The 207,317-nt window shown below is 53.2% G+C and overlaps 2 protein-coding genes and 2 long non-coding RNA genes across 6 annotated transcripts in view; 2 read left to right on the top strand and 2 right to left on the bottom strand.

Moving 5' to 3' along the window:
* LOC130258017 (uncharacterized) overlaps positions 1–64,719 on the top strand; it is a 255,038-nt gene extending 190,319 nt beyond the window's left edge. The window contains exons 3-4 of the long non-coding RNA XR_008841425.1: positions 9,277–9,382; positions 64,486–64,719. This is a non-coding gene — a long non-coding RNA (uncharacterized LOC130258017). The remainder of the gene's footprint in view (positions 1–9,276; positions 9,383–64,485) is intronic.
* Positions 64,720–68,296: 3,577 nt separating this feature from the next.
* On the bottom strand, positions 68,297–70,418 carry LOC130258024 (translation initiation factor IF-2-like). Its single transcript, XM_056501041.1, has 3 exons — positions 70,380–70,418; positions 69,084–69,704; positions 68,297–68,708 (listed from the first exon to the last, which is right to left on the bottom strand). Exons 1-3 carry the CDS (start codon positions 70,416–70,418, stop codon positions 68,661–68,663), a joined length of 708 nt encoding a protein of 235 aa, XP_056357016.1. The 3' UTR covers positions 68,297–68,660.
* A 5,158-nt stretch (positions 70,419–75,576) lies between these two features.
* Positions 75,577–200,765, top strand: ZFHX3 (zinc finger homeobox 3). Of its 3 annotated transcripts, none has more exons than XM_056500462.1 (10): positions 75,577–81,304; positions 118,571–121,290; positions 123,137–123,633; positions 143,289–143,520; positions 171,482–171,589; positions 179,764–179,897; positions 180,079–180,279; positions 185,957–186,059; positions 186,542–191,974; positions 195,690–200,765. In XM_056500462.1, exons 2-10 carry the CDS (start codon positions 118,617–118,619, stop codon positions 197,240–197,242), a joined length of 10,935 nt encoding a protein of 3,644 aa, XP_056356437.1. In that variant the 5' UTR covers positions 75,577–81,304; positions 118,571–118,616; the 3' UTR covers positions 197,243–200,765. The 3 variants fall into 3 exon arrangements, with proteins under 3 accessions (XP_056356437.1, XP_056356438.1, XP_056356436.1); XM_056500463.1 differs by lacking the exon at positions 75,577–81,304 and adding an exon at positions 83,187–83,359 and having other exon boundaries at positions 171,485–171,589; XM_056500461.1 differs by lacking the exon at positions 75,577–81,304 and adding an exon at positions 83,187–83,359.
* A 302-nt stretch (positions 200,766–201,067) lies between these two features.
* Positions 201,068–206,757, bottom strand: LOC130257876 (uncharacterized). Its single transcript, XR_008841394.1, has 3 exons — positions 206,674–206,757; positions 201,452–201,655; positions 201,068–201,203 (listed from the first exon to the last, which is right to left on the bottom strand). It is a non-coding gene; the product is annotated as an uncharacterized LOC130257876 (long non-coding RNA).
* Between the last annotated feature and the right edge of the window lie 560 nt (positions 206,758–207,317).

The raw sequence follows: 207,317 nt of genomic DNA, 5'->3' as shown, positions 1-207,317 counted from the left end.
CCCTTCATCCATGTAATTTAGCATAAAACCTTGAAAAGAAGCAAAGCAAACTGAAGTAATTGCAAAATACAAATTTTAATAGACCTAATCCCCAGGAGGTTCTCTGTCGGGGGAGTTGAATTTGGATTTGTTTGTACAGATGAGTGCTGGTGTAGAGCTGCTGCCAGGCTCTGCTGGGAGAGCTCCCCGCTGCAAGCCAGGAGCAGGGGATGTGCTGGTGGAGCCTGGAGGTTTCCTAGGGAATCACCTTCTGCTCCCTGCCTGCCCCTCTCTCGTACTCCCCGCTCCCAAGGTGTGTGTGCTCAGGGGTCACTCACTGCCCTGGACACAGCCGCTGTCCATGGACCTCCTCCCACTCCTGTGGGCTCCAGGCTCAGCCAGCACGAGAGAGGAGGAAGCACAAATCTGTCACTCTGACCTCCACCATTAATTCAGGTGTTCCCCTGTTGGTTCCATGTGTCCATGGGGTGAATCCTGAGGTGTGCTGGGTGTTGCATTCTCTATGGCTTGGTGACACTTTCCTGCCTTGACTCCTTCTGGGGCACCATCCCATCAGGCCTCGTGTTTGCATTTTGCCAAATCCAGCCTTATGTGTCAGTGCCACTCCACAGAATATGCTGTGTCTGTTTATAGCCTCATCTTGGCCTTAGGATTTTACTTTTTCACAGATTCACCAAGGTGGCAATGCAAACACCTGTGCTGTCTCTGGCTGGTGGGTGCCCAGCTAGGCAAGCGTCAGCAAATATAACTTTGGTTTTTGTATCATATTTCTTTCCTTAAACTACTTGCAACTGCTTACAAATCTATTAATCAATTTTCATGTTCCTTGTGCACAATTCACAGGGACTTTGCCAGGTGTTCCCCCTGTATCTGTGTGAAAGCAGCCATGCTGGATTCTGATCACTCTTCTCTTGTGCATCACGTTCCATTGCAGACACCTTGCTCAGACTGTCCTGCATTTTCTTTTCTGAAGCTTTCAGACACGACTACTTTTGCCACTTAAGTATTTTCATCCCTCTGATTAGAGATTTTGTTCTGTTTTAATATTTGTCAAGCACTAATGGTCACTGGGTGTTGCTTTTAATTGTAACATCTGCTCCAGCTGTAGAGGAGTAGATGTACTCTCAGCTGTGCACAGGTCAAAGACTTGGCCACTTTTTCCTCTAAACTGAGTCCAGGCAACTCATTTCTCCAGAGCTGCTGGTCTGAGGCAGCCCTTTCACTGGGGAGATGAAGGGTGAGTGCCAGGCTGTGGGGCTGCCGAGCCTCTCCATCTCCTTTCCCCGTTAGCACCTGGGAGCGGAGCGGGCAGCTGGAGCAGCCCGAGCCTGCCTTTGCAGCACCACCTAAAATCACGTTTGATTTGCTCCCTTTGATGGCATGTTCACAGTTAGCTTGCCATGACTCTGATCTTCTCCAGCTGCATGGCCCTTTAAATCCCCCATTTCAAATAGGAAGGAGAAAGCGATTTGGTGGAGCCCTTCCCATCCTTCGGATCCGTGCTCTTATTAAGGCTCATATCTGTTACTTTCTTCCTTTCTGAAGGAGTCAGCTTGATCCAGTGCATTTGGGACTCGGTGACATTAATGTATCTGTTTTATGTAACACGGAGTCATTATTAGCAGAATCCTAGATGATGAAGAAAGGGCTAACGAGAGCCGAGGAGGGTTTTTCCCCTTGAAGCTGGGAGCACGGCGGGGCCAGGGTCAGGGAGCCGCCGCACTGGCATTGCTGCAGCTCATCTCAAAGGCTGAATCATCCATGGGCAAGCCAGGGTTATTTACAGGGGACACCTGGTGCTCAGGGAGAATTGGCTGTGCTTGTGTGGGACCAGCTCGGGCTGGGAGGGCACAGCTGGACCAGCCCCGGCTGCAGGGCAGGAGTGCGGCCAGGGATGGACACAGGGTCAGGGAAGGACAGAAACAGAGCAGGGGATGGGCTGGGCAGGGGATGGAACAGGGCAGGGGATGGGCTGGGAGGGGATGGAACAGAGCAGGGGATGGGCTGGGAGGGGATGGAACAGGGCAGGGGATGGGCTGGGAGGGGATGGAACAGAGCAGGGAATGGGCTGGGAGGGGATGGGACAGAGCAGGGGATGGAACAGGGCAGGGGATGGGCTGGGAGGGGATGGAACAGAGCAGGGGATGGGCTGGGCAGGGGATGGAATAGAGCAGGGGATGGAATAGAGCAGGGGATGGCCTGAGTAGGGAAAGGCCTGAGTAAGGAATGGCCTGGGCAGGGAATGACCTGGGCAGGGGAGACTGGCAGGGACCCAGGGCTGCTTAGTGCTGCTCGAGCAAGGGGGGAACTATCACTGGTGTGTGCAGGGCAGGGCAGGGCAGGGCAGGGCAGGGCAGGGCAGGGCAGGGCTGCTGCTCCCTCTGGCACCCCAGCCTCTCCAAACACGGAGCCACTCCCTGACAAAAGCTTTAATTTTCTGTGTTTGAGCACAGGCTGCCCCTAAGCCAGGAGGAGGAATTGGAGCTGAGGCTCTGACCCAGAGAACCTGCAATAGAAGGGGCTCTGGAAGCTTTGGGTCTCCTCATCCTTGAATGACAGAATCCCAGACTGGTTTGGGTGGGAAGGGCTCATCCCATCCCACCCCTGCCATGGCAGGGACACCTTCCCTGTCCCAGGCTGCTCCAGGCCCTGTCCAGCCTGGCCTGGGACACTGCCAGGGATCCAGGGGCAGCCACAGCTGCTCTGGACAAATGTCCTTTGGGATTGTCCAGTACCTCAGGAGGCTGGTGGGAAGCAAGCAAGTTGTGCCAGAGAGATTACCAGCCAATCCATGTGTTTGGGATTAGAATTCAATAATTTTTTTCTACCTGCAAGTTTTAAACTTATTTACAGGGAGCTGAAATGCCTCCTTTGCTGTTTATATCTCTGTTTTAATATTTTTCCTTTTCTTAGTAAATGATTTTGTTTTATATAAATTGACACATGAGTATTTGGGGAGGGGGAAGACTAGGGATGTTTCCTTTACAGTTTTATTAAAGAATTCTCTTTTATATCTGTTTTCTTCATTCTGTTCCTGAAAGGAGACTAATGTTGTCAGGAAACCACCTCTCTTGCTGGTTCATGACATTTTGCAGCTGGCTGAGATCTTAGAGCAGTGCCTGGGCTTCCTCCCTTCCCTCCCAGCAGTTCTCCTTGCGAGGGACAGTGTAAGGAATTAATCTGCTCTAATTCTGCTCTTTGCAGAAACCAGATGGATGACAAAGGAAGGACAGGCCTGCAGCTAAGCTTGCAGGGAGCCCTCCCAGATGGTGTTTGGCTGTGGAGCTCCATGGCCAGGCTGGGGTGTGAGGTGCAGAGCTGGCTGTGGGCACAGAGGGGATGGGGAATAAAACCCCAGTTGTGGCTGTGACTTGAGCTCCCTAAAGCACAGATTTTACACAAGTATGTGTGGAGTATTAAAACTGATGTTGTTCCTGTTTTCCTTGGAATTCTGGTTTTTGAAACTCTCTGCTTTCCACCACAACCACAAACATTGGGAAGGATTAGAATGCAAGGCTGAGCTGGCTATGGCTGCCCAGGAGCTTCCAGAAAGCCCCAAGTTGGATGAGTCAAACCTTGCCAAGGAAATTTAGGGTCATCAGCTCCAGGCTTGGGTGACATGGTGGAAAAACCCAAGTGTGGGCCCCAAAGCCAGCATTTGGCTGAGTTTGGCTCTCTTAGTTCTCTGGGCAAAGCACATCAGAGCTGCTGGATGTGTTCAGTGTGAGCCCTTCTTTCAATTTGCTTTGAGATTAGACTTGGCCACAAGGTCACAGCCTAGGGGGAAATTTTGGAACCATTTTCAAAGCAGTTAATTTGGAGATTTTTCAAGTATTTAAATGCAAATACAAATGAATAAATAATTTATGCTCGCTTTAGCTGAAAAATATTTTAGTTTAAGAATACAGGAATTGTCCCACATTTAGTATGGGCTGTCTGTGGAGCAGCTGGCAGCTGGGAAAAGCAAGTTGTAAACCTGGGAAAGGGGCCATGGAGTGCTCAGTACCTTCCCAGTGTGTTTACCTTTGTATCTGTTGCTTTGACTGGGCTGTTAGGGAGCAAAGGAAACCATGACAGTACAATAATATGCACTTAAAAAAAAAATTATAGAACCTATTACAACGTTGTTTAAAAATCATTATTATATTGTAATGGAGTTAAATGCTGTGTTTATGTAAGGCTTTAATTCCTGAGGAATTCCAGACTGTGGGGCCAGGCTAATGTGACAAAATACTGAACTCAGAGACGTGTGTGTGTTCATTGTGGAGCAAAGGCTCCTGCAGGGACCCAGACATAGAGGGAGAGAATTGATTTTCAGAAAAACAGTTTTTAGAAGTTTGTAAAGCTATATTAAATGGCAGATAGTGAATAAAAGTGAAGATATTTTAGAAAAGCAGGGCTAGAGATGCTCCAGGAGATGACGAGGCTTGGAGCAGCCTGGGGAATGGAAGGTGTCCCTGCCCATGGCAGGGGGTGGAACCAGATGGGCTTTCAGGTCCTTTCCCACCCGAGAAGTTCCATGTTTTTATGGTTTGTTGTTGTGTCAGGAAACAGAGCCCAGTTTGGTGGCACAGGGTGAGTTTGGGAGCACATTTGTTCCTCTGGCCCTGAGGAGCCGAGCAGAGGGACCCAGAGCAGCGAGGCCAGCGCTGGCTCCTCCTGCCACAGCTGGGGGATCCACAGCCCTCCTGCTCCAGCTGCTGCATGTCACCCAGAGGGACAGAGGGGACCCTGCCCCTCCTGTGTGTGCCCAGGGCAGGGCTCTCCTCAGCCCTGGCTCCAGCAGCGTCCTGGGGAAACTCTGGTGAGCCTCAGGCTTGGGATGGAAACAAAGACTGGCTGACCTAAAATAGCAGTGCCAGAATCCTAACTAGATTATTTAACTTTTAAGCGGGGGAGAACATTTTTCCATGCATTTTTATTGATTTTCAGTATGGTACAAAGCCCAGCCATGCACAGCAGTAGCACAGGGGATGATACAATCATTGAAAACCCATTCCAGCTCCTGCAGCCCGTTCTGGGCTGTGGCTGCTCACCCAGCCCCTCTCTCTGGCTCCAGCCCCATCAGATGCACACTCCAGGTACAAAAACTTACAGCCAGCACTTAAAATGGAGCAATTCCATCTCCTGCCCCTTCCTGGGGGATTTCCTCCCTGAGGTATGGCATGTCCCTTTCCCCTCCAGCCTCAGCCACTGCTGGTCCATCCTCTTCCCAAGCCTGGAGGCTGAGCAGGATGTGACCCAGAGAGGCCCCAGGCAGCCCCAGCTCCTGATCCTACAATCCCAGAGTGGTTTGTGCTGGAAGGGCCCTCAGAGCTCATCCTGTGCCCCTGCCACTATCCCAGGCTGCTCCAACCCTGCCCAACCTGCTCTGGAGCAGTTCCAGGGCTGGGGCAATCCCTGGCCACATCCTGATGTGCCTCAGCCTCTCCATGCAGAGTGTGTGTCCCTCTCTCACCCAGCAAGCCCAGTGCTCAATAAATGGCTTTATTTGCTGTGTGGAGCAGGCTGTGCTCTGCAATCGATGGCAGCTCTGTGCTGGGGACACGTGGGGACACAGGCCCAGCCATGCATGTGCCAGCCCTCATAAGCAACAGAGTGTAAAAATCCAAATACCCAAAAACCTCTCCAGCATTGTGAAAGTTTTATGGTCATTTTTCCAATTACATAATAAAGTTCATAATCTGTTATGAATTAGCATAAATCAGAATCAGCCCACAATTAAGAAAATAAGTTAAATTGCATTTAAGAAGCATTGTTCTGTGTGGACAGTTTGCTCTCGTGCTGCTAACCTGACAAATTTGGTAATTCACAACATTCTCCTTGGAATCAGCTGGAATTACTGAGGATTTACAACAGCCTCTATGTGCAGGTTCCAGCAGCCCTGGTGCTGCAGTCAGGCTGGTTTCCAGGAGCCCAACCTCTGAGTCTGTGCAGGGTTGGGCACTGGGAGAAATTCCTTCCTGGCAGGGCTGGAGTCCCTGTCCCTGCAGGGATTTAAGACCTGTGTGGATGTGGCACCTGGGGCCATGGCAGTGCTGGCCATGGCTGCAGTCAGTGAGCTTTTCCAGCCCTGAGGCTTCTGTGGTTCTGTGGTTCTGACACCAGGCAGGAGGGAATCACCACCCAGAAGTGTCAGGAACATCAGCAGCTCAGCAGGCAGTTTGTGGGTGCTCTGACCTCCTTCATGCTATCCCCAGATGATGTCAGGAGGGATGCTCAAACAATTGCAGGAGACAAGAAGCAGTGAAGAGCATGTTTTCATCAGCCTGTGGCTGGCTGTGCCCCTGGGCACGAGCCCAAGGTGGCTGAGGAGCCCCGAGCCCTCCCTGCCCCTGTGTGGTGCCCATGGCTCAGCACAGGCCTGGCACAGGGCACTGGGCTGTCCCCACGTCCACCTCAGCTTTGGGGTGTTTGTGTGGGCAGGGCAGGGCATGGGAGGGGATGGGATGGGATAATGGGATGGGATAATGGGATGGGATAATGGGATGGGATAATGGGATGGGATGGGATGGGATGGGATGGGATGGGATGGGATGGGATGGGATGGGATGGGATGGGATGGGATGGGATGGGATGGGGTGGGATGGATGTGCTCCATGCTGAGTTGCACAGCTCTGCAGCAGAGATGCAGCCCTGGAGTTTCAGCTGGACACAGCTGATTTTTCTGTGTGTGTGTCAGTGTGTCAGAGCAGGGAGTGTGGCAGAGCCCCTCGCCTGGCCCAGTCACACTCAGCTCAGCATCCTCAGGGCCAGGCCTGCAGCTTCTGCCTCCTGCAGCGCCTCCACGGGTATTTGTGACAAAGGAACCGAGTCCTTGAGCTCACCGCTGAAACAAAGGCCTCGTGGAAGGGTGGGGCTGCCCCCTGGCAGGGGCTGGAATTCTTGGCGGGGTGTGACATGCCCATCCTCCCGAATTAGCGCGGGGCACGAGGAATTCGGCACGGTGCTAATTGCCATCAGAGGCAACAAGTGGCCTCAGTATGGGGGCACGTGGTGGGACAAAGGCACCCCGGCCCCACGAGGGGCAGGTGCTGCCCACCCTTGTCTCCTGCTGCCGAGAGGGACTGGGCTTTAATTCCTGTGGGCTTTGTTGGATGCTCTTTGTTTGCTGTGCAGGAACTCAGCTGCTGCTGGGAGACCTCCCTGGCACGCTGGGAAAGATCCCTGGCACACTGGCCAGTACAGATGTGTATGGACACATGGCCAGTACAGATGTGCATGTACACATGACCATTACAGATGTGCATGCACACCTGGCCAGTACAGATGTTCACACACACGTGGCCATTACAGACGTGTATGCACACCTGGCCAGTACAGATGTGCATGTACACCTGGCCAGTACAGATGTTCATACACACGTGGCCATTACAGACGTGTATGCACACCTGGCCAGTACAGATGTGCACATACATGTGGCCATTACAGATGTGCATGCACACCTGGCCAGTACAGATGTGTATGTATATGTGGCCATTACAGATGTGCACTGGCACTGTGGCTCCAGTCTGAACTCCGGGTGCTTTGGCAGACCTTCTCTCTCAGACTTGACTTTTGTGAAAACCTCTGCCTGTCACCCTCATTACCTGCCTGTCACTTTGCTTTCTCCTCTGTAAGTTATTCATGGCTAAGCACAAGCAGTGCAGGATTTCTGCTCCTTCCCTCAATAATGTTGTGTTTGTGCCCTTTTTTCTCTGTCTTTTTATCAGGAATTCACAGGAAGATTAATCCCTCTTACTCCATGACAGTTTAGTTTCTTTAAGAACCTTTAGTGAGGGATGTTCTAGAAAAGCTTTTAGAAAATCAGATTCCACTGTATCAGCCCAAATCTCCTGTATTAGCAGGGCTGGTTCCTCATCAGACCACTCGGATCTGCACGTATGAGCTCTGCTCGTCTTTCAGGCTCTGCCCCAGATGTGTTTATTCATTGCTGCTAATTCAGTCCCACAGTTTTCTACCCTTTTGCCTATTCTGGAAATTAGACTTTGTGGTCTGTCATTCCCAGGGTCACTCCTAAAGCCTTTTGTAAAAATTTGTCACCTTCCAATCTCGGATGCAAAGGAAGAAAGTTCAGCAATTTCGTGTTTGGGCTCCTTGAGGAGGCACTGTCGGCCTCTGGTGATTTGTTGCTCTGGCATATGAACCCTGCTGACCTCTGCCTAGTGAACGACAGTGCAAGGAATTAATTTAATTTTGCTGCTTTGCCCTTATCTTTCTTAATTCCCCCCTTTACTCCTTGCCCATCTATCAGCAGCTCTGGGTGACAGACAGGCTTCCTGCTTTTGTGTTGGAGAAGCTTTTATTAGCTCCACGAACTCCGATGATTGTTCTCCAGACCCTGTTTTGCCTTGCCTTATCGTGGGGTTGCACTTAGTGTGCTGGGTTTATATCCTTTTCTATTTTTATTGTTTGGAAACAACTTCCATTTTCCTGAAAGTACCTTTTTTATTTCAGATAACTTCCTTTTCCGTTGGTTTAAACCAGGCTTTGAATGTGTGGTGGTCTGGCCTTTCCCCTGGTGTGTCCCACAGTGTTCAGAGATTCCCAGGATGGTTTGGGTTGGAAGGGCCTGAATGTTCAGCACATCCCACCCCTGCCATGGCAGGGACACCTTCCACTGTCCCAGGGTGCTTCAGACCCTGAACAGCCTGGCCTGGGACTGCCAAGGATGGGGCAGCCACAGCTTCAGGTGCAGAGCACAGGAGCAACAAACTGGGCAGCAGCAAACAGTATTTCAGGAGAGTTCTGTCATTTCTAGTTATAAATTCCTGACAGCCACAGATGTGTGACTGCAGCAAGAGCCACCACTGGGATGGGGAAGGTCCTGTCCCCAAATCCTCCTGGCATCAGTTGCATGACCCCTCCTGCTCAGCTGCCCACCCAGGTGCCAAGCTGTGCACCCAGAGGAGAGTTTTCCTTGGGAAGCAGGAGACTGCCATGATCAGGCTGTGTTCCCTGGCTCCTCACTGTGATGGCTGGGTCAGAGTGTGGCACAGATGACCGTGGGGGTGGCAGAGCCACGTGAATTAGGTGGATGTGTTCCTGTGAGGGCAGGAGGCTGGGAGGTGCAGCTGTCTGCTTTGTAGGGGGCAAAGGATACCTGTGACAGGTGAGCCCAGTGACAGGGGATGGAATGGCTGGGAATGCTGGCTGAGTTAGAACTGAACACAAAAAATATCAACAGCTCCATTCTGTACCCAAACTTCTGTTCCTTTTGGTGCATTATTCCAAATCCTTCAAAATACTTTATATAGTTCCCATTTTTATTTGCAGGCTTTGATCTGGAGAGCTTGTGCTGACTCTTTCTGGTGTGAGTAGGAGCCTCTCCCTGCCCATCCCGGCACCAGGTCCTGCAGCATCTCCACCTGTGCACAGTGAGGTAGGAAGACCTAATTTTCCTAAGCCTTTAGAAGTGATTTTTGTGTTGGTGGCCCTCCTGGGACGTGTAATGTAAATCACCTGGATTAGGAGAGCTGTGATTACATGTACAGAGCTGTTCTCAGGCACAGCTGAGGGCTCTTTGTGCTCCCTGAGCTGCAGCCTTTGCTCACTCCTCTCCTCGTGCTGCTGTGACTTTGTTTAATGCCACCTGCCTGAGGTGTTCCTGAGCACCTCACTCACTGCCCAGTACTGTTGGCTCCTCTCACTTTCACTGAAAATGTGTTTTTTGAGCAAGCCCATCCATAGATTGTGTTTCTCCTACATGTCTATAAAGGCTTGCCTGGCTGCAGCTCTGTCTGGGCTGGTGCAGAACCATCAGGGCTCTGTTATTTAATTATTTCTGTTGACCTTAACTGTTAGTTTCTGTCATTAAAGAACAGGCCAAGTGATTAGAGCCCTTGGCCTAATCTTCTTAACAGGAGAACTGTCCCTTGAAGGTCTGTCCTAATCAAACAGCCATAAGGAAGGATGAGGAAAGGACAAGACTCCTGATCTGGTTCATTTTCCATGTGAATTGGTGAAAGTGAATCAGATTTGGGTGGTCTGTTACAGCTGATAAATACAAGTTCCCCAAAACAATGGTAAGTGATCAGCTGGCAGAAAACATTCCTGAGCATGGGACAAATATCCTTTTCCTTCCTACCAGCATCCCCACCATGAGATTTGGCATTGGAAAAATACCTGTGGTCCAGGTGTAGTAATCTCATTAAAACTTTGTGTGTAAACAGACTTCAGTGAGTCACTGTGAAGTACCTGCTTTTAATGTATTTTATATACTCAGTTATTACAAGGTCATTCATAATCTCTGGGATACTTGCTATTACCAAACTACCCTTGTGTGATCTGAGAGCAATGGAAAGATTAATGACAGGTTTCAAAAAACACTAATCAGAGTTCTCTATCTTGATGGAAAACTGAGGAATGTAAATTTGGAGCTGGATTTTTTTTTTCCATGTATGTAGTTCTTGGGGGGGGGTTATCCTTTAAAGAAGGCTTCTTTCCTCTTTTCTTCCTACATTTTTATCTGAAGTATTCTGTTTACAACATGAGTGCACAGTTCAAGTTCTTGAGAATCATCAGACTTATAAATGTAATGGAAACCTTGCTTTGTGCTCTCAGTATCTCAGAGGATCCTGAGGAAAGCAGCTACTTTTTCCCATTTACTTAGGAAATGTTCCAGGCCTTGGTGTTTTTGAGGGTGAATGGTGTTCTTCAGGTGCTATAAACTGAATTTGTGGAGGAATGGCAATGCTGAAATCCCTGGGGTCAGTGTTGATTTTGATATGAGGGTGAGAGGGGAGAACAATGGATGGAGCAAGAAAGGACAGAAAAGCACTGAGAAGGTGGCACAGAAGTGGAGGGGGTTGACATGGGGACATTGGGAAGGATTTTGGAGGGACAACTGGTGTGGTCAGCTGTGACTTTCTCACACTGTGATGTCTTGACTAATTTTGTTGTATTGGAGATTGCAAGTTCTCTTTAAAAATGTGCAGCAGCTGCAGAAAAACTCGATTCTGGGAGCAATCTGTGTGCTGCTTCCATTAATGGCAGTGGTAGAAAAAGTGGGATTATGCTGTGGGATCCCCCCAGCCCCAGAGCCTCATCAGACTGAGTGGGGCAATGGGGCTGTGAGAAGGTGACACAAACCCAAAATAAACCCCTGGTACTGGGGTGGGAGAGAAAAGATGGGTGGTGAACACTTGAGGGAGATTTGGGGTGATTGGTTTGGGCATCTCAGTTAATTAAAGCTGCAGGTTCATTGTGTTCAAGAGACAGACACAGGTGAACAGCAAGTGTGGGGTGAGTATGGAAGGACCTCACACAAGTGGAAAGGAGACAAGGAGAAAACCTCCAGAGGAGAATTATTCTTCCAGTGTCTATGGGGAAATTGGCTTTTCTTTAGCAGAACTGTAACTTTGAAGTTTGTGCAGCTGGTACAAGCAGGTACAATTTTATTTTGCCAAAGGGCAGGAAATTGTGATGCTCATGCTTTCAGAAGAGACCCCAGGCCTGGACCAGCTGAGGATGAAAAATCAGCAGTTTTGGTTCTGAGTCAGTGGAACACTGTTCACTTCCCCTGAAAAAGGAAATTCCTTCTCCATGCTGGTCAGAATGGTTCTTTTGGACCTAGAATAGACTTGGTCATTTAAATGAGGGCTTTGATTTCAGCCTGGGGAGGAAAAGGCCCTTGTTCATAGTCTGCTACAGTTTCATAGATTTAATTGTGGGATATTATTATAACTACCTGTTTAGTGGCTAATTGCTCTTCCATAAGTGCAGAGGAAGGGGAGAACATGGGACCAAGGCTGTATTTCAGGGTATAAGAGGGTATATATATTTGTTACTGTATTTTAATGCACATCCTGATCTCCTGGTATAAGAATACAATGTATTTTTTAGTAACCTTCCTCTATTTAATTTTAATGCCAAGAAAAACGCCTGGCAGTGTTTTTGCAGCTCTTCACCTGGGTGATGTGCTGCCATATGAGAGACAGTTCTCATGTGATTTTCCAAAACACTTTCTAAATAGCACAAGGCACAAAAGTGCTCAAGGCTCTTCCAGAAGCTTCTGTGAAAATGTGGTTTTATTTCAGTGGCTCCAAAAGCCCCTGGCACCACATCAACAGCCCAGCCATGGTCAGTAGGAACCTGAGCAAACAGCAAACATCTGGCCCTGGCACAGGTGCCCAGAGCAGCTGTGGCTGCCCCTGGGTCCTGGCAGTGCCCAGGCCAGGCTGGTCCCTTCCAACCCAAACCATTCTATAATTCTGTGGTTTCACCATTATTTTCTGTGTTTCAATTAAAAGTTTAAGGATAAGGACTGGTGGTAGTTGAGGATAAATTTTGAAGGTTCTTAAGGGATTTAGTTTGTTTATCTAATTGTGGAGATAGATTAAAGTCCATTAGGGTAAGATTATCCAGCATGTCTTTACCAGGTACAAATTGGAGAGGTTTCCTCAGACAAGAGTTTGTTGTTGTTTTCCTCACTGAAAAATGTGGATGTGTGGCAGGTGTTGAGAGCTTTTCTTCCAGTTTTTCCAGCAGATAAAATCTCTGTGCTGTGTGTCTTTGGTCCACAGCTGGTGTAATCAGGAATTGTTGGGATATCCCACTGGGCACAGCCAGAGCCCTGGGGCCTTTGCCCTTGGACCCAGCCAGAGTATGAGCTGGGTTCAGGGTGACAAAGGGCTGGAGCCCATTTCCCTTTTCCCTGCTGAGATCCAGAGGTACAAAGGACAGACTGCTGGAGCTCAGAGCTGTGCCAGGGACACATTTTCGGGATGCTGTGCCAGGGGCAGGGAGGTCCCTGGCTGCATGTCCAGCCCCAGGGATGGGCACACTCAGACTGGCATGGAGCTCTGGGGCTGAGGACATTCACGTTTGCCTGAAAATCCCATTGACAAATACCTAAGCTATCCCTCTGTGATATTTAAAGCCCACACACAGCATTTACAAGTTTAAAAATTGACATAGATTATTTCAGCTTTTATCTTACTTGATCAATTCTGATAAAAAGGCCATGCTTGGATTAAATCTTTTTATTCTCACAACCATGTGACACTTCAGGGGACAGAAACATTTGTGAAATAATCTAAGAAATAACGAGGAGAGGAAGCCACCTGAAGAGCCTGATGTCAGGTCCAGCATCCTGGGGCCAGGTCCAGGACAGTGTCCACGCTATCCCTGTGACCACCACACCATCCCTGTGGCCACCATGCCATCCCCGTGGCCACCACACCATCCCCGTGGCCACCACACTGTCCCCGTGGCCACCACGCCATCCCCGTGGCCACCACACCGTCCCCGTGGCCACCACACCATCCCCGTGGCCACCACACCTTCCCTGTGGCCACCACACCCTCCCGTCGGGGCTGCTGGCTGTAGGGCACTGCTGGGCCACCGCAGAGGAGCCGTGTGAATGAACACGAGTGATTTTAAGTCAAGTGATTTTCAGTCCTTGCGGGCACCGAGAGTTGTTTGTAATCCCAGCCGAGAGGAATTCCGGCGGCCGCGGGGACAATGCGCAGCGGCCTCTCCTCTGACCAGGCGCTGCTGTTTGTTTGAGGCTCTGTACAGACAATGCTCCAACATCTTTACACGCAGCCCCGGCTTTGTAGTCGCTGTTTCCTTGGAGCCTTGGCACGGGCACGGACACGCATGTCCAGGCATTTTCCAGGTGGCAGGATTTCCTTCTCCAGTCCCGGCGCCACGATCCCCCTCCTTTCAGCCCCAGCAGCGTTTAAATAGATCATTTGTTTTCATTATAGGTTTTTGCATCCCCGCCTTTCATTGCTGTTAATGAATTTCTAGGGTCTGATTGGGAAACAAAAGGCAAACACAAGTATAAAAAGGGCTGTGACAAAGGAGCCGGTGGAGCTGCGACAGGCTGTGCCCCGCACGGCCGCGGCTGCCGGGCAGCGCTGGTTAATGTGCTGGTTAATGTGCTGGTTAATATGCTAATCTGCTCGGGGCCAATTAACATTCCGCTCAGGTCCGGCCGGGCTCGGCAGGCTCGCCTGGAGCCCCGGGCGAGCGGAGCCCGCTGCGCGCTCGCCCCGGCCCCGCCGCGCGCTGTGTACGTACCATGCACCCGTCCGGAGCGCTGGCCGCACAGCTGGCCGCACAGCTGGCCGCACAGCTGGCCCGCGGGAGCGGCCACCAGCCACGTGCGATTGGCTCCTGCCGCTGCCTCCGCGTCCCCAAAGATTCCCTCTTGGACAGACCATGTGTTCCTGCTCCTGGAGAAGCCCAGAGCGTAGCGTGCCAAAATCCAGCAACAATGAAGTCAGACGGAGTTTAGCATCCAAAACAAAGGGACGGCATTTCTGTAGCTCACTGACAACACAGCAGTCACAGGATGGTTTGAATTTCCCTTTATTCTCTCTCCCCACCCAACCTCAGCCCAAGAGAAAGCCAACATTTATTAAAATCCACCCGTTCAGGACAGCAGCTGGATGCCCAGGTTGGAAGGAAGGCTCCTGGTATTCCCGATGCCCACCACCTTTCCTGTGTGCTTGTGAGCTGCAACCCCCGGCTGGAGCAAGGGGCTTCTGGTTTCCAGAATTAAGGAAGGAATCGATTCCGGAGACAGTTTCCATGGTCAGGTCCATCAGGTCCTGCAGCCACCTGCAGCCAGAAGAACTTAATTCCTCGAGCTCCCTTTCCTTTGTTTTCACAACATCGCAGTAGTTCTGGAGAGGCGTCTGGAGAATCCTCAGCTCCGGCTTCAGCCAGGGGATTTCAGAAGTTGCATTTTCAGGGCAAGTCAGTGGTGGACAAAACCAAGTCTCCACCTGACACATAAGCAGACAAAGGTGTTTAACCTCTGAATTATAGCAGAGCTCCATAGTTCTCTGTTCTGTTGTCTCATGCTCCAAGCAAACTGCTCCTTGCAGTTCTGTCTCCTGGTGCCAAGCACATATTCCAGCTGCAGCTCGGCAGCGCGGGGAAATTCCTTCCAAGTCCCTGGCAGAACAGTCGGCGCTTTCTCCGGAGCTGCAGGCTTGATTGTCCTTGATTATTTTATTTCTCTGGCTCTGATCCAAGATATTCCCTGTCATCATTTCAGTGTCTTTTCTCATAATCCCTTTTCTAAACATCATCAACAATTAACTGATTCTCTCATATCTACAAACACATGCACACACACGCAGGCGCGCGCGCACACTCCACCGAGCCTCATCAGGGTCTTTTTTGCCTTTAAGTATAAGAAATTACAGCTTCTCATTAGCTGAAGAGCATGTTTTGAAAGGCTTTGTGTTTACTCACTTTGCAAGTGATGCTGGCGCTTTTAATTATTCTCCTTTTGCATATCATAAGCGAGCAGCTCGCTGCTCCAGCCAGCCCGGGCGACGCGTATTCCCAGGAAGGCAGGAGGAAGGGATCGCGCTTTACCTCACTGCTGCTGCTTTCTTCCCTTTCTGTCAGCCAGCCAAGGAATCCCCCCAAAGCTCTTACGTAGCAGATACCAAAACCGTGAGTCACTTTGCTCTCCCGAAGCAATAAGTCCATCGCATCCCTGTGCAGAAGGGCGAGCACAAGGCTGGAATGTCTCCAGGCTGCCGGCGTGCCCCAGCTCCAGTTCTCCAGCGGTGACTTTGTTTTTCCTGCTCTCGCTTTTTCTCCTCTGCTCTCTCGTCTCTTCATCCCTTTTCATGCCATTCCCATTTTCTTTCTTCCTTCCTTCCTCTCCATCCGTCTCCATTGCTGGCAGCAGCAAACCCAGCCAGATCTGGGTCTCTCTCGCCTTCTGTAGGGCTTTTTTCTCCTTTTCTTTTCCCTCCCTGTATCTGCTGCAGCCTTTGGCTGCTCACTCTGCCAGGTTGGATCACCAAAGACACACGACTCGCTCACAATGAATAATCAATACAGATATTGATCTGCGGAAAATGTTTGTAAATTCCTGAAAGGGGAATCGGGAGCAGCGGGACAGGGAGGCTTGTGGGGGACGACAGGGTGCTCCAGGCAGCAGCAGCAGCGGCCAGAGCCCGAATCCTGCCGCCTCCGAGGTGACGGGTGCTGGAATGCGCGCGGGCGGCGGCGGGTGCGTGCGGGGGCTTCTGTATTTTCATTTCTCTACAGCTGCTTCCCCCGAAGAATCGGGAGGCGAGCAGCTGAGAGGCCCCGTCGGTGCCATGCCTTGGCTGCGCTCCAGCACTGTTTTGTTTCCATCATCACACGCCACTTTGAAATTTGCATAAATACAAGGGTTATTTTCCCTCGTGCCTCCAAAAAGGTTTAAGAAGGTGGGAAAGTGTTTCCGTAAGGAGAGATGGCTGGGTTTAGTCATCATTTTCAGGATTTACTTTCTAATCCATGTATTTGGAAGAAAGGGAGGCAGAGATGAAAATAAAGGGCAATAAGAAGGACATGGAGAAGACGGGAAAGCCGTTCGAACGTAGAAGAGCCTTGGATTGTGAAAAAGCCCTATTGTCCAGTGGGGACCTGCGTGTGTTTGGTTTGTGTGGGTGGAGAGCCAGGCCAGAGCTCTCCATCCATTCCCGTGTCCCTGTGGACAGCTCTGCCCTGGTCAGGAGCTGGGGATGATCATGGAGCTTGGCGATTCTCTGAAGGATGGAGTCAGAACATCTGAAGAGCATCCTGAGCCAGTCCTCAGGAGCCACCTCCATCCTGCCCAGCCACCATCTGACAGCCCGTGGGCTGTGTGGAGCACGTGTGTAGCCAGGGACATTCGCCCAGTTTGCTCCTGCCATGGTCAACCTCACTCCTACTGCAGGAGTGTCCTTGTAGTGTCTCCTCCACCTCATCCCTCTGTTTTCTGTCTTTGTGGGGAAAGGCGCTGAAGGTGTCGATAGACACGGTATTGGGATCGTTGAGTATTCAGCCCCTTTCTAATGCTTGAGGTCAGCAGTGGAGACCCCAAGGACTGCTGAGGGGGCCATGGGGTGTCTGCAACGCTGGCCAGACCAGGCGGCCGTGCAACGTCATGGTCATGGTCATGGTCATGGTCATGGTCATGGTCATACCCAGCCCAGGGCTGCCCACGGTGCTCCTGTCCAGGGGCAGCCAGCTCACGGTGCTCACGGGCCCACCTGCACTGCCTTGTGTGTGTGAGCACTGCCCTTTGTGTGTGTGAGCACTGCCCTGTGTGTGTGTGAGCACTGCCCTGTGTGTGAGCACTGCCCTGTGTGTGTGAGCACTGCCCTGTGTGTGAGAGCACTGCCCTGTGTGTGTGTGAGCACTGCCCTGTGTGTGTGAGCACTGCCCTGTGTGTGTGTGAGCACTGCCCTGTGTGTGTGAGCACTGCCCTGTGTGTGTGAGCACTGCCCTGTGTGTGTGTGAGCACTGCCCTGTGTGTGAGCACTGCCCTGTGTGTGAGAGCACTGCCCTGTGTGTGTGTGAGCACTGCCCTGTGTGTGTGAGCACTGCCCTGTGTGTGAGAGCACTGCCCTGTGTGTGTGTGAGCACTGCCCTGTGTGTGAGCACTGCCCTGTGTGTGTGAGCACTGCCCTGTGTGTGAGAGCACTGCCCTGTGTGTGTGTGAGCACTGCCCTGTGTGTGTGTGAGCACTGCCCTGTGTGTGTGAGCACTGCCCTGTGTGTGAGAGCACTGCCCTGTGTGTGTGTGAGCACTGCCCTGTGTGTGTGTGAGCACTGCCCTGTGTGTGTGAGCACTGCCCTGTGTGTGAGAGCGCTGCCCTGTGTGTGTGTGAGCACTGCCCTGTGTGTGAGCACTGCCCTGTGTGTGTGAGCACTGCCCTGTGTGTGAGAGCACTGCCCTGTGTGTGTGTGAGCACTGCCCTGTGTGTGTGTGAGCACTGCCCTGTGTGTGTGAGCACTGCCCTGTGTGTGAGAGCACTGCCCTGTGTGTGTGTGAGCACTGCCCTGTGTGTGTGTGAGCACTGCCCTGTGTGTGTGAGCACTGCCCTGTGTGTGAGCACTGCCCTGTGTGTGTGTGAGCACTGCCCTGTGTGTGAGCACTGCCCTGTGTGTGTGAGCACTGCCCTGTGTGTGTGTGAGCACTGCCCTGTGTGTGAGCACTGCCCTGTGTGTGTGAGCACTGCCCTGTGTGTGAGCACTGCCCTGTGTGTGTGTGAGCACTGCCCTGTGTGTGTGTGAGCACTGCCCTGTGTGTGTGAGCACTGCCCTGTGTGTGTGTGAGCACTGCCCTGTGTGTGTGAGCACTGCCCTGTGTGTGTGAGCACTGCCCTGTGTGTGTGTGTGAGCACTGCCCTGTGTGTGTGTGAGCACTGCCCTGTGTGTGTGTGAGCACTGCCCTGTGTGTGAGCACTGCCCTGTGTGTGTGAGCACTGCCCTGTGTGTGTGTGAGCACTGCCCTGTGTGTGTGTGAGCACTGCCCTGTGTGTGTGAGCACTGCCCTGTGTGTGTGTGAGCACTGCCCTGTGTGTGTGAGCACTGCCCTGTGTGTGAGCACTGCCCTGTGTGTGTGTGAGCACTGCCCTGTGTGTGTGTGAGCACTGCCCTGTGTGTGTGAGCACTGCCCTGTGTGTGTGTGAGCACTGCCCTGTGTGTGTGAGCACTGCCCTGTGTGTGAGCACTGCCCTGTGTGTGAGAGCACTGCCCTGTGTGTGAGCACTGCCCTGTGTGTGTGTGTGAGCACTGCCCTGTGTGTGTGTGAGCACTGCCCTGTGTGTGAGCACTGCCCTGTGTGTGTGTGAGCACTGCCCTGTGTGTGTGTGAGCACTGCCCTGTGTGTGTGAGCACTGCCCTGTGTGTGTGTGAGCACTGCCCTGTGTGTGAGCACTGCCCTGTGTGTGTGTGAGCACTGCCCTGTGTGTGTGTGAGCACTGCCCTGTGTGTGTGAGCACTGCCCTGTGTGTGAGAGCACTGCCCTGTGTGTGTGTGAGCACTGCCCTGTGTGTGTGAGCACTGCCCTGTGTGTGTGTGAGCACTGCCCTGTGTGTGTGTGAGCACTGCCCTGTGTGTGTGTGAGCACTGCCCTGTGTGTGTGAGCACTGCCCTGTGTGTGAGAGCACTGCCCTGTGTGTGTGTGAGCACTGCCCTGTGTGTGTGTGAGCACTGCCCTGTGTGTGTGAGCACTGCCCTGTGTGTGTGTGAGCACTGCCCTGTGTGTGAGCACTGCCCTGTGTGTGTGTGTGAGCACTGCCCTGTGTGTGTGTGAGCACTGCCCTGTGTGTGTGAGCACTGCCCTGTGTGTGTGTGAGCACTGCCCTGTGTGTGTGAGCACTGCCCTGTGTGTGTGTGAGCACTGCCCTGTGTGTGAGCACTGCCCTTTGTGTGTGAGCACTGCCCTGTGTGTGTGTGAGCACTGCCCTGTGTGTGAGCACTGCCCTGTGTGTGAGCACTGCCCTGTGTGTGTGAGCACTGCCCTGTGTGTGTGTGAGCACTGCCCTGTGTGTGTGAGCACTGCCCTGTGTGTGTGTGAGCACTGCCCTGTGTGTGAGCACTGCCCTGTGTGTGTGTGAGCACTGCCCTGTGTGTGTGTGAGCACTGCTCTGTGTGTGTGTGAGCACTACCCTGTGTGTGAGCACTGCCCTGTGTGTGTGAGAGCACTGCCCTGTGTGTGTGAGCACTGCCCTGTGTGTGTGTGAGCACTGCCCTGTGTGTGTGAGCACTGCCCTGTGTGTGTGTGAGCACTGCCCTGTGTGTGAGCACTGCCCTTTGTGTGTGAGCACTGCCCTGTGTGTGTGTGAGCACTGCCCTGTGTGTGAGCACTGCCCTGTGTGTGTGAGCACTGCCCTGTGTGTGTGTGAGCACTGCCCTGTGTGTGTGTGAGCACTGCTCTGTGTGTGTGTGAGCACTACCCTGTGTGTGAGCACTGCCCTGTGTGTGAGCACTGCCCTGTGTGTGAGCACTGCCCTGTGTGTGTGTGAGGGCAGCCCTCCTCCCTGCTCTGCTGCATGGCCACCCCATGCCCCACACCGGTGGCCCTGGGCTGCCCACGATCCCCATCTCAGGCCCTGGTGGCCCTGGGCTGCCCACGATCCCCATCTCAGGCCCTGGTGGCCCTGGGCTCCCCACGATCCCCATCTCAGGCCCTGGTGCAATTCCCGCAGATGCAATTCCCGCGGCTGCCGCTTTATCAGCCCACGCCAGCAGCGAGGAGCCGGAGCGCCTTCATTCTCTCTGCAGCCCCTGATTAGCTGCTGCAATCCAATTAGCAGAGGCATTTATATCACAAGGGGCTGAGGTGCCCCTGCTCATCACGGCAGCTCTGAGCCAGTCATAAATTCTCCCGACACTACATCTTTGCTGTGACAGGGATTAATTACGGCTCTGGGCCTCCAAGAGCAGCTTTGCAAATGAAGGTGCCCGTGCAGTGAGAGTTAGGGGAGACAAAGCAGGAGTTTCCTGTCTGGGAGGGCTGGGGGGATCACAGGGTGGCCAGGGCAGGGCACCTGTGGGTGAGGGGCCGGGGGCAGCTGGGCTGGGCAGGAGCTTTATTAACCAGGGCTGGCCGGGGGATGTGATGAGCCTGCGCCTGTGGCCATAATGAGAAATGCTTCATAACCTCCCTTTGTATGCTCTGCTGCAGTGCAGATGCTGAGAGTGAAGCTCCAAGAGCCTTAATAAAATTACATTTTCCCACTTGAGATGTTGCAGGCGCTGGGCAGCGGCGCAGCCCTGGCAGGGTTTGGCGCTCAGGGATCAGCGCTGCTCCCGGGGCACGGCCACTCCTCTCCCCTTCACACACCCTGCTCTTCTCTGATCCTCCTGCTCCATAGGAGCCACGCTGGCTGCTGTGCCACTGCTCCCCTCTGGCTGCGCTGCCAGCCCCGCAGAGGGGTTTGCAGGTTGGACACAGGCTGTGGGACAGCAGCCAGGAGGGTGGCAGGGCTGGGGACAGCTGTCCTCACCCTCCTGCTGCCAGGAGCTGGCTCTGTTTCCCCTGCTCACTGTGCCCACCCAGCTCTGCCTCTGCCCTTGGGTGCCAGCACTGGCCAGTCTGCAGGGCTGCTCCTCTGGAGTGTGTCTGTCACACTCTGCTGAGTGGGCCCTGCACAGGCCCTGGATCTGTTCTCCCAGTCATGTGCCAATTTAACCATTCATCTGACTTCTCCATCCATCAATCAGGTTTTAATTTATGTACCAGTCAGTGGTTTTGTTAAGCTTCCAGGCGTTTCTCTCTCAGCTGTTATTGAAATATAATTACTTAAGAAATCCACAAACTTACCTTTGAAATGCATGGCTAGATGGGGATTTTAAAGACACGAGGATGCATATTAAATTTAGTAGCATGTCAGCTCCATTTGATCTGTTTACTCTGGGCTGCTGACATCTTCTGTGTAAGCAAATGTGGTTCCTGCTGATAAAAGGGGTTGGGTTGGGGTTTGTTTGTTTGTTTTTAACTCAGTGAAGGTGGCAGTGTCCAAAATGCAGCCCTGCCTGTGGAACAGCCATTCTCCCACCAAAGGGAAGCATTGGCTGATCTTTCAAAACAAGAAATCTTTTTGCTTTTGTATGATAACAAGTCCTGCGTTTCCTGAGCAGCACAATCATTGTTTGTGGTCACACAAAAGATCTCATTCCCCAGCTGATCTCTGCCACAACCTGCAGCTGGACAGCTCCAGACCTGAGGTGGGCTATGTGGGAGGAGACAGGTCATGAGCCACTTGCCCATCTCACAGACCTGTGCCCAGCTGAGGTTTGTGCATTAGGATTTATCAGACAGCCCCAGAATGGTTTGGGTAGGAAGGATCTTAAAAGTTCATCCAGTTCCAACCCCTACCATGGGCAGGAGCACTTTCCACTAGACCAGGTTATTTATATATATATATATTTTTTTTTTTTATTATTATTTTTATTTTTTTTTTTTTAAAGCTGTAACAGGTAATGTCTGAATTTGGGGATGGGATCACCAGGCTGTGAGATCTCAGTGTTCCCTCTGGTCAGTCAAGTCTGTGGATCTCAGACAGAGCTCAGGGTTTGGTCCTGTCTGGGATTTCCTTTGCTTTGCTCATTTTTGCATCCCACACCTGATGTGTCCTTGTTTGGTGAGATTTGTTGTTGCTGCACATTTGTTTTCCTGAGTACAGCCAGTTTTCATTCACTTCTCTGTAGTTTGACTTCTACATTGACTTTCTTCCACCTTCTAGTGGGCCATAAAATGCCACTGGAATTGTTTGTATTTAACAGAAGTCTGAAGTGAGCTTCCCTCCTGGTCTGAGTGAAATGACAAAACAATCTTTTTGCAACATAATATTTTGGAAGTTATTTTCTTGATTAAAACTGCTTGAAAATGTTTTGTCAGATCTCCCTTCTGACCCCCACAAAAATGTCTTTTAAACAAAACTGATAAAAGACCTTCCTACAAACATTTTTGGCATTTTTTCCCAGAGCTACTCAAAGCCAATCAAGGTGTTTTGTTTCTTTATGTTGTCTGGTTTAAGCTTTTTGTTTCAAGTTTACTTTTTTGTTCCAAGTTTTCATACAATTTGTCATGTTGCCCTGTGTGTTCCCTGACTGAGCTGTTTAACTTCTGGTGATGAGATCAGTGAAGCACTTTTTAACAAAAAACCATTTTGATGCTTTTTTAATGGAAAGAGAATTTTTAAAAGAGTATCCAAGTGATGTCGAAGTGGAATTTGTGGAAATTCTGCTTTAAAGAAGTGAGTAAGTTTGGTTTAGAGGTTGTGATCAGAGCAGCCCCGGGGGGTGTGCAGCCACCTCTGGGGTCCTGGCTGACCCCACAGACCTTCCCCAAGTCCCATTTCTGTCCTGCCCTTGGCAGACGAGTCCTGGCTCCTTCCTGCCCCCCCAGGTCCCTCCTGCCCCCTCATTTCCTGCAGCTGCCAGCCTGGTGTGTGCAGGGCACTCCTGTTGTTCCCTGGGCTCCCCAGGGAATTGTGCTGCACCTGCAGCTCTGTTCTCCCTCACCTTCTCAGGCAGTGTTCTCTTCCTCATGGGTGACTTTATTCTTTTATAAAATTGTCCTGCTCCGATTCTCCCTGAAAAATACAGTTTAGAGGGAGTATTGTCAAAAATTCTGTCTCTCTCTCTGCTTTATTATCCCCTCATTTTTTTTGTCATTTAACTCCAATTATGGGATGCTAAGTGCTTTTGGAAATTTCATTGTTAATATCTTCTTACAGTGCTATTAACGTAAATCAACGTTAATAGTGTCCCAGCAAGTATAAAAGCAATCAAAAATTCAGTACTCACGAATCATTCTGTAATTTCAGCATAAAATGTTAATAGAAATAAAATCCAATACCATAAAATATCAGCAAATTCAACTTTAAATACATGTGATGAATGACTTTACCATTCTGCAGCATCCCCTGGACTTTTGCAGTGGGAGTCTCTTCTCAGCACAGGACTTGCCCCATCCCTCCCTCCTCCATTGCCTTCCCAGCACGAGGTGTGCCCAGGATTTCACATTTCCAGAAATTAAAAATCCATCCTCACTTACCATGTGGCATCTGTATGCAGGTGTTTGGTGATAATAGGAAGGATTACCTGGAATGTGTTAACAGCTAATAGAAACTCCCTGCTCCTTTATTGCCATCAGCCTGGCTGAGAGAGCTCCAGCTGTATTTCCCTTTTACTGAGATGGGGATTTTCTTACTGACAAATCTTTTAAATTGGAATTTAGTTGGTGAGGATCCATCATTTATTTCAAGGAAACTGCTAGGAGAACGGTATAGATTTCTGAAGAAATACAACTGTTGGCCTAAAAATTCAACTTGAAATTCCCATGAAAGGAAAACTGAATCCCCAAGTGATACCTGAGCAAGTGTTGGGTATTTAACCTCTGATTCATCACCCTGCCAGGCTAGAAACTTTTGATGTTGTTTTTTTTAATTCCCTTGTTTTAATGGACTTGGGCTATTTGTGCTGCAGCCTTTAAAAGCAGTTTGGGACCCTTTTCCTGCAGAGGTGGGACAACACCTGCAGGCACTGCAGGGCTGGGTCTCGTTTCTCTCCCTCACCAGACGAGGAGCAGCACACAAGTCTGGGATTTCTGTGATCACAGAAGATGAAAGTGACAGTGTGATGCCTATAAAGACAGTTTATTTGAGTGGGGATCATCTGGTCATTGCACAGTTTCCTTTTCAGTTCTTATTCCCTTTTCCCCCATTATCTTGGTGTAATCTCTGTTTTTAGCCTCTGGACTGGGCCTTTTCTGCTCTCTTGGGTCTCTTTCTCCTTTCTCCCCCAATTCACATGGGATTCCTCACCTGCAGGTCTCTATAGAGTTTTACAGACCCTTTGAAGACAGAGTGGAATTTTTGTGACATTTAGAAATATTTACAAGATGTTGGGAGAGTTTCTGGAATCTCTGAATATCTCATAAAGGATATCAGCAGCTAAACTGTTCCATCATCACTGTCTTTGTGCTTGTCCCCACAAGAATCAGACAAAGCATAGACACTGGAACTTTTGGATGCCCTGGAAAGTTAAGGTGAATGGTCAAGAACTCGTTTGGATCCTGATATCTCACTAATTTTTTCATCTAGGACTTTTAAAAGAAATTTACATTATAATAAAGCAAACCTACCCATTTTTGCATGATTAACTCTGGTGACATCCAGAATTGCCAAAATCCTTCTTAAAATGGAGCTGTGTGGCCACTGTAAGCAAGTGGCCATTCCAGCCCACTCAGGGCTCCTGGCACATCTGTCCAGCTGTGCAGGCTGTGAGCTGGAGTTCAGGGGCAGTCACTCCTCTCACCTCACCTCACCTCAGGAAAAGTATTTTCAGCACCCAAACTAATGTGTCATCCAGTTTGCAAACATCCTCTGTTATTTATTTCTGGTTCAATATGGAATACTTTTCTAAATCAATCTGAAATCAAATTATTCCTTGGCAGAGCAACATAATTTCTCTTGGATTCATCCAAAGTTGACTCAGCCCTAAAGCAGGGAGGATTGAAACCTGCAGAACCTTTGTTAAGGTTTCAGCTGGAAATCTTGCTGGCCCGGGTTTTAAAGACACTGTTAAAAATCTTGTAACAGTTCTTTTAATTCCTCTTCCCCAGTTTCCAGTTTTCTGATGAAATGGGAACTTGGCAGGTTCTGGTCTCCATCTCACCTGTTGAAGATCACAATATCATATTGGTAGTAAGGGGAAAACTACTTTTTTCAACTAGGTTTTCAGAATTGGTGACTTCAGCAAAGATCCAGTGGGGGGAATCGATGTGCTGGCTCTGCCATCAAGTCCCAGGAGCTTCACTCCAGAGCTGAGGGACTGCAGGCCTTGCTGGCATCCTGGATGCTGAGTCCTGCTCTCTGCTACCCAGGAATCTCAGGTGCTGCCTTTCTCTTGAATATAACTGAGACAGAGCCCTGCCAAGATGGCACATTTGGCTTCATAAAAGGAGAGTTTGAGGGAATCCTGCCACAATCATATTTACAAGGTCTGTAAGAAGAGAAATTCTCCATATTCAATGAAGTTATGTTAATTAAACATCAGGACAAGAAAGTATAGATGTGAAAAGATAACAAGTAGAGGCTTAATGATATTTCAGCCATGAGATGCTGTGTCTGAGACCCCTGAAGTCACAGCTTGCATGTGCCTGTAGCAGATGGTGCCTCAGGCACCCCAGGCTCAAGGGGGGACTTGGCTCAGGCTGTGCTGCTCTGGGCTCATCCTCCTCTGCCAGAGCTGCCCTGATGGCTCCAAATCACTGCTGATTGTTCACATTTCTTGTACTTAATGTACTGTTTGTGAGGAACTGAGTTCCTGCAGTCAAAACACAGATCTGTCAACTTTTTTGAGTGGGATGTAGTGAAAAATGGTATTTTTCCAGATGTGTCAATCCTTTCAAGTCTGCCCTCTGGCCCTGTGGGTAACTGAAGACTTTGAGTGTTGTTGAAGTTTTATTTTAAAGGAGTGCTGGCTCCTGCTGCCCGTGCCAGGAGTGGGAGCAGTGAATCCATCTGGGGGTGCTGGAGCTGCACCCGCGGGAGGAGGCGCTCGGGGCTCTAACCCCACAGATCTCCATATTAGAAGGAAGCAAAAGAAACAATCTTTAATCCTTTCAAAGCCCAATAATATTATGTATATTGACTGAAGCCCTATGGAGTGGGCCTGGCAGGGTTTTTCATTACTGAGCACGCTGTAGCCTAGCTACCTTGGAAAAGTAACCAATATCGAGAGCCACTTGACATTTGCAAAGGATTATGGGTGTCCTCTCCATCTCTTCTCAAGTTCCCAAATTTACAATGGTCTTAATTTAAAAGTTAAGCCGGGGGATCAGATGCTTAGTGTGCTGCTGGGCTGCCCTTTAAAGCAGGAGAAGAGAAAGGAGATGTCTGTGCGTGCCTGCACAGGGCTGGGGCAGCAGCCGCTCCCGTGTGCCCTGGAGGGGCCGGGCAGCAGAGCAGGGCTGGAGCGCTGGGATTCGTTCCTGCAGGTGCTGCTGGAGTGCAGGCACAGCAGCTGGTAATGACTTGGTGAAAATGAAAAAGGGACATAAGTAGCTTCTTTAGCAAATCCCCTGGAAATGACATGGAGCCTCTGGGATCGATGGGATCGATCCCTCCAAAGGCTGCAGGCTCCTCTCCTCCGGCTGCCAGCGCAGGAAATCTGTCATGGTGTTATCAGCAGAACTCTGAGAAGAGCTGCAGGGAGAGCAGCAGTGCTCTGGGTGCTCTGCTCTGGGGAAGGGGCGAGCTGGGGCAGCCCCATCCCAGTCCTGGGCTTTGCCACACTGCCAGGGCACAGCTGGCACAGCTGGCACAGCTGGCACTGCCAGGCTGCTCCAGCACAGGGCTGCTCTGCAGTGAGCACTGGGCTTGGGCTGGCAGGTGGGAGCAGGATCCCATCCTGCAGAGAGAGGAAAGGAATGGGGTGAGGAGCAGGATCCCATCCTGTCCTGCAGAGAGAGGAAAGAATGGGGTGAGGAGCAGGATCCCATCCTGCAGAGATAGAGAGAGTAAAGGAATGGGGTGAGGAGCAGGATCCCATCCTGCAGAGAGAGCAAAGGAATGGGGTGAGGAGGAGGTGGGAGCAGGATGAGGAAAGTTATTCTCTGAGCCTTACTTGGAGAAGAGTGGTCTTAAATCTCCCAGTCACATCCGTGAGTTCAAGGGGCCTTTCCTTGAAGAACTCAACATTTCTTTGTTTATGTTTCTATAATCCTGTTGGGGGAAAGGGGCAATAAATTAGTTTTATTACATCTGTCCTGAGAAGTGTTCAGCCAGGCTCAGCTATCCCACAGCAGGTGTGCCCAGTGCTCTGTGGGATCATGCAAGGGCATGGCCTGGGATGGGGGAGCTGGGGGCACCCCAGGGACCCTGTGCTGGCAGCTGGGCTTGTTTGGGTGCTGGTTGCTGCAGAGGGGGTCACCCAGCCCCTTTAACCCTCTGATGGAATCTCCAGACTTTGGAGCAGCTGCAGCCAAGAGGGGAACGGCTGGGACGTGTCATTGGCATTTGTTTGGGCTTGTGCTCCACACACTGTGATCCTTTGGCTCCTCAGGACACAGAACTGAATCTGAAGTGCATCATTAGAGAGGTGTGTTGATATAACTGTGTGCTGTGCTTATACCCTCTACCACATGGATATGAGGATATTTATTTTACCCACTGAAAGTTTGCCAGTTTGTGGAAAGCTCTAATTCTCAGGAGTTACAGGCATTGCTGCTTCCACAGAATCAATTAAACCAACATCAGCTCAGTGGTTCAGAATCACACATCTTAGAGGACTTAGACGTGGTCACATGTGACCTTTGGTGCAAGACTGTAAATTTTGAAAAATGATAGTTGAGGAATATGAAATAAAACTGTGAAATGAGCTGAAGTTAGAACAGTGTTAAGGAAATATGTGTAACAGTTGTTGTCTGAATGGTTTATGAGAGTAAAAATAGGGAGAGATCAGCCACTTCAAATTCATAAACTATTAAAATGAACACACAGTACTTCTAAAAATTTTATTGTCTGGAATATTTCATCAATTTTGGATGCATTTGTCTTTCCCTTCATAATGAACTGAATTGATGGACTGTCGCAATATCAGTACCTGAGATGTGTGCTGTCCATGCAGGGTGCAGGACATTGCTGAGGGTGGGAGCTGCTGAGGCACTGCAGGAACGTGCAAGGGTGCAGAAAACTGCTGGGGTTCCTCACAAGATGGGCTTGAACCAGCACATGCCCACAAAGCATTTCAGGGCTGACAGATCTCATGAGGAAATGCTGCTCTGGAAAATCTGTTGGGGGCTGCAGGGCCGTGCTCAGCCTCAGCTTGAGAGGAAAAGGCAAGAAAAGGCCAAGATCACTTCATGGCAGGAAAAGTGAGACAGGACATGAGCATTCTCATCTTTCTGAATGCATGGAAATTCAGATGCAGTTCTGTACTTTCTAAACCACTTGATTTCTAAGTCCCAGCCAGGCAGGAGCTCTGAGCTGGCTCTGACTGCTGTCCTTGTTGAGTAGCCCAGTTAATCCAGGTGTGCAGTGGGAAATAAGAGCTTCACTGATAATTCATCTCTCTAATTTTACTGGTCATCTTTTTCTGGTTGTCCTGTGGTCAGTTCACTGGCTGTGAAAACTCGGCCTTCTGGGGGAATCCTGCCCAAATTATTTTTTACTTACTTTTAGAGGAGAAGACCCACTCAATATAATTTCCTTGCCTCAGTGCAAGAGAAGCTCTTTGTAGTTTGCTGTCCTTGCTCATGACGAGCTCCCTTCTCTTCCCACCTGCCTGTCCACAGACCAGTGGTTATCTCCAGTCCCACCCAAAACAGTGTTAGTTCAGCTGCCCTGTGAGGGACATGCATTATTCATTTCTTGGGGTTTAGCCATACACTTCACAGTCCCTTATTAGCTGTATGTGAGACTAATTTTGGGGGTACAAATTAGCTCTAATTCAGTTTGTCTAAGAAAAGCATCTTGATGTGATATGCCTGCAGCTGCTCAAATTTCCTCCTTGACTATCAAGTTTGTCAATTTGTCATCTTTTCTGACGAACTTGTTGCCTACCTTTGGTATCTCAAGTGAGCTCCATGATCTCACCCTGAGGTGCTAAGAATCGCTGAGGGCTATCAGAACTTGTGTAAATTACAGCGATGCAGACAGCACGTTGAAAAATCAATAAGTAATGAAATAGTACTGCAGTGAAGTAGCCAAGAGAGCAGTGGGTGAAAAAATCCCAAGGACTCAGTTTCATTTTGTCAAAGTATAAAAGATAATGTTCTGCTGTGATGCTATAAAATCATCCCCACTGGCCACAGCAAATTGAAATCCAAAGAGCAGTGCGAGGTGTGGGTGCTTCCCTGGCAGGGTCTGGGCAGGCTCACGGCTCCTCTGCCTCTCTGGGCTCGTGCCAAGTGTTCCTCAGGCCTCTTTCCAGTTCCCAGAAATCCTCACATCTCCCCATCCAGTTACCCTGTGTGGGCAAGCTGGGAAACACCAGCAGAGCATTTTCCCTGGAAAAGCAGCACACTCCATGGTGCCTTCCAGGCACTGAGCATGGGTTTGTGTCAGCCTGGAGCTTTATCTAGGAAGGTCCTTCCTGGCTGGAGACAGCACATTTCTGAGATACAATTTTACAGCGATATGAGCTGCTCTATGGCAGTGAATCCACAGGGTTTGGTCCATCCCACAGCAGCAGCCCAGCCCCTTCCATCCCTCTGGGGTGTTGGGACCCTGTGCTGGGCTGGTCCCCAAGAGCTGTGCTGGCCCCAAGGGCTGTGGCAGGGCTGGGCTCCTCCTGGGGTCACCCTGCCCACGCTGCTTCCCCCAAGCACCAGCACCAGTCACACGGAGCATCCCTAAGGCTTCTCCTCTTCTTTCATTCTGGCTGGAATCAGCCAAGCTGGGCATGAGGTGGGAATGGCCAGTCAGACAATCTTCCTTCCTGACTAAGTCCTTAGAAAATCAGGTTCAAAAAGAGTAGTTGGCTCCAAAAGGAGAAGAAAAATATTGAACTGAAACAAATTTTCCTAACCTGGGTGTTGTCATGAGAGTCTTTTTCTTGGATCCATAAATTATGAAGTTTTCTCAAATGAATTCTTAAAGTTGATGAGTTTTTCCCCGCTTGGATATGTAAGATACTTAAAATGTATTTAAACAAAATGAATGACTGAAATACCACTAAATTAAACGTATCTTCTAAAAGATAAACCAGCATTTTGTGTGAAGGGAAATTCCCCCTACTTCAGCCTGTCTGGCTAATCAGCCTCTTATCCTCTCTGTAGATCTGTGAAAGGAATCAGGTTTAAGAGCCACAGAACTGCTCTTTGATCCCAAAAACCAGGCTGGACAATGGTCCTGCACGGATTTTCTCTGGATGCTTTTGCCTGTGTTTTCTGCCTGCTGCCTGGAAAAGTGGGTTCTGTGTTGGCTTCTGGGGGAGCCTCTGCCAGAGTCAGAGAAATACAGTCCTTGTATCTCTCTCCTCATAGAGGAGAGAGAATGGTTCCCTTGATGTGCTGAAATGATCTCCTGGATAAGGATTGCTGCTTGCTGGGCTGAGCAGGGCTGCAGGGCTGGGAGGGTGCTGGTTCCAAGCCATTGGCTCCAATCACCTCCACAGACCATCTGTGCCTTTCTTTAACCTGCCATGATTTGGTTTCATTGGGGTAACAGGAAATGAGCAGCAGCTCTCACCACAGCCAGAGCTGTGTGAGATGGCAGCAGCTCCCAGTTCAGATATTCAGACCAGGTTGGGCTGGAGTGAAAAGAGCCAATTAACTCCAGTGACTTTGGAGAGGCCCTTTGTTCTTTTCAAAGTTGTTATGTGTTACAGAACTCAAAAGGCTCTTTTCTTGCCCATTATTGCACAGTGCAATGAATCCCTGTGTTCAGCATGGACACTTGGGAGTGTTCCAGATACTGCAGGGCTGTTTGTGGGAGGCAGCAGGTCAGTGCTGAGATCTCAGCCATGGAATGCAGCACAACAAGCAGGTCTTGGAGGCAGAAGCATTTCCTTACATGTGAGCATCCTGTTGGTGTGAATCTAGAATGTTCCCAGTGCATTCACTACAAAACCTTGGAGGAAGGTTTGTGACCAGGGAGGGTGCAGCTCCTTGTCTGACACCCCAGGACACCCTGCAGAGCTTCCCTGCCTGGGGCTGGGACCTCCAGGGACTCCAGAGCTGCCCTGCCTGCTCCCATCCCCCTGACGAGCCACTGTGAGCTCCAGTGGAGCCTGGCCAGTGTTCCTGTCCTGGCAGCACAACCTGAGACACTCAGTGCTGGTGCTGCACAGCACCAACACTTCCCATTCTGAAACGTTCCTTTTCCTTTTTACCTTTGTCTGGCATAAACCTCTTCACCTGGAAATTCTCCATATTGGCTCTAAGTGCCATTTTGATGGTCTGTGTCTTTTTTTGTTTTTTTCTTACCAATCAAACTGTTAATTACTTTAAAGAAAAATTATTCAAGATACAATAGTTTGTTTATATTAAGTAATTCTACCAAATTTTCCCCCAGAAATCTCCAGCCCAGATTTCAGCTGTGACATTTGGCAGAGGATGGATTTTGCATTAGGCATTTATCTTTGGTTTACCCACACTGTAACCTTTAAAGAACGTTCCAAATCCTGATTTCTCAGGTGTGCAGGAGGATGGGATTAGATCAAGCAGGTGTCCAGGAGCCTCCATCCATGGTGGGCACAATTAAGCCAGATGTTGAGGCTGTCCCTGGGCTTCATCTTAGAGCTGGTGCCTGCTGTGCCACACTGAGGTGCTTGGGGCACTCACAGGTGACATGGGACACACACTGGTGACATGGCACAGGTGACACGGCACACACAGGGACGATCAGAACAGCCCTGCTGGCCCTGCTGGCCCTGCTGTGGCCCTGCTGTGGCACACCGTGGTGCTGCTGGCCCTGCTGGCCCTGCTGGCCCTGCTGGCCCTGCTGTGGCACAGTGTGGTGCTGCTGGCCCTGCTGGCCCTGCTGGCCCTGCTGTGGCCCTGCTGGCCCTGCTGTGGCCCTGCTGTGGCCCTGCTGGCCCTGCTGTGGCCCTGCTGTGGCCCTGCTGTGGCCCTGCTGGCCCTGCTGGCCCTGCTGGCCCTGCTGTGGCCCTGCTGTGGCCCTGCTGGCCCTGCTGGCCCTGCTGTGGCACACCGTGGTGCTGCTGGCCCTGCTGTGGCCCTGCTGTGGCCCTGCTGGCCCTGCTGTGGCCCTGCTGGCCCTGCTGGCCCTGCTGTGGCCCTGCTGTGGCCCTGCTGGCCCTGCTGGCCCTGCTGTGGCCCTGCTGGCCCTGCTGTGGCCCTGCTGTGGCCCTGCTGTGGCCCTGCTGGCCCTGCTGTGGCCCTGCTGTGGCCCTGCTGTGGCCCTGCTGTGGCCCTGCTGGCCCTGCTGTGGCCCTGCTGTGGCACAGTGTGGTGCTGCTGGCCCTGCTGGCCCTGCTGTGGCCCTGCTGTGGCCCTGCTGGCCCTGCTGGCCCTGCTGGCCCTGCTGGCCCTGCTGTGGCACACCGTGGTGCTGCTGGCTGCCCCAGAGGTTGCCCACCCAGGCTGGAGTGGCCTGGGCAGTCGGTGGTTCCTGGGCTCTGAGTGACCCCTGCTGGGGCCAGCACGAGGGAGGAGGAGGAGGGAGCAGGGTGAGGTGCTGGCTGCAGGACCCCCTTTGTCTGCTTCAGGAGCTGGAAGTAGCAAATCAGCCTAAGAAAGGGAGAAGAAAGGATTATTTAATGCTTAAGATGATTGAATGCTGCCTTGGAAAACTGATTGTTTTCCCTTCCTTTGCCACCTTTTCTCCTTTGTGGTGCTGGTTAATTCACTTCAACCTAACTTTTCACAGACTGTTACTAATTGGGTATTCTTCAGTTTCTTCATGGTTCATTTGAGATGCAGGGCTCTGAATTTGTACTCTACTGCTGCTGAAGACCATTTTGGACACATAAGGAGTGATCTGAGAAAACAGTTTGTAGACCTCTCTTAATTAGACATCCACAGTTAGAAGATACATTTCCTTTAATCACTGTAGATCCCAGCTCTGCAGTCGGTGCAATGGAGGCAATAATAGCACCTTGGATCACGAGGGATTTGAGGAAAAGCTTACAAGGAATTTAATAACTTGGACATCAGAGCAGCATTTGAATTGGATAAAGTAAATAAAGGGAGCCATGCATTGAGCAACAGGGGGAAAATATGTGTGCTCTCTATAATGTGGAAACATGGGGGGGAAAAGCACAGCCCCAAATTTATAACCTGTATCGTGAGGAAAGGGGCGTCTGCATCTCTAATCCAGCTCTTTTCATGTGTCTTTCTCTGATCTCTCATTAACAGCCCTTTTTAAGTGCCTCTGTCTCCTCACACATCTCCAGCTAGAGTCCTTTCCCAAGAAACTCTTAAAACTTAATTCCTTCATGCACATTTTAAATGGAATAAACCAAAAGGATAAACAGCATTATTTGCTAGGATGATTCATAAGGAAATATTCACCACCTCTTTGTGTTAGAGTGTAATTGCTCATTCTTGTCTTCCTGAGCTTCCCTCTCCATGAGCACCTCTCTTCCATTTATACACATCTGCCATTGCTAATATTCTTACACACTCACACAAATATAAAATTCAGTTTGGGATGTCTTCTATAGCAATTAAAAAACTTGTTTTCTATGAGTGTTTCTTCTAGGGAAATCTTGTAATAACAATAAAACTAGGTGTAAAGTGAAATGTGAAAAACCATACCTTGCAGAGCACTTTTACTGCTCAGTTTGAGAGCATCCCCAAAATTTCATATCCACGAGGCTGTTTGAGCAATAGATCAGCCAGACAAAAACAGAGGGAGGGTTTGTATTTTCAACCAAGAGATGTGGCAGAATTAGCAGCCTGGGGAGCACACTGCTGCTGCTGCTGCTGCTGCTGCTGCTGCTCGTGGCTGCCAGAGCTGCTCCTGCAGTGCCCTGTGCTAGGGAAGCTCGCTGGGCTGGTGGCCACATTGCAGAGCCTTTCTGGGAGCTGTGGGCACAGAGAGCTGAGGGCACAGAGAGCTGAGGGCACAGACAGCTGAGGGCACAGACAGGTGAGGGCACAGAGAGCTGAGGGCACAGAGAGCTGAGGGCACAGACAGCTGAGGGCACAGAGAGCTGAGGGTACAGAGAGCTGAGGGCACAGACAGCTGAGGGCACAGAGAGCTGAGGGCACAGACAGCTGAGGGCACAGACAGCTGAGGGCACAGAGAGCTGAGGGCACAGACAGCTGAGGGCACAGACAGCTGAGGGCACAGACAGCTGTGGGCACAGAGAGCTGAGGGCACAGAGAGCTGAGGGCACAGAGATCTGAGGGCACAGACAGCTGAGGGCACAGAGATCTGAGGGCACAGACAGGTGAGGGCACAGAGAGCTGAGGGCACAGACAGCTGAGGGCACAGACAGCTGTGGGCACAGAGAGCTGAGGGCACAGACAGCTGAGGGCACAGAGAGCTGAGGGCACAGAGAGCTGAGGGCACAGAGAGCTGTGGGCACAGAGAGCTGAGGGCACAGACAGCTGAGGGCACAGACAGCTGTGGGCACAGAGAGCTGAGGGCACAGAGAGCTGAGGGCACAGACAGCTGTGGGCACAGAGATCTGAGGGCACAGACAGCTGAGGGCACAGAGAGCTGAGGGCACAGACAGGTGAGGGCACAGAGAGCTGAGGGCACAGACAGCTGTGGGCACAGAGAGCTGAGGGTACAGACAGCTGAGGGCACAGAGAGCTGAGGGCACAGACAGCTGAGGGCACAGACAGCTGAGGGCACAGACAGCTGTGGGCACAGAGAGCTGAGGGCACAGACAGCTGAGGGCACAGACAGCTGAGGGCACAGAGAGCTGAGGGCACAGAGAGCTGAGGGCACAGACAGCTGTGGGCACAGACAGGTGAGGGCACAGAGAGCTGAGGGCACAGACAGCTGAGGGCACAGAGAGCTGAGGGTACAGACAGCTGAGGGCACAGACAGGTGAGGGCACAGACAGCTGAGGGCACAGACAGCTGAGGGCACAGAGAGCTGAGGGCACAGACAGCTGAGGGCACAGACAGGTGAGGGCACAGACAGCTGAGGGCACAGACAGCTGAGGGCACAGAGAGCTGAGGGCACAGACAGCTGAGGGCACAGACAGCTGAGGGCACAGAGAGCTGAGGGCACAGAGATCTGAGGGCACAGACAGGTGAGGGCACAGAGAGCTGAGGGCACAGACAGCTGAGGGCACAGAGAGCTGAGGGCACAGAGAGCTGAGGGCACAGACAGCTGAGGGCACAGACAGGTGAGGGCACAGACAGCTGAGGGCACAGCCAGCTGAGGGCACAGCTCAGGCCAGGCTGACAGAGCATCCCCCAGATGGTGCTGGCTGTCCCCAGCCCTGCCACCCTCTGCACAGGGACTGGAGGGGCCTGCAGACACATGAGAAGTACATTTTCATCAGCAACACGCTCTGCATGGTTTTGAGGACAGAAAATAAAGAAGCCAAAGGAAAATGGCATTTAAAAGCTTTCCTTAGTGCTTTCTGCTCGAAGCCCTGAAATCGTGACGTGGTGCCGTCAGAGCTCCTCTGAATGACTTGATGAAGGTTTTTTTTGTTTTGGTTGCTGCACTCTTGGGACTCATTGGAGTGGCAGGATTAAAATTAATTAGAGGCTGTTTGGAGGGGGCTTTGGAAGATGGCCTGGGGCTATACTTCAGTCTGGTTGTTAGAAGCAATATCATCAGCACCTCCTCCTGCAGGAGCAGCCCTGCGCTGGGGCGGCTGCGGGGAGCCACACAACATCCAACGCAGACATCAGAGCAAAGACTTCCTCCCAAAGAGATTACTTACCACAAAACCAGTGGATCTACCTGCTGACAACCCCAGAAATATGTCTTGTTTCATTTTATGGTTTCTTAAAGAGGCTGCTTTATGAAGCTCTCCAGAATCTTGATGAAATATCCATGTGAGGATGCTCATTTTCCTTCCTTCTTACCATGAATTATGTTGATTAGTGTGGCTGGGTAGAGATGAGAGGGAGAGCTCTGCTCCAGCAGCTGGAGTTTGGTTTCATTTGCTCTGTTTTGCAAAGAATAGACAGCCAAAGTACCAGTGACAAAAGTGGACAAATAATCATTTCAAACCACGTGTCAGCCTAACTTTGAGCTTTCCTCATTGTGGAGGGTCAGCTGCAGAACAGAAAAAATGCTGAATCTCAAAATTTGTGTCAAGTTTTCAGATGGTTTGTGCATTTGTAGACTCATAGATAATTATAGTCAATCCCTCTGCTTACCTGATTCCTGCACAGGCAGAGTTAGTGGAAGCAAGAATTTAAACTTTTAGGATTCATTTTAACCTGTAGTCAAGTCCTGTGACTTTGTAAGAGCTGCCATGTCATACCCAGTTGCTGACTCTGAATTGATGTGGCTCAGACTAAGTTGAGATGATACCTGGCTTCCTACAGTGCAAATTAGTAGAAATAGCTAAAAATTGTCACTACTGATATGTAACAGTGGTAATAATTTTTTAAAACTGGTGCAGTAATCCTTCTAGAAGTACAGCCAAAAGTAATTTGGTTTCTCCAACTATTTTTTTCCTGATTCCTTTTCCATCCCACTAATATCTGCTCATCAAAAGGGCTTAAACATGCAGGAAGAACTTTGGTGTGATTTTTTTCCTACTCAATAGCCTGTGTGCTTTGAAGAAAGTAGACAAGTTCACACAAGGTGACATCATTTGGTGCCTCTGCTCACTCTTCTTATTGAGTCATCCCACAACAGGCATTATTTGTCTCAGGACCAGCTGTATCTTCACAGCACTCTCAGAATTTAAACACTGATTTAGAAATAGGAATTTTTTCATATTTCAGGAGCAGTAATTGTGTTGTTTTCTCTCAGCATCTTGGGATAGCTACAGTATAGGTGAATATTTAATGCTAAAAATACAAAGTAATAAAACAGATAAACTTCCAGAAGCTGGACTAATGATCCTCAGGTTGTGATTAATGAGTCTTTAATTGAAAACTTAGTAAAAATATCAATATACAATATAAGAACAAGCAGTAAATGCTATTTAAAAATGACAAGCCTTGTGACTTCCATTAAGATTTGCAGGTTTTCTGCCTCAGCCTGCTAAAGCTGGGGATGGCAGTGCTCAAAGTCGAGTGTTCCTGGGATCACGGTCAGATCAATTCCCACTTCAGGCTCTAAGGGAGTTTGGTGGGAGATGAGCCACTACTGGAATTAAGTACAGTAAGTAGAGTCTCCTAAAATTTCCCAAACCAACAAATGATTGTTTAAAAGGATCAAGCACATCATTCTGAGCTGCAGCACCTCCCACTTGATCCTAGAAAGAAGCAGAGGGAACTCTGGAGTCTTGGTTGATAATTCCCAGCTCCCCTGGCTGTGCCTGTGGAGCAGCAAAGTGCACAAGAGGAGGAGGGCAGTGCTTCTTTGTGCAGGTTGTTCCTTGTCCAGGTGTCAGGCATGAGGAGATCTGAGCTGGGCTGGGGCAGAGCAGAGCCCTTGGAGCCTCCCTGCCCCTGTGCCCTGCTCCTGCACAAACACAATTCATTGGCTCAGCCCAGCACTGCAGCTTCCCAAGTTCAATGGCAACAGCCAGTTAGGAGAGGGCAGCCGGGTCAGGGATTAGGGCTCAGAACTGTCCTTGACGTTCCTCTGCAGGATGATCTGCTGTTTGCATCAGCACACTGAAAAAAATTCTGTCTGCTCTATCCTGGGAATGATCAGGATGGGAAAATGTCACTTCAGGGGCTGACAGAGCTCTGATAAGAACGAGATAGAAATGGCAGGGAGTGAAGAAACAGAGAGGGGCAGAGGTGCAAACACTGTCATTCTAAGTTTAAAATTTCATTTTTAAGTGTATTTGTGAGTGCACAGTGTGTTTTCTTGCAGCCTTTCAGCCCATGGGCTTCTTTTTCGAGCAGTTTCATTTTAAGGAAGTCTGAATCTATTTTTATTTGATTGGATTTTACAAGTTCTGGAAAGGTCATCCTTCCTGGCCTGGAAGCTGCAAATACATTCACTCCCACAGAATTACTTATATGCACAAAAATAGTTCCCACTTTCAAAAGTATCCATAGGGCCTTGGAGTTACCAGCTTGGTCTGAATTCTCAGGCTTAGAGGAGGAAACAAAGCATTCAGATGGAAATATTTTTGAAGTGTGACGACCTCTGAACACAAATAAAAAATCACTGTGCTAGGAGTGATTTGGGTTTTATCGAGTTTCTGTGCCCTTTTTATAAGTCTGATAAATTTGGAGAAGAAGCCTTGTGAAGTTGCTGGCAGTGTGTTGAGTGTGGGGTGCAGGAGATGCACTGAGGAGTGTGCACAGTGCAGCCCCAGCTCTGCTCTCACCAGGGAACACGTGCTATGGAGGCAGAAAATCAAACCAGGGAATCAGAGAATCATTTAGGCTGGAAGAGCCCTCTGGGGATCATCTGGGCCAGGCCCCTGCTCAAGGCAATTACAAATAGATCGAGTTGCTCAAGGACTTGTCCAGTTGAGTTTCTGTCTGGTGCAAACAGACTGAGCACAAACCCCTCCCGCCTCTCTCTGCCTCTGTGCCTGAGATGAACAAGAGCAAGAAACTTCTTCTGCTGATGGCAAGCACCAAGTAAAACATCTTTACTGTTACCTCAAGTCTGCCTGGGGGGAGCTAATTAAACAGATAAAAATACTCATAAGATACATTCAATATTACCACCCCCTCCATATTAATTACAGAAATAACTGTGTGTGACTGTAAAATGAGTCTAAAAAATGCAAGTGAAAAGAAATTATGTTCTTTGGATGATTCTAGCTCTGTAGACAAGTCCAAAGAAATATGGAAATCCTTGTGCATCCATCTGCAATTCCTGAGGCTGCTGGAATCCTGTGTAACCCTTTCTCAAAGCAGACTAAAACCAGAAATGAACTGTAATGCCACACACTTTCTCTTGGTCTCCTTAGTCCACACTCCTGCTTCTGCTCAGATGTTTTCTACCTGGAGTCTGTAACTTTAATCAAGCTGTATCATTTTTGTATTGTGTTGCACTGACATCATCATAATTGAGGCACCTGAAGACAGACAGGAGTGCTCTGGGTTTGTGCCTCCCTTCCCTCCCTTGTGCTGGTTCCTGGCTGGTTTCCCCAGCTGGGGCCACCCTCTGGCTCTTGGTGGCCCCTTGGGCAAGCAGGGTGACAGGTCAGTGAGCTCCATGCACAAAAGAGATTTCCACCAACCTGCCCCCAGGAGCCAGGAGCCAACACCTCAGGAGCCCCTGGATCTCTGAGAGGAGAACTCTGTTTGCAGAGCACAGGGACCATCAGGTCATGCCTAGATGCCCATGGCAATACCAGGATCTTCCCAACAATCTTGGGTAGCACAGTTATGGTCTGTGTTGCTTTTAGGCCCCTAGAACATTGCATGTAATTATAAATGAGTGATTTCTTCTGGGCAGGGTGACTGGGAGTGACCAGGGTCACTGTGCTGGTGAAGGTGCTTGGGCACTCTGAGTCTGAAGCATCCTGGGTTATCAGTTTCAGTTTAAACCTTGCATTTCATCCTGGATCAGCTTGTATTACAGGTCAGGGCCGTGTGGAAAGCAGAGGTGTTGGAGAGGTGACAGCCAGCACAGCTTCCTCCCTTTAGTTATAAAAAATTATAAATTTGCCAGCAAATTTTTTTAATGGCAAATTAAAAACTAAAGATATCAAATTTACAGAGTGTGTTAATACAGCAAAGTCTTCAGCATTCTGCTGCAGGTGTGTTTCAGAGCAGAGACAGGCAGGAAGGACTCAGGATTGTTTCTGTTGTTGCTGCCCAGCCCAGGCTCCAGAAACAGGCAGGGAAAAATATTTCCAAGCGTTTTAACTTCCTGCCTGAGAGAAAACAAGTGTCAGAGGCTGTGTGCTGTGCCAGCCCCAACTCAGAGTTGGGGAGTTAAGGTGCTTGGAAATGACAGGTCTGTCCCCCTCAGCCCTGGCTGGGGCAGGAGCTCAGTGCCATCCCCAGCCCAGCCCCACCACGCTCATCCCACCCCAGTCTCTGCCTGCAGTCCCTGGGTGACCTTGCATCTCCCTTTCCTTTCAGCCCCCAGCTGGGACTCACCTGCTTCCCTCCAAACATGGCACTTCCTCCAGCCCTGGCTCCCAGAGCAGGCTGTAGTGCATGGAAAGCAGTTAAAGGCATCAGAATTCAATTATTTATTGCAAATTTTAGGCATTTGGGATGTGATTGTGCAGTGGGGTCCCAACCCCATCGTGCCCACCCGTGATCCTGCATCTCCCATCAGGACAAGGGTCATCCATGGGGAATGGCTTTGGCTTTTGGTGGAGGAATTTCTCCCTGCATCCTTGCCTTGCTTTCCTCTCTGTGCAATTCCAGCCCCCTCCAAGGGAACCTCCTGGACATTTGCAGTCTGAGGCCCCCTGAGCTCTGACAAGGTGCTCAGCCCCTGGTGCTGGGGAAATGGAGGGGCCCATTGGGGTCAGTCTGCTGGAACAGGAGTCAAACAGAAATCCCTTGGGATGGTGTCTGAGATTCCTATTAGGATCTTCTCTGTCTGGGAAGATTTCAGCCTAGAGAGGGGAGCAGCAATGCTTTTTGAGACACTCTCTAGTCTAAGTCCATCAAAGGGAAAACAGGCGTAATGATGCTGGGACAGGGAGTGGGAACTTAAACTCTTATTAAATGTCAGTGGGGAACGTATCATCTGGGTGTGGAAAAATGAAATGATCTGCAAACAGCCTGCATAAAGGGTAAAACTGTTAAAAATACACTCAATGTTATAAAATAAGAGTGGGTGCTGCAAGCCGTGTCATGCTTTGGCTTTCAGGAAGCACAGCCCTGAAGAAGTACAAAAGGCCTTTAGTTTGAGGTAATGAGGTGCATCTAATTATATTTAAGAAAGAACATCAAGAACTGCTTAAGAATACACTACCCACCCTTTTCTTTTCACCAGGGCTAGGCAATCCCAATCCTGAGACACCGTTATTTTATAGAGGGTGAGGATTTCAGAGAGCATCACAGAAAACAAGGTTATTTTCCCATAACTGTGGGAAAAAAAATGGCAAAGTCTTTCTTGTCTGTTCTCTTCTTCCTCTCAATAACTCCCATTAGGGGAGAGAAAGAAAAAAACACACCAAAAAACAAGCAGGCCAAAATAAGCCTGGCCGTCATGAGAAATGAAGGCTGTCAGAGTGACATCTGACACCGGCGGGCCACAGCTGAAGAACAAGGGAAAAGTTTTCGGACGACTGTCACTGACCCATAGTCCCTCGCTCCTAACCTTGCTCTCCAACATATGTTTCTCATTTCCTTGCTTATAGCTGGCCCAAGCTAATGATATGTGTTTTGGCAGTGCTCCCGTGCTTGGCATAGTGCCTGCCTTGTTCTCATTGTCTCCGCTACTTACAGAAACCCCTTTCTCCGTCTTTCTCTCTCCCTCAGAAAATCAGCTTTGCACAAGTCCAAGTATGCAAAGCAGCTCTGGCTGCCCCAGCTACCATCTCCCATCTCCCAGCTCCGTGTCCCAGCCCTCAGCAGTGCCAGACACGCCGGTACAAACGCGGGGACGCTGCCACGGCCAGGGCAGGGCTGGGGGAAACAGTGGAAAATCAAACATCTCGGCCCATTTGAGCCTTGCTAAAAATACAGGGAGCAGAGCTATTCTGAGGGACCATGGCATGGGAAAGCTGTGCCTGGAATCCTGGGTCCCTGCGAGCAGACAGGGCTGTCAGGCAGACGTGGGAAGGGGAGCTGAGCCCAGCCCAGGGCAGAGGGCACCGTGCCTGGCACTGCCCGGGCTGGCCAGCCTGTCTGCCAGCAGAAAGGGCTGGGCACGGCCAGAACACACCTCTGCCTGCTGGGAGACGAGCACCACAGCTGGCAGTGAGTTTGGGCTGTGCCTGATCCCTCGGGGCTCCTGGCTGGAGAGCTGGGGGCAAGGGCTGCCCTGGCCTCGGGGCTCAGGCACTGCTGGGTCCCAGCTCACGGGTGTTTGATTGGTGTTGGCATCAGGGACTCTGTCCCCTGCAAACAAAGGCCACTGCTTCTTCAACCACCCAAAACACCACAGCAAACAGAGCAAGTGGCAGCAGTGGGCAGCAGCTCCAGGCTACAAACAGCTCTGCCCCAAAGCTGTTTGATGAATCTCACTAATTTCTTCTCATAAACTTCCCCATACCAGCAAATACAATTTATATGTTAGTCTGGGCAGTGTTTTGGCCACCCTGACTAAAAGCACAGGTTGTTAGAAACTGCAATTTCTTCAGCATGTGCTTTTTTCTAGACATGGGAATATATGGTTTGATTATATACATTTACTTATCAAAGGCTCCATCACCTGTTTGTCCCCTGTATATGTATCTTTTATATATAAATATTCTCATTCAGTGTGCAAACTAACTTTATTTGGTGCTAGCAGAGGCAGGGTAGTGGTGGTGATGTAAAAGCCAGTGACATCAGTGTACAGAAGGCATTCTGTAGGATTTTGCATGTGGTGGTTTTTAGGCTACTACCACTGGTTTCATTTCCAGGGCAGGGAGAAGGACTCACTGATAAATCATCAAGAATTAATCTCTGGCAAGAAGAAAGCCATGCCATCGTTTTAAAGGAATTGAGTCAGTTAATTCCAGCCACTCCTCTGTGTTTGGTGCAAAATATTTATGTTCATATTTGAAAGAGGGAACAGCAGAATTTCAGCAGTGAACTCATCCTCAGCATGATGAAAGTGAAACTTAAATTTTTCCTTCTTTCCTCCTCTCTTTTCTGACACTGTCATCCACTTTAGTGCCTGCTCTTTGAGAGCCTGGTGCCGTGTCACTGGAGTTAATGGGAGATTTTCCATGCGCATTGTCTGGGAGCAGGAGCAGGCCATTACCAGGGCTCGTCACCCCGCACCACATTCAGCTGTTGGCTCTTTGTTCCTGCTCCTTGGAGCAAGGTCACTGCTGAGCACTTCGGTTCGTGCCCTGCCCTGCCCGCGGCCAGCGCTGCTCGCTCGGAGCTCGGTGATCGCTGCGGTCACCCCCAGCCCCTGCAGGGGCCGGAACCGGAGTGGGGAGGGACCTTTGCAGGTCACCTTGTCCGATCCCCGCTGACAGCAAGGCTAGCACAAATCAAGCTGCCCGGGCCCTCTCCAGTCGGGCATTAAAGGCTCGGCAGCCCTGGGGCCCCGGAGCACGCTGTGACTGATTTCACTGAGGGCTGGTGTGTGTGTCACCCCTGTGCATCCCACCCGGACCTGCTGCATCCCCTCACCCGCTGCTGCTCAGGCTGTCTGCAGCAGTCCCTGCGGTCCCCTCCAGCCTGCCTGGCCTCCATCCCCAGCTGGCACCTGGTGCTGTGCCCCGGGGTCCCCTGAGCAGCAATCCCCAGGGTGGCACACTGCCCAAGGGCCAGGAGCTCTCTGGCTCTGGCTCACAGTGATCCCAAACCAGCTTTGCTGGACAGCTGTGCCAGCTGATTCCCCTGTGGGACCTGAAAGCCCCTCTGCATTCTGTCCTTCATTCTGTCCTTACCTCCCCAGGAAATCTCAGACTGAGCACGAATCCAGAACCCCTCACCAGGTAGTAGGGCTGCTTCCTAAGCTCCTTCTCTGAAGGATACAGAGACAGGAAAATGGCATTTTGGATAACTGTGAGTTCTACAAACTGGCATGAAAATAAGAAGGAAACACCAAGATCTTTCTAAGGCACATAATGAGGGAAAAGGGCAGGAAGATTGGCAGGACAGTTGTCTCTCAGAGCAGCAGGTGGGTTGTCAGGGGCTGGTGAGTTTGCAGAATAAGGCTTGGCCAGGGGTGTGCAGGGCACTTGTCCTGGCAGGTGCCAGATGGACACCAGGGACTCCAGGGCAGGGCAGGAGAGCTGGAGTTTAAATGGTTAAACCATCACCACATTTGGCTGTCTTGGGTTTCTCATAAACATTCAGCAAAGCACTTTCATTCAATCACACATATTAACTACTTAAGTTCCCCTCTCCAAGGATGTGGATTGTTATTTTATGCCAAATGTGCTGTAATTAAGTTTGACATAAGCACATGGATTAAATATGTGGTTTGGTGGGCAAATGGGAGATGGCTTTTCCTTCTGGCCATATGGAGGATGCAGCCACATGATGTGAGACTGAGGGAAGGGATTCTTTACTCTTTATTTTATTTGGTGCTGTTTCTTTTATTAAAATTGCTCAGATTAATCAGCCAGTACCAAGAACATCAGAGTTGGTTTATCCACTTTAAGAGGAAGGGAGCACCAAGCCTTGGCCTGGCTTTCTCTGTGCACTCCCTATGAAGTACCAGGGTATGCACGTCGGCACACAGAAGTATGTTAGGGATATATTGGATAATGATAGTTTGTGAGTGTCAGTGAATTTTTTCCTGGGACTGACCACATGATTGGTTTTAATTGTCCAACCCCAGCAAGAACACTGTGCCTTGCAGTGGTGTCACATTGGTGTGTACTGGTAAGTGATGGTTTGCAATGATAGAGACCTCACTTGAGGGCCTTGACATCATCATCATCATTATTATTATGATTACTATACTACATCCCACTTTAATGTCAATAGCATCTACACCAGGACATGGTTGTCATGGTGCTTGCCACTAAGCTCATGAGAAAACTTGACATTTATTCCATAAATACTACTGTCTAGTTTAAGGCCAAATAAAACTGATGATAGAAAAAACACAGAGGTAAGGAGATGAGGAAGAGGAGGATCACATCCTCATGATCGGTGTGCACAGGAAAGGATCATTTCAAATTAAATACTGCATTGTAAATGCCACAGGAAAACAAACTTTCTGTGTTCCTTTACATGTCCCTCCTCTCCTGTGACAGGTGGCTGTAGAGTTACTTGTATATGAATTTATTGAATATTTCTTTTCCCAATTCTCTGTGTATCAGCAGCTTTGCTGTCATTTCAGTTCCTGAATTCTGCCAGCTGATGTAACATCTTGCACCTCTTTGTTTAGAAACTGACCTTTTGGTCAGCAGGCCAAAGCTCTTCCCAATACCATCCCACGAAGGGTTTGGTTTTCCAGCTCTGAGTGGAGGGCTGGGAGCTTTTCTCAGAGCTCTCCTTTGGGAAACTGGGGCTTGGCACAGGTTTGCAGCATTGCCAGAGGTGAGGTTAGGTGATCTGAGAGTCCAATGAAAGCTGCTGAGGAAATGAAATCCAGGGGTCACTTGCAGTGCAATCCCATCACATGAAGCGTGTGCCCATCCTTCTCTTTGCTGGCTCGTGCCCAGTGTTACCTGCTATTGCGCGCTCTGTGCACTTCTAAAAAACCTGCAACCAAGTTCCTCCCAAGCCTTGCAGAGACTTTCCCATTTCTCAGACATATTAAGGATTAGCCAGAAGCTTTTGAAGAGTTTCCAAATGATTCTTTTAAAATTATTAGATACAAGTGTTCAGAATTGGTGATTTAAAAATCTTTATATTTAACAGATGCTACTTAACCTACACCTTAACTTGATTATATATTTACATCAACCACTTTGATTACAAATGTGCACCAGGAATGTTTTTCTCCACAGTTATTGACATTCTTCCCTCCTCTGTTTAGTAACAGTTAATTATTGCACATAATAATCAATTATTTGAATTTATCGTATCAAAGGTGGACTTCAGAGCTCTCAGGTTTATTGTGTGTGAGGGTTCTGTGGGTAGTGCTTGACACAGCTGGCTCTTCTTACAAGTTGTTCACACCCATCAGCTTTGGCTCATACTGATGGTCACAGATGTTTCCTTGTTTAATTTGTTGTACTTTGATTCCTGTTTTTTATAGTTGCTTTCATATCCTCTTGTAGAAGAGATGTATAAACTTCCTTGTGAAGAGAAATTTGCAGCTTTTGGGGCACCGAATGAATCGTCCTTAGATCTTGGCTGGTTTTCACAGGGAGTTTTCAGGTTATTTGTTCTGTTCCACACAGGTGTCTTTAGGGTTGGGAGATTTACTCCTTTCAAACACATGGGAATAGAACTGTGTGGGTTTTTTAAGGAACGTAACCAGTCTTGTCTCTTTGTGCATTTAATCCACTCAGGGTTTGCTCAGGGGGATGAGGGGCCAATGCTCCATGGCCCCATTATGGCAGTGGACACAGCACAAGTCACATCCATTTCTCTGTGACCTTTCTCAGTCCTCTCCCTTTGGGACTTTTTTTCCTTTTTCTTGTACTGGAAACGGCTGAAAGCAAAACCCAAACATTTAAACAGGACACTGTAAAACCAGCTGCTGTGCTCTATGAGTACTCAGTGCTCTCTGGACATTTACATTGGGAATCCTGGTCAGAGCTCCAGAAACACTTCCTGCAGCTGGCAAAGGCTGAGCTGGGGCTGGTGACCCAGGCTGGACACAGCAGCTCTGAGGGCACAGGGCAGGGGGCAGGAGCCGTGTGCCTGGCTCAGAGCCCTGCCCCAGGTCCCCTGCTCTGACACTCACTGGGTTTTGCTGGCTCTGGGCAAGGTTTGTTGCTCCAGCACAGTGCTGGGGGTGCTGGCTGAAATGCTGATGTCAGCCCCAGGAGGGGATTTTGGCTGCGTGGATGGGTTGGTGGCTGTGGAACTGAGGGTGTCAGCATTACACACTGGTACCATGTGCCCCCACTGTGAGCAGCCTGTTCCCTTGGCTGGTGCTGCCCTGGGCCGTGCAGGTGCTGCAGCTGCTGGCCAGCATCCTTGGGTTTGCTCCCTCTGACCAGCCTGCAGCTCACCTGGACTGTGTGGGGCTCCTGGGAGAGCAGCTCTGATCTCTGTGTGATGTCAGTGTTATCTCTGTGACAGCTGCAGCAGATACCTCAGGACTTCTTACACTTGTGCATCTCATCTTTATCTCCTCAGACCTTCACTGAAGTTCCCTTAGAGAAGAGGCAGGCTTGGGGTTCATTTTCTTTCTAACTTTCTTTGAAGTTTCCAGTGTCACTGAGGAGATGTGCTGACTGATCAGAGGGACTGAGGGGTGTCACCAAGATCACTGCAGAGCCGACCTGCAGGGCTGTTCTTGTGGAGAGACACAGACTCAATCTTCCAGGAGCTGTTGTTTGGAACCCCAACAACTAACATCAGCTCCAGCACTACTGACTGCTGGCACTTTGCTTTATGTGATATAAAGAGGGTCATTTACAGCTCTTAAATATTGAAAAATTATTGAAAACCTCCTCTGTTTGCTTACTGGTCAATGTTTAATCATAGGTAAATAATCCACATAAAAACAACATTTATCATTAAAGTCTGGCAAACTGGCTGCTCTGGGCAGAGGTGGGATTGTGTTGAGGTTGGTGGCACACACAGGCAGAGGGGCCTGAGCTGGCAGCAGTGGCACAGGAGTGTCCTCTGGGGTGGGCGTGCTGTTGGGATGGTTGTTGCTGAGCTGTTGGGATGGGTTGTTGCTGAGCTGTTGGGATGGTTGTTGCTGTGCTGTTGGGATGGGTTGTTGCTGTGCTGTTGGATGGTTGTTGCTGTGCTGTTGGATGGTTGTTGCTGTGCTGTTGGATGGTTGTTGCTGTGCTTTTGGATGGTTGTTGCTGTGCTGTTGGATGGTTGTTGCTGTGCTGTTGGATGGTTGTTGCTGAGCTGTTGGATGGTTGTTGCTGTGCTGTTGGGATGGTTGTTGCTGTGCTGTTGGGATGGGTTGTTGCTGTGCTTTTGGGATGGTTGTTGCTGTGCTGTTGTATGGTTGTTGCTGTGCTGTTGGGATGGTTGTTGCTGTGGTGTTGGATGGTTGTTGCCGTGCTGTGGGATGGTTGTTGCTGTGCTGTTGGTGTGGGTTGTTGCTGTGCTGTTGAATGGTTGTTGCTGTGCTGTTGGGATGGGTTGTTGCTGTGCTGTTGCATGGTTGTTGCTGTGCTGTTGGGATGGTTGTTGCTGAGCTGTTGGGATTGGGTTGTTGCTGTGCTGTTGGGATGGGTTGTTGCTGTGCTGTTGAATGGTTGTTGCTGAGCTGTTGGGTTGGGTTGTTGCTGTGCTGTTGAATGGTTGTTGCTGTGCTGTTGGACGGTTGTTGCTGAGCTGTTGGGATGGTTGTTGCTGTGCTGTTGGGTTGGGTTGTTGCTGTGCTGTTGGGATGGTTGTTGCTGTGCTGTTGGGATGGGTTGTTGCTGTGCTGTTGGATGGTTTTTGCTGTGCTCTTGGGATGGTTGTTGCTGAGCTGTTGGGTTGGTTGTTGCTGTGCTGTTGGGTTGGTTGTTGCTGTGCTGTTGGATGGTTGTTGCTGTGCTGTTGGGTTGGGTTGTTGCTATTCTGATGGCATGGTTGTTGCTGTGCTGTTGGGATGGTTGTTGCCATGCTGTTGGTGGTTGTTGCTATTCTGATGGCATGGTTGTTGCTGTGCTGTTGGGGGTTGTTGCTGTGCTGTTGGGATGGTTGTTGCTGAGCTGTTGGGATGGGTTGTTGCTATTCTGATGGCATGGTTGTTGCTGTGCTGTTGGGATGGTTGTTGCTGTGCTGTTGTGTTGGGTTGTTGCTGTGCTGTTGGATGGTTGTTGCTGTGCTGTTGGATGGTTGTTGCTGTGCTGTTGGGATGGGTTGTTGCTGTGCTGTTGGATGGTTGTTGCTGTGCTGTTGGGATGGGTTGTTGCCGTGCTGTTGGATGGTTGTTGCTGTGCTGTTGTATTGGGTTGTTGCTGTGCTGTTGGGATGGTTGTTGCTGTGCTGTTGGGATGGTTGTTGCTGTGCTGTTGGGTTGGGTTGTTGCTGTGCTGTTGGATGGTTGTTGCCATGCTGTTGGGATGGTTGTTGCTGAGCTGTTGGGTTGGGTTGTTGCTGAGCTGTTGGATGGTTGTTGCTGTGCTGTTGGATGGTTGTTGCTGAGCTGTTGGGATGGTTGTTGCTGTGCTGTTGTGTTGGGTTGTTGCTGTGCTGTTGGATGGTTGTTGCTGTGCTGTTGGATGGTTGTTGCTGTGCTGTTGTGTTGGGTTGTTGCTGTGCTGTTGGATGGTTGTTGCTGTGCTGTTGGGTTGGGTTGTTGCTGAGCTGTTGGATGGTTGTTGCTGTGCTGTTGGATGGTTGTTGCTGTGCTGTTGGGTGGTTGTTGCTGTGCTGTTGGATGGTTGTTGCTGTGCTGTTGGGATGGGTTGTTGCCATGCTGTTGGGATGGTTGTTGCTGTGCTGTTGGATGGTTGTTGCTGTGCTGTTGTGTTGGGTTGTTGCTGTGCTGTTGGATGGTTGTTGCTGTGCTGTTGGGTGGTTGTTGCTGAGCTGTTGGATGGTTGTTGCTGTGCTGTTGGGACGGTTGTTGCTGTGCTGTTGGGTTGGGTTGTTGCTATTCTGATGGCATGGTTGTTGCTGTGCTGTTGGGATGGTTGTTGCTGAGCTGTTGGATGGTTGTTGCTGTGCTGGTGTGTTGGGTTGTTGCTGTGCTGTTGTGTTGGGTTGTTGCTGTGCTGTTGGATGGTTGTTGCTGAGCTGTTGGGATGGTTGTTGCTGAGCTGTTGGGATGGGTTGTTGCTGTGCTGTTGGGATGGTTGTTGCTGAGCTGTTGGGATGGTTGTTGCTGTGCTGTTGGGATGGGTTGTTGCCATGCTGTTGGGATGGTTGTTGCTGTGCTGTTGTGTTGGGTTGTTGCTGTGCTGTTGGGATGGTTGTTGCTGTGCTGTTGGACGGTTGTTGCTGTGCTGTTGGATGGTTGTTGCTGTGCTGTTGGATGGTTGTTGCTGTGCTGTTGGTGGTTGTTGCTGTGCTGTTGGATTGGGTTGTTGCTGTGCTGTTGGATGGTTGTTGCTGAGCTGTTGGGATGGTTGTTGCTGTGCTGTTGGATGGTTGTTGCTGAGCTGTTGGATGGTTGTTGCTGTGCTGTTGGATGGTTGTTGCTGAGCTGTTGGGATGGTTGTTGCTGTGCTGTTGGATGGTTGTTGCTGAGCTGTTGGGATGGTTGTTGCTGTGCTGTTGGATGGTTGTTGCTGTGCTGTTGTGTTGGGTTGTTGCTGAGCTGTTGGAATGGTTGTTGCTGAGCTGTTGGTGTTGTTGCTGAGCTGTTGGGTTGGGTTGTTGCTGAGCTGTTGGAATGGGTTGTTGCTGAGCTGTTGGGATGGTTGTTGCTGTGCTGTTGGATGGTTGTTGCTGAGCTGTTGGATGGTTGTTGCTGTGCTGTTGGATGGTTGTTGCTGAGCTGTTGGGAGGTTGTTGCTGTGCTGTTGGATGGTTGTTGCTGTGCTGTTGTGTTGGGTTGTTGCTGAGCTGTTGGAATGGGTTGTTGCTGAGCTGTTGGAAGGTTGTTGCTGTGCTGTTGGAATGGGTTGTTGCTGTGCTGTTGGACGGTTGTTGCTGTGCTGTTGGGATGGTTGTTGCTGTGCTGTTGGGCTGGGTTGTTGCTGTGCTGTTGGTGGTTGTTGCTGAGCTGTTGGGTTGGGTTGTTGCTGAGCTGTTGGGATGGTTGTTGCTGTGCTGTTGGATGGTTGTTGCTGTGCTGTTGGATGGTTGTTGCTGAGCTGTTGGCATGGTTGTTGCCGTTGGCACAGGTGCTGCTGTGCCACAAGGTGGGTGGGAACTGCCCTCAGCTCTCTGAGCCCCAGGGCTGCTGTGGTGCTGGGGAAGTGCAGAAAGAGGAACAGGAAACAGATGGGACGTGAGATTTCTTCGAATGCCGCACATTTCTGCGAGTCCCACGCCTGGGAGAGGCAGGGCTGCCCTGAGCTGCTGTCCTCACCCTGGGGAGCAGGAACCCAGGCACAGCAGAGCACAGGGAGCTGCCAGGTAACAAAGTGAGCACAAGAAGCATTTTCCTGCTCCTCTGGGGTTTTGAGAACAAATGTAAATATTTTAACTGTCTTATATCACAGAGCGAGGGGCTCATCAGCCCCGGGACAGGAGGAGGGGAGGATGGGACGAGAGAGGGCTGGGGACACGGGACAGGGCTGGGGACACCGCTGGGGACACCACTGGGGACAGCCTGGCCCCTCGGGGAAGCGGCTCCCCAGCCCCGAGGCGCTGCCACAGGTTTTTCTCGGGCGATCCCGTTGGCAGCTTTATTTATATTTTCCTTCAGAGCGGAGCTGAGCTCTTTAACCGCGAAGGGAAATTTAATCTTTTTGCCGATAAGACGGTGGAATAGCGCAATCCGGCTGACCTGCTGAAAGCAGATCCGGCTGTCCCGGCCCCATCCCCATCCCCTCCCGGCGCTGCCGTGACCCGCAGCCCCGCGATCGCCCCGCTCCGCTCCCGGCAAAGCTCCTTCCTCCCCCGCCGGCCCCCTTTCATTTTCCTACAGCGTATTAAACCTCAAGACGTAGTTAACACTAATCCTGATTTATTTAGGATTTATCTGCATTATTAATTCCAGTCATGTTGTGAAAAAGTACCGAGGGTTCCAGTTTGTATGTAAACTCGTGCCGTTTTGCAGAGAGGTTTATTTCAATCTTCTCCTTGAAGTGATATTTTAGCCAAAATTTCAGACTTTCCTCCTTTTTAAAACACTTCAGATGGAAGCTGGCCATAATAATTTGGTTTATTGTTATTTTTTCCTCCCAGTAAATACCCTCTTGGACTATTTTATGCATTAATCTGGATTTGATGTGGATTTAAACATTTACAATGCAAAATAATTTGGGTTAAAAATAATCCCCCTTGATAAAGCTAAAAAACCCCCCCAACTGTCACCATCTCTGACAGCCAGACATGGGCGATCCTTGAATATGCAAATGAAGGTGCGGCGAGGCTGAGAGCAGGAGCCGAGGCTGCCTGGGCTGGCCCGGCCGAGAACGTCCCGGCCCGAACTGCTGAGCACCCAAAACCCGAGCTCACATCTCACTGCTCAGCCCCGGGCTGGCATTCTGCAGGAGGGGAATATCGAATATTCCTGCGGGATCCGGGTCCCCTGGGCAGCACATTCTGCATTTCTAATTCAGGTTTTCGCTGGGAGCCGTGCCAGAATTCATCTGTGCCCGCGGTGCCGCTCCTCACCTGCTCTTCACTGATATTCCCAACCACTGCCAGACCTGGAGGGAGCAATATTCCCGGCATTTATTTGTTTCCTGATCATCTCTTGATGATCTCTGTGTGCAGGAACAGCTGAAGAGCTTCCTGGGACAAAAGCCCAGCGAGGACTGCTGAGAAGTGGGACATCCTTGTAGTTCAGAAAGTCCTTTCATCTGGAGGTGGTGGTGATACAGCACTGTCTGTCATTCCATGCTCCTGCCTGCAGGACTCTTGCTGGTCCCTGTTGTTGACAGGACATTGGCTAGATGGAATTTAAATTTAATTTATCTTCTTACAATCTCTTAACTAATGTGGAAATGGGATGTATATGGTTTGGTTACAATCTTTTTCCAGTACAGCAGAAATCCATGTGGAATGTGCCCTCAGTACACCTTTGCAGTCACCAGCAGGGTGCCTGAGCCAGGCCATTGGGGGTCACCAGGGCTGTGTGCTCAGCCCAGGGCTGCTCCCTGACTGGATCAGGGGCTGAGCCTGCAGCCTGGGGATCCATCCTGGGGATCCATCCCGGGGGAAAGCCCAGCTGCAGCTGCTGTCAGCCACTTCCCACAGCTCCTGGGCTGCCATGTCCATCACATCTGTCAGCAGGCACACCCTGCCCCTGCCCCTGCCCTGGCACTGCCCCTGGCTGCACACAGGGTCCTGCTGGGCCAGAGCAGCCCCCAGCACGGGCTGGCAGTGCAGCTCTGGTGGCAGCACTGCTCTGCTGCTGTGGGACGAGGGGCAGCTGCAGGCTGGGCAGGGCAGGCACTGAGCAGAGCCCAGCTCCCTGCAGGGACTCACTGGTCCCAGTGCAGATCAGGAGGGTCCAGCAGGAGCTGGGGCAGGACTTTGGTGGGACTGCAACACACTCAGCCAGGCTCACACACGCTGAGCAGCGCTGTGAGGGCTGCAGGGACAGTGCTCTGTGACCAGGGGCCAGCCAGCCTGGACACCTGTGGGAGCATCCCTGCTCACAGTGGGGCAGACCCCCCCAAAGGACACCCCAGAACTGAAGAGCCAGGCAGGGGGAGGTGACCCTGTTCCAGCCCCGGGTTTCTGGCTCCCACGTGCCGTCACTCACCGGAGCTGGTCCCTGTTGAAGCCTCAAAGGCTCCCAGTCAATAAACACATTAGCTCACTAAACGTGCGGATGCCTTTTCTTCTCTGGATTAACCCTTTGGGAGCTGGGGCTTCCATTGGATTTGTTAGGATATTGATCACAGATCATGTTTGCCTTTCAAACTCTGTTTCTGCTTTGGACTTGACAGATAGTTGCAGCGCTGAAGCAAATCCCAGGCAGCTGCACAGAGAAGGAGCTTTGGGAACCACCCACGTTAGGCAGAGACCCCTTCTGGAGCCCCCCAGGGAACCATTCACCTCACCAAGAGAGACTTGTTCTCACAGGGAGCTGCTCATTCTAATTAGGCAAATATTGAAATGTTAAACAATGTCACATATATGTCTATTTTCAGTATTAGCAAAAATTGTATTAAATTAAAATACACTTTAGCCTAATTTGGCTCTTCTTCCTGTACTGAGCATCACAGGCTCTCACAGTAAATGTCTGTGCATGGAATGGAAAAGGAGCCCAGCTGAGCCAGCCCCACTGCTCTGGGTAAGAACACATTAAAGGAGCTCTTAGAGAATGATTTAGAAGAAACTTTGCAAAATGGAAAGGTCATATTTTATGACCCTGCTGACCCAAATAGATGCAAAAATATCAGAATTAGTGACCTAGAAGAAAGCAGATCTGGCTTTTTGACACGTGGGGTAACCTTATCCCCTCATTCCCCGTTGCCTGAGAATCTGGAGTCGCTGGTTTTGGTTCAGGCTCTTCCCTGTGCCACCTCTTGTGTGTGTCACAGTCCTCTTTTACACTCTTAAAATTGCAGCTGCACCTGCCTGGCTCAGAACTGGGCGAAGCAGGTGTCGAGTTCCCTTTAATCTGGACCATATTCTCAGGTTTTTGAGCTCCTGGTAAATCCTCCTCTTGTGTAACTTTGCTGCTCCCGTGCAGATTCAGCCTTTTCCTGCCACTCTAGTAAGTTATATCAAGTCTACATGCTTTGGTTTTAGGGCTGTCTGTTAGACTTGCTAAGATCTTCTCTTTTTTCCATCTAGTTGAGGATTTCATAGTTTTTCCTCTTTTTATGCTTTTTTTGAAGAAGGATTTCTCAAAATTCTGCTGTGGACTGCATGTGAGCCGTGCCTTTCCCAGTCTGCCATACAAAGATAATCCTCTCACTGTACAACATCTAACTTTATCCTCTTTCTAGGCATTAAATTTAATAACAAAACCCCCAAGAAGGTGGTGTAAAAACTGATCCAAACCTTGCCTCCAGGCTTGGTTGCCCTCAAGGTTCCTTCAGCCCCTCTTTGCTCACACAGTCCTCCCTGTCCATCCATGGGCTGCTGGCTTTAGCAGCACCTCCCTGTGCACAACTTATCCTGAGGAGGAGGAACATCATTTTCTGATAAGAAGGAATTTTTCAGGCAGGGAATGCTGAAATACTATAAATGCTTCTAGAAGAATCATGAGGTGTCACCCTGTAGTGCTCATGTGGCCCAGAAGAGAATTGTTACAAAACTCTCATTTAAGTGAAATATCTTTTTTGTGAGTTTAGCCTGCTGCCTCCTCTGTCCTGCCGTGTTCTACAGGGATTTGTCCTAGATGGGATTTGGCTCTCAAGGTTATTCCTGTGGTTCTTGTTAGCCTCTGTGTTTACTTTTTGATTTATTCTCATTTAGGCAGCAGAGATTTCTCTTTGTCTTCAGAATTCGTGTAATGGGTTTGCATCATTTTCTGCATTGTGCACTGGGGAAATCACCAATTCTGCACACAGCCGTGCTGAAGCAGCCACACTGAAACTTTCTTTTGAAATCTCAGTTCACGTGTGGAGCTTGATGTTATTTACCACCCAAGCCACCTGACAACCTCCTCTGGAAATCCCTTAGTGCAGTGCCATGACTGACTGAAAACTGTGGTGTAATCCATGAGGGAAAGGATCTCTGTGTTTTAACACTCGTGTGGGAGAGGCAGCTGATCAGAGTCACAATTCAAAGAAATTTTTCTAAGTCTGTGAATAATTAACCTTCCACCTGTAGGAAGCAGCATCACGTGCCCGCTGCAGGCTGGGGACAGCTCCCAGATTTGGGGCACGCTGGGGGGATGCTGCACCCTTCTCCATCAGCCCTGACTGACTGCTGCAGCCAGGCAGGGCTGGGCTGTGACCTGGGGCTGCAGGTGAGCCCCTGTGGCCATGGCCAGTGCCCCTTCATGGGGAAGCAGAGTCTTACTCCTGCAGAGTGTTTATTTTGGAGGATTTCCTTTCTCATGTAGGGCCCACAGTAGCTGTGCCAATAAGGGTGGGAGTGATGGTGAGAGGTTGATGCTGGAATAGAATCCCAGTGTGGATGATATGTCTGTGTGGGTTATATCCCTGTGTGGATGATATTGCAGTGTGGATGGTTTGTATCCCTGTGTGGAATACAATCCCAGTGTGGGTTATATCCCAGTGTGGATGGTTTGTATCCCAGTGTGGATGGTTTGTATCCCTGTGAACAATCCCTGAGGACGATCCTCTGTGCTGTGCTGGGGTCTGGCAGGCTCAGCTCCGGAGCTCACCCCGCCAGGAGCTCTAATGAGATCCGACAGCCCTGATTTCTCTGGTGATACAGTGAAACAACACGAGCAGTGCTGATGGTTTGGGGTCCTGACCTTTAACAAGGACTCACGACACAGGGCAGGCTGCCCAAGAGAGATGGAGGGGCAGGAGGCCAGGGGACAAGGTCGGGACATAATGAAGTGGTCAGCATTGGATTTCTGTCACTCACCCTGCTTAAGTACAGCAGTCAGGGACTCCAGCAAGAGGAGCTGTGAAAGAGCACAGGCAGGAATCACAGAGAGCAGGGGGTCTGGGGAGGGTCAGGTACCTTCTGTGGAGCTCCAGCAGTCCCAGTGACTTTGGTAATGAACAGGGTGAGGGCAGGAATCATGCAAAGACAGCCAGAGAGCAGGGAGGGAGCACGAAAGATTAAAGCAAAGAGAGAAGGAAACCCAAGGGGACTGGCAGTGTGTGCACTGTGATCTGGAATGGAGCACCTGCAGCAGCAGAACGGTCTGGAGCAGAGGGGAGCCCCTGGTTGGTCCAGCCAGCACTGCAGTGTCCCTGTGGTGGCAGCATGGGCACCCCTGGGCATGGCCTGGCCAGGAGCTGCTCACACTGTCCCCAAGTTCACCAGGGACACCCTGGGCATGGCCCTGGCCCAGGAGCTGCTCACACTGTCCCCAAGTTCACCAGGGACACCCTGGGCATGGCCCTGGCCAGGAGCTGCTCACACTGTCCCCAGGTTCACCAGGGACACCCTGGGCATGGCCTGGCCCAGGAGCTGCTCACACTGTCCCCAAGTTCACCAGGGACACCCTGGGCATGGCCCTGGCCCAGGAGCTGCTCACACTGTCCCCCCTGGGCATGGCCTGGCCAGGAGCTGCTCACACTGTCCCCAGGTTCACCAGGGACACCCTGGGCATGGCCCTGGCTCAGGAGCTGCTCACACTGTCCCCAAGTTCACCAGGGACACCCTGGGCATGGCCCTGGCCCAGGAGCTGCTCACACTGTCCCCCCTGGGCATGGCCTGGCCAGGAGCTGCTCACACTGTCCCCCCTGGGCATGGCCTGGCCAGGAGCTGCTCACACTGTCCCCCCTGGGCATGGCCTGGCCGGGAGCTGCTCACACTGTCCCCAAGTTCACCAGGGACACCCTGGGCATGGCCTGGCCAGGAGCTGCTCACACTGTCCCCAGGTTCACCACAGCCCTGGAGGGCTGTGCCCAAACCCACGTCCCCCCTCCCAGGTGCTGCCAGCCTCAGCCTGTTCTGGCACCAGGAACTTCTCTGGGGCCCCAGGGGTGGCTCGTCTCCTTTTAGTTCCTTTCTGCTGCTAGATCTAAATTTAGTGGGACTCTTAGCTAAGAAAACTAAAATACCCAAACCATTTGGTGTCAGACTGCCTGGGGTGAATGCAGAGAGCAAGCAGTGAAACACAGAGCCAGCCAAGAGCTGCTCTGAAGGAGGCACTGGCAGCTGATGGGCTCTGAATTTAACATCTGGTTCCTTTTCAGGTGTCCTCCTGCAGACCTGAGTTTAATAGAAACGTTTCCTTGCAATTTTGCTAATAGATCCATCGAGGCTTCAAGTGACAGAAATGAAATGCATTCACCCTAAATACACAAGAATACTGTTACTAAGCAGTGACCTCAAAATTCAGGTGACCAGAAACCAAAGTGAGAGTGGAAAATCTGAACATGTTAATTCACATCCAGCATGGATGGGATGCAGTGTAGGATGCCAAAAGCAATTAGTAGGAAAATACATTTTAAAGCCACTTTAGACACAGCAGCCCAAGCTAGGCTTTTTTACATTGAGAAAAACATGATCTATAGTTTTAACACTGCTGATCCCTTGGGAGGTGTTTGGACTGCAGGGCCCACAAAGGACAGAACCAGTAAATCTGATGTGTACAGGAGTCTTCTACAGAGGAAAATAACCTTTGGTCTGAGCTGTAGGACTGTGAGAATGATTGCAGAGAGTGACCTGCGTTTGCACTGGCTGTGGTCAATGCCAGGTTTGTTCTTTTGCCAGTTTTTCTTTATTTGGGTGTTTTATTGTTGTTTTTTTCTATTGGAAATGCAGCCATTGAAGCCAGGCAGCCTGTGAAAGAGGTGAATTGCTTGATTCCACAGCATTGTTTTAATTTGTCTTTGGATGAATTCTCATATGCTTTCATGAGAAAATCGCCCATTAGAAGCATTCATTTAATTTAGGAACAGTTGGGAGAGGAAGGGTTGGGATGACAGATGGAGACTGTGGGTGTCTTATAAGAAAGCAGAGCTTTTTGTGTTTATCTTTGTGTGGCACATAGTTGCTGTTCTCTGCTGCTTCCATTTTTTAATCTGCCCCTTTTTTGCTCAGTATTTCTTAGGAATCTCTTCTCTTTTCTATTGGAAGTCTAATAGATTTCATTAGTTTTTCCTGTACCGTGTCAGCTTTAAAACATTCCAGTATAACAGAATGCAGGGAGGTAGCCTGGCAGGAAAGCAGAGTGAAACAGGCTGGATTTCAGTCTGGGTTGGAATTGCACAGAATTTAGCAGGAGAGGTGCTGGAATATTGACCTGATTCTTCCCTGGGCCATCCCACTGACTGCCCTGCACACAGCCTGCAGGGGTTTCTTGCTGTGCCAGTGAAGGTTCACTGTCAGAACGTGGCTTAAATCCCACACTCAACCTTTATTTAAATTAGCCTAAAGTAAAGACAAGGTTTCAAAGCCTTCTCTTTAGAAGCATGTAGGTGAGAGCTGTAGGATTTGTGGATGTCAGTGTGTCTGTCCGTGGCAATGGCCACAAGCCTGGGAACCAGTGTCAGGCAGGCACTGGCAGCACTGGGCACCTGGTTTTATAAACTCCTGAAGATCAGCACATGCAAATACAAACAGCTGTGTGCCCAGCCCAGCTGCTGACAGTATTTTAGTCATCCAGTCCCTGGGCTGTAACTTACACCTCCTCTAACAGTCCTGAACTTGTGATGACAAATAACCTGTAAGTTGTGGTGCCTCTGCCTTGGGACTGCCATGCCCCTGCATCAAACTAATTAAAATTTAAAAGTAAAATTAACTCCTGTTAAAGAAAGATGGAAAATGCAATGTTTGCTCAATATAGAACTTGCTTTGCTCTGCAATATAAGCAGCAGCCTATAAATACTGGGCAGAAATTTCAAGCATTAGTCTCACTTGTTCTCCCCACATTACACATGGATTTATTTGTGTCTGTGTGCTGTCCTGAGGTTTGCATTGAACAAAATAAACAAGGTGATACAAGAAGCAAAGTACATTTATTAGATTTTTGTTACTTTTTCATGAAGTTTTTCTTACTGTGACCCAGTTTTTCCCTTACCCTGCACAATTTCTGAATTATGGGATCATTCTCCACTCTCATTCTAGAGACAAAATCTCTTTTCCAAGGCTGTGTCATTGCTTCCTTTGATTGCCACAGCCACTTCTTTTTGCTGCTACACACCCATTGCAGTCCATAAAAAATACACTTTAGGAGTTTTCTTAGTGTTTGATTTGTTCTTTTTATTCCTTCAGACCCCTTGTTCTTTCTCCATCCCTCCTTCCTAGCAAGTGAAGTTTGTTCACCACCTCCAGCCCCTCTCCTGTGTGTTTCAGGTTCCTGTTCCCACTCTCTCCATCAGCTCCATCAGAGATGAACTTCTACATGTACTCCTCTTATTCTTCTGATCTCATAAAAACATCTCTGCTCTTTCTTTCACCTGTATCATCTATGGTGTTGTCCACCAGCTGAGCTGCAGAGCTTTGCTTTCTCCTGTCTGCAGCCTGCACTGGCCCTACAGGGCTCAGCTTTCCCTGCCCTCAGCTGCAGTCCTGAGCTGTGTCTGTCCCTGCACAGCAGACCCAGCCAGGAGCAGTGTGCTGGGCTTGGTGTGGCCCTGGAGGGCAGGAAGGGCTCGTGGGCTCCGTGGGGAGGGGCTGCACCCCTCCCTGCCCAGGACAGACACAGTGGGTGCTGTGGCACAGCCCTGGCCTTTCCTCTCACTCAGCCATCCCATCCCATCCCATCCCATCCCATCCCATCCCATCCCATCCCATCCCATCCCATCCCATCCCATCCCATCCCATCCCATCCCATCCCATCCCATCCCATCCCATCCCGCCCCTGGGGGCCTGTCCTTCCCCAGGACGTGCTGCCTTCAGCTGCCTCTTCCTTCCTCAGGCACTGCTGGCTGTGTTACTGCTCCTCTCCAGGAGGTTCTCTGCCAGCCCTGGGAGCTGTTATCCCGTGACCCATTGTCTGCACCAGCAGACAGGAGACAGGGACATTCCTGCATCTGTCTTTTCCTGCTGCCCTGATTTATTGCGCTGTAAAATAATAAAACGTTAAAAAGGTTGAACCTGAACTGAAGCTATGACTATGACACTATTAATCAAACTGCTGGAGAATTACTTTATATTCGGTGCCTTAAGCACTGATCCAGTCCACCAAAAGTTGGCCTGAAACATTGTCCACAGTGCTAGCACTGGCCTGGGAAGCAGTTGTGGCTGTCTGTGTTCTGCTGTGGGGCTGCAGGGCAGGGCTGGGCTGGGCTGGGCTGGGCTGGGCTGGCTCACCAGGCTCTCCTGCTCCATACAGCATCTCTTGTCTCAGCCATCGCTGCCACACTCACTTGATGTCTCAGTTCTGGAGCAGAGACATTCCAGCTGCTAATCTGGGAAGGCTCTGGCCACAAAAATATTTAGTTAGCAGCCATTGAGTTAAGTGGAATTGACTTTTTATCGGCGTTCTTGTGTTGGCCTGCCACCAGCAAAGGCTGTTTCCTCCTGCCTGTTTGGGGCTGTCAGCCCAGGGCCGTTCCTGTGGGCAGCCCTGAGCTCGGATCAATAGCAGCCCTGGGACAGCTCATGCATGGCTGCTCAGCTCCATTGATCCTCCCTTCCAACAGGTGCTGCCTCTGGAGCCAGCAGCTGGACATGCACACTGCCCTCACTGCAGGCTGCTTCCTTCTGGGGGTTCAGGGGACCCAGGGCCCTTCTCTGGAGACTCACCAAGGGCAGACTTGGGGCAGCCTGTCTCCTGTCTGGGACAATCCATGACCCCAGTGCTCCCAGCCCATCCCTTGGGACACCCAGCCTGTACAAACCCATACAGCACCGTACAAGCACTTGCAAAGCTCCCAGCCTGGCAATGGCACCTTGGGCTGCTGCAGGTAGAACTCAGAGGGTTTGCAGCCAGGAGCACGAGCATTGATGGGACACAGAGCATCTGCAGCTGTGCCAGCACTGCTCCTCACAGGGACCCTCTTCTGTCCCAGCTGGGGAGCTGGGGCTGTGCCCCATGTGCCCCTGTGCTCCTGGGCTGGCACTGGGCATCACCCCAGGTTCCATGGGGCAGGGATACCTGCAGGGGTACCCGAGGAGGAGGGAGGTTCACTGTGCCAAGGGTACCCAGAGAAGCTGCTCACCCAGCAGATGTGTCCTCCCAGCAGCACCCTCACCCTGCAGAGGCTCTTGCTGGAGCTCAGAGCTGCCTTTCAGGATGGCACCTTCAGGCCATCTGTCCTGGCCAGGTGCCACAGCAGAACAGGAGATGCTGGGCTATGAGTGTGCTGCTGGCACTCCTCCTTGCTTGCTGCTATCCCCAAATCTAGCAGCATTTAGGAACTAGTCAGAGCTCTGAAAGAGCCCAGCAGCTGTCCCTGCACAGATGTGCTCCCAGGCCCCACTGCCAGGCTGCCCTGTGGGCTGCAGAGGGCACATCTCAGAGCTCCAGTCTGGCAGGTGGGTGCCCGTGGCCCAGACCTGCCCAGCCTGGAAAGCCCCTGAAGAAGTCAGAGGTTGGTTTGTACTTTCCTGCTTGGTTTGTGTGTGTGCCATTGCAGAAGGGCTGTGGGGCTGCCACAGCAGCTACAAACTTGCAGTGGAATGAGTGTTTATTATTATAGGTTTGATGCAGTTCCCCAGAGACCCTAATCAACAAGTAATAAGGCCTCAAGAGAACAATTAGAAATCTGAACTTTAACTCTCTTATAACCACAGTGTTGGAAGTGACTTCTGCTCCAATTTGGGGTTTGCTGCCTGGCACGTGAACGAGGGGAAAATACCAAAATCCTGAAATACCAAAAACCTGAAATACCAAAAACTTGAAATACAGAACAACTGCAGACAAGTATTTGAACAATGAGGTACAAGGTCCATTTCCATGGCAAGTGAATGTGTGTGTGGCAAAAAGCACAATGGTTTAGGGGGGTTCATGCCCAAATTTGCAGCCCCTCTATCACATCTAGGTGTTCTCAATGCTGCTTCCAGCTTTAGACAAGCACCCAGGGTGTCCAGTGCCTGCACACGTGCAGCATCTTCCCCCCTTTAAAGAAAAAAAATTACCTCAGTTTTCCCACTTGTGCAATAACAACAAGATCTGCCTGAAGGCAACAGCAGCCCTGGAGATGGGGGTTTGCTCAGAACTTGTTTTGAATACTTTGGACGGGCCACTTCAGACAGGAACTGCACATTGAGCAATTCTTGCCATGGACAGTCACGTGGCTCCTGGAAAGCAGAAAATTGCATCAGAGCCCATCTGTGCAGCTCAGCTGAGCTGGGGAGTGCTGGCCAAGAGGCTCCTGCTCCACCAGCCCACCAGAGGGACAGAGGGACCTGCAAGGACAGCAGGGCAGGCCCTGCAGCCGGAGATCCAGGTGGATTTTAGATGTCCCAGCCTTAAAAAAAGCCAGGTCTCAAAAGCTTCATTTGATGTATAAGTGGAGCCAGCAGAGGGAGTGAAATGCAGGGACACTCTGGTGTCCATGGAAAAGGTTCCATGGCACATCTCAGAACCCAAAGGGGGGGTCTGGCTCAGCCCTGGGCCACAGGTGACACAGACATGGATTAACAGAGGCAGGTGATCACTGTAGCAGTGAGGGGTTGTCTTCTGCAGCCTTATCTATGGAAAAGTCAATGTTCTTGGGGCTAACACTGCATGTTTCCAGTATGAAGAGGGTACCCAGAGGAACCTCAACCTCCCAAATAATTCCTGTTCCAACGGGGTCTGAGTGCTGTCCCCACAAACAGGTTCAAATGCTTCATCTTCTGGCACTGTTCATACAGTCCTGAGAGTGACCATATAACACATAAACAAATATAACATATACAACATGTATATATAACATGTATAACATGTATAACATACATAACATACATAACATATATAACATGTATAACATGTATAACATGTATAACATGTATAACATATATAAAATATGTAACATGTGTAACATGTGTAACATATAACATGTATAACATACATAACAGACATAACATATATAACATATATAACATGTATAACATGTATAACATATATAACATGTATAACATGTGTAACATATAACATGTATAACATACATAACATACATAACATATATAACATATATAACATGTATAACATATATAACATATATAACATGTATAACATGTATAACATATATATAACATGTATAATATATATAATACGTATAACATGTATAACATGTATAACATATATAAAATATGTAACATGTGTAACATGTGTAACATATAACATGTATAACATACATAACATACATAACATATATAATATATATAACATATAACATATATAACATGTATAACATGTATAACATATATATAGCATGTATAATATATATAATACGTATAACATGTATAACATATATATAACGTATATAACATATATTATAACACAGAAGGTCCTGAGAAGAAGCTGAACACCAGTGATGCTGATACTGCTCCTTGTTCCCTTATGCCTCCAAGAGGTCTTGGCACTATCCTAAGCACTGACTGTGACAGGCATGCTCACAAACAGCTTCTTGATGAGTTCTTAGTTAACTCCTTTCTTCACAAATAGCAATTTTGCAAAGGGATTCGTTCTTCATCATCCACTTAGGATTTTTTTTAGACTCATCTTTAATGTGCCTTCAAAGAGTTTCCCCTTTTGACTAAGCATTGGCATCTTCATCCACCATTTGATTGGAAGAGATAGAACATGATCTTTACTAAACTCTTTAGTAACTGTGAGCTTCCTCCCAGCTGCCTCTGAAGGAGAATTTAGACAAGTTTTTTAATCTGTGTATTTATGCACCAGTTTCCAAAGAAACACTTCTTTTAGCAAAATGCTGACTTGTAACAAGCTGGTAGCTTTAATAATTGCATTGAATATTGTGGAATTAGCTTAAAATAAGTTTTTCCTCCTTGAAAAGAGATTGTGTTTGTGCCTGGATCAAGGAACTCTGCACCAGTCTTGAACTTGTTAAAGATGGAAATCAGAATAAGCACTGCAGTATTGAAATGGTAAAACGAGAACAGAATGGCAATTGGCCAGTGTTTATGAATCAGAGAATATGATCATGAAATCATAAGAATAACCACCAAAAGGTAAATAAATTACCCGACCTACTACTTATTTTCATGTGCAGCTTGACACAAAAGCTGAAGCCATGAATGATTTATACCTGTTTTAACAATAATACTCATTTTCCTGAAAGATGGTCAGCACTCAGGCTGCTGTGGGCAGCGTGCCAGTCATTGAAAGGTTAATGTCTCAGCAGCAATACATTAAATTATGAATTACACCAGTCCCAAAATGGAAGGTTATTAGCTCGGTATGTTTAATTAGCCCGGCTCGAACTTTGCCATCTGCCAGCAGTGCCCATCACTAATGCACGGCCACGGGGGAGAGGAGGGTGGCAGGGGGAGCCAGGAGCAGCAGCACTGCCCTGCCCAGCCCAGCTCACCTCCCTGGGCACTCCCCAGACCCTCCCATGACAGGAGAGGCCACACAGGCGTGGGCCCCACACACCTGAGCCCCAGCTGTGGCACCCACAGCTGCCAGGGAGCTCCCAGGGCCGTGGGGCTGCGGGGCCAGTGCTCAGGGCTCAGGGCTGTGGGAATCCTGCCGGGGCTTTTTATTTGCACAGCATCTCCTGCCAATAACTGCACAAGGCTGCAACACTGAGCTTTTCAATAAATATTTAAATCTTGCTTCTTTGCTTATTTATGTTTTTAAAAGAACAAACAGTAAATTCTGTTGGGCTTTTTATTAGTTGAGATTGTGGGATGCTTTGGGAACATAATGCACTTAGTATTGCAATAACTTGATGGCTTCCCGTGACTTTGCTCTCGGGGAGCCTGTGTGCTGAAACTCTGGAACTGTGTCCTGGAAAACCTGGGGCAGGATCTGAGCTTGTAGGAAGCCAAGCAAAACCTTAATTTTAATTCTTATTTTTGTAGGTAGGATAACCTTGCCAAAGAGGAAAGGAATTTGGACAGACTTAACATCCAGCCTGTGCAGCTTCCACGAGCTGGACACTAAAATGAAGAGAGAGTTGATTCATTCCCATCTCCACACAGCCCACCAGAATTAAAGGACATTTGAACCTACAAGGGAGATTGGGTCAAACACTTCCCAAGCTGCCCACACAGAGAAGGCTGTTCAGATCCTCTGGCTACCAAGTCCCCACATTTCTGTGTTGGATGTGAAGAGCAGAGGGAGCCTGGCAGGAATGTAAGAGACAGCACCAGGTAGAGGCTTGATTCCTTTTCCTTAATATTCTTGCAGTATGCAGTATATCTATTATTTCTTCTCCTCCCCTTGAACTTTTGGTGATTTCCTCTTCTCCACATCAGTGGAGCCTCTGTAGTTGTGCTTCTGGAGCAGGTGGCATGGTTGGAATATCAGAGCAGTATGTATTAGAGTGAAACCTACAGACAGAAATAGAAAGTAAATGGAAGATGAATTGATCAGAGGAAAGGCAGAGGATGGAGGGGATAAAGTAAAGGCAAGGAGAGAGACAAGTAATACCTTGCCTGTGTGCTGTGGTAATTTATTATTTTTATATGGTGCCCGGGGTGTGCAGTATGTGTTTTACTGAACAAATAGAAGAGTTCTCAGCCCCAAACAGCCAACATATTAATTTATGGTGTGACAGCCTGACAAAATGAGCAGCCAGGCCAGTGTGATGAGGAATAATTTAGTGCTTGTGAGCATGAGCAAGTTTACTATTGGTACCCTCACTTGTGTATGGCATCCGATGGACAGCTCTTGTTTGTAAGGAATTACTGTACAAGAAAACTTTCCCTTTGAGGGGAAATCTGCCTGGGGGCTGTCTTAGGGCATGGTGCAGGGTTCTGTCTGGAGGAGCAGCCTGCCAGGTCAGGGTGGGGTGGGGACCTGAGCCCCAGCCTGGCACGGGGGGAGCAGCACAGACCCCAGAGCAGGGTGTGCAGGGACAGGCACAGGGCAGCCAGATGTGGGGGAGAGGGAAGGAAGGGCCTGGGGAGGGAAGGCTGGAGTGTTTGTGAGCTGTCTCGAGCTGCAGTTTGCAAGGAGCCATGCAGCTGGGACAGCAAGGATGACCTGAGGCAGCCTGCTCCAACGGGAGAGGCTCCAGTGCAAACCTGCCTGACCACGGCACCAGGGAGCAATAGCTGAGCTGTTTTCCAGCACAGTTATTGCCACTTAAATTGCAGTTTTATTCCAAAAGCAAATTCCAAAGTTTTATGTCCATAAAGGTTTAGACATAAACAAGAAAGAAGTCAGGAAAGTGGTATGTACTGTGTAAACAGTCTCACTTTATAATTGATGCTGGAGATCGGGGAGCAGGAATGGCTGTGCATGTGTGGCCATTCAGATTTACTGTTGCTCTGATTAAAACCTAGCTGGGCAATAATTTTATGCCCAGGTAGGGGCAGGAGGAGAGCAGGATGCCCCCAAGCAGCCCATAAATAGTGTGGTGAAGACAAAGCGTTTATTACTTAGCTTCACAAAGGCTCTGTAAGTGCTCTCCCAGGGTACTGCACTCATACCCCAGGTGCCAATTCTGCAAATTAGCATTATTTCTCAAAATCCTGTGTAAATAGAAGTCATTTAAATACCTGATTTCATCAGACAGAATCACCCATGGAAATGTCAGTCTCTTTTTCTCTCTTTTGTGGGGTGAACAGAGGTTTTCACTGCCTGGGTTTTCATTTCTCTTGGAATGTTTCCACTGATGGCAGAACCTGGCAGGACCTGGGATCCATACAGGGCTCAATCTGCAGGATTCTGTCCCATCTCAGTGCCTCATGCTGCTGTAAAAGCAACTCTGGGGCATAAACTTTATAATTTATCACTGAAATGTGCTATTTTGAATCTTCTATCTAGCAGTTTAAATTACTGTGCCAAAAGTGGTTTCATAGCTAAGACACACAGGGAATTATAGGGATTTGAGATTCTGTCAAAGTAGCATTGGGATATTCCTTTTTTGTAATTAGAGAAGCCACCACTGAGTTCAGCTCAGGCTTTGCTGAGGGACTCTTGTTTTGTCATTGGGCATCCTGCCACTACTACTAACTTGTTCAAATTTTAGAAACTTTCACAATTATTTTAATCCATTTTTGTATGGGATTCCATGTAGAAACAGGTACCTTGGTTAACAGGGTAATGGTAAAACTGGGTGAGAAAGACCCATCAAATAATTTTTACATGATGAAACAATTTTCCCAGATATAATATATTGAAAGGTGAATATTTCAGGATTTTCCAGGGCTAAAAATGAGTGTTTCCTGTCTCTCCTGTTTAGGGCAATAAAGAGACAGATTTAATACTGAATTTTGCAGGGCACTGGACTTGAGCATCCTTAGACAAATTGCCACTGACCAGGAGGGCAGTGCAAGGAAGTGCTGTGCTTGCTGGGAGGGAGAAAGCAGCTTTCTAGCAGGTAGTTTCTTTTTTAATCATAAGTGTTTGTACCTGCTAATGTTTTGGATTTTAAGAGTTAATTCCAGAGAAACAGGGAAGGAAGAAAAGGGCAGGTGAGCTTGATCAGGGGGCACCATGAAAGGACATGGTTTCCTGGAAACACACCAGGAGGAATTGCACCAACTCCACCTCGTGCTCTGCTCCATCAGAGTCACTTTTGTACCCGTTGTGCAGGCTGGGAACATGGGGCAGAAAGTGGGGAGGGAGCTCTGAAGTGCATTTCTGGGCACTCAGCAGGCCCTGGGTCCCGTCTGAGCTGGTCCCTCATTGCAGACACTCAGTCTGTGGCAGAGCTAGGAATAGAATCCATCCCTTGTTCCAACTCCCAGATCCTCAAGAGTATTTTTAGGTACTTAATACCATTAATTTTATACTCTTTTTGGCCAAGGGTCTTAGAAACAAGATCATGCTTCCTTCTGAAATAATTTTTTTAATCCTACTTGTGTGCTCTTGGACAATTTTTTTTTTTTTCAGGGATCGTGTACAGTTTAGTGCTATTTAAGAACAAATGGGCTTAAAAATTACTTTTTGGAAGAGTTTTGCATGGACTGTGCTTTTGTTCAGCCTCAAAGTGTGAGTAAGGATGGGGAGGAGATGGTGCAGAGTCTGTGTTGTGCAGGGCAAACAGAACCTGTCTGTGAGGGGCTTTGGCAGAGGGCACTGGGGCTCAGGCAGCTCATGTGGCATGTTCAAGCTGACTGAAAAGGTGGAGAAAAAGTTCTGTGTCTACAGATTTCTACACACAGTCATGATTTTCATTGTGCTAACTCAGCAAACCCCTTGAAGCCCTACTCTTGCATCCCTTCTATTATTAATTAATTGATTTCCTATAAGCTCATTATTTAGTTTGCCTGAGTTCCTGACAGGCTGCTCAGGTGCAGACAGTGGAACAGCTCCTGTCACAAAGGAAAACATGGAAAAGGCCAGGCCAGGCAAAGGGGAGGGTGGGACTGGACATGCAGGAGTGCTGGACGAGGCTCTCAGGCTTGTGCTGGGATTCTTGGCCTGTAATTGCACTCGATATTCCTCGTAGGTTCCTTCCAGCTCAGGACATTCTATGATTTAGTGATTAGGAACAATCTCTTCACTGAAAGTGCTGTCCAGCCCTTGCCCAGGTCAGGGTGGATCCCCACCCCTGGAGGGGGTGAAACGCTGTGTGGGTATGGCACTGGGGCCGTGGTAGGACATGGGTTGCTGCCGTCCTGGCAGTGCTGGGGGAGCTTTTCCAGCCCCAGTGACTGATTCCACAGCACGGTGGGACAGCAGCTTCCCGAGGTGCAGCCACTCCTCAGGTGAGCAGGAAGGGAAGGGCTCCAGGGGTGCCTGAGGGACTGGGCAGAGGGGCGGGAGGAGAGGGAGGAATCCTGGGTGGGACAGGGTCAGCTGTGTGTGGCAGGAGGGCTCTCACTGCTGCTGCTGCTCCGGGTGCCAGAGGCTCCTCTCCTCTGCTCCATCCTCTGCCTCACCCGGTCCAGCTCGGGTGGTAAACGTGCTTATTGCAGCGCTAATGTCCTGCAAGTGGGATCCCACCTCCAGGTATATTAGAGTAATGAGTTCACACCTAACTAATGGAGACTTAATAGAGTTACTAATAGGCTGCCTTTTCCCCCCACGGTTTATGACCCCGCGGCCGGGGCTGTCAGGGAGGGAGAGGTGAGAGGCAGTGTCAGCCCCGGCCCGCCAGCGTTTCCAGGGACATCGTCTCTCCACCTTTCTGCAAGGAAAAATAAACAGTTTGAGGCTCCTGTGTCTTTATTAAACATTTCCTTTAAGCTGCATACTTTGGCTCCCTGCCCAAATGCACCAAGAAAGCATCCGCAGAGCAGCTCGCTCGCGGGCTGAGCGAGCGGCCCCGCAGGGACAGGGGCAGGGGCAGGGGCAGGGGCAGGGGCAGGGACAGGGGCAGGGACAGGGACAGGGGCAGGGGCAGGGACAGGGACAGGGGCAGGGGCAGGAGCAGGGGCAGGGGCAGGGGCAGGGACAGGGGCAGGGGCAGGGGCAGGGGCAGGGGCAGGGGCAGGGGCAGGAGCAGGGACAGGGACAGGGACAGGGGCAGGGGCAGGGGCAGGGGCAGGGGCAGGGCGAGCACCTGCGTGGCTGCGGTGGCCAAGCCGTGCCCAGGGAGCGGCCCGGGCAGGGTGCGGGCGGCGAGCGGCGGCAGCATGGTGCTGGTCCCCGGGCGGCGCGGGGCGGCGGCGGGACAGCCAGGTGGGTGCGTGGGCACCGGGCCGAGGGGCAAGGCGGGCGGCGATCCCGGGGACCCGGCCCGGGGCCCGGTGCCAGGTGACCGGTGCCCGGTGCGCGGTGTCCGGCCCGGGGCCCGGTGCTCAGTGACCGATGTCCGGCTCGGTGCCCGATGTCCAGCCCACTGCCCGGTGCCCGGGGCCCGGCGGTGGCGGCTCCGCGGCGGGCGCGGCTCGGCGGCGGCAGGGACGGAGGGAAGGAGGCAGGCAGGGACGGAGGGAAGGAGGCAGGCAGGGAAGGAGGGAAGGAGGCAGGCAGGGACGGAGGGAAGGAGGCAGGCAGGGAAGGAGGGAAGGAGGCAGGCAGGGACGGAGGGAGGGGGCGCGGCGGTGATGTCAGAGCGGCCTCCGGCCGGCGCTGCCAGGTAAACAGCCGGGAACAGCCGGGAACCGCCGGGGAAGGCGGTGAGGCGGGCGGGCCGGACCAGCCGCCCGTAACCCCTTCGCGCCCGGCAGCACCGCGGGCACTGCCCGGGCACCGGGAACTCCCGGCGGGGGCAGCGATCCGGCCAGAGACACCCAGTGCCCGGCAGGGACAGGGACACGGACAGGGACACGGACACGGACACGGACACGGAACACGGACACGGACAGGGACACGGACACGGACACGGAACACGGACACGGACACGGGACACGGAACACGGACACGGACAGGGACACGGACACGGACACGGACACGGACACGGACACGGACACGGACACGGACACGGACAGGGACACGGACAGGGACACGGACACGGACAGGGACAGGGACACAGACAGAGCCAGGCGCCGGTGATCCGTGCGGCTCAGGCAGCAGCCCCGGCAGCCGAGCCCCGAGCTCAGGTAGAGGCGGCTGCGCAGCGGCTAAGAATATCCTTAGTTTGCCTCATTCACCAGAAATGTGCCTTCTCTGCTGCGCCTCCGGAGCAGCCCAGCAGTTCAATTAGTAACTACGATAAAAGCTGTTTGGAGCTGTTAGTGCTGTTTGGAGACAGGGTTTCTAAATCGCTGTCATCCCGGACAAGGTGTGGATGGAGCCATCCTGGAGCCTGAGTCCTCATTCCCCTCCGCCAGCATCCATCTCGGCAGAAGGGATGCACAGCTCTGTGCAGCCTCTGCCTGAGTGGGACTGCATCTGGATCTTTCTCAGGCGGGACCGGGTGTTTTTCAGGCATTGTCCAGTAAATACCGTGCATCGTGTGTATGTGTGTCCTGTCCAGAGTGGCCGAGAGGAACTCTAAGATAGGAGCCGAGGAAAAGCCCCAGAGAGCCCCTGCTATGGCCAGGTGCCTGCTTCTCCCTGCTCAGCACTCTGCCTTCCCCCAGAAAACAAAGCTGCCGTCATATGAGTGCCCATAAAACACGAGGCATCCTGAGTGCAGAGATTAGTGGTAATTTTACAAGGATTCAAATAACGTCGGTCTGCAGGGTGCAGCACTGCCTTGAAAGGGAACAGCAGGCATTTCCCCTGGAAGCAAGTTTCCTCTTTAGAGCAGTTTACAGCCGAGGTGCAGTGTCACATTGTGGCACAAATACACTGTCAGCCTTTGGTTTGGAAGATGAACATTTGATACCTCTTTTTGCTGCCAAAATGCGCTGCCCAGACCCAACTCCCAGCACGGTTATTTTTTGAAGCATTATGTAATTGGATTGCATGGTCAGTAGTGCTTCCTTAACAAGCCTTTCAGCAAACCCTCTGCCTGCTGCAGCCAATCCTCAGCCCCTACATGCACACTTACTCACGCAGGCTCAGTCTGGAGTCAGCTCGCTGCTAAATGCAGTTAGAAGGCAGAGGAAGCCAGGCTGGGAATGGATCATCTGCCCCCTGCTCTGTGTGAGCCCTGCTGTGGCCAAGCCCGGGGTGCTGCTGTGAGAACGGGGTCATGCTGACCCAGCCCAGCTGAGGGGTCACTGCTGCCTGCCCTGCCTGCCTCTCCCTGGGGTGAAAAACCTGAATTTGGGAGCCCGGAGAGGAGCGGGAGTCAGCTCGTCGTGTGCTGAATCCCTGCCCTGGGCTTTGGGGACAGCTCTGGGAAAGCTCCCCGAGGGTGCTCAGGCCCGGCCAGGAGCCTGTGCCGGTTTTGGCAGAGCCCTGTGCCGGGTTCTGGCAGGGCCCTGTGCCAGGTTTTGGCAGAGCCCTGTGCCGGGTTTTGGCAGAGCCCTGTGCCAGGTTTTGGCAGGGCCCTGTGCCAGGTTTTGGCAGAGCCCTGTGCCAGGTTTTGGCAGGGCCCTGTGCCGGGTTTTGGCAGAGCCCTATGCCGGGTTTTGGCAGGGCTATGTGCCGGGTTTTGGCAGAGCCCTGTGCCAGGTTTTGGCAGGGCCCTATGCCGGTTTTGGCAGAGCCCTGTGCCAGGTTTTGGCAGGCCTTTGTGCCTGGTTTTGGCAGAGCCCTGTGCCAGGTTTTGGCAGGACCCTGTGCCAGGTTTTGGCAGAGCCCTGTGCCAGGTTTTGGCAGGGCCCTGTGCCGGGTTTTGGCAGGACCCTGTGCCAGGTTTTGGCAGAGTGCTGTGCCAGGTTTTGGCAGGGCTTTGTGCCAGGTTTTGGCAGGACCCTGTGCCGCGTTTTGGCAGGGCCCTGTGCCAGGTTTTGGCAGGGCCCTCTGCCGGGTTTTGGCAGGACCCTGTGCCAGGTTTTGGCAGGGCTTTGTGCCAGGTTTTGGCAGGGCTTTGTGCCTGGTTTTGGCAGGGCTTTGTACCTGGTTTTGGCAGGGCTTTGTGCCAGGTTTTGGCAGGGCTTTGTGCCTGGTTTTGGCAGGGCTTTGTACCTGGTTTTGGCAGGGCTTTGTGCCAGGTTTTGGCAGGGCTTTGTACCTGGTTTTGGCAGGGCTTTGTGCCAGGTTTTGGCAGGGCTTTGTGCCGGGTTTTGGCAGAGCCTTGTGCCAGGTTTTGGCAGGACCCTGTGCCGGGTTTTGGCAGGGCTTTGTGCCAGGTTTTGGCACAGCCTTGTGCCGGTTTTGGCAGAGCCCTGTGCCAGGTTTTGGCAGAGTGCTGTGCCAGGTTTTGGCAGGGCTTTGTGCCAGGTTTTGGCAGGACCCTGTGCCAGGTTTTGGCAGGACCCTGTGCCGGGTTTTGGCAGGGCCCTGTGCCAGGTTTTGGCAGGGCTATGTGCCGGGTTTTGGCAGAGCCCTGTGCCGGTTTTGGCAGAGCCCTGTGCCAGGTTTTGGCAGGCCTGTGTGCCAGGTTTTGGCAGGGCTTTGTGCCGGGTTTTGGCAGGGCTTTGTGCCAGGTTTTGGCACAGCCTTGTGCCGGGTTTTGGCAGGGCTTTGTGCCGGGTTTTGGCAGAGCCCTGTGCCGGGTTTTGGCAGGACCCTGTGCCGGGTTTGGCAGGGCTTTGTGCCGGGTTTTGGCAGGGCTTTGTGCCGGGTTTTGGCAGAGCCCTGTGCCGGGTTTTGGCAGGACCCTGTGCCGGGTTTTGGCAGGACCCTGTGCTGGGTTTTGGCAGGACCCTGTGCCGGGTTTTGGCAGAGCCCTGTGCCGGGTTTTGGCAGGACCCTGTGCCAGGTTTTGGTGTGAGCTGGAGGCTGAGCTCAGAGCCAGGCTCAGCCCTTGGCCGTGTTTTCCAGGAGCGTCCCTGCGCTCCGGCCGCCGCCAGCCCACGGGTTATGGCTCTGCTGACTCACGGCTTCCTGTTTGTGATTGCTGACTGGTGGCAGCAATTGCAGAGGCAATAAGAGATATTAAAAAGCGTGAACTTCCACTGGGACCAGGAGATACAATTAGGGCTGTGCCAAGAAACACACTGCAGCGAGCTGCGGAGCCCTGCAGCCCCCGTTCCCTTGCTGCAGGAAGTAGGAGAATGAACATCACTGGCCTTTTATCATCTCTGAACCCAAATAAAAATTGCATTTGACTTCTGAAGCTCGCTCTGGCTCTTTTCCATGCTCCTCCTCAAAGCCTTTGATCCAGCCTTCTGTCTGGGTCTCCTCTACCTGCTGCTGCTGCTGAGATGTAGGGATCCGTGTTCTGTGCTTTCACCTGACTGATGCTCTACCAAAAGCCTGCGTGAGGCTGTGTAAAGAGGCTGCTTTAGAAGGCATGCACAATGTAATATTATTTCCATTCTTTTTCTATGGGAAATATCTCTGGGGAGAAGCATGAAAGTATATGGAGAAGGTGCTCTTTGATCAGAAGGGTCTAAATGCAGCATCCAAACTGCATGTCTGTTTCTTCATATTATGCTGAAATTCATCTTAAAGTGCTACTCCTGTGTGCATCTCCCTGTTTCTTCTTCCTTGGCTTGGGCATTTGGAAGCATTGCCATCGGTTTCGTCTCCGTCCCTGGAGGGGATTGTCCCCAAAATTATTTTGCCACCCTATTGTTACTGTATATATCAGTCTTTCAGTGTGTGTTTTAATTCCAGTTTTAGCCTGATTGTCAGAATGTATGTTCTGATTATTCAGCTGAGGACAGGAGGTGGAGGATGGTGTTCTGTGAACTCTGTGTCACTGGAGGACAGTATATATGCTGAGGCTGGTCTTTGATGGATTGAAGCTACAGTAGTTTGCAACTAAGAAAAAATCACTTCCCTTTTGTACAGGCATTAAACTGACTTTTAAATTTTTTTTTAACTCTGTGACAGACATAGGGCCGAGAACTGGTACAGAGAACAGACATTGGGGGAGGAAAAAAATCCACCCCAAAACCTCAGTTATTTCAACACATACCAAAAGTGGATTGACAGTGGATGAAGAGGAGGAGGAGGCAATAGTGAACACACAACACAGTTCAAGCTGGCAAGGAGCCCTTTCTTGAAGAATGTAAGTTTAACCTTTAGCATTCAAGTGTCTGGGCTTAAGTGTCATTATGAGCAATACTTTCCTCCAGCACAGCCTCTCCTGCTTGGAGGAGGGTTCTGTGCAACCTCATCCATTTTCCCCTTTCCCGTGTATAAAAATTCGTGTTTCTGGTTGCACATGCTCCACCAAGTCCCTGCTGCTGGCAGAGCCTCGGGCACAGGGAGGATGGCCCTGGATGGCTCCAGGTGAGGGTCTGCCTGCCCACGGGGCTGAGGAGACTCTGCCACGGCTCTGGAGTGTGGAGTGAGCACTTTGGGGTTTGCTGGTTGCATTTAGGTTAAAGGGTTTGTGCCTTGAGCTCACAGGTGGAGCTGGCTGGGGCAGGAGTCCCCCAGGGCAGTGCCTGTGCCCAGCCTGTGCCCAGCCTGTGCCAGCAGCACAGGGGGCACCTCGGTTCGTTGTGGCCACAGGAGGAAAAGGGATCTGCTGGCAAATTGCTCTTGGGAGAGCCAAACTCAAACGAGGAGTGGGAAGGGATGGAGCTGGTGTTGCCATTGTTGTCATCACCCCCCCCCCGCAGTGCCAACCTCACCTTTTGATGGAGACACAGAGAAAAAAATGAGAGAGACAGCAGCAGATGAACGTCAGACCTGGCTGTGGACAGGCTGCATGTGCCCCCTCCCCCCCCAAATCATCTCCAGCTGTAAAACACTTCAGGGCTGACAGAAACCACACGCAGCCCAGCCATAACCCAATCTGCAAAGCTGCATTCCAGTAAAAACGCAGCATGGCCCTGAAGGAAACAGAGCAGGGCTGCCGGGGCAGGATGGGTGCTGGGGGCAGCGGGGGCACAGGAGCCCCAGCCCCGGCGGCTCCCGGCTCGGCACAGCCCCGGGGGCACACGGGGAAGCGCTGCTGGCCGGGTGGGCTGGGATGGCTGCGGCCACAGCCGGGCCCCCATCGCCGCCTGCGCCGCTCGTGTCGGATGCGCTCCGTTAAATGAGGGAACGGCGCCCGGAGCCGCACACACCGGCTGAGGATTGCTCGGTGCACAGGAGCGCAGGTTTGAGAGGAACGAGAGCAGATATTTACAAAGAGATAACGATGAACTGTTTGATTAACTGCAGCAAAGATGCTATGTCAGATCTGATTTCTCACTGCTTACACGCAGGGCTGCAGGACGTGGTTACTATATAGTAAGTGCAGCTGGTGCTGCTGCTTAACTTGGTGAATAATTCAATGCAGACTTTCCTGCAAATCTCCAGCTTAATTCTGAAATAAGTCGGAGGGAAAGAAGGCTGATGGACGATTTTGCAAGGAGCATTTGGTACCTGGCTGGCACAGAGACGAGAGGGTTGCATTGCTGCCACTGCTCCTGTGCCAGCCCTGGGCCCGGGTCCCTGCACAGCCCCTGGCCTGACAGACCCACACCACCCCCAGACAAGCCAAGGTGTCTTGGTCTCCCTGCTGAACTCTGAATTCTGTGGAAACCACCCTCTAGTCCAGAATTCTTCTGAATGCTGAAAAAAACAGGGGTTTTTCCCTAATTCTGGGGGGAACTGTAATTTTATTTTGTAACTTATTTCCCTCTTTTTTCCCTTCAAAATGGTTCCCAAGAATTTATTGTGGGATTTTTCATTTAAAATAGTTTTCTAGGGAAATTACTGTGACAGTGATTTAATTGTTTAATTAAAATCTGACATTGATGACAACATAAATACAATAGGCACGAGGTGATACAGGCATTAAATAAGTGCAATTGTGGAATACATCCATAGAGTACTCTGAGCACATGGAGCCGCTCACAAAGAAATGATGTTCAATATTTATCAGGTTAGTGACTCCTAATTAAATGCCAAGACTTTTTTCTTCATTTCTCTCAAAAAGCCAAGAAACATATAGATGTATTCCAAGTGTTTATTTCCATGGCAAACACATCCACTTGTGTTATGGCCTGCAAAACAAGCAAATGCCCGTTACAAACCTGCTGTCTGACTGAGGGCTGTTTACTCAGCCTGACTGCAGCAGCCCTGCCAGCTTTGGGGACAGCTGGAATAGCCCACAGAGGTCCTGTCACTCCCACTGCCCAGAGCACAATGTCTTTTGATAATCAGGTAAAAACCCCAGAAATACATGGGAGACAAAAGAATAAATGTTCCTTTGAACATGCCCCCCAGCCCAAAGCTCCCCAAATCCTACAGCATTTCTTCTGGAGCAGCAGTCTGAACCCTGCAGCATCCCCACGTCTCAGGAATAAGGGGAGCAGCCCCCCCGGCAGCTGAGGCAAACATGACTCCAGAAGAAATCCCTGCTGTCTGCCTGAAATTGCTCAGCAGTGTGGCTCTCCAGCCGTGCTGCATTTCTGCATCCCAACAATGACTGTGCTGCTGCTGGAATATCCCTTCCATGCTTCTTGCTGGGCGTCTCTAAATGGTATCAACTGACTTGTGCGGCTCAGCGAGCCCCGTGCAATCCCTCGCTGCCCTTTCCCCTCGCAAAGCCACAACAAACACATCAGCTCCAGCTCCATTCCCCTCAGCCTTCCCCCTTTCCTGCCCAACTCCACACAAGCAAACTTTCCAAAGGAAGGGCGAGCTTACCTGGCCAGGGCTTTGGGCATGGAGTCATACAAACTGATCAAGGCAGACATCCTAACTCCAGCCCAGGGATTTGATTGCAAATTTCCATTGCAAAGGAGCAGAGGGAACTGGAAATCTGACAAATGCCTTCAAATTGACCTGTGTTTCCACAATGCACGCAGTGTTTAAAATGAATGGCAGACTTTATCATTTGGAGCTCCTTCAAGGACTCTGGCCTTCCATGCTTTGTTCTGATTCTTCAGACACATTTCCAAGAAGCACACAGCTATGGAATTGGATGATATTACGGAGACTTTTTCTGAGCTGGATCTCCCCACTCCCAACAATAATTTTTAAAGCCTGGATTTTAAAAGATAGCCTGGAACTCTTTTTTAGCTCTCCCCATACCTCAGCCCCTTGTGCCCCGTCAGCCTCTGGCACGGCAGAGCCTTGGCCCAGTCCCCCCGTGCTGGGCGGCGAGCAGCGGGATTTGCTCGAGGATCCCGAAAAATTGTGCCGAGCCCAGACCTGTCACCACAGCCCTGTGCAAATCCAGCCCACCCCTGCCTGCTGAGCCCTTGCTGAGCCCCTGGCAGGCAGGTCATGTCTCCGGGGAAGGACCTGATCTCCCTGCAGAACCCGGGAACCGAAGCTGCTCACCCCCGCTTTGCACATTAGAGATAACACCCGTCCCTGCTGAGAGTCCTGTCCAGAAAGCCATATTCACTGCCTTGGAAAAACATTTTGCTTCAAAGTTGTTCCTCTTAATTTGTAGACATTTCTACAAATAATAACTTCCCTTTAAAGCACCACTATTCGTTCCATCTGTTCAAAATAACATAGAAATGAAATGATTCAAATCTTTGCGCAAATACATCAGATATGCCATGAGACAAAAAAATGGGTTAATCTAATAATTCAGCTGTGTCTTTAGCAAGTTTCCTATGGGAAAAATCAGTCTTATTTTCCCTGCAGATCTGATACTAAGAGCTTCTTTCTGCTAAGCACATTAAAAGCTATTTGAACCCAAAATCCCATCTATGCATATGCAGAGATACACATATAGAAACAAGAGGCACCCACACAATTACAGATGAGGCTGTATCAAAATTTCTAATTAAAGTAAGGGAAGCTCTTTTTTATATTTTAGCAAGCAGATTGTCTTTTTGCCTAGAACAAAGAAATCTTAGGGGAAGTAAATTTTTTAGAGAAGACACACGTGCACATACACTTAACCATACCTAACAATTTCTGTACGAATTATCCCTTAATTCCTTGGCTGCGTTTCGGCGTTTGCGTAGTGGTTTATCCGCCGGTCCTGCGGCCGTCACTTGTTCCTTCCCTTCTTTTCACACACAGCCTCCCCTCATCACCTCTTTTTGCAACCTGGAGAACTGGGAGCTCTCTGTGTTTCCCCAGCCTGCAGACATCTGTGTCCAGGACGAGGGGCAGACCTCTGCCCCGTGCTCGTCTGCTGTTTCCCTTCGCAGCCTGAGCTCCTGCCTTGCCAGGAGGGGAGGGAGAGATGTCCTAGGACTTGACCCCGGGGCAGAGCGTGCTCGGGCTGGAGCAGCTCCCAGGAGGGTGGGGGGCCGAGGGCGCACGCCCCTCTCCCCGCTTAACCCCTCCGCTGCTCGGGCCGGCCTGTGCCCCGCTCCGTGCCGGGCACCCGGCTGCTCCCGAGCGTGACCGAGAAGAAAAGCCGGAGCAGCGAGGGGCTGTGGCAGCAGGGCTGCGCGCAGCACGGCCGGGGGAGCAGCGGGATCCGCGAGCAGGGGATGTTTGGTTTGTGTTAACTACCCAGACAGATGCACTTCGGCATGTTTGCCTTTATGGGATCCATATGTTGTCATGGGAAATTAGAGGACAGCGGCGCACGGCTCGAATTCTCGATGCGAGCGCGGAGACAACATCCCCGGCTCAGCCCGCGCCGCTGCCGCCCCTCCGGAGGTGCCTGTTTCTGGAGCATCCACAGCCACTCCTTCGCTCCCCAACTTCCCCACGCGCTTCCTTTCGCTTTGCTCTGCAAAAAGTGCGGCCACAGGCAGCACCCGCAGCCTGGGCCACCGGATCCACAGCCTCAGGGGACAAGAGGCACTTTCCTAAGTTATCCCAAGTGCTAAAGACAAGGGTTACTTTATTCTCGCCTCAACTTCTTCCTCAACCCACGTTTGGTTCACGTTCAGCAAGAACAACAGCTACAAATGACATGCACCTTCCCAGGCAGCGCACCAAGCAGCCCCGAAAAATTCTGATTCCCAACAGGGCTCCATGGTTTGGGGCTTGGTTGGTTTTTGTTTTGGATTTTTTTTTTCCCTTGAGGTTGTTTTTTTTTTTTAGGGTTCAGGCTTTTTTTTTTTTGTTTGTTTTTGTTTTGGTGGGGTTTTTTGGGTTGGTTGTTTCGCTTTTTTTGAAAGATTAGAACATTTACAATTATTCTCCCATAAAACCAGACAGACATGTATCAAGCAGGGACTGAGAGATTTTTAAGGGCAGCTTTTAAACACAAACTAGTCCCCCTCTGGAGTCAATCCGAGCATCAGGACTCCCACACAGCACGCCTGGGTCACTGGGCACACCAGGGCTGCAGGTACAACATCCACAGAACCGTGGCACCTACCGAACCCTGACTCTTAAAACCTGCCACTTTCTCCTCAATGCAAGACACTTCCAGCAAGGCATCAACAGTACAGTCAAATTCCTGATCACCCGTCCTCTTCCTTCACCCCATCCCACTTAAAGGGACTTGTCAAAATTCCAAATGTCAACCCCCACGTTAAGAAATAGGGAAAGCTCAAGACATTTCATTTTAATAGGTACTAACAAACATGCAGTTTATTACCTTGCAGTATAAAATACATCTACATTAAGGTTCTCCCAAATGGAAAAACTGACCGCAACTGCATTCCTTGTTCAGAGCTATGAAACAAACCAGGAAGATAATTATTAGAGTTATTATGAAAATTAAAAAAAAAAAAAATACAAAAGAAAAAAAAAAGGTTAAAAAAAAGGCAAAAAAACAAAGGCAAAAAAAAGAGCTTCTTTAAATTTTCAAGACATGATTTAATTTAGATGCATTTCTGCTAATAATAAAGATAGCCTCTTATAGAAAGATGAAAAAAAAAACATTTTCCTGAAGCCTGGATAGAGGTTCTTTACTGTTTCACCTCCTCCTAAAATTCAAATCCCACGTTCCCAGCGATCATGTACATTTCTCACTAGGGCTGGAACGGGGAGGGACAAGCTCCTGGAAATAAAAATTTTAAATAATAATCGGACATGGACCCAAGCAGAAAGTGAAAAACGTTACCGTTAGGCTGGAGAAATATTTATTTAATCAAAGCAGAGGTTCTGGTGGGACTGGAGGAATGTTGCATCCTCTCCTAAAAAAAAAAAAAAAAAAAAAAAAAAAAAAAAGGAAAAAAAAAAAAAAGAAAAAGAAAAAAGGGGGAAAAAAGAGGAGGGGGTGGGGGGAAGAAAAGAGAAAGCAAGAAAGAAAAAAGGCAGAGGCACAGCCGCCTCCTGGAGTTCCCCATTGTCCGGGGCTATAGAGAGCCCCAGAATGGCATTAAACTCACAAAAGGCACATTGTGCGGGGGACAAAAAAAGCCCCTTCTTCTACAATAACTTTTAGCTTCTTATTTTTAGAAAATGACAAAGCTGTTGTCAGCGATGGCTGGTGAAACCTGTAGCCCGGCTCCCAGCGCGGCCGGCCGCGGCCGCATTGATCCGCCGGCCCGCTCGCAGCGGCGGCCGCCAAGTTTGAGCGGGGCCGCGCCGCGGGGATGCCGCGGGGATGCCGCGGGCGGCGGCCGCGGGGCCGGCGCGCAAAGTTGCGCTCGCTGCCGGACTCAACTTTCCCGGCGGCTCCCGGGGAAACTTCGGCGGCGGCGGCGGGGGTCGGCCCGCCCCGGCTGTGCCTGTGCCCTGCGCGGGGCGGCGCGGCCCCGCCCGGGGCGCGGGGGCAGGTGGCCCCGCGGAGGTCCCGCGGAGCGGAGCGGTGCGAGCGGAGCCGCCGGCCGGCCCCGCGCCCCCTGCCCTGCCCGGCTCAGCCCGGCTCGGCCCGGCCCGGCACGGCGCTGCGCGGGGCAGCGCGGCGGGGCGCGGAGCGGGGCCGGGCCGGGCCCCCCCGCCGCGGGCTGGGGGCCGGCCGCTTGCCCCAAGTTTCGGTGCGGCGCCGCCGCCGCCGCGCTCCCCCCGCCCGCTCCTGCGCGCTCGCTCCCTCCCCCGCCGCCTGGGCTGAATCTTATTGATCCAGAAGGTGGCTAATTAGCCCTTCCCGTCGTGCCTGGGTAATGAGGCACATGCGCACTGCACTAATCAGCCATTTTTTGCAGGAAACTAATTAGCAGAATAAAGATCCAAAGAGTTTTTTTTCTTCCCAATCATCAGATCTGAGTCCGGGCGCTTCCTGCTCCGGCGACCGCCAGCCCCGCCGCCCGCTCCGCGCCCGCCGCCCGCTCCGCTCCGCGCCCGCCGCTCCGCCCCGACCCGCCGCCGCCGCTGCTGCTGCCGCCGCCCGCGGCCCCCTCTCTCCGGGGGGCTGCAAACTCCCCGACAACGATGCTGCTGCTGGGCAGCGGCGGCGGCGGCGGCGGCTCCCGCTCGGCTCCGGCTGCTGCCCCCGGCTCCCGCTGCTGCTGCCCCGGGCCCCTCCGCGGAGCCCCGCGCTCCTGCCGCCGCAGCCGCCGCAGCCTGCATGGGATCTGTAGCCCCCGCGCCGCCGCCCGGGATTAAAAGCGCCGCCGCCGCCGGAGCAGCGACCGCGTAAGTGGCAACTTTTCTGCCCTGTCCCCCCGCTCGGGCTCCTCCTGCTCGGGGCGCCCGGGCTGCTTTGCATGGGGCTGGTCCGGCCCCCCCTCCCGTCCGCTCCCACCCACCGCCCCGGATCCCCCAGCAAACTTTGTGTGCCGCTCGCCGTCCCGGAGCCCCGCCGCCGCCGCCGGGGACGCGCAGGTGCCGGCGCCGCGGGGGCCGCTCCGCGCCCGCGGACCCCCCCGCCCCGCCCGCCGGCCATGGCCGCGGGGCGCGCAGCGAGCGCTTTGTGCGCGGCGGGGCCGGCGCTGGGGGCCCGGCCTCGCCCCCCGGGACCGCGCCGGGGACGCGCCGCAAAACAAAGGGGCGAAGAAAGTGCCGAAAACTGCCCCGGCGGCGGCGGCGGCGGGCCCGGCCCCGCGGAGCCCCGCACCCCGCGGAGCCCCGCGGGCCGCACGGCCTGGCCGCGCTCGGGAGCGGCGGTTCCCGTTCCCCGCGGTGCGGGAGCGCGGCGGGGGCGGCGGCACCGCAGGCCGAGCCCGCCCGGGGCCGGGGTTAATGACTCGGGGCTGCGGCGCCCGGCGCTTCTCGCACTACGTGGAACGCGGGTCGCTGCCGGTGCCCGCCGGGACCCGCCGCGCTCGGGCTGCCGCTGCCGCTCGCTGCCTGCGAGGGGATCGTGTCTGTGTCTGTGAGCGTGCCCGTGCTCTGCACGGCGTGCGTGGGTGCCACGCACACGCGGGATTCGGACTGTGAATTATTTATAATTCGGGTTGCGTTTGTGTCTTTGTCTTTTTTTTTTTTTTTTAATTATTCAGTTTCACTCGCCCCCCCCCCCCCCCTTTTTTTTTTTTTTTTCTTTTGAAACAAACAAACAAACAAAAATTGGTTCCGAGCGAGGTCTGTTTCTTTCTCCCGCTGTGCTCGGGGCTGCTCTCGCTATGTCCTGGACTCTAACGCAACCGTGTCCCCTCTGCGCCGGCTGCCTGTCTTTCTCTTCTTGCTCCTGTTTAATATGGAGCAATTTTCTGGAGACTCGGTGACTCCCTCCTTAGGGTCACATTGAGTTCGAATACGACTGAAGGTGCAGGAATCCTGCAACGGAGGAAATAAGAGAATAGAGAAAATGGGGTCAAGTTGGCTGCTTAGAGGCCAAAACTCCCATAGCTGCCTTTAAAAATATATGTATAATATTTGGTTTTCCTCGCTGTATTACGGATTGCAGCTTCCCCTTTCAGGTATTTTCCTTACAGCTTAAAGCCCTCGCTTCCTTTTGCCTCCCCCCACGCCCTCCCCCTGTTAGGGGAGAAAGGGGGGGGGAGGGAAAATAAAAGGAAAAGAAATGGGGGGGGAGAGAGGGGAAAAAATAAAACCCATTGAGTTTAGGCAAATAAGGTTTGGTCTCCGTATCCTATTACAAAGCACTTTGAATATGCAAGACATCACACAAGACCAGTTATTCCAGTTACGACAAACTTAAAAAGAGAAAAAAGCAAGGCATGTTTAGATTGCAATTTGTTAGAGCAAGATCCGTATTTAAAATTCCATCTTTTAAATATTTTTTTTTTCTAGCCTTGCTTTATATCCAGCCTTTTCTGATGTCTGGGTTGGGTTTTTGTTTTTGGGGTTTGTTTTTTTTGGGGCTTTTTGCATTATTATTATTAAAATCTTTCCATCGAGTTTAGGAAGACCGCTGCGAGCAACACATTTTCTGTATTTTTGTTCCTGTATCTCGGAGGAGAGTTGGCAGGGATTCTGTGGTTTGCAGTTACACAATATGTTATCATGTTTTTAATCACTAAATCATTGCAGTGGTTATAGATTTACAGTCTTAGGGTATTACCGAGCGGCGCAGCGCAGCCCGTGTGTGCGGGGACATACGAGAGCATGCCGTTAACATGCTCGTGAACTTTGCTTTTAAATCATTTCCCGGCCGAGCCGCGGCAGAGTGCGGAGCCAGCGTTTTGGCATCACCCCTCCACGCACTTGAGGAAAGTTTGTGCAAGCCTCCCGGCAGGGCAGGAGCTCCGATGGGCGTCGTGCGCGCCCTGTCCGGCGGCGCTGGCGGTAAGCGGCGGGTCAGGGGTGCGAGGGGTGCCCACCGGGCCGGGGCCACCGGCTGCGTGGCCAGGGGGACGGGGCCGCCCCGCCGGCCGCCCTCTGCTCCCGGTTCCCCCTTTATTATGTAACAGAGCCCTGGGCAGCATTAAAAATTCAGCATTACAAGCTGATTGTAATGCTCCCTCATTAGGGAGCGCTGTCTGGTCCAGCTCTGAGCGTGGCTTTTCGGTGCCGCGGGGGCCGGGGGGTGGCCGGGAGGGGGGAGCGGGTGTCCCAGGCCTGAGAGCAGCCTCAGGCTGGGCTCCCAGCGCCGGGAGCACCGCCAGGCCCGGGGCTCGCCTGGCTTCTGCTCGCCGCCTGGCCAGCGCTTCCCCTGCGCGGCCGCCTGAGCCGCCCCCTGCCCGGTCCCGCTCCGCAGGCTGCCTTCCCCTGCAACAAAAGCAAAGAAAAGACACGCTGGAGGGGAGCGAGACTCTGCATCTGGCCCCAGAAGTTGCTGTGCTGTATTTGTGTTTTTTCCTCCTCCTCTTTTCTTTTTGACGCGGTCATTTTGCGAGCAGAGGGCAGCAGGAAGTTGGCTGCAGCCCCTCTCCGGCGCAGCAGCACCAGTGCCTTGCTGCCGATGCTCCGGCCCGTCCCTCCCTCCCTGCCGCCTTTTGTTCCCGCAGGACGGGCCGAGGTGCCGCTCGTGGGCCGAAGCTCTGCGGGCAGCCGTGTCCGCGCACCGCGGCCTGGCCCTGTCGTGGCCGCCGTCGCACCGGGCCCGGCGGCGGCCGCTCTGACAAAAGCGGAGGCGTGTGTCCCTCTTTCATCTCCCTGCCTTGACCCCCGCCCCGGTTGCTGTCGGTGTCGTGCCACAGGCCAGGAGCGGCAGATTTGCTTTGGGCCTGGCCGGGGTTTGAGCGGCTCCACCAGGAATCGCTGAATCCCAGACTGATGGACGCACAGCTGGCTGCGTCAGCCTCCCTGTTAACACCTCCTTCCGCTTTCCAAAATAACAGTAATAGCAGTAATAATAAAAAAAAAAAAATGTTGCGTGGAGAAGCAGAAAAAGGACTAGTGGGCTTTTACAGCAACTTTATTCGCACGCTGTGTTTTGTTCTGCGGGGGCTCGATCCCTCGTGGGAGCGTTTCCCTGCCAGCGCTGCTTTCCCGTCTGCGGTGGGAGAGTTTTCGGTGACCGTATTCTGTGGGTGCTGGCGGGCTGGAGGTGCGTGCGCTGCGGCGATGGGTGCCGGAGGGACGGCTGGGAGAGGCCGAGCGAGGCGCAGCTCCCGCGGCCGGGGTTCGGCCTTTGTGCGGCTCCGGGGCCGCGTGCCAGGGGCGCGTCCGGCGGGCAGGAGAAGGGCTGTGAACAAAGCCGGGCCTGGCAGGTCCCTGCGGCCCAGCACGTGCCGGACCCTGTGCCGCTGGCGGGCTCCTGCCAGCCATGGCCGTGGCGGCTCCTGCCTGGGAGAGGCCCTGGGGCACGGCAGGTGCCTGTGGGGCCGTCCCCGCCGCGCTGCTCCTGTTCCCTAAGGGTGGCTCGTCCCCCACTCTGTCCAGGAGCCATCCCTGGGGAGATGCAGGGGGAGGCTGGAGAGAGGAGCTCCTCTCTGGGCAGCCGGCCTGCCCTCCTCTCTCCCTCCCTCGTCGACAGCCAAAATCGAGGCTGGCTGTCCGGCGCATGGCGGCAGCGATGGGGCTGTCGTGGCAGGAGAGTGGGAATCAAAACATCTGTGTGCAGGCCTGGGCGCCGCAGCCTCTAATGGTTTTGACGGAGCTGTTGTGGTCTGTTGTCTGGAAAATCTGCATTCTGCGCCGTGCCCGAGGGGGCCGCGGCACCACAGACCGTGGCGGTACCTAAATATAACCACCGAGGGGTGAGGTGAGGGCAGCGGGAGCAGGCCGCCCGCTCGCCTGCTGCTTTGTCTCTGATCTGCCATTCAGGCATTTTGGTTTGCTCCCGACGTTGGGTTTGTGTGTAGGCAGGGATTGGAGAAATAGATAAATTCCAGCTAGTTTAAAAAAAAAATAAAATATGGAACAGCGAAGCAGGGTGGATGAGTCGGGCTTCCCTGGCTGCCGGCAGCGGTCCTGCTGCTGGGCCGGGATCCCCGGCCACCCCTGCCTTCCTCGCTGCCCTCGCAGATGCTGCGGCTCTTGCCGAGGTCTCGCTGCGCCGAGGAGCCAGAGCTCCCGGCGGTTCCTGGCTGTGCCGGACAGACAGACAGCCGGCCGTGTCCGTCTGTTGGAGGGGAGGTGGGTGCTCGTCGCCGCAGCAACGCCGGCTGCCCTGGGCTGCGAGCGCCAGGTGTGCGCTGCGTGCGGGGCAGAGGTCCCGCTCAGTCCCCACACGCAATCACGCTTTGGCTGGGATGCGAGGAGGGGAGCGGGCCCAGGCCGCAGCTGGTGGCGGCTGCACCGTGTGCAGGTGCGCAGGGACAGCGGGACGGCAGCGGGTGCTGCTGGCGGCTGCGGCCACCCGGCTTTGCCCTTGAGTTTGCTGCTGCGAGAGACACTTGGCTTTGATTGTAATTTCATTATGGCACAAGTGCCAAACATGCCTCTTGCTATGAAAAGGCAAAGAGGACCAGCAGTATTTTTGTTTTTCCCTCCCCTGGAAAACAAACATTTCACAGTGTTCTGAGCTGTGGTGCCTGTCACTGTTGAGTGTGAGGATGCTGGCCCTGTGGGAACCAGGCTTTCAGGTATTGCATCTGCTGAGGGCCGAGCTGCCGGGTTCCTTGGCTTGGCAGTAATGCTGGAGCAGACAATGTGCTTGGCAGCTCTGGTAAAAGGTTTTTTCCTGTCCTCCACCTGCCCTGGTATCTGGGAAAGCAGAGCCTGCAGGGCCTGTAGCATGTCGGCTCTCAGTGTTTATTTTCACGGCCCAAGCGTGCCTGCTGAAGCATCGGGTCCCTGGCCAGGGAAGATGGGAGCTGTTCCCAAACCCTCAGGTCCCTGTGTCCTGCCTCAGGCTTCCAGCCACGCTTTCCTGGCTGATGGCAGCCTGGCTCCAGGATGGCTGGGTGGCTCAGGTGGGTTTGACCCTCCTTGCAGGCTGCCTTGAGCACACACACCGGCACTCGGCGCGGAGCTCCGCGCACGGATGGAATTGCTGCCGGTAACGTGGAGGGACGTGCTCCATCCTGCTGGCTCGGGCGCTGGGTTTCCTGAGCGCCGCTGACCCTGGTGTGGTGGCTGCCAGGGTTTTCGTTTCTCCTTGTGATGGAGTTGGGTGAAGAAGGGGCGGTGAGGGGGCACAGCTGGCTGAGCTGCCGCAGGTGCAGGTGGTTTGGGCTGGCGAGCGCACTCAGGTGCGTGTTGTTTGAGGTGATGCAGAATCTGGGGCATGTTCCCCAAGGTGTGCTCACTGATGTACCTTGTGCTGAGAGAGAGTGTCGGCAGGCCTGGAGGTCGGGTCAGGAGGCTGAGCAGGGCCAGCACGGAGCTGCTTGGTGTCTGAGAGCTGCAGAGTCTGCAGAGCTGCCCTGCTGCTGCCTGTGCAGGTATTCTGGATGGAGGCTGTGCACAGCAGCCTGTGCGTTTCTGCTGCTGCCCAGCCCCTCGGGCAGCTCCAGCAGAGCAGGGCTGTGCCGTGCCGGGCTGCAGGAGGCTCCTGCAGCATGGGTGTGGAGGTGATGCTGCCGGGCTCTGGCCCCTGGCTGTGCAGCGCTGGGCAGGGCTGGTGCCAGTGCCAGCGCAGGAGCTGCTCTCGGGCGAGCTGCGGCAGGGTGCTGGTGGCACTGGGCTGGTCCTGCCGGGCGGTCTTTGCTCCTGGTGCGTTCCCCTGCTCGGGCTGCGGCGGCTTTGTGCCGTGGCACTGGGTGAGCCGGGGCTGGGCAGCGGAGGGCAGGCGGCCGCCACGTCCCCGTGTCCTTGCGCGGCTCCCACCGCAGCCCCTGACTGTGCCAGACAGAACTGTAGATGTCAGGCTTTGCACAGAAAGGAGAGCGGGAGGGAGGGCGAGGAGGAGGCACAGGCGCGCAGCGGCAGGGCTGAGGTTCAAATTAACCTTGTGCTTTGTTGGTGTGCGAGTGAGGCGCCAGCACGCTGCAGCCCCCGTGTCGTTCACAGCCGGCTGTGGCCAGGAGCAGGGCAGGAGCACAGCATCCCTCCCCCGTGCTGCTGGGAGAGGGGGCCAGCAGCGCCCGGGGCAGTGCTGGGCACAGACACTGGGTGAAGGTGCCCAGTGGGACTCAGGGCTCACCATGTCCCCAAGGTGCTGCACTCAGCACCTTCACATCTGACCCTGAGGAGTGGGTGCTCTGGCCTTTCTCCTGGGAGCTGGGTCTGCACACCCAGACATGTGCTCCTACACAGCTGCTTCAGGTGTCACAGCAAAAATTTCTCCTCTTTAATTTTCTCCTGTTAATTTTGTCTCTTTTAGTCTTACATACTTCCTTCCCCAGTTCCTTTCTTCTTGCTGTTTTTCATCTTCCATAGAGACAGTTAAAAGCAGCTTAACACCGTGAGCTTGTTTGGAAGTCAAAAGATCTGTTTCAGCTGTGACGCTGACTGGGCAAGACACCAAGTGTTTGCCTCAGCTGGAGGATGGAATGGGATGTTGCGTAGTTCACATGCAGACACTGCAAGTGAGGGTTAACTGTAAGAAATCATAATGTGTTTTAAATTCCCAGAGCATTGTTGGATCCTTACATTTTAAATGGGAGTACCCCTGTGCTGGGGGCAGCTGTGGAGCAGAGGGATTGTCCAGAGCACCTCAGCAGCTCCCAGGCATCGTGCTGGAGGCCTGTGCTCTGGTACTGAGAAATGGAGCTGCTTTGTCCTTGTTTTGGGGCACCATCGTGTGTCCCTTCTGGTGTTGCTGCTTTCACAGAGCACAGGGTGGAGACTGATCATGCTGGCTGGGGTTTGTAGTCTAGGGGGTCCCATTGAAGGCACATGTGTGGGTGTGGGCAGGTGTGTGTTCTGAGCTGCTGTGGGCATGGTGCTGGGCTGTGGCACAGCTGGAGGAACAGCAGCTGGTGGGCTGTGTTGGCTGTGTTACCCTCCAGGGTGGTGGACAGCAGCACACACTGCCCCACAGCAGGCTGGGGCTGCAGGAGGGCTGGCAGGGGGCAGAGCAGGTGCTGAGCTGGACACTGGTGCCAGCTGTGCCCTTTGCTGGCCCTGGGGCGTGCTGGCATGGGATGGCCAGCCCTGGGGAGGGCAGTCAGCACCTCTGCTATTTCAGAAACACTTACTTGGCCAATAGCAGAGCCTGTCTGAAGGAGGTGACACAGATTTTTTTCCCTTGCTTCCTTTGTTTTCACCAGCCTCTCCACTGTTTCTCCACTTTATTTTGGGTGACGTGGAAGTCCCGGAGGTTTGCATGAGGTCCTGGAAATTGCCCAGGTGCTGGGTCTGGTGCCAGCACAGCCCTGTGTGAAAAGCTGCCTCATGGCAGCGCTCTCACCTGGAGCTGCAGATGTGTGAACAGCAGAGCCAAGTGCCCAGGGCACTGCTCAGAGCCCGTGCAGGAGGAGGAGGAGGGTTGAGCTCTGCATGGCAGTGGCTGGGGTCAGCCTCGCAGGAGGAGCAGCAGGGCTGACTTCTCTTCCCTGCAAGCTCCTCCAGCTCTTGGCAGCGCCCCTGGAAGTGTCCAACCAGCCATGTTCCTCGTCTGAGCATCCATTTGTGTCTCTGGAGCGATGGGATGCTCTCTTGGCACTGGAGGTTTCCCTCCTTGAGTCCAGGTGGCCACTGGCTGTGTGGATGTCTGCTTACTTTAGGCAGGAACTGGATGCCAGGTCTCTGGTTTTAATCTTCCCCAACAATCTTTGTCTCAGCCCCTTCTTGCTTCTGGGTATGAAGCCCATGAAGTAGCAGTGGTCAGTGAGGTGTGTTTGATGAGATTCCTCAAGAAGCAGTGGCTGTCCTCTGGAGATCTGAAGTTCTCTGCTGCTGCAGAAATGAGTGGAGAGGTGTCGGGCACAGACATGGGTATTTTACTGCTGGTGGTGCTCAGTGGGTCTTCTGCATTTTAAAACAAAACAAAAAACAAGTTGAGAAACCTAAAAAGCACCAGCTGCCATTGAAGCATAGCAAGCCAGGAGGAGGGGAGGAGTATTTTGGTTACAGTTTTCCCCTGTGCAAATATTTGGGATAGCAAAAGCTGTGCCTGTGTCTTGCTGAAGGCCTTGCTGGACTGTGGGGTAGGACTGGGTGATTTCTCAACTGCTGCTTGAATTTCCTTTTGAGTTGAGCCCCAGCTGTCTGTAATGGATGTTGAACAGTTCCAGGAGATGCCCTTGGCCGTGCACAGAGGGGATGGGGAGCTGGGGGCAGCCCTGAGCCCCAGAGATGGCTCCTGGCTCCCTGTGGCTGCAGATAAAAGGACTGAGAGTCTGAGGGTGCAGATGGTTTACAAAAAGGAAGGGAAATGGTAAAATAAAGCTTATTTGGGTAGGAATAGCTACAGTGAGTACTGTGGGAGAAAGGACAGAGGTGTTGTTCTTTAATGTTCTCATGGTGTCTTGAGCGTGAAAGTTTTTTTGTTTGGTTTGTTTTGTATTTTAAAGTTCCTTCTTCCTTGTATGAGCCTCTCGCACAGCAGAGGAAGAGAAACATAACAAAAATAGAGCCTGTGTTTGCCTAAAATGAGGTTGCTGTGGCATGTTTAGGACTGACTTTGAAGCTGACTGCATTTCACGCTGCTGATACCCTTTTAACTGGCGTAGGTAAACAGTGCAGTTGGGCTCTGAGAAGTGTCTGGTGAAAGCTGTGCTTGGCTCCTCATTCTGGCTCTTTCAGAGGTTTTCAGAACAAATACCCTCCGCTTACCAGCACTCTTCCTGCTTAGAAAAGTTTGCATTGATTTATTATTATTTTTTCAAAGGATTTACTCGCACATTAGAATGCCCCGTGGACGTTATTTTCAGTTCAAGGAGGGTTTATTTTAGTTTGGCTCAATTGAATTGGAAACAGTTACGAGCTGTACCAAAGCAATTTGATTTCAAACCAAAACAGGAATGTCCTGTTCACAGGAGCAGGTTCACACTGCTGTGCTCACAGGCTGAATTCCTCCTGCTTACCTGTGCGTGGGGTGAATCACAGGGAGGGCTTGGTGATGCTGAGCAGGGGCTGCTGTCCTGCCTGTGTGTGACACTGATGATTCTGCCCAGCCAGCCTTGCCCCGGATGCTTTTTCCTTTTGCTGACACTGAGCTTTGGGGCAGTGGCATAGGGAAGTAGTTTAGGGAAGGGACCTGGGTTAGAAAAACTGCTAAAGGATGGGGGGAGAAAGCTTCCTCAAAATATTTTTAGTTTTGGGGTTTTTTTTTCCAGCTTCCCAGTAATTTGAAATAATTATGTGATACAGGTTGAAATGGCTTTGTGGAGCAGAGGGGAGCAGGCAGGCAGGACTGAGGACTTTTCCCAGAGGACCACTTGCTCTGCCTCTGCCCCAGCCAAAGGTTTGGTCCCAGTGTGGGGCTGGGGCTGAAGTGTGCATTTGCTGGAGGCTGCTTGGGAGAAGGCGCAGCTTTTAGTCACCTTCATTTTATTACTATCTTGCCCTTTTGGGCGTATGGTTAAACTTAGAGGACCCCTGTGCAGCCCTTTCACCTAAGGAAACTGTGGCTCAGCTGGAGAACGAGCTCCTTCTGCCATGGAAGGATGAGCTGCTCAGTGCCCTGGCTGCATCTGAGCATCCTTCTGCCTTTGGGAGCTGTGGCACGGGGAGCTGGGTGAAGTTGCTGGGCTGTGCTGTGGGTGAGCAGCCAGGGCTGTCCCTGGGCTGGGCTCTGGTCCCCAGGCTCAGCTCTGGTTTCTCTCTCAGCTCTGATGCCCCAGGCTGGGCTGGGCTGGGCTCTGGTCCCAGGCTCAGTTCTGGTCCCTGGCTCAGCTCTGGTGCCCTAGGCTGGGCTGGGCTCTGGTCCCAGGCTCAGCTCTGGTCTCTCTCTCAGCTCTGATGCCCCAGGCTGGGCTGGGCTGGGCTCTGGTCCCAGGCTCAGCTCTGGTCCCAGGCTCAGCTCTGGTGCCCTAGGCTGGGCTGGGCTCTGGTCCCTGGCTCAGCTCTGGTCCCTGGCTCAGCTCTGGTCCCAGGCTCAGCTCTGGTCCCAGGCTCAGCTCTGGTGCTCTAGGCTGGGCTGGGCTCTGGTCCCAGGCTCAGCTCTGGTCCCAGGCTCAGCTCTGGTCCCAGGCTCAGCTCTGGTGCCCTAGGCTGGGCTGGGCTCTGGTCCCAGGCTCAGCTCTGGTCCCAGGCTCAGCTCTGGTGCCCTAGGCTGGGCTGGGCTCTGGTCCCAGGCTCAGCTCTGGTGCCCCAGGCTGGGCTGGGCTCTGGTCCCTGGCTCAGCTCTGGTCCCTGGTCCCAGGCTCACTCTGGCCCTGCTCCAGCGCTGCCGCGGGCGCCGTGCCCTGCTGGGTTCCATCACCTGCAGCTGCCAGCCTGCATGGCTTCTGTTTGTAGTTTCACCTGCTTAAACAAACAAACAACCTGTTTGCTCCCCCTCCACCCCTCTTCTCTGCAGCACTCTGCCCAGTGCTTTTCTGAAGGATCTGGATCCTGTTCCCTGTGGGATCCATACCTGCCCGAGGTAGCTCCTTCTCCACTGTCCAGCGCTCTTTGCAGTTCCATACCAAATATTTGCTGCAGTGTTTGAAACTGGTTTTGGTTTTATTTAAGCAGTTGCCTAATCTCGTGTCCAGTGAGTCTCTTTGTGTCTCTCTTAGTTTGCAGGGTGCTGGGATGTACCTGTGGCTGGGCACACGCTGTGCCCTGGCCTGGCTCTGGCTGTGCTGGCTCTCAGCTCTGTGTGTGCAGGGTTCTCTGCCTGCTTGCACATCAGGTGTGTTCAGGCTCCACTCTGAGGTCTCTCTGCTCATCCACATCCTGGCACCAGCAGTGGGGGCTCTGCTGGGAACACCTTTGTTTGGATGCCCCTTTTCCTGGTCATTTCAGAGGGATTCCTAAGCAAAACCTCCAGATTCTGATTGCTTCCATAGGCTGATGATTTCTTAATGGTTTATTCTCTATAAAGTCATTAGTAAAGCAAAATACCATACCCCAGAGTGAAACTGTGATCCTAACTGGCTCTCAGGTGAGGACAGGCAGAAGTGCAAACACACACTCAAAAGCCAGGATGGCTTCTAAATCGGATGCTGCAGGACCTGAGCATGGGAATAGCTGTTAGAGCTGCTGTGATTTCTTCAATAATGTTGTTCTGAAACTTTGCATTTAAGAGTACAAAAGTCTAGTGTAGAATCTTTCTGCTGTGATGCTGTTTCAGTTCAGTCCTGAGCTGTGTCTGTGGTGGGAGCTGCTGCTCTGGCCCTGCTGCTGGCTCAGGCTTGGCTCCTGTTTGGATGTGTCATGCTGCAGCTGAGCCCTGCTGCTGCCTGCAGACCCAGAGCTGGGCTTTGAGCTCTGCTCTTCCCTGTGCACCCCATGGCAGGGCCAGGCTGGGCTGCTTTGCCCTCTGCCTCAGCTGATGGTCTGTGCTCGGCGCTGCAGCCATGGGAAACTTGCATTTAGTGAAAATCACCCTGGAAGGGTTCTTGGGATCTTGCCAGTGAGAGTTTCCTATTTAAAATCAGAAATCAGATTTTTTTTTTTTTTCCTTAAGCCTTGATGTGAACTGGTAGTTGCTGTAGTTTTCTTTTACATCCTGAGATCTCAGCTGAGGTGCCTGGGGGGCAGAAACATACAACTAAGCAAAACCTCAAACAGTGGAATTGCAGGTTTTGTCTTTTTTCAAGAAGAAAAATGGTAAATTTAGTGTAATCCTGAGCCCTCAGCAGTAATAAGTGACTCCTTAGGCAGATGCAGAGTGTGCTCTGGGTCCATCAGGGTGCTGGCCAGTGTGCACCAGCTGCAGCCTCTGCCGGGCAAGGAGGAGAAATCTCCAGAGCCACTGGGTGAAATGTGGAGTAAAGCTGTGCTGTGGGGCCTTCTGGAAAGCCCAACTTGTTGAACTGCTGCAGTAGCTGGATGTTGTTCTGCTCAGGTCATTGGTGTGTGATGTGGGTCTGTGGGTCCTGCACAGCCACCTGTGGGTCCTGCTGTGCCCCATCCAGGTGGGAGCAGCACAGTGTGAGTGAGGAGCTCCCATCTCTGGCTGCTCCTACTTTACTCCTGGCTGGAACCTCATCCCTGTGGGTGCTGCTGTTGCAGGGGTGCTGTGAGATGAGGGCTCTGGGTCCCTGTGCCCCGAGCAGCTGGCACCTGCCTGCCAGGACAGCAGCATCCCTGGGCTGATGGAGCTGCCTTGTCCTGCCTTGTTTGTCCTGATTTGTGCCTGCATTTGTATGCAAATACTAACAGCTCGCTGCTGAGTTAATTGGTGATTTTTCTCTTTGCTTCTGGAGCTTAAGCAAAAGGTCTTTATTTTCCCCGTTTGGGTGGTGTGAGCTGCTCCTGCTGCTGTGCCCAGGGTGCCCGGAGTGCTGGGGGCAGGGATTGGCTCAGACAGGGGTCTGCACAGCTGGTCACTGTGGGGATGCTCTGGGTGCCCAGCTGAATGTTTGCTCCGTGCTCTGCTGGTTGCTTTGTGGAGATGCCAAGTGCTCGATTTCTGATGGTGGGATTGAGCACCTCAAGTGATTCTCACCAGGCAGAGGCTCCAGGAGCGGCTCTGGTGACCTGGGATGGCAGTGATGGGGTGGGAATTGCTGGCCTTTAACACCACTTGGGTGTTGGTGTTTTGCTTTGATGGAGGGAAGGCAGGCATTTCCTCTCCTCCCAAGATATTTGTGTCCTTGTTCGGGCTGAAGGATTTTGCTGACTTTAATCTTTGATTCCATCAGGCTTTCTGCGGGCCCTCAGGTGTTGGTTCTGCCCTGGGCAAGGGTGGAGGGGTTCCGCCCATGGGGTGGGCAGCAGGGACCCCTGGGCAGGACACCAGGGCCGGGCTGTGGCTCCTGGCCATCATGGCTGTGCTTGTCCCACCCTGCTCTTCCTGCCCTCCAGCCAAGGCTTTTTCACAGTTATTGCGCCACAGCTTGTGTTTGGTTTCTAAGCCTTTGTTTGCCCCCTGGAAGGCAGGGCTGTGGCTGCTCTGCAGCAGGGTGACAGCCCCCAGCCTGGGGCCAGGCACTGGCAAGCTCCACCTGGAATCCGGAGCCCCTCTGGCCCTGGTTAGTGCTCGGCAGCACCTCAGTGGTGTTTGGAGCCCTGGGGAGAAGTCGAGGTGCAGGGGGACCTTGTGCAGCACTGATCCGTGGTGTGGAGCTCCCCACCCTACAGCAGCGGCAGCTCACCGCAGAGACATCTCCTGGCCCCGCAGCCCAAACTGCTGTGTGCTGTCATTAGTCATCTGAGGACTAATGAAAGAGAGGGGGTTTGGAATATTTTATTTTGGTTTCCTGTTCCAACGCCCCTCTGAGGTGAAGAAATGCTTCCCATACCCGGCACTGTTTGTCATTGTTGGATTTTTAGACCTGGGAGATGTGTTTTTTCCCTACTCCTGCTTTTCCATTTCACGCCCTGCAAGCAAAGGGATGTGGCACTGCTCCTGTCCTGCTGCCATGCTAAATTCTTCTGAGGAAATACAGAAATGGCGATTTTTCTGCAATCCTTCTGAACAGATTCCCAATGCTGTAGTGGGCTTTTAACTCCACTAAGCTGTGACTTGATAGGAAACCCCGGTGAGCCTGGGTAGGGTCCTGGTAGGAGGGGTTGAATTTAGGATCTTGCAGAGTGAAACAGGAATTTTTCTGGTTCCCTTTGGGCTGCTGGGACCGTGTCTGTTATGGTGGCTGTCTCAGTGCAAAGGTCTGAGGTGAGCAGCAGCTTAAAAAGGCAGTGTGGCATGTGAGGGAGCAAGTTAGCTCTTAATCATATCATATTGGCCTCCTTTGCAGCTGATACATCTGCTGTAAAACGCTTAGTGCTGAGTGCCTGATTGGGCAGCCCATGCTAAGTGTTCAAACTCCTGCTGCCTTTTTTCTTCAAACAATATCTTCTGGCTTCCAGATTTCTGATAAATTGATAAGAGGAATTGCGTGAGTCAATAGAGTTGTAGACACTTTGCCAATATAACCCCAGCGCTATTGATCTGCCAGTAAATTAAAGTCTTACTTAGAGGCTGCCGATATTTCTAATCTCCTGCCTCACCAATTACACCCTCCCAGCTACCTGGGAGAGACAGCAGAGGAGGCTGCCCAGGCTTTTCCTGCGAGTGGGGCTGTGCTGTGGCAGCCCAGCCTGGGGTTGTGGGGCCAGGGTGGCACCCAGAGGGATGGCACCGGGGTGGGCACCTGCTGGGAGTGCTGCAGGAGGGGTTTGTCGGGTCAGGCTGAGCTCTGGCAGCTGCTGGAGGATGGAGATGGTTGTCCTGGGGGTGCTGTGAGCCCCTGTCCTGGGGGGGATGCTGTGAGCCCCTGTCCTGGGGGTGCTGTGAGCCCCTGTCCTGGGGGGGATGCTGTGAGCCCCTGTCCTGGGGGGGATGCTGTGAGCCCCTGTCCTGGGGGGGATGCTGTGAGCCCCTGTCCTGTGGGTGCTGTGAGCCCCTGTCCTGGGGGTGCTGTGAGCCCCTGTCCTGGGGGAGCTGTGAGCCCCTGTCCTGGGGGTGCTGTGAGCCCCTGTCCTGGGGAAGCTGTGAGCCCCTGTCCTGGGGGTGCTGTGAGCCCCTGTCCTGGGGGGGATGCTGTGAGCCCCTGTCCTGGGGGGGATGCTGTGAGCCCCTGTCCTGGGGGGGATGCTGTGAGCCCCTGTCCTGGGGGGGATGCTGTGAGCCCCTGTCCTGGGGGGGATGCTGTGAGCCCCTGTCCTGGGGGGGATGCTGTGAGCCCCTGTCCTGGGGGGGATGCTGTGAGCCCCTGTCCTGGGGGGGATGCTGTGAGCCCCTGTCCTGGGGGGGATGCTGTGAGCCCCTGTCCTGGGGGTGGGGCTGTGAGCCCCTGTCCTGGGGGTGCTGTGAGCCCCTGTCCTGGGGGGGATGCTGTGAGCCCCTGTCCTGGGGGTGCTGTGAGCCCCTGTCCTGGGGGGGCTGTGAGCCCCTGTCCTGGGGGAGCTGCCCCAGCCCTCTGCCTTCCCTGGCACAGGGTGCTCCGTGCCAGCAGGTCCCGCTGCCACTGGGGCTCTGGTCCTGCAGAAGGGGCTCTGGAGAAGGGATGCTTGCTGGAAGGTGTGGATGCAGGAGCCCCAGTGCCCCACAGCTCCTTCCCTGCTGCCTGCCCTGGGCTCTGCCCCTGGGGTTGGGGCAGCACTCGGAGGGGCTCTGAGCTGTCCGAGGGGCTGTGGATCAGAGAGCCCCTGCCAGGCTCCCCGGCCCCCCACACCCCCTCCCCTGTGAAGTTTCAGTGGATTCTTGCCAGATAAGCCCCTTTCAAGTCTCATTTACGTTTGAAAGTCCATAGCTAGCTTTGGGAAGAAATCTCCAGATAAACGCTGTGTTCTTTCTAATACCCCAGAGCGAAAATCAATGGGAGGGATAATTCCTTCCCTTGTCCTACATGGACTTTCATGTGTTTCTACCTCCAGCAGCACCTTTTAAATAAAGAGAAGCAGCAGCCACCCTCCCCTTTCTACTCTGCCCCTTGGGTGCCAGCCCAGGCCTCCTGAGCAGAGTGGGGTGCAGGGTTTGGGGAGGGGAGGGGTGCTCAGCTGGGGGCTCTGTTGGCCCCTTAGGCTCAGTCTGGGCTTTTACTGGGAGAAATCTGCACACCTGTCTGGATTCACAGAGCTGGCAGTAGGGATGTTTCTGGGAATTCACATCCAGAGTGCTCTGTAGCTAGAGCAGAGGACCCAGGTCTTGGAGGTGGTGACAGCAATACTGTGGTGAAGGGATTTTAAAAAAAACATTCATTAAATGCAGTGAAGTGAAGGTTCTTGTCATGTACAATTGCTGCCAGGTGGAGGATGGGCCTGTAGTGTTGTAATTTTTGTATCCTGAGCTTGTGCAGGGATGTCTCCTCTGCCCAGCATCCAGCAGTGCCTGCTACGAGGCAGATCACTTACCAGAAGTGCCTTGTAGGAATCTGGGACTGCTCTGAGACAGCTGGTGCAGACTGCCCTGGAGCATGCTGATGTCTAAAAGCTGCATCCTCCAGCAGTGAGGTTCTGTATCTGGCCACTTCCTTGCTGGCTGCACTGAGCTGCATTTTCCCTGATGTTGTGAAGTTATCCTATAGACTGTACATTAAAAATTGTAACTATTCCAAGTCTGCTGCTTTGGCAGGGAATGGCTGAGTCTCGTGATCTGTAATGGAGTGGAGATGCTGAGCTGCAGCAGGATATATTTACACTGAAAGCTTTTTCATGGAGGAACATCCGAGCAGGCTGGATGGTGCCTTTGGGTTTCTGCTAGCTGCTGGTACAGGGCTGGCAGCTGAATGGGAGCAGCTGAGTGGGTTTCTGCCCCTGGCTAGAAGGGAAATCCTGTGTGCAGCAGATCCTCAGAAAAGATGCTGTTGGAGAGTGACTCGGTCCTTGCTGTATTGAGATGCTTGATGCCTGTTGGTGCTGATGCCCGAGGCAAGGGCAGGTGGGAACAAGGCTTTTTACTGTTTCCAGATCAGTTTTCAGGGTTTGCTTTTTGCTCTCCCCTGGGCACAGCTAAGAGTCTCACAGTGCAGGGCTGGATAAAGGGTTTGTGAGACTGTGGATGGCAGAGAGTCCTCACTCCTTTTGGCTGGAGGATGTTATGGATCAGGGTTCAGCTTGTTTATTCCCCATCTGTGTTGGCCAGGCTGGAGCTGCTGCCTGCAGCTCTGTGAGGAGCAGGGCACCACCGGGGTGACTTCTGTCAGAAATTCTGCACTGCACTCATCAGGATGAAACCTTCACTAGCAGCCTCTCCACGCCTGCCCAGCTGACTCTGGCCTGTGTGTTTCTCCCTTGCATCCTGAAATATTTAGAGTTCTGTATGTGAACTTAATGGCTGAGCAGGAATATTAACGGCTTACAGTCTAAAACCTCTAATTCAAATGTCTCTTGACTTGCAGGAAGTCTAAATTTGGGATTTTTGTGCTCTCTGCCAGGGCTGGCATTCGGACAGTGTTCCCTAAATTATTTCCACAAATTGGAGAAGGCTGTAATTTACTATTTTAAGAAGCACATGTTTCAATAGACCTTTAATTAAAAAAAGAAAGTTGTCTGATACTGTAAGAATCACTAGACTGGATCAGAACAGTAACATGTAGTAATTTGACCTTTGCAAAGTGGACAAATTCTTCTTAATTTTCTCCTCTGGCCTGTGTGCAGAGCAGTGTATTTATAGTCAGAGGCACAGACTCGAAGGGGGCTCTGCTGTACCAAGAGGGATGTTGCTGAGGGCAGGGTGGTTGTCCTTAGGATCTTGCTTTGGGAACTGGGGACCTGTGCCCATGCTTCATTACCTGTAGTTAACAGAGGGAAAAATTTAACTCCTACCCTAAAAGTTGGCCTGCAGTGATACCAGAATGTGTTTTTTTGAGAGGATAGTGAATGAAATAGGTCACAGCTATTTCATACATGTTGGAAACTTACTATTCTGTCTTTTCCTAAGCTTTCCAAGACCAATTTCAGCACAAGCTTCAGTGCAGAGCTTGAGGTGTTTTATGCACCTCTCCAGTAGCTCCAGTGTGGTTGAGCTGGGAGCTGCTGGTTTCAGAGGTGAGAGCTGCCCTGCAGTGAGTGCTGCTGTGGTGTGTGGGGCAAGGCCAGCTCCAGGCAGCTCCTCTGTGTGTTAGCTGCCAGAACATCAGCAGGTGAAGCTCCCCTCCAGTCACCTCTGCATGGGCTGATGGAATTGTTTAAGGCACAGGTTTTGCTGCCTGGCTGTCCAGCTACTGTCAGGCACCACTGAAGTGATGTGTATTGGGAACAAACCCCTCTGGATTTGGGACATACAGTTTATGGCACGTGGCTCATTGATAGTTCCTGTATTAGTCATCCAACTCGGTGTTTCACCTCAAATACTAGAAAGGAAGTTGAGGCTAAAAGTAAAGTGTTGTTTCTGTAAAGCAGTAAAAGTTGTGTTGAGATAGACACTGCCCCAGCAGTGACTTCAGAGGGCCGTGCTCAGCTGGGGCAGGAGTGGGGCCCCACACCAGGCTGTGCCAGGACTGTCCTCTGCTGGCCCCTCCTCTCAGCAGGTGTCAGCCCAGCTGTGTCACATCTGGAGGATCCTGGTGCAGGTGATGGGTGAGAGGGGTGCCCACCTGCCTTTAACCCCCAGACTCACAGACACAGCCTGTCACACGCGGTCTCTGCTGGGCCAGCAGGGCTGTGCTGGGAGCTGCAGCAGTGCCAGATGCCCAGCAGTGTATTAAACACTAGTTGAGTACAGGAGGGCATATCACAGGAGAGAGATAAGCAAAGTTCTCTGATTGTGGATCAATAAAGGTTAGTGACATCATATCTCAAAGTGAGAGAACCTGCTTTCTGCAGACCATTTATCAGATTGCAGGCAGGAGTGGTGTTAACCTCTTCCTAACTAGGGGTCTGCTCCTCAGCTGCCTCCAGACCAAATCATCTTCCCTGTCTTCCCAGAGGGCTGCTGCCCCTGCCTGTGAAATTGCAGCAGTGGCACCTTGGCGTGGCCGTGCCAGAGGCTTCTCTTCAGGAGTTTGTGCTGAGCTCTCTCTGCTCTGTGCCCTCTGCAGCATGCCTTGTCATGGGAGAGCGTGGCACAGGGCACAGCGTGCCCTGCTGTTGGGAGTGCTTCCCTCTGGGTTTATCTGCTGTTCTGCTGCACTTGCTGCTGCTGCAGCCCGGGTGAGGGGGGACATCGCTCTGTGTCACTGCTGGGACACGACAGAGTTGTGTGGCTTAGAGATCTGGCTCTGTGCCAGGCATGTAGGGATGTGGTTGGAAAGGCATCCTTAGTGTGCTGCTTTGCTCCTCAGGTTAACCCTTTCTGTGTGCAGCAGTGCAGTCCTTGTGGATGGTGTCAGGGAGTTTGGGGGCAGCAGGAGGCTGGGCGCCGTGCGTGCTGCCCTGCTCAAGGTGTGTGCCTGTGCTCCTGGCTCTGCTGGCATTGTTGCCAGAATAGATCAGAGCTAGAAGAGTGGATCAGCCCATTCTGCAGAGCTGTTTGTGTGCTGAGGCACAGCTTTCCACATGAATGCAGCAGCTGAATGTGGGGAGCGTGGAGCCGCGTGCCGTGCGGGGCAGCGGGGCTGGCAGCGGGGACATGGGGGGACACCAGGGGACACTGGGGCTGGTCTGGCCCTGGGGACACAGCAGGAGCCTGGTCCAGCCCCAGGGACCCTCCAGTCCCCACCAGCTTGTTTGCCGTGTTTCTGGTGCTGTCTTCAGGCGGTCGGTGCCCCGCGCTCCCTGCAAGGCAGACCTGCCTCTCCAGGTGCCAGGGGATGCTCAGGTCCTGCAGAGCATCCGTGCCTGCAGCAGGAGCACTGCGTGGGTTCTCCTGCTGTGCAGGTGCAGTCTCCTGGTTTCCATGAATGAAAGGATAGAGTGCTGCCTGGAGGAACGTGTGGTTGAGGTTTAGAGATAAGATAGTGAGGATGGATGACAGGCAGAGGGTCAGGGGCAAGAACAGAGTTAATTCCCTGAATGAACTTCTCTTGTCTAGCAAGGAAATACCAATTTTTTTGCAGAACCTACAGAGACTTGAGCCATAAAGACTTTCTGATTAGCTTTCATCCTTTTTCCATTGGTGATTCCTCATGGCAAAGAGCCCTTTTCTGCGGTGCCCTAGGCTGTGCCCCAGGAAGTGTCGAGGCCGTGCTGCTGCAGCCCTGCTGGGCTGGGGGACACTGCTGATGGAGCCCGTGCTAATGGGCTGGTGTCCAAGCAGAAAGTGTGTTTTCAATGAGGAGGTGCTGAGATATTAGTGGGGCCTGGATTACCCTGTGATTGTGCTGTCAATACTGCTGTATTGAGTCAGAGAGAGCCTGCACGACACAGGGAAACACTTAGCTCACTGCTGCTGCTTATTGAGAAGCCAATAGCAATTTACGTGCTGACACTTGACACCGAATCCATTCCCAGAGGTGCAGCTCCTGCTCAGGCACTGCTGGCTGCCCTCACACCTGCGCCTGCCCTCGGCCTGCAGCTGCAGGTGTGGGATGCTGGGGCTGCTCCAGACACACCTGGGGCTGTCCCTGGGGCTCTGATGGGACAGGCACATGGGACCAGCTCTGTGGAGAGCTGCAAACCTGTGCTCCAGACAGCTGGGCTCACGTGGGATTAGCTTTGAAGATCAGAAATGTGGGTGCCCGAAGTGCCTGGGACCAGCAGACTGGAGCAGCTGGATCCCTTCTGCCCTGCCTGTCTGTGTTCCTGGGACAGGCACAGCTGAGCCTGATGGCCTTCCTGGCATACACACACACCTTTCAAGAAAAACTCAAGATCATCTGCTGCCAAATACTTTCAAGAGCAGTAACATCCAGGATCTTTCTTTGAGGCTGAACTCCCTAAACGGGAACTAAGCCATGAAGGAGCGAGGGCAGGATGAGAACAGCTGGAGCACTGGGATGAGGTGGCTGCAGGTGGAAGCAGAGATAGGGAACCTGTGTGCTCAGGTGGGCACCAGTGATGTGCTCAGCCAGGAGCATCAGCTGGAGCAGTTGTAGACCCAAGGGGATGGTCTCGTCAGCCCCAGTGTGCTGGGGCACTAAAACACCTACTGGATTTTACATGCAGCTCTTCCTGTTTCACTGCATTGCCTGGCAAACAATTTTACAAATTATCTCTTAGGTGTGGTGTTGGTTTTTGGTCACCGTTCCCTTCACAGTTCCCTTGTGTGCCTGAACCTCCTGGGAAGGTTAGAAACCTGTGTCCTAAATCTAAAAGGAAACAAAGCAAGTGTGCTGCATGAGGGAGGTGCTTGGAGTGACTCTGGTTTTGCAGAAGCAGAATTTAGGTCATGTTGCAGGTCGTGTTTCAAATATCTGTGCAGCTTCATGCTGGCAGGTTGTTGTGGCCCTGTGCAGTGTCAGGGAGAGGAGGGAGCCAGCCTGCAGCAGTGGCTGCTGGGCTGTCCTGCAGCTCTCAGAGAGCAGGGCTGTGCCAGTCTCACTCGTGCCAGGGCAGGCAGGGCTGGGCTGGCAGCGGGTCAGGTACCAGCCTGTCGGGGCTGGCAGGGTCCCTGCGTGCCAGGACACTCTGGGCACCCTGTGCCTGTGCCCTGCCCTGCCAGGCTCTCCTCCAGTGCACATGCTCCCCTCTCAGTCCAGAGCCAAAGGAGCAGCAGGTCTGCAGAGCTGGGACATGCTGTGTGTGCTGGCTGTCACCAGAGCTGGGACATGCTGTGGCCAGGAGCCCACCCGGAGCTCTCTGGGCTCTGTGCAGCACTGGCTTTCTTCAGACCCTTTAGAAACTGTGGCAAAAATCAGTACCTGGATAGATGTGGTGGGAGTGTGAGCAGGGCAGCAGGAGGAGCAGGACGTGCCTGCAGCAGAGCCTCGGTGCAGGGGAGGCAGCAGGCATTTCTGCTGGGATGGCAGGTGTGACACCTCGCCACGTGCTTTTGTAGAGCTCCCTGTTGCTTATTCTGTTTTGTTCTAGTCTATTGCTAATCTTGTTCAGCAGTTGCTCCTCTTAATTATTGGAGTACTTTTACAGAGATGTAGCAGATTAATCCTTTTAGTTCTGCTTGCTGCCAGAAGAGATTGCCACCATTATTCCTGTGCTATGGAAGGAGAGGTTGGAGCAGGAAGAGCAGGGCTAAATTTAGAAAGCCTGTGCTCCCACATGCTGCTGTGTAGCTGTAGAGGAGCGTGTGGTGGCAGGTAGCAGTGTGAGCAGCTGTGCAGGCAGGTGAGGCTGGGGCAGCCCAGCAGAGTTTGTGGGTGTCACAGCTGGGTCATGACCTGCTCAGAGAACCCAGCAGCTCATGGGCACGTTTCCATCAAGGGGAGCAGCTCCAAGGCATCACTTATCTGGTCCTTGCCTTGCTGGAACACAAATATTAACTGACAAACACTTGCATAACACATGGCACAGTCCCTGTGGCCTGTTCTTATCTTCCTCCATAAGAAATAACTGGGAAAAGTAGGAAAGTTCACTTCCAAAGCAGTGAGCCTCTCTGCAGTGGCATAATCAGGCCTGAGGTGTGTGTGAGCTGCTGAGGTGTCCCAGCAGCTGAGCCTGGGGAGATAAGTGCTGCTGGGCAGGGTGTGCAGGACAGTGAGTGTGGGCACTGAGGGGCAGAGTGCCCATGCCAGCCTGGCACAGCAGGGCTGGGGCTCAGAGCCTGAGGTCTGTGCTGGAGAGCCCAGCCCAGCCCTGGCTGTACCTGCAGCTCCCCCCTGCTCCCAGCTCAGGTGTTCTGACGTGCTCACAGTCACACATGGCATTCCAGCTGAGACCTGGCAGTGCTCTTAATGTGCCCTTTATTGCTTCCTTGTCTCCACAAACAATCTGAGCAGCTTCCTGGAGATGGTGTTTGCCACTTGTCCAGCTGCATCCTTTGGTTCATCCTGACCAGTGCATTAGCCTGTCTCCTCTGTGTAATTCCCAGTTGCAAACGCTGAATTTACTGCAGAAACCCAGCTTTTCTGTCACAGCCTTGGATCTAGCTGCTTGCTTGTTGTTCTAGATGTCAAATCCTAGCTGTGTAACATTCTGGCCTTCCAGTGTGTTGGATTTGCTTTCCAGATTTTAATTTCATTGGGGTTGGTGGTCCCTGCTGGTTGGCAGCAGGGCCAAGCAGACACGTTAGTGCAGAGGCTCCCAAGGCCTTTCAGGAGGGGAAACCTTTATGCAGGGCAGTGTTTTCTTTCCATCGTTTTGGTGTCAGCTGCTCTTGGCCTTGTTTTCTGCCTTTTTTAGATCATAGCTGTTGCCCGTCCTCTCCAGCACAAATCCCCAGTGCAGTGTGGAAGAAGGGGCAGTTCTTCCAGTAAAGGGAGACACAGGGTTAGTTTTCACTGGTTAGTTTGGTAAATGCACTTTGTGTGATCCTGGTTTTCATTTATTGCTCTCTCTATTATTCTTGCCTTCCCAGTACTTACATCTCTCTGTGTTAGGGCAGAAATGAGCCCCACAGCAGTGTCTGGCCAGCCCTGTCTGAGCACAGGTGTTTGCTGTCTGTACCCAGCATCCTTCCTGAGCTGGTGGATGGTTATGAGGATCTGCTGTTGAGCCTGTTAAAAATGTACCTGGTATTCTTGATTGTTTTATTTCGGTTAGAAATGAGGCCCTGGCACAGGCTGCCCCATCCCTGGCAGTGCCCAGGGCTGGGCTGGACAGGCCCTGGAGGGAATTGTCCCTGCTGTGGCAGAGGTGGCACGAGATGAGCTTTAAGGGCCCTTCCAACCCAGTCTGTGGTCCCATGACAGCTGCTATTTTTAGCTGAAATCATGGAACGTTGAGAGAATGCAGAGGTGGGGAAGGTATGAGGAAGGTGGTGAATGGTCCCCTGGGGGTGTGGCAGTTCTCTGTGCTGCTGGCTCTCAGCTGCCTGAGCTGATCTCCCTGGCTCTGGCTGCTGCTGCTTTTGGGGTGCTCCTCCATCCCTCTGTGCCTTGGAGCAGCAGCAGGTCTGTCCTGGTGCTGCTGCACTCCCACTTTCCATTCAGTCTCTCTCAGGAGGGGTGAGGGCACTCTGGACCTGGATGGCTCTAGCTGGGAAAGGCTCATTCTTGGCTGATAAATATGAGAAAGCAGAGGCGGTCCCAAAGCTCTGCTGGCTGATTCTGTGTCCCCATGGAGCCTGGAGCTCCCTGGCAGCTGGCTGGGCTCCAGCTCCTGCTGCACTTTGTGTCACTGAGAGGGAAGGACCTGAATCCAGCTGAGCATGAGGGGAAGGGAGGAAGGGCACTGAGGAGGACCCTGGAGCTCAGAAAGCTCAGGGACCTGTCTGTAGAAACCTGTGGCTTGAAAATCATGTACTTTCTATTTTTATTGATGAACAGAGTGCACAGGGCTGGTTCTCAGCTTCCCTTCTGGGCTGATCCCCTTGGATCAGCTGGTGGAGAGTCTGTCACAGCTTTTGGTGCTGCAGAGGCTGGCTGGATGAGTGGTGAAGGATTCCTTCAGGCTGGGGATATCCCCTCTCCTTGAGCCAGGTGACTGAAGCCCTGTCAGCTCATGCCTTGGCAGGTGCCTGCTGCTGCTCCTGGCCTGGGAGGCTGTGGGGGCAAGGAGGTTCTGCCAGACACTTGTAAACTGAGTTCACTCTTTGTCTGGGGGCGAGGAAGGAGCCTCAGACTGATGCTGTTCTGGGCTGGCAGCCTGGGTGGTGGGTGAAGCACCAGCCCCACAGCCCTGTGTGGGCACAGGCTCCAAGTGGGTTGTCACAATGCAGAGCAAAATCTTTCTGAGCTCAAACTCTTTATTTTCCCCCATCCTTTCATGTGTCCTCTGTCACAAACCTTTGAAGAAGGCCTTCATAATTAAGTTTTTCCCAATTGGGGTTTTGCTTTTGAAAGAAAAATCACTTTGCATTTGGGGGTTTGAAAGAAAAATAAGGAACAATTTTCCCATTTAATTTCTGCTTGAGCTCCTTTTAAGCCACTTGGTATTTACCATATTGAATTTTCTCTTAAATCTCTGTTCCTGTTGCTCTGTATGTTGCCCCTTTTTAAATCCTTTAACATAAAATCAAGCATGCATATTCTGGTACAGTACTAATTCTGCTCCCAGCATGGGCAGGATGTGTTTGAGTTGGGCCAGTGAGTCCTTGGTTTTCCTGAAGGAGCTGTTAGAGAGTAAATGCATCTTCATTGTTCTGCAGTAAGGCAGCTGCAAGTCTTGGAAAAGCTTCACCTTGTTCCTATTTCATGAGAGATTTTCATTTTTTCCCACATGGTAAAGCTGGCCTGTGTGAGCCCTGCTCTGCCAGGATTTGGCTGTGGTCAGCATGCACAGAGTCACGTTGGGCTGTCCCTGGAGCACACAGCATGGCCAGCAGCTCAGGGGACTGGGGCAAGAGTCTCACTCACCCTTGCTGTTGGGGCCTGGCTGAAGGGAAGAAGGAAACTGCCTTTGGAAGTGAAGCCTGGATTCAAGCCTCCTTTCCAGAGGGGCACTGATTTAGGAATGGACAGTTTCTCATTCATTCTCTTCAGCACCTTCCGTTGCTGACCCCAGTGTGCACATCAGCTCTGAGTCTGCTCCTTCCTTGCCTAGCTGCAGGCAGACCTGCATTCCATACAGCAGATGGGTTTATCGGATGTGCTCAGCCCTGTTCTCTCTCTAAGGGGTTTGGTGTGGAACAGCCAGACTGAGCCTTGCAGTGGAGGCTTTCCCCGCTGCCTGTGCCCAGGAGCTGCTGGAGCCCTCACCTGTTGGAGAGCAGCCCTGTGTTTGTGGGCTGTGTTTGGGAGCCAGCACTCTTGCCCTGGGGCTCTTGGAGCCCATCCCAGCCTCTGTCTGTTCCAGTCTCCTCTCACTCTGCCGTGCACCTTCCCCCGCCCAGAGCTAAAGCAAGGAGCCAAGAATTAATTGTTTTGTGTCGTTTTCCCCCGTGCTGTGTTGTGGTCTGATCAGTATCTGGGCCCATTGGGCTCTGGAGGCATTTGTGGGAGAGCTGAGCAGAGCTCCCAGTGCTGCTGGTGCAGGTGCTGAGCAGAGGATGTGCAGCTGCAGGTGTGGAGCCCAGGGCAGGGCTGGGGGCTGTGCTGGCACTGGGGGGCTCAGGGCACGTTCAGGACTCTGTGCTGCTGACAGGGCCCTGGCTGTTCCAGCCTGGCTCTCGGGGCTCCTCTGCCCCTGTCCTGTCCATCACCACAGGCTGCACACTGCCAGTCCCACCCCAGCAGCTTGGGTAACCTTCCCACAGCAGGAGGTGTAATCAGAGGGTAAATAATTAAGTAACATTTATTTGACATTTATATGAAATTCACTGCCATGGGATTTGACTCAGTGCTGGCTGTAAAGGGTGAGGAGGAAGGAAAATGTGATAGGATGTAGGGAACCTGGGTGATGTAAAGGATTCCAGATTGGGGTGCAAGTTGTTGGTGTTACTGTAAGCCGTGTTCATTCATCCAACTTCAGGATTTCTAGAATGGTTCTGGAATGCTCTATTCCACATCCAGGCTTGGGAGGTGGAAAATGCAGCCCTACAGGGTGGGATCTGTGGGATGCAGGGGTTTGGGGGTGCTGAGGGGATGCTCCTTGGTCTCCACTGTGAGTTCTGCCATGCTGGGGGCTCCCAAGGACAGCTGAGTCCCGTGGTGGGGGGAGCAGCACTCAGGGAGCAGGGAGGGTGCAAGAGATGAGCTTTCCATCAGAGCTGACTAAAGAGTTTTGGAGCTTCGTGTCTCGTTGCTAATTAAAGGCTGGAGTGAGTGGGTGCTGCACTCAGGGCAGCCAGGGTGGCACTGGTGGCCCGGGGACAGCCCTTTCATCCTGACACTTCACCTCTCTGTCCTTCTGCTTTCTTTGCAATGGCTGAGGATGGCTCTGGGGCTTTTATGTGCTTGTTTTTCATTGTTGGGTTTCAGAGAAGCACTTGATCAGGAGTCCATGTTTCTAGTAATTATGCTTCACAGGGACCTATTTCCTTATGCATTTAATAGGGCTCTGTCTTTCAGCTTGGCCTGAACTCTTGAGCAGGGCCCTTGCACGAGTGAGATGGGCATTAAAGGCTTTGATTTTCTGCAGGGCAATTATTGTGGCCGGGTGAGGCAGAGGAAGCTGTTCAGGGAGCAGTGAGGGGAGAGGGGTTAGACCCTGACATGAGTAATCAGTTCAGTGTTTCAGGTTCCTGAGCTCAGGGGCTGTTCACACCGTGGGGATCCCCAGGTGACCTGCAGGCTTTGAGCCCTGCCTGAAGAGACCTCTTCAAGGGAGCTCCTTTAACCAGATGGTTTGTCTTTGAGCTCTGCTGAAAAACTGGATTCTGAAGATGAGAAAAAAATTCCCTTAGTGCACCTTCTAATTGTTCATTTAGGAGCAGAGCTCTCCTCCAGCTGGGAGGGCTCAGGGCTGCTGTAAAGTGCTAATTAAAAGTAATAGTGATAATGAAAACAGATGTTTTCCAGAAAAGTAAGTGCTGCTGGGGCCCCAATCTGCTGTCCCTGCCTTCTCTGCAGGATGAGAGTGAGTTGTGTCTTCAGAGCTGCAGGTCCAGGGGGGCTTGGAAAGGGAGCAGGGGAAAGAGCAGCTGAGGAAGAAGGGGTTGGTTCAGTATGGAAGGATGAAGCAGTTGTGGAGGTGTAGGGTTTTGTATTTCACCCTGAAGAACTTGTCTTGAGAGTCTTTGGCTGATGGTGCTTGTGGAAGAAGTGGCATCTTTTGGAGTGGGGGGAGGCACCAAGGAACAGGGGATGAGGCACACAGCAGGGTGGGTTATCCTGGACCTGATGAGAGAAGGCTTTAGGAGGAGGAGGAACGGCCAGAGGCACTTCTGTGATCTTGTCCAGGTTGAGGCCAGTCCACAGTAAGGCTGCTGGAGTAAGGTTTATTTTGCAGATGTCAGCAGTGATTAGTAAGAGAGGTGATTCAGCTGCACAGGAGCAGGCAGCCAAGGCAGTGCAGGTGGCACCGAGTGCTGCCTGCAGCCCACAGCAAACGGTCCTTGGGGTTGACACTGGGTGGGGCTGCCAGAGCCTTGTCTGCACTGGGAGGTAACGGGACCCAGGCTCGTTAACTCCTGCCCAGGGAGCTGCTGACAGCCCTGCAGCTGCAGCCCTCCTTCGGGTCATTTTCAGCTGTCACTTGGCGGGGTGGCCGTGGAGCCCCGGCTGTGTGACAGCTCTGTTCTCCTGCAGCAGGAGGTGCTTTTACCAGAGCACGTCCCATCAGCAGTCTGGCATCACTTCTGGGGCTGGGCCATACCTGCTACTGGGTTCAATCCAAGAGAAACTCTTCTGATATTTGAAACCACTTCAGAATCAGTGTTGCCTTGCTGTGTGCCAGCTGCTGGCCCTGCAGACATGTGGTGGCAGGTGACAAGCTGCAGTGTGTCACCTGTTCTGAGGCATGGCCTGCATGAACATCCCTGCTGGATCTTCCACACTGACTGTATCCAGAGTTCAGTCTTTGCAAAAAGAGTTCCTCATGCATTGCACAAGAATTTGTGTCCTGAAAGGATAAATTCTGTTAGATCTTGTGAAAAGGAGACTGTACAAAGTCCAGAGTAGAGGTAAAAGTAATTGAAATACTGAAGGAAATGTTTTTGAGTGGGAAGTAGAGTTTAGTTTCCAGCTGATCAGGAGGAGGATCCAGCACTGAAGTTGGAGGTTTTGGATTGAGCTGTTTTCCCTGGGATGGATGCTCCAGCAGAAGGTGCACTGTGGCTGTAGGAGCAAGCCCTGTAGGGGTGTGTGTAGGATAAACAGTTCAGGGGCTGTGTGTGGCAGTGGGACCCTCTCCATCTAGTGCTGGGGGTCACTGTGGGCCCAGCAGCGTGGAAGGGTCTCACTGGGCCAGGGGTCTGCAGGCAGGTGATGCTCTGGCCATTTTTCTTTTGGTAAAAAGCTCAAGGCAGCACTAGGAACACCTCACAGGCACCCCACAATTATCATAATAAACAGTTTTATCATCTGCTTGGCAGTCAATAGTGTGGCTTACCCTGCTTTAGTATCTCTCTGGTATTGATCACTGTCACAGCTGTGCCACGGTCAGCTCCTGTTAACCCCTGCACTGCCAGTGGCTCCAGCCATCCTGCCAGGGCCAGGGCTCACCTGGCAGCCAGATGTGTGCAGCAAGGGACAGCAGCATGGGGCTAACCCAGCTTTGAGCAGGGCCTGGCAGTGGGATTTGGATCCAGGAGGAAGGGAAGCAGCCCTGGCCCTGCAGCAGTTGCTGGGCTGAGCTGGGGCAGCCAGAGGCACTGCCTGGCTAAGTGAGCCCTTGGGGGTGCTCTGACAGCATTGCCTCCGCTTCTGGCAGCACAGCAGCAATTAGGAATATCAGGTTAGGAGCTGACTCCATTTTGGGAGGAAGAAAGATGATTTGCTGTCCACATCCCAGTGGGGCTGTGAGGAAGGATGGGAGTTTCTGGGATTTGGTTGTACCTGGATAGTTGGGTCTTGTGGCCCAGTATTTCTCCTAATGGAATTTCCCATCATTTACTGCCCTGCTGATTCCTGATCAATGAAAATAAAATTGCCTTGCCTCCTGAGAGGCTCCATGTATGGCTGCAGCCTCCAGCTGTGTCAGTTCCGGTAAGATAATCTCATCAGGCGTGCAAGAGGGTAATAGGAAATAAAAATAAAACCCACAATTAGCAAGAGGCCAGGCAGCCGAGTAACACTTTCAGTCCTGGAGGTCTGGAGACGTGCACTCAGCAGCTCCCTCCCTCCTCTCTGTGCTGCTCCCTGCACCTGGGAGTGCCTGCAGGTGCACTGGGCACAATCTCTGGCATCCCCATTTACCTGCATCTGGGTCCCCCCCGGCCTGGGGTGGGCCAGTGTTCCACAGGTGGTTCTGAGGGATGATGGAGGGGCTGAGCACGGGGCGCACGGAGAGCATGAACTTGAGACTTTGAGCTGTCGAGTGGTGCACAGGTGTTGACTCCTGATGGTTGCTGCAATCAGGAGAGTTTATTTTGGCCAGATAAGGAACATGCTTAGGCTGTATTTGAAGTCTGCAGCGGGCTGTAGTTTTGGAAGCAGCAAATGTTGGTGTTGTTTACAGGAATACGGGACCACTTGGATCTGCTGAAAGTTGCCCTAAAGGTTGCTCTTAAGGAGGTGGTTCCCCAGCTATACCAGCAAGTTTCTTTGCCTGTTTTAGGGCTGTTTTAGATTATCCCCCAGTGATACAGCTGTAGCTGGTGTTTGTACTGAGCCATGAATGGCTGCTGTGAGCAGACATGCCGGTGACCTTTGTGATGAGGCTGTGCAATCCCAGTGTGTAGCTCAGGGCTGACGTACGAGCCGTGGTGTTTGTCTGAGCAGCCAGTGGAATGGTTACAGAATGACCTAATGGCTCTCAGCCTGCTCTCCCATCCAAAGCTTCGGCTTTCCCAAAGGGTGGGAAAGAGCAGCGAGCCCAGAACGTCGCAGCGCTCCTGCTTCCTAACAAGGACTGGATCTGAGCCCTGGCAGAGCAGGGCTGCACCACTTGTGTCTCGCTCTGGGCCTTGGCTTGGCCCTTGACACTAGTCTGGAGAGCACATCTTGTTTGGGTAGAGCCCTAGGAAGGAGGAAGGAGCCTTGGCAGGGTTTGTGGGTGAGTCCCTGCGTGTGTGGGGATGGCAGAGCAGCAGTGCAGCCCAGCCTGGCAGCAGTGCAGCCCAGCAGCAGTGCAGCTGAGCCTGGCAGCAGTGCAGCCCAGCAGCAGAGCCTGGCAGCAGTGCAGCCCAGCCTGGCAGCAGTGCAGCCCAGCAGCAGTGCAGCCGAGCCTGGCAGCAGTGCAGCCGAGCCTGGCAGTGCAGCTGAGCCTGGCAGCAGTGCAGCCCAGCAGCAGAGCCTGGCAGTGCAGCAGAGCCTGGCAGCAGTGCAGCAGAGCCTGGCAGCAGTGCAGCCCAGCAGCAGTGCAGCTGAGCCTGGCAGTGCAGCTGAGCCTGGCAGCAGTGCAGCCCAGCAGCAGAGCCTGGCAGCAGTGCAGCAGAGCCTGGCAGCAGTGCAGCCCAGCAGCAGAGCCTGGCAGCAGTGCAGCCCAGCCCAGCAGCAGAGCTGCAGCCCTCCCAGCTGCACCCCTGGGGCCGGCTGTGCCTCCTCCCAGAGCCCTGTGCCAGGGCTGCAGACTCAGAGCACTTTGGGGCCGCTCTGTTCACAAGCATCAGCAGGGCTGCAGTGGGGTTGGGGTTCCCAGAGCAAGGTCTGGTGGATATTCCTTCCCCCCATGGAGGGACATGGGGCGCAGACAGAGCTGTGGAACTGGTGTGAGCACTGGGCAGGCACTGGGGACACAGGACAAGCTGCAGCATGGCACAGTGTGGGACAAGCATGGTCTGGTTCCTGAGGCACGTGGGGGAACCTGGGGGGCTGTGGGGTCTGTGGGACAGAGCGAGGCAACGTGTCCTCAGCAGCTCTGGGATTAGTTTTGGTGTTGGATCAACAACGGAGCACTGAAAATGCAAACCAGATGCAAATGGAGTTATTTATGCAGCAGCATAGGCTGAGAACACCATTTAACAGGGAAGATTGGGGGTTTGGAGCAAAGGGTGAGTTGCACAGCAGCAGAATCGTGAGATGTGTGACGTTTTCAAACAAAACCTGGAACTTCTGTGGTGTCCTGCTCGAGAGGAGAAGATCCTGCAGAACCTGAGAAGAAGCCCTGGGAGCATGTGAATGCCTTGTCATGTATGAGCTAAACAAGTGCTTCAGTTTGCTGTGTAGAGAGAAATGTGACTGAAGCCAGTTTACCTCTGCTGCAAAATATTCTTAGTGCTAAGGATCTTCTGAAGGACTAAGCACTCTTGTCCCCAGCTGCTCTCAGAAAGCCTTCTGGCCCTCGTTGGGATCACTCCACTCTCAATGGCAGCAGGCTGAAGATCAGATGAGTATTTTGTGTGTAGTGCAGTAGCTGGCTCAAAGGGATCAGCAAACTTGGAATAATAGTTGATAACAAAATGCCTTCTGCAAAGCTGCCTGGCTCGTGTTACTCCATTGGCTCAGTTGTAGCTGGTGTGAAGGGCAGAGGGAGCCGTGGATAATGTGGAAGGTTCACCTCTTCAAGGAGCCCCTTTCTCTCAGCTCCATGCCAAGTGCTCGAGCCCTGCAGCTTTCAGGCTGTTTTGTTCAGCGTTTCCTTTGCTGCCTGCTGCTTGAGAAGCTGTTTATGCTAATAGTGCTGGGGAGATCTGAGGGGCTGGCTGTGCCCGTGGCTGTGAGCCTGTGTCCCCATGGCTGTGTCCCCTCATACTGTGGCTGTGTCCCCATGGCCATGTCCCGTGTCCCCTCATACTGTGGCTGTGTCCCTGTGGTTTTGTCCCCGTGGCCATGTCCCCGTGTCCCCTCTGCCATGCCCCTGCTCAGAGCAGCTCCCCCGGTGCTCTCAGCTGGAGCACTGCCCAAAGCCACCTCTGTACACACCTGGTGTCCTGTCCTGTCCTTTAGGTGCCTGGTGGATCTTCTCTCCCATTAGACCACTGTGTGCCACATCATCCCCTTCTGAGACCTTGGGCCCTTCAGGATGCAGGGCTGGAATCCCTCTGAGGGGAAAGCTCTGCTGTTCATAGGGAGTTCCACAGAGGCAAATCTTTTTCACTGAGGAGGTGGCCAGGTACTAGCACAGGCTGCCTAGGGCAGGGGTACAGTCACTCTCCCAGAGAGGGATTTAAAAGCTGTGTAGATGTGGTATTTGGGGACATGGGGTCGTGGTGGCCTTGGTGGTGCTGGGTTGATGGTTAGACTTGATGATCTTAAGGGTCTTTTCTAACCCAAATGATTCTTCAATTCTCTGAATTCTTGGCTTTGTTGGGATAACCAACCAGTTTGTGAGGACTTGCAGCCCCAAGACTCTGTGGAACCTTGGGTCAGTGTTGTTTGGATGTTTCTTCCACCGACAGGCAGGGCTGGCTTGGTAATTCTGCTCCCACTGCAGAGCTGCTGGATGTGGCCGTTGTCCAGATGGGAGCAGTCTGGCACAGAGCAGAATACTGGAAAAAGAACTGAGCTCAGGCTTTTGATTGGTCAAACGTGACTGCAAAAGAGGAACAGACATGCAAGGTGTTCAGGATTTGGCAAGACTGGTATCTTGCTCATCAGAGCATGTTTGCCAGTGAAACAACTGCACTGTGATCAGGGTGTGTGCTAAAGCACTCCTTGGGCTCACTTGGACAGGTGCAAAATATGACTTGCTGTGTGAAAAGGAAAAATTAGTTTGTAATTGCTTTATTAAAATGTTGAACTTGGCCAATAAATATCAGTATTTTCAGGTTGGGTTTTTGGTTAGGAATTGCATAAGAGGAATCCCAAGGCTCTATGTTGTAAAATGCTGGTGGCAAAACCCGACCAGATGTGCATCCATGTTCCTGCTATGCCCAGGTTTTGGCACATAAGTACTGTTTTATCCTGTATCTCAAGTCTTGTTGCAGAGTTCTCAGCACTTCCCTTAGGCTGGCAGGTATCTTGCTGCTCTCTGGCACCTTAATGAATGTGAGAGAGCTGGGATCCGTGTCCTCTGTTTAATTTAAAAGGTAGGAGCGCTCTATGCAACTGGGAATTGAAACTCTTGGTATTGCCACTCGAATCTCCAGCCAGCGTTGCTGAGGAAATTTGAAAAGATCTTCTATTCTAGGAAGTAACTCTTCACATATTTGTGTGATAGCAGCTGCTGTAGAAATCACATAAAGTGACAACATGCTCCTGCCACCTTGTTTTACCCTCTTGTGTGACCGTCGTGCTTGCCAAGCGAGGCAGCGTGTGCTCACCTAATTGCAGGCACTATCATAATTCATATGCATAAAGGAGCAAAATTAAAGTTGCTTTGGCAACATACATTCTGTTCTTCCTTAATTTTTGAATTCTTGATCCTAGGCAATTATTTTTATCATGTCTTTCCACTTGCAATTTCCTAAGTGTTCGCCGAGCGCTGCGCAGCGCACCAGGTGTGGGGAGGTGCACAGAGAGCTGTGCTGCCAGGTTGGGTGTGTCACCACCTCCGAGGGTCACCGTGACCCTCACAGCCCTGCCTGGGCTCCTGCTCGTGGCACTTTGTGCACACCTGTTCCAGGGAGCTCAGAGCCCTTCCTGGCCACTCTGTGTTTCTGTGACCGTGACGGTGAGCTGGCTGCTCGCTCACCTTTGCTGTGTCCATCCTGAGTTTTCAGGCTGGAACAAGTGTCACCAAGGTCCTGGCTGTGGGTGAAATGCATCTGCTGGTATCTCCTCATGTCCTCAGTGCCCTTTTTTCCGTGGTGCCATGTGGGTCATTAGCTGAGGGAACAGTTTCTCACTGTCGCTTTCTCCTTTTGTTTTCCTCCTTCCTCATTGCTTCTAGTCTTGGTTTACTGCCAAACAGCCTCTTGTGAAAGGGCCGCCTAATTAACCCTGTGCTAATTAACAATTTAAAATTACACAGCGCGGCTGTTCATATTTAATTCTCGGGAAGCCTGGGCAGCAGCAGGAGCCCCCTCCTCCCTCCCGCTGCATCCCGCACTGCTCGCCACGGCCCGGGGGAGGCAGCCAGTGCCCGGGCTGGGGGACAGGGAGCTGCCAGGACCAGCCAGTCCCTGCTGGAGGATGGGGTGTCTGTCCCTCTGGGCAGGGGGACACAGGATGGACTCCACGCGCTCTGCACGGCGTGGCTCGTGGCACGAGCGTGGGGCACACTGTGCTGTGCTGGGCACGTGCTGCCACGCTGGCTCCGAGGGATGGGAGATGCAGTGGTGCTGTGGGGCAGGGGCAGGGCAGGGTGGCATGTGAGGCTGCAGAAGGGACCAGCACAGCCCTTCTTTGCCACGGGGGCAGTGTGAGAGCGCAGAGTCTCTGGCACTCAGGCTGTTCTCTCTGTAACTGGAGTTCATTGATTTTACGGGAAACCATGTTTACAGACAGAGTGCTGATCGACCTGACGAGTTGACTTCTGCCTCCTTAAGTAAGAACTACCTTTTCTTATTGACTGGCTGATAAACAGAGCGGAGAGGGCGGCAGGGGGAGCGAGTGGGAGGTGTGGAGCGCACACTGTCTGTCCATCTGAGCTCTCCCACACTGTCTGTCCCCACACAGGTGGCCTAGGGGTGCTCCAGGGTGCTGGAAGACACAGGGCCCAATAGTGGACTAGTAACTGCATTGTGCTCCTGCTTAGAACCTGGTTTGCGGTAGCAAGGAAATTGCTGTTTCCAGTTTAAAGTGATGATGCCTGCAGCTTCTGTGTGAATAGAAACAAATATTTTCACGCCTTGTGCTCCCTTCAGGAACAACTTTGATGTCACTGAATCATCAGAAGAGCTTGGGCTTGTGCAGGGTCTCAGCCTGTGCCCTGGCCGTTTTGGCTCTGGGTTTTTCCACGTGCCCTGTGAGTGCTCCCCTGTGTTGAGGGAAGATTCCTTTGGCATAGCACATCTTGAGCTGGTTAACTTGGAGTGAGTGGGGGAGAGCTGTTAAAGCAAGCCAAGGCAGAAAAGCCCACCAATTAATTGGAGCGTGCGGGTCTGCTGGCCGGGCCGGGCCAGGAGAGAGATTGGCTTTCCTGTCAATAAACAAGTCCCCAGTGCAGCATCAAAGCTGCAGTCCTTTATCAATCGCGGCCTCCTCTTCCCGCATGTTCCTGTAACTTACCAAGCATTTATTACATTGATTTTCCAATCAGGCTGTTAACCCTCCCGCCCCTCCAGCCCTGCTAACCTTCCGGCCGGGCTGTCACTCAGGAGCTCCTGCCACTCAGGAGCTCTTGGTGGCAGAGCTGCTGTGATCCTGGCCATGCCTCACCTGGCCATGCCTCACCTGGCCGTGGGTCCCAGGAGTGGCCGTGTCTCACCTGGCCGTGTGTCCCAGGAGTGGCCATGCCTCACCTGGCCGTGGGTCCCAGGAGTGGCCGTGTCTCACCTGGCCGTGGGTCCCAGGAGTGGCCGTGTCTCACCTGGCCGTGGGTCCCAGGAGTGGCCGTGTCTCACCTGGCCGTGGGTCCCAGGAGAGGCCGTGTCTCACCTGGCCGTGGGTCCCAGGAGAGGCCGTGTCTCACCTGGCCGTGGGTCCCAGGAGAGGCCATGCCTCGCCTGGCCGTGTGTCCCAGGAGTGGCTGTGCTGGCCCACACAACACTCCATGTCTAAAAGAATTAGTAGGGTGTTGTCATTCCATGTTGTGCTTTGAAGTCCCCATGGATATTCCTAAAACTTCACTTGGCAAAATTCCAAGGCTTGTGGAGTTTTTTCCCTCGTTTCCCCCGGTATGAATGTGTTTTGGTTTAATTTGGGTTGCAGTTGCCAGTGCAGAAGTAGCAGCGAAAAGGCAGAGAGGAGGCATGCTGTGGGAAGGTGAACATGCAGCCTGGACACAGGAGGAGCTGGCATCATGATCCAGAGGGAGCTGGTGCAGCAGAAGCTGTTCCATGGCTGGGGCATAGCCTGGGCTGGGGGAGCAGAGCTGGCTGACTGAGACCCCAGAGCCTTTTGGCAGCAGGATTCTGCTTTTCCTGCTTGTTCTGCTCAGTGCAGCAGAGGACTGTCACTGCAGAGCAAGTCCCTGTTTATTGCCAGTGCAGAGGCAGCTGTGTATGGCACAGAGCCCAGCGATGGTGGGGCTGTGTGATGTTGTGTGTGATCACACTGGTGGTGTCTCTGTTGCACCTGTGTCATTCTGCAGGCGTCCTTGCACATGGGCTTTGAGACTATGGCTTTGCCTTCAGTGGTAGTTGTAAATGCTTTTTCTTCAGGCTTCACCAGAAGGCAAATGTGAAGAGGAAGTACAAACACATTAGAGAAATCAGCAGAGTGTGGATGGCTTTGTGTAGTAAAGGAAAATAAACTGCGAGATAGTGAGACCAAAAAAAAAAAATGCAGATTGTCACTCAATTTTCTTCTGCTTGAACTAATTCAGGTAGTTCACCCAGTGCTGCTGTGGCACGTCACTGGCTTTGCAATTGTTTGTATCTTCTCTGTCAGGTTTCCAGTTCTCCTCACACTTTCTGTATGAACTGAATAGGGCTCCATTAGGATTGCAGGACTCCTTTAGGATTGCAGCATTGGAGTCGTTGACCAGATGCAGCAGAAAGGGTCAGGATGACAGGGGCCCTGGATGTTGTCTGTGGGCAGTAGCTCAGGCCCACTGCCTGCCTGGCAGTCCTGGGAATCCTCCAGTCACGCTGATTTGGTGGAATGGAAGTAGTGGGCAGGGTGTCCTCCTGTTGCAGGACCTGCCCCCTCCGTTTGTCCCCAGGGCTGAGAGGAAGCGATCCCTGTGCGGAGGCTGAGCCCTGCAGGATCCCTGGAGGTTCCTGGAGCATGGTGGGCTGATGGCTTTCCAGTCCCCAGGATGCACCCTTGTCAGATCTGGAATTTCCTGTTTGGTTTCTCTCCTGACATCTCTGTGTTTAAACTCTGTCCAGAGCAGAGCAGTTACGTCTCCTGTGCGTCCTGAGCACTGTTACCCAAACTCGCCAAGTTGCTCTGGGTCGTGTGTTTCCCGTTGAGGTGCCTGTGTGGTAGCTTCCCAAGCCTTTAGCAGAAGGGTAACACCCCAAAAACAGCATTGCCTTAGGGGGAGACAGAGAATACGAGTTCTACCACGTTGTAAAGCCACAGAACTGTTTTGTTGTCTATCTCGTTTCTGTCATAAACTTTCCCAAGTTTTGTTTTCTGAAGACCCAAGGCCTTGGGGGTGATGGTGCAGGTCCTACAATCTTCCTGCAGGCTCCCTTCAGGAGAGGTGTTAAGGAGGTTTTTGCCACCTTCCAGGCCCCTTCAGTTTGCTTCTTGTGCTGCTGCTGCCAAAGCGTTCCCGTTGCTCGTTCCCAGCAGTCGTTCCCCAGGCCTGGGCTGCCCATCCCTGTCCCTGCAGCCCGTCCTGGCCCCCAGCCCCGTGTGGGGTGCCCTGACTCACGGCCTTGTGCTCTCCCCGCAGGTCGGAGCCGTAGCGGGTGCAATGAGCGCTCCGTGCCGGCCCTGCCATGGAAGGCTGTGACTCGCCCGTCATCCCCGGCAAGGACAATGGCTGCGGCATCCCCCAGCACCAGCAATGGACTGATCTCAGCAGCGCGCACCTCCCCGAGCCGGCCGGCAGCATGGAGCAGCCGGCGGAGAGCTGCGGCCCCCTGGACGGCCTGAGGGTGCCGGCGGCCGAGCGCGGCGCCGAGGGCGGCGAGCCCGCGGGCCGGGAGCTGAGCTGCGGCCAGTGCGCGGCCTCCTTCGCCGGCCTGCAGAGCTACATGGAGCACCGCTGCGCCGGCGCCCGCCCGGGCCCACCGCCACCGCCGCGCGGGGACAGCGGCACCGACAGCAGCGAGGACGGCGACGACGAGAGCGACGTGGAGAACCTGGCCGGCGAGATCGTCTACCAGCCCGACGGCTCGGCCTACATCGTGGAGAGCCTCAGCCAGCTGGCGCAGGGCGGCGGCGCCGGCGGCAGCGGGGCGCTCCCCTCGCTGCTCCCCAACTCCCTGCCCAAGCAGGGAGAGCCCTCCGCCGCCGCCCCCGTCTACCCGCAGATCATCAACACTTTCCACATAGCCTCATCCTTCGGGAAGTGGTTTGAGGGCTCAGACCAGGCCTTCCCGAATACCTCAGCCCTGGCGGGCGTCAGCCCCGTCCTGCACAGCTTCCGCGTCTTCGATGTGCGACACAAAAGCAACAAGGATTACCTGAACAGCGACGGTTCTGCCAAAAGCTCCTGCGTATCCAAAGATGTTCCCAACAATGTGGACCTGTCCAAATTCGATGGCTTTGTGCTCTACGGGAAGAGGAAGCCCATCCTGATGTGTTTCTTGTGCAAGCTCTCCTTTGGGTATGTCCGCTCGTTCGTGACCCATGCCGTGCACGACCACCGAATGACTCTGAGTGAGGAGGAGCGGAAAATTCTTAGCAATAAGAACATCTCCGCTATCATCCAAGGGATAGGCAAAGACAAGGAACCCCTTGTCAGCTTTCTGGAACCAAAAAACAAAACCTTTCAGCACCCTCTCGTTTCCGCAGCTAACCTCATAGGCCCTGGACACAGTTTTTATGGTAAATTCAGTGGCATTTGCATGGAAGGTGAGCAGGCCCTCCAGGCCGGGGCGGCCGGCGGAGCCGAGCCACCGGCAGCGGGTGTCCTGGCCCCCAGTGCACTCCTCAACCTGGGTGGGCTGACCAGCTCGGCTCTGAAGACTCCCATTACCTCAGTCCCCCTGGGCCCGCTGGCTTCCAGTCCCACCAAATCCTCGGAGGGGAAGGACCCTGGGGTGGCAGGGGGGGAGAAACAAGAGGGGGACGACCAGGACAGCCTCTCGGAAAAGGTGGAGCCGGCCGAGGAGGTAGAAGAGGAGGAGGAGGAGGATGTGGAAGAGGAGGAGGAGGAAGAGGAGGAGGAGGAAGAGGAAGAAGATGAGGATGATGAGGGTTGCAAAGGACTATTTCCAAACGAGTTGGAGGATGAACTGGAGGACCGGCCCCAGGAGGATGTTGGGGCTGTGGCAGGCAGTGGCAGCAGCAAAAAGGACCTTGCTCTCTCAAACCAAAGCATTTCTAACTCTCCCTTAATGCCTAACGTGCTCCAGACCCTGTCACGGGGCACGGCTTCTACTAGTTCTAATTCTGCTTCTTCCTTTGTCTTTGATGGTGCAAACAGGAGGAATCACTTAAGCTTTAACAATGAGGGCGGCGGCGCCAGTGTGGCCGAGGGCAGCAGGAGGCTGGACTTCATCGATGAAAGTGCCAATAAAGACAATGCCACAGCACCAGAACCAAATGAGAGTGCAGAGGGCGAGGACGGGAGCTACATCTCCCATCACCAGCACGCTGGCCCCCTCTGCGAGCTGGGGGGAGGCGAGTGCCCCTCGGGCAGCGGCGTGGAGTGCCCCAAGTGCGACACGGTGCTGGGCTCCTCGCGGTCGCTGGGCGGCCACATGACCATGATGCATTCTCGCAACTCGTGCAAGACACTCAAGTGTCCCAAGTGCAATTGGCACTACAAGTACCAGCAGACGCTTGAGGCGCACATGAAGGAGAAGCACCCCGAGCCGGGCGGCTCCTGCGTCTACTGCAAGAGCGGGCAGCCGCACCCGCGGCTGGCGCGCGGCGAGAGCTACACCTGTGGTTACAAACCCTTCCGCTGCGAGGTCTGTAACTACTCCACAACTACCAAAGGCAACCTCAGTATTCATATGCAGTCCGACAAGCATCTCAACAACATGCAGAACCTGCAGAACGGAGGGGGAGAGCAAGTCTTCAGCCACACGGCGGGGGCGGCGGCGGCGGCTGCGGCTGCGGCGGCGGCCGCCAACATCGGCAGCACCTGCGGGGCTCCCTCCCCCACCAAACCAAAAACCAAACCCACGTGGCGCTGCGAGGTGTGCGACTACGAGACCAACGTGGCCAGGAACCTTCGGATTCACATGACCAGTGAGAAGCACATGCACAATATGATGCTGCTTCAGCAGAACATGTCCCAGATCCAACACAACCGGCACCTGGGCCTCGGCAGCCTGCCGTCCCCCGCCGAGGCCGAGCTCTACCAGTACTACCTGGCGCAGAACATGAACCTGCCCAACCTGAAGATGGACAGCACTTCCTCGGATGCACAGTTCATGATGGGGGGGTTCCAGCTCGATCCCGCCAGCCCCATGGCGACCATGGCTCCGTCTCTAGGTGAGGCTGAAGGGGTTTGCGCCCTGTTGGTGTGAGAGAGCCGGCAAAGGGCTCTGGCACTGTGCCCCACCAGCTGCCTCTGTGTGGTGGTCGAGGATGGAGGCTGCACAGTGCAGATTTCTCGTCTCTGTTCACCCAGAGCAGTTTTTCCTCATCTTGTGGCTTTTCTAGTACCTTTTCCAAGAGTTTTCCTAGGGAGTTAATGGAACAGCAGACACGGGTTACGGATGCCGTGGCACTGAATGTTCTTCCTCGTTGTGGAAAGCATCCTAACTACAGTGTTTCCTGAGAACTTCTCCTGGGTTTGCTGAGAATGGGAGTAGTTTGGTGGAGAGCTTTGGGAGAAGGTGCAGTCACCTGCTGGCACTCCCAAAGGCAGGTGTATTTGTTTGGGGTAGGTTTGTTCCATGTTGTGTTGCCTTGAGAAGATGAGGTAAGCAGGTTTGGGAGGGGTGGAAAGGGTGGTGTTTGTCTGCTGCCAGTGACCCACGGGACTGGAGAATTCTGAAGCCCAGAGCACCTCCTTAGTGAGGCACGGGGCAGTTGTAATTTGGGAGTGTTTTAACTGAAGCTCCTCAGGTAAATGACGGGGCGTTGGATGTCCCGAGCTGCCTGGAGAGCAGTTTGTGAGCTGTGCACTTGGTGGTTGCAGGGGGAGGCCCTGCCCCTGTTAATAACCCTTTTGACACCAGGCTGGCCCTTCTGACTCGGGCACACGCTGTGAGCTTGGCAAGAAGTGGAGCAGATCTTTCCCGTTCTTATACTTTGTCCAAAACTAAGCAGAACATTAATAATTCACAAGAGTCTGCTTTTGGGTTTTTTCTGCATGGTGAGTTCAGGAGAGAGTGTCTTAAAGAGCATTTGCTTCTCAGCAAATAACTTGCAACATAGGAAATTAAAAGTTAAGGAAATAACATCTCTTTTTTGATTAACTGAGGAATTGTTGACCTGGTTCCTTTCATAGGATTGTTAAGCTGAGCTGTGACATCAAGTCAAGGTAAAATACCAAAAAGCTGTAGAAAGAGCATAAATGTCTTAAAAACAGAAAAGGAGAGCAAAGAGGCACAGGAGTCCTGGTTTGTCTCTGTGCTTGTGCAGAGTTTCTCTGTCTGCATCTCTCAGGTGCTCTGGTGGGGGTAGGAGCCTGGTTGTGCTCAGTAGCTGTGAATGAACAGAGTAGAGCTCTAGTTTGAAGTCAGCCTGACAAACACAGGCTTCTCCTGGCTGTCCTTGACATGATTTCACACCCTCTTTAGTTGTTGTTTTTACCTTGTCGAAACTGTTTTTAGAAGATTCTTCACCATTCTGCACTCTTGGACAAGAGATGAGATACACCGGTGCAGGAGTGGCACTTCTCAGGTGGTTGCTGTCCATGCCATGCTCTGCAGTGTTGCCAGCTTGTGAGGGCAGTGTGGTGACCCCTGTGATGTGGCCATCACCTGGGCTTGTGACTGATGACCTTTGTTTTGTGTGGTAGGGACTGTGCTTGGCTACTGCACAAGCAGAGAGGCAACAAAAACCAGAATGAAGCGTTAATGCCGTTGTTGAGATAGCCACAGAAACTTTCAGAGTGGTGCTGTGGAATTGTTCATCCTCTCGAAGCCTGTAGGGTTTTTTGCTGCCTTTGACAGGCGGAGGGCTGGGTGACAGTAACTTTTCTCTTCAGCTCTGGTGCAGCCCAGCAGCGCAGAGGAGCCTGCGAAGGGAGGCCCAGAGCTCCCAGTGGTGTCACCGTGCCTTGCTGGGTACACGGGTGGCACTTGGGAGCAGCTTGTGTCCCGCTCTGTGTCCGTCTCTGGCTGGGGCGGAGCCTTTGTGACGCCCTGTGTCCTGTTTCCTTGCGCAGTGGGTGGCGAGATCCCGCTGGACATGCGTCTGGGCGGCGGGCAGCTGGTGTCTGAGGAGCTGATGAACCTGGGGGAGAGCTTCACGCAGACCAACGACCCGTCCCTGAAGCTCTTCCAGTGCGCCGTGTGCAACAAGTTCACGACAGATAACTTGGACATGCTGGGGCTGCACATGAACGTGGAGCGCAGCCTGCCCGAGGACGAGTGGAAGGCGGTGCTGGGCGACTCGTACCAGTGCAAGCTGTGCCGCTACAACACGCAGCTCAAGGCCAACTTCCAGCTGCACTGCAAGACGGACAAGCACGTGCAGAAGTACCAGCTGGTGGCACACATCAAGGAGGGGGGCAAGGCCAACGAGTGGAGGCTCAAGTGCGTGGCCATCGGGAACCCGGTGCATCTGAAGTGCAACGCGTGCGACTACTACACCAACAGCCTGGAGAAGCTGCGCCTGCACACCGTCAACTCGAGGCACGAGGCCAGCCTCAAGCTCTACAAGGTAGGCTTGTCTCTGCTTCCTCTCCTTGCCTTTTTCAAGGAGGATCTCGGTTGAACCACAGGGGATTGTGACCCCCTGGAGGTGAGCTGCTGAGAGCTCTCCACTGGCACCCAGTCTCTGTGCGTGCTGTGTTCTGCTGGTGGCTGCTCGTCCACGTTGGGGCAGTGGATGGTCACAGTGCTTTAGAGGGGGCTGGTGTGTCTTGTGGCACTGCAGCTGTGGTACCCTGCACAGAAATAGCAACTGCTGCTAGAAAAGCTGTGCAAGGCGAGCTTTGTCCGTGGTTTGTTGGCTCTTTCCCATAGGAGTTTGTCACTCTGTGTCACTCGAAGGCTTTTGGTGTGGTCGGTGGCACAGGGGATGGCACAGGGGTGGCACAGGGGTGGCACAGGCCTGGCACAGGGGTGGCACAGGGATGGCACATGGGGTGGCACAGGGGTGGCACAGGCCTGGCACAGGGGGTGGCACAGGGAGGGCACAGGGATGGCACAGGGGTGGCACAGGCCTGGCACAGGGGGTGGCACAGGGAGGGCACAGGGATGGCACAGGGGTGGCACAGGCCTGGCACAGGGGTGGCACAGGGATGGCACAGGGGTGGCACAGGCCTGGCACAGGGGTGGCACAGGGAGGGCACAGGGGTGGCACAGGCCTGGCACATGGGGTGGCACAGGGGTGGCACAGGGGTGGCACAGGGGTGGCACAGGGGTGGCACAGGCCTGGCACAGGGGGTGGCACAGGCCTGGCACAGGGGGTGGCACAGGGGTGGCACAGGGGGTGGCACAGGGGTGGCACAGGCCTGGCACATGGGGTGGCACAGGGGTGGCACAGGGGTGGCACAGGGGTGGCACAGGCCTGGCACATGGGGTGGCACAGGCCTGGCACAGGGGGTGGCACAGGGGTGGCACAGGGATGGCACAGGGGATGGCACAGGGGTGGCACAGGGATGGCACAGGCCTGGCACAGGGGTGGCACAGGGATGGCACAGGGGTGGCACAGGGGTGGCACAGGCCTGGCACAGGGGTGGCACAGGCCTGGCACAGGCCTGGCACAGGCCTGGCAGAGGGGGTGGCACAGGCCTGGCACAGGGGTGGCACAGGCCTGGCACATGGGGTGGCACAGGCCTGGCACAGGGGTGGCACAGGCCTGGCACATGGGGTGGCACAGGCCTGGCACAGGGGTGGCACAGGGGTGGCACAGGGTCTGCCAGGGGAGCCGCACGTGTGCGTGTTGTTGGAGGCGCTGTGTGTGTTCATGCCGGTGCTGCTTGGGCCGTCACTCCCGTCCTGTTGTCTTTACCTTCCCTCCCGGCCCTCCCCGTGTGTGCTGCTCTCCTTACAGCCATTATAACCCTCTTGTCTTTCCTGGCTCATCCCTCTGGCCCCAGCCCCTCCCTCTGGCCGAGCCCTGTGGGCTGTAACCCAAGAGGAGCTCCGGATACAGTAAATAGTCCTTTCACTCGTGCAGCAGAATTGCTCCAGACGTTTCTATTGATTTTCACTGGACTTAAAGCTTCACCTTTTTCTCTAATCATCCCATAATAGCTTTAGTATGAACAATCAGGTACAAATTGCCATAAATCTCTGCAGCATCCCCTCCGTTCACACGTGCTCTCCTACTCATTGTCTGCTCATTCCTCACAGCTTCTTTTATTTTCTTTCTGTCCTCATCCTTTTCTTCCTGCCTTCCCCCCGTTGTGCTGAGGTTTCTTTAGATACACACAGAGTATACCTTGCACTTGTTAGTTATTTCTTGGAAAACTTTTCTTTATGTAACAAAAATTTAAGACTTGACATTGAGCTCTGTAGTACCCACCCACATTGCAGGGTAGACATGTTTTCAAAACTCCTGGATTTTTCCTAGGATTTCACAGTTCCAGCAGATTCAGGGGGAAGGTGATAACCAGGAGCATCATAAAAGGTTTGCCTTGAGCTGAGGGTGTTGGATCTGTGTGGAATTGATGGGGAGCTGCTCAGAGCAGGGCTGTGTTTCTCTGGGCTCAGGCTGAGGCCAGGGTGGTGGGACAGTGATTGCTCCATTGAGCTGGATCCTGCCTCCCCCTGCAGAGTCTGGCTCTGAAATGATCAGGTCTGCACACACACCTCTGCTCTGGTGTGCAGGAGACCTGAGGGAGTGACACAGCTTGGAAACTGGGGGCAGGAGAGAGGAGAACTCCTCTGTGGAGGTCAGTTTGGGGTACAGGAGAGTTGTTTGAAAGCTGTATTATGATTTTTTTACACGTAATATTGTTGTTATAAGTATACATTGCAAAGGTTTAAAGCTTTCTTTATCCAGGCTTTTCATCTGCAGTGGGGAAAACAACTGGGGCACTAGAATTCCCTCAATGAGGGGAGAGAAAAGGGGAAAAAAAAGAAGAAAGAGGAAAAAAAATATCCCATCAGCATCAGGGGACAGGCGTAGGTTTTTGTAATAAAGATTCCTAGGATGTTTTCCTTGGGCAGGCAAAGAGTAATAGCCAGTTTTCAGGTTTGTGAGAGGCCTGGGCAGTCTCAGTGCTGCTACAGCCCTGTGTTGCCTCTGACACAACAGCAGGGAACAGCAGCTGAAGGATAACACGTTCCAGAGCAATGGATTCCTTTGCAATGCCCCATGTGTTGGCCTTCCAGTGTGGCTGGCTAGAGCTTGGAGCAGAGGCTGGATTCAGGGCTTGATGGTGTGGAAAAGCCTCTCTGGTGAGGCTGGAGCAGCCCCAGCACAGCTCCCAGCCCTTGGAGCAGCTGTGATGCCATGTCTGCTGAGAACTGCAGGGATGCAGCAGCACTGGGGGGAGTTCACAGAATGGTTTCTCTTCTCTCAGGCCTTGGTGTGGTCTGCAGTAAATTGAGATTGATTGGATGTTATTTTTCCTCTTGCTAATGTAATCCATTAGCCTGGCACATGCATAATCAGTTTAGAGCACAGTTAACTGGATGTAATCGAGTTCTTCCCTGCCTGCTGGAGAAAATCCTCTCCAGATGCTGCTGGGTGAGAGCACACACTGGGCTTATCACACACAATCCTCCTTATTCTGCTGCTTTTGCCATTTTTTTCCTAAATCACATGTTGTTGGCTGCTTACATTGCCCAAGTGCCACTTCTGTCAGTGCTATTTGCTGCCAGAAAATGTGATCTGGAGACACTTGTCAGTCTGTAGTGGGGTGAAGCTTTCAGTCTCCTGCAGCACTCCAGTGCCAGGGGAGCAGGTCCAGTCTTCTGCTGCCATCTCTGTCCTGCACCTTGCAACAGCTTCTGTCAGGTCTGTTCCCTGCCAGGGGCGAGGGGACAGCAGTGGCAAAACACTGGAAGGGTCTGGTAACCTTTCCTTCACTTTTGTGTGCTCCAAGTTCCTTGCTGTCCTCCCAGAATTGTGTGGCAAGAGTGGAAATCCTTTTATTTTATCAGCACTTGCTGGGGGAATGTGGTGCCTGTGCCTCTCCTCTGCCTCAGGGGTGGGTTTATATCCCAGGGAATTCCCTGGAAGCAGGAGCAGCACTGCCAGTGCATGGCTTTGCATTTCTGAGGTGGATGTTGAGGGGTGGGTTTATATCCCAGGGAATTCCCTGGAAGCAGGAGCAGCACTGCCAGTGCATGGCTTTGCATTTCTGAGGTGGATGTTGAGGGGTGGGTTTATATCCCAGGGAATTCCCTGGAAGCAGGAGCAGCACTGCCAGTGCATGGCTTTGCATTTCTGAGGTGGATGCTGAGGGGTGGGTTTATATCCCAGGGAATTCCCTGGAAGCAGGAGCAGCACTGCCAGTGCATGGCTTTGCATTTCTGAGGTGGATGTTGTGCCTTGAGGTGGATGCTGGGTTTGAAGACCCCCTTCCCCTGGTGTGTGCTGGGTGGGTGACAGGGGCTGTGAGCTGGGGCAGTCTGGAGCAGCAGCCAGGTGTGTCCTCGTGAGCACAGAGCTGACACCAGGCGTGGAGCACAGCAGCGTTCACACATCTGGAAGGGGTTGGGCACGAGTTCCCAGCCTCTGTGCACAGGTGGAGTTCCAGAAGGAATTAATCTGCTTGAGACAGAGCCAGGTTTGGACATTTCCTACAACTTCCTGACAATCTCTAGTTCAGAATGTGCAGCTCAGAAGAAGTTTAAACAAAGAAGCACTGAAGAAACACACTGCTGGCCAGACTGCCAGCAAGTGCCTTCAATGAGTTCATTCAGTGTCTTCCTTTTCAGTGCTTCCAAGTGCTGAGTTCACTTTTTTAGGGAGCAGGGAGTCTGAAGGAGAGGGTTTGGGTTACATGGTGCCATGCACAGAGGCTCTTTGTTAGCTGGAGATGAGGAGTGTGCAGGAAAAGGACTCTTTAATATCAGTGCTGGTGGTGCTGGTGGTGGTGGGACTGTGGATCTGTGCTGACTTGGACAGAAAGGAAGGAGGATGTGCAGAAAGCCTCAGTCCCACCATAGAGCAGCATTGCCCCATCAGGCCTCTCCCACAGCAGCTTGTGTCTCCTTTACCAGCCACAGCATTCTCAAAGAGACTTACTGGAAAATCCCAAAAAGGTCTGAGTCCCAGAGGATGCATGGAATATTGTATGAGATGTAGCTACAGAATGATGGTGGTGATAATGTATTCAAATGCAATGTCCTTCTATAATAGAACCAGGCAGAAGGAAAACCTTCTGTGATAGTTGCTGACTTTGAAGTTAAAATTATGTGAAAATGGGTGAGCTACTGTTGGATGCAGCAAAGGCTGTGATGTGTGTGGGTCACAGAGGAGTTACCAAAAAGTACCTTAGGGGTGCCTGTGTTAAATGTAACAAGCCCTGAGAAAGCAGAGCAGGGGAACATGGCCAAAGTCCACAGCAAGTCCAGTGTGATCAAATAGGAAAGAATTGCATGTGGAGGTAGGGAAAGAGAAGAAGGCTGTGTTACAGGGAGGGGAAGGAGGAGAGAATTCTTCTCATGTGTTTGAGAGCAGAATTGAAAGGTTCCTCTGTATGGAGGATAAATCCTGAAGGTGGTGGAGCCATGAAGGAAAAGTCCCTGACTTAGCAGGACTGTGCTCAGCAGAGTTCTGGAGGAGCCCACGGGAGGGGACAGGGCTCCTGGCAGAACTGTGGGCCAGAAACTGCAAAGCATGGAGTCAGCAGATTGATAGAAACTGGGATAGAAAAGTCCTAGGAGGCATGTGGGTTAGGAAGGGGAAAGCAGACATTTGGAGGAGAGTCTCTTGCAGCACTGTCAGTTGTGTGAAGGGACCAGGCAGGGCTGGACTGGGGGCAGGGGATAACCAGGGGCTTTGGTAAGATTCTTCATGAACTCACTGGGGAAGAGGTCTGGGCAGGGCTGGGGAGGTTGAGAGAGGATGAGAGACAGAAGGTAAAATAAAAATAACTTCCCACAATGGAGAGAAAAGATTGAAAGGATATAGGGCGTTTCTGTGTTTGTAAGTGATCCAAAAATGGAGTTAAAAGCAAGCTGCATTTGGATTGGTGTGAATTAGTCTTGCCCTAATTCTGCAGTAAGGTCAAGCTGAGATTCCTCTCACCCCAAAACTTGGCTGACAGATGTTCCCTGTAGGACTCCAGTGCAGGAGGGCTCTGGGGACCAGGCACCTGCCCAAGGGCTCTGTTTGGAGCTGGGCTCATTCAGTTCTGAAACACCCAGATGATGTTGTGGGCAAAAGGAGATGTGTTTGGGTTTTGATTTTTATCACACACTTCCTCCCATCTCTGCCTTTTAAGGTTCTTGGGGTAACGCTGCTCACAGAAAGTCTGTCGTGCTCATTAGGAGATTTAGAGCTTTGTTAACTCTGGTTTACTCACTGTCTGCCTTCAGTGTGTTTTGGCTTCATTTTTGCAAGTTTATCTCTTGGAATGCAGATGCAGCATCAGAGCTGTGAATTACACTCTTGAGCAGCACAAATTGTGCCTGAAGCCCATTTAAATTACAGCATATGAAGGACTTTGAGCTGATTTCCTGCAAGGTTTAAGACAAATTCCAGTGGCAGCTTCACAAGGGAAATAAATACTTATTGAAGTCTCCCTACAAAGTTGTTTTTAAAGATGGTCTCCAAAACCTTTAATTGAATCTGCATCCTCTAGTCTTGGATAAACTCGTAATGAAAGGATCTGAGCTGCCAGTGTGGGAAGGATGGACCCTTACCATGCAGCACCTTTGGTCCTGTTGGGATTGACAGGAACTGGGGTACAAAAAGCTCTCCGTGTCAGTTTAACCCTTTGAGACACCTGCTCCATGGGGTTTCAGTTCCTCTGAGTGACAGATTTCTCCATGGCATCACCTGGCATTAAAAGATGTTTTTCCCTTCCTTTAGGTATTGAATGCCAAAGTCTGTTAGTACAGGCTCACAGAACTTTTCCTTTCTCTGCACTGCTTTTTGAAAGGTTGGAATCAGAACTGCTGAGAGCACACAGCATCTCTTGCTCTGTGTTTTATTTATGGCCTCTGTCACTTAGGGTTTTCTTTCAAGTTTTCCAGTAAGTGCTGAGCCATGTGCAGCCAGCAGCTTAATAAAGAAACCACCCTGTAAAAGCAACGTAAATAACAAAGGAGGGAGAGTGCAGCTGGAGCAGGAGCCCTGGTCACACAGCAGGGCCAGGAGCTCCCAGAACACGGGGCTAAAAGCCCTCGGTCAGACAGGGTTTACAATTCAAAATATGTGGGAGAATGGGCTGCAAAACCCAGCTAAACAAACCAAACAAAGGGAAAAAATCAAACAGAAAAACGCCTTGTCAAGCTTCTTTGTGATCTATGTATCTGAGTTTTTCCTGGCTTCTGTGGCAGCAGGAGTGTGTCCCAGTGTCCATTCACCTGGCTGGTGTCACCCAAACTGGTGCCCTTTGCTGTCCCAAGGGCTGGCAGCTCACAGCCTCTTGTCCTGGGCTGGAGCCCAGAGCTGCTGGCGTTTTAGTCTGCCCAGCTGCTGGCCCAGGTGGATTCCTCAACACAGGCAAAAAGCCTCGAAGCCCTCAGGCTGCTCTCAGCTCCTTTGCTGGCCGGGCTGGGTCAGGTTTTGCTGCCTGGGCAGCAGTTCTGCAGCTGTAGGCTCGCTGGCGACGACCTCGCTAAATAATGGATGGGCTTTCATTAGCATCCATCTCTGACAGGGGCTGCTTGGAAGGGCAGGAGGGGCCCTCGAGGTGCTTTCCCCACGCTGTTCTGTGTGCCCTGGCAGGGAGGGCTGGTTTCTGTCTGGCTGTGCCAGTGCACTGGGCTGCAGGACACTGTGTCATCCTTCTCCAGCTTTAACTGAGCTGTTCCTAAAGAAACTCTTGAAACAAAGTCCCCAGAACTGCTATGGAAGCACTTGGGAGGTTCTGTGTTTGCTATCTCATAGGGAATTCATTCAATTACAATCAATAATGTATGCACGATACATAACTTAATCCCATAATGGGCTTTTTCCCCTCCTTGCCAGTCGTAAAAGTCCTGCTCCTGTGCTGTGACGTGGGCAGCCAGGTTCTGCAAGTCAAATTAGGCAATAAGTTGTACTTGTGCAACAGGTTCTCTGCAAGCGGAGCCTTGGGCTAAGGCTGGCGGGGCCGTGGTGAGGCTGGCTGCAGCTGCTGCAGATCCCGGGCTGCAGGAGCAGTGGCACAGGGCAGGGCTGGGTGCCTGCGCCCGGGCTGCGGGCAGAGCCCAGCACATCTAGCAGGGAGCTGCCTGCACCGAGCAGCGCGCTGTTCCAGCGCCCGGGTTTCCCCTGTGTCCTGGAGATCACCCCGGGACTTCTCCTGCTGCTGGGCTGGCCGTGGCTCGGCTGGCTGTGCAGCGGCTGCTGTGTCCGGGCCAGCTCTGGGCTGCAGAGGAGGTGGGGGCTGCCTGCAGGAGACTGGGATGTCCTGCTTTAACTGAGGAGGATATAAATGCCCGACTTGTATCGCTGCCTTTGCTCTCAGCAGACCTGCAGGATGTGCTCGGGGTGATGGACATTCCCGTCTGGGTTCCACCCCCAGGTGCAGCAGCTGGGGTTCTGTGAGCCAGTTCTTGCCCCTGGGCTGACTGCTGCCCCTCGCTGGGGCACTACAGCCCCACCTCACCCACTCCCTGGGCTCCGAGGGATGGATACAGAGAGAATCACCTGGGGAAGTTTCTGGCAGCAGCAACAAAGCCTGTCTCCACAGAGGGGAGGCTAATTACACAGCTAATTAATCCAACAGATGTCACTTTAAATGCCTGTTTCTTTGTGATTCTGTTGCACACATCACGCTGGTTAAACAGACTTCATGGGCCCCGTTCAGAATGCCTGTGCAGGCTGCCGGGGAGAGCCCGGGGTGTCCCGTTCCACAGGGAGCAGCGAGTCCCCGGCAGCTGCTCTGTGCACAGCCTGCCCTTGGGGGAGCGCCGTGCGGCAGCTCTGCTGAGCCAAAAACTGCAATAGCAGCTGGGAGCCTTGGAGGCATTGTTTACATTCTTGCTGCCAGCGCAGGGCTGAGGCAGAGGGGACCCCATCCTGCCTCATCAGCTCTGCCTGACATCACGAAAAGAGAGTCTGGAAACCTGAGCTGCTCTGGTGAGGTCAGCAGTTCAGACCCGAGGTGGTGGAGGGCACAGAGTGCTGTCTGTCTGTCTGTCTGCCTGAGGTGAATGTGGTCTGTCTGGTTCCTGCAGCATCAGGAGGGCTCCCTGCTCTGCCTCCTCAGCAGGGAGGCAGAATGAACATTTCTTCAATATTTTAAGCAAGTCTTTTCTCCTGAAGGCAGAGCCGTGGCACGATGGTCCTGCAGAAGAAGGGAGCAGCTCATATCCTTGTGTGGAGCTGCTCCTGTGTGCTGGACATCAGTGGTCACTGTGTGACAGCTCTTGCCAGCCTCTGCTGAGCCTCCCCCTGTTCAGCAGCAGGGGAATGGGGACAGCTGTGGCACACTGGTGTCAGTGCTGGTTTATCAGTGTTTGTTGTCTGTATCCCCCTTGTGTGGCTCTGCAGGCTGAGAACACGTGTCCATCACCTGTGCTCAGGTACTGTCACACTGCCAGGCCATGTCTCCATGGAGCTCTGGGCTGGGGAAACATCCCATATTCTGTGTGTCTGCTCTGCTGCCTCAGCCTTTTATTCTCCTGGGCTCCTGGAGGAGTTGATGGTTCCTGCATCTCAGTGAGCAGATTCCTTCTTGACACAGCGGGCTCGGACAGCACTGGGCTGCAGAGTGGGACCAGGGCCCCCACTGTGTGCTGTGGGGAGCTGCTGGGATGGAAATGCAGCCCCAGCACTCTGGGAGTCCCCATGAGAGTGCTGGAGGCAGGGGCTGAGCTGTCTGGTACAGCTGGGGGGAAGAGCATCTTCCTGGGGTCTCAGCATCCGCGGCGAGTCGCAGTTGGCGGCTTGATTCAGTGTAATGGATGTGTGCTCATTTCCCACAGCTGATGAGGATTATATCAGCTTGGTTTAACAGTCTCATTTGCTGCTCCCAGTGCACACTTGTTTTAATGCGTTTCAGTTAATGAGGTAGAAGAGAGAATGAGGTGTTACTGTTTATGTACAGACAGCGAGGCTGTGCCGAGGGCTCTGGAGCCCGGCAGTCCCTGCCCAGCGCTCTCCAAGGGACAGCATTAGCTGGCATTTATAGAAAATTTATTGGCTGTGGTTTATCCAGGTAAAACTTCTCCCAGTGGTGCAGGCTTCCCTCTCCTGCCTACCTTATGCTTTACTGCAAGCTACAAGCCACGTTGGCAGCAGGGGTGTCTGCGGGCTGAGGCACCGCTGTGGAACATCACAGAACAACACAACGTGTGTGGTGTGGGCAGAGCTGCTGCCTCTACCTGGGTAAACAGTTCCCGTGTGCCCCGAGGGGTTTATGGCCGGGACACTCCATGCTCTCATTGTTCCAGTGCTGTGGTGTTTTCACTGGGGTCAGGGCCGTGCAGTGCCAGGCCCTGTGGGTCGGTTCCTTCACTGGCACCCCGGGGTGTTACCTGCTGTGTCCCCTGCAGAGGAGCTGTGCTGTGCCCAGGTGTGACATGGGCACCAGAGTCCTGACCAGAGGGACTCTGCCCTCCCAGAAAACTGCTTGTTCTTGTGCTGATGGTGAATATTTGCCATGGGCTGGGCTGGAGCTGCATCCCATGTCCCCAGGGGTGCTTGGTGCCAGTGGATGGCCAAGGCCACTGCCTGCATCCGTGCTGGCCCAGGGCCAGGCTGGCACCAGGGCTGGCAGCAGCCGGGGCCGTGCACGCCGTGCTGCTTTGAGGGTGAAGCTGCTGCTGGTTTAAGCGGGAATTAAACAATTACTGCGCCTTAGCTCTCCCCACCTCCGGTGGATTGACTCTATAAATTGTCAGCCTGTTGACATTTTAATGTGAATTATGTCATATGGTATCCCCTTTGATTCCAGCATGCCTTAGTTTGTAAATACACGAGCTCTCAAAGGGCTGTGGTTAGTGCACACGCGAGGCCTCGGGGCTTTTGGTGGGGAAGGAGAGCAGCGCTCGCCTGGCGGCTGCTCCAGGGCTGGCAGGGCAGCCACAGAGCCAGAGCTGTGCCTGGGGCAGGGCACGGGGCTGGCACAGCACCCACAGAGCCAGAGCTGTGCCTGGGGCAGGGGCTGGGGCTGGCACAGCACCCACAGAGCCAGAGCTGTGCCTGGGGCAGGGGCTGGGGCTGGCACAGCACCCACAGAGCCAGAGCTGTGCCTGGGGCAGGGCACGGGGCTGGCACAGCACCCACAGAGCCAGAGCTGTGCCTGGGGCAGGGCACGGGGCTGGCACAGCACCCACAGAGCCAGAGCTGTGCCTGGGGCAGGGCACGGGGCTGGCACAGCACCCACAGAGCCAGAGCTGTGCCTGGGGCAGGGGCTAGTACAGCACCCACAGCTCTGAGCTGTGCCTGGGGCAGGGACTGGGGCTGGCACAGCACCCACAGAGCCAGAGCTATGCCTGGGGCAGGGCACGGGGCTGGCACAGCACCCACAGCTCTGAGCTGTGCCTGGGGCAGGGCACGGGGCTGGCACAGCACCCACAGAGCCAGAGCTGTGCCTGGGGCAGGGGCAGGTACAGCACCCACAGCTCTGAGCTGTGCCTGGGGCAGGGCTGCACTGCCCAGTGCCCAGGGATCACCAGCCATGCTGCCCTGAGTGCTCGTGGCACGTGTCGTCACGCAAATGAGAATTTTGGGGCAGTTGGGGTAACTGGAGTTACACCTGCAATTTCAGTTAAAGGGCTTTAGCCCTGTTACCTCCTCCCACCTTTCTGCTGTGGGTGGATGCTGCTCCTGCCAGAGGTTGTGTTGCCTCTGTTGTGGTTTTTCATTGCAGGGGTCAGTACACCCTGCTGGAGCTGACCAGTGCTGCCTCCAAAGGTTTGTCCTTGACCCCTGTGTCTGCAGGCTGCCCACTGGGTTGCAGAGCCAGGATGGCTAAAACCAGTGGGGCTGGATTTTCCCAGGGGTTTCTGTAGCTGGGAAGGCAGAGTGGATGCAGGCACACGTGAACAGAGCACCAAGGGCAGAGATGTTCATCCTCTCAGCTTTGCTCTCTTTGCCTCACTGGGCTCCTGCTCTCTGTGTTCTCCATTGCTGCAGTCTGTCTTGGAGGGAATAGCTGCAACTGGTGCTCAGAGCCATTCTGTTCTCGTGTAGGTCCCTCTGCAGAATTGCACCACAGTTGAATCAGAGTTTAGATACACAGAGGAAATAGAGAGCAGCAAACCCAGGTGTTCCTAGGCTGCAGAATCCATGGGCCAGACAGTTGTGCTGCTGGTGTGTCCTTCCTGCTGGAAGCCATGACGTGCCCAGGGGCTGCAGAGGTTCCCACTTGAATCTGGAGCAGGCTGTGCTTGGCAGGTTTCTTCTCCCCAGGAGCTTGGTGCCTTTCCTTGCAGAGTAGTTGCTCAGGTGTCTGTGGCAAGGAGCAACTGCATAATTTTCTGTACTCAGGACACATTAGTGGCCATGAGTCTGTGGAGCCCTCACAACCTTCTAGAACACAGGAAGTAGCAGGTTGCCTTAATTCAGCCCTTTGTGTGCAGACATTATTTTGGTTCTTAATTATAAGTAGTTCCATACATATTTTTCCAGCAGGATTCTTGCCTCATTCTGTGAGTAATTATTCCATTTCTTTTTATCTTCCTCTTTCATTACATTGCCCCAGGCTTTGTCTAATACAATCCAAAGCTTTCACTGAATGAAGAATTATTTATTTTCTCACGGGCATTTCCGTGGTGCTGTGTGTTGTGTTTGTGTTTCACAGACACTTAAAGAACTTACTTTGGCAGTGCAGTGTGGGATCAGCTGGTGCTCCTGTCCTGCTCAGGTGCCCCAGAGGTGCTCTGGCTGCCCAGCCCTGCTGGTTTTCACCTCAGCTGCAAGACTCCAGCAGTATTTTGTATTTCCTCTTTCTGCTTCCATTCTGTCATATTAGTCCATCACACCATCCTTTAGTTTTCCTTCCTCCCTTATCTTGAAAACTCCTTGCTGTGGACTGTGGCAAAGGATGAGGTGGCTCTTTTATTTTCTGTGGATCTCTGTTGGCTCCTGCAAGGGGAGGTTGTGTCCTCCTTGGCATTGGTACTGATATTCTTCAATTTATGGAGAGCATTGAAAAACTGTCTTGTGCATTGCTGTTAGTGTTTTTGGTGTTCTGCTGGGAGTTGAGGTGCTGTGAGAAGTTATAAAGAAGCAGTATGGAAACAAGGAGAGCTTCAGTCCATCACTCTTCCCTGGAGATGGAAGAAGCAATAAATCCCGGGCGAGGGGAGTTCATCTGTGTCCGAGTGCTTTATTAACTAGCCTGAGCTCAGGCTGCCTGGCTGTGCTGCTCCCCTGCCCCCATGGCTTCATGGCATTAGTACAGCAGTCCCTGGCTGCACGTGGGGTCCCTGCTGTCCCCTGTCCTGCTGGGAGGGACCTCACCCCGTGCTGGGGCACCTGCAGCCGGGCAGGGCAGGAGGGACTGCACACCTGGGTGCCCAGGTGAGGGGCAGGGCACAGAGTGCCAGTCTGACACTGCTCAGGCTGTTCCTTCAGAGACCCACTTCATGTGGGGGGAAATAGCATTTTAATTTCAGTCCCTAAGGCAGGCTCCACACACACAGAGGGTTTGGGTGCCGTCTGAGCTGCTCTATCAACACCAGAGCCAGGAGTGTGTTCCACAGAGCCTGTGCTGCTCCAGAGAGCCCTGCTGTAACTCAGGGATCATTCCTGGGGCTGCTGGAGGAAACCCAGCATCGGGGGATGGAGAGCCCCAGCCTGGCTCTGTGCTGCAGAAAGCCTCTTCAATCACTCAGCAGCTACACAATTACAATATGGACAACAGATTTCGATCCTGCTGTCTTTCCAGGTTCCCCCCAGACCTTTTGATTACATAATTTACTTTTTATCCAGTGTTTTTCGATATTCCCAGGCTGCTCTAGTTCACCTGAGTGTTCACAGCTTAGCAGCTCACACTGAACTGATTATTTTCAAGTAGATGTATAAAATATGTTGTAAAGGTCTGGGCAGTGGCATTGTGAGGCCTGCTTATGGTTACTGTCTTCAGTTGTTTTTTCCCTATTTGTTTTCCTGACCCTGGAAAACATGAGGCTCCCTGAATTCCTCAGCTTCTGCCTGTCCCAGCACTGAGAAAGGAGGGGCTGGAAGCCCTGAGCCTCTTCTTTGGAGATGTTGCTGCATTCTGGCACCATTTTTTTTTTCTTTTTTCATCCCTTCATCTTATTGCTGTCCATACAGTGCTTTGCAGGCAAAAGTGCAGCTTTTCCACTGTGTTTCTCCAGGGATGACAGCACCCTTGGAAATATGAGGTGACAAACCTGTGCTTTCCTGAGGATCAGAGTGTCCCTAGTGCAGGCTTTGGTTGAGCTCTGGCTGCTCCACGGGAGCTGCTGGGTGAGGCTGGCTCTGGGGGACATCCCTCACTGCTGGCTGCTCACAGCACAGGGCACTGTGTCAAGTGTGTTGGTTCCCTTGGCCACAGCAGCACAGGTGAGCAGCACAGCACAGGTGAGCAGCACAGGTGCACAGCACAGGTGAGCAGCCCAGCAAGGTGAGCAGCACAGGTGAGCAGCACAGGTGCACAGCACAGGTGAGCAGCACAGCACAGGTGAGCAGCCCAGCAAGGTGAGCAGCACAGGTGCACAGCACAGGTGAGCAGCACCTTGCCCTTGCAGGGCTGCTGTGGGTCCTGTGGTGGAGCCAGGCAGGCAGGGTTGAGGCAGCAGTTCAGGGCAGCTGATAGGAAATGTGCTCTCCTGGTGCTGTGGTTTTGGCACTGTAATTATAGGATCGATACTCACACTCCTGTGTGCATCTCCATGGGCAGCAGCTCTTGTGCCTGTGTCTCCCAGGGGAGACTTTGGGCATCTGGGAGATTCTCTGCAGCTGGAGTTGTAATGGCCCAAGAGTGGATTTCCTGTGCTGGCAAGTCTTTGCAGCACAGCTGTGGGAGAGGAGAGAGCTGGGTGCTGCAGGAGAGTGCCCAGCTCAGCCAGACCTGGCACTTTCCCCTCTGGGTGCCCCAGGTGTGCAAGGGGCACCTGTGCTGCTGGAGTTAGGTACTGCAGCTGGAGAGCAGCACCACTGGCTGCTCTCCTCCCTCCCTGGAGAGCCCTTCAGCCAGCATCCCTCTGTTTGCCCTGCACTGGGAGGGGCTGGCTCCCTGCACTTTGTCCTTCCTCGGGGCGTGGGGAGGAATCCTCCCTGGGAGGAGTCTCAGTGGAGCTCTTGGCTGTCGGCTGTCCCCAGACAGGTTTGCATCTTCAGGCATCTCTTCCAAGAATGATTAATTAGTGCTTGCAGGTCTGTTGCACAATGAAGAAGGTGTGGGGGATGTGATTACAAGTCCAGCCTTTCTTGGCACTTGCTTTCTGTGAAGCTGTGCTGTTCCCTGCCCACAGAGCCCGTGGGGCTGTGGGTGTGCAGGGATGCTGCTCCTCAGGGCAGCATAAGCAATGGCCTTGTCAGAGCTCTCCAGGCCCCGTGCAGGAGTTGGTGTGGAGCCAGGCAGGAGCTGGGGCTGTGCCTCCCCCTGGGCTTTAGCCCCTCCTCATTAAGCAGATCCGGGCTATTGATTGGGAGCTTGTGTTTGGAAGAGTCTTACTTACTCTATGCATTATCTTGACAGATTGATCAGACCTGATTGAGAACCTCTTAAAGGAACGAACAGCTGTAATGGGAAAGTTGGACTCTGTCATCCGTTAGGATGATTCTGGGAGCGAGAAGAACGAGGCTGACATCTTGGAGCAATTGTATTTACAATTAACATGGCTGAAAACGATTGCCTCTATTGATCCCCCCTTCCTGCAATTACAGCCCCATTGTTTACATTCCAGCACTTCAGTTATAAAAAGGAAATTCAATAATTATTGCATTATTTAAAGTTAAAGTGCCACAGAGTTTGCTGGCTATGCTTGCTGGTTGATTTAACGTTCAGTAAAATCCATGCTGAGCTCTCCATCCTTAGGCTGAGCAATATTTGGCTTTTAATGAGGCTTCAAGGGCTGGTGGAGCAAACCCCATTTGCTGGGTTGCTTTTGGGTTTGTGGGGAAGCCCAGAACCTTGCAGCATGGCTAGCACCAGCCGTAGGGCTCACAGGGAGAGCACCTGAGGTGTTGATTGCCAGGCAGGGCTGGAGGGCTCAGGAAGTACAGGTGTGCTGGGCTATAGGCTGGGCTGTTAATGGGGCACTTGTGGCTGTTCCTCGAGCCTTTGGGGGCTTGGATTGGTACCTCAGCCTCTGTGGCAGGAGGGAGTGCTTCATTTCCAGCCTCCAGTAGGGATCACAAGGGTCAGAGAGCATTACCACAAGCTGAGCTGCAGAAACTCAGGGCAAACGAGCCTGAGCCCCACCATGGGCACTGCCCCATGCAGGTGGGATGCACAGGGCAGGAGGCTGGAGGAGGGAAGGGTCTGTAACCCTGCTCCTTTGGGAGCAAGAAACAATTCAGGGTGTTGGCTGGATATGAGAGAGCAGAAGTTCAGCTTTTGAACCTGGGTGCAGAATCAATTTTCCCCCCTTGCAGGAGGATGGGGGGAGGCTGTTGGCACTCCAGCTGTCCCCAGGTCACAGCCAGCATGTCCCCCTGTGTCCCCCTCATGTCCTCCTGTGCCCCTCTGTGTCTCCCCCATGTCCCACCGCCGCTCCCAGCTCCAGGAAATTCCAGCTGGGGCTGCAGGTGTGAAAGGAGAGCAAGATGGATTGGCCAGCCCTGACTTTTATGGAGTACTTGGAGCAGACCAGGATCAGACAGCTGCAGCCACATGACTTTCATTAAAAATTCAGATTCCTCCCTTGCAGGGCTGTGTGATTTATCTGGTGAGCACATCAGAGGCGCAGGGGGCAGAGATGTTCACGAGGTCTCTGAGGTCTGCAGCAGGTCGGGTCCCCTCTGTGGTGACCCACAGCCCCCTCCAGCTCTGCTGGAAGGTCACCTCCTGTCCCTCCCGGGGGCCTGCAGCCCTCACTGGCACCTGAAGTGTTTCTGTGCAAGGCTGTGGCTAATTACCCTGTCTGACCCTGCCCAGGAGGAGGCAGTCCCTGGGTATTCTCCTGCAGATCTGCTGGCAGGGCTGGAGTGCTTCCAGCAGCTCCTGAGCTTGGGTCATGCTCTGAGTAAACTGAGGCACTGCTGGCTCCCTGTGCTGCTCCCTGTGCTGCTCCCTGTGCTGCTCCCTGGGCTGCTCAGACATCAGTGCTGTGGAGGAGGCCAGCTCAGTGCACCTCTGCCCGTGGCGTTCGTGACCTGCAGAGCATTTTTGGCTCCTTCTTCCCCAGCTGCATCTGCCAGTTGTTTGAAATCACTGCTAGCTCTACCCATCCTAACAGAGCTGAGTGCTGAGTTCAGAGGTAGGAAAAGTGTTACATGAGGAGAAAAATCTCTTTTGGAATCATTCATTGGAATCATTGCACCGCGACTCAATAAACTTCATGCAGAAGAGATTTTTGAGTAGATAGTGGCTTAACATCTTTTAAAATTAAAAAGATGCAGAAAGGCTTAGAAATCAGATGGTGACTGTGAGCTGGAGCAGCAGCTGCAGAGGTGTTGAGGAGAGTTTGTTCCCTGTAGAGCTCAGTCTCAGTCCTGGCAGCAGTCCCAGCTCCAAGGAGCCCTGTGTGCTGTGTGCCGTGGGCTGAGGCTGGTGCAGTGTCCTGTTCAGTTCCCTGGTTGCTGTAAAGTGCAGGGTGAGGGGGCCTGAGCTGGGCAAGGAGAGGTGGTACCAGCAGGAGGTTGGTGTGGGGGATGGAGGGGGCGTGCAGTGGGTGCTGGCAGCCCTGTGAGAGCTGCAGCCTGTTGGTGCAGGACCCCCGTGTGCCCAGGGGCTGCACTCCTGAGCCCTCTGGTTTCCATCAGAGCACTCCTCTCTCTGCTTCTGATTTAGAGTGGAGCTTTGACTCACCCTGATCAATACTTAGCATGCCATGCGTGAAGAACCAGATGTTGGAAGTTTCCTGTTGTGGGAGGGAGGGGGGACACCCCCTCAGACTCACAGCAATCGATGTCTGCTGACAGAAGTTGGTTGGTTTTCCTTGGAACAATATATTCTTTTGATTTTCGAGTTGATTTGTCTTCTAACAAGGTTCTGGTTTAGTATTTTGAATTTGTTTGCTGTGACAGGGATAAATTCTCACAGGGGGAAGTTTAGCAGTGTGATGGGCAATAACTGCTTGTGTTGGGCAGCATTTCCTGCCTGCAGCAGCTCTCAGCTCAGACTGGCAGGGCCTCGTGGCTCCCCTCTGCACTGCTCCTCTGCTGCAGGGTGCTTGGCTCAGGTGCAGTGATGCTCGTGGCACCCCAGCACCACAGGCAGGTGGGGCTGACCCCAGCACAGGAGATGTTTGGGAGGAAGCAGAAGAAGAGTGTAAAGTAAGACATGTTTATTAAACCATTGAAAACAAATGTTTTCCTAAAAGCCCCTTTTAAATGAGAGCAGTGCAGACTGTGCCTCTGGTTCCAGAGAGACCATGTCCTTAATATTTCCTTGAACCTGTGGCTGGGTTTTTCTCTAATGGGTCACTGGGGGTTTCTGTGGCAGGAGCTGAGCCCGTGGGCACTCAGCAGGCTGGGATGGGGTTTGTGGGGATGTGGCTGGGGCTGGCAGGGACAGGGCTGCTGGTTCCTGGGGCCAGAACAGGGCTCAGGGCACAGCCAGGCTGGGCTGCCTGAGATGGGCACACCACTCTGGCCTTCCCTGCCTTGAGCCATTCTCTCCTTGTGGCTCAAGGAGAGGGTGAGGCATGCAAACAATAGGCAGGAGATGGGGAAGAAGTTCTTATAAGGGAAAACAGCAAAAAATCTTTTGAGGGCACCAGTGGGATTAATGCCCTCGTGGATTCTTCAAATATTACAGTGAATTTAATTAAATACATAGTGATCCCAAAAGAGGCTAGTCTAATTAGCCAGATCTAGAATACATTTATTCTCTTTCCTCACTCTTCCAATCAGAAGCCTCAGCATCAGCTCATATCCTATTTTTAATCATTCCTAGACTCAGAGGGCTCTCCTTCCTCGGTGTGAGCAAGGCACACAGCACTGGGTAATATGTGTCTTTAATCTTATCTCAGCTGTAACTGAGATAATAAGCATCAGAATTTTTTACCAGAAGGTCCTGGCTGCACGTAGGCAATATTTTTGATTGACAAACCTCAAGATCATGTCCAAATCACTGTGCTTGTGCCTCAGGCCAAGTGTGTGGTGAGGAGAGAGTTGCATGAGATGACACAAAGACCCAGGGAGATATCAGGGCTGGGCTGGAGCAGCTGGCAGGGAGCACTGCACAGCTGGACTGTGAGGTGTGGGCTGGAGCACCAAAGCCCTCACTGGGGCATCTCACCTTGTTTCACCTTGGTGTTCAGTTTTTCTCAACTAGTGACACCCCCTTACTGTGGAATTGGGAAATTCCTCCTGCTGCCCGAGGGGAAGGGACCCCAGCTGTGCTGTGGCTGTGCAGGGTGAATTCTTCCTCTGCTTCTTCCATGTCTGTGGGCTCCATGACAGGAGGTGGCTGCCTGTTTCCCCAGAGGCACAGACCCCTGTACCAGGGGGTTGCAGGTTTTGCCAGATCCTTAACTGTGGTATGATAGTGCAGCATGAGCTGTGTTGGCTGTGGGCACACAGCTGGGAGGGCACAGGGTGTTTCCAGCTGCTGGCCTCTCACGGTGGTGCCTGGCTGCATGCTCACCTTGGCTCTTCAGCCCAGGTCTCTGTCCCAGCCATCCTTCAGGGCAGGCTGCTGCTTCCTCCTGACCCAAGGGGTGAGAGCAGGATCCAGGGAGCAGAGAGCTGGGAGATGGACAGGCTGGTTCTGCTCTGCTCCATGCTCTGCTCCAGGACCTCTCTATCTGATGGCTTTGGTGTGTTCTAGGGTTGCTTTGCTTTTGCTCTTCCTAGTTTGCCATGAGAATTAACCAAATTTAATTTTAGGTTTGTAATGCAGTTGGATCCCCTCCCAGAGCAGGCTGTGTGAAGCACTGAGCTGAGTGGGTTGTGGGCAGGTGTTGGTGCTGGGTCTGGTGCTTTCCCCCACTGAGGGAGGTGATGTTGTGTGTCCCTCTGTGCTTTGTGCCCATTTCGGGGTGTTTTGGTTTTCATCTCTTCAGCAGGAGATGGTGTAACACCTTGGGATGAGCAGGCATTGTCCCACTGACCCGTGCCCACATGTGGTCCCTGAATGAATTCCCAGGTGGCAGTTGGAATCCAGGGTGGCCCAGCCCTGGATCCCGGGGGATGAAGGACACTGACAGCCTGTGCTTTGTTCTCCACAGCACCTGCAGCACCACGAGAGCGGGCTGGAAGGGGAGAGCTGCTACTACCACTGCGTGCTGTGCACCTACTCCACCAAGGCCAAGCTGAACCTGCTGCAGCACGTGCGCTCCATGAAGCACCAGCGCAGCGAGAGCCTGCGCAAGCTGCAGCGCCTGCAGAAGGGGCTGCCCGAGGAGGAGGAGGAGCTGGGCCAGATCTTCACCATCCGCAAGTGCCCGCCCGCCGAGGCTGGTGAGTGCTGGGGGCAATGGCACTGCCACTGCCTGGGGACAGCCTGGGGACAGCCTGGAGACAGCCCTGGGCATGTCCCTGCTCCTCTGCCCTGCCGAGGCTGGTGAGTGCTGGGGGCGATGCCACTGCCACTGCCTGGGGTGTGTCCCTGTTCTCTGCCCTGCTGAAGGCTGGCACAGCTGCTCAGTAATGCATTGCAGGAGTCCCACCTGCCTGAGGTGGGGTTTGGGATGGTGAAGTGTGTGTTGTTGGTTCAAGCTGGTGTCCTAAGCCCTGGGATTTTGTATGAGCTGCTGAAGGTACTGTCGTGTCTGCACAACTCACCAAAGCAGTGCCGGGAGATGGTTTGCAGTGAGTCAAGTGATGCCTGGGCACAGCAGAAGCTGTGCCAGCTTGGCTCTGGTTTCTGGTTCTTCAGCCACTCTGGACTGGGAGGAGGAGCTGGGCAAAAGGAGTGGGCAGGACTTGGGAGTTTCCATGTCTGTTTTCCATGTCTGCTCCTGACAATGTAAATAAAGTGGAAGGTTTGTATGAAACATTTGCTCACACAGATTATAGGACAGGGATTGCAGCTGTGAATCCAGCAAGAGTTAGTGTGCCTAAAAGGAGCAGTTAGGCTGGATGGAGCACAGGTGAGACTTTGTTTAGTCTTGTAAAGGGTTGAGACATTTTTAATGTTCTGAAAATCCCAGGTCTCCTGAAGCCCTCTTGGGAGGGAGGAGAATAATCCTGGCTCAGGTGGTTTGTGTGCTGTCAGGGCAGGATGGTGCTGGAGCTGGGCCAGCAAAAGCCTGCACAGTCCTCAGAGCTTCAGGCAGGGCTTGTGTCTGTGACTGCTGTGAAAATGGATAAATCCTACCAAGAGCCACTCTGGCGAGCTGGCATTCTGCATGGAATGCACATGGAGCAAGGAAGGAGATGTTGGCTGAAAGGGCTGAGAAGGGACAGCAGCAGCAGGTGAGGGAGAGCATGTGGGGTTTTCAGAAATGTCCCTTGAATTCACATCTGGGACTCTTTGCTGTTAGGCCTGTGAGTAATGAGGATCTGAAATAAATCCAAAACACCCCAAGAGTTAAACAGGAGATTTTTCATGAGGAGTTAAATTCAGTCTTGTGGAAGAAGGTGCCCAGTCTGTGCCCTTGGTGGCCCAGCAGAGTGGGGAGCATGGAGCAGGCTTCCCAAAGGTCACAGTGACAGTGACAGTGAGAGCACAGGCTGCCACCACCCCAGGGGACAGCAGCTCCACAGCCCTTCCAACACTGCCACTTCTGAAGGGCTCTTTGGGCAGGCTCTGGGTTCTGAGCTGCTTGAATGAGAATGAGCAGAGGGGGAACCAGCCGTGCCCTTTGTGATAGACAGAACAACCTTGAGAACCTTGTTTACTCTAGAAATTTCTGTTTGCTTGTCTCTTACTGTACAGACCTTACCTTTCCATCCAGATTAGGACATGGCAGGAGCTGGGAGGGCAGGAGCTGACTGCCTGGGAGGGAAAGAGGTTTGGTGTGATATTTTGTGATACTTTGAGGTAAAAATCCTGACAAGTCACTGAAAGGAGAGCTCAATTTACAAATATTTTAATGCCCTTTAAACTTGTTGGTTCTTCAGCAAAAACCGACAGCAAACAAGACAAAATTTCTGGATCATATTTTATTTCAAATGTTATGAACACAAGCAAGAATAAGGCTGCAGAAGGCAAAGGGAGTATCTTGGGTCGGTTTTGCAAGTCACTTTAAGCTGGGGTGATTAATTTCAAGCACTCCTGAAGCCCACAGTTGAGCTGGTCAAAGTGGGACACCTCACTGGTGTGCTGGGCCAGGCATCCCTGCAGGGATGGGAGTCAGGTTTGGGTGAGAAGAGGGGAGAAGGGCTGCTCCCAGCTCCCACTCTGTGTGATCCCATTCCATCCCCCGGGGTGGGGGGCTCAGCTGTGGGACAGAGTGGGGCTGTGCCCTGAGTGTGCCCTGAGTGTGCCCTGAGCCCCCTCCTGCTCTCAGCAGGGCCTGTGGCCCCAGCAAGGTTTTATTGTTGTTTGCTGACCCCTGGGTGGACTTTCCTCTTTGATGAGGCGTCTCTGAGGTTGAGATACCAGGCTCAGACCCCTTGGCACACACCTGTCCCTGACACTGCTCTGCTCTGTGACCATCCCTGCTGGGGCACACAGGGACAGTGACAAGAGACATGCTGTAGCTCTGCTGCAGTCCAGGGGCAGTGCTGTGCTATGTCCTGGGCCACCTGAGACACACTGGGGTCGCCCAGTTCCCCTCCTGCTCTGTCCCATTGCTGTGCACAGGAGCTGAGCTTGAATACTGTGTGTGCCTGTTCTGTGTGTCCTTGTTCTGTGTGTACCTGCTCTGTGTGTTTACCCTGCTCTGTGTGTCCCTGCTCTGTGTGTGCCTGTTCTGTGTGTCCTTGTTCTGTGTGTACCTGTTCTGTGTGTACCTGTTCTGTGTGTGTCCCTGCTCTGTGTGTCCCTGCTCTGTGTGTACTTGTTCTGTGTGTACCTGTTCTGTGTGTACCTGTTCTGTGTCCCTGCTCTGTGTGTCCCTGCTCTGTGTGTGCCTGTTCTGTGTGTCCTTGTTCTGTGTGTACTTGTTCTGTGTGTGTCCCTGCTCTGTGTGTGCTGCTCTGTGTGTCCCTGCTCTGTGTGTCCTTGTTCTGTGTGTCCCTGCTCTGTGTGTGCCTGTTCTGTGTGTCCCTGCTCTGTGTGTCCCTGCTCTGTGTGTACCTGTTCTGTCTGTGTCCCTGCTCTGTGTGTGTTCCTGTTTCTCTGTGTGTCCCTGCTCTGTGTGTGCTGCTCTGTATGTTCCTGTTTCTGTCTGTGTACCCACTCTGTGTGTGTACCTGCTCTGTGTGTATCCACTCACTGCTGTGTGCAAGCATGTAGGGGAAGGCAGTGCTGTCTGGAGACTGTGAGTAGATATTTGCTTGTGTGGATGCATCTCAATCTGTTGGAAGAGAGCTCTGATCACACCTTAATTAGTCCTCTAACAATCTGCAAAGGTCAGTGCCAATTGCCTGTTCATTTACATTTGTAATTGTGATGGTTCTTGATTGCACATTAGTTGCAGCTCGCTCCCTCCCACCCTGCAGAAGCCAGGCAGCCTGAGCAGTGCTCCAGGGACACAGGGACCTTTGTCCCTGCCTGTGCCAGCCCCTCAGCCCTCCCCAAAACTGGCTGTCTTTTGGGGAGCAGCTTTAGGATCTGCCTCCACTTCCAGTAAAGGGATGACGAAGTTTTTGGCAGGGAAATTACATGGACATCAGGCAGGAAACCCAATCCTCCTTGAACTGGATAATTAAAGACAATTAAAGTTTCCTGCGTGCTCTGAGAGGTGTGCTCATTAGGCAGGAGACGGGGGAGAGGCTGGGAGTTCAGCTGGGCTGTTGCTCAGAGAGAGCTCAGCTCCAGGGAAGGGGTGTTGTCCTCTCAGGGTGTTTTTGGACATCTCTTGCTGTGGGTCTGGGCTGCTGCCACTGCAGATGTCAGCCCCTTGCTGCAGCAGCATCTGGGTAATGTTACCCATAAGCTAATTGATTTTTAATAATGGGGGTTTACAGAAGAAAAAAATTAAGGAAGGGTGGCTATAGTAAAAACCAAAAGGTTCTCAAGATGTTGGATGGATGCACTTACAGCTCATTAGATAATGACAGAAGCAAATGTGCAGCAACCTGCATCGAGTTTTCACTCTGGCTCTGGAGGTGTTTCTCAGCCCAGAGGCATCCAGCACCCAGCCCTGTGCAGCTGTGCACAGGCTGCTGCTCAGAGCAGGGCTCTGCTGTGTGCCCATGGTGCCTGCTCTCCCCAGCCCACTCCTCTGCTGTGACCCTGGGTGGGGCTGCTGGGTCCCAGTGCCCAGCTGTGCTCAGCCCACTGGGAGCAGCCCAGGCTGGGGGCACTGGGGGCTGTGCTGTGCACCAGCGCTGTCACCCCCTCTGGAAATCCCTTCCCTGTCCTCAGACACAGGCAGTGACACGAGGGTTGTCCTGTGTGGGGACACACCCACGGTGCAGGAGCACGTGTGGGCCAGCAGCAAACAGCCCTGGGCAGGGGAGCTGCAGCTCCTTTCCTGCAGCACTTCTGATCTCCCTGCCAACCCCACCAGCTACCCCCACCTGCAGGATTATCTCTTGTTTTCCAAGATCTTGTGTCACATGTGTTCATTTAGAGGATGGTTTGCTGCCTTCCCCCCTTTGTTGTTCTGCTGAACCTTGGAATTTTTTCATTTGTTGATGGATTGAATGGCTCCAGGACCTTTTACCTTTCCAGCAAGTTCCTGGTGGAGTTGCAGTATTTCTGGGGGCTATCCCAGGATGGGCAGATGACAGAGTCTCTCCATGGGCAGAGAGACAGGGGGAAGCTTTTTGTTCTGCTTTAGTTTCACATTGCTTTAATGGTCTCTGAAACCCAGCAAAGGTGTTTCTGGCAGCTGTGGGTCAGGGTGGCTGCACTCAGCTGGCTCCTTCAGAAGGCCTGAGGACAGAGGAGAGTCCAGCTGTTTGAGAAACTTTTAGAGGTTATTTCTTTCCTAGTGTTGCCCTGTAACATAATTTCTGTCTGTTCCCTCCTTGCATCCTTTTCTCCCACCTACATTTTGGAGAGCCCCATTCCTATTCCAGCAGCATCTCTGTCCTTTTCCATTTGGGACACTGGCTCCACAGAATGCAGGGATAAAGTTGGTTCTCTTTAATATCTGGCAGAGGGATATTTCCTTTGGTTTTTTTTATTTTTTGGGGTTGGTTTTGAGTTTAAAGTCAAGAGCAGTTGGCTCTGCTTTGACCAACCAGCAGCAAAGAGATAATCTCGAAAGGATATGAAAGGTTTAATCATTTTAATTTTGTTTTTATTAAAGTTGGTTGTGAGTGTTTTCCTGTGCCCCTGGTGAAGGGGGGCAGCAGAAGCCTCCCCAGACCCTGGGGCTGTGGAGCAGCAGCAGGAGGGAGCAGCACCCAGCCCGGGCAGGGAGCCCAGAAGCCCCATCCCACTGAGCACCCCTGGCCTGGGCAGCTCATGGCTTTCATTGGGCACAAAGAGAGGAAGCTCTGGCAGCTGACTTGTTCTGGGATGTTTTTCTTGTTCAACTGCATCTCAAAGCCCTTTCCACTTAGGAAGAGTAAAGGAGGAAGTATCTCCAGATGCTGCAGTACAACACCATGGGGCTCCCAGTCCCTCTTCTCTGCTTTTTTCTCTGTATTCAAGCAAACTCCAGAGCCAGACTGCAGCCCAGCTGCCAGAGCTCAGCATTCCCTGAGCTCCATTTCCCTTGGGGCTCAGGAGTGCCATCCTTGTCTCTTGGCACTCTGAAGCTCTGCTGTTGATGCCCATGCATGGTGCCTGCTGCACCTTCTGCTTCTCTTCCCTGTTTCTCTTTCCCCTTTCTCTTGCACAGATTTAGAATAGGGAATCTTCTCCTGAGGACTTGGAGGTGGTGGTTGCAGTGGTGCAGGTTAAGGACTGAAGGTGTCTCCCTGTGAGGGGTGAATCAGTAAAGCTGTGAAGGTGTTGCAGGTGGTCCCAGGGTGTGTTGGAGCAGGTTAGATGTCCCTGGGAGTCACTACAGCAAACTCATCCCTTGCTGAAGGTCCCATCAGTGCAGCCATGCTGCTTCTGTCCCTGCCCAGGTGCTGTCTGACCCAAACCCCTGCTTTCACCTTCTGGTGACATGAAGGAGCCCTCCAACACCTTAGACAGGGCTCCAGCAGCTGTTCCTCCCTGTTTAGCCCTGATTTATGATGTTTCTCTCCTAGACTGTGCTGCAGCACTCATATCCAGCACCTTCCCACAGGTCTGACTCCTGTAGCTGTTGCTGAGCTGCTGTTCTCTCCCTTGCTGTGGTCCTGGGCTTCCAATTAAATATTTCTGAATGAACATGCCTCCTCCTGTGTTCCCAGGTTAATGAGTTGAAAGAGTTGCCTGGCTGCTGTGCTGTTCTTGGTGTATTCATTTGGAGCCTCTTCTCTTGTTCCACTGCTGACCTGAGAGAGGGGCTGGAGCTTCAGCACAGAGTTCTGAGGGTCAGTGCCTTTTGCTGCTGCCATGCCCAGAGACAGCCTGGGCACCCTGGCAGGAAGGAAAGGTCAGGCATGTTGGGCTGGGCACAGCCTTTGTGTGGAGAGGAGCAGGGATGTTTGGTTGGTGAGTGGGAGTGGAGCAGGGTGAGACCTGCAGCAGCTGATGTGCCTTCCTGTTTGGAAGGTGATTGGAAGCCTGCTGCCACTGAACTTGCCCATTTGGAGTTACAGATCCATTAGTTTCTAAAGCTGACCCAAGTCTAGAGGGTCATGCTCAGCACTGTAAGGGAGTGTCCTTGCAGGGCATCACTCCTGTCCTTGTGCTGCTTGTCCCTGCCGTGGCTCTCAGCTCATTCTGCTGCAGAGCTCTTTACCTGGCAGGGCTGAAGGAGGAGCCCCCTGGTACCCAGACCTTGCCATGCAAACCCAGTGCACTGCCCAAAAGGAAAAAGTGCTTTCAGACCTCTGTTCAAAGGAGATGTTGAGAATAGGAAATGCTCTCCTGCTCCTCACATCTGTATTTTGTGGATTTAATTGCAAGACATACACAGCCTGGGTTCTGAATTGGATTCCCTTTTTTCTGTACAAGCCATGGCAGAATGAGATTCCATCCATTGTGAGGGGATGATCTGTGGAGCAAGGTTTGCAGAGCTGGCTCAGGCTGGCAGTGACCCTGTCCCGTTCCCAGTGCTGGGGTGTGTGTTGGAGCCTTCCCCCCGTCCTGCTCTGCTCCTTGTGTCTGTACTTCTGAAATGCACTTGCTTCCTGTCCCCTCTGTGCGGCCTATTGATCCTCTGGTGATGGCATTAACGTCCTCAGAGCTGCCTGGGAAGGAGCTACCACATGCATTTATTTTTCCACTAAAACTCTGAGATAGGCTAATAACGTGCCTGTCAGCAGCAGTGTCCTGCCTGCTCTGACTGCTTCAGAGGGAAATCTGGGGACCCATAAACAGGTAACAACCTACCCAAATCAAGGTCTCATCCTTGTTCCTACTAAAATTCATTTCTTGCCCTTAGGCAAGAGGGTTTCTCTTTCTTCCAAATACTCAGTTTGCTTTTCCAAGTTGCACATCTCGATGACTTTGCCATATATTTTGTTTTGACCTCAATGATTTCTTGAGGCCACAAGTTCCAAAGGTTAATTGGGAGCTGTATGAGAAATTATTATCCATATTTGCTTCCAATTTGCATTTTTTCCCTCTTCCTTGTCAGTCCTTCCAGGAGTGGTGAGTGAGAGAAGCAGTGTTGGCCTGACTACCGAGGACACCTTCAGCTCACAGAGCCTGAGCCCTCTCCTTCTGTGTGTTCCTCCTGCCCCGTTCAGGCTTGGCACTCACGTGTGGTCCTTCATTAAACAGGCAGCAAACTGGTTTGTGCTGTGAGGTTCTGTTCCACACCTGTGCTCTCTCCCCTGTCAGGGCTGGGTTTGCAGTGCAGGGTGTGCTGCCTCTGCCCTGGTGCAAGTCTCAGTGTTGCTGTGGGATGATGTGGGGCCCTGGATGGCCCCTGGAGCTCTGCCAGGGCTGGGGTTAGGGCACAGCCCTGTCCTTTCCCATCCTGTGCCCCTGTGCAGCCCTGCTGTGCCTTCTCGGGGAGCTTTGGTTGCCAGCTCAGCTGAAGCATCCTGGCCTTTCCATCCCCCTGTCATGGTGATGAAGCTTGAATCAGGCTGAGTGTTTGGGATTGTTCCTTGGCCTCCACTGCTACTTTGCTGCCTCCTTTGTGGCCAAACAATGGGATTAATTTGGCCTTTGCCAGCCGTGCTCAGCCCAGCGTTCCACTTCAGTGGCGCAGGCACCCACTCCTGCTCTGTGTCTGTGTGTCTGTGTGTCTGTCTGTGTGTCTGTCTGTGTGTCTGTCTGTCTGTCTGTCTGTGTGTCTGTGTGTCTGTCTGTGTGTGTGTCTATGTGTCTGTCTCTGTGTGTGTCTGTGTGTGTGTCTGTCTATGTGTGTCTGTCCGTGTGTCTGTCTGTCTGTCTGTCTGTGTCTCTGTCTGTCTGTGTCTCTGTGCGTGTGTGTGCTGGCTGGCTGGCTGGCTGTGTCTGTCTGTCTGTCTGTGTGTCTGTGTATGTCTGTCTGTGTCTGTCTGTGTCTCTGTCTGTCTGTCTGTGTGACTGTGTCTGTATCTGTCTCTCTGTCTCTGTGTCAGGATGTGTGTCTGTCTGTGTGTGTGTGTGCTGTCTGTCTGTCTCTCTGTCTGTCTGTCTGTGTCTGTGTGTCTGTCTGTGTGTGTGTGTGTGCTGTCTGTGTCTCTGTCTGTCTCTGTGTGTCTGTGTGTGTGTGTGCTGTCTGTCTGTCTGTCTGTGTGTCTGTCTGTGTCTGTCTGTGTGTCTGTCTGTGTCTCTGTCTGTCTGTCTCTGTGTCAGGATGTCTGTCTGTGTGTGTGTGTGCTGTCTGTCTGTCTCTCTGTCTGTCTGTCTGTGTGTGTCTGTGTGTGTGTGTGTGCTGTCTGTGTCTCTGTCTCTGTCTGTCTGTCTCTGTGTCTGTCTGTCTGTGTGTGTGTGTGTGTGTGCTGTCTGTCTGTCTCTGTCTGTGTGTGTGTGTGTGTGTGTGCTGTCTGTGTCTCTGTCTGTCTGTCTCTGTGTCAGGATGTCTGTCTGTGTGTGTGTGTGTGTGTGCTGTCTGTCTGTCTCTCTGTCTGTCTGTCTGTGTGTGTCTGTGTGTGTGTGTGTGCTGTCTGTGTCTGTGTCTCTGTCTGTCTGTCTCTGTGTCAGGATGTCTGTGTGTGTGTGTGTGTGCTGTCTGTCTGTCTGTGTCTGTCTGTGTGTCTGTGTGTGTCTGTGTGTGTGTGTGTGCTGTCTGTCTGTGTCTCTGTCTGTCTGTCTCTGTCTGTCTGTGTGTGTGTGTGCTGTCTGTCTGTCTCTCTGTCTGTCTGTCTGTGTGTGTCTGTGTGTGTGTGTGCTGTCTGTCTGTGTCTGTGTGTCTGTGTGTGTGCTGTGTGTGTCTGTGTCTCTGTCTGTCTGTCTCTGTGTCAGGATGTCTGTGTGTGTGTGTGTGCTGTCTGTCTGTCTGTGTCTGTCTGTGTGTCTGTGCTGGCTGCTGCTGTGGCAGGCAGGGTGCTGCAGCTCTCTCGTGCTGCAGGGTGAGGTGCCCCTGTGCAGCCCCAGCCCTTCCCTGCCCCGGGCAGGACTCACCTCGTGCCCAGCAGGGCTCGGGGCGCTGCCTCGAGGGCAGCCGTGCAGGCACCGCTTTGGAAAGTTGCTAAGCTGTGAGCAGTCTTATGAGCATTGAAAGTGTCCTCTTTGCCAGAAAGGTCATTCATAACTTGGCTGCGCCGCTGATGTACAGTCGCTGATATTGATTGATTAATGTATAAAAAGCACCAAATCCATTTGCTTCTGTGAAAGAGAATAAAGTGCAGTCGACTCTCTCTTTATTTTCACCTCATCCTTTTGTTTGAAGGACATTTTTTTTTCTCTTTTTGTTTTGCCAGCTAGGTTTAAGGGGGTTACAAAAAGCCAGTTTCTGCCAAGTAATGCGTTCACAAAGGGAACATTGATTCACATCAGTGTCGCTTGAATTGCCCTTAAAGGTTTGCCAAGGAGTTGTTCTTATATTAACCTTCTGTTCATCAAAGATGAAATAAATAAATAAGTCATAAAATCAGCTTCACTGCCCATGCTGGAGTTGGATGCAAGACAGGAATTTCTCCTGTTTGGAATTTGTGCTCCAGGTGCAGCACCCTGGCCCCTCTCCCCAGCTCTTGGCCTTTCCCTCCTGCAGGGCTGTTCCCCCAGGCCCCACTTTGAGCTGGGACAAGTGTTGATGGTTATAGGGAGGGGGGCTCCTGCAGGGAGGTATTTTTGGAAGGATGTTGTATAAAAAGTTGATTTAATCATTGCAAGCATAACTAGAACGATTTCTGTGCAGGACAGTGAGACCCAAGGCATTCTGCCCTGGCCAAGGCATTCTTCTCATTCACACAAGGTCTTGTTTGCTTTTCTGGACTTCTTTGGCCACCTGTAATTAATTATGTATTGTTCTCATTTTCCTCTAGTTAATTCTGAAGTGGGAGGTGCCTTGGTGCCCATGGAGCTTGGTGCATCTCACCTTCCTCTGTCTCTGGGTGCACCAGCATTGCCCATGTCCCTCCTAAGGTGCCCTTGCCCCTGTGTGGGCAGTGGGGGCTGCAGGTGTTTGTTCTTGCTAGGAGGGCTGGCTCAGGAGTCCCAGAGCAGCAGGAGCTCTCCTGCTGTCCTCTGCTGTTTTACCAAACCTCTGCCTTTCCACCCAGTGCCTGTTCCAAAGCTGTGCAGTGACATTTCTTCTCTGGAGCAGGAGTTTCCTTGGCTTCACTCTGCACGTCAGGCAGCTGTGCCCATCACACCCAGCAAACACAGAGCTTGGAAATCAACTTCCCTTGGAAGCATCTCTGCACCAGGTGTCCCCCTGCCTGTCACAGCCCACCATCCCAGCATGAGCCCATGGCAGCCCTTGGCTTCTCCATGTTATTGCAGAGCCTGAGCTGTCCTGCCACAAGGGATGCCCTCACTGTTGGCTGCCAGCCTGGCTGCATCTGGGGCTCCTGAAGCACTGGCTGGAGCCTCAGAGGAGCTCAGCACCCTGTTCTGCTGAGGGTGGAAGCACTGCAGATGACCAGCCTGCAGTGCCATGATCCCCTGCACCAGAGCTGCTCTGGTGGTGCCAGTGCTGCTGTTGCAGAGCTGTTCTGGTGGTGCCAGTGCTGCTGTTGCAGAGCTGTTCTGGTGGTGCCAGTGCTGCTGTTGCAGTGCTGCTCTGCACTAGTGCATGGGCACCTCCCCAGTGCTGCTGACATGGCACTTTATTCCAGCGTCTCTTGCTGGTGAACAGTGATGGTGATCACCCTGCCAGCTGTGAGGGTGGGTGCTGGGTGAACACCAAATGTCAGTGTGCAGGATCCCTGCAGGATTTGCTCTCCTGTGTCCCTGCCTGCTGTGCCTGCTGCAGGTGCTGTGGAGGGCCCTGCACCTTGTGCTGCCTGTTCCACATCCCCAAGGGACAAACCCCCAAACCCGGGCAGGGCTTGGCACCCCGTGCTCTCAGGAAAAGCCTGTTCCCCCGTGGCTGCTGTACATCTGAAAGGAGAATCATCCCATTTTCAATCTTGTTCTCGGGCTGTGGGAGCAGTGCAGCCGGCCGAGGCCCCCTCCCCCTCTGGCAAGGCACTGAGGATTGGATCAGATGATACGGAGTGTGCATGCTGAGAATGAATCCATTTTCTCTCCTCCATCTCCCCAGAATAAATTAGAATTTGCCTGATTTAATAAAATGGCTTCATCTCTCTGCCATCTTTTCTGTCTCCCGTGCGTTCCATCCCCAGCCCCTGCAGAGGAGCAGCTCTGCCCTGTGCCGGGTCCTGCTCGGGGCGAGCCAGCCCTGCACGCCCTGGCCAGGACAGCCAGCATTGTCCCATTCCCTTCTTGTGCAGGGCTGTAACTGCTGGTGGCTCAGTGTGATTTACTGTCCATCTGCCATGAAGCTGCCTGGCCAGGGCAGTGCTGCCACGTGCGGGGCTGGGCAGGGACTCACAGTGCCCTGCTCCCAGGCGTGGTGTGCACGGAGCAGGGCTGAGCACTGCCCACACCCCGGGAGGGGCTGCACTGAGGGGCTTTCACTGCAGCCAAACCTTTGCTCTGGCCTGGATCTGGTGCTTTAATTCCTGTTTCCTCGGCTGATTTTCCCTTTCCGCTCTGACACTAATTGCAGCAGGCGCGCTGGGAGTGGCGGCTGCTGAGCGGTACCAGCAAACGTTAAGAAAGGTTTTAAAAACAGACTGAACTCTTCCTTAATGAGGCTCAATCCTGCTCTCCTCCGGGTGCTTTTGTTTTGCTGATCTGTCAGTTTTTCGAGGGTTTAATTGCACTTTTTTCATATTAGTCTTTGAAATGGGGCTAAGCAGCTCTCTCTAAAATGCAACACAAAAACGAGAGATGCTTCCCTATTTTCTTGCTTGCTTTCATCACTGCAGGATCATCATCTGCCACTGGCACCTGGGACCCCGCAGCAGTAAAGAATAAAATACATGAGAGCACGAGTGAAGAGCAGGCTGCCCTGCTGGGGTGGTCCCACAAAAGCCACCCACTGAAAACCCTTGCCAGTGGCTCTCTTTGCCTCCCAGCTCCTCTGGCTGTCTCCAGTTGGGTTGCTACTCATCCTACTCACAGTCCTGGAAGACCTTCCTAATGTTGGGTTTGAAGGGAGAAACAGGAGGCAGAGGCTGAACTGGCTTGTCCAGTGTAGCTCGTTTCCTGCAGAAATGGCACAAAAATGAGTCAGAGCCAAGCAGTGCTGTGATGCTCTGGAAATGGTCAGAGCCTCCTGGAGGGCTCAGAGCCCAGGCCCTGCTCAGAGCCAGGCTGGCCAGAGCTGCCTCTGCTGGGGTCTGGGGCATCTCCCAGGTGTGGAGACCCTCAGGCTCCCTGAGCCCCAGTGTGCAGCTAGGATTTGGGGCATCTCCCAGGTGTGCAGATCCCCAGGCTCCCTCTGCCCCAGTGTGCAGCTGGGATTTGGGATATAACCCAGGTGTGCAGACCCCCAGGCTCCCTGAGCCCCAGAGTGCAGGTGCTGCAGTGCTGTGAGCCCCAGGCAGGTACCAGGGGGATGGAGTGGGATGGGAGCAGGCTGATGTGTCTGTGAGGCTGCTGTCCTATGGCAGGGACAGAAGCTGTTTGGAGCACTCAGGCTGGGGCTGCTCACACCCTCTCTGTCCCTCCTGGCAGGACATGGCCCAGCTCTGCTCTCAGCCAGCCTTTGTTCAGCACACGTGTTCACAGCTGCTGCTCCTTCCTCAGGATGAGCAGCAGAGCACTGGGAGCTCCACACCACCCAGCACTGCCTCTCCCTCCTCAGCCTGCACTTGACTTTTACATTTCTTTGCAATTACATTTCTTACTTTTCCACTTTTTCTTCCTTTCCTCTAGCATTGTTTCTTTTCCTCTTTCTTCTTTTTTCATGTTTATCCCTTAAATATTCAGTCTCTTATTTCTAATCTCAGCCTGATGAAGCCTGTTTTCTTCTCTTGTTCCAATGTGTGCCTGCCTCCCTATGAGCTCCTAGCACACCTCTCATGAGGATGTAAAATCTAAGAACCAGATCTTTGAGATTTCAAAATAAAATAAAAGTAAACTCTGCTTTAAAAACACTTTAGCAGGAAAGCCAGGCTAATTGTAAATCAATGAGTCTTAAAATGCAGCATTGATCTCCAGTTAGAAGTTTGAAGGGGAAAGCAGTAATTACTGTACTGAAGGTAGATTTTTTTATTTTTTTTTCTCTTAGCAAGTTCTGGGCAGAAGGAAGGCTCATTAGGGCAGCACTTCAGAATCTGAGTAATTAGTTTAAAAAGTACTTTTGTGGTGTTATTCCCATGGCTAGAAATTATTGGAGTCTACACAGATTTATAGTTCTGCTCTGATAAAGTTTGATTTATTATTGTGCTTGGTGGGGAGGATCCTTCCTAGTCAGTCACTTGGGTGAAGATCTGGAGTGGGGATCAGGAAGAATTGCTGTGGGTCCCTGGGAGCTCAGCCCAGCAGGATGGATTTGAGCACTTTGTGAGCATCCTCTGGCCAATGTCCCAAAAGAGAGCAGAGGCTCTGACTCCCTGTGAGCATCATTGGCTGATTCCTGCCACGAGCACTGTGATCCTGCTCTCCCTTTCCAGGCTGAGGCAGAGGAGGTGGCTGCAAGCACCATCTGGGATGTGGGTGCAGCCTCGTGTGACAGGGTCTTGCTTTGCTCTGGGAGGTGGGATAGGGCAGGAGTATCCAGGGCTGGTTGTTCCCTGACAAAATCATGCTAATTTGGGGAGCTGACCCTGGAATCAGCATGAATCCATATGCAGGAAGGCCTTGTGGCATGGCTGGTGAGCCCATCTGTCCTTGGGGAGCAGGTTTGTGCTCCTGCCAGTCTCCCCAGCGTGTTCAGGGGATGGTTGCACAGGCTGGCTTGTCAGTCCTGTACCTCTGGCTGTGGTGCTCCTACTCGCCAGACTCGATAAATATTTTCACAGAAATGGTTCAGTGTGCAGGGACTGTCATAGATCTGATTCTGCAGCACAGGAAAGGGGAAGGTCTCTGGAGGCAGAAAACCCTTGTGTGGCAGAAAGCCTGCTGGGAAGTCAGCTCAAGAAGAATTAGAAAGCCTTTAAATAAATGCTTAGTTGACATGACTGTGTCTCCCCCAGTGCAGAAGCAGGGAAGCGAATGGCAGCCGCTGGCCAGGAATTGATTGCATTAATTGAGATGCCAATAAGGGAGCTTGTTACATCCACCATTGGTGAGGAGGCTGCCTAACAAGTCCTGCTGATCAATGGAACCAATAAAGATTTCATCCATTAATGAGCAACATGGTAATTAATGTTATCCATAAACCAATTAGCCCGGGTAGCTAATGGGCTGGTTAGCACAGTGAGTGGTGGAGCCGTGGGTGGCACAGCCTGGCTGGTGCTCAGGGGACATCACATCACCCTGGTGTGGAGGGGACATCAGCTCCCTGTGCTCAGGGGACACCATCACCTCCCAGCGCACAGGGGACATCACATCACCCTGGTGTGGAGGGGACATCAGCTCCCTGTGCTCAGGGGACACCATCCCCTCCCAGTGCACCAGCTCTCTCACACTGGGCCTCCCAAAGCCAGGGCACTGGGAGGGTGGCTGGTGCGACAGGTCACGTTGCTAGGAAGGGAAATGCTTCTCTAGATTTTCAAGACACTTTCAATTTATTTTTTTTTTTTTCACTTTTTGGAACCTTTGTGTAATACACAGGCACCTTTCCCACTCCTCAGATGTTTTTGGACATGCTCAGGTTTCTGTAACTTGTGCCTTTGGTGTAGGGCAGCATTTGGGTCCTTGCTCTGTCCCTGGAAGCTGCTGGATCCCCCTGGCCCAGCACTGGCTGCAGGTGCTGCTGTCACACCCTGCACTGGGCTTTCCCACCCACCAGTACCAGCAGTGATGTCAGCACAGGGAACTTGCAGTGTGTAGGGTGGAGGTGCTGCCTGAATGCACGTGCCAGGGGCTGGCAGCACCCCTGTGGCACAAGGAGTGTCCATAGGGGTGAGGACAGGAGGTGCAGGAGCAGCCCCAGGCCTGGGCAGCATCAGTCCCACAGACTGCACTGTGGAGTTACCTTGGATTGCTGGATATTGACCCTGGGAGACCCCTTGTGGATTCCCTAATTGAAAATTAATACTGGATCAATGCCAGGGCAATTTGCATATTGATCACAAACAACTTTGAAGGCACCAAGAGTGTGTTGGATCGATGCTCTCTGAGTGTCCCTGCCTGGGCTGCTGCTGCCACAGCTGGGCCAGGGGCTGCAGGGATGGTTTGTGCCAGCCTGGGGGCACAGCCTGGGCTCTCAGCCCGGTCCCTGTGGACAGGGAAGGAGGGATGGGCTGTTTGCTCCTTTTAAACCAGATGGCCCCAGCCCAGAGGCACCCAGAGAGCAGGGCACATCACCCTGGGCTGGGCACCCTGCCCTCCCTGTGCTGCCACTGCAGCCTGCCACTTCCAGCAGAGCCTCCAAAGGCAGAGGTGCTGTTTCTCTGAGGACACCAGCAAGGAGCTCAGCTCTGATTTTCTTCCTGGCATTTTCATCTTATATTTCCTCTGTGAAGGCAGTATTTAGACCTGGTTATTTCAGAATGGGGCTGAAGGGAACAAATATTTTATATCAAACCCAAAACCAAACAACAATCTGAAAATCTGTAACTCATCCTTGGAAGCTTCTGGCACAGAGGTATTCCCGTGGGCATGGAGATAAAGCATATCCTGCATTACCTGCCCTGCACACAGGTGTGCAGCACCAGGCAGCACCTCAGAAGCACCTCATGGTCAGAGCAGAGACAGGGCAGGGCTGCAAGCCCACAGCCCAAAGCTGCCCTGGGTTTGGGAGCAGGAGGCAGCTGCAGGAAGTCTCTGTGCATCTGATTAGTGCATTACAGGGCGCTGATGGACTCGCCTGTGCCGTGCTGATGAACTGAGCTGGGGACAGGCTGTAATTGAGAGAAACAAATTCTTATCACAGGCCTCTGCTGGAGTCACCACCTGTGCACACACCCTGCCCGGGTTCAGGAGGGGGTGCAGCCCCAGAGCTGCTGCTGTGCCCTGCTGGGTGGGAGGGAGGCTCAGGGCTGCACCCCGACACCATCCCGGGGTGTGGGGGTCTGGCTGCCCCATGGCCCCAGCACTGCCCCCTGCTTGAGAGCCACCAGCACCCTCCCCTGTCCCACTGCACTGCTCGGTGCTCTTGCCTCTTTCTTGGGTCTCTGTTTCACCTGGGAGCTGGAGCAGCCTTTCTGTTGTTACCTGAGATCTGGTGACAAGTGGGGGATCCTTCCCTGCTGTGTCAGGAGACATGGGCGTCACAGGGGGAAGGGTTTTGTGGTGCTACAAAAAAATAAGAGTGGAAGTAGAGTTTCCTTGAAAATAAGCCCATCTACTGTTTTAAACTAAAAGGGAAAAACCAGAAGTGCAGGGTTGGCAGGGCTGTGCAGCTAGTTGTGTGCAAGGCTGCAGTGCACAGCCCTGTCCCTGCTGCAGTGGGACTGTGCTGGGTGCCCTGGCTGTCCCTGCCCCTGCCCCTGCCCCTGTCACTGTGGCGGTTCCCTGGCTGTTCACTGCCTCTGTCCCTGTCACTGTCCCTGTCACTGTCCCTGTGGTGGTTCTCTGCTGTTCACTGTCCCTGTCACTGCTCTGATTCCCTGGCTCTCACTGCCCTGTCCCTGTCCCTGTCCCTGTCACTGCTCTGGTTCCCTGGCTGTCACTGCCCTGTCCCTGCTCTGTTCTCTGCCCTGGCCAGGCTGGCTCCCTGAGTCTGTGAGTGCTGGGAGGTGAGGGAAAGGCTTCCCTTGACATCCCTGACCTGTGGGTGCAGCTGAGTGCTGCAGAGCCAGTGCTGGAATTGCAGTCACTTTCAATTACCTGGAGCCAGGAGAGGTGGGGAAAAAGGGGCTGCTGGCTGCAGGAAGCTGAAAGCTCCTTAGTACAAGGGGAAAAGCAATTACTGAGGTTTTGCCAGTGCCAAAGGCAGGAGGAGCAGCCCAGGCCAGGCTGTGGCCATCCTGCCATGGGTGCAGGGTGATGTGGGACCCTCCAGCCTGCCCCCAGTGCCCATGGCTGCAGAGCCGTGGGATGCTCCCTCCCTGCTTGGTGTGCATGCCAGAGCTCACCTGTGCCACCTGTTCTGCTGCAGCCCAGGTGCTGTTGGGTGCAGAGGGCTCTGGCACTGGCTGACAGCACTGGGAGTGGGGCTCTGTCCTGAGGGGCTGCCACGGGCTCCCTCCTTCTGCACTGAAGTGAGACGTGAGCGCTGACACATTGCAGAGCCTTTGGCACTCAGCTCGGTCCAGGCTGTTCCTGCCTGATCTGCTGAAGTGTCTGCCCCTGCCCTGTCCCTCTCGGGCTCCTGGGATGCTCGAGCCCTGACTCTGCAGTCCCTGCTGCCCTGGGCCAGCCCCTGCCCTGGGCCAGCCCCTGCCCTGCCCTGCCCTGCCCAGCCCCAGCACTGCCCTGGGCCAGCCCCTGCCCTGCCCTGGGCCAGCCCCTGCCCTGGGCCAGCCCCTGCCCTGCCCTGCCCAGCCCCTGCCCTGCCCTGGGCCAGCCCCTGCCCTGCCCTGGGCCAGCCCTTGCCCTGGGCCAGCCCCTGCCCAGCCCTGCCCTGCCCTGCCCTGCCCGGGGCCAGCCCCAGCACTGCCCTGCCCTGCCCTGGGCCAGCCCTTGCCCTGCCCAGCCCCTGCCCTGCCCTGGGCCAGCCCCTGCCCTGCCCTGGGCCAGCCCCTGCCCTGCCCAGCCCCAGCACTGCCCTGCCCTGGGCCAGCCCCTGCCCTGCCCTGCCCAGCCCCTGCCCTGCCCAGCCCTGCCCTGGGCCAGCCCCTGCCCTGGGCCAGCCCCTGCCCTGGGCCAGCCCCTGCCCTGCCCTGCCCAGCCCCTGCCCTGCCCTGGGCCAGCCCCTGCCCTGCCCTGGGCCAGCCCTTGCCCTGGGCCAGCCCCTGCCCAGCCCTGCCCTGCCCTGCCCTGCCCTGGGCCAGCCCCAGCACTGCCCTGCCCTGCCCTGGGCCAGCCCTTGCCCTGCCCAGCCCCTGCCCTGCCCTGGGCCAGCCCCTGCCCTGCCCTGCCCAGCCCCTGCCCTGCCCTGCCCTGCCCTGCCCTGCCCTGCCCTGCCCTGCCCTGCCCAGCCCCTGCCCTGCCCTGGGCCAGCCCCTGCCCTGCCCTGCCCTGCCCTGCCCTGCCCAGCCCTGCCCTGCCCTGCCCTGCCCTGCCCTGCCCCAGCACTGCCCTGCCCTGCCCAGCCCTGCCCTGCCCTGCCCAGCCCTGCCCTGCCCCAGCACTGCCCTGCCCTGCCCAGCCCTGCCCTGCCCTGCCCTGCCCTGCCCAGCCCTGCCCTGCCCTGCCCTGCCCTGCCCTGCCCTGCCTGCCTGCCTGCTGGGACAGTGGGCTGCTGGGGGATTCCCATGGGCTGCAAACCAGGGCACTGCAGTTAGGGCTTCCCAAAGTTTTTAGCTGAGCTTAAAAGAACTCCAAACATGCTGAGATTGGGTAACAGCTGGGGAGGGGAAGAAAGAGGGTCAGCAAGACATTAATTAACTTTTCCTTGGAGCAGCACCATGGAGAGGGAGAACAGAGTGAGAGTTGTATATTTAAAAAAAGCTAAACAGAAAGAGGACATTCTGGTGTTTCATTTAAGTGTGGTTTGCGAAATGATGGGTTAAGGTTGTTGGGAGCTCTCCTGTGCATACTCAGCCCCTAAGGCTAAGCATGAATTAATTATAGCTCATTTTTGTTATAGTTACAGTGTTCTCAAGATGTACCTTCTGCAAAGTTGCTGAAGTTGGCTGTTAACTTCAGCTTGGCTCTGCCCTGGCTCTGTTTGTGGATCTCCCTGGTTTTTCTGAAGTGAGCCTGTGTTCCCAGCGAGCACAAAGCTCCTCTTGCTCTGCTGGCACAGTCTCCTCTGGGCCTGCAGTGCTCTTCTCCCAAGGAACAAGTGACAGGATAAGGGAAGGGCTGCCAGCCCTGGCACAGCTGCCCAGGGCAGTGGTAGAGTGGCCATCCCTGTCAGGGTGGGGTCACTGGAAGCCTTGGCAGTGCTGAGGAGCAGTGGGACTCGGTCTTGGAGGGCTTTTCCAGCCCTGATGGTTCCCTGATTCTGCAAAACCTGCCCTTGTGTGCTCGAGCAGTCCTTAGAGGCCAGGGCTGCCCTCCTCACAGAGCGGGCTGGGCACCTTCCCTGTGCTCCTGCCTGTCCCCTCTGCCATCCACCTCCTCCCTCCTCTTCCTGCCACTGCCCCTTTGTCTCTGGACCCTTGTCCTGAGCTCTCTGTGTGGAGACAGCTCTGTGCTCTCCCTGCAGACCTGGAGCTGGAGATGGGCTCTTTTGTTTTGCTGTTTGATCTGTGTTTGTGTTTTTGCATGCATCTCCTTTCCAGCTGATTCCACTTTGGAGCTAGGTTAAACTGTGCAAAATACTGTTTAAAAGAAAAAGAGAAAGGAACTTGTCAAGATGCATTTGTTAGATCACATTTAAAATGAAACAGAATTGAAGGTAGTTTTTGTCCAAGAAAGGGGAGGCTGAAAAGCCGTCAAGCTGCAGGAGAAAGCCCCTCCTTTGTTGTCCTCCTGACATTGAAGTGTAATTTTTCATGGTTATTTGGACTGGAAAATGGGGGAAAAGGGAGAGATGGGCTTGTGATTATTTCCCATAAATGACAACACAATCACATCACGCTCCACTACAAATATGCTCAAGGAATTTGCCTTTTTTTTTATGTTTCATGTGTGAAAATAACAGCAACCTTTCTAGTCCTGCTGAAATTAAAGGGGTTAAGTCCCTGTTGGGTTTCACTGGCTTAAAATATAGTCCAGTTTGCACAAAAGCATGGGCAGCCTTGTTCCTGGGAAGTGGGAGAAGGGTGCTGCTCTCCCAGGGAAGGGTTCTTGGTTGGGCATGCTCCATCCCTGTGTGTTCAAGGCCAGGTTTGATGGGCTTGAAGCAACCTGCTCTAGTGGAAGGTGTCCCTGCTAATGTCAGGGCTTTGAACAGGATGGTCCTGAAGGTCCTTCCCAAGCCTCAGTTCTGAGACTCTGATGATGTGTGTGCCAGCTGAGCACACCACAGGCAGCAGTTTGTGCTGCCAGTGGAAGCAGCAGAGATGCTCCGGCTGTGCTCTGGAGAGGAGCTGTCTGGGAAATAAGTGTCATTAAACCCAGGTACCTGTGGCATTCTATTGTTTGGGGCTCACCCAGCAGCTTTGCATCCAGACTGGAGCTCCATGTCATTCCCCTCAAAACCTTACTGACAGTTGGATGCTGCTCTTCCTTTCAGGAAAGGAGAGGGAATGAGCAGGCTGACATGACCCTGGCACAGTGACCCTGGCACAGTGACCCTGGCACAGTGACCCTGCACAGTGACCCTGGCACAGTGACCCTGGCACAGTGACCCTGGCACAGTGACCCTGCACAGTGACCCTGGCACAGTGACCATGGCACAGTGATCCTGGCACAGTGACCATGGCACAGTGACCCTGGCACAGTGACCCTGGCACAGTGATCATGGCACAGTGACCCTGCACAGTGACCCTGGCACAGTGACCATGGCACAGTGATCCTGGCACAGTGACCATGGCACAGTGACCCTGCACAGTGACCCTGGCACAGTGACCCTGGCACAGTGACCATGGCACAGTGACCCTGGCACAGTGATCATGGCACAGTGATCCTGGCACAGTGACCCTGCACAGTGACCATGGCACAGTGACCCTGCACAGTGACCCTGGCACAGTGACCATGGCACAGTGACCATGGCACAGTGACCATGGCACAGTGACCCTGCACAGTGACCCTGGCACAGTGACCCTGCACAGTGATCATGGCACAGTGACCCTGGCACAGTGATCATGGCACAGTGATCGTGGCACAGTGACCCTGCACAGTGACCATGGCACAGTGACCCTGCACAGTGACCCTGCACAGTGACCCTGGCACAGTGACCATGGCACAGTGACCATGGCACAGTGACCATGGCACAGTGACCCTGGCACAGTGACCCTGCACAGTGACCCTGGCACAGTGACCATGGCACAGTGACCATGGCACAGTGACCCTGCACAGTGACCCTGGCACAGTGACCATGGCACAGTGACCCTGGCACAGTGATCATGGCACAGTGACCCTGGCACAGTGATCATGGCACAGTGACCATGGCACAGTGACCCCACACAGTGATCATGGCACAGTGACCCTGGCACAGTGACCCTGCACAGTGATCATGGCACAGTGACCATGGCACAGTGACCCTGGCACAGTGATCATGGCACAGTGACCCTGCACAGTGACCATGGCACAGTGACCATGGCACAGTGACCCCACACAGTGATCATGGCACAGTGACCCTGCACAGTGACCATGGCACAGTGACCCTGCACAGTGACCCTGGCACAGTGACCCTGGCACAGTGACCCTGGCACAGTGACCCTGCACAGTGATCATGGCACAGTGACCATGGCACAGTGACCCCACACAGTGATCATGGCACAGTGACCCTGCACAGTGACCATGGCACAGTGACCCTGCACAGTGACCCTGGCACAGTGACCATGGCACAGTGACCATGGCACAGTGATCATGGCACAGTGATCCTGGCACAGTGACCCTGCACAGTGACCCTGCACAGTGACCCTGCACAGTGACCCTGGCACAGTGATCATGGCACAGTGATCGTGGCACAGTGACCCTGGCACAGTGACCATGGCACAGTGACCATGGCACAGTGACCATGGCACAGTGACCCTGGCACAGTGATCATGGCACAGTGACCATGGCACAGTGACCCTGGCACAGTGACCATGGCACAGTGACCATGGCACAGTGACCCTGGCACAATGACCCTGGCACAGTGACCATGGCACAGTGACCCTGGCACAGTGATCCTGCACAGTGACCCTGGCACAGTGATCGTGGCACAGTGACCATGGCACAGTGACCATGGCACAGTGACCATGGCACAGTGATCATGGCACAGTGACCCTGGCACAGTGACCCTGGCACAGTGACCATGGCACAGTGACCCTGCACAGTGACCATGGCACAGTGACCCTGCACAGTGACCCTGGCACAGTGACCCTGGCACAGTGATCATGGCACAGTGACCCTGGCACAGTGACCCTGCACAGTGACCATGGCACAGTGACCATGGCACAGTGATCGTGGCACAGTGACCCTGGCACAGTGATTGTGGCACAGTGACCCTGCACAGTGACCCTGCACAGTGACCCTGGCACAGCTCGGGCAGCCAGGCTCGTCCTGGGCTCTCAGGGTGTGGGAGGGCATCAATTCCCTCTGGACCCCCTGCTGCTGTGACCCACGCTCTGTGCCAGGCTCTGGGGACTCAGTTTCACACCAGCTGAGCTGTGGCTCAGGCGGGTGGTGCCAGTGCTGGGCACCCACTGCTGTTGGGCCGTGCCCACGGCCACTGTGCCCACGGCCACTGTGCCCAGCCCCCTCCCCCACCCGACAGCCAGGGCCAGCCTTTCTTTTGGCTATTTTAGCTACTTACCCTGAAAACAGGAGTGTCAGAGATTCTTTTTGTTCCAAAGGAGAGACCCTGTGTACAATTAAAACTTGTTTCTGGTAAACCTCATTCCAGGAAAGATGAGCTTTTAACAAAAGGCTTTTGACAGCTGCAGGGTATTTCATTTTTTTAATGCCGAATGAAAAATCAATACATTTTTCTAGGTTATACATATTCAGAACAGGCTTGATATTTCCATTATAATGGAAAATGGGTGTCTGCACATCTCGCCTGTCAGAGCTGCACTGCCACATTTTCCAAGCCACTGCTAAATATTTCAAAGCTGATTTGATTGTGGTTGATGACAGCTAATGTTTCCCAGCCTGGCTGCCGGAGGGCGAGAGGCAGCGCTCGCTCGGCCCGTGCCTGCGTCTGCCAGCCCAGAAATGCCCTTTGTCCCTTGGGGCAGGGAGCTGCGTGCTGAGGGAAACCTGCCTGGAGAAGACGAGGTGAGAAATGAGGTCCTGGGCAGTTGAGGCCGCTCTGGAGCCCACCAGCACTTGCCAACTTCTCCAGCCTGGAACTTGCTGGGTGTGGGAAGGGCCAGACCTCAGTGTGTGCCCCTGTGCAACTGCAGTTTGGGTCCATCCTGGTGTGTGAGTCACGGGTTCCCTGACCTCTGCAGAAGTCACATACTTGTGATTTTCCAGACTCTTCTCCTGCTCTTCTGCCTCCTCCCCCCTCCCTGCCCCCCGTTTGATAAATGGTTTAATTTTAAATTAAAAGGAAATACTGCTCTCAAAAATGATTTATTCATGAAGGAAGCAAAGACTCTGCCTAGGATTTTGTGTGGGGCAGGTGGATTGGGATGGAAGAGCAGCTCCTTTGGCTCCAGGGGCTGCATTTCCTTGCTCCCAGTGTTGACCTGAGCCCTGGCAGTTGGAAAATTCCTTTTAAAAGTTATTAATAAAGCACCATGGACTCAGGGATGGAGCTCTGGCACCGTGCCCAGGGTGTGTTGTTTCGATTGCCCAGGGACATGATTCCCCCATACAAATCCTACAGCAGCAGCTCTTGCACCTCTGAAGTCCAAACAGCCTTTGGGGAGGAGGGGTCAGGTGGTAGCAGAGGTCAGGGTGGTTTGGGAGCTCCCTAGGGCTTGAGAGCACTGCTCGTTCAGCCTCAGGAGCTGTGCTGGGGCCTCTGCACCCTGTGCTGCACAGGCTGCTCTGAACCTGCCCAGGACAGAGGCTGCTGGGGCCAGGCAGTGTGACAGTTTGTGCCAGGCAGTGTGACAGTTTGTGCCAGGCAGTGTGACACAGTTTGTGGCCATGCAGTGTGACACAGTTTGTGCCAGGCAGTGTGACAGTTTGTGCCATGCAGTGTGACACAGTTTATGGCCATGCAGTGTGACACAGTTTGTGCCAGGCAGTGTGACACAGTTTGTGCCAGGCAGTGTGACAGTTTGTGCCATGCAGTGTGACACAGTTTATGGCCATGCAGTGTGACACAGTTTGTGCCAGGCAGTGTGACAGTTTGTGCCAGGCAGTGTGACACAGTTTGTGGCCATGCAGTGTGACAGTTTGTGCCAGGCAGTGTGACACAGTTTATGGCCATGCAGTGTGACACAGTTTGTGCCATGCAGTGTGACACAGTTTGTGCCAGGCAGTGTGACACAGTTTGTGCCAGGCAGTGTGACACAGTTTATGGCCATGCAGTGTGACACAGTTTGTGCCAGGCAGTGTGACAGTTTGTGCCAGGCAGTGTGACACAGTTTATGGCCATGCAGTGTGACACAGTTTGTGCCATGCAGTGTGACACAGTTTGTGCCAGGCAGTGTGACACAGTTTATGGCCATGCAGTGTGACACAGTTTGTGCCAGGCAGTGTGACACAGTTTATGGCCATGCAGTGTGACACAGTTTATGGCCATGCAGTGTGACACAGTTTGTGCCATGCAGTGTGACAGTTTGTGCCAGGCAGTGTGACACAGTTTGTGCCAGGCAGTGTGACAGTTTGTGCCATGCAGTGTGACACAGTTTGTGCCATGCAGTGTGACACAGTTTGTGCCAGGCAGTGTGACAGTTTGTGCCAGGCAGTGTGACACAGTTTATGGCCATGCAGTGTGACACAGTTTATGGCCATGCAGTGTGACACAGTTTGTGCCATGCAGTGTGACAGTTTGTGCCAGGCAGTGTGACATAGTTTGTGCCAGGCAGTGTGACAGTTTGTGCCAGGCAGTGTGACAGTTTGTGCCAGGCAGTGTGACACAGTTTGTGCCAGGCAGTGTGACAGTTTGTGCCAGGCAGTGTGACACAGCTGGCAGTGCCAGGGAGGCTCCTGCTGTGCAGGGCACTGAGGGAGGAGCAGAGCTGTCCCTCCAGGAGTGCCCTGGCCCTGTTCCCAGTCAGGGTGCCCCACACAGGGCATGGCTGCAGTGCCTTCACTGTTTGCTTTCCAGCCCAGCCCTGCTGCTGGGGCTCAGCAGAATGTGGGCACAGGGCTGTCAGGAGAGGGCTGTTCTGCTTGTGCTGTCAGTGCTGGTCACAGGTGGCTGTGAGGGCTGGGACAGTCCCTGTGGGTCAGAGCCAGCTCAGGCTGGCACGGGGGCAGAGCAGCCTGCTGGAGGGAGCACGGGCAGCTGGAGCTGGAGCTTGCTGTCCCCAGGCTCTGTGCCAGGGGCCCTGGCAGTGACAGGGCTGCCATAGGGACCGACCTGAGCTGCTTCAGAGCCTCCCTGGGTCCGTGTCTGACACTCTGCTCCCTTCCATCCTCTGCAGAAGGACAGCTCAGGGTGGAGCAGGAGGAGGGTTGCAGCTGGCTCTGCTCCCTGCCCTGTGCCCAGCAGGGGCAGTGGGTGTGCTCAGAGGGACAGTTCTGCTGCAGGACTTGGGGCTCCGTCCAGCCTGGTGCTGCATGGACACCAGGAGCTGCAGCCCAGCCCTGCTGGGGACTTGCTGTTGTTTTTTAATCATTTTCTCCTGTTATTGGTATTCATAGCTCACATTTTTCCGGTTACTGTCAGCCTGGGCTTCCATCCATTTTAAAGAGCTATTTTTTCCCTTGTTGATGATGATGATGGTATAAAGACAGATGGTGTAACTGCTTATGAATGTCCTATTTTATTCCCCTGGAAGCAGACAGCCCACTGGAAGACACGTATTATTTCCACATGCTCAGGTTAGAGCCCAGACAGCGGCTGAGCCTGGCTCGCCCTTCCCCTTCCTCCCAAGCCGGTGCTGACACCTCCGGGTGGCAGCTGGGAGTGCTGCTGCACCGGGAGCCCTTTGTTCGGCTGGGCTGGGCTGGGCTGGGCTGGGCTGGGGGCTCTGGGCTGGGCTGGGCTGGGAGCTCTGGGCTGGGCTGGAGGCTCTGGGCTGGGAGCTCTGGGCTGGGGGCTCTGGGCTGGGCTGGGCTGGGAGCTCTGGGCTGGGCTGGAGGCTCTGGGCTGGGGACTCTGGGCTGGGGGCTCTGGGCTGGGCTGGGAGCTCTGGGCTGGGCTGGGCTGGGGGCTCTGGGCTGGGCTGGGCTGGGAGCTCTGGGCTGGGCAGGGGGCTCTGGGCTGGGGGCTCTGGGCTGAGCTGGGCTGGGCTGGGCTGGGAGCACTGGGCTGGGCTGAGCTGGGCTGGGGGCTCTGGGCAGGGGACTCTGGGCTGGGGGCTCTGGGCTGGGCTGGGCTGGGAGCTCTGGGCTGGGCTGGGCTGGGGGCTCTGGGCTGGGCTGGGCTGCGCTGGGCTGGGCTGGGAGCTCTGGGCTGGGCTGGGAGCTGTGCTGGGCTGGGCTGGGGGCTCTGGGCTGGGAGCTCTGGGCTGGGCTGGGGGCTCTGGGCTGGGAGCTCTGGGCTGGGCTGGGGGCTCTGGGCTGGGAGCTCTGGGCTGGGCTGGGCTGGGGGCTCTGGGCTGGGAGCTCTGGGCTGGGCTGGGGGCTCTGGGCTGGGCTGAGCTGGGCTGGGCTGGGGGCACTGGGCTGGGCTGGGGGCTCTGGGCTGGGCTGAGCTGGGCTGGGCTGGGGGCACTGGGCTGCATGATAGGGGAACAGGGGCAGGGCAGTGGGTGATGGGCTGCAGCCCATGGGCAGTGGGGGCCATCTCCTCACACTGTCCAGGGGGGCCTCAGAGCACCTGAGCCAGCAGAGAATGATTAAAATGATGATTTAAATTAAATATAGAAACCCATTACCAAAGGTTTTTAATAAAAGCAGCTAAGATCTGCTTCCACAGCAGCTGCCCCAACTGCAGGGACACCCTTGCCCTGTGTGAAGTGGTTTGAAAGCACCAGGGTTGTGGGGTTGGGGTGGGGATGGTTTGTGTTTTTTCCCTAGAGTGGAAATAAGATTGGAATTTTAATTTCTGAAATGTGAACCCAGCTGCTGGTTTCACAGCCCTTCTCCCAGCAAACTTGAGCACTCAGCTCACATGGCAGACTGCCCTTCTCACCCCTCCACCAGTGATGTGTGTCTTTCCACATGTTGGATGCCTTTGTCAGTGCTGCCACCCCTCTCCCCTCTCACTCCCAATTTAGGCTGTCATATCCTCAAAGGGCACTGCTAATTTATATTTTTGATCTGAATTTCTAGCCTTGTCTTTGTTAGGAGGAGGATGGGAGTTGGTGCTTGAGCCCATTAGGTAAATCTCAGGATTGCATGGCTTCATGGGGTTTACCATGACCAGATAATGTGAGTTAAAATTCTAAACTATCCTGCCTAACAATGGGTATAGTGGCCTAAAAGTGTCCTTCTGAGCCCAGTGGTGGGGTCAGCCCTGTCAGTAAGGCACTTACATTAATACCTGTAAGTGTAGATGGAATGTGGCTGTTGCAGCTGCTGTCAGGGGTCTGGCAGCCACAGGCTCACTCCCACAGTCCCTCCTGATGAGGTGCCTTGGAGTGGAGCTGCCCACAGCAGGCTCTGTGCCCACGCTGCTGTGATGGGCTGCACCAGGGTGCCCTGTTTTGCCCTGGCCTTTCAGCACTCCTGCCAGTGCTCCCTCCCTTTTGCCCTGTGCTGCTGCTCAGGTGTGCAGGCTCTTCCCTCCTGGGATGGAGGCAAGGCTGCCAGCCTCCTCCTGTGCCTCTGGGCTGGGCTGAGCAGCAGTGTCTGCAGTGCCCAGGGCCAGTGCTTGGCATGGCCATGAGGAGGAAGGTGCTGGAGGCTCCAGTCACTCCCTGATGGCTGGGTAGAGCCTTGCTGTGCAGACAGCCATGCCACTGTACATGACACCTTAGGGACTCAGTAGCTCCAGGGGGTTGAAGGAGGTGAGTTCTTCATTTTGTCTTTGTCTCTCAGTTCTTTACAGTTCCTGCCTTGACCATTAAGCAGGTGTGTGGGAGGGCAGTGGGTGGTGTCCATAGCTGGCACCCAGCACTTGTGCACAGCCTGGGCTCTTGCTCTTAATGATTGGCAGCTTCCTGTTCTTCTGTTCTGCCTTCCATGTCTGTGTCACACTTTCTGCTTTTCTTGTTTCAGAAGAACCCAGTGAAGATGTGGAAGGGCCCAGTGACACAGCTGGTGAGGCTGAGGAGCCTCCCAAGGAGCCAGAGAGTGCAGGGGACAAGGACCAGAGTAAATGGACAGGTATGGTTCTGTGATGTGGCAGAGGTGGTTTGGTCCCTCATTTTCTTTAAATCCAGGAAGGGGAGGTGGAAGAACCAGTGGCCCACAGAGCCATTTTTAGCTGACCACAACGTGGCAGTGACAGAAGTGTCATCCCCTGTGGAAGTTTTGGGTGCAGCTCCTTGGCACAGACCATAGTTTGAGTTGTGGTGACTGTGAGCCCCAGGCTGGCACTGGCCATGGTGCTCTGGGACCAGACCTGGGAGAGGAGGAGGGAGAAGGGGACAGTCCCTGCTGCCAGCAGCCAGCTGGCAGTGCAGGGAAAGCTCTGCTTGGAGGAGGAGGAGGCTGGCACAGAGCAGGGGAAGGCTGTGGCCACAGTGTCAAAGCTGAAGAGCAGGAAGGGTTCTGTGCACCTGCCCTTGTGAGCAGAGCAGCCCAGCCCGTGCCAGAGCAGCCTGGCACAGCCAGAGGGAGTGGCTGCAGAGCTCTGGTGCTGCTGAGGCTGCTCCCTGGCCTGCTGTGCTGTACCTGTGTGCTGGGACAGTGCCTGGAGCATCTCCTTGTGCTGCACAGGGGACAGGGGACAGGCCCAGGGCTTGTCCCTAGCCGGAGGAGAGGCTGGGGAACTGCACACCTGCCATCCCTGCCCCAGATTTTCCTGGGAATTGACCCAACAACTGTTTGGAAGTGCTGATGGGAAGATAATGAGATGAGGAACAGTCAGCACAGATTTGTCAAGAACAAATCATGTCAACACGACCCAGTTTCCCTTGGTGTGAGGAAGGTCCTGTGTGGAGTCATGTCTCCTTGGAAGGCTTTCCATGCCCCTCTCCAGGGCAGGCTGGAATCAGCACAGACACTGGTGTGGGTGACAGGACTGTACCATTGGGGGGTTTCATTACACTGGAGAGTTCTGCATCCCTGAGCTGGGGAGGCTGGGCAGCAGTTTCAGAAAGCCCAAACAGCAGAACAACCCAGAACAGAGCAGCATCAGTCAGGAGGAGAAAATGGAATGAGCAGGTTTATTTGTCCTAAAAGAAGAACAAAGGGGAGGACAAGACAAGTCTTGTGCATTAAATGCTTCTGAAAGGAAGGAAATTATTTGTTCTCCATGTTGAGGATACAGACAACAAGACACAAAAGGCTTAAATTAAAGGGAGAAAGATTGGTGTTAGGTAACCAGTTTTTACAAGTCCTCCTGTACAGCCTGTGGCTTAAGCCCTGGAGTGGGTTGTGTGGGAAGGTTCCTCAGAGATCCTTCCAGAAATGAGAGGAGCTGCCCTCAGGAATAAGGCAGGACTCTGATGGACTGGCTGACCTTGGGAGCAGCCTCAGGTGGCTGAGGATGAGGATGGGGGCAGGAGAGGTGTGGGCTGAAAGCAGCTGTGGGGAGTGTGGACGGGGAGGGGGACACCACCTCAGTTTGATCATTGTCAGTTCCTCAGCAGTTCACTCCCCTCTGTGCCTCGGTTTCCTCACTGCACACAGGGGGTTTATTGCTTCATTTAAAGGTCTGCAAGATCTGTAACAAGCCACTGAATTCCTTTGCCCATCTCCCTGCCCCAGCCCAGGGCTAAGGGTCTGCACTGCTGTGGGCACAGGTGCAGCCTGTGCTGGGTTCAAGGGGAAAACCTCTGTTTTCATTATCAACTTGTCTGAATGTCTCAACTGCAAAACAAATTTATTGATTCATTCCTTGTATTTATTTTAAAATGCAATAATGTGAAGCAGAAACATTTTTAGGTGATACTTTTCAATTGAATATACATGAAGAAAACTCCATTCCATAGAAGGACTCATTGGCTGTTAATTTTTCCAGACATCTCTGTGGTTTCTGGAAGGTTCTGGAAGGTGGCAGTGCCTCCACACTGGAGCAGGGAGATCTGTGTGCCTTGTGACTCAGTGTTAGATGTTATCTCCCCTTGGCTAATGTGGGATTTGCACCAGCCAACCAGCAAGGGGAAGGAAGGATGGCTGGTCCCAGCTCCTTTCCTGAGGAGGGTGTAGGTGATGGATGCTGGGCTGGAGCCCTGCTCAGCACTGCAGGGCCTCAGCTTTGGGCTGCTGCTGGTCCCATCACCAGCTCCCAGAGGCTTCCTTAATGCACTGACAGTATCAGGGGGTTTTCACAAAAACAAGGAGCAAAGTCTACTTAAAATATAGATTGAAATGAAATCTTTCTGGAGGACTGGCCTGAAGGGCTTTTATTTTTGTTAATGATTTTATTTTTTTTTAAGTCCATGATGCTCACCTAACGGAGCAATTAGTGCAATGGACCATCCCTGATCCGAATCCGTGGTAGATTGCTATTAAAGGAAGTATTAATGGGCTGCTGAGAGCTGGGAAATTGTTACAGAAAAGTGTGTTTATGGAATATGGTGCTGGCAGGCATGATTTCAATTGGATTTGACATGTTTAACATAAATGTATACTGCACAGCTCCTGCAGTTTATGAATAATTCCTACAGGCCGACTGCCTTTCTAATTACTGAAATTGAAAAAAACAGGTCAGGCACATCCTGACGGAAATCTATTCCTGCTCCTCCCCCCGGCTGCTCTTGCTGCTTTTTTTGGTATCTGGTGATGGGGGAGCACGTAATGGCCAGGATGTCGTGGGGCTGAGCAGGGGATGGAGGTGCAGGAGGATGGAGGCTGCAGAGGGATGGAGGCTGCAGAGGGATGGAGGTGCAGAGGGATGGAGGCTGCAGAGGGATGGAGGTGCAGAGGGATGGAGGTGCAGGGGGATGGAGGCTGCAGGGGGATGGAGGTACAGGGGGATGGAGATGCAGAGGGATGGAGGTGCAGGGGGATGGAGGCTGCAGGAGGATGGAGATGCAGAGGGATGGAGGCTGCAGGGGGATGGAGGTGCAGGGGGATGGAGGCTGCAGAGGGATGGAGGTGCAGAGGGAGGCTGCAGGAGGATGGAGGTGCAGGAGGATGGAGGCTGCAGGAGGATGGAGGTGCAGAGGGATGGAGGTGCAGAGGGATGGAGGCTGCAGGAGGATGGAGGCTGCAGGAGGATGGAGGTGCAGGAGGATGGAGGCTGCAGGAGGATGGAGGTGCAGGGGGATGGAGGCTGCAGGAGGATGGAGGCTGCAGGAGGATGGAGGCTGCAGGGGGATGGAGGTGCAGGAGGATGGAGGCTGCAGGAGGATGGAGGCTGCAGGGGGATGGAGGTGCAGGAGGATGGAGGTGCAGGAGGATGGAGGTGCAGGAGGATGGAGGCTGCAGGAGGATGGAGGTGCAGGGGGATGGAGGCTGCAGGGGGATGGAGGCTGCAGGGGGATGGAGGCTGCAGGAGGATGGAGGTGCAGGGGGATGGAGGTGCAGGGGGATGGAGGTGCAGGAGGATGGAGGTGCAGAGGGATGGAGGTGCAGGGGGATGGAGATGCAGAGGGATGGAGGTGCAGAGGGATGGAGGTGCAGGGGGATGGAGGCTGCAGGAGGATGGAGGCTGCAGGGGGATGGAGGTGCAGAGGGATGGAGGTGCAGAGGGATGGAGGTGCAGGGGGATGGAGGCTGCAGGAGGATGGAGGCTGCAGGAGGATGGAGGCTGCAGGGGGATGGAGGTGCAGGGGGATGGAGGCTGCAGGGGGATGGAGGCTGCAGAGGGATGGAGGTGCAGGAGGATGGAGGCTGCAGGGGGATGGAGGTGCAGAGGGATGGAGGTGCAGAGGGATGGAGGTGCAGGGGGATGGAGGTGCAGAGGGATGGAGGTGCAGGAGGATGGAGATGCAGAGGGATGGAGGTGCAGGGGGATGGAGGCTGCAGGGGGATGGAGGCTGCAGGAGGATGGAGGTGCAGGAGGATGGAGGTGCAGGAGGATGGAGGTGCAGAGGGATGGAAGTGCAGGGGGATGGAGGTGCAGGAGGATGGAGGTGCAGGAGGATGGAGGGGGATGGAGGCTGCAGGAGGATGGAGGTGCAGGGGGATGGAGGTGCAGGAGGATGGAGGCTGCAGGAGGATGGAGGTGCAGGGGGATGGAGGCTGCAGGAGGATGGAGGTGCAGGGGGATGGAGGTGCAGGAGGATGGGGCTGCAGGAGGATGGAGGCTGCAGGGGGATGGAGGTGCAGGAGGATGGAGGTGCAGGGGGATGGAGGCTGCAGGAGGATGGAGGTGCAGAGGGATGGAAGTGCAGGAGGATGGAGGTGCAGAGAGGATGGAGGTGCAGGAGGATGGAGGTGCAGAGGGCACCAGGGAGGTGCCTGGGGTGTGCTCTGCCAGGGCTGTGTGCAGCACAAGGGGTTCCTGGGGGCAGCTCCAGCCAGGAACGGGCTGGGCTCTGGCAGCTCTGTGGTGCCAAGCACAGCCCCACTCTGGGAGCCCCTGGTGCTGCTTGGCCTCTCCCAGGGGCACTGCTGGGGGCTCTGTGCTCGTGTGCAGCAAGGCAGGGAGGCCTGGTGGTGGCTGGAGCTTCTGGGTATGAATATTTAATGTAATTCAGCTGTGGGTACTCGCTGCAGGTGGGAAGGTATGACACAGCATCAGAAAAACAAATTGTTCAGCTGTTTTCGGGCTGTGAAGCAGCAGCGAGGGCGAGTGGGGCATTCACCTGTCGGTTGAGTTAGTGTGAAATACAGAGCTGGGAAATGGTGCAGAGCTACAGGTGAGCACAGGCCTGGCAGAGTGGCAACAGCAGCTGGTTGGAATGAGGCCCCTTCAGGGAATTGCAGTGTCTGGGGAGATGCTGGCTGTGACTGAGGAGGGGCAGCGCTGGGTGCCCCCTGCCCTTCCCTGGCAGTCCAGGTGGGCTCTGCCATTCCTGCATCACAGCAGCTCCTGGGGAAGGGATGAGCAGCTCAGCCAGCCCTGGATGTCAGCAGGCACACAGGTCCTGTCAGGGCACAGGGGAAGCCTTGGTGGCACAGCAGCAGCTCCCACTGCTCCCACACTCGTGGTGCTGAGAACACGGAGGGGATCTGAGGGAGGAGCCACCACCAGATACAGAATGCTGTTTCCATCAGGCACTGAAAGCACAGCTCCCTGGTCTCACTGAGAACTTTCCCAGGCCAGCAGCTGGACTTCATGGCAAGGAGTTTTTTGGAGGCTGGTGGTGTTTAAATCAATGGCAGTAGCAGAAACCCCACTGTAAATTTCTGGGGCGAGTGGCGAGCTGGTTTACGGAATGCAGGGAGATGAGAACCTCTGGCTTACGGAAAGCAGCATGAATTAATAATCATTTAATTGGCTTTTCCATTATGTTGCTTGGTTGGGAGATGGAAGTTTAGATGAAGGGGCTGTCAGTGATACTTTAGCTAAAAGAATCTGATGGGTAGGAGATGGGTGGTGACTTCCTTCCCACCAGGATGGAGAGCAGCAGCCTGGGGGATCCGGGCTGACTTTGCCTCTGGAACCTGCAGAGGAAAGGCCCCACTTGCAAGGAAGTGCCTGTCTCACCTCTGGAATGCACCCAGGGAGGATCTCTGAAAAGCAGGAGCTGCTGAGAAGAGTGAGAAGATTGGCAGATCTCCAGAAGGGCTGTGGCAGCCCCACCCCATCCCACTTGGCTTTTAGGGGACATTTGTGGAAAAACTCAGGTCTCCCCCTAAGTCAGTGAATCTGAACTAAATCCATTTAAAGAGTCTAAGTAATAACAATACTGTCTGATATGTGGGCATACATCAGATTCCCTTTTCTGCCCTGCAAGGCCTGGAGCTGGAGCAGGGTGCTGCATGGCCACGGCACAGGGATGTCTCCTGTGCTCCAGTGTCACTCAGCCCTTCAAGGCCACGGCCTCCTCAGCCTTCTGAGCTCAGGACAGTCTGTCCTGTCCTCTCTGCACACTCAGAGGTCCCAGGCTATGCTAAGAGCTCTGCAGGCAGACACCAAGCCATGTCCTCATTTCTCCTGGTAGCAGAGAGTTCTTAATTCTTCTGATCATCTGTGATGTGGACTGAATGTGTCATTTTGTGCATTTGACTGTTTATCAACAATAAACTTCAGTCCTGGTGTTAGAATTCCCAGCTGAGCTGTCAACTCAAAAACTAATACTTAAAATAAATATCCTGTGTGCAACAAATCAGTTATTCTTGGGTCTGGACAATCATCAATAATTCTAGTTTTGAAGGATTAAGGTTATGGGGTTGGATCAAGTGATTTAATGAAATTGGACACTTAGGAGATGGTGCATTTTAATTACCTGTTACTAATTCTAAGCAGGCTGCTTCACAGTAGAAGGGAGATGAGAAAACACCCTGTTGTGACTCCTCAGGCTGGAGGTGGTGTTCAGCAGCCTGGGCTGGCTGATGGTTGGGTTGAGTTCAGTCACTGCTTCCAAAAACACTGCACTGGTGAGCAGCTGGCAGGTCAGTGGGGACCACACAGGAGCCAAGTCACCACCTGGAGAGGTCTGAAGGGACCCAAAGCCGTGGCTGCCACTGTCACCCTGCCCAGTGCAGGTCTAGAGCAGCACCCTGGCATCCCTGTGGGCTCCAGCTGCTCCTCCCAGCACCCAGACCCTGCTCAGGGCTGGCCTGTCAGTGCCCAGGGTCACAGTGACCAGGCTCCTGGCAGGGTCACCCACATCACACAGGGCTTGGGGAGGCTGCTGTGAGGCAGGGTGGTCCTTCACCCACCACACTGCTGCTCCTGGTGGTCTCTCCTGCCCACACCCTCTGGAGGGACTGTGTTCCCAGGGCAGGGGCAGCAGGCTGGTGCTGGGCTCCTGATGCTCCAAGCACAGTTACTGGAGGAAGGTCAGCTCTGGCCCTGCAGACATCCTTAAGCAGTTTCCAGTTCTGAGCCCCAGGGAGGGTCTGGGTTCAGGCAGTGAGCTGGGCAGAGCAGCCTGTCACTCTGTGAGGGCAGAGCTGGGGAACAACAGCACTTCCAAGGCCATTGAGTATGGACAGGAGAAATTCAGAGCTCCCAGATCAAATCCTCTCATTCCTGCCTCTCCCTGGCAGTTCTAAATCCTCTCATTCCTGCCTCTCCCTGGCAGTACTGTTTCCTGTTTGTAATACTTGCTTTGCCTCTCCCAGAACTTCCTTTGCCTCTCTTCAGCTGAATGCAGAGATGGGGAGTGGCAGGGAAGGTGGTTGGAAATGGGAATTGTGTTCTCCACTGTGCTGTGGTATGTTTGGAGGTCCAGCTTGTGCCAGTGCACAGAAGGAAGGAGTTTGACTCCTGATGGAATCATCTGAAACCAGGAGCAGACACCGGTGGTTTCTCAAGCTGAGTAGGAGAAAGGGGGAAGAGTATGGGGGACTGGCCTGAGAATGCTACAGCCTTGTTAATCGGCAGCTGATCCATCATATTAAATATCCAGCTGTCAGATATTACCTTTCAAGTGAAAATGAATAACTGCCATTAAGGGCGAAATGGGTTTGAAGTCGATCCGAGACAGATTAAAGCACTGTTATGAATGTGTGCTCGGGGAGGAGGAGACGGGGGCTGTGTGTAATATACTTGTCCTTACAGTTTTTAAATAATAGATGTCCCACAAATTTATGTACTGGAGGCAGCCAGGGTTCGGGGGAGGAGAAAGGTCAGGGATGTGCTTCTCCCAGTGCCACAACTCGTGGAGTGTTTTGCTGTTGACTTCAGGGCTCATTTGCATTTCTGTGTTTGGCTGGAATAAAATGGCCTTTTCTTGGCTTAGCACAGTGGGAATGTTTGGGGGAAAAAATTGGGATTTTGGCAGGAGCATGTGCTGGGAAGCCCCAGATATGTGCATTCTTCTGGAGGCCTGGGCTGAGCTGGGCAGAGCCATCCCAGCAGCAGCAGCACTGCTGCCAGCATGGTGCCACCAGCTGGGCTGGCAGCCACAGCCACCAGCCCCCTCCAGGGCAGATCATCCTAGGGATGTATGTACAGTGTCCTGGCTCAGCCAGGCTCTGAGTTCTGCCTTACCAAGTGCTGCTGCTCCTGGAGGTGACACGTGGGCCTTCCCCACCTGGCCAAGCATTCGTGTGTCCAGTGCAGCCACAGGGTCTCCTGCAGCTGCAGGGTGTCAGCATCCCCCAGAATCAGCTGAGGTCTTTCTGCTGCTGCCACCAGTGACACAGTTCCCTTGCTGTGGGGGATCAGCAGGAAGGAACAGGTTTTGGGAAGGTGTGCAGGATGTAGGTCAGTCCCCACATTCATCCTCCTCCAGGTGCTTGGGGTGTGTGTCAAGCAGTAAATGCAGCCCTGTCGTGGTCCAGCCTAGGCCTCTTTGGGGTGTCCTGATGTTAATTGCTTTCTGTTGCAGCCCCAGCCAGCCAGCCAGAGAAGGAGCTGACAGAGCCCCCAGCATCCTCTAAGAGGATATCGTTTCCCAGCAGCTCTGAGTCACCTCTCTCCTTTAAGTGGTCAAAAACTTCTGAGGAGACCAAATCAGAGCAGGTAAGGCTGAAGAACCCATCTGTCTGTGCAGGTAATGTGTTTCAGTGTGCCAAAAACAAATAATAAATAGGGGAAAGAGGAGAAGGGTGGTAACTGGTGGTAAAAGGCATCACACTAGTGAAGCCTGGCTGTCAGAGGAAAGCAGCAGGAGGCAGAGCTGTGACCCCTCTGTGCCCCACAGGTGTACCAGTGTCCCTACTGCAAGTACAGCAACACGGACGTGAACCGGCTGCGCGTGCACGCCATGAGCCAGCACTCGCTGCAGCCCATGCTGCGCTGCCCCCTCTGCCAGGACATGCTCAACAACAAGATCCACCTGCAGCTGCACCTCACCCACCTGCACAGCGTGGCACCCGACTGCGTCGAGAAGCTCATCCTGACGGTGAGGGCTGTGCAGGGAGCACGGCTGCTGCCACCCCAGCATGGCCACTGCCACCCCAGCATGGCCACTGCCATCCCAGCATGGCCAATGCCATCCCAGCATGGCCACTGCCACCCCAGCATGGCCACTGCTATCCCAGCATGGCCACTGCCATCCCAAAATATTCACTGCCACCCCAGCATGGCCACTGCCACCCCAGCATGGCCAATGCCACCCCAGCATGGCCACTGCCACCCCAGAATGTTCACTGCCATCCCAGAGTGTTCACTGCCCCCCCAGCACACCCCTGCCCCCAGCAGTGTGGTTTGTGCAGAGCAGGGCAGCACGGCAGGTCCTGGTTTTGCTGCTGCTCAGGAGCTCGGTGCTGTGACGTGTGTGGTGTGAGCCCCTGGCAGAGCTGCTCCCTCTCTGGCCATGGCTCAGTTAATGATAACACCTTATCAGCCGCCAGCAGCAACCTGCAGTGCTAATGTGTCTGTTGCCATGGTGATGCTGCTGCTCTGCTCAGCATCCCGAGCTCCTGCTCCTCTCCTGCTCCTGCTCCTGCTCCTGCTCCTGCTCCTGCTCCTGCTCCCTCAGCATCCCTGAGCTGCTGCTCTGCTCAGCATCCCGAGCTCCTGCTCCTCTCCTGCTCCTGCTCCTGCTCCTGCTCCTGCTCCTGCTCCTGCTCCCTCAGCATCCCTGAGCTGCTGCTCTGCTCAGCATCCCGAGCTCCTGCTCCTCTCCTGCTCCTCTCCTGCTCCTGCTCCTGCTCCCTCCAGCAGCAGCAGGCTGGGCTTGCTGTCCCTCAGGACCCCGTGTCCCCATGGCCCCAGCACAGGGACAGGGACAGGGACAGGGACAGGGACAGGGACAGGGACAGGGCCTGGCTCACACTGCCCCATCCCTGCAGCTCCCCTCTCCTGGGGCTGCTGGGTGAAGGTGGCCAGGTTCTGTGTCTGAGCAGGGCCAGGCACCTTTCCCAGCACAGCCTCTGCTGGGCTCACAGGGCCCTGGGGAGGGTGAAGTGCGGGTGTTTGACAAGTGTGGGCTGGAGCTGGGAGAGAGGATGGAAGAGGACGGGAGAAAGGATGGGAGAGGATGGAAGAGAGGATGGGAGAGAGGATGGAAGAGGACGGGAGAAAGGATGGGAGAGAGGATGGGAGCAAGGACAGATTCCCAGGAGCCTCTGGGAGTGGGAGCTCTCCCTCCTCCCACAGCCAGCCTCATCCTTCTGCACATTTCTGTCTCGTCATCTCTGCTGGCAGCTTTCTCTTCCTCAGTTTAGGGCATCTTCCCAGTGCTCCAGTCATCTTTCCATCTTTTTCTTTTCTCCCTTGCTCCAGGAGTCATTCCTACCCATCCCTACCATCTCTCTTCCCCCTCCTGCTATCTTTACATTTTTACCCTCTTTCCCATTGTCTTTTCTTATTGCTCTCTCCCTTCTGCTGTCACTCAATTTTTCTCTCTCCCTCCTTTTCGCCCCCTCCCTCTCCCCCCTTTCCCTCTCACTCTGTGTCTCATTCTCCATCTCGGATGAAGGTAATGAAAATAATCGGGCTTCATTAATTCTGAGCCCTGTGAGATGATAGCCATTTGGAGCCATGTTTGCCAATTAGATGGTCTAAATTAGAAGTGACCTTGGTATACTGCCATCACTTTGCCTCTCGGAGTCTAATGAAGCTTTTCACTCCAGCACCCTCTCTCTCTCTCTTTGTAATGGAAATTACCTCCTTTGTCTGGTGGGGAACCTTCCCTCCCGTCTGTAATTCCCCTGGTTTCATAGACATGGGGACAGTGATGTATCTCCTCAGACCTCTTCTAGAGGTTTTCTTTTCAGAGCCACATGATTTCAGCATTTTGGGGTGTATTGAGGGAAACCATTCCCTGGTTTGGTGTCATGGACAGCCAGCACAGGGCATGTGCAGTGTTAGGAGCTGGCTGCTCACACCAGCCAGGAGTCCTTTTCTGAGATGTCAGCAATGTATGGGTGTTACACTGATGGCTGCTGGGCTCTGAGCCTCCAGCCCTGCACACAAGCAGCTCTGCACTTGGTTGTTAAAAATCCAGTGGTGGCCAGAGCTGTCCGTGTCGCTGCTGGAGCTTGTCACCATGAGGAGGGTCCCACTGGCTGTTGTGCAGAGGGTGACAGGTTTGTAGGTGTCAGGGTGTGTGGATACTGCTGGGGCAGGGAGGCAGACCTGGCCCATCAGCCCTCAGGTGCTCAGGGCCACTGTGTCCATAGAAATGGCTACCAAAGGGGGGTGCACCTGCATCTCCATGGATCTTATCATCATAAAGACATTTTATCTGCTGAAGAGGTCTGAATTTCACCCCAAAGCTGGGGTTCTTGGAAGCAGAGAGGCTTGTCCAGCTGCTTCCCATCCCCTAAGGACTTTCTGTGTGGTAACAAGAGAACATAGAGGGCCCTTGGCCTTGGGAGCTCAGGGGATGGTGCCCAGGCTGTGCACAGGAACAGATCTGGGGTGCCATCAGCAGTGAGCTCTGCTGGTGAATTGTGGGCCAGGAGATGGTGGCTGCAGCCACACAGAGGGCAGGGTTTGGTGTTGGACAGGAAAGAACAGGTGTGAACAGAAGGGAAGGGAGGAGACAAAGCACATTTGTTGAACTCACAGCTGGGAGGTTGTGTTCAGTAATGGCTCACACTGACTGACATTGCTGTTGTAAAACAGTGTTGGAGCCCTTGAGATGGATAGGCAGGAGCTGAGGAGGGGGAGGGGTGCCAGGATGACACACCAGGTGCTGCCTGTGCAGGTGAGAGGGAGGTGGGGAGTGTCTGACAGGCGCGTGCACTGACACGAGCTGTGCTCACAGAAACACCCTGCTTTCCATCCCCACAGCAGTAAATGCCATGAAATACACCTGCAGTACAAAATGCTGTGTCACACACCTGCCAGGAGCCATGGCCACTGCACCTTCCTGCCCCCTCATGCCCCACTCTGTTTATATAGATAGAGCCTCAGCAACAAGGCAAGTTCTGCAGGTCCAGAGAAATGAGATCTCTCTGGATGTTTTTGCAGTGCAAAAAGACAAACCCTTCAACAAAGGCAGAATGGAATTCCCTGTCAGTGCAAAGTGATTTGGGATGTGCAGCCCATTTGCCCTCACTGTGTCTTTGCCACCTGCTTGGGGCTGGTCCATGGGGATGAAAGGACGAAGGGTCCTGCCCTGGGTCATGGGTAGGAAAGGGACAGGAGAATCCTGGGTGGAGCCAGAGGACTAGAGTGGGTCCAGTTGCTGATCAGTGTCTTCCTTCCAGTGGTTTGCTCCCCAAGGCCAGCCCATGGCTGCACTCCCACAGTTCCCACATCCATACCCAGAATTTTTAGTTCCCTGCACTTTTTTCCAAGCTGCTTTTCTGTTGCCTTTGGGAATTTTGTGCCTGTAGCAATTTAATGTACCACAGCCATTTTTTTTCCCTTTCTTTTTTTTTTTTTTTCCCCCCCTTTTTTTCCCTCTGTGGTGGAGGGAGGATGGAAGGAAGGGAAGGAATGGTGGCTGTGGAGATGCAGGTAGATAAAGGTAATTACTTAAACACATATAGGGCAGGACTTACAGGTTTGGAGCCCCAGATTAAGATGCAGAGGAGCATGTGAGGTTGATGATTATATTTCGGGGAGAGTTAATTGACGGAAGGTGAAGGCAGACAAAGAACCGCTGCTTACTGCCTTCTTGAATCCCAATCAGGAATTATGATTAAAGACGCGGCGAGACAACAGAGGCCTGATGAATTGGTGTCTTTTTTTTTTCTTTTTTGCCGTCATTCACACTTGATTGACTTCAACCTTTCAAGTGCAAAAGTCTCTCTTTTCCATTATTATTCATAGCCATCTGAGTTTTTCTAATTAAAGTGTATGAAAACAATTACTGATCCGTCGTACTGAGCGTGGTGCTGGGGACGGCAGCCGTACTGTAACGCCTCTGAAAAGCCACAGCTCCATAATGATGTGCAGCTGAGGTGTTAGATAATTTTATTCTTTTTCTACTCTGTTGGGGTTTTTTTTAATTTCTCATGATTTATTTTTCATAATTCCTAAAGATCCTAGGCGAGCAGGCTGTTCCTGCTGCTAGGGCTGAGAGGGATGGTTTCTCCCTGCCTCCCCTTCTCGGCGTCCGTGCTCATCCCCCTCCTCCGAGCCCAGCTACTGGAAATTACTCTGTGACCTTTCACGTCTGCCAGCCAACCACCCACAGCCATCAGCTGCTGGTGTGCAGAGTAGAGGGTGGAATGGGTTTGGTGTGCTCAGCTCCCCTCCTGGGATGTGTCACTGCCTTCTCTGCTGCTCCAGGGCACCTGGCACCCCCTGCCCTGCCATGCTGGCCCAGGAAGGGGAGGGAGGGAGTTCTGTGTCCCTCCAGGCTCAGGCCATGGCTCTGCAGCCACTTCTGGGCCACCCGTTCATCCTGAGATTTTCCATGGGCTTCAGCTCCACCACAGGTGTGCTCCTGTCTGCTGCAGGTCACTGAGAGCCTGGTGGTCCCTGGCTGTGCAGAGAGCTGAGGACAGGGCACACAGCTCCCACACAGCTCTCCCTCTCCCTCTCCTGAAATCCAGGGCTCAGGTGCCCTCTCCATATCCAGCAGAAGGATGGAGATACTTGTATTGCCTACAGCTGACTGGGAGTGTCCAGGTGTGCCTCACCTTGCCAGCAGTGGGAGGCTGGGCCAGGAGCACCTGGGTGTCAGCAGGGTGGCGTGGGCAGCTGCCCAGGGCCATGGAGGAGTCTTTGCTTGCCACAGGCATTGGCCAGCACGGGAAGCCTGTGCTGGAGAGCACAGGGCTGGTGGCAGTGACGTGTCTGTCTGTCCCAGAGTGTGAGGCAGTGTTCCAGCAGTGATTCAGAAGGACACTTGCTGTCCTGCATCTGATGCCAGCCGTGTGCAGGCTGCTGGTGAGATGGTTTGTGACCAAGTACATCCAAAGAAACAGTTTTCCAGAATAGGATGAGTGTGCACATTTGGCTCTCCCAAAGAGCCTCTCAAGCTGAGCCATGCAGACTCTCCAGCTCTGTAAAAGCAGTGGTGTCCCAGCACTGCACTGGTTTTGATGGTGCAGGATCTAGCCAAATACCTGAAGAGGAGCAAAGGGAATGCATTAGTCATAGCGAGGAAAGGGTTACCAGAAGCTTTTTATTTCACAGTTTGCTTTCTCTTTAGTCCTTTCTTATTCATCCTTTCCTTTGTCACCTTTCTCCTTATTTGTACTTTTCTTTCTCATGCCCCTCCTTTCCCTGCATCGATACACTTTGAAAACAGTGCTGCAATGCTCCCTGGTTCAAGATTACAGTGTACTTTACTAGGTATGATTTAATTAGGGGCCTTATTATGTTTTCAGCAGCTTAAGGTGGGCCTTTCAACTTATCTACCTAATTGGTTGCACAAGAAGTTTCACAACCCATGACAAAACATTGTCAGTGATCAAAGTCTGAATTCCACATAAAGGAAAAATATTAATAATAAGATTATTCTTCAAGTGTGCACTGCTAATTATGTCCAGAATGTAACTGTGGAAACACTTTTGACTGATTTGAGCTTTGTCTAATAAATACGAAGTCTTCAGTGAGCTGTGAAAAATGATGCCTCTGACTTCACAATACTGATGTCTAGTTTTACCACTGGAGATGTTTATTTTCCTGTGTTTTTCCTCCCCCTGTGTCTCCCTTTCCCCTGCCTCTAGGTGACAACCCCTGAGGTGATGATGCCCAGCAGCATGTTCCTCCCAGCAGCTGCTCCAGAGAAGGATGGGAACTCAGGCACAGAGGAGCTGGGGAAACCGTCTGGTGAGTGCAGCTTGATGAGATCCTCAGTCCCACCACTGCCCCAGCTCCATCACCTGGTCAGGGACCAGTTTCATTCCTGTTAATCCTCTCTTTGATAGCACCTAGACTCAAATACTGTGCTCAGTTTGATGAGCCTTCTTTTTTGAAAATAGGCAGGACATCAAAAAGGAGCAGTGGAGACAGAGGTGGCTGAATGGCTTTTGCTTGAAAGGGAGAATTGAAGGTGATAAATGCACTGAGGGATGTGTGTGTGAATAATTTCCAGATATTCAAAGTGGGCAAGGAAGTAAATTGTGTAGGTTTATGCAATGGGCCATGATGAGGTTAATGGGCTGGTATTGAAACAAATGAATGAAGATAGAGGAGAAATGTTAGAAATACTTGTCGTGTTGGAGATTAAAAATCACAGAGTATTGAGGACTGAGGGGGTGCTGATCTCCCGGGGTGAAACTCTTTGCTTTGCTCTGACTGTGTTTGCACAGAGGTCTCTGAGGATGCGGGGAAGAGCCTCGTGCCGCCGGACAGCGCGGAGCACGGTGGGGACGCCAAGCCCGCGGCGGAGCCGGGCCAGGCCCGCGAGGACTCTGCCTTCCTGTGCTGGAAGAAGGGCTGCAGCCAGGTGTTCAAGAGCTCGGCAGCCCTGCAGACACACTTCAACGACGTGCACGCCAAGCGGCCCCAGCTGCCGGTGTCCGACCGCCATGTCTACAAGTACCGCTGCAACCAGTGCAGCCTGGCCTTCAAAACCATCGAGAAGCTGCAGCTGCACTCGCAGTACCACGTCATCCGGGCAGCCACCATGTGCTGCCTCTGCCAGCGCAGCTTCCGCACCTTCCAGGCGCTGAAGAAGCACCTGGAGACCAGCCACCTGGAGCTGAGCGAGGCCGACATCCAGCAGCTCTACGGGGGGCTCCTGGTCAACGGGGACCTCCTTGCCATGGGGGACCCCTCCCTGGCCGAGGACCACACCATAATAGTGGAGGAGGACAAGGAAGAGGAGAGCGACCTGGAAGAGAAGCAGAGCCCAACAGGCAGCGATTCGGGGTCGGTGCAAGAGGACTCTGGCTCAGAACCAAAAAGGGCCTTACCCTTCAGGAAGGGCCCGAACTTCACTATGGAGAAATTTCTAGATCCATCTCGCCCATACAAGTGCACGGTCTGCAAGGAGTCCTTCACGCAGAAGAACATTCTCCTGGTACATTACAATTCCGTTTCTCATCTGCATAAACTGAAACGAGCCCTCCAAGAGTCTGCTACTGGGCAGCCTGAGCCTACCAGCAGCCCAGACAACAAACCTTTCAAGTGCAACACCTGCAACGTGGCCTACAGCCAGAGCTCCACTCTGGAGATCCACATGAGGTCGGTCCTGCACCAGACCAAGGCTCGCGCGGCCAAGCTGGAGGCGGCCAGCGGCAGCAACGGCGCCGGCGGCGGCAGCAGCAGCAGCAGCCTCTCCCTGGGCTCGTCCACGCCGAGCCCCGTCAGTGCCAGCAGCAGCAATGCTTTTGCAACCACCAGCACGAGCACTTCAGGCACCGCTCCCATTCCCAGCCTGCTCACCCAGGTCTCCAGTGACAGTGTGGGAATCCCCCCCTTGGGTAACGCTGTAAGCACTAACATCTCCTCCCCTGCGGAGCCCAAGGAGGTGAACCGCAAGAAGCTGGCAGACATGATTGCATCCAGGCAGCAGCAGCAGCAGCAGCAGCAGCAGCAGCAGCAGCAGCAGCAGCAGCAGCAACAAGCTCAAACCTTGGCACAGGCACAGGTCCAGGCCCACCTGCAGCAGGAGCTGCAGCAGCAAGCTGCTCTCCTGCAGTCCCAGCTCTTCAACCCAGCACTTTTGCCGCACTTTCCGATGACCACTGAGACCCTTCTGCAGCTGCAGCAGCAGCAGCATCTTCTGTTCCCATTCTACATCCCCAGTGCTGAGTTCCAGCTCAATCCAGAAGTCAGCTTGCCTGCCACCAGTGGTGCACTGACACTGACTGGGACGGGTCCAAGTTTGCTGGAGGACCTGAAGGCACAAGTTCAGCTCCCTCAGCAGAGCCATCCTCAGCTCTTGCAGCAGCAGCAAGGTCAGCTGTCCTTGTCACAACCCCACTCCGTCCTATTACAGCAGAACCAGCACCCAGAGAAGAAGAATAAATCTGTAGTGAAGGAGAAAGATAAAGAAACCCCACGGGAAAGGGAAAGCTCAGAGAGGGGAGACAACAATGTGACGCTGAAGGAGTCTCTTCCTGATAACTTAAAGCCCAAAGAGAAGAAGGACTTTGTGCCAGGCAGCAGTTCAGAGCCTTCCATACTGCCTCCACGGATTGCTTCCGACGCCAGGGGCAACGCCACCAAAGCCTTGCTGGAAAACTTCGGCTTTGAACTTGTCATTCAGTACAATGAGAACAAGCAGAAGGGGCAGAAGAAAAATGGGAAGACAGAGCAAGGTGAGAACTTGGAAAAGCTGGAGTGCGATACGTGCGGCAAGTTCTTCTCCAACATCCTCATCCTGAAGAGCCACCAGGAGCACGTTCACCAACATTACTTTCCGTTCAAGCAGCTGGAGCGGTTTGCCAAGCAGTACAGGGAGCACTACGACAAGCTGTACCCGCTGCGGCCGCAGACCCCCGAGCCGCCGCCGCCGCCGCTGCCCCCCGCCCCTGCCCAGCCGGCAGCCGCTCCCGCCATCCCCGCCTCCGCGCCGCCCATCACCTCGCCCACCATCGCCCCGGCACAGCCGGCCGTGCCGCTCACCCAGCTCTCCATGCCCATGGAGCTGCCCATCTTCTCGCCGCTCATGATGCAGACCATGCCCCTGCAGACGTTACCGGCGCAGCTGCCGCCCCAGCTGGGCCCCGTGGAGCCGCTGCCCGCCGACCTGGCCCAGCTGTACCAGCACCAGCTCAACCCCAGCCTTCTCCAGCAGCAGCAGAACAAGAGGCCGCGCACGCGGATCACCGACGACCAGCTCAGAGTCCTTCGGCAGTATTTCGACATTAACAATTCCCCGAGTGAGGAGCAGATCAAAGAGATGGCAGACAAGTCTGGCTTGCCCCAGAAAGTGATCAAGCACTGGTTCAGAAACACGCTGTTCAAGGAGCGCCAGCGCAACAAGGACTCTCCGTACAACTTCAGCAACCCCCCCATTACCAGCCTGGAGGAGCTGAAGATTGACTCGCGGCCCCCTTCCCCAGAGCCGCAGAAGCAGGAGTACTGGGGCAGCAAGCGCTCTTCTCGGACGCGCTTCACCGACTACCAGCTCAGAGTCCTGCAAGACTTCTTCGATGCCAATGCTTACCCAAAGGATGATGAATTTGAGCAGCTTTCTAACTTGCTGAACCTCCCAACACGGGTCATAGTGGTGTGGTTTCAGAATGCCCGTCAGAAAGCTCGGAAAAATTACGAGAATCAGGGAGAGGGCAAGGACGGGGAGCGACGGGAGCTCACAAATGACAGGTACATCAGAACGAGCAACTTGAACTACCAGTGCAAAAAGTGCAGTCTGGTCTTCCAGCGCATTTTTGATCTCATTAAACACCAGAAAAAGCTTTGTTACAAAGATGAGGATGAGGATGGACAGGACGATAGCCAGAACGAAGACTCTATGGATGCAATAGAGCTCTTGACTCCAACCAGTTCCTCCTGCAGCACACCAATGCCCTCACAAGCTTACAGCACACCCACATCTTCAGCCAACGCCACCTCCTCAGCTTTTCTGCAGCTCACGGCAGAGGCAGACGATTCCTCCACCTTTAGTTCTAAAGTAGAAGCTACAGATGAGAAACCAAAGCAGTCTGAACCTCCAAGTACACAGCAAAACCAAACCCAAGAGAAGCAAGTGCAACCAAAGCAAGAGCCTCAGCAGCAACAGGACCAAGGAGAACAAAAGACAAGTTCAGCACACCAAAAGATTTCACAGTTATCCTCCCCCTCTTCGCTGCAACAGCCACCTCCTCCTCAGCCCCCTCAGTGCTCCTTGTCACAGTCAAGTCCAAGTCCATCTCAGCTCTCACACCTCTCCCTCAAACCCATTCACACGTCCACCCCTCAGCAGCTGGCAAACCTACCTCCTCAGCTAATCCCATACCAGTGTGACCAGTGTAAACTGGCCTTTCCTTCCTTCGAGCATTGGCAGGAACATCAGCAGCTCCATTTCCTGAGTGCCCAGAACCAGTTTATCCACCCCCCATTCCTGGACAGAACACTGGATATGCCATTCATGCTTTTTGACCCCAGTAACCCGCTGCTGGCGAGCCAGCTGCTGTCTGGAACATTGCCACAGATTCCAGCGAGCTCCGCCACCTCGCCGTCCACCCCCACATCCACCATGAACACGCTCAAGAGAAAGCTGGAGGAGAAGGCCAGTGCGAGCCCTGGAGAGAACGACAGCGGGACGGGCGGGGAAGAGCCCCAGAGGGATAAGCGTCTGAGGACAACCATCACCCCGGAGCAGCTGGAAATCCTGTACCAGAAATACCTGCTGGACTCCAACCCCACGCGGAAGATGCTGGATCACATTGCACACGAAGTGGGCCTGAAGAAGCGCGTGGTGCAGGTTTGGTTCCAGAACACGCGTGCACGAGAGAGGAAGGGGCAGTTCAGGGCCGTGGGGCCTGCCCAAGCCCACAGGCGCTGTCCCTTCTGCCGGGCTCTCTTCAAGGCCAAGACAGCTCTGGAAGCTCACATCAGGTCCCGCCACTGGCACGAGGCCAAGCGCGCTGGGTACAACCTGACGCTGTCTGCCATGCTCCTGGACTGCGACGGGGGCCTCCAGATGAAAGGAGACATCTTCGATGGAGCCGGCTTTTCCCACATGCCACCTGCAAGCAGCGACGGGCAGAGCGTTCCCCTGTCCCCCGTGAGCAAGAGCATGGAGCTGTCACCCAGAACCCTGCTGAGCCCGTCCTCCATCAAGGTGGAAGGGGTTGAAGACTTTGAGAGTCCCTCCATGTCCTCAGTCAACCTGAACTTTGACCAGACGAAGCTGGACAACGATGACTGCTCCTCCGTGAACACGGCCATCACAGACACCACCACGGGAGACGAGGGGAATGCCGACAACGACAGCGCCACAGGGATTGCCACCGAAACCAAATCGGCGTCGGGGCCCGGCGAAGGGCTGACTAAAGCAGCCATGATAGCCATGTCTGAGTACGAAGATCGCCTGTCTTCTGGCCTGGTCAGCCCGGCTCCCAGCTTCTACAGCAAAGAGTACGACAACGAAGGTACCGTGGACTACAGCGAAACCTCCAGCCTTGCAGACCCCTGCTCGCCCAGCCCCGGGGCCAGCGGCTCAGCCAGCAAGGCTGGCGACAGCGGGGACCGGCCCGGGCAGAAACGCTTCCGCACTCAGATGACAAACCTCCAGCTCAAGGTTCTGAAGTCGTGCTTTAATGACTACAGGACGCCGACCATGCTGGAGTGTGAGGTCCTGGGCAATGACATTGGACTGCCAAAGAGAGTTGTTCAGGTCTGGTTCCAGAATGCGAGGGCGAAAGAGAAGAAGTCCAAACTCAGCATGGCCAAGCATTTTGGTATAAACCAAACGAGTTACGAGGGTCCCAAAACAGAGTGCACTTTGTGTGGCATCAAGTACAGCGCTCGGCTGTCTGTACGTGACCATATCTTCTCTCAACAGCATATCTCCAAAGTTAAAGAAACCATTGGAAGTCAGTTGGATAAGGAAAAGGAGTATTTTGACCCAGCTACTGTCCGTCAGTTGATGGCTCAGCAGGAGCTGGACCGAATCAAAAAAGCCAACGAGGTTCTTGGTCTGGCAGCTCAGCAGCAGGGCATGTTTGACAGCACGCCCCTGCAGGCTCTGAACCTTCCTGCTGCCTACCCAGCGCTACAGGGCATCCCTCCAGTCCTGCTCCCAGGCCTCAACAGCCCATCCTTACCTGGCTTCACTCCATCCAACACAGGTGGGTACAGGTGTTTCCCTGCTCAGGCACACCTTCACCTGGAGCATACCTTGCACAAGCAGTTGTTCCCTCGGGAATGACTGGTAACAGGGTTCCTGGGCCGTTAGTTCAGCATGCTGACTCACAGCAGAACAGCAGTAGGTATTTTATCTAATTCCTGAACTCAGGAAGCTTTATAGCAAAGTCTGAGCTAGAGCAACATCTAAACATGCTGCATATCCCTGTGTAGAAATCCTGAGGCTCCTTCAAGGAAGTGCAATGTGGAAGTTTTATCCAATGGAATAGAAGGACTAATGTGCTGAATACAGTTTGTTATTCCTTTCCTTTTGACATTCAGTTTATGTGGTGCCATCCCAAGCTTTCAAAAATCCAAACTGTTTCTAGGGAAAGGTGTGGTGTGCGTGGTGGCACTGGTGACAGATACCCAGAGCATCTTTATGTGTGGAGGTGAGCTCTGGGACAAATCCCAATGCAGCTGAGGATCAGTTTTGAGTAATGGCTTGATATGACCTGAATGCACCTCCTCAACAAAAAGTGGTGTAGCTGTGAGACAAATCTAGTTTGTATTTTAATGAGATTTTTCTTAACAATTCTACATAAAAACTAAATTTGCCATAATCCTTTGGGTGGCCTAATCTCAGATACTGGACTTCATCTTTTGAGAATGCTCCTTTCCCTTGTACTTTGTTAATAGGTGGGAAGTCTAAGCCATGTAGCAAACACTGGCAGTGGAAGGTGCAGCTCAATGACCAGCACTGACCTAAAAAATGTGATCCAAAGGCCCTGTTTCATTATGTGTCTGAAAGGCCCCTGCACATTCGAGGGGATTTCTGTGTCACCCTTGTCACCACAGATCTTGATTCACAGCACCTGGCCAGAAGCATCTCTTTGGCAAATGGTATCCTCACACTATCACAGGCTGCTCTGCTCTGTTTGTTTAGTGCCCCACATTTATAACAAAAACTCAAATTACTTCTTTGCACTTCAGTCCATATTGTTGCTTTTATTTTTCTCCAAAGCCCAGGATGTGTCCTGGGGAGATGGGACTGCATCTGATGAATCTTAAATGCTGTCAGTGACTGCCTAGACAGGACTGAACTGTTTAGAAAGTCAAACAGTCTGTTTGTGGCCTTTAGATAAAGCTGCAAAGGTCAGGCCAGGCAGCTGCGGGGCTGTCAGAGCAGATAAGGCCATGCATCCAGGAACTGTGAATTACCTCCTGCTCCTTCACTTGAACCTCCCAGGGATGTTCACCTGGGAAACATCCATTTCAGTGGTGTCCTCCTAGAGCGTGCCCTTATCCGAGATCTCCAGGGCTGGTGTGTGCCTCATTCCAGACCTGTGCTGTCACCACAAATCATTCCTGTCCCAGCACCCCCTCAGGAGCAGACACAGGTTTCAGAGGGGTTTGGGTCAGCCACCCTCTTGAAAGTGCCCATGGCTGGTCCCAGGCTGTGCCTCTGCTCTGCCCAGGCTGCTCTCCCTGCTGCACTGCTGGCACTCGGGTTTGTCACCAACTTGGCTGGTTTTGCTCGTGGGCTTTACAGCAGGTTCCTGCTCAGGAGCTGGACAATGTACAGGGTTGTGCCAGCAGGACATTGGAGCTTTAGTTTGGGGTTTTTTCCCCAAATGGCATCACAGGAGTTGCCAATCAAAACGTTTCTCCTCAGGAACAGATTTGCCAGCTGCAATTTGCCAGCCATGACTAATAGAGGTGACTCCAGGAGCCACACTCCTGTCGCCCCCAGCCACTGTCAGAGCAGAAATTGGCACCAGGGACAGTGTTGTTAGTGGCTATTCCTGCTGTGGGGAAGAAGGACAAGCTTCACATTCCACCATTAATCTATCTCCTTAATGGGGAAGCATCACTACACTTTTAATTCCACCCAAAACACGATGCTTATGCCCAGGGGAAACATCTGAGCACCACATAAACTCTGGAATTGCTCAGAACTGAGCATCCAGAGCCCTGACATTAGAAGGAAGGAAGGGGTTGCTTCAAAGGTTTGTGGATTCATGAACATCAGTCTAATAAGGACAAAATAATTTAGGTTTAGCCTGTTCAGTCTCCAGTTGCCATGACGAGGGCTTCTCAATCTGTGAAGATTCATACAAGATGAGCAGTGCTGAGTGTTGTCACCCTTTGGTGTGGTACTGTCCTGCTGCTGGAGTCCCTTGGGCCAAGGACCCGCTAGAGCAGTTGCTGACAGGAGTATTAATAATTTGGGAATCAGAGGAGCTGGGAACACATCAGCTGTGCTGGGATCCCGGTGCTGGTGGGACCCATCACTGTCAGTGCCAGCAGGCAATGCAGGAGTGGGGCTGAGGGGGCTGAGGGGACATGTCCATGTGTGTCCATACACATCCATGAGTGCCCACACGTGTCCATGCGTGCCCACACATGTCCATGAGTGCCCACACGTGTCCATGCATGTCCCACCATGCAGGGCCTAGGGAGTGGCACAGGAGCCGTGGTGCAGAGGGAGCAGCAGCAGGGCTGGGTTCTGTGAGCCATGCTGTGGCTGCAGGGCTGGGCTCTGTGAGCTGGTCTCTGTGTTCTGGGCTCTGGGCTCTCTGTTATGGGCTCTGTGAGCTGGGCTGTGGTTCCAGGGCTGTGGCTGCAGGGCTGGGCTCTGGGCTCTGTGTTTTGGGCTCTGGGCTCTGTGTTCTGGGCTCTGTGTTCTGGGCTCTGGGCTCTGGGCTCTGGGCTGTGGGCTCTGTGTTTTGGGCTCTGGGCTCTGTGTTCTGGGTTTTGTGTTCTGGGCTCTGGGCTCTGGGCTCTGGGCTCTGGGCTCTGTGTTTTGGGCTCTGTGTTTTGGGCTCTGGGCTCTGTGTTCTGGGTTTTGTGTTCTGGGCTCTGGGCTCTGAGCTCTGGGCTCTGTGTTCTGGGCTCTGGGCTCTGTGAGCTGGGCTCTGTGTTCTGGGCTCTGGGCTCTGAGCTCTGGGCTCTGTGTTCTGGACTCTGGGCTCTGTGTTCTGGGCTCTGGGCTCTGAGCTCTGGGCTCTGTGAGCTGGGCTCTGGGCTCTGTGTTCTGGGCTCTGTGCTCTGAGCTCTGGGCTCTGGGCTCTGTGTTCTGGGCTCTGGGCTCTGGGCTCTGGGCTCTGTGTTCTGGGCTCTGTGTTCTGTGCTCTGGGCTCTGTGTTCTGGGCTCTGGGTTCTGGGCTCTGAGCTCTGGGCTCTGTGTTCTGGGCTCTGGGCTCTGTGCTCTGAGCTCTGGGCTCTGTGTTCTGGGCTCTGGGCTCTGGGCTCTGTGTTCTGGGCTCTGGGCTCTGTGCTCTGAGCTCTGGGCTCTGGGCTCTGTGTTCTGGGCTCTGGGCTCTGGGCTCTGGGCTCTGGGCTCTGTGAGCTGGGCTCTGGGCTCTGTGTTCTGGGCTCTGGGCTCTGTGTTCTGGGCTCTGGGCTCTGGGCTCTGTGAGCTGGGCTCTGGGCTCTGTGTTCTGGGCTCTGGGCTCTGTGTTCTGGGCTCTGGGCTCTGGGCTCTGGGCTCTGTGCTCTGAGCTCTGGGCTCTGGGCTCTGGGCTCTGGGCTCTGGGCTCTGAGCTCTGGGCTCTGGGCTCTGTGAGCTGTTCTGTGGCCGCACATCAGCTCAGGCCGGCTGCCCTCATGCAGAGGAGATGGCCGCAGCTTGTGGGGTGGGCTCGGTCACCCCCTCACGCTTTGTGCCTGCCCAGCACTAAGTGACTCTTGACCTCTCTCTCTCTCTCCCTCTTGCAGCTTTAACTTCTCCCAAACCCAACCTGATGGGCCTGCCCAGCACAAGCGTCCCTTCACCCGGCCTCCCCACCTCCGGATTACCAAATAAGCCGCCGCCGGCCGCGCTGAGCTCGCCCAGCCCGGCGCAGGGCGCGGCCCCTCAGCAGCCGCCGGCCCCGCAGCCGCCGCCGCAGCCGCAGCCGCAGGCAGCGCCCGCGCCGCGCAAGGAGAAGGAGAGCGAGAAGGCCAAGGAGAAGGAGAAGGCAGCCAAGGGGAAGGGGGACGCCGCGCCCGGGCCCAAGAAGGAGAAGGGGGAGGCGGCGGCGGGCGGCCTGGCGGCCCCGCTGCCCGCCATGGAGTACGCGGTGGAGCCCGCGCAGCTGCAGGCGCTGCAGGCCGCCCTCAACTCGGACCCCACCACCCTGCTGACCAGCCAGTTCCTTCCGTACTTCGTCCCCGGCTTTTCCCCCTACTACGCCCCGCAGATCCCCGGCACCCTGCAGAGCGGGTACCTGCAGCCCATGTACGGCATGGAGGGGCTGTTCCCCTACAGCCCTGCCCTGTCCCAGGCGCTGCTGGGGCTGTCTCCTGGCTCCCTGCTGCAGCAGTACCAGCAATACCAGCAGAGTCTGCAGGAGGCATTGCAGCAGCAGCAGCGACAGCAGCAGCAGCAGCAGCAGCAGCAGCAGCAGCAGCAGAAACCGCAGCAGCCCAAAGGAAGCCAAACCCCCGTCCCCACGGGGGCTGCCACCCCGGACAAAGACCCTGCCAAAGAACCCCCCAAGCAAGAAGAGCAGAAGAACGCACCCCGCGAGGTGTCCCCCCTCCTGCCCAAACCCCAAGAAGAGCCCGAAGCGGAAGGCAAGGGCGCGGACTCGCTCTGCGACCCTTTCATCGTCCCAAAGGTGCAGTACAAGCTGGTCTGCCGCAAGTGCCAGGCGTGCTTCGGCGACCAGGAGGCGGCCAGCGACCACCTGAAGTCCCTCTGCTTCTTCGGCCAGTCTGTGGCGAACCTGCATGAGATGGTGCTTCACGTGCCCACGGGCAGCGGCCAGGGCAGCGGCTCGTACCAGTGCGTGGCGTGCGACAGCACGGTGTGTGGGGACGAGGCCCTCGGCCAGCATCTCGAGTCGGCCCCGCACAAACACCGAACAATCACAAGAGCAGCAAGAAACGCCAAAGAGCACCCCAGTCTATTACCTCACTCTGCCTGCCCCCCCGACCCCAGCACCGCATCTACCTCGCAGCCGGCCGCTCACTCAAACGACAGCCCCCCAGCCCCCCGGCCCGCCCCGGCTTCCCCCCACGCCTCCAGACCGCCCTGGCCCCCGGCAGGGCCGCCGCCAACGCCGCCCTTCCCTCCTCTCTCCTCATCTTCAACGGTTACCTCAAGTTCATGCAGCACCTCAGGGGTTCAGCCCTCGATGCCAACAGACGACTATTCGGAGGAGTCTGACACGGATCTTAGCCAAAAGTCAGATGGACCGGCGAGCCCGGCCGAGGGGCCCCAGGACCCCGGCTGCCCTAAGGACAGTGGTCTAGCTAGCATAGGAATGGACACCTTCAGATTGTAAGCTTTGAAGATGAACAATGAAAATGAATTTAAATAATTAAAAAAAAAAAAAAGTTAATAACAAACCAATTTCAAAAATAGACTAACTGCAATTCCAAAGCTTCTAACCAAAAAAAAAAAAAAAAAGAAAAAAGAAAAAAAGAAAAAGCGTGGGTTGTTTTCCCATATAACGATGCCGGTGGGTTTTACATTTCTTTTTTCCTTTCCTTTTAATAAAATAAAACTTTAAAAAATAATAATAAAAAAAATATTAAAAAAAAAAACTCTGTTACATTTGTCCTCTGGAAGGTACTGTTGGTCTGGGAGACGAAGGCCGTGCTGCCTCCTGGCGCCTGCGGAGCTCGCACCCCTGTACATTGCCCCGTCTGGTCCCCCTCGATAGCACAGCAGAGCCCGGCAGCGCTGTATGGGAAAGCAGCCCACCTGGAGACAGTTTTAAATTTCTTGCTATCTTAGCATTCAGATACCAATGGCTTGCTAAAAAGAAAAAAGAAATGTAATGTCTTTTTATTCTCAGGTCAATCGCTCACACTTTGTTCTGTTTTCAGAATCATTGTTTTATATATATATATATATATATATATACATATATATATAATTTCTTTCGTTTGTTTTGGGGGTTTTGTTTTGGTTTGGTTTTGTTCCAGAAAAGGATTTTTTTTTGTTGTTGGTTTTTTTTTGTTTGTTTTTCAGGGGGGGTTTTGTTAATTTAAAATGGGCAGAAAGTATTCAAGAGAAAAACAATGTGAACTGCTTTAGCTTTTCGGGGATTTTAAGGGTAGCTTTTCTGCTGAAGCCAATTCCAAGGGGAAAAGTAAAGCACTCCCACTTTTCAGAAAAAAAAAAAAAATCCACACAAAGAGTGTTGAGGACTTGGAGCTTAAAAAAATAAGTTTTAAAACAACTGACTTTCTGTATTTATGATAGATATGACCATTTTTGGTGTTGAGTAGATTGTTGCATTGGAAATGAACTGAAGCAGTATGGTAGATTTAAAAGAAAAAACCCTTTTGTGTACATTTAGCTTTTGTATGGTCCAGCTGACGGCTTCTCATTTGATGTTGTCTTGTTCATTCCTAGACAGATAGATTGCGATCCATCGACTCGCCTGAGCTTTTCTCCCCTTTGTACCTTTATCCCCGTCCCCATCCTGTAATCTTCCACTTATGGTTGCTACCTTCATTTCTTAGAGGGTGGTTGCATAATTATTTTATAAAAACTAAAGAAAGAAGTTCAAAGGGTTTTGGGGGTCAGTAGGATCCCTTGCAGAATATTTTTTGTTGGGGGTTTGAAACTTTTTAAGGCATATACATGCGATTTACCTATGTCTGTTACCCTTGTGCACTTATTTTATTCTTATTTTCCGTTTCTCTTTTTTTCTTCTCTTTTTCTTCCCCTCTTCCTTTACTCATTTTGTAAATGCTTCAAAGACTCTGTTCCTGACCTCTGAGCATCGGTTCTGTTTGTGTAATTAGGCTGCACTCTGTTCCTTCTTTTGGAAAAAAAAAAAAAAAAAAGGTTTTGTTACATTTTTTTCTCTAAAGAAAATTCATGCTTTAAATAAAATCCAAAGACATACCCTTCACCACTGGTGCAGAATGAGCAAAAAGGATTCTTTTTACTTGAGAATTTGTTTCTGATTTAAACAAACAAGTCTAAGTTTAAATAAAGAATAAAAAAACGTACCCAGGTTGTTATCTGTGCTTCTTCTGCAAGCAGAGAGACAACTCTTAGCGAGCACCCAGTGCACCCCAGGCAGGTTTCTCTTCCCAAGATCTCTCCGTGGCAGCAGAGGGTGCCAGGCTCAGGGAGCCCCCGGCCCCCAGCCCGCACGCACCTCAGCCGGCCCAGACTCTGAAAGGAAAACTTTATGCTGCTAAAATGTAGATTTTGGAGACGTAGATGCTTTGCTGTTCCCTTCCATAACCAAATGCCAACAGAAACAACCTCTCTCCACCACGTTTCCTCTGCCCAAAAGCACGAGAGCCTTCTGCCCACCATCGTGATCCTGCTCCTGCTTGGGAAGGGAGTTGGCAGACTGTGAGCAGGTTCCTCGGCCGCCGCTGCGGGCGAAGCCGCTCCCCAGAGACTGCAGCGCCCGGCACGAGCGCCTCCGGCTCCTAGCGGGACACTTATATTTTTATGGAGTTTTGGTTTTAGTTTGATGAAAGACTAGATCCTGAACTGTTGTACATATTTCTGACTAGGCTAATGCACAGTGCAAATTCCTTTTTTAATTGTTTTTTAAGTAGTTGATACTAAAGCGCGAACCACCGGATGTTCCTCCCGGGACCCAGCTGTAGCATAAGGTGTCAAAAACAGAACCACGTACCCACGGAGCGTTTGCTGTTTTAACAAACTGTTTTCTTTAACAGAAGTTCTTGTATTTCTCCCTGTGTTTGAGATGAACATTTTTTAAATTCTAAAGTTGTACAGTTTTTTTTTTTCCATTATTTTATCTTGTTTGTAATTCTATGAAATATATATATATATTTTTTGCCATTTAACTGTTGTATGTTACTCTGTCTGTATCATATAGAAATTTTTTTGTTTTGTTTTGTTTTGGATTCTCTCTGTGATGCCAGTTCCTGGTTTAACACAAGCTTTATCTGTCCGATTCCGCAAGGTCTCTTTTGGAAATCCTTTTCTTACGTCTTGTTTTGTTTCGTTTTTTTAATTATATTGCTTGGTCATAGTGCAATTTCTCTCTCCTCCTTCCCCCTCCTCCTTCCCACCCACTAAAAGGTTTTATAAATTCATTTCCTCGTATTTTTTCTAAATGTTTCTAGAGACTATTTCAGTGCGAGGTTGCCTCCTCCTCCTCCGGGACCCGCGGCCACCCCCAGCCCACGCGTGGCCTTTCCAGCGAGCGGCAGGGCAGGGCCAGCCTGGGCACCAGGAAAACTCTTCAGACTTAGCATTAAGCGGGTTTCTGTTTTATTTTTAATAAAAAGCTTTTTTAAGTGGTGAAGATGGCCAAAGTTTGATACAATTGAGAATAAAGAGAAGCATCAGGGGTGTGCGGGGCCACCTGGGACTGGTGGGGGACGAGGTGGGTGGACACAGCCAGCACGCTCACCAAAATATATTTTGCTTTAAAAAAAAAAAAAAAAGCTTTTAAATAGAAGCAGAAGTTGGGTTGGTTGGTTGGTTGGTTGGTCGGTTGGTTGGTCAGTCAGTCGGTCGCTTGGTTGTTGGTTGGTCGCTTGGTTGGCGCTGATACTGCCCACTGTGAAACAAAACTTTGACTATTTTTTTGTTTTTATTTGGGGGGGGGGGGCGAGTTTGGGTAGAACAGAAAGCATAAATAAGGTGAAGAGGGTTATGAACAGCCTTTGCAATGTACAAAAACTAGAGCAAGTGAAACCAAAAATGATGTTCTTGGTGTTTTTCTATACTGTAGTCTTGTTAGCTTTTTTGTTACTGTAACAATGCTGATCTCGAACTGTACCAAAATACATGAGACTGACAGAAAACAACCACATGGAACTTTCAAAACTCTAAAAAAAACTTGTCACAAAAGACTTTGTTGTCATAGTTGAGTTGACTGTAGATGGTAATTGAATATACTCCTTTGGAACTATTTCATCACGTATGTTTCCTGCTCATTGTGATACATTAAAAAAAAAAATGAGCAAAAGCTCCAGTGTCGCTGTCCCGCGTGCGCGGCGCTGGGTCCGTGTTGGGTGGGTGTGTGCCCGGGGCACGAGGGGCATGGCCTGGCGTGTCCCCGTGCTGTGGCGTGTCCCTGCAGCGTCCCCTCCTCCCTGCAGGGCTGGCCGAGTGCCCGCTCCAGCCGCAGCACTGAGCCGGCCCGGGCGGCTTTGGGATGCTTCGTGTGTGGAAAGGACACCGAGAGTGCCTTTGATTCTGTGGAGTGACTGCAGGAGGATTCCTGGTTCTGGAGTGGATGGTTCAAGGGAAGGTGCAGTGCCTTGATGGTCCATCCTGAAACCTGTGAACTAAAAAAAGTCACATCTGTTTCTGCTGGTAGATCAGAGGAAGATGCAGGTGAGTAGGTAAGTGGTGACTCCCTGCAGCAGGGAGGGAGCCCAGAGGAACTGCTGAGTGTTCAGTACACAGTTCTCTTGCCAAAAAATTGCCCCTTGCAGCAGAAAAGGCTTGAAATTCCCTAACAGGGACCACATCCAAAAGGAGTCACGGGCCACAGCTCATGTCTGGTTTATAACTACAGCGATAAATAACAGACCCAGCACTGCAGCGGGGCAGGCAGCTGCCAGTGTGGGTGTCCTTGCTGCAGTTTCCAGGACAGAGAGGGGCTCCCTCCCTCCCTCTCCTCAGGAGATTGGGCTGAGCTCCAAGGGCACAGGAGGAATTCCAGCAGCTCCCAGGGGTGTGGAGCATTCTTTGGTTGCCATTCCTACTGACGGGCCTGGGCTCCACTGGCCCTGAACTGCAAAGGAAAGTCAAAATCACCAGGGTCCCTGCGGTTCTGGATGCTGTGGGGGTCAGCCCAGCCCCTGCCCCAGGGCCAAGGGCACGCTGCAGCTCAGGGCTCCTGTAACTCTTCTGGCCAGGCTGCCTGGCCTGGCCCTGGCCTGGGCACTGTTCTTCTGGCAGGAGCCTGAGCAGACGGGGATCTGGATTGTCTCTCAGCTGGCTGGGGCTTTATTAATAGGAAAACTCCATCCTGCTGTTTTACAGGGCAGACAGGACTGTGGCAGTGACGGGGTCACCCACGTGACCCTCCTGCTGCTGGGGTTTGCACATCTCCTGCTCCGGGACCAGCCGGTTTGTAAGTTTATTATATAATGTTGCTATTTATTCTTGGGTTGAATTCCACTGTAAAACAGCCACGCTTGAGGAAGTGCCTCGTTATGTTCAGGAAGGTGTAAATGGCCTCGAGTAGCTGCACAAGCTGCAAACTAAAAACCTCTGTGCAGCATCCTGCACAGAGCAGCCCATCCATGGGAATTGTGCAAGCCTCTGGTAGGAATTAAAAGGTTTTTCCATGCAGTGATTCTGGTGAGAGAAAGCTGGGAGTGATTCTTAATGACCTTTCATTGCCATCACCTCAAAGAGATTCAGCTCTCACTAGAGCACTCTTACAGGCCAAAAAATACATATTTATACAACCATAGCAGGACCTGCCTAGCTGATGGTTTGGAGCTGCATTTGGAGCTGGCAGAGCCACTCCTGTGGCCAGGTCCCCACGGACCAGGCAGGGCCCATGTCACACTTGGCTGAGGGACACTGGAAGGCTGCTGAGATGTCCCCAGCACAGAGGGATGTGCTGGAAGTGCCACCGGGCTGGGCTGTGCCAGCAGTGGCGAAGGGTTAATTCCATGAGCGCTTCACCTCCAGTGTGGAGCTGGTTCTCTGTTCCAAGCTCGTTAACAAGGTACACCTGATGATCTAAAGCACTAGAGAGTCATTTTAATTAACGCTCTGCCAGAGGGGATGTGGTGAAGTCACTGATTTCACTCCAATGACTTTCTATTTTGGTGTTTTGTGGCATCAGTGTGTCCGTCCCCGGCTGGTGGGAGCTGCTGCAGCCGCTGCTGCCTGGGCACAGCCACTGCTCGGCTCCCAGGGCAGCTCAGCCTCAGCTCCTGGCACCTCACAAGCCCCCTGGCAGGGCCACGTGGGGCTGGCTCTGGTGGCTTGTCCCCAGAAACGAGAGGCAGCCGAGCAGGCACAGGCTCCTTTCACAGGGCACAGGGCAGGGGACACCGCTGTGCCCATCCCAAGGGACAGCTGAGCTGGGGAGGAGCCACAGCCCGAGGATCTCCAGTCTCCCTCAGCCTCTGTGTGACAGAGGAGAGACTTCCCACTGCCCCAGAGAACAGACAGTGGTACCTATCAATGCTATTGTGCTCTTGGTTAGATGGGAGCATGATGTTACTTAATTAATGTTTTAATACCCTAGGCATCTTCTGTGCCGTATAATTCATATCGATTCGGCTGTGAGCATGTTCTGTTAAAAAGACTCTCTTTCCTAAGCAAACTTTCAATTATATTGAATTGTCACAGCAAAAAAGGTTTTTTTCTCTGCGTGGGGGAGGGGGTTCTCAGGCAAACCACTGCTGGCTGGGCTGGGTGCACACCTGCACAGACAGAGACACACAGACACACAGACACACAGACACACAGCACACACACACACACACACACACACACACACACACAGCACACACAGCACACACACACACACACAGACACAGCACACACACACAGCACACACACACACAGAGACACACACACACACACACAGACACAGACACACACACACACACACACCGGGCAGCACACAGCTCACAGACACACAGACACACACACACAGACACACACACACACACACACACACACACACACACAGCACACACAGACACACAGACACACAGACACACACACACACACACAGACACACACACACACACACACACACACACACACAGACACACACACACACACACACAGACATAGACAGACACACACACACACACACACACACACACACACACAGACACACACAGACAGACACACACACACACACACACACACACACACACACACACACACACAGACACAGACAGACACACACACACACACAGACACACACAGACACACAGACACACACACACAGACACAGACAGACACACACACACACACACACACACACACAGACACAGACAGACACACACACACACACACACACAGACACACACAGACACACACACACAGACACACACACACACACAGACACACAGACACACACACACACAGACACACACACAGACACACACACACAGACACACACACACACACACAGACACACACACAGACACACACACACACACAGACACACACACAGACACACACAGACACACACACACACAGACACACAGACACACACAGACACACAGACACACACACACAGACACACACACACACACACACACACACAGACACACACACTCAGACACACACACACACTCACACACACAGACACACAGACACACACACACACACACACACACAGACACACACACACACACACACACACACACACAGCACACACACACACACACACACAGACACACACACACACACTTGTGCACACACCAGCATCTGCACGGTGCCCGTGCCCTGCTGTCCCAGTGACCCCTCCCCGAGCCCCTGGTGCCACCCCAGCCCAGCAGCGCTGGGTCAGCGGGGCTGCCCCACCTCAGCTCCGTCCTGCATCACCCAGCGCTGTGGCTTGCAGTGCGTGGGAGGAAATCCCGTCTGGCACCTTGTGCAGCGCTGCCCCAGCCCTGGCCAGCAGCAGGACCGTGCCGGCAGAGCAGGGTGCGGGCAGCCCGGGTAGGTGTGTGCTGCTCTCAGCAGAACAGCACCTTGGCTCTCCGGGATAGAGCAGCAGAGCCGCGGTGTGCCAGCCCAGCCTGGTGTGTCACAGCAGCGGCTCTGTCCCCATTCCCTGCCAGGAGCCGGAGGCCACCCCGATCCCCCGGCCCCGAGCCTGCCAGCCCACAGCACAGGGAAAGCAGGCTGCTCCCCACACACTGTCCTCTGCCAGGGAGCCCTTATCAAGGATTTCTGTCCATTTTTTTTTTTTTTTTTTTTTTAATAATGAGGCAAAGATAAAAATTCTGTATTTTCATTACTACCCATTTTCACAGCCCGCTGAACAAAAACACAAAGCGCTTCTCCTGCTGCCCCTTGCTCCCCAGCCCTGCCTCTTTCTCCCATGGAGTTCAATTAAAGAAAGGCGAAAATTGAAGCTGTTTTACGCAAGGCGATTGCAACATGCATATTTGATTTTTATGATGGATCTAAATTGCTGAATAAGGCCGTGGAACAAAGGGAGACTGCGGCTTCCTGCCCATCACAGCCAGGCAGGCACTGCAGAACAAAAGCGGCAGCCATTAGGAGCTCAGCGGGGAGATACATTATATAAATGACTTTGTTTCGCTGCCCCTTCCCCGTGGGGCTCGGACGGGGCTGGGGCTGCTGAATCCGCTCCCGGGGAGCTGCGGGTGGGGGGAGCTGAGCTGGGGACAGGGCTGGGACTGGACAGGGCTGGACAGAGCTGGGCTGGACACAGCCGGGACTGGGCTGGGCTGAGCTGGCACTGGGCTGGACAGAGCCTGGCTGGGCTGGACAGGGCTGGACAGAGATGGGACTGGGCTGGACAGGGCTGGACTGGGCTGGACTGGACTGGACAGAGCTGGGACTGGGCTGGACAGGGCTGGGACTGGGCTGGACAGAACCTGGACTGGGCTGGACAGAGCCTGGACTGGGCTGGGACTGGGCTGGACTGGGCTGGGACTGGGCTGGACAGAGCCTGGCCCCCGAGTGTCCTTGCAGAGCAGAGCAGATCCCACTGACCCCACTGACCCCACTGACCCCGCTGACCCCGCTGATCCCAGTGACCCCAGTGACCATGGACAGGGGTGCTGGGCACTGGGCTCTGCTGGGGAGCTGAGCTCTGCTCTGCCCGCAGGGCTCACTCTGTGTGTCGGGACAGGTGTTTGCTGGGCGTGCTTCAGGCAGATCTGCAGTTCCTCAGCCTGAAGCAGGTGTTTGACGGGCAGAGCCTGGTTAGGATCAGTCTGGGTGGGCAGACTGAGCTCCCTGAGCTGCAGCAAGGCAGAGCTGGGCCGGCCTGCAGGGCTGGATGCTGTCCTGGCCTGACATGCCTTGGTGGGCTGGGGACAGCCCTCCCTGCCCAGATGTGTCCTGGCACAGCCCCAGCTGTGCACAGCTACAGCGCCACGGCCACAGCGGGCTCGTGGCCGCTCCTGCTGCCTGTGCCACCCCTGGAAGGATCCCAGCCCAGCCCGGGTCACAGCGCTCCGTGGGACACGAGGGCACAGCTCTGAGCCCCGAGAGCCACCGTGTCACCCAGCCGTGCAGCTGGGCAGGGCTGCAGCTGCCGGAGCTCCTCTCCTGCTGCAGAGGTGACAAACGGCTGGAGGGAAACCACCGGCCAGGCTGAACACACTTTCCTTTCCTTTCCTTCCCTTCCCTAATGCAGCCCCCAGCTCCCCTGCCCAGCATCTCCCCCTCTGCGCTGCACCATGAACTGCATCCTTCACTAACCCAAATGATCTCCCCAAAACCTTCCCTGTGCCTTGGGCAGCGGGAAGGAATGTGGCCAATGCCACCATGGCCTCGGCAATGGCCATGCAGGCAGTCTGTGCTCTGGGGGGCAGCAGGCAGGCACTGAGAGCCCCCCACAGCCCCTGTCCACCCCCCACAGCCCCTGTCCACCCCCCACAGCCCCTGTCCACCCACCACAGTTCTGTATCCACCCCCCACAGCCCCTGTCCACCCCCCACAGCCCCTGTCCACCCACCACAGTTCTGTGTCCACCCCCCACAGCCCCTGTCCACCCCCCACAGCCCCTGTCCATCCCCCACAGCCCCGTGTCCACCCACCCCAGGACCCCTCACCACCAGCTGCTACCAGTGAAGAAGTTTGGAGGGCACTGTGCCAAGATTTTTCTCGACAGCCTTGGCAGGACCCACAGCAAGGGAACGGCACCTGGAGATGTCCCAGGTGGAATCCTGTGCTGGCTGGGAGGAGGTGGGAACCAGGCAGGTGCAGCTGCAGGAAAAGGCTGGGAAAAGCTGGGAGCGGCCCAAGAGCTGACAAGGATGTGTTCAGCTCTTTGAAGTTTGATTTCCACGACCTTTCTGCTGCTGGTTACTGCTCCCCTGGTGCCACTCCCAGCGCTGACTGGGGCAGGCTGTGCTTTCCCTGCTAGGGAGCTAAACTGAGATGCTGTGTGTAAGAAATGGGAAGTGACAAGATATGACCGAAGCATTGGAAATCAATCCAAACTAAATGTGCTTCTTAACTATAAGTGAACAGTTGAAAACAATCCTCTATTATAGCCATGGAGATAAATACTCTGTTTTTATTAGGAAAAAATTGCTTTGGACTGAATAAAGTCGTTTGATTAACAAGTCAAAGCAGATGGTTTATTGATGTTTCAAAAAGGAGTTTACAAGGTCTAGTGAAAAAAGAGCCCCAGCTCTGAATTAACAAATTACCCGGGTATGTGGGACATTGACAGTTCACTGCTAATAGATTTATGGGCTGCTGCT

The sequence above is a fragment of the Oenanthe melanoleuca genome, chromosome 11 (genome assembly GCF_029582105.1).
Source record: "Oenanthe melanoleuca isolate GR-GAL-2019-014 chromosome 11, OMel1.0, whole genome shotgun sequence".
Lineage (NCBI taxonomy): Eukaryota > Metazoa > Chordata > Aves > Passeriformes > Muscicapidae > Oenanthe > Oenanthe melanoleuca.
Note: the sequence above shows the minus strand (reverse complement) of the source record. Positions and strands in the feature narration are given on the sequence as shown.

What these genes read in the sequence shown, in the direction of transcription:
- LOC130258024 (XM_056501041.1), bottom strand. Translation starts at nt 70,418, where the DNA reads ATGCACGGTATTTACTGGACAATGCCTGAAAAACACCCG. An exon ending in CAATGCCTGAAAAACACCCG is followed by an intron (nt 69,705 to 70,379) that starts GTCCCGCCTGAG and finishes GTGCCCGGGCAG; the next exon opens with TGCCCGCGGTGCTGCCGGGC. An exon ending in TGGCCACCGCAGCCACGCAG is followed by an intron (nt 68,709 to 69,083) that starts GTGCTCGCCCTG and finishes TTTTCCTTGCAG; the next exon opens with AAAGGTGGAGAGACGATGTC.
- ZFHX3 (XM_056500462.1), top strand. Translation starts at nt 118,617, where the DNA reads ATGGAAGGCTGTGACTCGCCCGTCATCCCCGGCAAGGACAATGGCTGC. An exon ending in CCAGCCTCAAGCTCTACAAG is followed by an intron (nt 123,634 to 143,288) that starts GTAGGCTTGTCT and finishes TGTTCTCCACAG; the next exon opens with CACCTGCAGCACCACGAGAG. An exon ending in GGACCAGAGTAAATGGACAG is followed by an intron (nt 171,590 to 179,763) that starts GTATGGTTCTGT and finishes TTTCTGTTGCAG; the next exon opens with CCCCAGCCAGCCAGCCAGAG.